Source organism: Aythya fuligula, chromosome 4, assembly GCF_009819795.1.
Source record: "Aythya fuligula isolate bAytFul2 chromosome 4, bAytFul2.pri, whole genome shotgun sequence".
NCBI lineage: Eukaryota > Metazoa > Chordata > Aves > Anseriformes > Anatidae > Aythya > Aythya fuligula.
This window is the reverse complement of record NC_045562.1, coordinates 27,951,571-28,238,158: the sequence shown is the minus strand read 5'-3', so window position 1 is coordinate 28,238,158 and position 286,588 is coordinate 27,951,571. Positions and strand designations below refer to the sequence as shown.

The window sequence follows — 286,588 nt, the reverse complement described above, 5'->3', positions numbered from 1 at the left end:
CAGGAATGGGTTTGTGAGTAGTTATTATTGTCAAGATTCTTTCCATCTGTACTGTTTACCCAGTACAACCTACTTCTCATTTCCTTAACTGATTTTTACTCTGGCTTCTCATTTTATGGAATTTTCAGCCAGGCCTGAATTTATCTATAGCTTTGCCTCTGTTCTTGCACTGATGGCTCTCCTGAACATACAGCACATTCCCAATCAGGATCAGCCTGCATTATCTAAGAAACAAATAGCAGAAAGAAAACAGAAAGACAGCTGGACATTTTTCTTTTGCCACAAAACAAAACCCGCACTTCACCATAGATGAACCACTTAATTTGGGTCAACAGCTTTAAGATACTCCTGCCCATGTGCACATACCTACGTATGCTTTCAGCCCTTCCCTCACTTTACTTATTTTTTAACCAGACAGGTACTTTTTCTTCCACATTTAAATCACATGCATCTTCCCTATGGAAGTCACATTCCATTTCATAGCACAAATAGATGTAGATATAGATTAGATAGCTATACATATATCTACAGCTACAGATAGGTAAAGATATTTTTTCCCCTGGGTTACTCTAATTTAATAACCCACCTCTACCCTCAGGGTTCAGTGAATGTACAAAACCTCTACTCTGAATTTTATGTTGTAGAACTTCTCCCCAAGTGATTCTTTCTTTTTCTCCATTAAGATTCACAGTCTGATAGGCTCTTTACATAGCCTTTCCAGTCTGAGAAATAAAGTTATTATTTTTATAAATGGGTGGATGGGAACGCTCATTGTGCATTTTTTGCCTTGGGATACTTCCCTTCCAGTTAGTCTTTTAAAGTGGAAGCAGTTCTTTTATTTGAAGGAACTGTCAAATTAGTTTTATTATAATGTTACAATTCTGAGACCTTTTCTCCCCAAGCTACTATCTGGTAAGGAGTTTATTACATACTAGTTGGTAATATCATGGTTTCTATCATTAAGGTATTTCCCTGATGTCTAGTTCCCAGTAACCCATTGTTCTTTGTTTTCACTTGTGATATACTTTAATAGTTTCTTCCTGGACACTGACTATTTCATTTTGCAGATTATTATCTCCTAAAAACCTACAGCATGGCATTTTATAGAGTACAAACAGTACAGAATACAGGATATTGGAACAATATATTTTAAAATAGCTTTTAAAAAGTTTTAAATAGTTTAATTTGAAGATATTTATGGCTAGTCTTGGTGGATAAACTTAGGAAAAAAAGAAACTAAATCCTCACCCAAAAAACCAAGAATGTTTAAAGAGTTACAGCAATTTATGGCTACTTTACATCTACACATTTTCATGTCATTGCAATATATTGTTTAACATTATTTTTACCATGTGATGTAACCAAACATTGTAAAAGAATAGGAAACCAGTCACATTATTTTAGCTTCCAATATTTCTTCCAGCTTTATTTTATTTACTGTTAACCTTCCTTCCTACATGCTGTTTATGTTCTATTTCTTCCTTTCTTTATCTACTTCTACAATTTCAGCAATTTCTACCTCCTACACTTCGGACTGTTACTAAAATACAAAATAGTGGTTTATTCAGTAATGAATCTTTTCAGATCAAATTCAACTTCTACTGTGCATGACACATAGAAACATGCTAGCACATGAATAAGTCCTTTGTCTAGTTTCTGAGGCACACAAAGATTAGGCTGCACACTGGTGATTTTATTGAGAGCATTGTCCATTTTTTTCCTGTATGGAGTTAATAACTATGCTCCCTACTATTTATACTGATCAAAGGACAACAAATTGTACTTTGGCGATAGCGAGTTAAATCAAGAGAGCTAATGAATTTCTTCAGTCCTGTGCCATTTAAAAATCCATCTTCTCATTCTTAAGATGATCAGTGGTGGGAGAATGTGTTTTCTTTTTATTTACAGAACAATCATCATCATTATATTTGTACATCTCCAAAATGTCACCATCTTTCCTCTGAAAAGTTATTTTTAACTAACTTCTCCATCTTTCTTCAGCAGTCAGAATACCTACCTCAGTCCCAGTATCAGCAAGGAACCATAGGAAGCAAAGAGTAGCAGGAGCAAGTGAAATCATGCAGAAGGTAGTACCTGAAAGAGTAACTTCTACGAGTGGAAGTGAAACAACCAAAACCATCAATTTAATGCTTTTCCAGTCTGGAATCTAAAGACAAAGAAAAAAAACAGAACACAAGGATACCCCAGCCCCACATTTGTTGAGTGGCCCCGATCAAGTTGAGCTGTAGCTCCTACATGCTTCATGTTCAACAGTGACTAGCAGTGTGATATCTCCCTCACGTACGTCAAAATACTTTGGAAAGTTGCATCTCATCATAAATGCCATCTAATGGCATTGTATGATTCTGATACATAGGCAGGTACACATACAGATACGTACAACTGCTAGAAAACAAAGCACATTAAAATGGTTCTTCAGATAGCATGTGTAATCCTCAGGCATTAAGCCAGTTAAACTACAACAAAGTTACTACTAAGATTAACTACTGTTACTTCTGTAACCAAAAATCTAAATAATGGTGATGGTAGGAGTTTATACGTTAGCATCTGCTAAATGCAGTCAGGAAATGCCAGTTGCAGAACCATCCATCTATTGGACTTAGAATAACAAAGGAATGTAACAATACAGGGATCCTTCCCTACTAATAAAAAAAGAGGGGTAGGAACCCTCAGAGACAGCTGATGATTACATATGATGGATGCTAAAACTCTTATGGCTTGACACACATGGGGAATTTTTTTTCAGTTCTACAAAGTAATATCATTGACACAGCTGACATTTTGTAAATGTCAAAGAGTAAATGTTGTTAACCATTGGCCTTTGCCCCTGTGTCAGTGATGAGGAAACAGGAGCCCATTAGGATGTGCCCCTTGGCCAGGTCACTCCCAAACCAGCAGTACTAAGCACGCCAGGAGTGTATTTATTTAGGTTATGGGGAAGAGGCTGGAGCCTCTGTGGTCCTCTACAGTGCCATGGCAACAGTGGCAGAGACAAATGTATGCCTTCCATACGTCTGCATGAGCTGTAATCACAGCAGGCAGTGCCGAATTCCTGCTCTTGATCTGGCAGTTAGGAGCACCAGCCCTGGGCAGGGTGGTGACCACTGGGGAAGCAGCAGGAGAGGAAAAACACATTGCTGCTGTATTCCCTGGGGGCTACAGCCTTTGCAGGCACGCAGCTCTGCTCCTGGGGCCTGGAAGCTCTCATCACAAGATGTTTTTTTCTCAGCACTATGAACACTTGAGGAATTAAAAATAAATATATCACTCGCATGAAGGTGTGGGAGAACCAAGAAGAGGAGTACAGTCTGGAAGAAAAGTCTCTGCTACCAGTCATGCTGAGGCAGGCACCAGATCTCCTTCTGAGAAATACAGGAGAGGTGGCATGGAAAACTTCCCTCAGCCCTACTGTTTATTATAATTAATGCTACCTAAAGATTACTAATGGATTGCAAATCCCTTCTGTAGTCCATAGGGGTAAATCACCTATCTTTGCACTTTGGGAAAAGCAAAAACAAAAAACAAAACAACAACAAACGTTTTCCTCACTGTAGTCCCAATATCTGTCTGTGCAGCATACAAATTAAATATCTGTTAACATCACAGACTCCAGAAAGACATCCATCATCAATGCTGCTGGGTCCAGGAATTTTCCCCTTGATTTTGCTGAAAGCCAAATTATGCCCATACAATTAATAATAAAAACTCCTAGTCAGAAAGTATATTGATTGGTCTGGAAGCCAAGAACTTTTAAGCTTGAAAACTGCTTTAGTACTGTGACAGGATTCTGGTCTGAAAAAAACCTCTGCTTTCTCCTCCCACATGACTGAAATAGTTGTTTAAAATCATGATTCTCATGGATAAGCTCGATAAGGAGTAATAGACAGATTTTGGAATACTTACTCGTGATATATGGTTTATATCTGATCTGAGATCAGATTTCTTGTTCTTCCATTTAATCTTTTTATATACTTCTAAATCAAAAGTAAGAGCTGAATAATGAGTATGTGTACACGTCCTTACTCCTCTCAAAACATTTCTTTAAAGCAGAAGCATTTTCTTTCCAACCATTTGATAAGGCTATTTTGCCTGTGATCACTCATGAAGCACCATTCTGTGCTATTAAGACACAATGTGTGTCATCATACTGTGGTTCGATGTTATCCACATGAGTAAATCTTACCACATCACCTGATTTTAAAACTCTGAAAGCTCAGAGAAAATAGCAACATCTGCTGCACTCCAGAGGTTACCACGATCTGGCCTCGCCACCAAGCTTTGTTGCATGATATATGCTAAGAATAGCCTAATACAGTATGTTCTTGGAAGAAACAGGCATTGATTTTGACACAAACTTGGTAGAAAATATTACCTCCCCCAGAAAGAATATTACTAGAGAAAGGAAGATGTGGTCACAGTGCTTTCTGAACAGTTGAGATGAGCATCAGTGGTACAACTAGCATCACGGATGTAAATATTGTATAACTGAACAAGAATCTTATTAATCTTCTTTGCTTTTGAAAAGAAAATATTCCAAACTATTTGAAAGTTAGGATTTTTTTTTTCATTACATACTAATATTAGGAAATAGGGGGGAAAAAAAGAGATAACATTGTCACAATTCAAATTCAGTTCTTTTGAACAAATATGAACACTTCATTTTGCCCTTGTAGTCACATTCTTAAAATGATCCATTTAATAATGGGACTTAAAAATACTCCTCTCGGAAATTAGCAGAATGGTGATTTGACATTCAAGACTGAAGTCAGCTGGCTCTGCTCATACATGCAGTTAAACAAATGTTTGCTTTGTCTTAGCAGGAGAATGATCATGTCTATATTATTTGAAAGCCACAATAGTTGGACATTTTTAAGCAGAAAAAAATTATTCCTATCCCTGCGAACAAAGCAACGTACAAAAGGATTTTTAAGGCCACTTCTGGTGCAAAATTTCAGAGGAGTAACTTGGTGATGGACTAACAGTTTTATAGTTGTTTCTCTCTTCAGACTCCCTATGAGCCAAAAAGACACAAACCTTATTTGACGGCAGACCAAAACAGACCATAATTATAATTTTAGTTTTACCCACATATCTGCATTTCTTTTGGTACGGAGAGAAAAAATAGCTAAGCAAGGAGATAATAAAAACATCCCTGCAACAAGTAACCTTGGTAGTTTATATCCAGATTTACCTGTAAGTGAGACGATAGCATTACTGTTTTAACTGCTAGTAATTCCCCTGGCTTTATGACGACCTCCACCAAATAAGGGTTCATTTAGTATTCATAAGGATTTTGGCCTCTTGGCCTGAGGATTAAAAAAGCTGCACAAGAGATCAGCACACAATCTAAATCTTTACTTTCTGCTGATTTTTTTTTTTTTTTTTTTTTTTTTTTTTTTGTGGCGTTAGCACAACTGTGAAAAGTGCAAGCTGTTCGCTGCAGGAAAATTAAACTCATTTTTATGTAACTACTGGGACTCAATACAGGAGAAACAATTACATATTTTTTTTAAGACTCTGTCAGTTCCAACACACATCCCATACAGGTAATTGTTTCAAGCCTTGATGATACATTCTCTCAATTAATATTCTTAGGTGTTAAAGTACGTTTCAGGTAGCACAGCCGCATCTTGTCCTCACTGCAAATCGTGGCAGGTGAAGTTCTGAGATCTATTCCTACTGCAGAACCGAAGTGCAATATGCTCTACTTGAGACCACTTTGTAAGCCTGTTTGGTGAGTGAAGACCATTCAGGATGCAGATGATCTCTACTGGTTTTGTGGGAGTCCATTATGCAGTAAACCTGCTCTGAGGCCATTTGTCACACAAATTATTATTAGTTCCCATGGGCTCTCTGGGCACAGAACTCACACCTTCCCCTTGCACGTCATCACACCTGCAGTCTGCAGGGGCCCTTAAGTGCTACTCCTTGCACAGAAGAGAGGAGATGGCTGGAAAAGCAGTGAAAACTGTGAACCCTCCAGTACTTGTTTTCCCTCTTCAGCTGGGAAACGGAGATGTACTAAGAAGCTGTAGAAGATATCTGTGTGAGACTTTTTGGAAGGGAAATGGGAATCACATCCCAGAGAAGAAATCTACTAGTGCAGGACTTGATGATTAATCCAATACATCCAGGACCCTATGGCCTTCCTAATACTAAATCCAAAAAATGTAGAAGGTTGGGTATGCAGTTTTGCTGATTTTCTTTTATTACGGTAAATCCATTTCAACTATTAAAGGTAGAGTTTGCTATGTCCTCTGACCCAAGTAACTTCACATTGCAACACAGCTCCAACACCAAACTACTCTTTGATATAAAAATATTCCCTCCATTTTTGTTGGCTTAGTACATAATACTATGATAACACAATAGGCCTGGTCCCGATTAAAGAGTTTGTTGAATTACTAATACAGAATAAGTGAGAGCCAAACTAGAAAAAAAAGCAGCACATCTGTCAAAATGAAAGGAATTAAATCAAGCTACCCCTTACAAGCTATGATACTGTAGCATATTTAAAAGACAGTCGATCAACTGCATGAAAAGTAAACCTGTTTTTCCATAGCTTTGCAACTGTTTTTGCTGAACTAGAACTTCTGACTTGTCCCTTTAATTATGAATGTCTATGAAAGACACGACTATATTAAGAATTTTATTATCAACAGCAACAACAACAAAAAAACAGGGTAGAAAAAGCTTTTGTTTAAAGATCAAACCATAAATTAATTATGGCTTACTTCCTTCGCTTATATTACTGACTGCATGCACTACAATAAACTGATTTATACTTTCCATATGTGAAGTTCACAGGATAACGTTCACAGTAGACAGCAAGCAGAACTAAACCTGTAATTTACAATGATAAACAAGAACTAAAAGGCAAAGTTCATTTAATAATCATTAGAAACACAAATAACCTCGCTCTCTTTTGTTAAAAGCAGAAATGAATGCAGCATCTGTTACACAATTTATGCAATAACGTTCATAAGAAATATTTTACTGTATTTATTTTAAAGAAATTAGAGGTGTAATAAGACATGGTATAGCCTAGCTGATTCTGTTTGTATCCTAACATAAATTTATCTTTGGGATACATGAGGGAGAGCAAAAAGGGATAAACAGTATGCAAAAAAATTGCTTTCTTATCTGAACTGTGAATTTCTGTTCACGTTCCTATACTCCCTTAACAGTGATTAAAGCATAATAAGCACCTCGAAATGAAGGTACATCATAAGTCTCGGGAATTTCCTTGGCAAAATCAAGCACTGTAGCATTACTCTGCATGTTGGTGATCATGCTGTTTACAGAGATGATTTCTGTAATACTACTCAAATGTTGTTCAGCAATATTTAACAGGAAAAAATCGAGCCAAGTTGCAACAGCATTTTTAATGTTTCCTTTTCTTTAAAAAAAAAAAAAAAAAAAAAAAAAAAAAAAAATTTTTCCATTTGTGCTAAGCATAGAACATTACCTGATTTCCAGATCTTGCATGAATTTTTCCCTCGCTATGCCTTCAGAGCGCCAAGCTACCAGATTCAGTAACAGCAGCAGGCTGCGGGAGACCTCTGCTGGTGAATACAATTTATCGCCCTGCAGCTGCTGCTTATGGACCAGATCTGGATGGTCCCCAGCTGTGAGGAAAGATAGTGTTTGGAGCTTTTAATATTATTTCCCCTATGAATGTACTCGTAGTTTTTATTTGTTAATACTTTTTTAAGTTAAGGAAGAAAAAAAAAAAAAAAGAAGAAGAAAGTTCAATTTTTCAAATATCACCTTACAAAGTAAAACAGAAAGTCAAGAAAACTACCTCTTGAAAAATTGCCAATAAATACAACCTTCAAAATACAGTCATGCCTGTGTAAATTTTGCACAGCTAAAATCAGCAAATATTTCTCCTGGAAATATTGCAGTATTTTAGATGAAACTGCTTTACGGATTTGTTTGTTCAAGATAGGTACTGACAACGCAGTACCCACGCAGATATTCACCTACTCACCAGGCAGAGGATGAGTGGCCTGGAAATCTTGCCATATCGAAGTAGTGCCCTGGGACAGCCTAGGCATAGACGCAGAGTGGAAGGGCTTCCCCAGGAGTGTCTGGTAAAAGATTTATTATTTGGGGCAGATCAGTGGAAGCACCAGCTTGTCTAAATTGCAGGTTAAAAATAAATAAATAAATAAATAAAAATCTGACTCCAATCCTTAGCTACTCTACTTCAATAAGCTGGTGACTGCTGAGGAGTGTCATTTTGATTATTCTTAATCAGTTAAGGTGTGGCAAATACAATCAAGAAAGTGCCATGCAGTCCTTTAAATTAAGGGTATGCTTTCATCTACAGCTGCATGAATCATTCTGATCGCCTGTACTTAAATAGAGTGGAACAGAATATATTAAAAGAATCAGATGATCTCCAACTGATAAATACATTACTTGCAAAAAGATAAGTTGGTAAACTTCCTAAAGAGATGGCTTTAATGAAAAAGTAATAGAAATCCCTATCAATCTTTTTGAATGGCTACTGAAGAAATGGGCTCTCAAATGAACTAAAACAGCAGATTGTAAAAGGACATTATTAACACAAGACATAACTAATCCATAAATTTGTTGTCAAAGGTATCGCAAAGGCTGAAGTTTATATGATTAACAACAGCATAATCAGCAATGATACAACAACACCTTCCTACACCTGCTAAGTGATAAAAGAAACATCATGAGACCATGTGTAAATTAGTTTAAAAAACAGATTTTGGAATGAAATAGTCTCAGGTTGCCACTGGCAAGGCTCTGAACCACACCAGTTGGCAGTCAGATCCATCTAGAAATGCCTACAAATTTCCATACCAAAAGTTGACGTTTTAAACCAATGAATCTTTAAAAAGATAACATTGCTAGTTCTTTTTAATATAATGCTTACAGAAAGCTAACAACAAATAATCAAAAGAAAAACTTTTATATAAGAAAATCACCATTTAAAATCTTTAATTGTAATTCAGTTAGTATAAATGAATTCCCCATGCTTTTAGCAGTTCTGATTCTCCAAGCAATTATGAGGACACTGCCATAAACAAACAGCTATGCTGCTCATGATACCTGCTTACCAAGTTTAGCTAGTGATTTAAAACTGTATACACTAGAACTAAAATACTTGCAGTTCTAGAGTAACATGGGGTACATGTGTTTGCAAGGAAGAGTAGGTACATCATTAACAGTTCCTTTATCTTGTACAAACAGTATAATTAGATATCAATACAATTGTCTAAAAGAACTTTTAGTAAAAGATTTTTGTGTTTACCATATAGGCAGTTCTGAATTAAACTGAGATTATTGTCAATAGGTAAACATCAAGCATTTGAAGTCTGCTGTCCACTAATTCTGTTCTAGCAGTAGTTAGGCACTGTGATCCACTGACTTTCAAACAGCAGTAATATGAAGAGGTCCCTTGGATAGTTTTAGATCTGTCTAGTTCTAGATCTGTCACTCCTGCTAAAAAAAAATATGAATACATTGCAGCTACATAACAGTAGAAAGGGAGAAAAAAAAACAAACAAAAACAAACAAACAAACAAAAAAACACCTTATCAAAGATCCAGGTAAAAACCTATTTGTGAAAGTTCACACGGCAGCAATCAAGTGTGAATGAGAAAAGACAGCTCAATCTTCCTATAAAAATTGTGTCATTACAGAAGAACAATAGCACAAACAAAAAGAAACAGTTTCCTGAAGAGCGAGCCTCATGCAGCAGGTAACATTTTTCTTCATATCAATACTTCCATTTCTTAGAGGACAAGTGTTTCACATCAGCTCTTCCAATTATAGTACCCCAGTGAGAATCGTCAAGTAATTTCAGAGTACCTTTCCACTCCCCTGACTAAAATGCACCCACCCAGCTGGCAAAGCTTCTGTGAAGCTCACTAAATTGCTCAGCAGAGCATGAGGACCAAGCTGAGGCAAGTCATATTGGGCGTGAAAATGCCTTTTACTTTAAAAAGTTATCATGGTGGTTTTTCTTTAGGGACACAAAGAAACAATACAGTTCTCCTAGCTCCTTGTGCTTATTAGCATGTTGTAGTGCTAATTGTGACCCAGCCCACTCTCTCTTTTACTTCCATGAGCATTCAGATTGCATACAGCCCTGCTATCCCCCTCTCACCTTGCTACTTACACTAGCATTCATTTTAAAACTCTGCTTTATTTTGGAGTTGTAGGTTTCCACTATACCCACTGTGAGAAGAATTTTTGCCAAATTCTGAAGTTCCTCAAACCCTGTAGTTATTAGTTCCTGAAAATTTCATCCTGAAAGGTAATTCTCTGCTCATAGCATTCATTAAAGCATTGCTTTTAAAGTACCTTCTCTTGCTGGGTTCTTAGAAAGCACTTCTTTAGTTCTGCTGTTGCAATAGTGGATGGCATTATCTCTTGATAAATGGGTTACTATTTGAAGTGGCAGATGAACTGAAAAAAAGAAACAATGTTAACAGTGAAAGTGGCAAATACCCATCAAGTATAAAACCACTCTTCAAGACATTAGACTTTTATAAAAAGGAAACCAATTCCTCTGATAGAAATTGTCACATTTAAGAGTAGATTTTTTCTGAAAACTCTGAAAAGGAACACTTATCTGACAAAGATGGTAAAGCCAAACCTTTCCCAAATAATATTTTTGTACTATAAGATTTAAACAGTTAGTAAAAACTGCAAAACCAATAAATTACTAGGCAATTATGAAGCCTGCATGAAATTATGTGAAACGTTATAGAAAATACCCTATAAGAAGATAATTGTACATCTTCTCTTTGTTTGAACCAAAACACCTGCAATGGCTTTATGCAGATTTTACTACCAGCAAGAACTACTGAAATCAACTGATATGTTGTCCCCACAGGACTTCAACAGACAAAACAAAAGCCGAACTACTTCCCTCTCTTGCTCCCCACACCAAAAATTAAAAAATAAGTAAAATAAAATGAGGCAACCTCCTTTTCTTTCAAGTCAAGCATTAGCCTGGTGTTTACAAAGGGTACTCTTCAAAAAAAAAAAAAAATAATCCTGTCTGCACTGGTCTCCTTCCAACAGCCTGCCTGCAAAGTGAGATAGCATCACTGTTTCCTAAGAAGTCTCCATGTCCATTACCTATAAAATACTCCCCTCAGTGTATGCACAGTTCCTCCTGTAACATAGGTGAAATCCAGCTATCACTATGAGCCTGTGAACAAACCACAGAGAAGGCCTCTCTGCAGGTTTTTTTTGCCAGGATGTTTTCACACTTCAAAAAGAGCAGCCACAGAAAAATCACCAAATCGAGAAGTCATTCTGCTTACATGTGTACAGCGTGCAGTAACAACCTCCACACTTCATCGTGTGTCTTCTGTATTAATTAGTCACGGGATAAACACAAATTTATATTTAGCAGGTGGTAAGTTAGGAGCAGCAGACTACAAGTAAAAATAAGATTGAGTGGAGCATCTGAAAAATAAAACTATTTGTAAAGAATCTGTGGCTAATAGTTCTGCAGTATTGTCCACAATTTCCTGATAGCAGTAAAATAAACTCTGATACCTCTTCTCTGCACTCCGTTCACTTAAGAAGCATCTCCAGCCCAATGCTAATAAATATTTGCTCTGACTCTTTCCAGTAGTGAGCCATCAGTGGATGGATCACATAACACATGTACCCACAATGTAATGCCAGGAAAAGTTCTGCATTCCACCACTGTGCTGGTCCTGAGCAGAAGACTGCTGTAGTAAAGTCTACTGTAGTAAAGACTAGACAAACAGAGGTAGTCCATCCAGCAGCCTCACCAGGCAAAGGCCAGCATAGCCTTCAGGTTGTGGTGTGCTGCATGAAACCCTCAGCCACAGGATGAACTCAGCTAACTCCTTGTAACAGAGGAGCCTGCAGGAGCTCCCACTGGCTACTGGTGATTAGGCCACCTGCCTGGCCTTGCCTTGTGGAGCCCCACTCCTGGCTCCACACAGGACCACACAAAAATCAGACCCTTTGTCTGAGAGCATTGTCCAAATGTTTCTTGAACTCCAGCAGGCTCTCTGTGCAGAACCTTTCCCTAACACCCAGCCTGACCCTCCCCATTCAGCCTCTGGGCTGAACAAAGGGACCCCAGCCACACCTCATACATCTTCTCCTCTAGACCCTCCTCCATCTTTATAGTCTTCCTTTGGACACTCTCTAATAGTTTTATGTCCTTCTTGTACTGTGGTGCCCAAACCTGCACACAGTGCTCGAGGTGAGGCTGGACCAACTCAGAGCAGAGCAGGACAATCCTTTCTCTCAACCAGCTAGCAGTGCTGAGCTTGATGCACCCCAGGGTACACTTGGCCCTTTTGGCTGCCAGGGCACACTGCTGGCTCATATTCAGAATGCCATTGACTAAAATCCCCAGACCACTTTACGCTAGTCTGCTCTCCAGCCTCTCATCTCCCAACCTGTACATTAGATTGCTCCATCCCAGGTGCAGAATTTTAAATTGTTTAATTTCATGCATTTGGTAATTGCCCAGCCCCCTGATTTGTCAAGATCTCTCTGGAAGGCCTCTCTACCCTTGAGGGAGTCGACAGCTCCTCCTAAATTAGTGTCATCTGCAAATTTACTTAGTATGCATTTGAGTTCTGTATCCAGATCATTTATAAAAACATTGATGAGAACTGGCCCTAAACTTGCCCCAAAAGTTTATCTGAAAGTGCAGCAAGACACTACCATGTGAACTGTGTTCACATGGAATACAGTTGTTGGGAAAATTTTATGTTAGCTCAAATGACCAAAAGAGAGAGCTTCTCACCATAGACAGGATCTACTCTGCACAGCATGCCATGAGAAAATCCATTCAGGTCCTATCCCATGCTGGACAAATGAAGAGTGTCCAGCATCTGAAGGGATGTGAAATTTATTCACTATCTGAATTTCTCTTCTTATTCTGCCTCATACCAGCAGTTACTTTATGAAGCCATTTGTTGCAATTACCCAGCAGAAAGTAGATATAAAGAAAAAAAAACCTGCTGAGATGAACTGGTGGCCAGCAGCTGAAAAAGAAAGGAGATTAACTTCTAAATGCATGCAACAGGGCATAACATTGAAGCATAAGAAAGCAAAGGAATATTCTTCTGAACACACTCAAATTCTATTGTGCTGTAATTTTTTATTATTATTATTTTTTAAGAGCATTAGAGGTTAATTTAGCTCCTTAATTCCACGTGATGCCATGCAGTAAAGCTGTATCTCCCTGCTCTGGCACTGTTTCACTATAAACTAATTGAGACTGCAGTATGGCACATGTCTTTTTGATATCCTTCCAATTTCCTCTGGGAAATTAAAGAAAAATACATTTAAAAGAAAATCAGGAGGAGATGAACTGCCTTTTCTTCTCATTTTTGTGGCACCAAACTTCCAGTCTGACTAATTGATCTGTTTTGCTTCTTCACTTATAAAAGTGAAATTGTTTCCAGAAGGTTTCTCCAGAGAAATAGCTGCCTGTAAACCAAAGGAGGGAAGTCAGCCAAAGTGACAGTCTTTACCTATCAGGAAAAAGATAACTGAGAAATTCAAATTCATCTATTTGCATCTATATTTTCCCACACATTTCATAATAACACCAAGTAATTCATGTCAGTCAAATAGTTTATACACTTATACCTAAGTAGACAAAGAACAGTGTGCTGTCAAACTGCTAGTTGTGGTTGTTTTTATGAAATATATATGATATATATATATTTATACGAAATACCAAGAGCTGTACAGTTAATGTGTTTCATGACAAACTTCATGTTTGGGAGACCTTACGACACACAGGTTCCTTTCAATCAGATTTCACAATAAATGATTCTCATTTTCAGGAGCTCTGAATTTTATTCTGAATATATATTAACTGACTGTGTGAATACTTGATCTAAGATCCCTGTGTCTGATTCATTCTCAGTAAAGCCAAGAAAACAATGCCCAACATCATGAAGTACTTCAAGGACAACAGGAGAATGAGGTGGTTAAACAGCTCAGTTGTTGAACAGTGGATAGAACACCATGAACAGAGACAACACCATGCTGAATTTTAAGGCCAACAAAGTTTCCAGACAGACTTGTGCTGCAGCTTGAACTTAGGCAATTTTGATGCATAATACTTCAGTTAGATTTATGGGAGTCAGGGATACATTTGTTTGCAATGCAGGGAAAATACACTACCATTTGGTTTATCATTTAATAAAGCTGATACAAAAGTATGTACAGTTTGGAGTTCTGTATTTTTCAGTGCTCTTGGTGCATTAGGAACTAGATAGACAATGTGCTTTCAAATAAGTGTTTACTGTAAACAAGTAACACATTTCAGTTACTTACATAATCCACTCTTCAGATTTAAAATAGACTACAGTACATCATCTTATGGGGCAGTAAGATTTCCTAATGGGATGAACTTAACCCTTTCAGTTTTCCCCAGGACTCTATTGCTATAAGGCAGCTCTTCATTAGCCACACTAAACAATTCTCTGTGATCTGAATACCAAGAAGCTGCTGTGCTTGAGCAGGTCTTAAATGATAGGAGATAAATATGGAAGGGAGTGGGATGCTTGCATGGAAAGGTATATGAATTATGCCCAAGATTCAGTGCTACCTAACAGCTTGTAGCCTCCAGTTGTATCACACCTCAATATACTAGCTGCTATAATGCAGCAATTGTTAGTAACATTTTACATAGCCCCATAGGACACCATTAAATTCTACGCTTTTACATTTACAGCTGGAAACAACGACTTGCAAAAGTTGTTTTGTATTTCCAGACACATATGCACCTGTTGTATTATTTCAGTTAATGCCACTGTGGTTTTAGTTGTTTCTTCCCCTTGATTATCTTTCTCTTTCCTACCATCCAAGAACAAAAGACAAGGTAGAGAAACTAGTAAAATGAAATTTGAATTATATTCCCCATGGGAAATACTGTTGCTAGTAGCTGTCTTTTAGGTTTAAATTTCCAAGCCATTCTGAACTACTACAAAGCACAAACATTTGGTTATTTCTGTACAGCTTTATGTAGCAATACTTAATTTTAAAAATAATGGGGCTTTTCCCTTTGCTCTAGCCAAAGCAGTAGAATTATGTTTTTTATGCATGTCATATTACAAGATAAGTAACAAAGACCTGAATCCTCAGGAGTTATAACTTGACATACTGGCTTCAATGACTGTTTTCCCTAAAGAAAGAAATGTACTATTAAATCATATTCCAGCTTCACAGTGGTGCCAGTTTTTAGAAGCTCAGGATCTGGCTGGGAAGTTTTTAGGAACAGAGACTTTCTGTTGCAATGTTTTACCTTTTTGTCACCAATGTCAAACCAAGAACTTTCAGGTTCCTGGCTTAGTCATGCAGATGACAATCAGGATAATGAAAAAGTCAATACTGATGTAAAAGTTTGTGCCTCAGCTTTCAACCTTGTGGGCCATTTAGCCAGAAAATGTACATTATGCAACCATTTGGTTGGCATGGAAGGAAATGAATTCTAGAAGCAAGACTACTCATAGACACTATAAGAAATACTCTAGGGCAGGGGCCACAGTTTTGCCAGAGGCCCTGCAAAATAGCTTCCAAGAGTCTGCAGCAGTGAGCAAGGGGACTCAGAGTCCTGATCTGAGCAATAAGCATCAGAGCCTGATTTTCTAGAATTGATTATTATGGCAGTTAAAATTATTTTAAGAACCGGTTTGCAAGTGATGTACTTTATTTGGGCAAGAGGTTTGTTTCCAGTTTTTATTGCAGAAAGTTTTTTAGTTTGAAATTCAGAGTTTCACAGGGAAGAGAACTATTGAAGTGATAAATAGCAACATCATGGATCAGAGTTATAACACATCAGGCATATCGGTTTATACTGCTATCTTGTAATATTGTGGAAATGTTTTTACTCAAATTTTCCTGATTTAAAAACCATTGGTTACACAACAGATTTAACTTCAGTGAGCTTTCTTCTTTAAAGTCCTTCTTGCCATATGAAAAGTATAGTAGCAATGGCACAGAGGATGTCAGCAAATTTGCTCTAAGTGTCAGGTCATAGCTGTGGAGGAAATTGCCTTTGGTTGATGGGTGCAGTTATACCACTGCAGAGCTGCTTTGGAACAGCTCTGAACATGGAGGCAGAGTTTTCCCAGAATTTCATTAACTTCACTCGGTGTTGTTAACCTACCCAGAGCTCAGTGAAGAACTTGCCTTCAGGCAGTTTTAGTTTCATATAACAGAAGTGCATTACACGGCAGTCATTATGTTACACAATGATCCCTCTTAAACTAATTGCATCCAGTAATGATTTAGATCACAGTAACTGTTAAGTTTGTGTTCCCAGTGTTTCTACAATTGGTGGGAAAGTGCATTTAATTGACAGACTGATATACACCTATATGTTTATTTATCCAGGGTAAAATTTGGAAGTTTTTCGTGATGACTAATACAGTCACTATACTCTTAAAAGAAGCATAACTTGCCTCCTCTAATATCGATGCCACAGTTTCCTAATTTATCTTGTGTAGTTCAGAACATAACGTCCTACCCTTTGGAACCCCCATCTATATTTTCTTCCACACAGGGTAATGTGCATTGCATGTTCCTGATGCTGAGCATATACACAAAAATGAGTCCAACAAAATTATGTTTGCTGAACCATGTTACTTTTTTGGGGGGTTGGTGTGGGGAGAGGTTATCTTATTAATAAGGATTGATAAAACTAGTCACCCATTTTCCTGAGTGAAGATCTGCCATCAAGACAAGTATTGCCATTAAGTAGGGTAAGGCTTTATTAAAGAATAAACATGCTGATGGATATGGTACCCATGGGTCTTGCTACATCTCAATCTAAGTGATTTTAGATAATAGGTTTTGACAATTTGCAGAGGGTGAAATGATTCGGTCTCTGGAAATTTGAGATTGCAAAGTCTTAAAACAATTCAAGCTCTTCATTACCCTCCTCTTCTTTTACAAGGTTAATTCCTTTAAACAGACACTAATGAAATCACAGAAAAAAATAGAGCACACAAAAGGACTAGAGATAATCAGGGGAATTATTAGAAAGGTGGAAGGTTTACAAGGAAAACTTACGTGTATGTCTAATAAGGTAAGCAAGCAACTCAGCTAAATCAGTCAAACATTTTTAAAGGATCTAGCTTGCAATATATGCATATAGAAATGAGCCTGAACAGGGTTATCTAGACTATTCCAAGATCACTCCTGCAGTATGAAACTCAAAAGTAAGCTGAATATCTAACGAAAAAGGAGCACTGTAGGACAGGTGCACATTTACTGTAATATGGCATAATGCTGTAGAAGTCATTGGAATTATGTGACTTTAAACTGGAAATATTAGAGATTTCCATATATGTACATTTTAGCTATGCAAAATGCTGTGCCAACCTTTGACTGCGGCAATGAGAGTCTATTCTAAGCTTAAAAAAATGGAAAAATATATTAGCATGAACAACAAAATCAGAAATTTCTTATAGTCTCACAGTTACCTGGCACCCCAAGAAGCACACAAGGAGCTGGTGAGAGCCTCCTAGAACCTGAGAAATTGCACTTGTTGCCATGAATCTCAGACAAAATAGAATTGCCAGAGTCACCTCATCTAAAATATTATACAATATGTTCATATAATAGCCTCAATTGCTGCAGCTATAGTACCTGAAGTGAAGGGGATTGAAAGGGACAGGAAGGAAACAGACCACTCAAACCCAACAACAGATATGACTAAGTAATTACTGCCACTCAAACTTTAATGGCACACAGAACATTGAGATCTCATACATTTCAGGGTTTTTCTGTCTCCCACAGAAATACAAAATAACTAGGCTAACTTGGTAACCATTGTCAAAGATTTTTTTATGTTTCCATCCCTATTGCATGTACAGTGAAAATATCCTGATATATCCAGAAAAGGCCTGACAAGTTTATTGGACTGTAGATTCAATTCACTATGGAAGAAGAAAAAATTACAGTATCTTAAATGTCTTCATTATCTTAATAAGATTAAGTCATTACATTGTGAATTTGGGTTGCAACCTTACAAAAAGGTACATTTTAATAGTGGTAAGGAGCAATTCATCAGATCAGTGCCCAGACAGGCTGGAGAGAAGCTAGAGGGAGTGAGAAGTTGTTCATGCTTTAAACTACAGGCAAGTTGCCCAGATATATCTGCCCAAATATTGACCTACCATTTGAATTGAGCATTAAGTCATTGGGCATACCAAGGGGCCATTGGGAACTGAGTTTCGATAATTGAATATTTATGAATATGGATATTTAAATATGCAGTTGCAGTGTGACGGGAACTTGGTCCTGAAGGGAGTCTGCAAAACTATGTATCCAAAGGATCTACTATATGTGATTTGATTTTCTTTGCTGAAGATGCCCTGTTATATGGTGGCAGCATGTTATACAAATACTCTATAGTCTTATTTCAGATTTTTTCCACTAGAAAAGTTTTAAACTTCAGTGCCTCTATGCCCAACATCTTGAAATTTGAAACCTTCAGATTATGCTACATGGCCGCCGCATTACTAGAGACTTTCCCAATGCATGGAAGAACTTGTCAATTTGAAACATTTGTTTTACCATGTGTGATTTATTTTTTTATTTTTTTATTTTTTTTTTTTTGGTTGTGGTGGAAGTATGGAGGAAGGGAAAGGAAAAGAGGAAATAGATGAGATAGAAGAGGATGGTTTTACAAGACACTGTAGGTTACTTGCTAAAAAAATCATATGATTTTTGCTTTTTTATTATTATTTTTAATATCCTAAATCCTATTTAGAATTTTAAAATATCTTTAAGCATATAGCGCACCAGACAGCCTCTTTGTTTGTTAAGCAAACAAAGTTGCAAGAGCCCTAATTTTAAAGGTTAAAGGGACTGATAAAATGATTGACTATGCCAGGTAATTACATTAGCCTAGGAGGCTCTGTCTAAATGAATAAGCAGTCTTCTGCTTCTCTGATTAGTGACAGGAATCCGTTAGGAAGAGCTTGAGTATAATTAGGATGGAGAGAGGGGAAAAAAAAAAAAAAAAAAAAGTAAGAGCATTTAGGTAAAGCAGGAAATGCAGAAATAGCTAGCATGAAACATAATTAAAGGAGCATATTAGGTGTTCTTAATAGTTTCTTGTGCAGTATAGTTTAGAAATAGTTGTAAGCCAGGAAGGAAAGAGTAAGTTATATGAATTGGTACTCCTTTGTTACCTTTTCTCAGTTTATCAGCATAGAAATTAAGATATCAGTGGAAAATCCATCAGAATCAATGACAGAAGTAAAATTAAACCTGCTAAATATAAGAACACAATTTAAAGAAACGAAGAAACCAAGTTTCAAAATACAGCCCTCTTGCCTTCATCTAAAGCTCTGTTGAGCCTTAAAGTCAAATTTCTAGAAACACTGCTTCAGCTATGAAGACAAACATTCACAGTCAGTGAAATGCAGACTTAAAAATGACATGGGATTAATAAATATTTAATTTAGAAGCATTAACCTGGCTAAATTAAAAGAAAATAGCATTATATTTATGAAATCAGGATACAGCAAATATTAGGGTATGTCTTTCAACCAGAGAATGCATCCTCAGATTTGCTTCAGCTCAGACATTGAACTGTGACAACGGTGAGTTCAGTGGTAGCTAATTTATTCTCTAAAGAGTAGATTTAAGGATAAACTAGGTTACGTGTCATTTTCAGTGTCTTCCTCATTGTTACTTGATTTATTTAAATGATTTATTTAAATGATACCATACCAGTTTCATTCATACCTGCACTGCTGCAAACAGAGCTGAGCTCTCCATATGTAGAAGGAAACTGGCATTTCTAAGGGCATATCATTTGGCAGGGACTTGCCAGTAAGTAAGTGTTAAATGAAACAACAGAAGCAGCAACAACAAAAACACAAATTCTGAAGTTAGTGTCGTACTGACTATTATGTTTACCATTATGAGACTGTGCCTTTCATTCATTGAGGGGTAACAGCACATATGAAAATCACAAATGTAAGACAGATTAGCAAAACAAACAAACAAGCAAAAAAAGCAAGCCACAAAATAACTGTAATCATAATTTTGTAATTGTTTTATTGCTTAGTCTTACAATTATATACTTACACGACATTATATACTATACTTATACTAATATACTATATTACATTATATAACATGGCATATAATCAAGAAACTCTACATGTGCCTTGTCACCAAAAATCTACTACAGATGCATTTCAGATGAAGAGGGATGCTGTCGATCTATTTCTGACTGCTAGCTCTTCCCTCACAATGTAGTTCCTCCTGCCCATTACTTTTTCCTCTCTTCCAAACCCAGCTGTTAATTACTTTAACCTTTAGTTGATTCCCTTGAACTCATGAAGTTTGCATTTTATTAACACTAAGTTAAGTGCAGCTTTAACTTTCCTCCATTCTAATTAATGTAGTTGTAACACTCAATTTTCTTGAAAATCTCATTTACAGAAATTGGTTTAACTTGTATATGTCAATTGGCCCATTTCTTGCATGACAGCATTTCTGAAAATGTTATGCATTGTATTATCATTATAACAGGGTCTCCTTCTCAGAACCATGAGGATAATTTCTTGCAAGTACCGTATTTCAGTTACTGTTTTATAATATTTAACATCATATTGCACGGTAAGCTAAATTTTACAGCAAACCTGTTCTTGAATATAAGAATATTTAACCTATACTTAACTAAACCAATTTTATTTTGCCTCACCAATACAGAACACTGTAGTAAAAATTGCCCCAGCCAGGTATTTCTCTATTTTAATGTATGCACTTACAATGTTATCAGTAAAATTAATGCAAAAAATGCAAATTAATAATTGGATACCAACATGACACATTGGAATTCTAGTGTTACCCCCTCACTGCCACCAACACACACAGTAGAAATATGACTTAGGAGAAATTACACAGCAATTCTACACAGCGTCAAGACATTTTTACAAAAAAATCCTTTGTGGATAGGGTGAATGAAGTATTAAAGAGGAACATTCGTTTCCCCAGACTACAAACTATTTAAAGAACAAGGTTGGACTAGAAATTGGTGCACATTTACATGGAATAGTTTTAGGTCTGTAAGTAGGTCATCAAATTAGAAGCATCATCACCCAAGGGTCTCATTATAGTCAGTGGCAAAAGACCAGCTGAGTAACCCCTTGGAGCTGCCCATTAAGTATAATAAGTATCTACAGAGCCTATGTTTTTTCCTTAATGCCCCAATTAACAATTCAAGTTTAGGTAGGATGAGTCTTAGTAATCTTGCACCGTGGAAACCTTTCAGCTCCCAATCTCATCCTCCAGGTCAGAAGCAATGCTGGTTACACACCTCCCTCTGCTTCCCAAATGGCACATCACTGTGAAACAGAATATAGATAGAGACCACATTAGTCTCTACGTGCTACTCTGCCAAGAACAGCAAAGCTGTTGACATTTCCAGATGTGCCCACTCTAAAGTCTCCAAGGTAAGGACATTAATGTGTGTGAGTGAGGCTGTGACACCTGTGTGGAGCCACCAGGCCAACAGGAAAGTAGCTGCCAGCATTCACATTCGACAGCCTGATGGAAATAAGGGCTGCAATTACAGCGTGGCCATGGTACAAGTTTGGGAACTGCTCATCTAAAAAGAAAAGGCTCAGCTCAATGCTGTTTCTTTATAAGCATTTTTAGTGAATTTCTGAGCGCACAGACAAAAAAAAAAAAAAGGCCATATTGTTGTTCATCCAAATGAATAAAGAATTTAAAACTTACTTTCTTCAACTTTAATTTGTATTCATGAGGTGGGACCCCACAGTATAACAGTTTTCACTGTCAGTTTACCATATTGTCTCACTTATATTTGATTTCACTATTAACTCCTTTTCAAAACATACTTCCTTCTGCATTTCCCAGTTAAATATAATTTGCTGGCCCCATCTGGATTTGAACAGTATTAAAACTGAGCTACTATGATTCCTGTGCTACTTGACAGCATGTCTGAATTTATTTACTTGGATGAATGATTTAAAATCCAGTGCTCAGTTTCCTGTCTATGACTGATGCATAATAAATTATATATATAAGACTGCCACTGGATGGGCACTTGAGCTTCAAACAGAATGTGAAACAAAGGTGTAGTATGAGAATACTCCTTAATACCTCAGTATTAAGTATTATTATGCAAAAACAATGGCATATGCAGGTGTCATTGAATTTAAATTTAAATGATCATTTAGCAGAAGTAGCTCTTCTGTTCTGTAGGTAGAGGTTTGGTAGGTCAGCACAGTAAAGGAAAACATCCTGTCTTTAGCCTGGCAAATAATTTTTATTGTATTTAAACCCACGTAACAAGGATACACACAGAACCAGGGCTCGAACAAAACCACGCAGTATGCATTCTGCTCATTGATGTCAGGACATCACCTGAAGCTAAGTAGTGAACAAATAAGTCTGTCTGTACATTCCTACTCATTAGTGTCATTCTGTGAAATGAATAAATACTAAATGAGAACTAAGAGAGATCAATCTTCTTTTCATTTGGGTTTTTGATGCTTCTTGTCAGGTATAACACAGGACTTCATGCCCATAATCTTTCCTGTCTTTCTCAAGCTTCATTGGGTAAACTAACCGACTTTACTTCTCTGTGTAATGCTTAAGCAAGACGCAGTAAGCCCTATGACAGTGTCCCTATTTAGTCTGCTATCAACGACTGTCTGTCGAACCATCATAATTTCTTTTCTATAAGCACATGGTTACTAGGCCTTGATGGTAACTTCTTGACTTGCTTGGAAAAAGAAATCTGAAAGTTGTCTTAGGTTCTTAGGAAGGGCAGTGCTGTGTAAGATACACGTGCAGTTAGCGCACCACGCCTCTGGAGGCTCCGCAGGGTTTCCAGGGCCGTTCATCTCACCATCCGCGATCCCAAACACCCAGTAAGCAATGCACTGAGATCTCCATTCACTCCTTGCTGCTGCTTGCATTGCATTCGCCCTTCATGCTTACGGGTCTGGTTTTAAATCCATAGCATTAAGTTTGGATGTGTTGGCAGGTATGTTAGTTAACAAAGTAGCCAAGCGAATTTGATTAATTGTTCCCAAAAATTCAGGTATGACAAGGGATAAAGCTGATGGATTTCAACCCTTCTAGCTACCTCTGCGTGCCACTTGGAGGGCCATCTTTCCTCCACTACTCACCTTGATACCTCTGCTTCAGAAGTGACTATATCTGGGTTTACAGGCAGAGAAGGACCTGGGAGTGATGGTGGATAGTCGGCTGAATATGAGCCAGCAGTGTGCTCAGGTGGCCAAGAAGGCCTATGGCATCCTGGCTTGTATCAGGAACAGTGTGACCAGCAGGGCTAGGGAGGTGATCGTCCCCCTGTACTCAGCTCTGGTGAGGCCGCACCTCGAGTACTGTGTTCAGTTTTGGGCCCCTCGCTACAAGAAGGACATCGAGGTGCTTGAGCGGGTGCAGAGAAGGGCGACGAAGCTGGTGAGGGGCCTGGAGAACAAGTCCTACGAGGAGCGGCTGAGGGAGCTGGGCTTGTTCAGCCTGGAGAAGAGGAGGCTCAGGGGCGACCTTATCGCTCTCTATGGGTACCTCAAGGGAGGCTGTAGCGAGGTGGGGGTTGGCCTGTTCTCCCACGTGCCTGGTGACAGGACGAGGGGGAATGGGCTTAAGTTGAGCCAGGGGAGTTTTAGGTTAGATGTTAGGAAGAGCTTCTTCACTGAAAGGGTTGTGAGGCACTGGAACAGGCTGCCCAGGGAAGTGGTGGAGTCACCATCCCTGGAAGTCTTCAAAAGACGTTTAGATGTAGAGCTTAGGGAAATGGTTTAGTGGGGACTGTTAGCGTTAGGTCAGAGGTTGGACTTGATGATCTTGAGGTCTCTTCCAACCTAGAAAATTCTGTGATTCTGTGATTACTGCCTGAAAAGAAGAATGAGTGTGATTAAGGAGGTATTGGGGAGGCAAGGACAATCCCCAGACATGGACTGTATATCTCGAAACAAGACACTGGAACTCATGATAAGGAAGCGGCAGACAGACAGAGAAACAAACGTAAGGACTATAAATCTCAAAACTGGACATTGGAATTCATTATAAAGATACAACAAACGGAAGAATTAGCAACAACCAGCTCTTGCAATTAAGAAACCTGCCAATTCAGCAGATTCCTGACCAAAGGTGAAAAGTACACTGTGAGGAAGACTCGGGGTCTTCCTCCCAAAGACCCCTGCCCACGTCCCAAAGACCCCTGCCCACAATTCTTGGAAGGCTCTACGCAGGCGCAAGGTGCCAAAAGGCTAATTAGCATGAGAAGCGAGGGAAGGCGGGGATAGGTAATGAATATGTATAGGTGCTTGTAGAATATTGATAGATTGATTGTATAAATTCAAGACTGCTTTCCGCTTTAGGTATGCACGATAGGTGGAGAGATCCCCCGTGCATCCAGCGCTGCAATAAAGAATATACCACTTAAAGGAATTTCGGCTTCGATCTTTGAATCAAGTGGCAGCATAAAAATTGACAGGCAAGTGTTCTCATTTGGGTCCAAAAAAACACCCCAAAAAACTGTTTCTGTAGCCGAGAAGGGTTCATTGTGCTGCCCAGTTAATGCAGGGTTTGAGAAGTGCTCCCTCGGTAGTTTTCTACCTGGATCATGGTGTTTTCCTGATTTCTTGCCTGCTTTTTCACTTACTCTCATTTGTCCTGTTGTAGTTGCGGATGTAGGTTGAAAGTAACAACTCTTATGGAAAACCACAGAATGGCTCAGGTTGGAAGGGACCTTAGAGATCATTCAACTCCAACCCCCCTGCCATAAGTAGGGATGAAAGCACAGCTGTGTCACGAAGCACACAGAGGTTGGTTCCTGATGTATTTTACTTGGACTCTTTGAAAAAGGTAGAAGCCTGTTCTGACGGCGTAGTTTTATTTTTTATTCTATTTTTACGGTCAGTGGAGCTAGAGACAACGAGGCCCTACCCCTGCTCCCGCCCCGCAGCGCCTACAGCGAGGCCGCCACCCTCAGACCCGTCAGCTACGAGACGTGCCGGGGACGAGGAGGAAGAGGAGGAGGAAGAGGAGGAGGAAGAGGCGGCCCAGCCCGGAACCCTATGCTCGCTGCCGGCGCCGCACCCGGAGCTCTGCGGCTGGTGCACGGCGGCGGCTGAGGGCAGCGATCGCCATGGTGCGTGCGGGCGGGGCGGCTCTCCTTGCCTTGCCTTTCATTTCTTTGCCTTTCCTTCCCTTCCCTTCCCTTCCCGTCGGGGGAAGCCGTAAGTGGCCGGGCCCCCCATGTGCTCATGCGGGCCTCTCCCGAGGGGCCGGCAGTGTGCCCCCGGCTGCTGCTTCCAGCCTCGACTGCAGGAGGCGAGGAGCAAAAGGCGTGCAGCTGGCGCACGGTGCCTCTGGAGGCTCCCCTGGGTGTCCAGGGCCATTCATCTCCCCCCCGCGATCTCAAACAGCCATAAAACGATGCACTGAGATCTCCGTTCACTCCTCGCTGCTTCCTGCATTGCATTTGCCCTTCGTGCTTACGGGTCTGGTTTTAAACGCACGGCTTAAGGCTTCTCATTAAAGTTGCATGTTAATCGATAAAGCCTTTCAGTTTCGTTCAGAAATGCTTTTCCACTGACAAGCAACATAGCTTAAAACCGTGGCCCAGGACTCTTAAATTTGTGGGCAGGATTCACTTCCTGTGCTGCGTGAGCAGCTGCAGTGCCTTGTACCAGGCAGCAGCCAGAGGCACTCCCAAGGTCTTCTGGAAAAGACAAAAAAAAAAAAAAACAACTTCTGTTTTGTCGCGTAAGGTATATCTGGCCTTTTCCAGAAATCAAAGCAATCAGAAACTTGAATCAGAAACTTGCTGAGGAGCACAGCAGTAATCTTAGTTTTCTAGCCATAGTTTTACAAAGTATGCATTTTGAGGGAAGGCCTTATGCAAAATGTGTTGCAGTATTCCCTACATTCCTGTAGTTACATTACAGCACGGAGTGTTTAAATAATTTTGCTATTGTGTATGTTATTGAGAGGGGTAAGATCCACCTGTTGGAACTGGTAAAGCACTACTATGCATTAAGGGCTTTGTGGGATAAGGATTCATGAGCTTTCAAGTCCCTAGCATGACACATGCCCCTATCTTCCCTTTAACGTTTTATTTAACTTTAGTAGCGTATACTATCTTTGATTTCTTTTCAGCCAAAGTTACCGAAAAGCAAAGGAGTGAAGCAAGAGAAAAAAGTTATCCATCCTTACAGCAGAAAAGCTGCACAACTTGCAAGGGAAGCACACAAACAAGATAAGAAAGAAAAGTAAGTTTACTGTGCAACCTTGTATACAGACTCAAGGATATTACAGTAGATATTTTTGTTTGTGAGCCCTGGTGAAGGGGGACCGTTATGCTGATACAACCTTAACATCTATTTTAATAAATCAGCCTATATAGCATGATACTGGCAGGCCATGTGAACTGACATAATTATATTCACACACACACAAAATAAATCAGCCTAATTGTAGATCAACTACTTCTAAGATTTCTTGGAGGTCTTTTCCTGCCTTAATGATTCATGTTCTTCTTATCACAGCATTTTGCTTTTTAATAATCTGAATGGCATCATGTTAGTGACTTCTCATGAAGCTTAGGCACCTTGTTTAACTTGACTCCAAGATTTAGTAAGAAACCCGCTTAGGGTCTAGCATCTTTTACTGAAGTACTGAGTTCTTAGAGAAGAGACATAAACCTCCTTTGGTGTCCTTCCTACGAGAGAGACTTTTGAATAAGACTAAATAGTTAACTCCTTTTGGTGATTTCCTGCTGTCCTATCTTTTGGTTTTCTTTTCCCTATTGCAGAGGGGAAAGATGCTGGAGAGGACAGGCCTTTGATTTCCATTCTGTCTCAGCTTGCTGTCTCTAAAACATATACCAATCAACTCCTTGAATGCTGATATAGCATGATTGTTTGTTCAGAAATCTATTAAACTGTATTTCAAGCATTCTCTGTCAAAGTATACTGATACTTTGATAGAGTCACACAAACTGAACCAAAGTATTCACACACCTGAAGGTGTTGCGTTGGGAACTGGTGGTACAGTTGAAGGGTTCCTCAGAGGTTGTGCAGATTTTATGGTTGCACAACCCTATCCAGGACAAACTTGTAAGGTTTCTCTGCCTAGGAAGGGGCCTTTCACTAGAGAGATTAGGACACAGCTGTGTCGTGTAGCTTCAGTAGAGCTGCTGTAAGAATCACAGAATCACAGAATTTCTAGGTTGGAAGAGACCTCAAGATCATCGAGTCCAACCTCTGACCTAACGCTAACAGTCCCCACTAAACCATATCCCTAAGCTCTACATCTAAACGTCTTTTGAAGAAGTTACAAACAGCACGTGTTGAGGATTGTGCAGATTCCTAGCATGCAAGAAGGTTTCCCTGCTGCTTTGTGTTGTCTGTGCTTTTCTGTTTGTAAATTATTTTTTGGTGGTTGTTTTCCTAGTACTAAATTGTCATCCCTTAATTATCTCAATTTGCCTTATAACTGCCACTCAGGGAGCTTAATCACAAAAGGTAACTGATTCATACTTGATTCTTCATGCTTACATCTGTAATTTTCCAATAAAGAAAAACATGCAGAAGACTTAGTATGTAAAGGAGTAAGGTAGTGGTTATTCATTGTGACAGGGCACACTTAATCTCAAGTCTTTCATTGATTGATAAGCTTCTTGGAGTACTTCTTGGAGTGCAATTTTTGTTTCCTCTTACAATAGCAAAGAATGAAAGTAAGAAACTCCTGCTGGAATAGACTTCTTCCATATGACTTGCCGTTTAATTACTTTTTTTCCCCACAAAAAAGTAACTTCGTAAAATTAATAGCTTTTTAAAGAGGGAGTTTACGTAAAAGAAATGAAGAGTTTCTTACCTGTGTAGGAGACAACAGGCTGTATAGCAGCATGGTTAGTCTTTGTGTTATTTCCTTCTGGAGCATAGCAAACAGAGCTAGCTATAACAGTAAAACTCTTCTAACAAAGGAAGCGGGCCACATTTTGGTGTGAGTTCCAATTTATAGGAGGAGAAAGCACCATTTTATAGGAAGCCATTAAGTGTTAGCTGCCTAGCAGGCTAATTAAAGGTGTACTTCAAGAAACCCAATGGAGTAGTTGCATGGTGTTTTGTTTTGTTTTTATCCCTAATTCTTGTGGGGATCAAATGAAGCCTAATGTTGTAACAGAGAAGCTCAGATTACGATTAGAAGATGTAAATTATTATCATTTTCTTTAGGTTCTGTTACTTTATATTTAACTTTTCTTTTTCAAGCTCTCCTACTCTTTCAGGTATGAGTCTTTTAGGCTGATGGTTACCGGTGTAACCCTTTGTTTCTCATAGGGAAACTGTTCTGCCAAAAGTAGTGTGTCAACCTGGACCATCCAGAGTTTATTGCGAGAGAAAAATATTCTACCCGTAAATAAGATCTCTATATGTTGCAGTCCTATCTGATTAATTATCATTGTTCACTTTGTAGGTCTGTTTTGTTGTGATGTTCTAAATATGATTTGCATTAGAATATAGATAATTAGAGGAAATCATTTAACTCAAAAGACATGGCTAATGTTTCTTTATGTTCTTCCCTTTTTTTCCTTAAAAGTCTTGTTCTAGTTTCTTACGGATTTGTATTACCTGTATTAATCAGCTTGTTAAATCTTAACTTTTAAATGTTTTTATTTTTTAATGATGGGAGTTATACAGATGTTAAAAACAGTCAGTTTAGCCAATAATCAGTCTTATCAGTGCAATTACTTAGCTGAGTTTCTTTAGTATGCGATAGGGGTGGGGTTTGGGTTCAGTTTGCAGAGCTCCAAAAATGATTAAATACATTTCAGATGCTGTAGGCTAAGGAAGACTTTCTATTCTGTTGAGGGAAAAGCAGTAGCCCACACCAGTCATGTGGAACACATGTACACCTTATCTATTGATAAATGTTCAATACAAACGTATCATTTGGGTGTAGGTAGCCCTTGAACAACATGTTACTGGAAGCTCAGTGTCTTTTGTGGAAGTATTGGTAAATGTTTTCCTTGATTTTTGTGTTGTTTTTCTTTGGTACTTGGCTTGAGACAGGATTCAGGACTAGAGACAATTTAGGCTTCTATTTACTTCTTTACTTTTCTATATGAAGAAGTTACAGAAATAGCTATTAACATGCCTGCTTGTGTTAAATAGGAAAGGAATCTGCATTTAGCTATGAAATGCAGATTCAAGTATCTTTTCTCCAAACAAGCTAAATAAAAAAAGGAAAGACATTACCCACCAGGAATTTCAGTAAGACCGTGCAACCCCAGGAAAAAGGCAGGAGAGATTCTATAAGCTGCAGAAATCTGTCATCCAAGTAATCTTCCATGCAAGCATTCTCAATGAAATATGACAGTAATAACAAGCTTGTTGTCCAGAAACTGCCTGTATTACAAAGGACCAATCTTGACAGTAATAAGGGGAGACAGACCAATTGGCTTTAGAAAATTGACTACAATCTTCTGTCACTCTTCACTTGAATCACACCTTTCTGGGTCCATCTTCACAGCTCTCCTCAAGGTCTAATCAGCACCAAATTCCACTATATTTCTACCAATTTATTCTTCCTTAATCTACATGTGAATCCTTATTACTATAGGCTAGTTGTTTGCTCTGTTAAATCATTACAAAGATGTCATTATGAGCCAGCAGAACATTGCTTTTTCTACACTTCAGGTAAGTAGAACACACTGAAATAGCCCTGGAACTCCTGTTAGTAATGATGCACCAGCACCACCCATATTTTGTTTATAATTAGTGAAATCTCTGTCATAGTTTTTGGTAGCCAAGGCTGATTTATTGCAGGTTTTTTTCCTTCATTCCTGATGCAGGACATGTGCCTTCTGTTTTAAATTATTCAGGAGTCTGTGCATTTTTCTTACAGAGATACAAGTCTAAATACTACCATGCTCTGAGAGCTAAGAAATTTTTACAGTATTTCTTGATCTGGCATGAAGTACTGTTTCCCCTTAGGAATAAGCAGGAGTCTTATATCTGCTTGTGGAACTCTATTGTTTGTTTCTCCTTAGCTTTTCTGTTGCCTAACCTCTTAATCTCCCTTGAGCTCCTATGATCCCAGTTGTGCTGTTTGCAGCAGTGATACTTTGAGATGTATTCTTGCACATTCTTTACGTAAAACTGAGAAATGTTAGCTCTTAAAACTACTTCAGTTTTGGTTACAGAAATAAAAAAATGAACTGCAAATATGTCAATTTTTAATTTTTATAAAGGTAGTTTCATATGGAAGTATCCTAGATTCTAGATTGCCTAGCCAAGCTACTAATTGGTGAGTCAGCTAATAAAAATTGGCGTGCGTAGTGAGAACTACAAAAGGTATTTAGCAACCCAAAACAAGAAACAAAAGGAAATTTGTTCTGTCAGCCATGACATTTCTTAATGAAGGAGTCTGTCTTCATTCTCAGAGCTGTAAGTGGCATTGTATGGGTGGGTATGACAGGGGAAAAAATACCAAATTAATAAACTGATTTAGCAAAATAGTATTTATTCAATTTTAATATTTAGAGCAGTTGAATACAGTATCTGCAATAAGTGCTAATAGAGAATGAAAGTTTTAACTTTTAAAGTACCTAGTAAATCTCAAGAAAGCTGCTTATCACCCTTATCAATAATCAATGGCTAAGTATGATTTGATTTTTTTTTTTTTTCCTTTTGGTAGAAAATTATTAAGAAGCAACAGCCTGCCTACCACATGATTGTATCCCTGCCATTATCCTCTTTCCCTTGAGTAAAAGATGTTACTCACTATGTGGAAGGAGATGAGAGGAACTGTCTTTGCCTTAGGTCATTTGATTAGCTCCCTGCTAATACTATTGTCTTCTAGCAGTCATTGAGGTCAGGCTTTTATGAGACGTACAGTGAGGCAATATCTGATCCTATCATCCAGTATTTCTCATACTTAAATACGTTGTGCACACCTAAAGACTAAAGGAGGTTTTTCCTCCAGAAGATAAGCCTGGTTATGTGCATCATTGCTTAGATAAATAAATGAGCCAGCGACCGTCGCAGGCCCAAATGGCAGCTCTTAGTGTTTTAAAGCATAGATAGGTGACAATTTATGATCCTAATCAGGAAGCTTTTTTTAGACGGCATTGTAGTTTTCTCTATGGCAACACTTTGTAGATGTGCTTGGCTTGCTTTGTTGCCATGCAAGGTTCATAGCAGGGACTGTGGCTGTGAGGCCCCACTGCATGGAAAGAGGAATCCTTGCTGTGGATGCTCTCACCTGTCAAAAGTCCACAATCTGTGCTGTGAGGGCTACCTACCATAGTTTTTATTGACAGTGTCTTCTACAGCAGAGTCTTAAAGCTGACTTCTACTCTAAATACTTTTTTTTTTTTTTTTTTTTTTTAAAAAAAAACGTGTTCTCATCCAGATCTGTCCTTTAATCCACACAAACTGGTGTGGTTTTCATTTAAACACTAGAGTCTTTTAATTAATCAACCAGCTTTATTTGTGGTTGGTTTGGTAAAACCCTCACATGACTTCTATAGATTTTTACATTAAAAATCTTCATTTAAAAATTTTTTTTTTTTTTTTTTTTTTTTACATTAAACATGTAAAGAACCCAGATGCTGCTGAGGTATCTATAAAAAGTAAAAAGCCTTTTCATTACTGTGTATTCTTAGCACCTTAGACACGCAGTTGTTTTTATATGTACTTCAGGACAGTCTTCAGAGTGTGAAATACTACATGAAAAAGCTAATCATTATTTAATAATGTAGGTATATGGCCAAGTGGCCCAAGTATGTTTGTCTCTAGGAAGTAGAGCTTTCTCTTTTTATGTGAACTTTTGCGACAGGTACCTTCTGTCCTCGAGTTAATTCAGTTAAAACTGTGAAATGCTCATTAAATCCTATAGAGTACAAGGAATTTATCAATTTAAGTAGCTTTGAACTGAGTTGATTTTTGACAGCATTTTCTCTTTTAAATGATATCCTTTATCATTTTCTTTATCAGTTTTCTTATTAAATAAGAGAACCTCCTCTTAATTGTATCCCAAGTCTTTGGATATATCCAGCGAACATACATGGCTAAGATATATTTCCAGTGACAAACATTATACTAATCTCAATCTATTCCTTTCTGCAAAGGAAGTGACATTAAAAAACATCCATTGCTGCAGACTGAATCTGAGAGCTCCAGAGCATGAGGCAACAGGAAAACTTGTGTTCTCTAAGAATTTTTTGATAGGACTGGAATAATTAATCCCAAACAGAATCGTGTACACACATCTCACTGAATACAGAAGGCTTCAGTATCCCAGCAGAAATTGAGGTGGAGTGGAAAACACATTGAGATTAATTTTTTTTAATTAAAAATATTAAGAAGTTTGATTTCAGTTTAACACATTAAGTTTTACTGTTGACTAAGAACTCACTTTAATAATTAGTTTATTAAATACTAATGATATTTTTCCTATTGATTTGTGAGAATGCACTACAGTGAAGCCTTATGTTTTGGATTTTCAAGTTCATGAAATACACCAGCAGAATATTACAACTACTTAATGATACTAATACAATGCAGATCTTTCATGAATTCCCTTTACTGTGCTCTAAGAAAAGTGTTATGTCCTGTTTTCATGCTTTTTTTCCTATTTCTTTTCTTCCAAGACACTATTTTAACTTAATAGGTAGAGTGGATGAAAGTGCCAAAAAGTAGAAATTTTCAATGAAGCAGAATAAGTTGTATGTTGTTCTGAATTTGGCAGATAACTTCCATTTGAAATATTACCTTGACTTTCATCTTGACTCCAAAATTATTTTCTGGGGAAGAAAAGTGAAGATAATTGTTCCATAGTATAATTGACATGGTATTCATTATTTGCTAACATGTGTGTTTTACTTTGTTAGGTTGAAGATTGAAAAAGCTTTGCGTTTGAATATTATTGGTGAGCAGAAACGTCTATTACTGAATACACTGAAATTTTATGATAAAAAGTTGACTAGTTTTACCAACTTTATAGGTTCTCTATTTGAAGTTGCTTTATCTATAATATGACTCCGTAATTTTAAAATAGACTTTGGAGAAGTGCTGAAATACCTGGGGTTCGCTTAAGTATTACTTACTGGGTTGAATTCAGGGATTAGAGCCTAATCCTTAGTCAGTGTACATGACAACAGGTCAATATAGAACAAACATCTCTTTTTATACATCTGTACCTGTATTTATTTTACTCGTCTCCATGCTTTTCTTAAAGATTTCTAAAATAAGATGATATATATAGATTAACAAACACTGTAATAATGTCTGCCAAGTAAATACAAGACTTCAAGACACAACATTAAATATTTTTCTTTCAAATGCTTGACATTCACCTTTCCAATTAAATTATTGGAAAATTGTGATAACTGGAAGTCTTGTTCAGCCACTCTATTGTTGTTATTTTCTTTGGGCATTCTTAACTTGGCATCTTAAGCAATCAATCTATTGATATTTTAGATACTGGTTTCCAGTAATTCACAGTGAGGTATTAAAATTTCTTTCTGTAAGGAAGATAATGTTTCTATTATAGCTACCTTCATACCTGGTACAAACAAAATCAGTGAGACAAATTTCTGCAATGCCATTCCAAATCTTGAATAATTGAATAATTAATAATTTAAGAAACTTTGAAGATCTTTAATCTGTGCTGATGCTACCATGATAATAAAATCATTAATGTTCTTTTTTTTTTTTTTAAAAGGAGAAAAGTTGCAATGGTTTCAAAGTCACCTTGACCCCAATAAAACTAGCTACACAAAGAAGGAAGCTTGTGAACTACTTGAAGAGTAAGTCTGCAATTAAAACTAGACTGAAAATCTTGATTTGTCTTTTAAAAGTGTTCTTTTATATATATATATATATATATATATATATTTACAATAGAATTATTAAAGTAACACTTGCATTTTTATTTAAGTGTCTCTTCTATTGTGTGGAGGATTAAATAAATGTAATTGCCTGAATTTTTGTTCAGGCAATTTTGGGCTGTTCAGTGAAACAATGCGCAAAGTTTGTTCTATTCCTTACACCTTTTTCTTTAATTTTCTTTGGTAAGAAGTTTAAATGATATTCAGGTGGGCAGATTTTTAGGGCAGGAAATACCAAAACTGGATTTGGGTAAGAAAGAACTTAGTTCTGTGCTGCTGGATATATGTACCTGTGGCCTGTCCTGAGTTTTTACCTTCAAGCATAAGGATATAATATTTACATATTCTTAAAAATTTGCATTATGTCCATTTTCTTTCAGAAGCTCTGAAATACTCTTCACAGTTCATGAAATCTGTAAGCTGCTAGCCAACACTAGTGATACTGCAAAGGCAGTAACAACTTACTCTGTGAATCCAGTTTGGATGATTACACAATGATTATACAACATGGATGATGTCACAGTGATGTATAAGAAAAGAACTACAGAACTCATTAATGAGATAATGAAATTCAGCTCTTGAAGTTTAGCAAAACTTAAATCTAACACTGAGAACTCTTGATAGCATTGAAGTTTTATCTAAAGTAGTTTGAACAAAAAAAAAAGTTTTGTAAGCAGCAGATTATTCAAATTATATTTCTAAACGGGGCTTTTACTTTGACAATGGAAGTGATGTTTCTTAGATTTGAACTATATCTGACTAATTTAGAAAATATAATTTGTAAAATAATTCTGTTGTACAAGTATTTTGCACGAATACCTGTAGCTTAAGGTTCATCTTCTTTCTTTCAGATACATGTGCCGATTCAGTGATGAACTGGAGCAGATTGAATTACGAAACAGTATTAGAGGTAGACAGGGAAGACAGCATGGGTCACGGGAAGCTGTCATCAAGCAGACCATGGAACGAGAAAGGCAGCTCTACGAAGGCTATGGGATAGGTATGTAAGCATTAGAATTAACCATGCGGTCATACCCTCTCCTCCTGCTCACAAGGCTGGAACCTAAGTGAAATTTTTAGGCATGATGTTTATTACTCATTTCTCAAAGGAATTCACTAACAGCTAGGTGTTTTTTTTTTTTTTTTTTTTAATTGAGTTTGTTGCAGATAAGTACTCCTAAAGTTTGAATATTTTTAAGTCTTTCTATTAAAATTGAGTGAATCCAGGAAGAAATGCTGGACTATTATGACATCTGCTCTGCAGGCACAAATGATAATCCACAAGGAGGAAAAACACATTTTTCCTTTTGTTCTCAGGCAGAGGAGTTTTGCTTCCTTTGACTCATGGGAGGTGTAGGAGGGAATATACGTGAAGGCCCTAACACTTAGCCTCTTAATAATCAAACTCACAAAAACTCTGAAGATTTCAAACTAAGTGTTACAGGTGAGAGCTCAGCTGAAAGCACTTTGAGTTTTTCAAACATTTACCTTGGCCATCATCACAAGTTTGAATAAAGTCATTATGCCAGTTATTCACATTGGCTTTTTTATTACCATTTATCTTTCTGTGGCAGTGGAGTGTCTAGTGAAATCTTCCAAGATTAACTGAGAAGCAGTCATGATAATCATAACAAGCCTTAGAGCTGAAGATTTCCTCTTAAAGTGCATAGAGTCTCCCATAAGAAGAAAAACTCTTTATGAAAGTATTTTGTTTTCTGGGAGGTAGCACACAGAAGCAAGCTACTTGTGAGAGAGACATAAGTGTGAGAGTGAGATAGCTGGAAGGGAAGCATCAGTAAGCTGGTGAAATAAGAAAAGGACAATAATTGTATAGAAAACAAAGACTTGAAAAAAGTTAAGTACAAAATAGTACTGAAGTTTATGATTTGCATTTTTCTTTCACAAATAACCATGCTGCAGTCAAATGATGGACTTGTCTTTAATGCTAAAGTATTATTCAAAGGCAGTCAGTCTGGCTAATGGTCAAAGCAAGTCATGGAAGAAGTGAAAAATCAACATTGATCAACAAGGGAGAGCAAGGTTTGGGCTGCATGTCATATTCCCCTTGATTGTATTTTACCAATTAAAAAGAATTGTTGTAAGAATTTTCCAGCTGCTACTTGTTACTTTTACATCTTGCAATCGCAGAGGAATTCAGAAATATCTGGATGACTTCACATGTAACAGTAATGCACTTTTGTTCACTTAGAAGGGGGGAAAAAGTCATAGGAAGGTAGATACTACGAATGTCATCAAATGGCTCAGTTGTAGAAAATTTCCTTTCTGGTATTGCTTTAATTTTTTTTATTATTATTTTTTTTCCCTGTATTGGAAAATTTCCTTTGTGGAAAGCTGACAAAAAAATCAGTAGGACTAGATAGAAAGATGTCAAATGCGCAAGCACAACATAAAAATAAAGAAGAATCCAGAAATATTGTAAGCAAAATTGGAGGTTATTATAGCATTAGTAAGTAAAGCATTCAGAGATCATGGTGCAACTTCACATATTAAACACACTCTCAAATCATTCATTATTTGTTATCACAGCTGCTGCAGGTTTTGCTCTCTGTCTAGGACAGTATTCATTCACAGAAAATAGTCACTGCTAAATACTGTAATTAGAGATTGGAGATAAATGGAAATCAGCTGGAAACTGCTTTTATGCTCTACATCATTATCACTGGAAGCTGTAGTGAAGCTTTTGTAACTGACGTAGTAGCTGTTCCTCCTTCCCCCCCATTCCTGAATTCAGTTATTTCTTATAGGCATATGCATTTGCTGTGAACAAACTACATGATATGTATTGCTTAGAATTAAGAAATGAGAAGAAATTCTCTTATAATTCAATGCTGTATATATCAGGTATATGCAAATGAAAAAAATATTTTTAGTGTTGACAGAAGTGGTAGATATCCAAAAGCACAAATTTTAGTCTTAAAATAGTACCTATACAGGGAACATTCAGTCAGAGACTATTGAGTTTTGTTAGCAGTTACTCGTCACCCCCTTACCCCTTAAATATATCTCAGTTATTTTTACTGTTCTTTTCTACCTGACATATCGTTATTTGTGTGAGTGTATTTTAGTCTGGTCTTTTGTGTTTATAGGAAAGCTATTGAAAGATAATCCTAGATTTTGACAGGATATTTTGACAGAATTTGGAGTTAGTGTGCTTTTAGTTGAAAAACATCATAATTATTTTATCTGAACATCATACATTTTTGATAATTTGCCTTTATTTGCCTAGCACGTTCTTACACAAGTAGAAGGTAAATTCTGGGGAAGAAGAGCCTTTAAAGCTAAATGCACCACTTATTAGTTAGTTTTTGAAATTTCAGATAAAATTGATTTTAAAGTTTTATCACTTGCATGTGTTTCCTGGCATAACTATGGCACTGATAGCTGTTGCCTTCTGTAACAGTCATGATTGTGTACCTGAATGGTTATTCATTTAAAGAACACGTGCATCTACAAAACATCTACAGTTTCTGACATCCTTTTCCCTTTGTAACTTCAGACTGCAGTAGCACCTTTTCACCCAACTTGGGCGTTTTCTCCTTATGATAGTTCTAATGAATATAACGTGAATGCTGCTTATGTTGTGCCAAGAGCAGTGCCGTTTCAATTCTTGGGAGATTTAGTTAAATTTCTTCTGCAAGTCTTTGCTTTGGGAGAGAGAAATGGTTACTGCTGTGAAGAATGATGATATTTTTAAGAACAGCATACTTCTGAAAAGAAACAATGTCAAAAAACATGACCCTGGTGCATGCTATGGAGATGTATCAGTAAAACAAGTGTTGTTAATCTGACAATATGGTGCTACTGCAGCTTTCCACCATAATGAATAAAGTCAGGTACTGTGCAGTAACTCATTATTTCTACACACAAAACAGTGGGACAAGAGTTCCTAGTTCAGTTCCTAATCTGGCAGTTCTGTGGTTTGCATTGTATAACATACTGCAAACATGTGTAAGCACAACCTAAAAGTTGCCGCTGCCAGAGCAGTAAAGATGAATTCAGTGCAGCGTTACCCCCCTTGGGAATACTTGCTTTGTCTTGACACTGCAGTGAGCCCTGGATGATAGGCAAGATAAAACTCGCAGAGTATTATGTTCGGAAAAAGTCTTACATAACTTCACAGAAACTATTAGCTTTCCAAGATGGTTTTTCAACAACAAGAAATTGAAAGGGCTTTGAGAATCCTGTCATGTAGCCTTGGTTTGTCTGAGAATAGTGCAGACCAACATGTTAGCCCTCTGACAGAGGGAACAAACAAGCCTCAGCACATCTCCGAGGCACTTGGCCCAAACTGGCTGAGTGCTGCTCCTGCCACACTCGGTGCTCACATCACCAAGATCCTAGGAGAAAGCTGAGTAGGCAGAGCTCCACATGAAACAGCTGAAAGAAGGGGTAACTTCACTCAGGTGGAGGCCTGGGCATTTCAGCATTTGGCATTTTGCTGCTGAAAGTGCAATTCAAGGGACTGCAGAGGAAGCATGAGGAACTGCGGGTTTGTTTCAATGCTTGGACCTCAGAAGGACCTCAGGCAGCATTAGTGCCTATCAGAACCAAGGAATCGGCAGACTAAAAAAAGGACTAGGTAAACGTTCCTTGCCTTGTTCAGCTGTGAGCAGTTGTACAGCACTTGTTTACCAAAAAGCAGGCTGCAAAAGTCCAATTGGTATCAAGATCAAGTGCATTTATTGTCAGTCCTCAACTGGTACCTTTGTAATCCAATGTAAAGGGAAGAAATGTTTTTCTGAATTGTAAAGACTATCTGGCCACTAAGAGAAGTGATAGGTGTTATCATCCTACTTTCTACAATAGCAAAATCATCTATAATCCTGCATTGTTAGCATCATCTGATTTATTACTGAAAGACTCAAGAAAATTGATAGTTGAACAAAGGCAGAACTGTGTGTTCCAGGCTTGCTCAAGGACAGCATAAGAAGTACCTGAAATGTTACAGTTCTAAGAGCTGAAATAATAAAGCGGATTTAATGTTAAAGAGGGAGCAAGCAGCCTTTCTTCTTGACATACCTGCTGGCTGTGAAGTCTGTACAGAATAAAATACCGTCAATGAACAGTATTTTATGCTCTATGATGTATTTTGTAACATGGAAGAATTTCAAGGCTCTAAAGGCAGGGGTCTCTATAAATTAGTGACAATGTTAAGCACAGGTCACATGCAGTATTTTGGGATTGACCAAGAAAAGAATGGCACTGAATCCAGTCAAAGCAGCTTAACTATCATAGGTAAGATTCTGCATGAGGTTAGGAACTACAACTCTAGTAAGAACACTGGTTACTCCAGCAAAGAAAAATGTCTGACCCATATGCCACTGTACAAGCTGGTTGCCTTCCTTTTTTGCTACCAAAGATAAAGATCTGTAGTGAGCATATGTCAGTTATTTCTGTCAAGCTAGGTCTGGGGAAGACATTATGTCATTATGAAATCTTTCAGTCTTGAAGTAGAAGAGAAATGAATAGTTCTAGAGGAACATCAGTGCATGAGAGGAGACAGGTACCAATGTTCTGTATAAATATTACATTGCATTTACTGTAGTATTTATCGATCATTTCAGCAACCACAGCAAGTGTCCCAGTAGCAAGAGTGACTTTTGGAACAGGTATTTAACAATGCAAACAATAATTGCATTGCAGTGAGGTTAATTGCCATAAAATAGTCATTCTTTGCTTTCAGACTCTTATTCCAGGTGGAAGTAGTAGTATATCCCAAAATCCAAAAAACATGTTCTCTTCAAACACCCGAGAACTTGACTGTACTCTTCGCAGTGTTTGTATTTTATATACACATACATATTCTTGTACATGGTAAATTTTCGAAAGTGTGTCGAAGTGTTTCTTAGATTTTTCATGCTCAAGTTTACTTTCCTAACTCTGCTACTGATCTGTCTTGCGTGCAGTGGTGACTTCAGTGCTTTGAAATTGTTTTCCTTAAACATTTCACTTACTAAGCACGTAATACTCACTAATTAATAGTGTTCTTTGTATATTTAGGTCAGTTATGAAAGTAAGCTTTTCTATTGTGTCTTGTATCTGTGGTGCATCTTCACAGTAAGTTAATGCAAAGTAGAATTTTTATTATACTGATGAGGGAACATCTCTTAAAAAAAAAACTGTAAGCAGACCTTGATATACTGGTTGAGGAGGCTAGTTATGCTTTTAAAATAACTATATTAACTATTTTGATTTCTTCACTGGACTGTTGTTTTTTTTTTTAAAGGGAATCTTTTAAGTACTTATGTTTCTTGCTATTTTTCAGGTATATCAATTTAGAGAAGGTGAAGCACCTTCTTTTTATTATTTGTCAGGACTGGGTTCTCAATAGCTGGTATGTGTCAATTCTGGAACAGTTCATAAGTATAATTTCACTTCCTTTACTTCAGCAGTGAGAGGTCTTTGTTTTTAATGTATTGTTCTAGTAACTTTCTAGCATGAGTCCTTATTGTCATTTTCTTGGTTTTACTGTCTGAAATACGTTCAGCCCTTTAGTTCACATTTCTTTCTTTGAAATGAGATTCACTTGAATAATGTAACACATCTAATAGTATTTAATTTCATTCCCATTAGAAATCCCAGACATCGTGAACGGCAAGCACCTTAAATTTTTTAGGTAAGATCCTTTTATTCTCACTACTAATTAATCTGTTTATCCAAAACACTGTTTCTGAATTTGACATTGTTGTCTTTTCTTAAAAAAGAATTTATGCCAAATTGCTAAAGATTTGTCTTGTTTGAAAAAGACTACGTATGGCATTACTAACTCAGCAACTCGTAGCTGCTACAAGTGATGGTTAATCAGTAAGACACTGGGAATGTTAGAAACTTTCAACAGTCAGAGTTCCATTTCTACATCTTAAGTGTTTTTTGTTGATATTCTTAGAGAATGTTTTTTCGTTGCCTGAGCTGTTCATCAATTTACACTAAAAGAATTAACATTCACTGTTAGTTTCTGAGGATCAAGACACAGATTTATAGATAAATGGAAATACAGTGGAATAGTTTTCTTACCTGAACTGAGATTTCAGATGCTAATTGCAGTCATGTAGTGTCATGACCTAAATTATTTGTAGTCAGAGCTTAGCCATTAAGTAACTAAAACAGCACAAATAGTCTTGTTTTCTAAGATACAAGATGCACATGTAGGTGAACTAAGGTCTGCATTAGTGTTCATGTATATGTACTAGTTGAAAGTCATGAGAGAATTGATGACATCCACTTAAGGCTCTGGGAGCTGTAGAGCTTGCTGCTAGCTCATCTGGGCTAGCAAGCCAATATGCCTTGGAAAGAGGGTGAAGAAACACTTTGGTGTTTCTTGCTCTTGCTGATGGCTCTACCAAACAAGATAATTGGGGGGAAACCCCCCAAAACTTAGGAATGCTAAATGTTGCAAGGAATGATACAGCACCATCTCCTAGGGGTGGTATGCAGCCAGAAGTCATAGTCCCAGGATCGTGGAATATTACTGGAGATTTCAAAGGGACCTCTCGTTGCCATGTTTTTATATGCACAATTGATTTCATGCACTGTGATGTTTGATGAAGGTGTTTCTGTTCTATTGCCTTGGTAGAACCCAAAGTAGTATGTGCTAATTATAAGCTAGACATACTATCTTTGTAGTTGAGAAGTTATCCATGAAGTACACTATCATCAAGCAGCCATTTTATCAGTTGGATACAGGATTCAACATGGGATATTTAAATGAATCCTTCCTTCTTTATGCAGCCTTTTGAAGTAATGTGCTTATCATGTGAATTATTGTTTAATAACATTTTGTGTCTCCTTGAAGCCAGTTACAGAATCACAGAATGGTTTGGGTTGGAAGAGACCTTAAAGATAATGTAGGTCCAACCCCCCTGCCAGGGGCAGGGACACCTCCCACTAGACCAAATTGCCCAAAGTCATACAAGATATTAATAGTTACCATAAATTGTATGGAAGTACTTGATGAACATGTGATATTAGCTCACATTAGCCAGATGAAAGAAAATCTTCTGAACTGCTTTTCCAGAGAAGCTCGCGAGTTTAGTGTCTAACCTAGAAGCAGTTGGCCTAAAGTAACTGAGGATACAAATAGTCTATGGGGATAAAGTAAAACAGGTTTGTTGGTTGTTTTCAGACTATTAAATGTGAAAGTACTTAATTCTTCACAGACAAACTGCGGCTACTGTAGTGTCCAAGATCAGGTGAAAACACGGACATTTATTTACACTGTAGTTGGACTGATAGTATACATTAAAAAAACAGCATCACTTGAGTTAGCATCTCCTGAGAAAAGGTGAACTAAGTCTGCTACTCTTTCCTGATATTCTTATCTATAAGTGATTTTTGTCACTTTCTTTCAGGGAATGGAATGGCGATCTGAAGAAACTGCCAAACATTAAAATGAGAAAGCTGTCAGTTAGGGATGCTATCTGCAGTCACACTGAGGTGGCAGATGTGGAAACCAAAGAAGAATCAAGTAAAGCAGAAGACGTGGCCTCATGACCTCCAGCTGACTCAAGCAGCTGAAGGGAACTGTAAGAAGCCTACTTTGATGAGCACTGGAAACAAGAATAAAACTAGTGTTTCTAATTATATTTGCATAGTCTTTGCTAATTGCATTTTTGATAAGCTCACTGTGTACTTACGCTAGAAAGCAAACATTTCAGCAGCAACATATTATTTAGTTACAGTCTTCTTAGCTAAATAAAACTTAGTATTTTGTGTCCTTACCTCTTATACTGTACCTGCTCTTTAGGACACAGGCTTCTAAGTTGACAAATCGCCCATCCTGACTAGTGCAGCACATCTTTGCTGGTCATAGAGCAGACAAGACTTAGGCACCTATTAGAAATACTTTGTAGGGGGAAACCCTTACCTTTTACTGGTAGCAGCAAACATATACGCAAGAAAATAGGAGGTTTCCTGTTAAACAGTAGGCCTTCAGTTACAGCTTTTACATACCCCTTGTAGTGGTGGGTGGGGTCTTTAGGAGCACACAGGTTTGTGGAGAGCCGTGATAGGCACCAAATGGGGTGTTGCACAGCACAAATCATTCAGCTCAGGTGTAAGGAATACACCTGCTTGGTGAAAACGTATAAACAGATAATGAGATAATCAGTTAAGTGTGAAGAACTTTCACCCTGTACCCTCCGAGAATCTGTCAGGAACAGAGACAGCTGATAAGACGTCAACAAAGCACTGAGTATTTTATGTTTTGTCAAGAGAATGAGAGAATTATTCTGTTCTCTCCACCCTGTATGAAGAAGTCAGGCCAGAAGCCAATTACAGTCCATATAGTCTGTTTTTGAATGTCTCTTTAGTTTAGTTTATTTTTTTTTTTCGTCCCCTCTTTCGAGAAAAAAAGGCAAAGGTAAAGACAGGGTGAATTTCACAGCAGGGCATTTCTGATTGATAGGCCAGGTTAGCTTGCCTTGTAGTCACAGTTCAGATGTACAGTCTGTAGAAATTGTAGCACTCATAGCTCAGTAATCACGAGGAAATATGTATTCCTGATGGATGAGCTTTCTAGTGCTCAATCCCTAATGCAGTTCTGCATGTTAAACAGGGCTCTCTGTCTTGGTAAATAGTTAACAATTCTCTGAAATTTGACAGATGCTTCAGGGTGTATATTTTTTTACTGTGTAGCTGTGCAGCAAGTTTTACTGCTAAGTTTTATTCTGTTAACAGCTGTATTAAATTTTTCCCTTTTTACAAAATAGGTCTGTGCTATCATTTCAAGTTTTAGGAAACCAAATTCCATAGTAATAGGAAATTAATCACAGTCCTTCTTACGTGAATATATAGAGAAACCTCAGTAAATGTAACAGACCTGAAGCAGGAACAAGTGATCCAGTGCATCGTCATGTGGAGTGCGAGTCTTGAGATTGCCTGGAGGCCTTAATGCTCTGACACCAGCTATAGCTGTAGGCCATCACGTCACGGTTTTGTGTTTTAGAAACGAGTGTGCTGAAGTTCAGAGCATTCCTTTGACGTTTTTCTCTTTTTTTCTCTTGTTAAAAAACTGAGGTGTGTAGTGAAATGTAATGATTGATTCTGCTTGTTTTAATTTATAAATCTTGCAATGCTAAACTCCAGTAGAAGCTGAACCACAGTAGGCAGTAAGTCTGAACTTAAGCTGTGTACATGTTTGTTCAGTGGTCTGACAGATTTTGCCTTTCAGAAAGCTATACCTTCAAGTTTGTCTTTTAGACACCACCAGATGTACTTTGAAGTTGGAAAAATTGCTGTCCTACCACACTGTAAAATACTGAAGTAAAATGAGCACTAAGATAACTACAAGTTTTAGCATGTCACTGTGATAACAGTCTGTTAGGCTGGCATTCGGGTGAACGCTTTAAAAAAAGATTATCACACAATGTTATGGAGTACAAGACATTTTATATTCCTTGAAACAATTCACTAATAAGAAGGTATTATAAAAAAAGTAGTTGTTACTTTTGTGGTTGATGTAGTCAAAGATTTTTTTTTTTTTTTTTTAATATTGCTCACACTTGAAGAACATTTGCAATTCGGACTTCATTGAGCTTTGTGGGTTTTCTCTCTTGAAGTCCACGTGTTCACTGCTTGTTTAGCTGTCTTTTAAACTATCTTGTTGACCTGCTGTGTAAGTAATGAAAAAGAACTGCGTTCATCTTTAACTTTCTATATTGAATTATCAGAAAAAAAAATGTATTTTTAATTTCTGCACTCGGAATGTTTGTGCCTTAGGTGAGGGGGTTAGAGGGAGTATTTTGACTTATGCTACAGAGACAAGATAGTGGAATTTCATACATCAGTTTCATAATCCTATCAGTCCTGCACTTTAGGGTTTTGCATAGTGATGAGTTTCTTCTTTGTGCTTGAAAAAAAAAGGATGAATGCTCTCAGGAGTTCTGAATTTTGTTTTCTGCTTCTTAGAAATCCAGAAGGCAGTTGGCTGTAATGGCTGGAATGGCAAATATGGCTGTGATGGTCCCTGTTCTTACAAATTTGCTGTGGGGGATACCATGAAATCCTGCTTACTTGTAAGGGTTATAAACTTTAATGTTAAAATCCTCTATTATAATTCTCTGTAAACGACCGTGGTGTGTTTTTTTTGTTGTTGTTGTTTGTTTGTTTTGTTTTTCTGGTATATTTTATTCTAGCCAGCCTTGGAGAGCTGAGACCTCTCTGAAGAGCTGGCTGAATTATATTCAGACTTTCTCCGCAGCAGCTGAGCTGTGCTCTGATTCTAGAGCTTAACATACTGACAGTCTCAGCTGGAATGAAGCAGCTGTCTTTGATTCCAGCAGTAATCCGATGTTGTTTCATGTACACTAAGCAAATAGCTGTCAGTTGTTGATTTAAGAAACAAAACAAAAACCTGTCCTTCTCAGGGATGGCTTTATGCAATGGATTAATTAATTTACCATCCTTTAGTCAGAAACAAACGTGGCTGAATTAAAGGAACTGTTTGCTGTGGCTTTCTGGTCTGCTTCATAAAGCCATTTCTAAAGGGATGCGACTACAGCCATTCCTGATGAGGAAAAGCTATCATGCAGTTAGGCACTTACCCTGGCTCATTATTGTACTTTTTTCCACTACCAAAGCATGTGCTGATCCTTTATGGAATGTCAGTGTGTGCAACAGGATGCAACAAGGCAAAAAGGCAACATATGTGAAACATTTTCTGGGCCATTCCTGAGTAGTTCAAGAAATAGACTTACAGAGTACAGTACGTGGGTTTTCGGTCTTTATTGGAGTAGCACTCGTATGCATTTCTGTAATGACTGTGTATGAAGACAGAGTCTAGAATCCAAAAATGTTGGATTCCAACTGGAAAAAAAAAAAGCCATTGCTAATTTAGCTAACAGACTTACTTAAAAAATTACTTTGATCTTCCATCACCTTTGCTTTTTGTTTGTAATAGTGCTGATTGTTGTATTTTTGTGTGTGTGGTTTTGGCTTTTAGGTCAAGATCTATTTGAGGTTCAGAACAACCTCAGTATTTTATTTGGAGTTGGTGTGGGAACATGTAAGTAAGTGCTGTGTAGTGTGGTTCTTTATGTGTATGTGGAAAACACTGAACGGAAATGTGTTCTGCAATCTAATGGTACCCTCTTGATCAAGGGATTGTAACTACCTTGTGTGCAAAGCAGAAAAGTATAGTGGACTTACATCAATATTCCCTGAATTCTAAAAATTAATGTGGCTTTATTTTTGTATATGGTAACAAAAACGCATTTTTTTATTACTAGAATTTCTTTAGTTGTGCTCTTTCTTCTGTGTTGTATCTTGTAGAGATTCATGAATCTGTATTTGATTTAAATGGTAAGCTAGTTAGGGCAGATTTAACAAAATGAACAGTCTGTTGGATGTAGGGAATATAATCTGTTGGAACACTCTTCCTGTGGTTTGACCATATTCTTAGCAGGCTCCAGTCATTTGATGTTCTATTCCAGCTAGAACTGTGAAGACTTGAAACTCAGCCCACTTTCTCCCCAGCTGAGAATCTAGGACAGCTTTAGGGGTAGCGTGGATACAGTCCTCTTCAGAAAACTAATTACGTAGTTTGGCTGGAAGTTGTATTTTCCAAGACAGATAGGATACTTTCTTTGGTTTTATACCTGACTCAAAGGACACAGATGACTTTTTAAAGCACACTTCTAATATTCTTTTCATAAAATAAATAAATAAATAAATATTCTGTAGGATTTTTATGAGAAAATCTCACAAAGTAGAATTCTAAAATAATAAAAAGGACGCCTGATCCATTCTGACAATCTGAAGTAGGATCCTTTAAATCATTTAGCTCTGTGATGTTTGTCTAGCCCATCTTTAAGGATTTCTAGTGTGGGATGTTACAGTCACATTTAACTGTTCAGTCCAAGGCACTCTGCTCTTCCTCCTGGCCTTGCTGCAGCTGAAACTTTGTTGTCAGTTCTGCTATGGATGGAAAAAGTTGTTTTTGGCATTAATACCTGTTCTTACGTTTCCCTTCCCTTCTGCAAGTTAAACAACCATAGCTCTTCTCAAGTGTTTTTGTACTCTGAGTTGTTTTCTGCCAAGGTGCAGTACCCGGAGCTCGGCCTGCCAATCCAGCAGGTTTGTCAATATTGAGTGTGCCGCTGAGTGCATTGTTCACATTGTGTGCAATAGCGTGGTGTCGCCAATTCATGTTCAGCATGCGATGCTCTATAAACAGACTGACAAATAGAATACTACAGAAATTTGGGTCATTTGTTTAATACAAATACATTTTTTTCACAACAATAAGCAGATATATTACTTTTGTTTCCCTTACCTTCTGTCTTTCAGTACACATTCAGCCACAAAAACATACAGTTTTTCTTTTGCAAAAGAGAGGGAATTAAACAAGTAACACAAACTTGTAGTTCCAAATATTATACACAGTAAAATATTTTCATTATAGAGTAAGTGTCATTGCTTTATTAGAAATTATAAATGGTTTGTTCTGGTGATGGGGAACTTACTATTTTTTTCTACACAAAAAAAAAAAAGCACTGCTTTCAGATAAAGCAGTGTGTGAATGGCACAATTGGACTAGTTGAGAATCTTCATAATGCTAATGATAGTCAGAAGTGGTATATTTACGCCAGTTTGAAGTTAATTTTGTAATGCTTATATCTTAAATCAAGAGAAGAAACGTGCATACCCACAGATTAGATAGAAGTATCTTGCTTAAAATTCAAGATCTGATCTCACACCAACTTACTTCCACCTACCTTTATTAAAACTTTGCTTAAACAGGAATGCAGATTTAAGTTCTTCTCAGTAATGGCAGCTTGGAGCAAGGCTCTGCTCTTGTTGGGTTTATCCAAGCTAAACTCCACCGTCAGTGTGTTTGCCTGAGATGCACTGTGGCTACACAGGTAGTTTGATACTGATCTTTATTCAATATCTTGTACTCATTTCATTTAAAAAATCTTAGGATGTATCTTAAAACTTTCAGTAAGCTAGTTTTGCAGCACAGAATCCTGTTAATACAGAAAATTACCCTTTTTGTGGGAACAAAGAATCATTGTTTGATAAGCAGCTGCCCAGGGTCTTTGTTCACGCATCATCATTACTCGTGCAGACCTGCATCTAAGGCATGTTGGTGTGAATAGATCCTTGCTGTCCTGAAGAGGTCCCGCCCTGCTACAGAAACAAATTCCAACCCAGCATGAAATCCCTGAAAGTTTTAGCATATCCACTGCACCTAAAATGAGAAAGGGTGCATTGGCTAATACTGTAATCCTTAAAGAGTTTAAAGACTGCTTCCAACCTGCTGTAATCTCTTTTGCTGCCGACTTTAGCAGACAATGTCTCATTTTGCTTCTTTTTCTGCTGTCTGAATAAATATTTCCAAGGGAGAGGACGAATTTCAGCTGAAGTCTTTCTCCGATTCTTACATTTAACTTTAAGCTCAGTTGCACATGAACTTGAGTGCCACAACAGTGTTTGGAAGTTGAAACTTTCAGTATAAAATGACTGCAAGTTGTTCTGCTGCTTACTCTTCGGTGTGTTTTAAAATTGTGCAGTAATCTTGCTGGATGCCATACATCTGTTTTCAGAAGCCTCAAGTACTTTTTTTCCTTTATTTGAATTCTATGCTTGTTCAAGAAAAGAACAGCGTGAATTAGTCTCCTGTAAACTGTCAAAATAGGGGATAAAGTACTTTCAATGGGGTCATGATACTACAGCAGGTTAAAGAACAAGCTGGCTAAAGAAGCGGGGTTACTGTCACTTAGATGACAGCAAGAAACTTTCTGGTCATTTCAGAAAGACCTTAGTTGTCTTCCACAATTTTTTTTTGTCAGTCAACTATGCTGTGATTCATCAGGTTTTATTGTAAACAAAATCCCAAAGAGAATGGAGATGCAGCTAGTAATTTTAAGTGTCTAACTTGCTTCCACTATAATGAGATTTACTTGTTAATGAATAGGTTTACACTTTTAGAAATGATGGCTTTGCAGATTACCTTAAACACGTGCAGTTATGACGCATTCCTTAGTACTGGCATGGTTTTCTGAAAACCTTGTAAAGTCTCCTCCACAATTATAAACAGAGAAATGATTTGGTTACTCACATATCTGTTTTCAAATAAGAAGCTGTTACATTTCCAATTCTGCAAGTGGATAACTGGAAAATTATTTTATATGAAGAGGAAGTGGCATCATTTGAAAGGTTTGAACATCAATCCAACTCACCTGGAGTAACTTACAATATTAATACGTATTTCAGGTGTATTCAACCACCAAGATTTTGTGTCTGGTCTGGCCAGATGACAGTCACTCACCACCAAATTACACGAGCAATTTCAAAACAGAGGAATAAAATGCTCTGAAAAAGACACTTTTTTTTTTTTTTTTTTTCTAATACTGCTACTTCCAGTAGTCCCTGAGCCTTTAAACCATTAAACACATTCACAAAGAAATATCTAATAGATAAACTCCACTACATCTTAGGCCCAGCACCCTTCATATTTGGAAGGATGTGATGACTCACTTAACTGGAGATGTTTGAATGTGTGAGGAGGAAATTCACCATTAGAAACTGCAAGACTTCTGTAGAAGGCTAGTCTGCTGGCGATTATGGCAGATTCCCCCTCTGAATGAACCTCTCTACTCTCTTTACTCTGGTTCTTTACTTGCTTGTGTGCTTTTCCTTGTTTACCTAAATACAAGACCAAAAAAGAACTTTAAACTTTTTTTTTTTTTAATATATATTATGTTCAGGCCCTGGACTTGTCCAAGCCAGCATGTAACTCCAAGTCAATACCTGCTGTTGTGCCTTGATGGTAAACATCACAGGTATGAGTAGCTAATCACAAAATGTGTTCTTCATGTAATTCACCCTGTTGGACACAGTATTATATCTACATTCATTCATCTATTGCACCCTTTAATGCTATTCACACCTCATTTTTATATGAGAATGCTCAAAACATGAAATTAACAACTCAACTGTTGAATCTCTAATACCTCAAGTTTACCTGTACAGAGGGAATCCACTGATGTCCTTTTCTTAGTCAGGAAGATAAAAACTAACTTTTCAGAGCAGGGAGACAAAAACTACCATCCTTTCAAGATATCTAAGTATATTCTCTTCTCTCTACCTGTCTATATCATGAATCATAAAAAATAAAACCCAAAATACCTTTCATTGTCCCTGTGTCATCCTTTCAGAATTTGATAATATGCAATTTACTTTTGTGTGATTTTGCAGTAAACAGCATTTTTTCATTTATAGTTTTGGCTCAAAACTTTATATATCCAATTTATGAAAAAAAATCTAATTCACTCTTACAGAATAAAATAAACAGCTGAGCTGCTGTTCTAAATGCATTATCTACAATTTTTCTCCTCCCCATACTTGTTTTGCTGACAGCTATAGTTAAAAATATCTATAGCCTATGGAGATGTGAGTTTATACTGGTTGGAATTGCTTATTTAAAAAAAAAATAATCAGGCATATTCAAAAACAGTGCTACCCTTCAAATGGTTCAAATATCCTTAGTTGACACAGCTGCCCAAACATTAAAGCTCCCCTGGAGTCACACGGACATACATCTGTCACTTCACGAGGCTCAGAGTGGGTGCTGTGACACAGCTCTTTATACCTTGGTTCAGTTAATGCATGTCACTTGAACAGTTCTTTCAAGTGTGTCTTTAAGAAGATAAATAGGAAATACAACTTTTAGTAGTAAATAGATGAACGGTTTGGTTTTGTTTGTTTCCTGTAAACAAAGTGGTTCTAGCAGGTCTGTGTCTACTTGCCCAGCCATCCTTTTTTTTTTTTTTTTTTTTTTGTATAATAATAATTTTAAAAGTAATGCTGTTGCGTTGGTTTGGCATTGTCTGTTAAACCTGTCCTCTATTGCACTTTCTACACTTCCACTTTCACAACACTTGCTGACTAGCTGAGAAACTACTTCACAAATGGTCACATTCCATACAGTAACGAGTTGCCTTGCTGGATCCGTTTTCCTTCTAGGGTTTTGGTTTGTGTTCTTTTGTTTTTTAACTGAAAAAATGCACAGTCATTTCTACTCTCTTTCAGCATTAGTAGTGTAGAAAACACTATGCCTTATTCTGCAAGGAAGAAACAACGCTGTCTCTGTCAAACTGGCATCACCTCAGATGTCATTTCTTCGGCTGCCAGCTGAGAGTTTGTACCTGTCTGTGCTACTGGCACCACCACGGCGTCCTTGACATCCGAGCTGTGCGTGCATGAAGAGTTCTTCTCCTCCAATTTTTTGGCGGTGTCTGGGCAGTTCTGAACAAAGATCACTCTGTTGTAGGCTTTCAACCTGCGCCACAGCTGAACGTAAACCTTGCACTGCACATACATGAAGACGAGGCCCCCTGTGAATCCAATGGCCACCACTACGAGTTTTGTCCAAAATGGCCATTCAAGGACACCTTTGAAATAAAACATTTGTATTTATTACTGTTGTTACAATGGGTATCAAGTGCTTAATATCAGTAAAATGTTTTGAAAAGCAGCCAGGTGCTAAGAATACCCAGATATGTACATGCTAGTGGGGTGGCTGTGGCTCTAGTGGAAAACAGCAGCTGTTTCCTATCCCACAGGCAGAGGGCCAGACAAGAAACTACATCCGACTCCCACTCTTAACTGACTTCCCCACAATTTGGTCAAATAACAAATTCAAGACACGCTCGTAACAGAAGCTTAATGCTTGATATGATTTAAAAACAAACAAACAAACAAAAACATTTAATCCTCACATTCAATGGTTTACTTAAGCAAAAATACAAGTACCAGAACAGAGATAAATGAATGCCTAGAAACATTACGCACATCTTTACCATCTTTTTTTTTTTTTTTTTTTTATCATGCTAGAAGCATGACAGTGTTTATGGTTCCTGGAAGACCAACATTTACGATACTACCTGGTTCTAGCTTCCTTCTGAAGACAGGGCACAGTAAAAAATAAATAAATAATGGAAAGAGCTCCAACTCTTCCACCATCCATCTTCCTTGCCCTGTCTTTTTCCTGCTCTTCTGTCTGTGCACCCTCCCCCCCTCCCCCAAATCCATGTATATCAAAAAGGAGAAGTTTTATCTCTGTGCTAAAAGGGTATCTTTACATATCATTGATCTTTATCACTTGCACTGAATAAACAGCAATCATATTGATATTTACAGAAAAAAAACTATGGATGCTGACACTGAAAAACTAGAGATGAAAGTATTTGAACGTGGTTGTAATATGACTAATGTTAAGATGATTTACATGTGGTCTTACCAATTTAAAGGAACAAACAGTTGTATTAAGAACAGCCTTCCTCTCATTAATTCATGTCACCGTTAGCTGCTTTTTTCAATGATTCAGTAGCATAATATAAAGGAACAGCTATTATCCTTCCCATTACTCGCTGCCTCATTACATTTAAGGATTATGTATTATACACAAGAGTCAAACCTCTGTGTTTAGCTGTCAGTCTTTGAACAACCTAAATAGTTTTACTGGTCATACATGGAAGGTTTCTGACTAATCTTTTGCTCACAGAGTGCAGTATTCAAGGTGCCTTTCAGGTGCTGTATTTAACCCTAGACCTGGTAACCCAGAATCCTCAACAGCAAGTTTTTACTTGTAGCCAGCTGTGAGGCTCATATGAATCTGGCTACCTCCGTTATTGTTAAACAAGGTAGGAGCTGGGCTTTTAATTAAATAAGCAAATAGAGACCATAAGAATACTAATTATTGCAAAAGCTCTAAGTAGCTCTCACGCATCTTTGTTGATTTTTTAGGGTGAAGAATCATTCAGAACATTTGGCGAACACTGAATTGCATACAAGTCATAAATACATTTTGAACGTACCAGGATTAATTAACATGATCCTTATACATTTTATATAATGGAAAATATTAATGCTAGCTGTTTTGTTGTATAAATCCAGCTAATCCACAGCCTGTACCTTTCTCCTTTTTAATGAATAGGGTGGTTTATGTTGTACTCATAAGTAGAACTTCAAAGCCATTCCTAGTCCTGTCCTCAGGGTGTTGGGGGATTTTCTGTTTTGTTTTGGAGATGCAAAGCAGGTCTACCCATTTAGAGAAAAGGCAAAACAAGACTTTGTATTATACATTCATCTGTGACTTAGTGAGGCTTGTTACTTATTTTCCTCACATAGGCAAGAAAGGCAAGCATCAGGAGTATCATCAAATATTTATCTAACTAGCACGGCACAAAGCTCTGCCTGTTTTGTTTTCTGTGTTAACTAGAGAATACAGCACAAAGCTGGAGTCCCTCTACTAATTCCTAAAGTCAATCCAGATCAAAAAGAAAATCTTATCAATCTCCTTATGATAATCACATCTAAGACATGAATTTAAGACCAAATAGACTGAGACTTAACTCAAACTAAATGCAGACTTGAAATGTAAAACAGTAGATCAGCTTGCAATATAGTTTCCACACACAGTAAGCATACTCCAAAATGAAACCTACTTAATTCTAGTATTAAGTGTAAATTATCTATCCATCCTTTCCAAATACATGATAAATCTTGATTTTAAATTCTCTGGTTTTGCATGCAATAAATTAGAACATGACTTCCATGTGATCAGACTTTAGGTCAAGGAATAATACACCTGAATGTGACAGGCAGAACAGTTGTTGATTAGCACTAGCAGGGGAAGCACTGGATGAGAATCTTCCCTGAAAGGTCACTGGGAATGTGTGTGTCTTCACAAGGGTGAGTTGTTGCTCTAAGGTAAGAGGTTGTACTCTCTACCTCAGCTGGCACATTTCATCTAACTAGAGAAAGAAAAGTACAGGCTAGCATCATCACTCCAGTTAGACTCTGCCAGGCCCTGAAGTAAATGCTTCTGAGAAATTAAATCAGGTAGCTTCTTTCTTTCTCTTTCTCTTTCTCTTTCTCTCTCTCTCTCTCTCTCTCTCTCTCTCTCTCTCTTTCTCCCTCTCTCCCTCTCCTTTTTTTTTTTTTTTCCCCTCTTGAAATCACAGAACTGCAGGGGTTGTAAGGGAACTCGACAGATCATGTTCAATTTTATCCATGTAACTGAATATTTTGGGACAATGTTTGCGGCAGTGTTCTGAGTTCCGAATTTCAGGATTGAAGATAAAAACTGTCTATATACTAAGGCTAATAAAAGAAGCACTTTGTTTCTGCTTTGTTAATACAGATACAACTGGAACATGGTCTCTTGGAATTTCTTAATAGGAAGCTTGTCAATAAAAGGGCTCTATCCTGTTTTACAGGATACAGAGGTTCAAGTGGATAATATAAATAAATTGATATTTTGTGAACTGAGCTTGCACTGGCTTTGATTTTGGCTCATCTTTTTTTCTAAGCCTTAGAAATACCTTGATAATGGGAGATTAACCAAAGAAGAACAGCAGGCTAGTTAAGCTGTTGTAATGGTTACACTTAGCTGAGATCTCTCTGCAGGGGCATAAAGCAACCTTTTACCACAGATGTGTTCGTTACTTCTCTATTAAAGTATTTGATGGAGCCATATATCAATGAGGTGTTAACGTGAGAACTGAATGTGACTGGTTACGTGGCTGCACTTCAAATCCACCCACTGCGTTCATTATCAACAAGACTGAAGAAGATAAAAAACACTTACCATTATCATTGCCTTGTTTAATTTCCTCAGCGGTTCTATCAATTAAAACGTACAATGACCAAACAACACAGGTAATTGCAATTACATGGAATGTGACTGAACAAACTATTTTCCTCCTCTCACTTGTCGTCATCTGTAGTTTCTCCCACTAAATAAAAAAAAATAAAAATGAGAAACAAAATCAGATTAGTGAAATTTTACATTAAACTGATTAGGCCATTCTAGCTCTTTCTGCCAAAAAAAAAAAAAAAAAAAAAAAAAAAGCAAGCCTTAATAGACTTAACAAACCCTTTTATTTCAATAATATACAGAACAGTAGTATGTGCATTGTCATGGTAAAATTCATAATGATCTCATTTTCACAGATTCACAGGAATGAAGAATTAGGAAGGAGAGCTCCATTCTTTCTGTTTGCTTGTGAATGACATCTGAAGTAATTTCACTGCAGTACAGCCATAACACAGTAATAGACAAGTAAAAAGATGAATATTTATTTTTAACTTTTCCTGGTGCACACTTCTGGAGAGAAGAGAAGAAAAAAAAAAAACACATTACCTTGCAATATTTAAACTATTCCTAAGCATTCTCAGTTTCTTAAAATTAAAGGAGTTGTGGAACAGCCTTCCCATAAAATAATAGCATGAAAAATATTTTTTCCCATAAAGAACAGCTGCATTTGAGGATTAAATTCAATAAACTTGAGAAGATGATTACATGGAAATGATCATACATGATAACAGTCTCAGTAACTCCAGAAGTATCTTCCAGGCATATGTTTGCAAATTATGGCACTAAATCCAGGCATGTGTTTGTGAATTACGACACTAAATCCTAGTTTAAGTTAGGGCTATTTTAGAACGAAACAGGCGATTCTCTGCATTTGAACAATGCAACTCTTGAGGCGATTTTTTAATCTTGCTTGTGAATACATATTTTTTTTTAGCATTTCTCTAAAATAAAACCTTTCTATACCAAAACGTTTGCCTTTGAAAACAGATGAAAGAATATGACATTTAAAAGCAAAATGCCTCAATCTGATGAATAATCTCACAGAGTCCATAGCTGGCATCTGATGAACAAAGCAAATGCAGACAATCTCACAGAGTCCATAGCTGGCATCTGATGAACAAAGCAAATGCAGACCATGATACAACAGTGCCACCTCTCTCACAGTCACGCTAATGCACGACTCGGCTGGTTCACAATCCAGGCCAGAGCACTGACCAGCACAGGAACACCCTGCTGTGCCAGCACGTACCTTTGGTGCTCTCAGGACAGGGTTCCTGCTAGCTTCCAGCCACCCTGGCCACTTCAGAGCACTGAGGTGGCAGAAACTTACTTTGAAAGGTTTGCTTTTGTTGTAGGCTGGTTGGGGTCTTCTGTTTTGTTTAGTTTTCTTTTGGGAAAATAACGATTTTCCCCAAATTGCTCATGGCCAGAGTTGGAGATGGCATCCTATACAGGGTAGGTCTCTAACCTGAACAGAAACGGCCACTCCTGGAGTCTGAACACTACTTGCTGTCCAGCCAGATTCCCACCAGGTACAATTGCTAGGAAAGCCGAGGAGTGTCCATGCAATGAGACCAAGAGGGCGAACTTCCAGCAGTGCTGCTGCCAGCAGCTAGCTTTAGAGCAGCACGTACTGGTCCAAACGCACACCATTCCTTAATGGCAGCTTACACGTTTTAGTCCTGTTGTCTCAAAATGAAATCTCTGTGGACTGTTTGCCAGAAATTTATGAGCACAAGGCTTAAATAACTAGAACCGAAAGATTTCCTGAGTAATACAAGAAGAGACAGAGCTAGCAGTTGATACATCATCACAGCTTCTGACATGTACTTAAAAGTGAAAAGTAAGCTTGTGGGATTTTGAATAGCAGTCTGGAGAAATGGCAAGCATTAAAAAAAGAGGAAATAAAACCCAGAACCTCGGGTTCATGTATTTCAGTGGTAAGAATTGAGACTGTGGCATTAACATTACAGCCTTATCATTACAGTGACCAGGTTACACAGCATTTGATCTGCAGACTTTGATCCTTTTTGCAATGAGAATTCAATTCAAGCCTTGCAACAGGCTTTCTTGCCAAAGAAAAAGTTGTCTTTGTCCACATGGAAGAAAGGATCCTGCCCTAACCCTTCGCGTAGCTTTGGATGCTTTGTGGAAGATCAATGGCTAATATAAAGAAGGAATTGTGTTCTCAAACAGAAAATTTTCTGTCGTCTCTTATACTACATTTTTGTTCTACTGGTGGGGAAATTCTGTGCTAAATTTTTCATTGTCATGCATATCTGCAGCTCATTATAGCTATTTTGCTCTCTGTCATGCACTGAAAAGCCTTAGATGGTTGACCTGAATGCCAAGTCAAAGAAGTCTTTTCCAAGTGGTATTTTAAAGTTTGGAAAGAAGAATATGCCATTAATCTAAATGTAAACATGTTGTAGGTGGAAAACAATGACAAAAACAAATGACCATCAGGCAGGATACGTAAATAAAGGCACAGCCTCGCAAACTTATGCTGATATTTGCAGGAAATGTGCATCATGAGATGTAGACAGTGGGAACAGGCTAAAGCCAGGCTTTTTTGCTAACATTCCATGATCGGATCCAGCTACACTGCAAGCCAAGACCTACTGGCCTCTGCTTCCTCTCTCTGCCCCCTTTTCTTCTCCCACGGGAGAGCAGGGCTGTATGTCTACTGCATCCACGCACGTGTTACTGCACCAGAAACCAGCAGGCTGGCAGGAGAATGGCAAAGGTCACTACACCATGGAGCTGGGATACCACGTGGAGCACCCCTTAATCCCAGCTGCAATAAAAAATAAAAATAAAAAGGGAGAGAAAGGAGCACAGGGAAGATCCCTGCTCAGGGACGGATGCAGGGGGGATGAGAGTACTTGGAAGCCTTTTACAGCTGCTTGGTGTCTCACAAAGCCGTGCGGCTGTTCTGCCCAGCTCTAGCTGCAGTCCCAGTTCTCCTCTGCCCCAGTCACAATGGTCTGAGCTCAGAAGGGGAAAAGGGGAAATTTAATTAAACTTAGTGCTCTAGTCCTGGTGAACCTTATGGTGGCTGAGGTAATTTTCTTGTCCTAATCACATATTTTAGCTTGGCTGAACAGAGAGTACTATGTGACTACTGTCATTCCCTCCTAGACGACTGATCTGCTAGCAATTTAAACCTGCAATTTAAGTTGCCCTGGAGCAGAAAAATGCAATTCACTCTTTTAGGATTTTTGCAATAGGCTTAAATCTAACATTTAACTGTCAGTGTTAGCACAGACTTGCGTGGATAAAAGCAAAATTATGTGAAGTAAAAACTACTTGAAAGTCCATAGCAAAGGCTTTGAGACAACAGTATATTGAGCAGTAAAAGCATCAGCCCCTTTTTCTTGTGCTGTGTTGTCCAGGGCTCAATATATGCTAAAGCTGGTTGGAGATGTTTGGCAGCTGCTACCATGTCACACAGCACAGGAATGCCTCCTTAATCCCCAATAAAGTCATCTCTGCTGTATTTTGCAGCTTCTGCAATTCTCATGGCTCTCTACATTTAGTCCATGATGGTAGGATAAAAATAAGCCGCATCACATTTTATTAGCTTCAACCTTGAGCTGGAAAAACTTACATCCATCAGGATGACACCTTGTGACATGCCATGGATAGGGTATCAGATGCCAGCAAGAACACAAAATAACAGAAGTGTTCAGATGCAACTTTCCTTGGAAACTTCCGTGTTAACACTCCTAAAGTGCTCTAGAGCCTAGAAGGTGTGAAAGAGACTGTAAGCGACAGAGAAGACATTTATAATGACTTGCAAATTAGGGAGTCAGTAAACTGCTAGACAAACACTGTAGTTTTTGTCCAGCCCACTCTGAAGCATCCCTTCTCGGCAGTACACCCTGTTGTGGCCACCCCCACAGCCCTTACTGGTGGCAGCTGTACAAACGCAGGCTGGGAATCACCAGAGACACAGACGGTTTAACACCCTGCAAACGCAGAAGAGACCACACGAACGACATTAGGCTCCACGGAACAGGTGTGCTAGCATCTACCAGCCTTTTTTTCCACAAACAACGTGTGTGTATCCCGGGAAGAGAGCTTGCACCGTGCTCTGCAGACCACAGGAGGGCGGTGGACGACCGCGTACCTGCTGCAGAAGTTCCCAGCCAGGAGCCAGAGGGAGCCAAGCGCCGGGCTCCTGCGCTGCGCCGCCCGGAGGTCCGTAGGCACCTTGGAGGTGGCAGCTGGAAAACTGCAGCCCGGTCTAGATGCCTACCTTGTGCTTTCTTTTTGTTTCTTACAGACTGCCTTGCTCGGAAAGGGGAACGGTTTCTGATTTCATAACCTGCCCTCGCAATTACAAAACGCAGTCATGAGTCTTCTGGGGGAGAGAGGGGAGACTTGAATAGGCTGCTCATAAGCGAGGAGCATCTAAATCATATGCTGCCAACCACTTCCCTTTCCTCTAACATGGTCTGAGAAAAGAGCTGATACTTATTTTAAAGGACCAAACTTGCCTCCCCACATGGGCCATCTAGTAAAAGCTTGGTTAATCAATATGCAACAAATACATCTGGATATTTTTAGTACCCTCTGAAAATGGATCGTCAGAGGGTCTGAAAAAGCGGCTTTGTATCCTCAAACTACCAGCACAGCCTTTCTTCTTACACACTGAAGTATGTCCACTGTTTTATCTCTGCCTTACACATTAAGCTTTCTACAAACTGGTTTCAGGGTGCCCTGGTACAGAAGCAGAAGCTTGGTGCTGTTCACACACCACAGGATTGCACCCCGCAAACTCTGCTGCTTGCTCCCCTTTCCCCCACCTTCAGACTGCAGATTTACTTTTTGTGTCCCCATGTGGACTCCTGCTAGGGGGAACACCTCACGTTGGACACAAAGTTTTGTCTGCACAAACTTCCTGAAGCAACTCCTTACCTACAGCAGATTTGCAGATGCACACGTTTACCACATCAGGTCTGTCTCCTGCAGAGGCTCGTGACTGAAGATGCCAAATCGAAGGTGAAGTTAATGGGCTGCTTTGCCACAGAGTGAACGCTTGTGCCTTTAGCTCCCAGGTATTCTCAGGAACTGTTTTTTTTGTTTGTTTGTTTGTTTGTTTTTAAATGCCATGTAAGGAGGCTTGACAGGGCACTCTGGAGTGGGCATTACACTGCTCATACTAAATATTTCTCCTGTTCTGACTTTTTTCTCTGTCTCCATTACTTAAGTGAAGAAATGAGAACAAACATAATGTAAACAGCACTGACAGCTGGAAGGATTTCCTCCTGTTCTCACTTAGAGCTAAAGTCATGCAACACTTTCTGAATTCTGTCTATATACAAGGAAAGACTTTGAGCCAACTTCTATCTTGAAATCATCACGCAAAACGAAGGCTAAAATTATTTACCAGGGGCTGTTGTAGAAACTGCATTCTGCACACAGCCTCAAAATGCACAGAAAAGCATCTTTCTTATCTCAAAACAGGCCTGAAGGATCTAGCCAGAGCTTTTGAAAAAAGCTCCTAAGGAGCTGGAGCAGCAGATGATGAAGTGAGCTGAGCAGGGAAGATATGTCAGTAGTCTGAACATGTAGCTCAGAGTTATTTATTGTCTGTGGTGTGGGGAGGGTTTTTTGGTCACTTGTTGCAGCACTAATTGGCTCAGGCTCCACAGCGAACTGCTCGCTGCTATCAACCTACCAGCTGGAGGAAAGCAGCTGCAATGGTAGTTTGCAGGAATGGGATCTGTGCAGTGGGTGGAGGAGGAAGAAATAGCAGTAATGAAAGACAACGGGGTTCCCCTCGTCAGGAGACAGAAATAGCCTCATGCAGACCTGAAGCATTGATCAGAGATGAGACTTAAATCCTTACAATTTAAGGAAAAGCATTTTGGGCCATGCTGCGCCATCTAAACAACACGTGGCTACAGTCTGTACCTGAGGGACTGCCTCCTACAGAAGGAGAAAGCATGCCTCGCTGCATCCTGTTCCAAGAGAAGAGGTGTCCATCATACAGTCAAAGGGCACGTACCAGGTTTGCCGGCTAAAAGAGTCTGGGCCACAAAACCTCCTTGTTCTTTTCCCCATGCGCACCCAGAGCACATGCAAAGAGGAAGAACTGAGCAGGTTCAATAAAACAGAAATGTTTGTGATGGCCTTTTGCCAAGGTACGTCCCAGAAAAGAAACTCTTCTAAGGAACAGATTTGGACCCTTGTCACTGACAACAAAAATAAAGTAAATAAATATATAATTTCAAAACAACAACAACAACCTCATGTCACATGTTGTGTCATACAGCCAGATCTAATGCAACCTTTCCTTGCCCTGGTTAGCTCATCAGATGAACTACTACAGATCTTTCTCTGCCTGAAGTTTACGTAAAATCTGTTTCTGTACCTACATGACACTAAGCAAACTTGGATGCAATTCAAATTACTGTGTCGTATTTGAAACACCTACTAAGAAAAGTTTAAGCCTGAACAGTGTGAAACACATGTCTAGACTATTAAAAGAACTACGTAACAAAAGATGTCACTTTGATAAACACTTTGAGATTGTCATCTGCAGAGAACTAGTAATTTGGTGTTATCAAAATCAAGGCAGCACAACATTTATTTTCAAAGTGACAGCTAAAAGCTGGACTTGAGTGATGTAATCACTATGCACATTTCACAAACTCATGGAAACTTTAACTGTGTATGTCATCAATTATCAGACCCTTAAAGATTGCAAAATAGAAGTATTAAGCAATTTGAGAAGATCATTTCTAAAATGAAGTAGCTGTTTTTGCAATCTGGAAGTACTACTGAGACTACTTGTCATTTACCAGCTAGAAGAACTTCAGTACCTGCATCCTAATCATTCCAACGCAAACTAAATGAAGAAATGCTACTCTGTGCAAACACAGGAGTTGCCAGACCTCCTGTCCCTCTCATACAATGTTCTGCCTCACACAGAGGCCAGCACCAGGTGCTTCAGAGAAATCTGCAAGAAACCCCACGGCAAGTAATTAGAGGATAAACTCTCAATATTGGGAGCTTCTTCCCAGCTCCCATCTGCTAGGAATTAGTTTCCATCACTATACAGAACGCACACGGAAAGTAAACACTTTGGAGAATACAAGATTCCTCTTTGAATGCTTGAACAACAGTAAGAAACTCTTTGTTCAGTAGAGGTCTACATGAGCAGCCTCTGCTACTATCATAAGCTTCTGTTTTACGATTCTTTTCCTCCACAGTCACTATGCAGCATGTATATTAAAATCACAGCCCAGGCCTCAAAATACTAAAGAAAAAAAGAAGAAAGAAAGCACAACCTAACTCCTGTGGTACAAAGCACGGATCATAATTTTGTTTCAAGGTTAGTTAGGCTCAGTTTTCATTTTCCAGCCAAAGCAGGTGGGGATACTGCATTTTGTGGTATGCACTCTGTGGACCGTCGAAGAACAGCTGTGACACTGCTGGACTGGAGATGGAGTGTGCTGGGGTGAAAGCGACCACAGGTCCATCCTCCACTACAGCTGCCATCACAAACCACCTCTCAGCAGTTGGTGGCAGAGTCTCTGTCTCTGAACACCAAGCAGAACGGGCTCTCTGCACATCTGAGCATATTTTGGCAATGGATGGGGACAGAAAGCTAGGGTAACAGGGCAGAAATAGGAAAAGAAAAATTAGAGAGAAGAGGATAGCAACAACACATTACATATTATTATATGCCTCTACATCTCCTTCAGTTTTGTCCAATTACAAGAAAATTCCCTGAAGAATTTTCATTTTCTCATCTTCATTATGTTCCTTTAGGCACACAGTTAAAATATATGATCATAGCTTTGTTAAGAGTCTTTACCTGAACCACCTTCTCTTCAGCATTCATTATACTGCTTAATTTCCTCAGTATCTAATTGTCTAGCCTGCTGAGAAGTATCATGAAACATGCATTTCAAAATTAGAGCTGATGAAATAAAACTGGTGACACGTGAAAAGCTAAGACAACAAATATGCTTTTTCTTTAGCTGCAGTTGTAAATGATATACAGTCTTCTCCAGAAGTTACAATAGAATATTAGTTATTCCACCTTCCACTTAGAAAATATGTTCTTAAATATTTTCCTAAATTTGCCTTCTCTTAGTGCAAGCATGAAAATTTGCTTTACTGCCTTGTACTAAACGTGCTTGGCCTTCTTTGGTTGCAGACCATGTCCTTGATTCTTACACTTGATACATTAGTAATTTAACACTCTTTCCACTATATGAAATTCCTTAGAGTTCTAATTTGGATCTTACAGAATAAAAACCTAAAATCATTTACCTGCAGAATCTACTGTGTGACTTGATCTACAGAAGCATGCACTAAATCTCTACAGTCTGAGGCCCTCCAGCATCATGTGTGGAATGGAGAGTACAGCAGAAAGTAGAGGAAAGAGAGGTACAAAGGTGAGTTCAGATGTGAAGGAGTCTTGTGAGAAAAGGAGTACAGCTGACTGGAATCAGAAAGTAGCCATATTCAAAAGCCACTGAACCAAGTGCGGACATTTAGTTGTGTTGGGTGAATCTCAAGAACATCTTGCCTGTCTCTGTCATCTCAATTTCTGTCCTTCATTTAAATGGATCAAATATACTTTTACCAATCCTTTCTTTGCTCCTCTACCACCCACTAAATTGATAGTACCAGTGGACCTGAACAACAAGGTGTTTTTTTTTGCATGTTATGTCATTATTTTATTCCTCAAGTTGTAAGAGCAATTGACCTACTCTGCAAGAAAAATGTAACTCAACTTCTGAGCTTCCTTTAACCGCATCAGTCTGAATCACTGCAAACACGTGGCTTGGTTTAAATGCCCTTTGACACCAAAAGCCAAGTATTGTTAAATATATTTTCGTTTAACCGCATCTAGACATATCTTATTTTTGCAACTACATATACCCTATATATGTTGTGTGCCTGATTTGCCATATCACCATATCCCCAAGAATAAAAAAAAAAGAACCTGACGTGCTTAGTTATCTATAAACAAGACTTTGGCAAGAATACCACTGATTTCCAAATGAATAGTTGCGGTTACTTTCTCTGTCTTTTAGTTTTCCCACATGATACACACTTTTGATCCAATCAAATACAAATGAAATAGAAGAAATTTGTTCTGAGGAAAAGCTACAGTAATTAACACAAAACTATAGCCTAGTGCTCTGGCACTGAGCTGAGGGAAGCTATTCATTCTGAAAGACCTCCACCAAATGCCATACATCCCAATTTTGTCGCATACAAATTGGAGCAGATGAATAAAGATCTAAATTCCTAGAGGAAAAGGCTCTTCTTTCAAGTAATTTTAATAAAATGCCACAGGAATAAAATTAAATTAACAGTAAAAATCATAAGTTTAGGGAATAAACTACAACAATTATCCCATTTGATCATAATTTTGATCAAGTACCCTATGTAGCACTGCTACATTCAAGAGAATTCATTTCTGCATGCATTCCAGCAGTAGGCAAGCATCAGCTTGTGAACTAAAACTCAGAGCAGATCTTTCTCACACAAAATAAATTTGATGCAAATAACCACTGTAGGATTTGTACGTATTAGTTATCTGAGAGATTAATAGACACATTAATCAGATCATGAAGAGCAGCTTGATCCCATTAGAGCTGGTAAAATCTCTAGTTTCAAAATTGAATAGTAGAAACAGCTTTTTTACAAAAGCCCATGAATAGCAATGGATAGTTTAGGTCAGCCCTTGGGTTGATTATGTTCTTTAAATTTATATTACTAACTATACATTTTGTGTCAGAACACGGTTTTGTCTGCGTTTTCTTTAGTTGCAAAGCCAGTATCAAGGGATTCTCTTCACTATTTCCAGTGCCTGAGCTAACCCAACTGTTATGAACTGTTCATGAAGCCAAGCTATAAAAATGAAACACTGAAATGGCTGAAAATAAAAAAGGAAAAGCAGACCCCAATTATTTAAAAAAATAACTGAGAAGCTGACAAACTGCAGGATGGAGTAGTATCCTTTAAGCAAAATGGATACAAAATCTTTTGATTCCAGTTGCATCTCTAAAAAAAAAAACTCAGACCAAAACTGTTTATTTCAGCTTCAGAAAGCATGGAAGAGCTTGTACCTCAAAGAGCTCACATTTGTGGTTGTGTCCAATAGTTGGCAACACCACTAATGCCTACAGCTGGACAACTAATACTTACAGCTGAACTCCTGAATTCCCTTTGCTTTTGTAAATGCTACTGAGCAGCAGAAGCAGCAAATCTGGTTACTAGCAGCTAATTATAAGAGGAAACAATCTTTGTTTCATTTTCTGGTGTAGGATTGTTTGTTTGCTTCTTAAAAGGATGCTGCATGTGAGGGAGTCCCAGCAAAGTCTCGCAGAATTATGGCTTTTTGCAAGCCTAAGGGTACAGTATGATGGTTTCAAGGTACAAGGCACCAGAGGTCAGCATCTCCAGTCAGAAGTTCATGGGATCAGGAGCAGCTGTGTGAGTAAGAGCTGTGCCAAATGGAAAAGAAAGGAGATGCAAAGCTAGCCCAAATTCTACCACCATGAGAAAGCTCTTCTTTATCGATGCCTCTTACAGCACAAAATGCAAGAAAACTTCACTCTACGAACTACAGCATGCTACCTATATACAAATTAATTAGCAATAAGGGTCTATTACTTTCTTTCACATTACACATACAATCGTCTAAACAAAGTAGTTCCTCACATCCTCAAGGCATCACAATGGGATATAAATGCTATAGAATTATTTTAACCTTAAAAGCTTTAATATACACATGCTCCCCTAAGCACAGAGTTACTCACTACGATGACATGATAGCCAATACCAAAGCAATAGCTTTGTGCCTTTGTGCATACTGGTGAAGTATCTGACCTCACGTATTACAAGGACTGATGTGAGGCTGGCGATGTGTTGAGACAGTTTACTCTAAGAAAGAAAACACTGGAGCAGGTTGCCTTGACGACACTGTGCAGCTACACCAGAAATCAAAAGGAAATGTAGGATCTTCTGCTATGTTAAGGACTGCAAAGTATTCACCAAATCGGGTTAAAAGAGAGCTAATCACTCAGCAAGTCAATGTTACCTGACCTATGCAATATTAGCTATCACTTCTTATCATATGCCTTATTAGAAAACTGATGTAAAAGCCAGACGGTTCCTACTTTGCAGCACAGGGCAATCAGAAGCAAACAGCCAGCTATACAGTAATGACTGCTCAAAGTTTCATTGTTTTCCTCAGAGGCTGCAGGTCACTTCTGGTTCTGACAGTCTGCTCTGGGGGCAGGAGTGTTTTCTAATGGTGATCAGTTTTGATTTCACAAAGATGTCTCTGCAGGCTGCATCACTTTGAGCAGTCACCACCACATTCCTAAACAAGGAGCATAAATACCAGTTCTCCAAGTGCAGCTAGCATTTAACTGAAAATAAATCAACAACACATAACTTGCCCTCACTGAAGTTATCACACGTACTGCCAGATTTTATCAAATAAGGATTTATCCACAAAGCATCCAGTTCTGAATGAGTTCCTCCAGGCAGACATATTTCCTAAGATTTACTGCTTTTATAGGATTGCACTGAGCACATGGAAGGGAGCTGAATTTGGCTCTTACACAGTAGCAAAGAGCTCTAACAACTGGATTTAGAGTAATGCCAGTAACAACTGTTTTGTAAAAAAAAAAAAAAAAGGCACCCTACACAGTTTTAACTTGAATAGAGAGAGCAGAAGCAGATGTGTCCTTCTCCTGACCTGATGGTCTCATTGCAAACAGAACATCTCCAATCTACTGCATTAAAACAAAATACTTGCTATAGTGAACTACATACCTACAGCTGGGACATAACCCTTGAATCCTGTATGGGAGTCAGACCTGGCAAGCTGGTAATTTATAAAATAAATGGTACCAAACAGGGAAGGAGCATTCCTTTCTTCTTGCCTAATGACAGCAGCTGGGGACATGAGAAGTTACAGAGTACAGGGGTGTAAAACCCAAAGAGACACACCTTTTAGTAGATTCAGAAGTGCTATTTATCAGTATGCAAACAAATACAAGAGGAGTAAACATTGAGAAGACATATATACGCTTTCAAATTTAACATGAAGATAAGGTTTCTTTCATTATCAGTATTAGTACACTTACTTTTCTTCTGTTTAAGAGAAATATAACACTCCATCATAAAAGAACACTCCTTATTCTCTTTTTAAAAGGGGTAGATTCAGATACCCTCTCAATCAGAAACACAATGATTATTAGCTGTTAGATAGTGCTTCCCTAAACAAACAAACAAAAAATGACTTGTTCTTTCTTAATGATGAAGAGTAACCATTGCATGGTAACAATGCAATATTACTTTGCCTCACATAAATGCAACACTATTTGTAAATCATTTCAAAGGTAAAACAAAATCAGGAGAGGAAAGAGACATATCTGACACCGAGGAATAATCTGTCGGGATAAGACATCAAAGGAAAACATCTCATCAGATACCAGAAATCTTAAATGGACAGCAAAATTAAAATTCAAAAAGTATTTACAAGTACAGCAAGACACAGGAGAAATTTGCATTTGAAGATATTCCTGCATTTTTAGTGCCTTAATCCATTTCATACTCAAAGCATTTTAATGCAGTTTCTGTCTCTACTATGCTTCAAATACCAAATTCAAGAGATATGAAATGCAGGTACCACTTTATCAGGATTACATCCTTTTTAATGAAGAAGTGATTTGCTCAGGATGAAGCTATTACCTGAGAGAGCTCAATAAGAAACTGACACAAGCTTATTGTCACTTCGTAATTCTCTGCTTGATAAATAAGGTTACTTTACAAAGAAAAAATTCTGCACTACACACTGCAAATGCTGAAAAGTAAAGCTACAAACAAAACCGTACTATTTATAGCGATGGATAGTCATAATGGAGACCAGGAGAAATAAAACAGATACACTAAGCAATGCTTAATATTTAATCTCTAAATTTGTATTTAGCCAAGTAATTATTCCTCCTGAAATACATGAAACTCTTGCACTACCTGTTGATCATTACTTAAAAAGATTACTTCAATGCAAAGACTCACTAACATGATTAATCTAAGTTTTATTTGATGTCTGATGCTTTCAGGGATTCTGTAATTAAATTACTGGTGCATATTTGCACAAAGCTATTGATTTTAATAGAGGTATCTTTAATTATGTTAACCTAGTATGCTGCACATTGTCACTTTTGGGTGCTATCAGCCATATGACATGATATTCAAAAATGATTATGCTATGAATCCCTAGACTTTGATTAAAAATGGTTAGCAAACAATGAGGGTGCATGAAACAATGAGGCATGCATAAAGATGGTAATTCGTCAGTTGAATCAAAATAGTTTTGTTTTATTGTGAAATCCTGCTTTTGTGATACTTCACAAACAAAATTACAGTTATCTGTAATTAAATTCTGTGGTGTATAATTTTTCCCTTCAGCAGACCAGCAGTTGAAGTGTTACAAAGATATTATGATGAATTTCTTCATAATGAAGCAATGTATAATCAAGAACCAAACTCCATAATCTCACATCATAAGTAAATTAAGATTTAAAACTCAAAACTGTCTGGGAGTTGTGACCCTTTCACTTGTAGAATGCCACTTCAAACCCAGATCTGATGGCCATTGAAAATGCTTCCTCTGGAGCTAGTGAGAAACTTTCACTTTAGGGGAAATTAAAATTAAATCCTTCCCTACGCACACCTGGCAACTGTGCTTACACGGCAAGTCTCTTCATGATCACTTTCCTCCCTTACGTTGTCTTTGCTACAGCTCTCAAAATGCTTGGTTATAAAAGAGCTCCTCATAAACTGGATAGTGTTTCATAAATCTGAGAAAGACAGTGATGGTAGTATATACACTTACTGAGGATGATACATTCCGTTTAATATAACATAAGAAAAGTGTCACGTTTGAAAGCCATAAATGTATATACCATAAACAATTTTAACTTTGACAACTTTGAAAAAAGTTTCCTAATCTTGGTTTCTGAAATGGGTTCAAATCATGATCTGTAATTACACGCTGGTTCCATACTATATTGAAAAATACTTTTGGCAGTGCATTGAAGAGGGAGAATGTGGCCAGATTTTTATTATCAGTGAGATAAGCTACAGTGCTGTCTTGAGCAGAAACAAATACATCCTCTCTGAAAGAAAAGGCTCATCTTTGTTATTTTGGAAATCAAAAACATACCTGAGAAGCAATGATAAGCGATGTGGCTAAAGAAATGAATGTTGTTAATCATTCAATTAAAAAAAGACAGACTTGCAGGAATGACATTACCACTCTAAATCCATCAGTATTCCATTAAATTCTTTCCAAGAAAAAATAAAAAGAGTGGCTACTTCTGATATCAACAGTTATGCACATTATTCACTCCTTTTCACCTTGGATGCTATAAATTTTATTTCCAGATTTTTAAAGACACACTAATGTCTAATGCAATCAGGAAAAGACTTTTGCTTGAAATAGTGGTATCTGTGTGTTCTCTTGGGGAAAGTAGCAAGTGTGTTTGTTAGGTGGAAGGTTAAAGCAAATTCTGTTGAAACAGAAAAACAGAAAGAAAACACGCTACAGGCAGGGGATTTTATACAATTACCTCCTTCCTGTCACATTATCTAAAGTTTATCTGTTATTACTAAAAATTGAGACAATATAATTAAGTTTTTAGTCATCAGTGTTTTATTTACATCTGTTTCAATTGCTAGTCTACCTGGCAAGATCTACCAGGCACTTGAGAACTGTCCTTTCTTATCACAGGCTTTGCCTGCCAAATCAGATCCAACTTTCTCCAACTGTTGTTTATCACCAGAGACTTACTAGATAATTTCTCCGGATGAGAAATGAACAGGAATTCTGTTTGCTATCCTTTTCAGAACTGCTCCCAGTGGAAGGCTGACAAAACCAAAATGTCTTTTGCCACCAAAACACCTTTATATATATGCATGTACTAGCTATAAGCTAAGTGTCTACATGTTTTTCAAAGCATCTTGGATTGAAATTTATTTTAAATCAAAACTCACCATGCTCTAGATTGACTCAAACTTCAAAGATGCAACAAAATCCAAAGTGGATGAGAGCATTTTTAGAGAAAATCTACAGGAGAAATTATTCATTCCAAACAAAACCAAACCCACGTATGCATTAGACATTAACACATAAGAGTTAATAAACTCTTTACTTTCTCTATACTGGCAACCCTTGTACCATTAAATTGATTTATCCTGGAAAACAGATGATGAGTGCAGATAACATACATTTGACTTTCAGGATGCAAGGTCGCCCTGTAGTTTAGATTCCATTAACTAATCTTAATGTGTAAGTGATTAATTTGCCCACAAGTGTAACAGTTAGAACAGATGCAGCTAAAATGAATGACTGTGTTATTTCATAATTGCCATTTCCACAGTAGTATAAGCATCCTTCTCAACTGGAAGTTACAGGCTCAACTAAGAGTCACTGGGTGAGCTGGCCTGTGTTATTCAGGAATAAAATGTGAGGAGCACGATTTCCTTCTGGCTTAAAAATAGGCACATCAGCCAATAATAAAAGGCAGAAGATAAAAATTCTAAATGCAAATAACTATTTTTTGTGCATTTACACTGCATGCATGCCAAAAGGGAGTCTATTCCCTTCTCCTGTAAATTAACTAACCTAAATATAGAAAAAAGATTTCTGGGACTGATTTAATAACAGCAAGTACAAAGCCATTTTGGACAGGTAGATGTTTCTTTAAATGTGCTAGTACCTTGTGCAGCCATTCCAGCCATTTGACATTTCAGTGTAATTAAATTCAAAAGCACCATACCTTCCGAAGAGGTTTGAGCTTGGTCTCCATTATAAAGTCGTACTTGCAGAGTTCACAACAGCGTGTGTCTGAGCTCTTAATCCACTGGTGTAGGCAGGCCTGATGAACAAAGCGTAGGGTCCCTGTGCAGCGACACGGTGTGATGAGGGGACTTTCATCATCTCCCTCACAGTGACAGATCCTGACAGGAAGGACAGCAACAGCACGTGAGGGAACTTTCCAGACTCTGCTTTTTTATTTTCAGACTTGACATTTGTGAAACACAAGGTACACAGCCTTTCAGATTAAGGCCCAGGAACATACTCCTTGTTCCCTTCTGCTCCTCAGTAATTTCTCTTCATTTAGCTATTTCCCTTTGAACTTGCTATGTGGGCTGAAGGTGAATCAATACGAATAATACTGTTTTATGCATGGCAAAACCTCTAAGACAAATATCTGTGGTCTTATAGTTAGGGCTAAGTAGTTCTTGGTCTGGAAGTAATGACAAGAAAATAATCAAAGTCAGCAGAATCTAATGACAAGCTGAAAATATCCAGCATGGAAAGTACAAAAAGTTTCTAAGATACCTCTTGGTAGTTACACAGCTAAAAGGATTAGAGAACAGTTTTGAGTACTCTGGAGCAATGCATACAGCACACGTACACACACGCACACACTTTATCGGAGGCAGGTATCAAAAAGACATGGCCCTTTCTCATACTTCATTGTCCCTTTGAGGTAGATATCTTCCTTATCTGTGAAAACAAAAACTACAGCTGTAAGCAGACCCTAAGACAGATGCTGGTTCCAGAACTGTCATTACCTTGTAGTGGGATACAAAGCTTTTCACATTGCAGTTTTGCATAAAATAATCTGTGTCCTGACACCACAGTCTGATGGCTTTCTTCTGTGACTTATGTCCAAATGTCTTAGTGATCTTCATCAATTCCAGACTCCTGATCACATCAGGGAAACATTTGCTCATTGAAACCTAGGCCAGCTTTATCTGCAAGTATCTCTGTGAGGACAGAGAAAGCTCAGCAGTAAGCAGAAGTAACCAAACAACTTTAAAGGAGGGTTCACCTCTACAAAGAGTAACTCCCTTCCATCAACACCTCACAGAAAACATAGCAAAACACCCAAGCCCTCATGAATGTCCAGAGACAGACTGGCATGTAAGGGAGGGATAGAAAAAGCTGACGCTTGTAAAATGTTACTTCAAAATAGAGAAGTAATAACAACAGCACAGATCCGTGTGTCATGCAAACAAAACGTTCAGCTTAGGAACTGCACACTTAGGAAAGGCAGCCCCAGATACGTGCATGGAGAAGTGTCTGAGCATGTCTGGTCTGAGGAACAGCTCTTCCCTTTACACAGAAAACTGCAGCCACATCGCTCCTGGGGTAGAAAAAGGGCCCTGTGGTGAGCCAGTCTTCCTAGCAGCCCGGCAAGGGAAGGAGGACGATGTTCTGCACCCCACAGGGGCAGCTGGCACTTAGGGCAGCCCAGTGAAAGACTGGTTACAGCACACACAGGCTGCCACATCTACACGCAGGAGGAGAAGGCCATCTTAGTGTCTAAATGAAAGTTCTGTGGATCAAAAACAGCTGCTGCTCCTTCACAGCACAGCCTAGAGCCGTGAGAAAATGAATCTACAATCACGGGAAAGCAGAACAAAGCTGCTTCGCCAGATATGTAGTGAGGGAAAAAAAAAAAAAAAAAAAAAAAAAAAAGCAAGAAAATGAATCTCTGGAAATCTGGTACACAAAAGCCAGGTTTTCAGGGTCTGCAGTGGTGCTCATTTGCTCTTCAGCATCTTCTACCCCTGTGGGAGCAGGGGGAGAAGAAAATACCCACAATTTCTATCTTGGACACACACTGTATTTGAGACAGACATTTTACAAGGAGTCCATTTGCAGACTTCTCTTTACTAACCCAGCCAAGCTAGACATATCAGTGGCTTAGTTCTTATGTAGAAACTTGCTGCATGCTGTTTTCTTCTTGAACCTACAGCTTAAGTAAAATGAAATGTTCAAAACACTGAATAGTTATTTCTCTAACAAATGCATTCCCAGCTGAGAGTTAACACACACAAAAAAAACCATTTTCTTTTTAAATTAAATCTATTTCCCAAAGGAAAGCTAGTATTCTCTGTTCAGTTAAATTCAAGCTATACATAATTTATTTTACAGGCTTAGCATTTACACTATTTAGAAATTAGACAACTAAACTAGGTGCCCAAGAGTCTTTTTTCTACTTTTACCAGAATTGTTTTAAATTATTTTAAGAGCTAAAATACAAGCCTAAAGCTCCACTGGGATCTTCAAATAAAGTGACATTGCATATCTGAAATGAATAGAAGTATTCTTCAGTAGAAATAGTTTTATAAAAAAACAGTACATAAGTTATACTTTCTATTTGTGCTTTCGTGGTACAGAAGTTACAAGCTAAATGCATAAATAACACCTTGACATTAAGTACGTACATTATACAGAAGCTCCAACTAAATAATCTAATGACCTCTTCTAGTTTTCTAACCATGAAATATGTAATGAGGAGAAAAACTTCTAATGGAATTAAAGTCCAGAGAAAATAACCAAAGGCACGGTTTTCATTAGCTTGAATGCTCTTTGGTGCAATTCAGCTCTTCATTATTTGTTTATCCAGAAGAAATTAGCTTAGAAGGAATTTGTGCTACCTAAACTCACAAATACAGTTTTTAAAGATACCTGGGTGCCCAACGGCTATTGAAGCAGATTGTTGGTTAGCTGTTTAATTTTTAATTTATTTATTTTTTTTTAAGACTTGGACCAGATAGACTTAGACCACTACTGAAACAGAATTTCAAGTGTTTTTGCCCTTGTTGTATTTACTTACTATGTATATCAAAATCATCACAAATCACAGAAAATAAACTGTAAATAAATGGTCGTGAAAAATATGCTGTGCAAACAGAGCTGAGGTAGGGACACAAAACACAGGCTTATCTGAAGCATATCTGAACCAGGTGGGAGGCAGAGAACTTCCATTCTAGTTGCCTGTTTCTGCATGATCACAGCTGTTCACAATTTTTACCCATGACACAGACACTTCACAGGCCTGACCTCATCCTGAAAGTAACATTTGCTTACATACTTCAGAAGTGCATTGAATGAAAAAAAGCTCTCCACTACAAATCGAAAAATAAATAAATAATAATAAAAAGCTAAATCTATAATGATTTATTTACAAGTTGTAGCACTGCACTGATCATGGTTAGTAGCTGCAGTTTCACCTGCTCAGAAAGACCTGCAGAACTTGCACACTCAGCTTTTCTCAACTTTCTAGTCCTTCCCTAGAAAAATGGCCTTCATTATAGAGCAATACCTTTGACTATCTGGAAACGGAGGAGAGGGAAGGAAGTCAGCTATCTAACTGAATCCCTTTAGTTAGAATCCCTTTGTAGTCATGCACTGAGCCTGCATATTTTTTGTAGGTTTGGCAGCTTAGTGTTTTAAGGATGCCTGCCCTGCTTGTTGAGGGGAAAAGATGAGTACCATGGCATCCAAAAATCATGTGCACACCAGACAACAGAGTATATTTAGAGAGCTGTTAGATGATCTTCTGAGCCAGACATAAATATTTTATTTTATACACACCTACAGACACACCCCTACTCAATGAGATCAAAGTATTTTTCTTTTAAGAAAGCTCACTATGAAATTTTAGTTAAACTATACATGTACTCTAACAATGCAGTCTTTCTTACCCTTAAGTTTTTGTTCTATATGACAGTACTTTAATTTCCCTGTAAACATTTCTTTAGCATAGAATTGCTTCTACAACTGCTGCACACAAATGTATCAAAAGGAGAAATTTATACCAACATTGTGCATACAGATTATTAAAAAATATTTAAAGGGTTTTCTTGCTTAGGAGGTTCATATAATGCAATAAACTAGCAAAAAGAAAAACAGATTTTCAGCAAAAATCAAAAATGTTAAATTGAAAACAAAATCATTCTTTGTGAAGAATTTTGCATAATTCATATAAACTGTTGTGGATTTACTGTATGTTGCCTACAGAAAACCTAATTCCTGAACTATTTTATGTTTCTGTTCAATTCATAACATTTGTATAGGAAGATGTGAATAAATATGTTTCACCCTTAAATTCACCACAACCACTCCCTCAATCTCCTTCCCCAAAGGAACTGTCACAGGCAAAACAATAGGGAGATAAATGTAATTTATTGCCTATCACTAGCAGACTAGAACAGTGTCAAACTAAAAGCAAACTAAAAACACCTTTCCCCCATCCAACCTTTTCCAGCTCCTCCCACCAAGGGAGTATTTTGTTCAAAATATTAATTGTATTTAAGGCATATCCAAATGATGCTGAAAGCATTACTGATAATGCTTGATTGAGAAATTGTATGTGACATACTAAACTTTGTACCATAATGACTACGTAAAAGGAGTAAGTGAAGTTTCTAGTAGTTTAAGTTATACCTTCTCCTTTGCTGAAGGGCATATTGACACCATATAAGTGAGAAACTTCTTGAAATCAAAACATGCTGCTTGTCATGGTTTTGGCTGGGACAGAGTTGATTTTCTTTGTTTTCTTTGTAGAGGCTCATGCAATGCTGTGTTTTGGACTTCTGAAGAAAACAGTGGTGACAGCACATGGATGTTCAGCTGTGGCAGAGCAGTGCTCACCCAGAGGCAAGGCCTTCCCAGCTCCTTGCACTGCCCTGCCAGAGAGGGGCCAGGGGTGCCCCAGGAGCTGGAGGCGACCCATCCAGGACAGCTGGCCCAGGCTGCCCAAAGGGATGTCCCACACCGCCTGGTGTCACGCTCAGCGGTAACACCCAGGGCTGAGGAGGAGGAAGGGGGACGTTGGGAGCAACACTGTTTGTCTCCCTGAGAAGCTGCCCCACATGAGGAGCCCTGCTGGCCTGCAGGGGCTGGCACCTGCCTGCTGGGGGGAAGCAGCCAGTGGGGCCTGGTCGGGCTTTGCTTTGCGCGGCCTCTGCCTTCCCCACCGAGCTGTCCTTGCCCCAGCCCCTGAGCTCTCGCACTGTTACCTCTCCCTTTCTCTCCCCATTCCACCTGGGCAGGGTGGGCGAGTGGCTGGGGGGTGCTGAGCTGCCTTATGGGGTTGCACCACACCAATGCTAAACAAAGAACTCAAAAGTTGGACATCTTCAGAATTTTGTATTGTCTCATTCTCTTTAATTTCATGAAAATGAAATATTTTCCCTTGTTTCCCCTGGTCATGTTCATTGCAAAAGTTACATGGCAAGAAGGGAAGTACAAAGTGAGATGGGCAGAGTTGGTAGACATTCACATGCTAATCAGACAAGTTCTTTTTCAGAAAAACGGCAAGATATAGTGGATAACTGTCCTTCATTTCTCATTGAATTAAGTTTGTTTGTTTGTTTGTTTGTTTTTTCCATACAAACACTTTTTATATAACCTCATTTTAAAAGGACAACTACAATCTGTGTTAAGCAAAGATTTCACATGGAAAATTTAAGATTTCCCTCACAGTGGTATAGTCTGGCAAAATCACAGCAACCAAAATTACAATCTAGAAGCACTAGGTACTCTAAAGTGGTTACTCACCACCTGAGCTGCTTATTTCAAGAGATACAAATAGATTCCAACAGGTTTGAAGATTTTTCTTCACATGCAAAGTAACAATTTTGCTCTCATTAAAGAGAATAGCTGCTCATCTCTACCGTCATTGGAAAAACAGCAGTTATCCTAACCTGTCTTTCACTAATCCACTTTACTCTTTGGTAATTAAGAAAATAGGCCAATTTCTGTGCTGCTGTAGCAAAGTAGAAAATGCAGGAGTCTTGTTTGCGTTGTGAAAATCAGTTGGAAGCACTCCTCTATGACATTACCTGTACAGCTGATTTCCATAGATGACAATTGTCAAAGCAGGCTGATTAAGGACAAGAATGAATCAGCATGGCCATCCCTGTGCTTCAAGCTATATAAGAATCTCATTGTTACGCACAGCACTGGTTGGAAAAAGTTTGCAGCAATCCTGCATCACCAGAACTCCTTCAGTGTATTAGAGACCAACCAGTATGAAGCCATCCAAACAGCCAATATGATTTTTAAGGACTTTTGGCCACTGCCTATAGACAAAGGGTTTAGCTACAGCAAGGTAGTGCAGACAGCTTTCATAGACTTTCTCAAAAATATACCAAAGTGTATTTTACCCTCATTTAGCTTATGGGTAAGGATTAAAGAGCAGGCCATACCGTTGTGGGTGTTTGCTACAGTCCACTTCATCAGGAAGAGGAAGTAGATGAAGCCTTCTACAGACAGCTGGAGGTAGCCTCACAATCACAAGCACATGGAGGAAAAGATGATCCGGAGTAGTCAGCATGGATTCACCAATTGGAAATCATGCTTAACCAACCTGATAGCCTTCTGTGATGGGATGACTGGCTGGCTAGATGATGGGAGAGCAGTGGATGTTGTCTACCTTGACTTCAGCAAGGCTTTCAACACTGTCTCCCATAAAATTCTCATAGTGAAGCTCAGAAGTGTGGTATGGATGAGTGGACAGTGAGGTGGATTGATAATTGGCTGGAAGGCAGAGCTCTGAGGGTTGTGTTCAGCAGTGCGGAGGCCTGTAGCTAGTGGTGTCAGTACTGGGTCCAGTCTTGTTCTGGGTACTTATCAATAACCTGGATGACAGAACAGTGTACACCCTCAGCAAGTTTGCTCATGACACAAAGCTGGGAGGAATGGCTGATACCCCAGAGGGCTGTGGTGCCATTCAGGGGGACCTGGACAGGCTGGAGAGTTGGGCAGTGAGGAACCTTATCAAGTTCAACAAGTGCAAGTGCAGAATCCTGCACCTAGGGAGGAATAACCCCAAGCACCACCACTGGATGGGTGCTGGCCTGCTGGAAAGCACCTCTGTGGAGAAGGGCCTGAGAGTCCTGGTGGACAGCAGGGTGACCATGGGCCAGCATTGTGCCCTTGTGGCCAAGAAGGCCAACAGGATCCTCGGCAGCATTCAGAGGAGTGCTGCCAGCAGGCTGAGGGAGGTGATCCTGCCCCTCTACCCTGCCCTGGTGAGGCCTCATCAGAAGTACTGTGTCCAGTTCTGTACAAGAGGGGCAAGGACCTCCCGGAGCGAGTCCAGCGGAAGGCTACAAACATGTTTAGGGGGGCAGGAGCACCTGTCATAGGAAGAGAGGCTGAAAGAGCTGGGCGTATTTAGCTTGGAGAAGAGAAGTCTAAGAGGTTATCTGATCAATGTGTACAAATATCTGAAGGGAGGGTGCAAAAGGATGGGGGCAGACTCTTTTCAGTGGTGCCTAGTGACAGGACAAGAGGCAATAGGCACAAAATGAAACACAGGAAGTTCTGGATGAGTATGAGAAGAAACTTCCTAACTGTGAGAGTGACAGAGCACTAGAACAGGCTGCCCAGAGAGTTTGTGGGGTCTCCTTTTCTGGAGATATTTGGAAGCTGCCTGGATCCCATCCTGTGCAATCTGCTCTAGGTGACCCTGCTCAGTGGGGGGATTGAACCAGATGACCTCCAGAGGTCCCTGTCAACTTCAGCCATTCCCTGATTCTTGAACAAATTTGCTTTAAAAGCAGGCTCCTTATCTGAATTTATGGAGATCCCTTCAGTGACAAAATTAGCAGGAGCTTTGTGATTGGCACATGTTTACTGCCACTGTCTACACACTGTGACCAAGAGCATAATAATAAATTAATGCCAGTGCCCAATACCCAGACTCTCATTTTCTTCTTTCTTTCAGGAAGTATACATGTAGAATACAAATGCCTTCAAATTTCAAATAGATCTCCCTAGTAAAATGTGAAAAGCTTCTCCATATAAACATGCTTAAGGAGGATAATGTCTATTCCAAAAATAATATTATTTTAGATGAGAAAGGACTGAAAACACAGTCAAAATCCTGCCCATCACGGGAAAGTATATCTGGACTCATAATGATTATGCAAAGATAGATTGTTACCCAGTTTGATGGTACATATCATAGTTAGATCTAACTGTTACTGAAGGGAGCTTATTTCAGGGAGAAACAGCATAGCTGAAAAATGTTGGATGAAGCGAATTCCTGGCTTTGGTTTTGGCTGTGCAGATTAATAGCTGCCAGCATGAATTACCATGTGCTCCTAGGCTATCTTAATTGGACCAAAAGGAAATCCACAGGTTTGCAGAAGATTTCCCCAAATTGCTTGTTACTGTCTAGTAGTCTAAAAAAAAAAACAACACACCAAACTGTTCATCTGTCCCCAAAGGGTATTTTTTCTTTCTGCTAGCTAACGTGGTGCTTACAGAACACCATAGCTAGAACCTAAAACTGTAAAACAAACACTTTATGAACTCACAGAAAATAAGTAACTCATTCATAAAAAATAAACTGAAAAAAATATCTAACTCTGTTCCTGCATAATTTATCACTAAACAACAACAACAAATCAATAAATATGTTCACCTAGCAATTGACTACATTGACTCGCATGCCATGTTTCTCTTGCTTTTATTTTGCAAGCTCTTTTTTTTTTTTCTGATCTCATTTCCATTTTATTCCACTGTTAAATCATAAAGTGATCTAAATGCCAAATTGGTCTTCCTCTCCATTTAAATGTAGTGTGAATGAAGCACATTAATTCTGCATACCGAATGTAATCAATTTGTATACCTCTTCCTTGTCAAACCTGCCCTTCCATTATACCATACAGTCAGCTGCCTTTTTCTGACTAGAGAAAAACACATTTTCAAAATGTTGCACCACACCAGTATAATTTCATAACAGTTTAGGCAAAGCTTTCTCTTGATTTCTCTAAACGTGATCCAAATTTTAAGAGACCCAAGAGCAAACTACATTAACAAAAGCACGCTATATCATTTATTTTGTCAACATTTCTTGTCCTCTATTAATATTTCATTATAGGTGATAAACAGGATATCTAACTATCTAAAGAGTTACAAGTAATTTCTGCCTCAGATGCACTGTCACTGCATCTCAACATAAGTGTCAGACAAGATTTACTACACTGAACATGAGCCTAAGAAACTAAGGACTGTGATTTTAAAAAGGATTTAGATTTCTTTCTGCCTGCCCAGTGAAAGTCAAATCTTTAAATAACTAATCTCCATTCAGAATGTATACTATCGGTATTTAATAGTGGGACCCTTCAAACCTCCTGTCCTCCAAACTTACTGGCAGAAAGCAGTGCTCTTAAAACTATTTGCATTAACTAGACTGTAGTTAAAACAAACAAACAAACAAACAAACAAAAAACACCACAGGTTTTGAGAGAAAGAAACAGAAACCAGGAGTCACTTCTTCCTGTGTATGTGACCCTAACCACAACAAAGACATGCTTGCTTGCTTTCAGCTATTCTTACATTGTTCCAAATCATGGAGAGCTTCCAAAAGAGATTGCATAACCAGATGGCTAAAGAGGTGACAGATGGGGCTTTGAACCATCAGGCAAAGAAAAGAATTAACCAGGATTTCATACTGCTTCAAAGGCTGATGAACCACTAGACCATCATCTAGACGAGGAGATTCCTATTAAAAAGTCACCTTGTAAAAAGAAGGCTTTAAACAGGAAAGTAAGCAGTAACAATAATTCTTTTGAGCCACCAACACGCAGGACAAAGTTCAGCGATCTGGCTCCTAATGAGGGAATGTATCATCTTGGGACCCTGAGGAAGATGCTAACATCCCAGAGAGGAGCAGGTTAAACATCCTCTTCAGTCAAACACTACAGGCTAGCAATTCAGCATCCTTCATTTGGTGATTTTTGAGGAATCTGGATGGTATTTCAAGTCTGTGTATTCTGCGCTACAGTTACAATTATTTATTTGATCCAGTTCCACTGTTTCAGTATAAATACTTCAAATGAATATTCAGTTTCAATGGTAGTATTCATGCCTACATCTATCCTCTGTTTATCTTTCTCTTCTTTCCTCAAGTCCAATCTCTGAAGACTTGTTCCCTCACAAGAGGCTTTCTGCCTGTTGATTCTCGAGCACTCTACTACATGAATAATGGAGGACCTAAGGTTTTTCATGCAAGACCTTCACATTTTCAGGTTCTGCAAAGTACTATTATGGGAAAAAAAAATGTTAAAACACTTGATTTCACAGAGATAAACTACTTAATCTTACTGTCTCTTGTCAGGGGCAACGTACACCATTTCTTCCTATCCACGATTGTGTTAACACATAGAAATACCCATATTAATCATCTTCTAAGTTTATAACTGCCTTTCAAATAATTCTCTAGCTTTTTGAAAGCTGATTTTTAAAAGTGATACTTAGATTCTTCAGATTTCTTTAACCAATCTCATTAATTCCCTTACTACTTCTAGCCATTCTTAACAGTCTTCATGTACATGTATGTGCTGCTCTATTTAAAAGTAATTTCTAATTATCATCATCTAATGATGTCATTCCTTTACCTGACAATATAGAGAGTCATTATGGAGTTAAAAAATCAGCATTGTACTTCTGATATGTATATTTTTGTAGTGAGGAATTCCATCTTGTTTGTGTGTGTGGCTTTATGTGAAAAACCATAGGACAAAATCCTCCCAATCCATTCACTTTATTGTGTCCCAAACACAGCTTTTATCTTCATGGAGATTACCCTTGATGGAGATTACCCTTCTAAGGCTGCTCCTCAAGCCACATCGCAAATTGCAGAGTAAAATATACATGAGGAAAATCTCAGAAACAGGGCAGATTAGGAAAAGGGGAACTGTAAGATTTTGAAAGCCTGCTTTGTGAAACTCAAAAATACACACACAAATAATTCAAAAGTAGGTGCTATAACAACTCACACTGACACAACTTAAGTAGTTGTCCATAATCACAAAAGCAGAAACCTTGCCTTCTAATGAACTCAAGAAGAAATGAATTAATTCAGGGAAAGGGTTGGAAAAATCATCATTAATGTCATGTCATTGTTTCATCATTTTGGAAACCGAGAAACAGTGACACTAGAAGGGGAAATGTCTCACTTGAAGCAGCCAAGAGGTCTGCGTTAGACTAGCTGATTTGTGCCACAGTACTACATTTTTATCTTCGTCACTAATGTGCTTATGTTAGAACAGGATGTGTCCTGTCACATTCCCACTCATTCAGCTATATGCTCATAGGAGAACCTGCTTACAGCCTTATGTGCATATATCAACACGTTCCACTGCCAATAGTTCCCAAGGAAGTAAAGAAAATAAATAAATAAATAAAATTAGCTACCCAAACACTTAGAGACAAAATAGCTGGCATCAGGAGAGTTTTAAGATTCCTCTGCTATTTCCACACACTCACCCAATCTGGTAAGTGTGTGGACATTCCTCTCAGATGGGGACATTTCCTCTCAGAAAGTGGTTACTGTATACATGCAATTCACTGCTGAAATGCAAATTATTATTTTATTTTTTTTCACAAGAAGGAAGCTTGTGAATATGAAGAGAAAAATGTCACAGACTGTGAGTTAACAAAGTGCATAGGCCTGTCCTGAAAACCAGAAACTACAGTAGTAACAACATGTCTTCCTTTTTCTTCATCTGTCTGGAAACTGTAAGATAACTTATCGCATATGAGAAATTAACATGCTACTGATTTTGTAACATTCTTCCTCAATGCATTACCATCATTACAATACACTTAAGTAATGGAAGCAAACAATAAAGCATTACCCTGACAATGGAGAAAAGATCACAATTCTTGACAAATTTGGCATAACAGAACAAGTTTAACTCTAGGCATTCAAAGAGCATCTCCATGGATAGCAAGCACTGGAACAACCCCTATCAAAAGCTGTCAACCTTCCTCTACTAAACAAGAGCCAAGGAAATGCACATCCAAAAATTCCATCCTTGAACAAGCTTCAAGTCTTGCAAAAAGTGCCTAGGTTATTATAACAAAATTGAACGGGTTAAGAAGACACAGACAGAAGACTGGAGCCCACATTTTGTCTGAAAGCAATGTCTAAGTTTATGGACTCAGGCAGCAGTGAGGATTAATCTACACGAGACAGTTGCAAAGCTTTGACTTTAATTTACCTTGTAGATTTTTTAATATGGTGTAGTTAAGCCTGCAGAAATACTCATACTGAAATAATTTATTTCTGTTTTTGAGTATTTATATTCAGTTAATAATGACTAAGTGTCCCTATCATACAGGTACTGTCCCTACTGCACTGGATCTTCAATGCATGCTGGCTTAGTCGTTCAGAAACTTAAGACAACTATGTAGTTGTTGAGGTAGTTATCTGTGCACCTCCCTCCATCATACCATGCAGACATACTTCAAGTGCTTCAAAAACATATAACACAGTTACAGAAATACAAAGAAACAGCAGTAGTGTTAAGGTAAAGAGGTCCCAAGCCTGTGGTGTAGTCCCATTGTGCAAGCTGATGTACAGACACAGTTGGACTTTACTCAGAAGACTCTTAAATTATCACGTCAGACAATGGTCAGACAGTTGAAACACCCATTCTTGCTTGGTAAGTGTAACAAAGAGTGCATGGCACTATCTGTATAAGTAATGGCTTCTCTCTCCTGCTATGAAAAAGCACAATGTCTGCATGTTATCCTTTATCTTTTTAATACTACGATCTTTGCAGTGTGTTACTAGGTTGAAGTATACTGTGAAACTGCATGACACGGTATACCCAACTTCCTCATTCTGACTGTTTACATTTCCATGCAAATTTCTTCCCAGCAAAGAAAAGTGAGAAGTTTTTGGTTACCATATCAAGAAACTAAGTCTGATCCTCATTTACACTTTGTAGATGAGAGTCAATGCTGGCACACAAGTTTTGTTTTTTTTTAAAAGTACTTGTTTCAGTTCTGTTAAACTTACGGGACAGCACATTTTCATTTACCACCAAATTAAGCAACTCACTTCCCCTCAGTTTGCTACTCTAAATCCAGGTATTACTTCAGAAGCAGCCAGCTTGCCCTCATTTCCAGGGAAAAATGCACACCTTTTGATAGCATGCTTCACCACAATGATATCAAACTGTCAGACGCCAATTCTTCTCCAAACTAGAGAGAACTGTTGGAGTTACTTTTTCTTTCTCAACGCTTATTTTAACACTTATTCTGCCCAAGCTTCCTTTGTATTGTTCCAATCTTTGTGATAGCTACCGAGCAGCCTCTACATGTTCACAGCGTAGCAGTGTTCAGCAGTGCACAGTACCATACAGCTTATGCCTAACGGGACAGCCTGCTTTGCAGGCACCATCCATCAGATTGCTGTGGTAATGGCAGCTCTATAGAGGACACTGAATCAAGACCATAAACTTACTCATGTAAGTCAATGAAAAGTGACAAAGAGGGACCAAAGCTAGATTCGAACTGATCACCTCAGAATGAAAAACTCTGTATCCCATTGTATTGAGCTACCCGGCACTCTGCCTCATTCTCTGGCTCTGGCTGCAGATTTAAAACACAGCCATAATCTGCTGGAGCACACGCTGTGTCCACCTTTATAAGGTAAAATTTAGCAGAGAAAAACATTTGGTTTCCTTGCAGAACTAAGGTTTTTAAGTAAGAGGAATGTACCTTCAAACTGATACATGCTAACTTCTCTATAGCAGAGGTTTCTGTGTTATTTCTTACAGCCTGTCTAGAAATTTATGACTGAGAAACAGTGACAGAAAGCAGTCAAGAGAAGGGCACTTAGCTCATGGTGGTGAGAAATTCCTTTTAAGAACATTAAATCTTTCTTAGTGAGGACTAACCTGCATACTTCTAAATCATCAGACCAGTCATCATACAACACTGGAGGCTTCTGAACAGCATCAGTCACAGTGGGCCCTGCCCCAACAGGTGCTCCATTATCTGGGACTGCCAGAGCATCACTGCCAGAGCCTGCCTCTGCAAAGGAGTCCTTCATGTCTTTATTGCATTTAAGGTAAGAAGATGCAGGCTGCTGATCTCTGCAGTAGCTTTTCCCCTTGCTTTTTCCACATTTTCTTGAGGAGATCCTTGCTTCCTGAGATGATGCTGAAGACTGTGATTCCTTTAGCCTTGGAACCCTTCTTCTGCGATGATTTAAAGTAGGATTTTCCGGGTCAGAAACCTCTTGCTTCTTTTTCCCCATTGTCCCCAGGGTGACAAGTTCAACAGCATTATTATTTGAGGACCCATCCGGGTTACTGCACGATCCCTTATTCCTTCTCCCTTTCCTGGACATTCTGGCTTTTTCTCTTGCTCTCCTCCTAGCCTGAGCCCACTGACTCTCATCTGAGGATGATGATGAATCGGATGCATTCCAGCTGGATTTTGCAGCCTCGGGATGTAATTTACAGTCTTTCCCCTTTTCTGTATGCTCACCATTGTCTCCAGTCTCTCTTTTCCGCCTAAACCTTCGTTTTACTTGTTTCTTACCAGACTCCCTATTAGAAGGGGTCAGCACCATGACAGGGGTTGCATGTTCAAGCTCATCTTCTGACAAATCATGCAAGGTAGTAGATCTAGATGAAGCGGTAAGCAAAGGAAAGGGATGGAAATGATAAGGGTATGTGGAAAGAAACAGAGAGAGAGAAATCACAAAAAAAGGATGAAAATGAGAACATGAATTGTAATTGGAAAAACATGAGACTGAAAAGCAAAACCATAAACAAAGGAGATCAAACAAAAACTAAAGTCTATGAAATTATGAACAGTGCTAAGCACAAGCAAGAGCTACATACTATTTAATACAGACATCAACTAACGCGTATCAGGCAGATTAAAGTATACTTGTCTCAGCACATACCTACAAATGTCCTGAGTGGAAGGGCAGACAGACAATCGTGACTGACTCCTGGGAGCTGTTCCTGTTGTAGGGCTGCTTGCCTGTTGAAATAAGTTAGACAATTTGGAATCTTTGTCCATGAAATACATTGCAGATATTTTACTGCTTTGCCACATGATTACAAAATTAAAGTAACTGCTGCTGCTGTTCATAGCGTATTCTTGAACACATGCAAGATCACAAAATACAGGAAGCCTGACCAAAAGCAAAACCTATTTGTGGAACTAAATATGACTGAAGTGTTTCAGCTCTCGTTTGCTCATGACTACTTTTTGTCACTGTTTGAGGAAGCAGCTTTCAACATTTGAGACTTCAGTTTGGTTTTCATCTACCGTAAATGTCAGATGGAAAAGATGTTTTTATTTTCATGCAATCGAACAACCATGATGATCCCTTTCAAAATGGAATGAAGGGCATTTACATTATGCTGAGTGATGATAAGCATGAAGCAAACCTACAATGAGTGGACTAACAGAACACTGAGAAAATTAAAGTATGTTTTAAAAGGTTTTCAAGGCAATCAGGTCTTCTAGAAGAACTGAAAAATATGAAACTGATGAGGCTGAGACGACCAAAGTGCAGGCTGCAACTCTACAGAGCTGATCACATTCTCAAACAGCAGGAGAGAGATAAAATATGTTTAGTATATAGCATTTTGCTCATAAGGTTGTTGCTACAAATTGCAAACTCAGTTGCTCAATACTTCCACTGAAAACATATTTTGATGGCGTTAATAGCAAACCATTTCAATCTGCCTCACATTCTTCTGGCAGCATAACTGTATAGAATCCAAATTTAAATCCCAGGCTTTGTGATTCTTCACTCACGTGGTACAGTACTGTGGGAAAAGGATTTAATATATAGCATTCTTAAGGCCATGATATTCCTTTAGCTGTTAAGGATATTATCTTTCAGTATGGAACTGTCTCGTGAATGCCACTGCCAAATGGAGACAAAATAGTATAAGCCTACAAGTATCACATCATGGACCATATACAGGGGAAGAATGACTATTAAGCAATAACACAAAGATACAAAGAACAAATAACACAAAGATGTAAAGGCTGTTATTCCAAGATTTTGTACCAGTAAATCAAATTCAGGTATATGCAGGGTCCATAATTGCAATTATTCCTAGCTCACCTTTCACAAACATTTTTGTGGTGTCAATTTGAAAATTAGGTGTACAAGCAACAATAAGTAAATACAAGAAGTATCTTCTGACACTTCGCTTTTATCCAATATCCTTTATATTGCTTTGGAACCATCAGTCTCCACCACGTGCACTTTTGCTCTTAACAGACTAGCAGGAGAGACTTAACAATGTTTTTGAATCAAAATAATCTAACTTTAGGAATTCAAGCACCCCTTTTTACCTCTTGATGTGCTGATATATCAACACCAAAAGTGTTACTAGTTCTTTACTACTAGTTCCAGAAAATGAAACTTAGAGGTATGAAAATGAAGCTAACATGAGAAATTAAATTGATAAAGCATTTAGACACAATCCTTATGTTCAAATGGTGTTTCAATGCCTTGGTCCACCAGGCAGCGGAGGAACATTAGAGTGTCTGCAGTCTAATGCTGGAAAAAAAGGACAAGTATCAATGAAATAGCATGTTTATATTCCAAATCTTTTTCTACAAAAGCAACATTTGACTTACGTGTTCTGTGAAGGAATATTAAATGTTCTTACACACATTAGAAATAGATGGCATATGGATAGCTGGGTATATGATCTTGTTCTACCTCAGTCTCTGTGATTAGTTTTAAGTGCTTAGGCATATCTTAAGTCATTTGCACAGTTACTTAATAAAGAAAAATGCAGACATGAGCAGCAGAGCCGTGTTGTTGGGCTACATGCCGCTACTGTGTGAGAAAATATCCTTCCAGATATACACCAGGTGAAGAACCCAGTCCCAGAGCCAAGGGTGTACTACTGAATTCATCCCTTGTGACTAGTTTCCCATCCCCAACACCCCCCCCCCCCCCTTGGAGCTGCAGGACTGTACCAGTGCTGCTTTCAAGTTCAGTGCAATGTAAGGGGGTCAGGCTTGCTCTTCAATGGTGGATAGGTTATTCCCATGCCATAAAGGCAAGATTTACACCACCTAGCCACAAGCCTTATGCTTTGAAGGGGCAAGGAGAATGGCAAAACTGCACTGTAACGGTGCAGTAGTTCTGCACAAGTTCAAGAAACTTCCAGCAGCTATTAAAGCAGGAAGCCAGCTAGGCAAGTCTTAAGAGGGTTGGAATCAAGACAAGAATTAAAACAAATTATTTGAAAAGCTTTTACACTTATTATTTGGGGCTGGAGACAGGTGGAAATCTAATTATTTTAAGATAAAAATTACATTACTAGTTTGATTGCTTAAATCTTACATTTCACTCTCAGCTGCAAAGAGGTCTGGACTGTTTCAGACCTGCTCAGGCACATTTACTTTCTAGTTCCCCAGCACCGGCATAATGATGTTACATTCAGTTGCACAGTACTCAGAGCAAGGTTTTTCTTCTAAAAACATTTTCATCAAATTCCTGAAAAATGAATGCTTTTTGCTTGTTTGTCTAATCCCTATTGGAGCAAACCTGACATCTGAGCACGCAAAAAGCTTTTGCACTGATTCAATCCTCAGAAACAAAGCAAGAAAAATCCAGCATGCCAAGTTATGGACCAGCTAATTCAGGTTCTGATCTCACAGCAAGTTCCATTCAGTAGGTTTCTACACCTTTTAAATACAAATGTTGGTTTTATCTGCTTTAAAATAGCCTTCAATAGTAACATGAACTGATAGAGTGATTTCTAAAACTGAAAAAAAAGTGTTTCTGGTACTCATTTTCTGATGCTTACTTGCAGTAAAATTAGACCTTTTCTGCCTCACAGGCACCGGAGGACCTTATTTTACATACAACTCCAGCCTTATCTCTGTAAATTAAATAGGAGTGGAAGGCCCTCTTAATGTCTAGTGTGTCCCTGCCACCGCATATCACGCCAACAGAATCACTCATGGGGAGTTCAGCTGGTTTTAAAAACTTGTAAATTCCAACTCAGCTGAAGACCATCCCAGACCTTTACCACAAAATGCCTTTGTACTTCCACCCTGAATTCTGTCAGCATAACCTGTACTTGTCTGCTCTCTGGTCCCAACACTGCCACCAGGTTTGCCTCATTTCTTTCCCTTAGCCTTCTTCCCTGCAAACTAAAAATCCCAAACTTATTTTTAATGAACACACATGCTGTTCTGCCCAGCAGCACAAAGATACCTAAAGGAGCATTTAGTTGGTATAATCAGAGGGCACAGCATGCAGCCACATGCAAGTACTAGGTCAGATCCTAGAATAGGTATCCTTGTATCAGCTGAGCATTTTGCTTCACATGAGCAGCAGAAGGGCCGGGTAACACAAGAACAGCACTGCACACAGTCGTTCGGTTGGTGCTACCTTGGACTGCTTGCTATATAAAACACATCACTGAACAAGTCCATCAGCCCTGCTCATAACATAAGCTGTTATTTTCAGTCATCCTTTACTGACAGTTTTAGTAGCAAAACACAAAATCCTCTGGGTGGCACCATTTATTCTACAGGCAAATCTGACAAATCAAAACCACGATCATTTGAATAAATCCTACTCATATCGTATCCACCTGGATAACAAGCTCTAATGGGAATGTATATACAACAGATGTTGGAAACAGTCTCAAGCACACAGGGCTTATTGTTATAATTGCTATTGCACTGCTACGTGGCTATTTAGCACACTGAATATTTTGAGATAATGCACTTATTGAATAGAGGGATCAGGTTGGTGCTGTGGACTCCAGTCCCACTTGGCAGGAAGAATAATGAATTCCTTTAAAAATAGTATCCCTTGAGCGGATGTCTATTTCTAACGGTACAGATATTGTACAGCTCATCAGAATGGGAAAACTGAACTAGCACCTTACTAATTTTATCATAGCAAACTATATCAGCAGCTTAATTAAATGTGGTAACTCAAAATAAAGTTGTCTGACAATCCATTTATAAGCAAGGCAGCTTATTTCTCTATGACATCAACACCAGGATGGTGCTAGAGGGATAATGCCAACTCCAGCTGATTAGGTTTGGCACTTCAAAAGCAGTGTTAGTAGAGATTCCCCAGTCACCACCTTCTGCTGTCTTGGCCACCTTCTTGTTGTCTTTAGATGAACTCTCTCATCAAGGCTACGCAATTCAATTAACAGACATGACAGGGTGCTTACTCAATTATTTCTGATATGTTCAACTGGAGTTGGTCATATGTTTTCCACACAGAATACTGGTAAATATAGCATTTTCAGGACAAGCAAGATAATCATTTCTCTCACACCAGGGGGCTCTAATATCACACATCTCCGTGTTAAAAGAGTTCAAAGACAGAAATGGGGGCAGAATGACATGCAAATGATGAAAGCTATAGGAATTTCCAGTCCACAGAATGGATATTCAAGATCTGACAGAATTTCCCAGTTAACAACAGAAAACGAGACTCCTCACTGACCAACTACTGCTTACACTGCATGATGGAACTAGCACAGGAACACAGCTTGTGTTCTTTTTAAGGGGAAAAGGCTCTATTTTCACCTCACAGGAGAGCTCAGTAACAACATGTTCCACAAATGCAAAGCATTCATACCTGAATAGACATAAGCTTTAAAATAAAACACCAGATGTAATGGACAGCTGACATAAAATGTCCTTGGAGATAACCCAGAAAGGCAAATGAATCCTCTAATCTAATGCGTCTGTTCTGAATAAGGATGACCAAAGGCATTTCAAAAAGCTCTTCATCCTACAACACTGCTTAAGCAGAAAGTCTGAAAATTGCAGGAAGGTAGGGCAGGCTGGGAATATGACTAATGCTTTTATGCTCGCACTAAGTATGCTTTACAGCAGCAATGCATCACAGAATCCTCCAGATCCCACCAGCCAATACAGTTAAAAAGCTGAAACTCTACCCTAATCAAATAATGGCACACTAAGGAACAGATACCTTAGAAGATTATAGCAGTTTGCACAGCAATAAACTCAGCAGGAGATCCAGTCTGCATATTTTCATCTGATAATCCTGCTTTGTAAACAACGCAACATTTTAAGGGAACCATCAGTCTTTATTAACTTTTATTTGGATAATTTCTCAGGTCTAGAAAGATCAAAAACACGGCTGAAATGACCCAAGCTCAAGTCCACACCTATAGACAGGTGTATCTTAGAACATCTGTCTTGAGATGGCATTCCAACTTGAAACTGAAACTCATGCTCCTCTTTTTTTTTTTTTTTTTTTTTTTTCCCCTTTAGTCATTCATGATGGAGTTCCTGCTTTCAGATCTAGATATTATTATTGTCTGACTGATGGCTTTCCAGCAACCAATAAATGAATCAGAAGCTCACTTCTGTTTTCTTTCACAGCAAGGTTTGGTCTTTTTTTGGAAATCATTTCCTGCACAATTCTTCCCCAAGCCTTTTCTTTCTCTCCTGTTTTTCTTTCTTTCTACCTGCCTCTGAAGAGACAGAGTAAAGGGAGAAATAACACAGAAAGGAGAAGAAATATACTTATGATTCTGCTGAACGAAACTGTTCTGCTCCTTTGAAACTCAGTATGATCACACTAAAGAATAGTTTTAAATCTAAATAACTAAAGCACATTTACTTTCCACTAAAGAAAAATCAAAATCATGAGTGGCAAATCTATCATGCTATTTAAAAAATTAAACTAACAAAGACAATGGCAAATTTGAGTTGTAGATTCAATAAGCTTCTAATTTCTTTTGTCTTACTGAGCTATGTTAACCTTTCTTTTATAGGTAGAAGTTCTTTGCAAAATTCCACTCTTCCTCTACACACTTAGCATTGGTAGCTAAGCTTTGAATTGCCAGATGGATTATAGTTTGCAGAAGTCTTTGTGTTGCAGTCCTGCAATATTTTTGATTCATGACTCTCTTCAAATGCTTCAGGATGCATCTTTTTAGGCATTATCACTTTGTTAATAAAAATGTTATTTAGCTCCTAGAAAAACATAATGGATTCATTGATTCACTGACTTAGGCAACTGAAACCCAGGGGGAGCTGGTCTTTTTCCAGAAGCTGCAGAGCCCTGAAGCCAGCAGCTCCTGACTGTCCAGAAGGAGCTAAATGCAAATGTAGCCTGAGGAAAGGTGAAGTATAAACCATGCATCACCTTTGCTACTGTATTTTGCAGTATTTTAGTTACAAACTAGTCAGTATCAGTATTCATGGTTTAGATTTTCTCTTCTGAAGAAGGGTATATATTCCTACTTATCCCTCTATCTGCAGGACTTAAAGCCTCAGTATATATACTCACCAGCTTTCACTCATATGACATTCCCTCAGTTCTCCCACAAATGCCCATGTATGTGAGTGCACACACTTGCCCCACTGTTTGCTTGGTCTGATGGACTATTAAGGAGAAGGACTGAATAAATTCCCATCTGTGAGGACATCATCATTATATTTGAACAACCGACTCTGGTGTCTATTTAATATTTAATTATTCTGTCCCTAAGGGAGAAATCTAAATGTCCCAGAGTGAGAGAGCTGCACAAAGAATATTGATATGACTAAGCCAAAAGACAGTGAAAACCCTACAACATTATGAAAAACAGTGTTTTTGGAAGTGCAGAGAACCTCAGACTGCAGCAAAATAATAATTTTGTACCAGTGTGGAAATAAAGTTTGCTTGACTGGATTCTTTTTAGGACAAAGACCTGAAATGTTCTTCCAAGTGCAATATATGTGAAAAATGGCTGTATAAAAATTTTCAGCAGTATGTATGGAGTAGGTCTGTTATGGATAATAATTTTTGTTGAAAACTGAACAGCGTATGTCATCACTTGAATACTGTGCTTACTGGGAACAAATCACCTATATGGTATTATATATCATAGGACAGAGCTGAAATCAGTGATGAAATACTGCTGCCTCCTTATCCACAGAAGTGGAAATTACATATAAGCATTATGCACAAAGTACACTTGTATAAACACATAAAATTAATATATTTCAAATATCCAATTTTGTCAGGATGTGCTGGTGTGGCACATTTAGGAATACTCAGTATAAACTGTTGGCAAGAATTACAATTTAAAAAAACACAATATTACACCATATTTTTGTATGTATTCCCTTTCATTAGAACGCTAGTTTAAAATATGTCAAGTGTATCCAAGAATAAATTGACAATACTTCTTCTACTGGTCGCCCCCTGAAACTGCAATATATTTAATGAAATTTTATTTACAAGTTCAAATTTCAGGAAGATTTAAGTAATTCTGCAGGTTGTTAAGCTTACTGTAAATGAAGATTAAATTCTACGTGCAAGCCACAAAGCATTCTGTAGACAAAGAAACCACACATTTACATCTAAGAGGAAAAAAAAAAAAAAAAAAGCAGCAATAATTTTTATGTCATTGCATCTAGTTCTAGTTTTTGTTTTTCTCTTCTCTATGTTTTGATGAACAAAATACTTTTCACTAACTTGTTTACTTTGTGATGGTGTTTTTTACAGTAACAGAATCATGAGAGTTAAGAGCTAAGCTAGTCTTCACCTTTGATATTAATGATTCTGTTTATGAGCAAGAAGAATCATTTGGATGACTAAGATACCATTAACACTCAAATTTTAATGCCAGTTTTGTATACATGGTATTATTCATTGTAACAGTGCTTTTGAAGGCTGACATTTTACACTTTACAAGAGCAGGGACTTGTTTTTTCAGGGTTTATTTTTTGAAACTCTAAGATTTCTCTCAGTTCTGATGAGATACATCATTACGTTTATTTTTATATTGACTTCTTAATGTTATTTTAAAACAAAGTTCATTACAGAAAACTAGGAGCTACGCATTGAAAAGACTGAAAAAAACCACCATGGCAATCTGAAGAGAACTGTCATTTATGACAGGTGTGAGATTGGGACCGAATAGGAAGAATAGCACAGATGGATCCACTTTTAGCAGTACAGTCCCCTGTAGCAAAATGCTAGGGGTCACACAATTACTCTTTAGGATTCAATCACACAACAGCTATCCCAGAGATGCTGCAATCCTCTCTCACGAACTGACTACCTCAAAACAATCAATAAATTGGCAATAATTTCATCTAAAACTTTAGCGAGCACTGCTTTGACATGCTGGTGTCTTTTGGTTTTCATTTGCATTTACTGAGAGGAGCCAGACGTGACATAGGCAATGAGTATGGAAATCGTCTAGGGTGGAGATAAAAAAGATAAACACAGAGTGGAACCAATTTTTACATCCTTTACCTTCTCTGTTGGTTTTCATCTTCTAAAATAGACCAACGAATATCATCACAATGAATATTCTGAAATGATCACCTCACTTCTTCCTGATGTAAATCAACCGAGTTTTATTAGAAAGATGCTTCAGAGACTTGTAAATAAAAAGTATTCTAACACCTGCTCCAGGCTTTTAAGAAGCAATTGAGCCAAAACAAAAATCAGGCAATTTGCTCCAAGTCTGAGGTTCACTGAAAAATAAGCCCAAAGTTCCCATCAGAGAATTTGAAATCTTACTGCAGAGAAAGCATCCTCCTCTAAGGAGCTCTTGATTCATACTTAACATGCAGAAATATAATTACAATGTGCTAGCAACATTTCTTCCAGAAAGCATTTTAACACAACCAGGAAGCCTTACAAACACATACAAGCATAACCTCTATGGGCTGTAATTCAAACACAAGACTTTTTCCACTGGTTAACCACAACAGAAAGAAATGAATCCACCAGATTCTTCTCAGATTAAATTTCCTCTTAAATTATTCACATATTTAGGAAGACATAAACGATTTACCGAGAAAAGCTACAGTGCCAAGAATTAACTGATGGCAAATATCTAATGAACAAAGTAAATTTTTTTCATTTACTTAGAGTTTAAATACACCTGGAGAAAATAATTCTAATTCTGAAATCCAGAACAGTGCTTAAGACTACGTCTGGGAGATGGTTGGGAGAGAAATGTTAAGGGTTACAAAGACAAAAGGAACACAATAGCGAGGCTGGTTCTTAACTCACGTTTCCAGTACTTCTATGTTTTTATTAATATAGACTTTGAAAGCCATACTCAGGAATCACTCCACTTTGTCACTCTGAAGTAATAGGCACTGCAGGTTAGTCCCAGAGAGGACCCATTGCTCCCAGTGCTAGCAGGGCAGAAGGCAACAACACCTGTTTATCCATTCATTGATTCTGTGGGAAAAAATCTACATTATTACCATAAGTGTGGCACAAATTGGACACCAATACATTTTCCTAATCACCTCTGCTTGGAAAACCAACCGAAGTAGTTGCTCTTGGAACCCCAGGGTAGTTTTAATGACTCATAGGCTGAAGGTAATGAGTGAACGTCCCAGATGGATACCCACTGAAGAGAGCTATAGCTGCCTGTCAGTCAGCAGCACGAGGACAGAGGCAGAGTAAGGAGATGGAGAGTACAAAATGATGTGAGACTACTTTAAAACCCTGCAATTAACTCGGTGGTTACCACACAGGTGGGATACTTAAGGTCACAGTAATGAGCTGGAACACACACAGAGATGGCTGCGTGAATTAGTTCTCCCTCCTGCCTGCCAAGCAAAATACTGCTGGCAAGGCGCAGGAGTGCTGAGTGCAGGAGGGGTGAAGCACCGTGCTGTATGGGGACAAGGGACAGTGTGAGCTGCAGCCCTGCCAGGCTCAGTGTTCACCTGCTCTTGCTCACAAACATGGTGCGTGGTTCGGTACTAAGCCAGGTAAACAAAATCAAAGTGTAGGATTTTGCTCTTCTCCTACCGTATTGATAAAACACTCCATGTTAACATCTCATGTTAAAAAAATCTCTCACCGGTGGAGCTATGCAATTTCATAGTTATAAGAAAATAATCTGTAAACGACTGGCCTAATTTTATGTTAGTACATGTACAGAAACATATTATCCAGCTATTATTTTACTTACTTAGTAGCATGTATCACAGTGGACTTTCCAAACAATTGTGTTCAAATCACACCTAAACACATTAGGTTTTGTCTTCACATTTGGCCAGATTATTACTGAAATTCTTATCAGAAATATACATGCAAGATAAAAACAGTCTTCCCAACATCCTACATTTTGGCACTCTCAGTGGACAGCAGAAGTGAACTGTAAGACTCAAGCATGGATTTCTTCCCCCCCCTCTAGGGAATGGTGGATTTTAAAATCTATGGATTAAATAGGTACATAATAACTCGTAGCTGGTAAATGGCAAATCAGAGCTATTCCTTTTCATTATGTCCAGATAAGACATATCAAGTGTTCAACAATTCAGTTTAATCTGTATTACCATGCAATTCAGAGTTAATGTACCTAGTATGTAAAATTGCCTGAGCATGTTCTGCAAACCTCAAGTGTCCTCTTTAAGGCTAAAACACAAGTTGAATGAATAAACAGCTTAAAACTGTTATGAAATATGAATCTGTGTTTGCAGAATCTTTGCTGTGTGCCATTTCACAAATAGGGTAGTGCAAAATCCAGTGATACCAGGCAATGGCTAATCTACTCCAGACCAAGATTTCCATACGCAACCAATCTTGGCATACACAAATATACAAAACTATTAAAATGCAACTCTCAATTTAACCCTTTTTAGTTTACGCAAACAGGCAAATGCAAATAGTAAAAGCCTCAAAATCAAAACGATGTATTTTGATTAAATTATATTTCTGAATGAAGGCTAATTTTTCTGTAAATTGAGATGTTTATTGTGTATAGGATCTGACACTGCACAGAACGCAGCTCTTGCCTTTGGTATTTAGTTTATGTCATCCAGAAGCCTCCAGTTTTGTTTTGGGATGCAGTATATGTTACTATTACTTTGTGCCATGTGATAGTAACCTGAAAAGTCTGGTATTTGTTTTTCTGTTTTCTTTTACATACATATTCTCCCATTGTATGAAAAAAGGCATTTTGAATCAAACAATAGACTGCAAACTAGAATTCCAGGCAAACATCTTTCAGCATTAGGAAAGTTTCACTAGCAGGTAGTTTCACATAAACAGAAACAAGTGTTTCTGAAAATCCTGCTTATAAATATAATACCTAAGAAGGTGCAAGCACCCTTTCTAATAAGCATCTATATTGATTTCTGGAGAAACTATTTTAAACTAAATGTCACTGAATGCCTCATACCACTGAATATATTTATGATTTGCCATTTTGTAATGCATATTGCATAAAAAAGTAGAAAAAGCAATATCAAATCCACATAATTTTACAATGATTGTAAATATAGACATGCCTTTAAAATGTTACTGAAAATAATATATATAATTGACTGAGATCAAGCTTGTAAGTATATAATTAGGTGTTTTTTAAAAATAGCCAACAAGTCAGGAAGAGATTCTGCTACATCCTAGAACAGACTAGATATAATGTCTGTGTTTTTCCCTGCCTTCTTTTTTTTTTTTTTGTTCTTCTTAATATAAAAATATAGTGTATATACAGCATATAGATGGTTTCTTTAACTGAGAAATCACTTCTTGTTTGTTTGTTTGTTTTTGTTTAAAGAGCTCTCAGAAAAAAAAAAAAAAAAAAAAAAAAAAACATTTTTACAATGTGTACCCCAGAGACAAGAGTACAGTGCGGAAGGATATACCCCCAGAGACAATAGCACAATGGATACTGTTCGTACTCTGGATGAAAAACAAAACAAAACAAAACAAAACAAAACAAAACACAAAACATCTTTATATACAAACATAAAGCATGGCTGATGTTTTGGACTGGGATTCCATAATACTGAATTTTTAGCTTTAACTTCCTGTAAATTCTGGCTTTTTGGCAGAGATTTCAGCCACATCTGAACCAAAAATTTACAGAAAGAGGGTTAAAAACAAAGGACTGCAGTCCAAAGGACCGCAGTCTCATTCTGCCTCTCCCTACAGCTTCCCTTCTCTGTTTCCTAGAAACTAAAAACCATCTAGATATACAACCCTGGCTTCAGTGAATCATAAATTCCTGTAAAAAGAATTCAGTGTTCACACATTACAGCAACTATTATTTGGGTGGGGCAGGGGGCAAAAAATTAAGCAGCAATTCTACCTTAAGCTAAAGCATTAATGGAACATTATATTAATGCTAATTAATGTTAGCAGTTGTGGAAAGCAAGTGTAAGAAGTCCATGTTACTTACTTATTATTATTACTACACATATTAAAGTCATGACTAATTGTATACCTATACTTTAAGATGAATTTTATTTGGTAGCCATAATGATAGGCAGCAAAAACTCAAAATGGGATGTTTGTAAAGAAAACATCAGAAATGCATATGTAATTAAATGAAGCACTATATTGTATTTGATAAATTTAGTTTTCGTTAAATTCCTCATAAAGGAAATAGATTTTACATACCTTTGAAATATTACTCGATCGACTTGTGGAACGCCCTGGAGATTTGTCATTCTGGAAAACAAAATTAGATTATGCAAAAAACTTATAGCAACTTATAAATAAGAAAAAGTTGTACTTTTGTGATTGTGAATGCACAGAGTTTCTCTTCTGCTATTTCTCCTTCAGGTTGGAAAGGGAATACACAGTGGAAGAATGCTCAACAACTAAGCCAATACAACATTCATGTGACTTACATCAGCAAAAGCTGACAGAAGGCCTGCAAGAAAACAACGTTAGCACCTAATTGTGTGTTTTTTTTTTTTTTGTTTGTTTGTTTGTTTTGTTTTTTTGTTGTTGTTTTTTTTTTTCCTTTGTTGTTGTTGGTGGGTTTATAACAGCATTTAGACTGAAAAGTCAATGTACTACCATGGCTTCTCATGCAACCTGCTACTCTTGTACGAACAAAAATATTGTGTGACAAATAATAAAACCCACCTAGTTACTCTAGGGTAACTTTTTGAGCATATCCCTGTCCAAAAAAGTTGAGTTCATCATTCAGGAAGATTAAAGAGCTCTATATGACTTCATGGCTAAACACACCCTGAGAACAACAAATTGTAACTAGTCACAGATACAATTTAACACCCACCCTCCCTCCTCTCTCACCCCCACAAACACCCATGTAGGTAACACCAGGAGACTGAAACCCATTAACGAAGAATCCATTGATAAGCTACATTTCTAGAGCACAATACTGTATGTTGTTTTTTTTTTTTTTTTTAATTGTTTGCTTTGTTTTTTGTTTTTTGTTTTTTTTTTGTTTGTTTTGTTTTCTGGTAATTCTAATGAGGAAGTGAAGCAATCGTTCAATTATTTCTTCAGTATTTATGCTTATTTTGGAAAGAACGCTCATCCCCATGGTAAATTCATGTTATGGCAATCACAGAAATGCTGTTCTCAGCAGTGAGAATATAGGCTCAAACACTAAGGTGGAGTATTTATAAAAATCAGACTGATTTTTACCTAGAAAGGGTTGAACTAGACACCATTCATGCAAGAGTGTTAGATTATTTACTGAGGGTTGAGGGAAAGGCCCAAAAACCAAAGCAGAGCTTTCACCTGTGCAGCTTAATTCGGAACAGAAGCACCACCATGCCAGGCTTACAAATAAATTAATAGTTTCCTACAAACGTGTCAATAAAAGTCTTTTAACTTCATTATAACCCATCTCTCCTCATCTTTCATTTCAAGAATGACAGAAAAACACGGAAGCTGACTGTTAAAAAGTCTAAATTTGCTATACCATGAATACTCATCTCTAGTCTAGAGAATATTTAGGAAAAAAAAATACTTTGCCATTTTCCTATTAAAACTGCTGCTTCAATTTCAACTCCAGTAGGCACACCAAAATGACGAACAGGCACAGATACATATTCATTTCTTAGACTGTACAGAAAGCTCCAAACCAACTTGCATTTTCACATATACCTCCTACAGCTCTCTTCCTTTAGACGAGGAATAGCTCGTGTTTTTGTTCCGTCCCTCAGCACTATCCATCTTCTGCACTGCAACTATTAACATACTGCACTCTTTTTACTTTACCTTCACCAGCAGTTGGTAGCACAACATATTCCTGCCCTCAAAAAAACAGTGCCACTGAACTCCCCAACCATACATCATTCCCCATTTAATTCTACCACTCAGGTTAATTCTCAGGACTTAAATACCTGCAGGTTTGTCTGTCAGAGTTTCTTCATTTCCAGAAAGAATTTTAAAAAATGTTCAAATTATCATTCATTTATTATACCTTGTCCTTGAGGTAGGCCCTGCTTTGAGCAGGAAACTGAACCAGATGACTCCTCCTGACCTCAAGTATTCTATGATTTGATTATTTCTGTGATACATTATCCACTATAGCTTGGGCAAATATGCTTAATAAATTACTATTTTCTTATACTTTCTAGACAGCACTCGATATATACAATTTTGAATGTCTTCATTTATGTCCACAGAAAATATACTTTGTATTTTCTGGGTCAATGTTCAGAGATGCTCAGCTCTGACCTCAAAATAATCGAAGTTATGGATCCATGAAATTAATTCCCCTTTCACAGTTGGGAATTACAAATGGGGTTCATAGCTGAGAAACTCCCTGCTAAAAGCACGCGACCTTTATCCTCTACCACTTGGCCTAAATAAATATTTTGTATTTTCTGACAGTGAAGTGAACTCTGGAACTGCAACTTCTTTTCTTTTAATTGTCTGCCATCAGTGATCCATTTTTAAAATCTGTGCCCGGGCTACAGCTCTCTAGGATTTTTACGTGATCCATTCTTCACTACGGCATGTTATCTCCTTTACTTCAGTTACGAGGTCCAGACCCACTGACGACTCTTAGCATCCAACCTGCAGAGTACTAGCTCATCCACTGAATGGTCTAGGTTAAGAGAAAGAATGCTGACTCTCTGCAGCTTTGGGAAATCAAGAGAAAAAATAGTTGGTTTTGTTTGTTTGTTTTTTAATCATAATCTCCCAGTTGAGGCATTCCACGGTGATTTATCCCAAGGAGGGCACAAATAAAACACAAAATGTTGCACTAAATAACCATACATAAATCGAAGATAGAATTCCTCATTCAAGTTCACATTGAACTTGCATGACTGTTTGCACAAAGAAAGAACAGAATAGATAAGTTATGGAAATATCTCTTTTGATATGCTGTCCTTAAAGACTGCTTGTGTTCTATAATTCCATTATAATGGTTTATCTTTATGGAATACTCACATTGTTAAGAATAATTGATTCCTTTTCTTACCTTCTTCACTTATCTTAAGTGAAGATGAACTTACTGTATTGAAGAACATTTTTCTTACAAGCTTGCTGTACACTGATAATAAAGATTGTTTCTCCGTGCATTCAGTATTATTTTACATTTGAAAGGTTATATCCAAAGAAATACTTGTTCAAACATCTATGCATATTCTTGTGCATCACATAAATGTCGTATCATGTACTTCCAATCCAATTATTTTTGGGGGAAAAAAAGTAGCCTTCACCTTTTCGATTAACACGTCAAATGAGGAATTGTTTAATGCCTGTAGCTAGGGTTTCTGATCTCCTTGACTGAGTTGTGTAATTGTACACATGCAGAGTGCTGGCCCTTGAGCAAAGTAAAACCAAAACATGCAGAACTATGTCTTGCTAAAATTCTGAAACTGCCTTCTTCTCCACTCAACAAATCACCTCCGTCCAAGAGTCCACAATAGACACGAGCCTTTCGGTTTTCTTTTTCAGCTCCTTGTTAAACACACAGGGTGTTCTCTGAAGTCTGCACTTTGCTTTTTTTCTGTATTTAAACATTGTTCAAAAGCTCCTTGTTAACTTTGTACCAAAGGAGTCTTTATTACCCTATTATTTGAAGGAATGGAACAATTACATCCATCAACTTTGAAGTATTGTTCAGCACTTAGAATGATAATAAAAAAACTTTTGCACTTTTGGCTGATACATTATTCAATGATGGTGTCAATCAAGTAAAGCATGACAACCAGCATACACAGAGAGCATAGGAAACCAGGTTTCCATCTGGTGGGTAACTGGGACTTGGAAATTGTTCTGATTATAATCTGGATGGAAATGAATATGAGGAGGAAAAATCAGCATTTTGGTTTTTTTGATTCATTCAAGTATCTTTTTGATATAAGTAGAAGGGTTTTATACAGAAAAAAAAAAAAAGCTTTGCACTAAACATACCAAACATTTCTCTGAAACAGACAATGCTCTGCTTCAAAAATGTCTGCGAAATATTTGTCCTTAAGAAAAATTTCACCAAAACAGCTTCCTGTTGAAATTCTGAATTTAGATTAATTAGCATTTTTCATCAGAACACCTCGTTCCCCCAGAAGAAAGTAGCCAAGCAGCTTTATTCATTGTATGTTGCATTATGCAGTCCAAAAAACCACCCCGGGATGCCTCTCCTTACTTCCAGACATGCTGTTCCAGCAATATCTCATCTTTTCTTTCCTGTGTTACATCTGCAGACTTGAGAATGCTTATCCCTCCTGCTCCCTCCTCATAACCAGCAACTTCAAAAATAAAACACTAATCGGGTATCTCTGAACATGTGATAGCATAGAAACAAGTTCCTATAACTATTTTACAGAAATATAGAAGAAAAGTAGTCTGTGTCTGTAAATTTCCCAATTTCTGTTGTACCAAGGTCATTTACAAGGATGCTATCGAAAATGCAATTCAATCTTCAATACAAATTCTGGGACAAGAAGAAAGAGAAATAATACCATGAAGTTTGAGACTATGACATGTTCATGGAACTGCTCTGGGAGGAGTTATATGTGTGCCTGTCCCCTGCACTATGCGAAGAAACCAACTCCAGTTTTAATAAGAAGTTAAAAGAATTAAAAATAAAATCACAGAATCACTCTTTTTCTGTCATTAAATAACCTACTAAAATTTCAATTCAGTACTAGATGGGGTTCTTGAACTGGTATTTTTTGCACTGACCAGCTTAAATTCAAGCCCATTAAACCTTCTGATGCTCAAAGATACATTTATTCCCCCATCTTGCAACTGTGGTTTACACTACTAACAAACTGCATTTTTATTACAGCAAGAGAATAAAACTGACTGGGTAGAGGAGAAGGGCAGTAGTAACAAATCCCTAAAATACCACTGTAACAGTTCAGGCTCTCATCACAGGGAGGAAAGTTGTGGATTAGCTGGTTGCTTTCTGACTCTTGCAGTGAGTTTTCTTACACACAGTTAGTGATTTTAAATTTTGCTGGGCAGCAAAGCCTATTCAAGTCCACCAATATGTTTGTCTGGCTTGCTTCCTTCAGCTGCTCTTGCAGCTCTGGCTCTGAGCCCCGCTGGGGCTAACCCCAGCAGCTTGCTAACATTGCACAGCATCTCTCTGCAGAGAGCACAGCAGCATCGGAAACTAATCACAGAATCTCCCCACAGGAGCCTCCTTTTTCAGCACCTTTTCACTTCTGGAATTTCAAATAGGGACAGACAAGTCTTCCACTTTAGGTCCTTAGCTACCACATGCGTAGATGATCTCAAATCGCAGTGTCAGTAGTTGGAAATCTATAGATCTTGAAAAATTAAGATGAATTAACAAACTTACATGTATATTACTTATACAATACACTTATTTCAGTATCTCAACATGAAAACAGAAAGACAAAAACATAAAGCAGGCAGCATTCACTTTAACTGAGAAAGAGAAACTGAAATGCACATAATTAATTAACACATAAATTCATGGTGTAATTACTGCACATCACGCATAATTTTACTGTGGAACCCAGAATGTTTTCAATACCAAAAACCAGCTGGATTCAAAGTGTCAACTCGCAGAAGAGAAGTCCTCTGGGAATATTATTGTGATGCAGATGTAACCTTTAACTAAAATAATAATAACAAAAGACAAATAAGAGCTACTAAAAAAATAAAATAACACATATGTATTATTTATACTTTTATGCTATATCACATCTCTCTACATAAAACATCTAAGAGTATATAACATATCTACCTATATATAAATGTATTTACATGTATAGATATGCAAATTTATGCACTTTTTTTCCTTGTTATCTACTACTGAGCATGGCCATCCAGGAAAACAGCATCTCCTACATTTTGTTTATTGCTACATTATTCAAAAACTATTTCACAGTTTCTCATTTTTGGTCTAAATTATTAAAATGAATACACATCTATACATATTTATTTACAGCTACTTATTCTGAGAAGGTAATGAGAGAGTTCCTACTGCCTGAGCATACCACATGCCTCTTGGCCAGTTTGGACTTGGACAACCTCTTCTCTACTGGAAGGATCCTAACAACCATCAGGGTAATTGGAAATTTCTAAAAAGCTTTGATGTGGGGAATTTGAGTCCCGGAAGGAATTCAAAGCAGATTGCAGTCACAAAATAACACTGGGAAGGAAGCTAAGCTGGAATTGACAGTTATCTTTCATTATTGATGGAATTATTTTCTGTGCTGTTACAAATTTTATATAACTTTTTCCAACTTCTGAATATTCAACAATTAGCCATATGACTGCTCTTAGAAATACCACTAAATCACTAAACATTAAATTTCTGGTATTTAAAAAAAAAACTCTTCAAAGATAAAAAAAAGATATATTTTTTTAATCTCCCTTCTTTGTAAGCAAATTTGTAAACTATTTTGTTAAATGTTAAGTGTAAGAAGGTCAGTAAGTTCAGTAAGAAGGTCAAAATTTATGTCAAATCATCTACAAAGTCACTAGCAAAAAGCTCATGAAGAAGGTTAACTTAAGCAGACTGAAGGTCTACATTGTACAGCAGGGCCATACAAAACCAGCTAATTATCACAAATAAGCTTCTTAGGATGCTGAAGCCCTTCAAACATGCCATTCTGGCTATCATCTGTGGAAACAATTTAAATCAGCATGACATAAAGAAGTTAATTTTATTAGCCTAGAAGTTGCTTATTTTCCACATATGTATATGTCTATCTGTATGTGGGTGTAAGCAAGGATACAGCAACCTCCCCACTAGTGGGCTGCTGGGAAGCCTTTCAGAAGAATCACGTACATGTGCTTTACTGGTCAAATGTCCCCTGACTGCTTTTGCATTGTAGTCAGACTTATGGCACCCAAGGCCATACACATCTCATGTTGGTACTCTGGCTGCAGTAAGGCTTACAGATAAACATTTAATGAAATTAATGAAATTATTTTATTGTTCAACGTTTTTCCCATTTTTCCCTCTGAAGAGAAACCCGTAATGCCACTAAGTGCATGCCACAGACATATCAGTGTGTTACTTCAGCTGCTTCTTGTACTGGTATGTCTAATGGGCTTCAGTCCTTTTCTCTCCTATCTTACCTCACAGCAGTTTCACTGAACACAATATAACAGCTTATCTGTAGCATAAGCTGTTAATAAGCATGAGAAACATATCAGAATCTGATCCAGCATCCTTTTGATTTGAAAATGCTAATTACACTTTAATGAGGCTCAGAGCAGTTTTCCTCACAGGCCAAGATAAGTCAATAGCGGGCTTGCTGTTACAATACAAGGGTTTCACAGTGACACTTCTACCTGCAATTACATGGACAATTTCCATGTTACAGAATTCAGCTTCTTTCTCTGTATTTCACAGACCTACAAGGTTAAAACCTGTTTAAAAACTGGTATAAATACATTACTACATTAAAAAAAAAAAAAACAAAAACAACAACAACAACAAAACACAGTGAATGAACCTTGAAACAGCGCAGGTGTTGATAGACTACAGTCAGAAAGCAGCTTGTACTAACCACTGGAAACTCTTCTGAGGTAGAAAGACATCTTCACCTGCCATAACTTCAGTTCCTGTAACAGCTCACATCTTACTTTGTTGCACCATACCTAGGAGAAGTGAAAAGTTCCAAGAAGCCCTTGCCAAAACTAGGAATGAAATAATCATGAAGTTGGAAGTAAGTTCAACACATCTCAGTAAACTTACAATGTGTGTCACATCACGGTCCTTGACTGATTCTGAGAGAAGCAGCTAGTTAGAAACTTCCTTTGGAAAATGCTTTCTGGCAATGCCTTATACTAATGAGAATAAGGTTAAAGGAACAAAACTGAAAATACAAAAAGCCGGGATTTCAGAAGATCAACATTCAAGGGCGAACATGAATCTTTACAACACAGAAACCATACACAGGAGTCAAAGGCTGCTGCTCATTAGCACCTCCTGCTTTGTGAGAGCAAAGTGCACTTGCTCCTGCTGCAATTAAGACAGCTAGGGTCTGGGGGCTGCAAGTGACTTTAAGTCCCCCCTTCACATGCAGGCCAAAGAGGAGTCATTTGATTCAGTTCAGAGGCTGAAGGAGATCACGTCCTTTCCCTCACTGAGCAAATGAACTTGAACAAATCTTAAACTGACCTAAGAACAGCCTTTCATGTTCTCCAGACTAGCTGCTGCAGATTAGTTACTTCTTTATACAAGTCAGTAAGATGTAGTGCAAAAATCCAGCCCCAGCCCCAAATGACTCAGGTTTGAACTGAACAAGTTACCACAGGGGAAGTTTCCAATATATGCAGTTTTATGAAGTTCCAATATGTCAAAAAATATCACAAATTGTGTACATATCCCTCAGCAACAAAGCATCCTTCAGAAAGAATATCTGAAACAGATAAGATGTTAAAACATTCAGGCTTGAAGTATGACACATTTCCATGTCCAAAGCATCCAATTATTAAAATAATAAAGAAAGTTGAGGGGATTTGTACCAACAGAAATGTGTGAATAAGAAGTACCATCATTTTGTATTGTTCAATACAATGCACTAATTATTTTTTTTTTGTAAATCTCTCCACTCACCTCTTTCCTAGGAAGCAAAACTGTATGCTGCCCAGCACAGACCCAGGCAGTAAGCAACACACCACCTGGTGCCAATGGATCTTTCTGCCTCCTCTGATGTAGGGTAACACAGGGGACTGCAGCTACTGGCAAAGAGATTTGTGCTGTGGAGCAGTCCCATCAGGCAGCTCAGCAGCCCCAGCCGTTCACCCACCCTGCCCAGGTGGAATGGGGAGAGAAAGGGAGAGGTAACAGTGCAAGAGCTCAGGGGCTGGGGCAAGGACAGCTCGGTGGGGAAGGCACAAGCCCGACTGGGCCCCACTGGCTGCTTCCCCCCGGCAGGCAGGTGCCAGCCGCTGCAGGCCAGCAGGGCTCCTCACATGGGGCAGCTTCTCAGGGAGACAAACAGTGTTGCTCCCAACGTCCCCCTTCCTCCTCCTTGGCTCTGGCTTTCATCGCTAAGCATGCTGCCGGGTGGTGTGGGACATCCCTTTGGGCAGCCTGGGCCAGCTGTCCTGGCTGGGTCCCCTCCAGCTCCTGGGGCACCCTTGGCCCCTTGCTGGCAGGTCAGCAGGGGGAACTGGGAAGGCCTTGCCTCTGGGCCAGCGCTGCTCTGCAACAGCTCAACGTCTGCGTGCTGTCACCACTATTTTCTTCAGAAGTCCAAAACAGCATTGTGTGAGCCTCTGTGAAGAAAGTTAACTCTGTCACAGACAAAACCATGACATTGGTTTTGACATGGTGCCATTCTACTCAAAAAGAAAGCATTGTTTTATCTATCCATCAGAGCTGATGAACAGCAACACCCTCACCAGTCAGTACATTAACCTAACGAAGCATTTTCTGAGAGCTCCTGTGACGATGTCTGAGTCCCATCAAGCACGATATGATCTGCAGTGGGAGCTTCAGAAGGCACAGACAAACACTGGGCTTTAGCCCAGTGGGTTCTCATTGATTACAGAACGGTTTTCTAGGAAGGCTCCCCTAGTCTTTCTATCCTCTTTGTAAACAGCAAGAGAGAAAGAGAGCCATGCTACAATGTAACAGCACATACACTCTTATTGTACATTTGTTGTAAACTGTCATGTTTATTATATCATTTTTCTGTAAAAATACAATAATGAAGTAAGCCCTGATTTCCTTGAATCCAGCCTTTTGCTACTTAGGTTGCTTTTTATGATCCCAAAGTGTTGAACTTGCAAGATCAGCATGTTATATTTTTCACACTAACCAGATTTCATTTACTTACATTAACCTTAGGAAAAATCACCAGCATTTAATCTGAGGTTGTTCTCCATGATTGGGTGTTCTGAGTCACTCTCAGTAGGCAAAAAATGCACGTCTAAAATAGTCTATCTTCTTGTTGGCTCACTGACTGCTTGGTGAAGACCAAGCATCAAGCATTACACTGCACGAAAAGCCTACACTAATTAGCTGCCTTTGCTCTTCTGGTTTTAACTTTGCTGGAGATGGGGAAAAGCTGCCAAAATGTTCATTCCTAGTAGCATTTTTCTTCCTAGCAACATAGAAGTGATTCCTGTCTTTCTACAAAGCTGACCACTGAGTTGAAAATTAGAAGGTGCAAAGATAGATGGTGGACAAGTGAAACCTGCCATTACCTTCTTGTTAAAAAGACATGGGGAAAAAGCAGAGGAAGACTTTAACTTAAAAATAACAAGCTGCTAGTCTATACCTGAGTGACATACCTTGGTATGATAAAGATTGAAGGAATGCTGTTTACAAATAGAATTAGATGAAAAATGCAGTGAGGGATAATATAACTAACTAAATGTGAAGAAGGTATTAGGAAAACAATAATGAAATAAAAAAAAAAATAAATAAAGAATTCGCTCTTTAGAGTCAAAAGAGTAAGCTATAGGGAGGGAAATTAATTGCATCAATTTGTTATTGTCTGGTTTTAGCCAGAAAATTGCATGCATATCGACAGTCAAATACACTGCTCTAACTTTTCTGACATGGTGTCTATAGAAGACTTACTTGTCACATTGACAAATGATTTTTGGCCTACAAACACCTTCCTAACATTTTTGTGTTCCACTGCTATTTCCTAACATACTCCTCTTCAGCAAAAACTCTGAGCTTTATTATTCTTATATCAATTTCTAACTACAGCCTATTTAATTTCCATCATCTTACTACATTAATCAGAGCAATTCAGTTGGAACAGGCAGTAATACACTTTGTGATAGATTTACACACATCAAAACCTCTGTCTGCTACTTGGTTGTTACTGTCTAAGTCACCTGGCAATTATGCACAGCCCACACGATCGCACTAATGCTTGATTCACATTCTTTTATTCCTGGAGACATGCTATGGGAGGTGCTGTGTTTGGGTGTCGTTGATAAAGATACCTCACCATGGAAAACTGCAAATGTTATTTTTATACTCTTTTTCTTGGCATTACTCAGCTATAGAAAATGAAGACAAGCACCATTTTTTTCTCTATATATACAAATATAACAGTTATTCACAATGTTACCCTTCTTAAATAGGTTTGACCTGTGGAACATGGAAGTGGAAAAGAATCCTCTTCCCTATGACATCAAATTCTCATTTTGTCTGTCTTGTATGATGAACAGACAAGCAACATGATTAACTTCACTGCAGAATCCTTAAATCAAGTAGCACTGTCACTTACACACATTATCTCTTACAGATAACTCATTTAAGCATTTTTCATCCCTGATCAATAAGGATCTCTTGTGTTTACTTTTTCATTCAAGTACTGATTTCAGCTTCAAATGGTCCACTACTCACTATACATGTATCTGTTTTCAAAAGCTCCAAGTACATCATGAAATTTTGCTTTTCCATAAGATTCAGAGTGAGTCCACTCAGACTCACTGGACGTTTTTTTTTTTTTTTCTTTGTTTTTTAGGTAAGACATTTGTTTCTTGTCTGTTGGGATGTTTCCCTGAACACATTCTCTCTGCAAAGATCCTTTCCTGTTTGAACACTCTTGATGGTCAGTATAAAATTTGCAGCAAGTAAGGAGTAGTAAATCCAATTTTTCATTTTTATTTTTTAAAGAAAGTAGATAGAGATAATTGTCTGCGGACCATGTCACCCAAATTTTAATTCACAGTATGATAGGTATTCAATCTTCTCTTTGTTAACTATCAATATATTCAAATTCTTTAATTGAAAAGACAAACTATCCTGTTTCAGAAGCCAGAATTCAGAGGTCACTTTGTTGTCTGCCAATTACTGTGACCTGCTGGATTCCAGTCAATTAATACCCAAGATGAAAGATTCTGGCCAGCTAAGCACTTGTCTAACAGCCAAATGTTTATCAAAAGACAAAAGACGAATTAAATACACAAAGTTAAAGTGCTTCAATTACAACACAGCTATAACCACATTCCTTGATATGTGCTGTATGTTCACCTGTCACTGTTTTTAGATTTTTTTTTTATCTGGTTACAAGCTTTATGTCATCTTTGTGAACTCAAACTCCTCCAAGCAAAAGGAAAAATGATGGAAACAGCATTTTCCCCAGTCCTCTAAAGGATATCCAGGCATTTGGTTGAACAAGTGCCCAGGATTTGAAGCAGAATAAAAAAGAATGAAAATGAGGTAAACAACATGGAAATCAATTCCAGAGCAAAATATATTGATATATGAGCCTTATATACCACAATAAGAAAGCACATATGACAGGCCACAGTCTTATCAGTGTAAATCAGAGTACTTCACTCTGAATTTTCACCTAAAATGCCATTCTAAAAACTGGTATCTTGTGTAATTGCTTTTATATCAGAAAAATATGTACCTAAAGAGAATACCCTGTCACAGTGGTCCTTAAAACATATTCAGTAATTTTGACACATTTCATTAAAAATACTTCCACAAAAAATCAAGCTACATTTCGTATTTCAAATCACCCATTTCTTCTCCCTCACATTATTTTCTCTGTTATAACCTTGTTATTATAATCATTGGCCAATTTGATTCATTATTCAGCCTAAACCTTCTGACTTACAGTAGCAACAAGAATAGGAACAAAACTATAGATAAAATTAAGTTCTTGATCAAAGATAGAGATGCACACTTTAGTATAAAGCTGCTGCAATTAGTTGTCCTTAATCATAAAATTTCAAGTTATAATTCCTAAATTATTCTCCAGCCACTTTGTGTATAATACTTTAAATTATATATACATACACTGCTACCTCCAAGCTAACTCAAACTGCAATCATAGAATGGCTTGGGTTGGAAGGGACCTTAAAGATCATCCAACTCCAACCTCCCTGCCATGGGCAGGGACACCTCCCACCAACCAGGTTGCTCATAGCCCCATCCAGCCTGGCCTTGAGCACCTCCAGGGATGGGGCATCCACAGCTTCTCTGGAAACCCTATGCCAGTGCCTCACCACCCTCTGAGAGAAGAACTTCCTCCTAAACTCTAATCTAAATCTCCCCTCTTTTAGTTTAAAACCATTTCCCCTTGTCCTATCATTAAATTATTAATTATTAATAACTATTGTTAACATGCAACATCTTGACTAAGTTATTCTTTCAGTCACACCAATGAGAAAAGCACTTAAGTCCAAGCCCAAATTCTGTAAACTGCAAGAACAATGTGGTTACACATGTATCTGTGATAGAGATAGTTATAATGGCAAACTATATCTTATTGGTTTGCAGGAATAGACTGTTAGATGACTGAATGAAATAGATTTAACAAAAAACAAGAACAACGAAAAACAGGAATACACTCTTAAGAGCTCACATAAATTACTGACATTGGATAAGAATGGGATTAAGAGAACTTTGGTGGAACCCTGGTGACTGCTACTGCCAGATGCAGCCAAAAAAATCAGAAATGTTACCAGCTGAATAATTTAATTCTGTACCAGTAGGCCTAGATTCAAAGGTCTAGTACTCTTACCATACAGTGTTGGTATGTCTGAAACCCCTGAATCACAAACTTGAAGTAATAAACATAAGGACATGAAGGAATGTCATGGCAGCTGAACCTGAGATGCATGTAGATTCCACAGATTCATTCATCGGCATCCTTCCCACCTCTTCAGCAAATCCCAAAGTACATATTAATGGTAGATTAACTGAGGTTAATAGTTAAATAATCAGACTGATAGTTTGGGGCTCATTGTTTAATTTTATTTCATTATATATTTTATTTTATTATTTTATTGTATTATATATTTATATCTTAATATTATATGTTAAGACATATATTTTTTATATATTTATTATATAATATTTATTTTATATATTATGTAATGTATATTTTATTATATATATTTGAACATTGCAACTCTTCCTTCTAAATCTCGAAGGAAAATATCAACTTTAGTGCTTGAACGACAAAGTTTAAAACTCTTTTCAGCAAAGCTTCTTATGATAGTTCATAAAGTGATACGTTTATTCACACTGAAATGTGTAGAAAGGTTGGAGGAAATGGATAGCCTCACGTTAAAAACATGTATCTGCAGCAATTTCTCTCTGCTTCAGAACTAATACTGAAGTTCATTCAAGCTTTATTTCTACAAATCCTTCAAAATGATGGATCAACCATCAAAGCAGTACAAACTTTCAGACCAGGAGGTTTTCATATATGCTGCCACAGAATTGTATTGCAGAAATAACTATTTTTGTTTACAGGCAAGCTTTGTACCTGTAAGCTACTCAGACATCTTACAAAGAAGTTAGCAGCAGAAAGCAATACTAGGTTATTGCTGAAAAAAAAAAATATTGTCATTTACTCCAGTCCTTTGAAGAGCTGCCACAACAAAGGCTAGATCCATATTTTGGTTATGTCTGAAATATTTTAGGTCAACAAAGTTCAGGATCTAGGCCACAGTTGTTTGTGGTTTTGTTTTGTTTTGCATTTTAATCTTCCTGAAATATTCAGTAGAGAAAAGATGCTGGAGAAATTACAACTAAATTGGGCTTATTCTTAGTACTCACATGCCTGCCTCCCTATTCATATATATTCATATATTTAGCCAAGGGGTGGAGGGAAACTATTAAACAAAAGTGTTTTTTTTGTTGTTGTTGTTTTTCTTTATAGCTATATTAATGTTTAATTAAAAGAATGAATCTTAATCTTCTTTTCCACTTACAATAACGCAAGTCAAAAGAAGTGTGGAAGCAGTGTCACTTGGACACCTATTTTGGAGCAGACTTGACCAGCAAGTCAGAAATACTCACAGCAGGGGCCTTCTACATGACTTCTGCTCCCAGACAGGCACAACCTGCACATTCATCTCAAAGCTGTGCTGAGATAAGGATGAGTACACCTCACCACTGTTACTGATGGCTCCACCCTGGCAGATTTTGTGCTGTAACAGAGATCTCTCCTGGAAAGGGGAACACCAAAGGGGAAAAAGAGTCTGGAGACAAGAGAGAATGGACACACTGGCTTAGGGAGAGAAAAGGCTACCCTCACTTAGGCAAAGGAAGACTTTATTGACAAGAACACAACTTAGTAATCACATTTAGATTCAGAAATGAAAGAAAAGAAAAAATAACACCAAAATATAAGAGGAGGCTCTGCCAAATTATCTGATTAGCTCTAATGTAAAGACATTGTAAGCAGTTGTTAATTCCTCCCAGTCAGACCTTCATGCCTAATAAAAAAGTCCTTGGCATAATTAGGACAGACAATAATTCAAACTTTCCCAGAGTGCCTATAAATAGCTACTTACCAGAATATAGAGTAGACTATATTTATTTTATTCATATCTGTTAATTACTGCATAGAATTTAAACTAATGAGTTGGGAGTATCGTCCTGACACTGTAATTGACTTAAGTATTTGCACACAATATTCCATTCATTTATGTCTGTCTGTCTGCATAGGCTCTAGCTGTTAAAAACATCACTGAAATTATTTACTCTCTTATTCATGAAACATTTTAATTACCATCCTAGATACCAGTTAATACCTTATGCTTTGCCTTTTTTCAATTACTGCTGGCAACAGTGAAGCCTGTTTGATTCCATTTTATTCTTTCTGTTTTCTCACCAAGGAATCCTGCTTCTCTTAGTCATGACACACAATGTGAAATAAAATTACACATGAATGACTATTGTTATTTTCTAATGAAATACTATAGTTTCTCTCTTTTCACTACAGTGGGTCTTTAACATGATAAATGCTCTAGATTCCCAGTCTGCAGTGCGCTTTTAGACTTCCAGCAGTCCATGTTGGAGAGGAATTCCAGGAATGGTTTTACTGCTGGAAGAAAACAAACAACAATCTGCCACTTGCATCTGAAGTAAATCTGGTGACTTACGCAGCATCACCCTGAACCAGTGCCACTGAAGATTTGGCTCACTCATCCCAGGCAGCAATCCACAGCTTGCAGTATGATGCTCACAGAGCATCCTCAGCAGCACCTATCTCCACATAGTTGGGAACCAGGCCTCCCAGCTCTGGCAAACATTGATTTATACAGCTATTAAAATGTAGATGGTATTCAAGTGACTCTTTTAGGTCTAAAAAAACATCTTTAGTCCCAACTTTTTTTTTTTTCACCTCATACAAAAACACATTCTTTCAAATTACTGCTATGAAAAAGCAAAATGACACTTTCACAGTCTGAGATACTAGGGAAGAATTTAATAGAGGGAAGAGCCTCAGAAAGAAAAACATTAATCAAACGATCACTCAATTCTCAGGCCTGATTTTTAAAAAATTAACATTTAACTGATAACAAATGTTGAATGGTCAAGCAAAGACTATAAAAGATTTTTTTTCCTTTACTTGCTTCCAGAGTTTAGTTTCTTTTAAAAGTTAGATGCATACAACTGAATTCCATAGAACTGGTTTAGTTTTAACACTATCATACAGAGCCAGGAAAAAAGAAAGACTTTGGAAAATACCATTAGAGAAGCAGACAAATTCAGTATCTGCTTTATTGCTCCCATTTCACAATACAGACAAAATATGAAGGCATAATTTCAATATTCTGATTTCAGTTTACTTTCATTCTTTCCAAGCTCAACTTGATGGCTCATCATTTCAGTAATATACATTTTCTTTCATCTAATCTTGATAATTCTAGTGTTTCTGGGTGTCAGTGATCTGCTATTCATACATGGCTCCCAGTAGTTAAAGCATATGGTTTCTTGAAGATGTTTCAAATACGTATCCTGGTTGGGAGGCTCATTAAACTATGATTCTATCCCTTCTCACAGTTGTAAAGGTCAGTATCCAGATAATCTCCACTGAAACCAAATTAACCTTTTGTATTCAAAGAGAATAGATGTGCTACAACCACTGAACTGTAATACTGCCAGCACGACAGCACGTAACTCTGCTTATGCTAGAGATGGAATGAGGACAGAAGACAAGGACAAACTGACAGAACTTCTGCATATGACACCAGTTAGCAGGATTAGGAATATGACCTCATCCTGTGATTAGCTGGATAAATTTTACTGATAACAAAAGAGGAATATCTAATCCCCAATAGCAACAGCTATTTTATGATTTCTCTTTTAAAACCATTGGATGCTTATTGAATTGAAATTACACCAGTTGGTTGTTGTTGTTGTTATCTTCTAGTAAAATTGTGTTACTGTTTTCTGCCTTTTTATTATTAGTTTTGTGGGATTGCAACAAGTGTGAAGTACAAAACTGTGGCTACGATTCACATATAGTCTAACTGGAATGGATAAGGGAAGTCTTCTTCCCTCCCTAGTGCACACAGAAGACACTGTAATTGCAGTCTTGGTGCACATGAACTCCTCAGCCATTCAAATTCTCGCAGCCTGCTCTACTCGCAGTTAGCACAAAGTGAGATCATTTCCTTCCCTAGGTTATTCTTCCTAGGGAAACTGTATATAATATGCTCAGAAAGTCTAGATAAAAGACAGACGATTAAGAATTACACTGAAAACTACGTAAAGTCTCTGTGATGTAAAGTATCTGTAAGGCAACGTCCTTTTTACACAGGCCATGCTTGTGGGAGAAGTCATGCCGGTGTCCCAGCTCTCCGTCGTACAAGAGACAAGGCTACACCCTGGAAGCCAGCTCTCGCCATGGAGTTTCCTCGTGTGCCAGTAATTGGTTGTCTGCCAATGGCTGGAAGGAAGAAGTGGCACAGCTGGATTTTCTTCTCTTCTCACCGTCTGTGTATGAGTGGCTCAGTAAGAAACTCCACTGTGTAAGACAGAGAAAGGTAATGCCACAGACAGTGAGATGAGCTCTAATTGCAGAAACACTAGGGGATATTTCCAATTAATAACCTTAAAAGAGCCCTGCAGTCAGTCCCTCAGCTCTCTCACTGCAAAAATCAGCACTAGGAGCACTGAACGTGCTACAGGATCTAAAAGATGCTTGGAGGATCTCCTCATCCTACATCTGAGATGCTCTGCCAGCAGCAAGGATCTACTCTTCAACTTTAAGAGTAAAAAGAGGTAATACTCCTCCAGCACTCAAATCACTCCTGTGTTGTACTCCAAACTAAATTCATGCTCTAAGTGCCACAGCACAAGGAGCTTTGAGTTCCTATTTACACTAGCTTCCCAGTTCAGTTTTACACTGCATTCCTGCAGGGGCTGTAACTGGAGTGTGTCCTTTTGTAACGCTAAAAAAGCACGACACAGAGCAGGAGCATGGGATGAAAAGTTGCATGTCTTTTACAAATCCTTACTGGAACCCGAGAGCAGATACTGGGATATCATTAACTACTTCCTTGCAGCCTCAAATAAACGTGCCCTGATCCCCATGGCTTCCTTAGCTATTTAATACAGCCAAGCACTCACCTGATAATCCGTTGAGGTGCTCCCTTCACAGGGGCTGCACCAGCAGAGAGCCAGGCGTGCACAGTACGTGCTGATCTCCATGGAAACAAGGCTGTATATTTGGCAATGAAACCTGGTAAATTAAGGGTAATTTCCTTTCCTCTTTTACTCTCATGCACTTTAAATGGCATAAAAAGAAAATAAGGAGAAATATAATAAACAGCTCAAGATATTTTTAGGATGAATTATATGTGGTAAACAATTCCCACTAAAAGGCAGTGGTTTTCAGAATTATTTATTTCGATGAATTAATTCTGACAGGAACCACACCTGTCACATAAACACTCACTGGTGTATCACTAGTTTATTAAGTATTTGCAATGCGTTGTGAACAGCCACCTCTGCTGTAACAACCCCCCTCTAGAAAATTCACCGTACACCATACTGTTTGCTTAGGGTAGCGAAAAAGAAAAGAAAATCCCTTTCCTCCCAAAGGTTCTTTGCCACACCTCTGCAAATTCATCTGTGGCCACCTCACAAGATTATGTTCTTATCAGACCATCTGGCGTCTTTTCCTCTTATTATGACTCTAAGCTATGTGTGAGACAGTTTGTCAATTAAGCTCGCAAAAGCAAGCAAAAATGCCTTTTTGATGCCTTTCTCTGTATTTTGCTGTTAGGATTGTTGAGCAGTAGGTGACCTGACTGTGTCTCTGCAGCTTTTTATATTCTGATTGGCACACACAACTCAAATTCAGACATAACAACAAAGTACTATCAATCTAGACTGTTCATAAACCTGTTCAAAACTGCAGAAAAATTAATATTAATAACAATGAAGATGACTGAGAGTCATCTGTGTCTCTTTGGAGCTCAAATTTATCATGATGAAATTCTGCATCTGGGCTCAGGATGCAGTTGGACACAATGGTTTTTCTTGCCTTAAGATCTATGTATTTGTTCCAGACTTCAAACATTGAGAAACTTGAACCTTTCCTATGAATTTTTCACATCACATCCATTTCCCCTCCATGCACTGCATGAACAACTGTGAAGGAATGCTACAAAAAGCTGGAGTTGTGTCCATGGGACGACAGCACAAAGAAATATACCCTCTGGATGGTTATATGGAAAGAGACAGAGGCCAAAGAAAGACTAAGAGCAGCAATTTGCAAAATGAATAAACATAAAAAGGAGTTATACCACGCGTGCTTTCTGTTCCGTAACTCCTGAGAATAATTAATCTCAAAACCCTGATGGGTAGATCTGTGCTAAGTCTTTAGACACTAAACTGAGTATTGTACTGGGAACTTGAAGGAACTAAATGAACAAGCAAGAAACGAGAGCAAGACAAAATAATAAAAAAATAGCTCTTTTGTATTAGTTGTACATTCTTAACAGTCTTAGGCTTAATTCATAGGCTCACAAGCTGCTAAAATGAAAAGAGATTTCAAACAAAACAGTTTTAAAAGATAAGCAGGCTCAATGGCTTTGGAGAAAGGGAGGGAGCAATCCAAACACAAACAAATATTAAATACTTCTTATCAGCCTCCTGCTCCCACGTTTGGTTTTGCCTGGGGGAAATAAAAGGGGCACTTAGACACTCTTTCAAGCTTCTTCCTCCTGGGAGCACTGAACAGAGGACTTGGGAAGGGATGGTGCCAGCAGGAGCTGCTCCTGAGAGCTGGCTGGCAGAGCCAGTTAGTGACAAAAGCCAGAGACAGGCACCTGCCCAGCTGGCTAAGCCCCTCACTGCCAGCCTGCTAGCAGCAAACATCTCTAGCCACCTGAAGGCTGTTAGCGCTCCTTCTCTCCTGCAGAAGGCACAGACCCAAACAAACTGTTCCATCTTTCCCGGGGGAATATCACCTCTACACCGTCCCTCGGTCATAATGGCAAATCCTGCATTATAAGAAAGCTGTAACACTCCCACAGCAGTCTGCTATGCAATCGGTATTTGTACATTTTTCCCCTGCCTCTGAAGTAACATCCACTTGTCTATCCTTGAGCCAAGCTGTTATTTCCTATCTTGCTACTATTGCTTTTTTTTTTTTTTCCTTCAAGCCTCACTTGTTTTTTAGTGGTTTTCAGATAAATCTTTTTGATTCATAATTTTTGAGCTGTGATCGAAATACACAAACAGCTTAGATGTTTTGTCTAGGGTTTGCTACTGACTTAAATGGTGTCATCACAGCATCTAGTGTTATTTACTCTCACATTCATTATCTATGTTCTCACACGCCTAGTTGCACTGAAGACAGTTTTGAATCCTGAGGAAGACTCCCATGAGTTCACACTGACCATTTTTTGGAAAGAGATAATTTTGCATGCTGCACACCCAAATCCAAATTACCCCATTTAACTTCCAGTATTTTCAGTGGTAAAGAAAAAACGAACTGGCTTTGGATCAGCCTTTTTACTTTATATGTCGCATAAAGTGGAAGCTCCTTGCTGAACACTTCCAGCTTCAATCTCTACTGTATGCAAAACAGCTAGCTGAAAACTTCACTGCTTTACTTCCCTGCATCCTTCCTTCTGTTCAAGATTAACTCTGCAATTGCTCTTCTTACTAACTGATACATTCATTTTTGCACAGTGTTTTGTGTAAGGCAACTTTTCATCCACAGCCTTCAGGAGCAGTTTGCCTTGTATTCTTTTTCTTCCATGATAACAAAAGAAAGAGGAGTGCTTTCTGAAAAGCATCAGCAGCGCGCTATCAGTGTTGTGCTCAGCACTGATGAGATCACACTGAGAGTGGCACAGACAAGGACAGGCACGTAGGAAAGATTAATTGAAACTGGACTGGGGGCAGAAAGGCCAGCTGAATCATTAGAGAAATGGAAAGCCTGCTTTCCAAGAGAGGCCTAAAGAGTTTGGCTGGTTTAGATTAGCAAGAATGAAGGCTGAGATGGACTGTCTGCTACGTACAGATACTTCCGTAGTAGATTACCACGGATGGGAAAATTAAAGATAAACCAAAGTTTGCACAAAACATACGGGTATAAAATATATACAGAGTGTACTTAGGCAAGACATAAGAGATTCTCAGTCATCAGAATAAAAAACTTCCTACTAAAAGGAGAGAAAACACATCTGTTTGGCAAGAAGTTAAGGAATAATGTGAAAATGATAGCAGCGGGTGACTGGACTGTGGTGGAAAGAAAGCTTTTTAGTTTCCATTTTCACAAAAAATGTTACTTGAGTAAATATTTTTTCCTATGACAGCCTTCCTTCTACTGAAAATATGACTGTGAAATTTCAAAGTGTTAATTCCAACAAAATGAAAAATATTGTTTTAAACATGGCTGAAGCCTAGAATAACCAACTGCCTGAGTGATTCCAGTAAGTGCAGCCCAGGCTTCAGTTTGGGCATTCCTAAGACATGCAGAAGCACTTTGCTTCCATATTGTCCCAAACAACCCTATGAAGCATGCAATTTCACACTTCAGAGCACATGTATTAAGGCAGCTTAGTGAAGATTTTCTAAGGTGTAACATGGAAAAGGCAGTGTAAGTAAGGCATTCATAACAGCTAACATGAATATGAAAATCTGGCTTGAGATCACCCTAAAACATTACAGTGTCTGTTTCAAACACAGAAGTCAATTTTCAACAGAAAGCTTTACGTGCCTTTTTTGTTAACTTGGACAAAAGACCTCAGATTTCAGCAAGATGACAATGGTGGGTGGTTTTTTAGTTTTTTTTTGGTTTTGTTTTTTCCTCTAATGAGTGATATTTTGGTAAGAACATTCCTCAGGAACATGACACAAAACCACATGCTGAATCTGAGATGTAAATCTGATACTAAATTAATCCTGAGATGAAAAATTCAATTTCTATGATTTACCACTTCCTGAATTATCCCTTAGTACCAGAAGAATTCATTCTCTTCCTTAATTAGTCAGCTTCATTTTCCTCTTTTATCTTGTCAGAAACAAAATAATTAACACATTATTTGCATTTGGGCTTTTCTAATCTGGCATTTCTCTTTGCTCATCTAAAGGCTGTTTGTATTCATCATTACTTTTTCTTTCCCAAATACATCTTGGAGTTTTCCACCTTTTCTTACTTTTCAGTAGTTTTATTTACACTAAACCCTGCACCAAACTGAGCTTCAAAACCATGCTTGTGAATATTCATTCCCATGCAAAATTTTGACTTCAGCTGAGATTACACCCAGGAGTGACCATCCTTCTTCAGCATCTTAGCAAATATTTTTTTAAATTTGAATACAGCTAATTTATGCAGAGGCTTTGGAATTTTTCCTAAAATACAAGTCACTATTTGCATCAAGGCATCTTGTATACCTGAACCAAAACCTGAATCTTTCAAAATAAGATCATAGAATCATAGAATATCCCGAGTTGGAAGGGACCCATAAGGATCATCAAGTCCAACTCCTAGATCTTTCAAACTGAACTTTTACCAATACAGTTTCAGATGGGAGTTTTGCTAGACATGCACATTTGAGAAGCAGTGCAGAACTGCAGTACATCACTTTAGGATCACAAGCACCTCATCAGGAGAACCCACAGAACTACAGTAAATAGACAAGGGGAGTGAGACCCCAGCAGAAACCACTTTTCATATCAGAATAGTACATAGGCCATAGCTACCTGAGGTAAGGATTGCTCACTGGCTTCTAGTATTATTTTGTCCACACAGCTGCTTAAGTTTCTTTCAACATACTTGAGCTTGCTTGCACACACTGTCTCACAAGGAAATTAAATGTGTCTGCACTTTTTATCTGTTGCTTCTGCAGGTCTCTAGAACAGGATACATCACTAGAGAGGATTCAGGGGCACACTGAGCAGGTTCTCAATTGTGATTTCATTTCCTTATACTGTTGGCATGTATCAAGTAAATCAATTGGATATTTATTGCCAAGAAAAGTGATTTTCTGTTAAATTCTAAACCCAATCATTAGCATTTGTAAAAAAAATTAAAATTCAGCTTTCCCTTAAAATAGCTATCAATAAAATGGTTTTAATACAACTAAATGCAATATTAATTCCATTCAAAATATTTCCAATGACAGCAAACCATTATTCCCAGCTATGACATAACACAAGTACCTCACAAGATTTCCTTTAAAACTTGATAATGCCCTGAATCTTTGACTTTCCTCTCACTTTCAGGGAGGCAGGCATGCGCTCTTCTCTTGAAAGTGACAACCCTTCACTACTCAGCTTGTTCTGTTATTCAAATCTTACTCTAGTATGTTAATATTAAAAGGAACAAGAATAAAGTCAGTTCTGGCCTACCTGTTTTTAAGTGGCACCATTTGAGTAAATATGACAACCTGGACTGCATCTCCATTGTCTGGAGTGAATTTGATGTAGTAGGATTGCTATAAGGCTTTGAAGGAGCACTACTGCCTCTCCGCCTATGGGAGAAACAGGGCAGTAAAAAGCTTGTACAGGAGGCTTCACCAGACAATGTTCAGCCATTAATCAAAGATGTTTTATTCATGGCAAAGGTTTTTTCTCCCCCTCCACCTGCCCCCAGCACTTCTATGCTGCACATCTGATTCGGCAACCGTCACTTCAGTTGACATGAAATTATAGACAACAAAATTATACTGAAATCTGTGCAACTTTCACAATTTTATTGCCTAGGATTCGTTTATATTCAAATTTTCAAAATTCTGCACACAACAATATACATCTGCTTTCATTTTGTAACTCCGTGCATTCTGCTAGCATGTTATTATAATACATACCTAAGTCACCAGCTATACCGTAAGACCTAGGAGACTAGCAAATACCTAAAGAGCTATTCTCGTTTTATTTGATTCAACTTTGGCATTAAGATAGAGCATTAGATTTAATCATTTCATTTGGGTGCAATAATGAGTATCCACTTCAAAACTAAAGATAACTCAGCTGTGTTGTTAGATTCGCACAACCTAAACCAGAAATGCAATGTAAAATGCTCCTAACCTGTGGCAACAGGGCAGCTTTATAACCAAAGTATATTTTACCTTCTAAATCACACCATGCTCAGTGGCCTATGCATTGTGTCACTCCTTTAACCTAGCAGAACACCAGAACACAGTCTGACAATTAGTCAAGTTCAGCTAATTTCATCATTTCGACTACCCACAACTGACATGAGACTGTCACGAGTTCACAGCACATGGTAAAAAGAACTGAAGAAAACCATACTTTAGTCTTCCCTAACTGGAGAAACCCCAAGATGGCTGTATGATTACAGCAGCAGCACTTGAAAGGAACATGTTCTGTTTTTATCATGTCTTCCTTCGGTTATAAATGAACAGGCAGTGAGAAAATACATTTTCATCCTGTCTAGGAGAACCCTGTTTACACAAGTGCATGACTGGGACTGGCTGCACTGGTACGTACTGGCTGTTTTGGTCCAGATTGCAATGAAGGACACGTGCAGATTGGTACTTTCATGTGCTACCTCTGACCTGTGCTCAGTGTTCTGCTTGCTGTTATCAACCAACTTCAATGGTGCCCCTGGTGTTTCATTTGGACTTCATTTACGATAGAGAGAACAATGTGTAAAATTCCCATTTGATTTGGTAAGAACATAAAAAGCTTTAGTGCAAACCTACACGCTCAGTGTAAAGCCTCAGCTTGAATGATTGGGACTGCTGATCATTTTGCTTTCATTTATTCTACTCATAAATTGAAACCTGCTATGTGGGCATGGCTACACAGCCACATAATTGTCATGAAGTCCTTGTAATAGTGGAAATACAAAGTAATTGTAATACTATAAATATAAGAATTAACAGAAATTGTCCAATGATATGCTCATACTCCCAGTGGAAGCTGCTACCAGCATTCCTTGTTGTCAGAAACCTGGAGCATCACTGTGTCCTGAAAACCATTAGATTTATTTTGAAGTATGTTTAAAAAAAAACAGCAGCAACCTTGCACATCCCCCAGCCCCTAGTTAAACTGCTTGGGCATGCTTATAGATACTAAAATTATAATAAAAAAAAAATAAAAAAAAAAAAAAAAACAACAACAACCAAAAAAAAAAAACCACTGATCTTAACATTAGTTTACCTTCATTGACAAAAGCTCACTTTTCTTCTTCAAAAATATCACAGATCTGAATCACTCTGCAAATTCCTGTGCTTAAAGAAAGTAGGGTATAATGCAGCAAAATCATTCACTGTTTTCATAGATAAATTTGGGAGCACAGATGCTCTTGCTGGTGCCATGAGATACTTGTAAATTTCCCATTATTTATAAGTACTGTAAAATTTACATCCCAAATACTCGAGTATTAGAAAACGAAATTAAAAAGACAAGCAACATAAACTGAAACACTGTAGTCATGTGTGGTGTTATTTCTATGCTACTAAAATACTATGTGACCTTAAATAGAAGGTACTTAATCATACAACTGGAAGAAGCTTTACTCATACTTAAGTGTTGGCATTTTCATCTACACCAACTACTCCATATATGTTGATATTTAGCAATTTAGCAGGAACCCAATGTCTCTTTTCAACTCTCTACATTACTAGATTTTTTTTTTTAATAAACTAATCTTATTGTATAGTGATAAAATTAGTATTAGGACTAACAAGATCCTTGACAATTTTAACTCAGAACTGTTTAAATAAGATATACTTCAGCATATCATACATACCATGAGAAATTACAGAATTACTGAAATTGTAACAGTTTATAATTCTAAATTATAAGACAGTTTGCTGCCAGCTATAAAATACTAACTAGGTAGCTGGTTAAAAATGCTGCATTTACACATCCCAATGTCTTTGTGACACAGAATGACAAAAAGTACATTTAACATTCCTCCCAACATATAAAGCCCTGAGCTGTTTCTAAAACAGGCTGAGTGTTTCAAGGATGCTTGAAGATTCTCCTACAAAAGCCAAGTACCTCATTTCTAAAGATGTATGATCCCACTTAGAAATCTTAATTTAAAAACCTCTTAGGCTACCAGTACAGGATACCAAAAGGATAAAATTAGGAATTCACTCAGCTAACAGAAGGCATAAAATACAAAATACATGCTCCTAACTGTAAGTATAAAAGGACTGCACAATCAAGAATAGGCACAAATAATAACATATAAAAGAGGACTGCACGAAAACTCTGCCTTGTGACATTAAGTTCACTGCCTATGCACTTTTAGCCCAAAAAGCAAACTTCATCACTTCTCCCAGGTGAGGGATAACAAATGTAGTGTGTGAACTCAACAGGTCATCAGCTGTACCAGCTTCATGACTGTCTAACAGCCCTTGCTGCCTGCACTTGTGGCCTGCGCAGCCCTTTCCCCCTCTGGAGCTGCATGTCTTGATCTCTTCCCTTCCAGCTTTTCATCACATTAAAAATCACATCAAAAATTTTAATTATTATCTTCCAGGGAGAGTGATAGCATGTGACTCCAGCAAAGCCTTTGAACATAAAGCCTTTCCCACCTTTGTATGATAACTCGGCTGTCTGCATAATTCATGAAGACAGATGAAAGTCGTCTTCCCCTGTAAAAACGTCAGGCAGAAAAACAACTTTGAAATCAAACTGAGGGTAAGATTTAGATCAGACTAAATGCAGAGCTAATGCAGAAAGCCAACTTCCAGCAAGTGTTACAGCACCTAGGTTTCACAGAGGGTCTTGCACAAGTCACAGGCAGAGTTCAGCCCCACACCAAAACCAAAATTTGAGTTTTAACCAAGTGAAGGGAACCTAAAGTTAGAAGTAGCTTAGTTGATATGCTTTCAAAGGTATTTCACATTCCTGAGATTTCTGACAGAAAAAAAAAAGCACCTAGTTTAATTTTTTTTTAATTGTGACTCAATCAAAGGTTGACAACCTTGGAGATCGTATAAATTGGCAGTAATGACTAGAGAACTTAAAAGATTCTTTCTTTTGCAAAATTCACACAACAGTCTCAAAATTGTTCAGAAAAATAAAATGCATGATGCATCCCTGGGTAATCTTCCATATTTTTTTTCTTAATCTGGGCTAAGAAGGAGACATACAGAAAGATTTTTCTAAAGAACCCATATCAGATTTGATAACTTACTTCAACACACCTAAGTAGGAGCCTAAGGATATCATTAATCATAATAAAAGGCAGTAGTTGTTCACACAATCAGTAATTAAACATTGGAATTCTGCCAGGGAAATTGAGAGACGTTAAAATTTAATGTTCAATGGATATTAAAAGGCATGCAATTGGAGAAATTAATGAAAGGAAAACCATTTATCAAAGGCTGTTCAATGCCCTATGGAAAGGTTGAACATGGTCCTTAGGGACATGGTTTAGAAGGTGACATGATTGGATCAGATGATCTTGGAGGTCTCTTCCAACCTTAATGATTCCATGGTTCTATGACATCCCACATAGATAAGGAGGACATATGAGTGCAGGTCTCTCTAGAGGTGAGGAGAGTCCCACCTGAAGTGACACCTGATGCTCTTCTACAGTCTGCTGTATGAGGTGACATGACAATGGGCTAGATCAATCTATTAATAACCACACAAATCATTCAATTTTGGATTAACGTGGCTTTGGTAACCATTTGAATGTCCATCTTTTCTACACAGGTAAGGGATGTAGAGCTCTCAAGTTCTAAACTTCTTTACAGCTTTCTCATTGTTCAACAGAACAGAAGAATAACTGCAAGAGTAGCACATTATTTCAACATTAGAAGTACAACACTGACCTCAGCCATACTGCAGCATCCTTTAAAACCAAAAATGTAGTGTATGGCTTGCTTTATTTAATACTCGACCTCATATAAAGATGCTGCATCTGTAGCTATAGCAAGAAGTAAACTTATTTTGAATTACAATCACTGTTGCATGCTAAGTAGTGCTTACATGTGCTAAGTGCTTTTGTAAAAGCTGAATTCACTATACAACAAGAAAACAAGAAAATTGATGTTGTAATTACTGTGTGTCCAAGAATACACTGATGGGTGGTATTTTCTTGATTTTTTACTTTCAAAACAACGCCCCCTCAAAAGATAAATTTAAGAAACATACCAAAACAGCATTTGCTGGGAAAATAAATAAATAAATAAATAAATAAATAAATAAATGAAAGCTTAAGAAAAGAGCCAATTTTCAGATTTACTTCTTCTCTTTTGTTGTTTCATCTTGTTGATCTCTAACTACAGACCAGTCCCAAGGTTGCTTATCTTGCAAGATCTGACAAGATCACAGGTCATGACACTATAGTTATAAAGGATTAATGTTCTTCGCTACCATACTCACAGTTACTTCAGGGAGTGAGATAAAAGGAATAGAGAAAAAGAATAATAATAAGAAAGAAAGAAAGAAAAAAAAATAGAAATAAAAAATGGTAAAAGTACATCGGGTAGGTGCAAGTATATTTAGTCCTTGTCATCCCTCAGCGTGTACGTGTGCACGTGTTTCAGGGACATGTTGACTACAAACCATGGCTAAGGGATACACTTCTGAAAGCATTTAGTTTTCCTGCCTATTGAAACAGGAGGTCCTTGACAGTGCCACAACAGGAGTGTTCAGCTAGATTGCTCATCTGAGCTCAGCGAGGACTGCTGCTGTTACTGCACAGGGAACCTTCTCCCAACCAAGAGTGCTCAGATAAGAAAGAAGAATCGGGTGCACCATTACAATAAGCCATGCATATTTCATACTATTTGCTAAACCTTTCTCAGCTGATTCTTCTTCTGTGCACCAGCTTGCCCAAATCTATTCTAATCTGGAAGTTAGACAAGACTTTGCAAATCAAACCAAATATTTTCCTAAGGTGTAGATTTAACCTTTGATCACAAATGAAGCTCATTGCAAAAAATATATTCCTCTCAAGAACAGTATACTTGCACTATTAGATGAGTTGAAGTATATTTAAAATTTATAGAAAGCTAAAAGGTAAAATAATATAAAATTGTTTTGAAAATCCTCTCTAAAAAGTAAAAGGTGACTCTCCATAAGACAACTATGGTTAACATAATATTAAGACTTTGAAACCAAATTCTACGATACTTCTCTCCTAATTGCAAAGCCCTTTACAACTGGGGATGACAGATCTGCAAATACATCTGCAAATGTATTACTCTAGGGGAAGTGGAAGAAAACACTAGGAATACTACAGCATATATAAAAATATATATTCTGAGTGTGATTTGTAAGTTTGAGAAATATAGAAAGTTTTGGCTTTTATCATTTAAAACAAGAACCTAGAATCATAAATAAAATAAACCTGAACTTTTAAAATCACATTTGAAAAAATCTTTACTAAGCAAAGAAACTCAACCATCACTGGATTTTTATTTATTGAAAAATAAAGGAATTTCTTACAAGACAAAGCAAAATCCATTTTGTCCATTTTTGGAAGGTGAGACTTACAATAAAAAAAACACAGTTACATGAACATTAGAAACAGCTTAATGATTGTGAAACTTTCATCACAGCAAGCTCTTGGCAGCGTAGGCTTTACTGAGAATTGTAAAACAGTTGCAGCTATACTATTTTCATGACTATAACTATCTCAGGCTATCCAAAGCCAGAGGCAGCAACTGGAGGACCATTAGAGAACAATAATAAATTTTCTAGAACAGGCAAGTTATCCACAGACACACTGGTGAATCTTTTTTTATATTCAGTGTTAAAGATAACCTACAGGTCAAATGCATTGAAATACATTCAGTCTTTACTCTCAGCTTTCTAAATAATTTCTAAGTATTTTAAAAGCTGGCATTTCTTAGTTCTTCATTTAGTATTGAGGTCGAAGGAGAGAGAAGTGAATACATAAACATTTTATTTTTCATTTTCACATAGCTGATTCTCCTCATGCCTCCTGATTTAAAAAAAGCAAAGTTTTGTTTTCTCCTCATTCTTTGTCATGGCACAGGAAACAGTGGCTTAACTCTCACATCTGAAACACATTTATTAGTGCTTTTACAAGGTACATATAAATGAAATATTACTGAAGTAATAATGGAAATGGTCTGTTGTTTTTTTTTAATGTAAACAATAACAGTAACAATGTAGCCCTTGGTACAGCTTCATATAGTCTATGGACCAGCTGATTAACACAAAGACTCAGCTAATAAATCTAGAAGTAATTAAAGTTGAGGTGGGGGCTGCAATCAGTCCAAGGCAACTGAATTGTTTCTGAAAAGTTTCTGGATAACTTTTCAAAATCTGTTTTGAAAATCTGTTATGAACAAGCTACCAATCCTTGGTTTTCTTATCTTGATTATCTCTCTTTTTTTTTTTTTTTTTTTTTTTTTTTTTTTTTTTTAAATATATCTTCTACGTAGAACGTGTAGTCAGTCAAGACAAAAAATGTATATGTATCAGGAAATGTGATACCAGAGATTTCATACTTCCAGACCTCATTACGAAGTCTGGCACAGAAGTATAAGAACTAAACCTGAGAACACCAAAGTGTGCCAAAAGCCCAGGAGAAGAGGTCAGCTTGCTGGAAGAAGAATGCTTGCACCAGCAACTACATTGCACTGTAGCATCGCAAGTGTTATTTGTTAGGTAAGCTGGTCTTGTTATTTGGAACAAAACATAAATAAATGAATTCTGTTCAGCACATTCAACACTATATTTTCTGCAGGGAAAGGCAAACTACTAAGCTGTTTTAGAGAATTGTCTTCCTACATTCTTACTAATATGGAATAAAATCAAAGATGTTTTGCGTACCATTTTAAATAAAGATACAATAGGAGGTTATTCAGAGCAGTCTCTTCTACTTCTCTTCAGTTTTAAATTGCATCTAATATAAAAATGTATAGAAATTTTCAAAAGTGTACTACTTTATTGGTAATGGTGGAAAATAGTGGCTATATTCACTTCTCAGAGAAGTTCTCGCAGAACTTCAGATATTGTATTTACTTTTCTGGAAAGAGTCACTCTCCAATTCCACAAGCTGGCTGGGATGCTTTTTAGTTCACTTCTCTGAAGGCAATCTGTATTAAAGCTGAACACAAGCTCCTAATCAGATAAACACAAATAATGAGCTTCCAGTATCTCACTTTAACACACAAGGTGCCGTTCATCCCAATACACTGAATGTAAAAAACAAAGGAAAAAAAAAAAAAAAAACTAGAGAACTTGATCTGATCCCCTGTCAACTAACAGAAAGCAACATTCTCAGATATTCTTACATCATTATACATATTTTGGTTAAAAACAAACAAACAAACAAAAAAGTTTGCCTATACTGTGCAGTAAGAAAATGAAAAAAATAAAAAAAGAAAACGAGAAAAAGGCCCCTACAAACCAAAGTCACAATAATATGAGTAGATTTCTAAATGACCAAAATGTTTAAAAAAAGAAAGAGGATCTTTTTTTTTTTTTTTTTTTTTTTCTTTTTTTTCTTTTTAGGATTTTATGCTTTGAGTTTGGGCTTTGTTTCTTATATATAATGATAGCACATTCTGGACCTAAGTATACTTCTTTATGCAGACAATTTGATAGTCACTTCTGAATGCACTGATACACAGATAAGCAGAAACAGATCCCATTCTGACTGGCCTTTATGCAGTTAATTACAACCCAAAAATAAACGAAATACACAGCTAACTAAAGCATATTGAATTTTCCCATGTATGAAAATAAATTGCTTTCAATTTTATTTTTTTTTTTTATCTGCAAGAAACCAATTGCTTTACTGAATGCTTTGAATTGAGAATAAATATACAAAATTGCTAAGCTAATTGCACATCTCTTGCATCTGAGAAGCTGATAAGCAACACATTTTCAGCAACAGGCACTGACTGACCAAACCACTAACTCATGTTATTACCATCCACATTATTTTAAAAATATCTCTGCAAATGGTTCTATAAATGCTAACCATCAAGTTGAAAAAAGAAGCCACCTACACCTAACCTCTGTTGTACTAAGTAATGCTGAAGAAATTGCAGATGGGAGACAGGATCTTTGTGACAGTTTAAATTCAGGGCAGTGCACTGATGACAGGACACAGTAAGAGCTACACAACAGTATTTCCTACTGCAGCTCTACACAATTTGAAGTCACGGTGCTTTCAGTGACAGAAAGGACACCGTGAAGCAGCGAAGTGATGCTGTTATGGGGTAAGGATGTAGTGCTCCATCTTCTTTCCTCCCTCCTAAGTTCAGTTATTTATGTCACAATAGCAGATTCTTTAACTGTTGATTAAATTCTCTCATATCCAAACTAGGTAAGAAAGCTCCTCTAGTTTTATTTTTTCCAGTGAAAAACAGACCATACTTTCAAGATTGGTACTAGAGGTAGTATTTCCTGTGTGTAGACACATACCCCGTGAATGCTTTTTCTTGTTAAACAGAAAGCTCCTGGGTCACCTGCATCACTGAAGCAAAGTTTTACTGTCACACTTTGCAGAATTCTTTGCTTTTTAAACACTGCTTCAGAGCCATGGGAAAAAGTTTTTTTGACAAACAGCTTTACATTAATGATGTATATTTTACATTAATCATGTCATATTTTCTTTCTAGCCTAACATAAAGTTATAACATATGTTAGGCTAGAAAGAAAATATGCTCACCATTCAAATCAAACAGGAAAAAGGAATCACCTTTTGATTATAAGGTGATTCTAGGTTCCTTAGAACAGATCTTCAGAAGCATCAAATTACCAATGGTATTCTTCATTTTTACAGTGTATTTTAACACACCTGTAGATGCATACTTGCACTACCATAAGAGTATAGGCAACCGTGAACACTTCAAGAAACCTATTTAGTTGGAACTGTCAACATAGTGAATATTCAGCCTTACAGACAGCATTGCCCATCCCTACTGCTCAGTACATTATCTGAATTGTGAATACATAGAGATTAAAATACAAAAAAAGTTTATGGAAGGGAAGGAACAAGATTTTTGTACACCAGTAACTATTTAAAGTTACTAGGAGATTAACATTTCTTTAAAAATGACATCATTATCTTGAATTGGCCATCCACAAATGGAGGTCTTCACAATTTTATCATCTCAGTTTTAAGTATAATGGTTTCAACCATGGCAGCAAAGAAACTGAAGGGAAATCAAATTTATTTATTCTGTATATTCAAACTATTCCATACTACTGGAGTTCCACAGGAATCATTACTGATGTTTTGACAATCTAGTAATTATTTAAGCAGTTATAAAATCAGTTTAAATTGATTAATTGAATTGCTCATTTTTTCTGTTTTGTTTTTATCAGCTGTTATTAAGATTTCATGAGCATTAATATTTATAAATTACAAAGATTACAAGAAGCAATTAGCACCTTCCAAAATAATATTACCCAGAGAAAACAAACATCAAACATGATTAAGTAAACTCAGGTTTTCATAATAAAAAAATAAATTCAATTATTTCAGCATCAGGAAATACTGTAGTCTAAATTAGTGTCATTTACCAAGAAGAATACATGCCTGAATCCAAAGAAGTACAATTCTATTTCCCCACCATACATGCAGCCCAAGCAAACAACTCTGCTGTACTACCTGCCCAGACTACCAACAGAACAGTTTGAGAGTGCTCAGAAGCATCTGCAATGACTCTGTGGCCTGCATCTACAGCAGGTCTGAGGTCCATTGTACCTACCTGCCTCCTGGTTCAACATTCACACCGTAAGTTACACTACACCTCACTATAAATTTATGCAACCTGCCCTCACGCTTACACTAGGCAGAGTTTGTACTCAACAGCTTCTCTGTGAAATGCAAGTGGCAGTGACTCAGCAGCTACTTCACAGGTGGAAATTTTTCTTTAACAATTCTTCCTATTAAATACTTTTTCCATTGGTTACAATGAAAATGCTAATTATGGACTGTCTGACAGCAAAGACAGCCTCACAGCAGAGTGCTGATTCTTGCTTGGATCTCAGGACACTATGAAATTATACTCAAGATGGGTGAAATGGGATTGTATTGAAACAATACAATCTCCTATGTTCTTCAGATGAAAAATAAAAAACAACTGTGTAAGATGAAAACTCTTTCTTCCCTCTCACAGCAGCAAAAACAGTGGAGAATTCTAACTCAGGAACAAAAGCAAAATGCAGCTGGGATCACCTTTACAATATGCTAGAACGAAGGCAGCTAAAGCCTGGAAAAGCAATAACGTGCACGACACATATAAGGACACCTCAGAGCAACTTTAAACATAATTCTGGTACATGAAACAACCATCACATCAACTCTAAGAATAACAAACACCTCTCAAAACTTAAGTGCATCATTTTTACAAAAATAACTTGGTAAAACATGACCTCCTCTTTGTAGTATCCAAATATTTCCAAACTCAATTTTATTCATGCTTTTCCTCTTTTTCTTAGATCATGGCTACATTGTACTTCACAAAATTCTATTTCTGCAACACAAGAAAATCAGGCAAAAAAAAGATACTATTATTCTCCCTCACCGGGAGGCAACCGGTGTTTAATTTTCATATATAAGAATTCTAAAAAGCATGGCTACATCTGATGCCTCTCTTCTTAATGTAAGGTGGGTCAAATACAAGACACAATTTTACCATATGTTATGAAAAGTTCTAAACAAGTCATATAAATTGCAACCTACGTGGATATAAAGTGAACATTGTTGGGGTCAATGAAGTCTAATGATAGAGGAAAATATTAAGCATGAAGCACAGAAGAAAAGAGACTTTACTGCACAATAGATCTTCACAAAAGATGAAATCAAACAGTAGTTAAATGATCAGTTAACTCGTAATTAAATCTACTGATATGCTCAGAAGGTATACCTTTCATAACACCAATTTTATAAAATGATTAACAGTGCAAGAAAAGCTAGGATGTATTCAGAGAACAAAACAAAACAACAACAAAACAAAACAAACAAACAAACAAACAAACAAAAACAAGAAGAAAACATATGGACAGAAAATCAGGGATAGTAAAAAACTATCCCAAATATCACATGCAAATGTTTCCATTCCAAATTTCAAGGATTACAGCTAGGGGCTTCCTGTAACTCTCAATATAAAACCATATTGCATTTAATTGTCAAGAGTATGTTCTTTGGCCTAAATTTTCCCTTCTTAACCTCATTCTATTACACCTCCCATCTCATACTTTATGAAAGGGCAAGGGAGGGAAATAAAAGATTAGCCTCAGATGTAATTAGCCTAATGAGGTCACAAGCAGCTTTCTTTCACAGTCAACAGAGTCAAGAGAAACAATATGGTCAGCATTCACAAACATCCAGCTGTGACCAGGTACCAATTTCTAATTTAATTGATAGCATTGGCATTTCCTATGAATCCAGATCAAGATTTGAACTAATACTGCAAAACTATAGTGGGGTACCTGATTCATGCTGTTAATTCCTTGGCCTATCTGTAGATTTGTCTCTAGGAAGCCACTACATTTACTGTGATATTTTCTCCTCCATCTCTGTAGTAATTGTCCAAACTTATTTAATCTTTCCACTAGCAACCAAGATAGGTCTAATGCCTCTGTGTCTGCAGGATTTAAGCACCTTACAATGGTAAGTGAAATTTTATCCTTAATGTTATCATTAGTTCACATTACAGAGGCTGAAGTAATAAAGTAGAAGTGACTTTCACAAAGTTACATGGACGTTACCTACAGTGCAAGTCAGCACTTTAACCTACATCATAATCCTTCTGCTTCAGCTCATCACTCCAGCACTTTTTGTTGCTGTTTTTGTAGTATTGGGAGACCATAATTGCAGCTGCAACGCAGCTAAATAAAACAAGATATTGGCTACACCTCTAGAAAACAGTATCTTTTTATACGCATTCAGTGTTATCATTCTCCTCTAGCAACTACAGCTACTCTATTTACTAAAATAAAAGTGTCTTCCAATTGTACATATAGAAATGAGTCAGATTGTCAGTGTATGGAATACAGAAGCTCTTGAATTTGTAAAGTATTCAATGATACTACCAACTGAAAAACAGATAACACCAAATATCTCCCCCACAGAGTATTTTTGGAAGAATCTGCTTATAAAGGTTAACTTCAGTTTGAAGATCCAATTTCCTTCCCAGACCACATCCTAGCTCAGGGCTCTATCAAAATCTTATAAAAAGAGAAACACAAACATGAGCCAGATTTCAAGAGTCTTAAGCTTCTGTGCTACAGCATGTCTTTGTTAGATAAAAGGAAGAACCACAGAGAACTGTAATAAATACTCAAACTGTTTATATACAAGTTGTGCCACTGTTTATGACAGCCCTGTTAGTTGCAAATTTATCATGCTGCAGGAAAACTCACCAACAGGTTGTGTGGAATATGAGACCGTGAGATTTTAGAAGATAAAGCTGAGGAATCACCTCCACTACTTTCTTTCAACATAAGTACAATTCATAGCATTCCTTGCTTACAGTACTCTGGCAATAAAAAAATAAGCAGAGACATTTCTTCGATGCTTCCTGTCATCTTGGCTTCCCCATTACAATGTAGGTGCTCAATTAATGATAGGACTGAAGGCTTCACAGAGCTAAAATGAGAATAAACCATTTCACCTTAACAAAGCTTAGGTTAATTACTTGGCCCTGCCTAATTTTCTCATTTTCTAGAGCTCATTTTCCAGATAGAAGCTGAATGGTGATCTGGTAATTCCTTCTTTGTTTCAATATCTATAACCCTACATCATATAACTCGGAGCTTTTTGCTCTTCCAACTAAACCTAAGATTTTTAAGGGACCTATTAAAAAACACAAGAAAAAACATTTTTGAGCTTTCATCCAAAAGTTATGTGAACAAGTTTAGTTTACTAAGCAATAAATCTTCGATCTAGAACTACAAAAAGCTAACGATCTTAAAAAGATGACCTTTTTTCCTAAGTGGAACCGACTAACTTTACAGTTCTAACTGTATATATAAAAAAAAAAAAAAAAAAGAAAGAAATTATGAATAATTGATAAGAAAGACATTTGAGCCAACCTTGTGAGCACAAGTTGCTATGAGAAACAAAGTGCATTAAATATTGCAGACAATCTGTAAAAGGCCTGAATGCAATCTATTCAAACAGCTATACAAACATTTAACAAATATCCATTGCAAATGTCTTCCTCTAGTAATTTGATCTACTGAAAATATTTTCTTGCAAATTCCACCAACAAAAATATTCATAAAAGTGAATACTTAATGCATAGAAAACATAAATGTTTAGATATAAAGCTAAATAACACCTTATTTTTTAAAACTTGAATAATAATAATAGCGTGTTATGATATTGAAGCCAGCGCTCAGGAAAGCTTTCATTTTTAATCCAGTATTTAAGGTGTTTTCACTTCTATAAATGCAATTGTATTTTTCTGCCTAGTCACCATTTTTGGTGGGCAAGCATGTCATCTTTCTCGCAAGTGAAATAAACATTTTGGAAGTAAAACTTGTCATTTTAAGCCTGTTACAGAAGAAGTCTAACTGAAATCACTGGTCAGAAAAGTAAAAATCTGACTACTTACTTCTGTCCTGCTATGAAACTATTAATCAACTCTGGCGTGTACTGAGGAAGAAACCAAGACTGGAGAATTGTTATGGGGAAGACTTACCCAAAAGATCTGGTCTACATCTGCCCTGCTGTACTGGTTTACGTAAGCACAGAAAAGGACAAATGAATGCTTAGCTTTACATCCTCATAACACATTTGTCATGAGTGCCAGAAAGCTGTGGTAACCCAGTGTCTTTATATCAAGAAAATCTAAGAGACTGGCCTGGGGTAGCATGACTCCTGAGGCAACTTAGAGTTTATAGCACCCATCTAAATAAGAAAGCAATAAATAATTAACACAATACTCTCACGGGGGAGCACGCTGCACTGTGCAGAAAGGTGATGCAGAGCCCAATGAGGAACATCTACCTGTAAAAGCCTGGCAACAACACAAGACTGGGACATGGTGCCAGCTGGAGCAATGCCTTGCTCCTGCAAGCCCATGGCACCAGTCCCAGCAGAGCTGAAGGCCTTCATTGGTGACTCTTCTGCTCAGACCATGTGCGTGTTAGAGAGGAACCTCAGAACAGAAATTGCTATCTGCACCCCAGTTAGTAAAAAATGTAGATTTTGTGTCACTGAGCCATACGGTTCCGCTCTTGTAGTTCACTTGCCCTAAATTTCCCCATCAGAAGGTCCACATACTTTTTAGGCAGTTAGGCCCAAAAGTTGTGGAGGTAACTTTTCTAATTTTTTTCTAAAAAGAAGCTAAAATTCTTTTTAAAAGGTGTTAGACCATATGAAGAAATAAAATAAAAGGTGGGGTGAATCAAAAAGTACAAAGAAAAATGGCAATACGAATTTTAGCCTAAGAATACCAGAACAAATGCTGACTTTAACTGCAAAGCTGCGTAAGTTTAATAATACCTCTGAGAAGTAAAGCAAACTGTCTGATCACTTAAAATATAGCTTCTCAGCACCAGAAGAATAGAAGGGATAAGCCCAGCTGAGATACAAATCTATAGCACCAGATAACAGGAGATATTCAGGATTCTCCACATCCCCAAATAATTTATTCAGACCTCGTAGCTGGTTCCATTAGCTTACCTAATACAGAAGCCAGCAGCAATACATCTGAGCCACAAAAAATTGCATTTTTAACAGTTCCTTTTTTTTTTTCAATGCGTAATTAAATGTGCTATATACTGCACCCAGCAGTGGTTTTGTTTTTCTGGAAGCTTAAGCGAAGGTTTAAACTGCATATAATTTATTATACTGCACAAATAATACCGCCTCTTTTGAAATCACATTTCTCTGCAAAATCTATTTCCTTCATAGTCTGATCTGCATATACACACTGTTTGGCTACTATATAAAAGGTAATAGTAGATTTCAAAAAGCAGTGTCTATAAAGAATATTGTAGGTATAGTATTTGTGGAATTACACGTCAGCTGTTCAGCCTAATTAATGCAAGTGTATTTAATAGTTATGCAAATAAGAAAGTAATTCAGATGAAACCAACCCCATCTCCTCAGGTAATTATTTTCATCACTTACATCTAGTTTTAGGGTATTAAACTACACAATTTTCTAATAGTAATTTAAAATGCTGATCTTAAACATCCCCTCAACCCTTTCAGATGAAAAATAACAGGCTTGCACTGTTAAGAGAAACTTTAAGGGACCCTATTTCACCGGATTTTCAGCAAGTAATTACACTACCATCAGAAATCAGGCAGTCAGACAGTTCAAGCTCAGATCAAGAGACCTTTATTGTTCTGAAATTAAATAGATAAACTATTCTTACTGTTATTCAGAGCTTACATAAAGTTTTACCAAAAATCAGCATCCCCGTTTATCATCACTGGATGAAAACCACATTCCATTGTTTCTTTAATTGTATTTTAGAACAATCACTAACTTTATATTAACCCTGCTCAGTCAAGATCAGTAGATCAAATTTGGCAACTTGGGACCTGTGTGCCTATTTCAAACTGATAATTCAAAGGCATAGTTTACTTTCTCTTGGAGAAGCAGATGGTAGCATCTGATCACATATTAAAAAAAAATCCTTAAACTATATTCCTGATCATTTGCCCTGAGTTCCAAATATTATTTGCATATAATACCATAAATTACCTACTTACTCATGTAACTAGCCATCCACATATATTCACCCATAATTCTAGCAGGGAATACAGTAGGGAAAAGTAGTGTGTATTAATGACCGCAGTTCAGCATTAGGTATGTGTCCATGTCCCACTAGTCTCATGTGTTTAACAACGAACTGAATTAAGGACCAGCCCATACCCAGTGCAGAACAGGATGTACATAACTATTAAGAACATACATGGTGATAATGCCCAAGTTCTGAATTAGGACCCCAAGACACACTAGGTATTGGGCAAAGATACGTAAAGACTCGGGACTGCTTCTTGTCAAAGTGCTTAATCAATGTTAATAAATATGTCTGAATATTTATCTATCACCATAAAAATCATCTGAACTAACCATACATACATATGCTTACAGAATCACAGTATAAATAGATAATGTCATCATGGAGACAAGTGACTCATGAAGAAAGAATTTAAAATTGTATGTTTTCAATTATATCTGCTGCCCTTTCAGAAGACAAAAAGCTGCAAATATTATTGCACAGAATTATGAGCTTTGAAGATCTGGATTATTTTCAATTAAGGATGAAAACATTATTAGTCTTTTCTCAACTCTAGCAGAAGTCAAAGAGAAAGACGAGAAAGATATGAATTTGCATTTATGAAAAGGAAAGAACTGTAGGGAATAATCTGAAAAACTAGATTTTTCTGGATGAACATATATTTCAAAAGAGATAAATATGGTACATGAAATACATGAAATTGAAAAGCAATCCAGTACTGGATGGTACTGAATAAAGTAATAATTACCAGGGGAAGAAAAAAACAACTCAACAAAAGAAAAAAAAAAAAAAAGAAAAACTTTTAAAACAAAGCCAAATAGGAAAAGTTCTTTTTGCTAAATAAATATAAAAACTAGTGAATGGAAAAGAATAGAGGAGCAATAACAACTGAAATTGATAGAGTCTTACTGTATTGATTAAGATTTAATATAGTATATGTTTTGTCTCAGAACTTAATTAATATTTAGATACATAAATTGATAAAGTGATTCTAAACCTACACTGTACGACAAGTATGTTACTGTTATATAGGGAATAATTAGTATCACAATGGTTAGGAATGGAAAACTTGATTTAGAATAATGTGTACAACCAACCACTCATGTTCAAACTTAAGCAAGAACACACAAGAGTTTTTAAGATACCCATGGGAACATGGAAACTATTAATAATCAAAGGAGAAAGTAAAGCTGAAAAGTTACATTACAGCTCTATAATAATAAATATTATGATGAGCATAAGGAAGGATGAAACTTTAAAATTTAGAAATGACACAGACAAAGAAAAACAAGCTCAAACTAGTAGTAAACTTAGTTTGAAAAATGCTGATTTCTATTCTATTAGAGAAGCAAAGTTTTGGACCAACTTTTCAGTAGTTTGCGGACAATATTATGCTTAGGTTGCAAATAATAATGGAAAAATGTTTCCAATAATATTTGAGTTTTGCTGAAATATTTCAGAATTTAATTTGAATGAAGCTAGAACATTTTAACATCAGATAAAGTGACACACTATAGCTGATTTTATTAAACTACTTAGTTCAATGATTTAATGGATTTTTTTTACATTTTTTCCCCTTCTGCACTGCCTTTCAGCAATCCAGTTACTTGCTTAATGAAAAAAATAGCCATTTTTAGTGAGCAATCTGTCAGTGATCATAATCTGCTTCCTACTCCATAAGGCTCCTTTCTTTCACTATGGAATATTTCTTTTCATATACATTAATAAAACACATTTTCAATTTTCAGATCATTCCCCTTTGGGACAGTGCCATTGTGAAATAACCACTTGGAGTTTTAGTTTTAAAGGGAAATAAAAGTTTCCTTTCAAAAACCTTAGCTGAAGTTCTGAGAAGAGGCGTTAAAGACAACTTCTGTATTTCAAATGCAAAATGCAAAATTTTTAATTTTTTTTTTTGTGTCGTCCCCCCCCCCCCCCCCCCCCAAACAACGAATGTATTAACTAACTGGGAAGTTATATCCAGTTTTACTATGAAATTGCTACTAAAACTTATACTTCAGAATCATGCTTTCAGAGCTATGCACACATGGGTACATTTCTGCTTAACTTGGCAAGTAATTACTATTGCTATCAACAATAGGATACATGCAATCTCTAGCACTTTCACATTTGTGAAACTACACTCAGTCTCCTACAGGATTCAAGAAAGTAAACAATCCTCAGAGCAGCAGGACAGCAGAGAGATTAACAGATTTACAAGATTTGATAAACTGCATAAAAATGCAAGAATCGCAAAGGTTCTGTTCCCAAGACAACCTTTAGCCACGTAACAATGGAAGTGAGGTTAAAGGAATGCATTTTGGCAAAGATACAACAGTCCTAAACAAGATATTCCTACTCCATAGTGATTCCCTGAAAAAGGTGCTGAACTGGAAAGTTAGACCAGAAGCCTTTTATTCTGCTTCCAAAAAAGCTGCTGTGATATTCTGGTGGGAAGAAAATACACATTTTTAGATGTGCCATACAGAAGACATTCTCATTAATCAGAAATGTACACAAAAGGAAAACAGCAGAAGTGAGGAAAAAAAAAAAAAAAGAAAAAAAAAAGATGTGATGTACATCCCAGTTTGCTTCCCAGCAAAAGCAGACTTGGCACCTATAGCCAAAGGAAGCAAGGAGCTGTTTCTTCTTACCATAAATGTGCTCTCCACAGACCAAATAACTCTCCCCCTTACAGGAAGCAAGTTCACTGAGGAGCTGCAGTGCACTGAAAAGTGAATATTAACTCAGAAAGAAGGGGCTAGTATAGGACAGATGAAGTTACAAGTAATTTATGTTTTCTGCCTTTTCACTACATTTTCTTTTCCAGTACTAAGCTAAGCAAAATACTTCAGACTTAAAAGCAAAGCTAAGACTAAGCAAAACTGAAACTGATTTGAAACAAGATTTTAGTTTTAAAATGTTCATAATGAAAACAGATTTTCAGCCTACTGTCCACAAGTGGGAAAGACACTGCCAGCAAAAGCTAATGCTGGAAGTCAGTTATTTCACAAAATGTGGTACAGAAATAATAATGGTTGAGAAAGCAGAAAGTGAAGAAAATGAAGAGGAAAGCTTGACAGGCCTCGAGAGATATTACTGCTTTATTTCCTTTTGTGGAGATTATTATTCTATAATGAATCATCACATTACAGGTCACATAATATCTTCCCCAGTTGTTTGTATCCCTGGCTTTCTTTGGCACTTCATGGACTAAGCAGCAACCTAGAGTTTCAACACACTTGTTTTTGAATTTTAATGTTAATAAGGTTAAAACTTCCTAACTCTACTGATTCAACTGTTATGAACTGTATTCCCAATTCAACATTTCTAAATCCCACCTGAATGGTTTGAATGCTTACCTCTGAAATAACAAACTGAATTAAATGACTAGCAGTCAAGCAGAAATCAAACTATGCAAATTTTCATATATCTAATCTCCTTGATAGCTGTCTCCTATTACTAGTACTATGTAAACATTAATAGTAATTAAAGTTTAGGGGAAAAAAGTAAAATATATAAATAGGGGAATAATAAACTTGAAATTTCTTGTTTCCTGACTCCTTGTTTTTTAATCACTTTTTGTTTTTCTTAAAGTAAATAATTCCAGACAAAAATGAGCTATAACAATAATCTAGGATATTAACTGAACTCTAAAATCTGCAATATTTACTGCTGGCTTTTTTTCTTTTCCTTAGCAGAAACTTACATTCTGTATAATCTACCATTGAACTAGAAAATTTTGTACAGTCTTTTTTTAATGAGATCGTCTACAAATTTCAAACAGACCAATGCCTCCTCATGTATAGATCTCTTCAGAATAGCACATTCATCAGCAGTTACAAATAATAATTCATTTTTCCATTTAGATGTCATCTTGTCCATTTTTCAGCAACTGGAAGGCAGGACCTCCTGATACCTTGTGCTTCTTAGGACAGAAAAATGTTGTTCCTATTTTAAACTTAATTAAATTGGATGAGGCATATTTAATTGAATATATTTCAAATAATCAGTTCTGGTAGAGACTGAACATTTCAATACAGTTGGAGAAAAACAAATACACATGCAATTTTTGCTCCTACATACGGGTCACTCTGATGCCTTTACAAAATAATATCCATTCTTACTCACCTAGAAAGGTCTATTGATGTAAATGGATTTATTTGAGAGAGTAAAAACTGCAGGATTAAAATTATTATCAATGAGTCACTTTATTCAACTTGGTACAATTAATGACAACTCCAATGTGTAATTTGTCAAAGTTATATGGTCTGAACATCCTCTATCAATAGACTTGCATGCAGAAACTCAACCACCTATTTCAGGATCACATGAAATATATAAAAACCAATTACAAATTTCTTGCTCTAACACAAGTGCAGATGTATTATACCTTGTTCCTGTAAGAGGCAAAGAAAAGAGCAAGCAAGGTACCTGAAGATAATGTCCAGCTGTATTCATTGGGGACCAAATGCTATTGCATCGATTAAGATCACAAAGAATATAAGTAATCAAAATCAGGACATTTCCTACTTAAACACTGTACCATTCACAAAATATTAATACTGATTTATTGACAGAGCATGCAAGTCAGAATGGACCATGCATAACATAAAATATGAAGAAATAGCACATGGAGAGAATAAATAGCTATGTCAAAAGGTTTCAAACACTGAGGCAATGCAATAAAATGAAAATACTAAATTTTTAAAAAGTAATTTAACATCTCTGAAGTTCATCTGTGCATGCCACCATCATAAAATGCAACTTTTCACTCACCAAAGTAGAGTTATGTGGAGCATCACCTGAGACCTCGGGTGTTCTTGTGCTGTTTGGAAGTCTGTGAGGGTTACGAGCTATCGCTTGGCACCAGCCCAACATTTTCTCCTTCCACTTATCCCTTCTCAATTTCTGAAATTCTGAAAATAATTTAGAGTCCCTGAAACATTGACACTTTGAATTTATTGCTTGCATGTCTCTGGATGCATGCCTTTAAAAACAGCTTTTTAAGTTGTATCCAAACAAGCTTATAAGTGTATTTTTAGAACATGTTTATTTAATGTACTCTGATGGGTTATGCCATGCAGGTTAGGAGAGAGCTACACACTTTCACCACGTTACATGCATTAATACTATTTTAGGGTCAGAAAATTCAGTGCCTTCTCCCTTTAAATCTTTCTTAAGCTGACACTTTTCTATTAAAGTGTTATTTTAAAGGAATTCTATTACAAAAATAATTGTGAGACTAGTATCTCTCCTAAAACTATATAACATTTGGATACAATACGCCACATTCTCAGAAACCACTAGGAAACAGCACTAAAGCAGTGGAAGGTATTAAAAAACTAACAGTGGGAAAACATACATGTACATACTCATGCCTGCATCCACCAGAATACCTGGCTTCTGTTGAAACTAAATACAGTGGATGTACTGAAAATAGCAAAAAGTAAAAAGTAGCAAAAGTCCTGCATGCCAACTGTAAGTTGCATGTGAAGTTTTTAGTTCGTGATAGTAACAGAAAATTTAAGTAACACTAACATTCTGGAAATAGAGGACTAAGTCGGGGGGGGGGTTGTTTGTTTGTTTTTTAAGTGTACAAAATTTTCATACGTAACAATCTACTTTTCACAGCTGTAATACATAATGCAGGTCTCCACCACCAAATTTTGCTAATTAATTACAAAATGTAACTTGGAGCAATGTACTTTCCTCTGCAACATCTAAAGCAATTTATAATCTGGTTGTTTATAACATTTTGAATTCATAGTGTGTTTTTCTGTAACATTATGAAATACGGTAAACAAAAAGATGAACCTACCAGGTTGACTGACTACTACTTCAACGTTAGACTGAATAGATCTGCAACATATATAAAATAATGCTAAAGACCTTACAGGGCAAAGTAGCACCTATTTAAAGCGATTAGCATTATGCACTTGGAAATTAAGTTTATTTTTTCCTACAATACTCCATGCAGTACACAAGGACATGTTTCTGTTTGCAGCAGGCTTTAATCTTTCCAGGTTATGATTCTGATAAACTATAGCCCCTTCTTGAATAGTTACAGTTCTATTCAATTCACTTCTACACTTACCATTAATATTTAATTTTCAAAGCATTAAATGCACTTCTCCAAACAACCTCGTGAAACTGACAGGAAGGAGCAAGTGGGAACTAGCCTTAGCTTTTTCACACTTGAAATTATTATAAGTGACTCTACAGGTGAAATCTTAACAGGAAGTGTAATGATAGGCCAGTAATATTAGTTACATGAAGGCTGCCACATAGGCTCTTGATGACCTGTTGAATCAAATCCATTTTTGTATTATAAAGTATTTCAGGGCATAAGTACAATCCTGCAAAGGCTTCACAAGAAGTCTAAATGAAGTGCTGACTAAACTCATTGCCACTAACTTAGCAGCAGTTACCATTTCCACTGAATTCACTGTCTTGCAAACCCTAAGAGGCTGTATGTTTTCCTTGATTTCATGAGGGCAACTAGCATATCAAAATGGTTGTTTGTAAGAGTAAAACAAGTACCAGTGAAAAGTTGTGGACATAACTTACATACAGATACAAAAAACAAATCCATGCTTTAAATTACTTTCATTGTATATCCAACATATCATAAAGTACTTAAAAGGAAATCCAGAGAATTAGAACAAGCAACATAACAGTAAGCATCTGCACATCCTGCTATGCAACTTAGAAAAGTAAGCAGTAAATATGAGACTTTTTTTTTTTTCTCCTCAAGCTTATACTTCATATCCTAGCTAATTTCTACAACATTTATGTTGAAATACTATTTACCAACTAAGCAGGGATGAAATAACAGTGGAATCTGATTTCTGCTCCTGCTGGTCTCTTTGTTTGTTTTCCTTTTTTAAACTGGAGCACATGAAGTCTTCTGAGAAAATAAAATGTCTGCAGAAGTATTCAGATATCTCTGGAATTTCCTGGTTTTCATTCAAAATTTCAAATAGAAAGTATTTCAGTATTGTTTAGATTTTTCAAAATGAGACAAACCTTTTGTTTCTGCTGCTCTGGAACCTGTCATGGTGTTTCCTTGCATATTGTCACGTAAGTGGAGTTTATAGGCAGAGGGGGGATTTACCGTATGAGGTATGACACTGGTCAGTTGAACCTGGATGAAAAGGGATGAGCTGCTGCTGCTCTGTTGAAGACTGCACTTGAGGCTAGGCAAAGAGGTAGAACTTAATTTATAATTGGCAAGTGAAGTTTGGATGTTGAGCCAAACTTCCATGCCACTTGAACCTTCACAGAAAAACAGCTTTGGGGAAGTGGTTCTCCATTTTGGTAATATCAATCAGTAACTCCTTAACAGAAGTTTTCACTACACACAGGACTTACAGACAGATTTCATTTACCTCATTTGTAAAGACTGCTGAACTGCATTCTACCATGAGTAGTATCTCTTTTTTTTCTTTTTGTGCAGGTGCCTGGAAACACATATTTGAAATAAATGTATAATTTTTTTCAAGTATGCTTCAGAAGAATACAATAGAAAGATTACAGCCCATAAGAATGTATGTACAACTTCTTTCAGCTTGCTATACCTGAAGAGATATCAGGAAAAGAAACTCCCCTTGTTCTCTAAATGCACACCATGAACAAGAAGACTACATGTTCAGCTGGTGCAGCTCACTGCCTGGGAGCCCTTTACTGCTTAGCTTCAACCCCAAAGAAAGAACGTTAAGTTGCACAAAACAAACAAACAAACAAACAAACAAAAAAAACCCACAAACATAACTCTTAAGAAAGTCTTCATTTTGATTTTAAAAGAATAATTTTTCAATCTTTAGTTAAAAGATATTTGTCTCCAGATCACTGTTAAGACAGAATACTTCCTGACCTTTCTCCCAAAGAAATATCCAGTCTTTCCAGTACTGAAAAAAAGTCTCTCTGAAGTCACGGAATCAAAGAATGGTTGGAAGGGACCTTCAAGGTCATCCAGTTCTAACCCCTTCCTGCCATAGGCAGGGATGCCACCCACTAGACCAGGTTGCCCAGGGCCCCATCCAACCCAGTCGTGAACACCTCCACGGTATCAATCTAGTATATTTAAGTCAACCTAGTATATTTAACATATGCAGCTAAAAAGACACCCAAGGAATAAAACATGGTTCACAAGTTCCTAGAAGCCTAAGGCCAGCTTGAAAATCTGTTGCACTTACTGATGAGCAGCTCCTGACATGAATAGTTAGCTGAAGCTTCCTTTGGAACCATCACACTCTCAATCACTTATTAAGACTTATTAAGGTTTGGGTCTTCAGTGAAGAACCTTTCTAATATTCCTTTACTACTTATGAATCTTACTGTTATTTAAGGCTTGTATTTTAATAGAGCTTTATGTGTCAACCTACTTTCTTTGTTTCTAAACCTTATTTGTCTACCAAATTTCAAGTAAACTTTTAGCAGAAATGAACCTATATTGCTGCATGTTTCAGTGTACAGTGAATTCTTTCAGAGATGGGTTAGTGTAGAGAATTAGTGCAAAAATCCACCATCTCTTGAGCCATGTACTCCTCATACTTGGGGTAGATATGAGCCAGTTCAACCCAAGAATATAATTCCACATATCACACATACACCTGCAGTGTTTTATACTACACAGTTTGGGTTTGATCACAGATGAAGTAGAAAAATAACATAATCTGGGGAATATTCTACAAAATGAGACTCTGCACAGCTGGATACTCATGGTACTTAAAATTGACAATGAAGCATAAACCCTAGGCAACAGCTGTAGTTCAGTATGACAAAGGTAACTACCTGAAGTCATTATGAGTTTCTACACAGTTGAGACAAGTCTACAGCATTTTAACAACTCCTCTCCAACGTCAACTGGCAAGAAGTCTAGGCTCTCAAAGGTTTATGACCTATTAAGAGCAGATGTTAGTTTAGAGCTCCAGTGAAGACTGGATGCCTGGCAGCAGTGTGTGCCTGTGGCAACAGCCCTCCAAGGACCTGTAAGGAAACCATTCCTAAGAGCAACACTAACATCATCCCTCAGTAGGGGAGCATCCAGCCCCTTTCACGCTGCCTGTACTCGTGAAGATTGGGAGCCTTCTGATTATAGGCACAGTCCTATTCTGTTCCTCTAGGGACACAGAACTACTCAGAACAGTTGCAAATCTTGTTTCTTTTTGCCTGGATGAGTCACAATGATGTCTATGACTATACAGATCATAACTGAAAGAAGGACTTTGCATTTGCACATACAACAGAAGGATTACCACCTCAAATAAATTGCTAGGGAAAATCTTAATTCTGTTCCTATAAATTACTTCACTCATATTTTTTTCAGGGAAACAATTTTTACCTAGAATTTAGGCAAGCAAAGGGAAATAGAAAATTAGAGATTCAAGTTCTTGCACAAAGTTAACACCAAATAAATTGGGGTTTAGTTAAGGATGATGTATTAAGAAGTAGCCAGTTACACAAAATAAAAGCATAACATCTCAAAAAGAAAAAGTTCATTAATCTGACAAGAGAAAAGAATCAGTAGAATTAATTCAGGAAAGTAATTAGATTCAGGTAACAAAGGCCTCAATAAAGGCTGAATTAAAATGACATATTATTAAAGGTTATGCTTTTTGCAGTACTTACCAGGATCTAGTAACTACCATAAATCAGCAGGAAATTAAACACAAAACATACTGTTCTTTATCTAAGCTAATAGTTTTGCTCTCTGTGTTCGAAGACTCCCAAGAGCAATCAAAGTGATGGTATTTGTCCAGCACCTAAACACACTACATGACTTGACAGATCAACAAAATACTCCAGGAGCAGAGCTGCAGGAATATTTAAATGCAAATAGCCTTCAACTACTGAGCTCTGGTAAGAGAAATATAGTCCCTGTTGTTCTTTGTGTATCTCTTGTTTTAGTCTTATCAAGCTGTGACTTCCAATCAATTATTCCAATTTGAATATAAACATAAATTCATGGGCTGGAAGCACTGGAAAGCTCCAGTAGTTTGTGCTGTTTGCGTGTCGCAAGGGAGCCATAGGCTTTACTTAACTAGCTAGTCAATACTGCTGTGTATTTCAAGAACAATTCCATGTTACCATGGCGTAAGAGCATAATGACTCCAACTCTGTGTTTTTACAAATAAGAAGCTCAATCCCAAGTTTGAAAATCACCTCTGCATTTCTAGATATGTGATCATGTTAATGGCTATAAAAATCCAGTACAATTTAGCATGCGGGGGGGGGGGGGGGGAGAGAAAAGACAAACACAACTGTTTATTTCACAGTAAGTACTAAGTACCACCTGCCCCTCCAAACTGAGCAGTAGTTTTGTAAAAAAAAATAATTAATAATAATAATTTAAAAATTATATTGAAACCATCATTTTATCTACATAACTTACAATGTTTTAAAGGCTATTAGTAGCCTCAAAGGCCATCAACCTAATAAAAAAATTATCTTCCTAGCTAATACTTGCTAAAATACCCACCTAACATGGTAGCCACATTAAAAAAAATTCAGAGACCAAGAAAAATCAAGCACATGCCCAGAGCCCAGAAATAACTTGTGACACTAGAAGCCGATGAAGAGTCTACTGCTAACAGTTTTCTTGTACAGTTACTGCACGCACACAATCTAAGTCCTCTGCATTAAGTGGACACAAGAATCTGAATTCAAACATGGTCTCACATTTGTTGATGATGGATTCCAGAAGGGCATGACATGAAGAGTACGGACCCAATCACACCCAAGCAAATACATTTCCCTAGCTGTAAAGATAAAACAAAGCTGTCGTGTAACTTAGTTACTTCCAGGACGCATCACTTCAGCATTTCTTTAAAAATATAACCACAGATTAGCACATAGCCTTAGAGTACACCCTGTATTCAAAGATTTATTACCAAGTTTTCTAGAACTAACTTAAATTAATTGTTGATTTAAGCCAGCATTCAATGAATCAACTAGCATAGAAGATTCAGTGAATCTTCTCATATTAGTAAATGTTATCCAATAAATTTTCAGACTATAAAAGTTAGTACTCTGATTCCTCTATATCATAATTAACAATATCATTATTTCCAATTAATAGCAAGCCAATGCTTTATTATTTTTCTTACATAATGCTAAAATATATTTTGAGTTACCCTTAGCCCTCCAAGAATCTGTATCTGTCATAATTAAGGACCCAAATTTCATTCATTACTCAAAACAGTTTAATTGCTGACAATAAAACCAATTTCATATGACTGGTGCAAAATTATTGCAGGTAACATTGCTCTGACTAACCACTATATAACCACTACATTCAACAAGTGACAAGAAATCTTTAAAAGCTTTCAAAGAAAATAGTCTTTTGGGTTTCTAAAGACATAAAAATGTAGGAATGTTTGTCTTTATAGTCCACACATTCTTTTTTGCAGAATGAAAAACATCTCTTGTGTGAAGCAGAAAGCAACTTTAAATCACTCAAGGCTCTTTAGAGAAACTGTAACAGTTTTTTTCCCTGTAGTAAGTTTTTAGTATTGTAATTCTGCCTCTTTGCATTTGTGAAGTCTGCAAGAAAGTGTTGACAAATTAGAAGAAGACACCTGTATGTTATGGATATGTATAAAATCTTGACATATGTAGATGCTGCCAAGTCTGTATTTTCCTAAATTGTTAAAGTTGCAAAGTTGTTAGAAACTATTTATTAGCAACCTCTGTACCACAATCAAATACAACTTTGTTTTCTAAAAGGTTCTTGCTCACAACTAATTTTCTTGGAAACATTTCATTCATCAAAGGTTAGATGCCTCCAGTGTCTTCAGAGATTTCAGAAGCAAAGCAACAGTATGTGCTCCTTGCATGTTTCTGCCTGCAGGTGAGTGACAAAAGGTTACCTAATCCTTCCTCAGGATCCCTGCATGTAAATTCCAGACACATCAGACTCCCAAGCAGAAAGAACAGTCTTGAAAAAAACACGTTTGTTTGTTCTTGTTTTGAGAACAAGCACAAATTACGTGGTTTTGGTTTGTGAGATTGCATATATTTAACCATGCATGATTGCCAAGCCACTTTAGCCGAATGTGCGTTAAAAACCACACTGCACACTTAGCAGATGGACGTTCTTCAGGGAAGCCACAGGAAGAGCAGAAAAATCCATGGGATGGTAGAGCAATAACTAAATCATAACAAAGTTATGCGTTCAGTCATCCAAACACACATGGCAAAAGAAGCTAAGCTAGGTCTTTAATGAACTTTGTTCTGCATATGTAAAAGAAAAAGTCTATCTTGCAAAGCTATTCCTCATTCTTATGTGGTTCGTGGATGAAAAAAAAGAAGTGTATATTTAAGACATAAGAAAACAACACACCTTGAAGTAGGCGGAGCTCATTTTTGAAGCAAAATATAAAGACAGACAATTTATTTTACTTAATTAATAAAGGTTAGATATCTGAAAGGCAGACATTAACCACTAAACACCCATTTCAAAGGATGGATAATTGATACTGAACTTAAATTGGTTTTTAAGAAAATCACATTTCACTGAAGTGCCAGAAGTACACATGCTGAAGTGTGTCGTACCACAGGTGGCATCTCCCCTTTGTCAGAGAAGTTCTTTTAATGGAAGTTCTATCAAATACATTATTTGGGGCATACGTGTGTATACCATATATACCCATACCCATATATATGTCTTTTAAAGTCCTAAGTATGGAAATCTCATGCGTGTGAGCAGTTTGGTTACTGTACCTGTGACAGGTCTGCCATATAGCACCTATACTAGATGAAGGCCACTAGTGCTGGAATTGAAGGCCTATCCTGCTGTTTACTCTTGCTCTTATAATGGACTCTGTAACAACTAGTGCAAGACAGGCTATATCAGAAGGCCACTGCTACTTTATGCCAGGTCTAATATTATTCTTAAATAATTTGAAATAATTTTCAAAACCTCTTTCAGGCTGAGTGATGCCAGAATGACAGAAATGCAATCACCGCACCCCAGCTAAGCCAGGAGAAACACTTCTGTAAAATTCTAAGCTGCTCCTATAGGTTCACTCTCTATTCAGAAACAAGATGAAACAAAACATTTTTAAATAAAAACTTGAGAATAATAATTAAGCCCATTACACCCAGCATATTCCCTGCACTCTGCCAACTCTTTAAGGAGAGAAAATGTGGCTACATACTATTGTGGTTTTTTTGTTTGTTTGTTTTGTTTGTTGTTTTTTTTTTTTTTATTTTATATAATTAAAGCACTTAAAGAGGTGTTTCATTTAAAATTTCATCTTTGTTTTTGACTCTTTGTGCATTATTTATTCCCCAAACAACACAGTGCAAAAACATTACCATTAAATAAGTGCTCTTATTCCCCAAACAACACAGTGCAAAAACATTACCATTAAATAAGTGCTCATCAAAAGTTTAATAGTAGGAAAACACTTTAAAATTATATTTCTATCCTATGCATTAGGACAGTTTTTTGTTTTGTTTTGTTTTATAAAGTCCTATAATAAATAAAGTTCAGGCTTAATTTGAAAATATATGAGGACACCCTTAAGAATCCCAGTAATTCTAATTTAGAGAACCATGCTGATGTTTATCCAGCCTTCTGGCCCCTCTCTGGATTTATCTATCTGTTCAGTAAAATGTTTCTATTCATATCACTAAGTTAACTACAAACATCAAAACTAAAAGGGCTACACAATATTTCAACTATTCTTTCATTAATACTTAACTTATCCAAGCATTTTCTGATTTTCTTTTTGACAACAGCCAGTGTAACAAGACTAATTGTTTCCAATACTTATTACAGTCTACTTAGAACCCCATTAAAATATTATTTCAGCTTTTTGAGTTCTAGTTTTGAACTTAGGCATTCAGTCTAAGGTCTGCCTTTTTATTTGTTTTCTGGGATTGCAGTTGAAAATTATCACAGTAACATTATTCAAAGAATAGTTCCCATAATTTTTAACTGCTCGGCTAACATATACTTTGTTTATGTAACGGAACAGTTATTTAAGCTGTTACCAGTAGCCGCAACATTAGGCCAGTAGGCCGGTCATTATTTATAACTTAAATAACTGGAATCCGTTTATCCTGAAGTACTCCGAACAGGCCATCTGTCACAATTTCATGCTAGCTGAGATCGGACCCACGGTGATGATCTTTGCAACACAAACCAGAAGGGGTAGAAGGGGTGCAGGTTGAAGTCCAATCCTAACGGTATGAAAAAGCATTACTTGCAACAGGGCATTTCAGTCAGTTTAGTGGTAATGACTGCTTAATGGAATTACTTCACCTTGCTAAAAAAGAATCTAAATATTCTGCCCTCAGCAGTTCTGCTACAAGTTTTCATCAAATGGAATTTGGCTCACATTGATTTATTAGGTAGCATAACCAATTAATCATTGATAACAACAGCCTTCCTTAAAATATTTATCAGGATTTTCTGTATTATAAACCACACAACTTAACTTGTTCCAATACGTGGAAGTATTAGAATGAGTCCAAAAGAGGGCCATGAGGATAAGCAGAGGCTGGAGCACCTCTCCTGTGAGGATAGGCTGAGGGAGCCGGGGTTGTTCAGCCTAGAGAAGGCTCCCAGGAGAGACCGTACAGTGACCTTCCAGTACCTAAAGGGGACCTACAGGAAAGCTAGGGAGGGATTCTTTGCCAGGGAGTGTAGTGACAGGACAAGGGGTAATCATTTTAAACTAAAAGAGTGTAGGTTTAAATTAGATATAAGGAAGAGATTTTTTACTGTGAGGGCAGTGAGGCACTGGCACAGGTTGCCCAGAGAAGCTGTGGATGCCCCATCCCTGAAGGTGTTCAAGGCCAGGTTAGATGGGGCTGTGGGCAGCCTGCTCTGGTGGGAAGTGTCCCTGCCCATGCCAGGGAGATTGGAACTGGGTGGGCTTTAAGGTTTCTTTCAACACAAGCCATTCTGTGATTCTATGAACTTTCAGTGCTTTAACATGTAACTTACAAAAGAATACCAAATTTCACCTAATTTCAAGTCTGTTCTTTTTAAATAGAAAATATCTGTACCTGAGTTTCCAGAGGTGACTGAATTTTCTGTCAACTAACACTCATAGAAAATATTTCATGCCTATTAATCGGTCACAGAACAGCTAAAACTTTGTACCGGTATATAATCAGGAGCAAATTTCTTACAAGCACTACTTATTAAAAATAATAAGAAGCTAAATGCTGCCAGAAACCCATACAACAATAACGCTTTATAGAATTATCTAAAGGAAGATGAAGGCAAATGAATAAAGGTATTGAAAGCAGAACAAACCAAAAACATTGTAATACCAGACCATAATGAATTACTAATTGTTTTCCATACAGAATACTGATTTTGCTTCCTTATAAAACATGAACAATGCAGGACATGCAGTTACTGTGACAGCAATACTCATGGCTGTCAGCGAGCTAAGGTTCACACAGCCTATTTGCACAACCCGTCTGTAGTATGCCACTCTTCTTCACAAGCCACTAAAAATTCAGATGTAGTACTTGCTGTGTCTGGTAATTAAAGCATAAAAGTAAAGCAAAGCATCAGCTTCTCCTGCTTCAGACTAAGCACAAAGTAGGCATCCAGCCTAGTTAGTTTTTCCAAAGAACCACAAAGAAAGCAGACATCAGCGAGGATAACAATGAAATGGAAAGTTACAAGACCAAGATCATGATTGCACAGGAGACAAAGACAAAGGTAATGATTCATGGTGCAGCAGTGTCTCCCTTCTCCTGCCTCCTTTCAGTGACTGGGCAAGCATAAAAAGATTTCCATCTCTGCCATGGCTGTGGCATAGAGCAGCAGCTCAGGCAGTGAAGTCCCATCCCATGCCACCCAGAAGGTTTGCGGTTACAACCTCCTCTGCTTTTGCCACCTCTCATTCTTCCTTCTTTCACGCTGTACATAACAGTGGTGCTGAGGCCCACGCAGCACAGCACATCATGGAGATGCCCGTGGCAATTCAGGGACATGGCACAGTGCAGTCCAATTTTGGAGACCACTCCAACAGCTGTGTAACTCTCCAAGCAGCTCCATGGCTAAGCCATAAGCCTTGCCCTCACGCAAACTACTTCACAGCAGCCTTTGGCAGTCATGCGGCCTCTCAAGTAAGCTCCGTGCTAACCTGAGTAGCTCTGCAGCATCATTTAAAGAGTTATCGTCATATACTCAATGTGCCCCCACCCGGTAACACCTGAGCGCCCCATAATTTTGAACGATTTGTTTTCCCACGATTCCTTTGAGATGAGAGTGCTATTCTCTGCCTTCTACAGACAAGGTGCAAGCTGTAGCTTTTCAGAGATACCTTCATCACCTGCATTAAAGGGTAGCCACCTTTCTGATTCAACACAATCTTGAACCAAAGCCTTCCACAGCCCAGATAGGCAAAGTCATTCACCAACACAGAGTCTCTCCTGTGCTTAAACATTTGTACTGACTGGCTAATTTTACAGCTTTTTTTTTTTTTTTCTTTTTCCCACAGAACACTATTTTTTATCTTTTTCTGAAAAATTCTCCCTTTTCACCAACTCTGGCTTCTTCTGCAATCTGTAACCATCTATGTACTCTTTTGTCCCAACCAGTAAAACACTTCTCCTATACTTAGACAGCCCTTTGAGCTGGCTCATAGGCTGTCTCTCCATTATTAAGCTGTACAGTTCTTGGAATTTCAGATTTTATTATTTGGACATTTTACACCAAACGCAGACATTTTTATTGCTTTAATATTTAACTAAGGTTTGTAGTACTTTGACATTTCTAGATCTTTTAAACAATTTATTTTCAAGATGAGCAATACATCTCTAATCATGTTTACGCGAAGGCCCTCTCTCATTGAGGTAAGCAAGCATCCTTCCTTGCTGGCACTAATGATTTTATTCTCTTCAGAAACATATATTAGGAATATATAATTTGAACAAACCACTTTTTACTGCATTATCAGGAGACTTAATGACAATTTTGAAATATATGCCATGCCATAACTCTCAGCTAACTGATGGGAACAAATACGCTTTCCCAATGCCATTCCATTCTCCCTTTCTCAAATGCAGGAGCGGACTGAGAATGCACTTGCCAAGCAAGAGCTCCACAGAAATGATTTGATTAAGGACCTTTTCTCTGTATAGAGTTGCACAGAAATCAGGTTTGCCTCAGGAGACAAGAAATAATGGAATAGAGATGAATGCAAAAGCACATGTAGGTAGGTGGCCTATATTCAGCTTTAACAGTTAGAAAGCTAAACAGAGGGAAACTCATTCTGAAGGTAAGAGCTGTATTTAACTGTAGGCCAGCAAAAGTAAGGAGTATTTTGAGAAGTCTTGAGGGGAAAAAAGAAGTGTGTAGGTAAAAATAATTACACACAGCCTGGCTTGTTATTGCTACCGAAGTGCTCATGTTAAAAGAGCACTTCCAAGAGTAAAATGAAGATCCCTCCCTGCTCAGCTTTTGCAGCAGCTGGGGTATAGCAAATCCAGGTCAGGGCCCTGATAATCACGTGGAAGCGGACAGGAGTAAGTGAAAGACAAACAGAACCGTACAGACAGGATACTCAGATAGTGGGGTCAAACAGCTCAACTGCCACGTGAGGAACAGGGAAATGAAACGTGCACAGGGAATATAAAACAGCAAAGCAGCAGGTACAGGACTCATGGTCTACTCTGACAGTGGCCTTTGGGCATTTTGTTTTTTTTAATAGCTGAACTCCATGGTGTTGTTTAAGTACTCGTTAACCCACTTTGCAAATCGTTATGGCTTGGTTGAGTTAAGAAGCCAAGGACAGACTGCTAATCTTGTGTCTGCGCTGAAGCTGTATCACGTTTGGAAGGCTCAGGATCCCCGGGGCTGACAGAGATATTCCAGTATGTCTGAAACCATGACCTGTTTACCTGTGCCAGCACAGCACTACGACATGGTGTCCTTAGGGAGGGAGAGACTATTCTCACATGTAGCATATATGTTGATTTCCTGAGTATGTGTTTGCTTAAATCTTTATTGACAACCTACAGGACTGCAGCTTGCTTAATTAGTGTTAACATTTGTTGTTAATACAGAGTAATATAGCATATTTATATGTGTTACACTTCCTGCAATGAAAGAAAAAGGAAAAATTGAAACTAGAAAATACACTTGCACTAAGAATATACTTCTACCTTTTACCTAAGATCAAGCAGAACGGGTTTAGTTTTGACTCCTTTTGCTTTTTTTTTTTTTTTTTTTTTGACATTTAAATTCAAGTTCCACCATAAGACAAAAAGAAATACATCTGAGCTGTTAGCATATATGCAAAATTTTATTCCAAAAAGTTATTTTTCCACCAAGTAAAAAGCCCACAAGAGTATCAGTGAAGAATTAATATGCCAGCTCAGATTTGCTTTTTAGTGGTACTGTAGCTCTACTACAGAAGGAATATTTTTTACAGTTTTACAGAAGGCACCATATAGTCCTTTAAGTTACAAGAAGTTACCAAAAGAAATCCTGAAATAGAAACAACACTGGGAATTAAAATATGTTTTTCTTCTTGTAAGCTCAGTACAAGTATGAAGTGGCATGGTATCCGAAGTGTGAAAATTACACATTTTCTTTGCTACTGCCACTAACTGCTGCCACATGAAAAAGAAAAATGAAAATGTCCTGCAATATGTGTAGAGGATGGAATCTTCTCAGCATACTGGAATGTACATTTTTCACATTCAGAAACTGGCAAAATAAGTAAATTGTATAGACAAGATGAATGTCAAACACACCCTTTAAAGACTATGGGAATTTGCAAATTAGGGCCTTCTACATTACAGTTACCACAATAATGTCAGAGGTTGCTGATTATATACATTTAATTAAATGTTAAGACAACAATATATAGTCACACTTTACTGACAACCACTAATCAGGCCAGGCAATTTATCAGGTCAGCAGAAAGCTATCACAGGCCTACAGTATAAAACAAATGGCAGTATAATTAAACATACTAGCCAGAAAACAAAATATTTCATGCTCACTAGGTTTCTGTCCTTCCCCTTTAGAAAAAAAAAAAAAAAAAAAAAAATATTTGAAATACCATTTCTATCACAAAGCAAATTGTAAATAGTAGTGGGAAATCTATGCTCTGAAATTTAAATCTTTTTCTCTCTGGGTAAGAGATACCAGTAATCAGTTGCATTCTCAGCATGGCATCAATTTAAACTCCCTGCTAATAGTTTAGATTCATCATTCAGTCTTTGCTTGCACAGAATAATTCATTGCTCTCTCATTCATCAAGCAGCAGGTAAATATGCTAAATATTCTTCTGAAAATGAAGCAGCTGTTCAGTCTGCCAATTTGCGTTAAGTAGCCAAAATCAAACCAAGACTGCTTGGTAGGTAACAGGCGAGATAGGAAGATCCTTATTCCCCATGACAGTGCCCCAAGGATCTTGGCTGTTGCTGTATCTGTCTGGTTTATGATGTGACATTAAGAACAGTAGCTCTTGAAGGGAAATCTATTAGGATCTAAACATTTTTAAGCAACTTACAGAAACACCTCTCTAGTATATTTTGAACTGATCACATATTCAGAACTGACGAACTACACACTGCTAAGGGAATAATTATGCTAAAAGCATTTTACAATAAGCCATCACAGAGCTATTGTCACAAGCCTCAATTTCATACATATGTTTAACCTAATTCTGAAGATCCACTGTATCTAAATATTTATATTGCAAGGTCTGGTTTTCAACAAGCACAAGTTAAGATTTCTGTAAAGTATGATTTGAGTTTGTTTTACCAGGCAGAACCTCAGACTAACAGAAAATTGGTTTAATTGGCTTTGAACGTTTATCATAGGTTCACTTGACAGTAGTGTTTGCTAATAGTGAAGTGTAACTGTGTTTTGCAAAGAACAAAAGCTGCAAGTAATTTTTAAGTGATGCTTGACTATTGCACGATATGGTTTTGATTAGTAAGAACTCACACAGAGATGGAAGCTGGCCTCGACTCTTTGGCTTCACGTAAGAGCTGGATGTTGCCTAAGCAACTAGTGCTGTGACTGCCTTTAGAAAAAAAACACTAATAATGGGCTTCGGAGCTATTAAGCCAGGCACCTTCAGAATGAGCTCCATCTAAACTGAAACAGTTAATTATGAGGTAATATGGACGAACAGGTAGAAACCTACAAAAGCAAATCCAACTTCTCTAGCCCCTTACAGTTCTTGGAGGAAAGTCAGCAGTAAGCATAATGAACAAAGAAGAGAATTTATTATTTACCTGGCCTCTCAAAAAGCTTTACATCATATCTTCTTGAAAAAGATTTTTAAGTAAATGCTCATGAACAGGAGGGAAAGTTCTGTGCTGGACAGAAGTGAGTTGAACAACAGGAATAAATGACACAGTAGACAGGAAAAAATGAGATATTTCTGTTGTAGAAAGAGGACAGCTTCAAGCATTTACACTAGGATCTTCCAATTCTGAGAATTACTAAGTATTGCTTGAAGGCAGTCACCGAACTTGACAAATCAAACAATACATTGAAAAAAAAAAAAAAAACCAACAGCAAAACAAGAGCAGCTTGGGATACATGTGCTATAACTCTATTAGTTCTAGAGTCACATGCTGCTCTTCCTTACATTACCTCATACACATGGACAATGATCACTTAACAAAGAGAAGGGGGAAAAAAGAACACGAAACCATGTTTACTGTACTGTCTACGTCCTTCTTCAAAACGCGACTTTTAATTTCCTACTAGGTTTTACTACAGCATAGATAAATGCACAAAAACCTCTCCATTACCCATATGTCATCAGCCACAGAGGCCACAAATCAGCAGCAAGTCGGATACAGTCCCAGGACCACCTCTGTGCAGAGACAGCGTGGTTCTCAGCACCTCCTTTAGCTGGCATACGACATGTCTGCAGCCGCATGGGTTACAGGGCTGGGAGCAGGTCAGGTGTGAAATGGATATTAAACCAGCCCACATCCGAGCTGGCTGCTGAAAAGCCACATGAACACTGCCCTGCCCAGGATCCACAGCCTGTGAAGGTTTGCTAACAAAGCCACAGCATGAACAAATGAAGCCAGCTGGGGCCACACTGCACCTGAACAAAACCAATCCTGCACTTGAAGCCCTAGAAAATTTTATGGAAAAAAAAAAAAAAAGTCCAAGCACTCCTCTATGAATCAGTTCAAGTGAACATGAGATTACAAGTTCTCTGCAGGCCAGATCGCTTTATGCCCTGTAGACATACCATCTCAGAATCAAGTTTTTTTTGTTTGTTTGTTTGTTTTTCCTCCCCTTTGATTTTTGTGAAATACAAGCTCTCTACCTCTTCACATTCCTGTACCCCTTTTAAGAGAAGACACTTCTAATAAGTACTCCTGCAGGATGTATGTAATGAGCAGCCTTCTCTGGGACTGCATGGAGCTAGAATTAGGAAATAATATTTTTTTCCCTTTGACTATTCTCTTTACCTGATTCTTTTACTAGAAAACAAGCAAACAAACAAACAAACAACAACAACAACAACAAAACAGTAAATTTTATATTTTAATATCATTTTTGTGAGTATTAGAGGATGCATTTTAAATCTGTGACATCCATAAAGCTTATTTGTGAAGTCTGTCATGGATATGTGGTGTCATTTTATTTTTCACCTCTGCAACACACATACTATATGCTATACTACAACGGAGGAGAAAAAAAACCTGCCTCACAACAACATGAATATCTTTCTACTCCCAGCACACTCAGGAGGCTAAAACAGTCTTGCACAAAATTTGCAGAGCCTTGAAGGGCCTGGTAGACTTGCTGTAGCCAGTCATTACTGCATGCAGGGTTCATCCTGCCACATCCCCATGGTGTCTTCACAGCAGCTCTGCCTCCCTGGGTTGCAACATGTCACTGCGAGGCCCCACCTGAGCTGCCAGGAGTGCTCCAGCAGCCAACAGAAGTAAGAAGTCTTGTGGGCTTGAATCCCCACTAAGCCTTCACTGTCGGCTGAAATCCTTGGTGCAAACCCATAATGCCACGCGTCTTCCTCAGCTACCTAGTTCCACTAGATGTCTGAGTTTTTAATTGGCTTTGTTCCCTCTGAATAGTTTTGCACAGCATGAGGAACATATGGGCTTAGGCATTTAAGAAGGGTTTCTAAGAGCTTCAAAAAACTGGAAATCTCATATTTCAAGATTATGTTTCACCTAATTAAGCAAATCTGTATTATCTGGTTTGAGAACTAACTTGATAAAATCTGTCATTCCCCAAATTTCAGGGATCATGTACATGTAAGCAGGGCATTTTAGTGACAAACCCATGGGAACACAGCTGGTGATATTTTACAACAACTTTTGAAAGCTATGAAAAGTGTAAACTTCATCACCTCTACCACATCCTGCAATTTATGTCTCACATGGAAGACAAACATCTGCTCCAGAAATTAAAAAACAATCAATAAAGTTTGTCAAGAAATTTCTCAGCTTAGAAGGAAAAATTAAGTCAGTAACCAAGCTGATTAGTCTCTAACTTCAATACCTTTTATAAAAAAATCTTAATATATATATATATAAAAGCAAGTTTAGGGTTCTATACTGAAACAAACAAAAATAAAGCATCCCTAATTTCTCAAGGAATTCATCCACAGTATAATTTATTTTTTTTTTGGTAGTCATCACTGAGTACCACATATCATGATCTTCTGAAGATAGGATCATTCCTCTCAGACTAGCATATCCATATAAATGTACCTTCCTTTCCTGTGACGCTTGATTTCAGTTCATGTTAAAAATAGTCTTTTCTATGGTAAAACAACTATATTATTTTTCTGTGAATCAGCATTTCTATTCATATAGTTTAGAAATGAATAGGTCACACTGATGGCCTCTCACTCGACACCTTCCTTATCTCATTTTTTTGCCAGAGATTTATGGGATCAGATATTGACAATAGATAAGTGATTTTTTTTAAAAGACTTGTCCTGCATGTAATATAATGTAAATCACTTGCTCATTGCCTCATTTGAATGACATTTGAAGAATCAAGGACTTCTAACAAAATACAGAATTGTGTTTGCGTAATTCAGATTAAAGAATTCAAAGGAATTTGTATTACAATGGGACAACACTAAATTTCCATGACCACATTTCTAAGTAAAGATTTCCATATTCTCTCTGCTATAACCACAGGACTAGGCAAGCCTAGTTTGCCTAATGCACGCTAAACCTCTCTTTATAAAAGAAGGGGAACCAAAGCCATGGTAGATGGCACAGTATTCTATGTTTTAGATGAATCAGCCTTAGGTATTATAATATTCTTCAGCGCTCTCTGAAAACTGAAAGATCAGAAATCAATAATCTATCCACATACTCTAATTTAAATACCAATGTTTGACACCTCTTGTGTTGATTTGGACAGTATTATAATAAGATTATTAGCTAAAGCTGTAATTTAGAAAATATTTGACTGTAAATGTCTTACTCAATGCAGTCTCAATTATTTGAAATATTTATTTTTTAAGCTGATACATTTCTGTCATCATTCTTTCTCTTGAAATCCTTTAGGTTTTAAAAACAGAAAATAATGAAGTACAGCTTTTTGTGGCTTATTTTTGAAAAAAAAAAAAAAAAAAAAATGAAGGCAACAGAGGGAGGGTGAGATTGAGCAGGAAAGCACTTCTTCAGTGAGGAGAAACCTAGACTTGAAATGAAGAGCAAGCTGAAATCTGGCCTGACAAGTACTTGGCCAAGAAACCCAGCTTTAAAGGAATCGGGAACAGTATATTTGATCAGCCTCTCTTCCCCCTTGTTGCATATGCTGACTGTGTTTTTTCTTACATTCATGACTCACCACATAAGCACTGGGAGGAAAGAAATACGAACTACTGGGGTGGACACAGCACAAAAGTTAACAGAGACATACATAAAACATTTCTGTTAATGCACAGTGTGATAAGGGTTTGGAAAAGGAAAAACAACCAGAGCTCGTGGAAAATGTGTTTTCCAAAAAGTTTTAAAAAAGATATATCCACTATTGCAAGGCAAATTTTTACAAAAGCTAGGACTATAAGTCTACTTTAGTATTTAACAGATTGGTAGAATTTAAAAAAAGTTCTTTGTGAATGTTACTGACATTTTGTAAGCAATGGAGCAGACACAAACCTGAGGAAGGGGGACAGAAAAAAAAAAAAAAAAAAAAAAAGAATAATCCTAAAATGAAAAGGTGCATAGTTTTTCAGGTTGTGATCTCATTTAGAGATCACCTTCCATGGTGTCCCTCTACCACTCTCCATACAGGATTTATTCAATACTTTCACAGCAGCAGACTAACATTGCTGAAAATAGGATCTGTACCACACTCTACCACTTGCAATCTGGATTTGAACTTGGCATATTGACAGCAGCAATCCAATTCTACTTTCAAAGTAACATTTTTTTAAAACTTACTTCCTCCTCTTGTGATATTCCACTACTGAAAACATTCCGATGGCGGTGAAAGTTGCTCAGTTAAGTATCATAAAGTAAATAGTTAAGTAGTACAAAGTTGAGTCGTACTGCAATTTGTTTCTGATTAGCAACAATAAAAATAGTGGTGGTCTCAGAGTTTCTGTCAATGTTTGCCACGAAACGTTGAACACAAGGTATATTTATCAAGTGTAAATGCTGCCATATCAGCCAAGGCTCTGAAGAGAAGCTCCTGTCTTCTCATGTTCTCTCTTCGTAGCTTTGCAATTCTACTGTTCTTCACACAGATGAAAGTGCCTGGAATTTAGTAAAGCAACATTAATTGCACACAAAGTATAGAACCAAGACTATTGCTTTGTGTCATCTTCTGTTTTAACATTAAAAGTAATGAACAAGAATAAAAAATAAGGAACTCTGTTCCAAGTGCAAAAGTTGGTGGCACTCCACAAGAGCTTACAGTCAAATAAAACACAAAACTTGGGGCTGAAATGAGATTTGTGAAACAACAAGGAAGTGTTGTGTGATAGATGTGCATAAGATGTCACAGCTAAGGGTTTGGGCAGGTACAGGCTCCATAACACTAAAGAAAACACAGAAATGCCTGTATCATCCCTACACATGCAGGAACAACTGCAGGTAAGCTCTGAGCTTGGCCTTCTGCTCATCTGCTCACATACGCCAATGTGCACTACTCACAGCCCGTACTGACCTCAGAGCAAAAGCTAAGCAATTGACTGAGAGCGTATAGCACTTTTAACTGGTTTTAACCATTCAGAATAGTATTTTCAGATATTTCTGTATGAGAATATCTTTGTCCCCTAAGAAAGAGAGGAACATCTAACCAAGACAGAACTTCTCTTTTTGAAAAATTTAATACAAACATGTTGAAATCAAAGAAGGGAGGGAGCGTTGAAATAAATGCCATGTAGTGGTGTCCCAAAAGGTTTATTTGTAACATCTTTTGAGAGCTTCCAACACATACAAAAAGTATTGTATTCTAAAGCAATAAATGCAGTAGCTCCAAATACTGCAAACATTGATCCACTGTAATATCTGAGACTTTCTTATTTTTGGGGGAATATTGTTTTTCTTAGAAATCACAGCCTAGAACTAAATACAAATTCCAGTGTTTTGCCAAACAAGAAGTACCACTGCCCTTACACTAAAATTAGACAAGCTGAAGAAATTCCCAATCCTGTCTGAGCAACCAGCTTCGTTGCTCTTCTCTGCCCATGCCTGAGCACCTCGCTGTCCTCCTCGTAGTGAGGGGCCCAAAACTGAGCACAGGGCTCAAGGTGCAGCCTCACCAGAGCTGACTACAGGGGGACAATCACTTTCCTCATCCTGCTGGCCATGCTACGTCTGATACAAGCTAGGATGCTGCTGGCCCTCTTGGCCAGCTGGTTTTAAAGGTTTGGTCCTGTTCCAGAAGGATCCAACTGCTTCTTAAACAAGCACACCTATTTCCACAATGCGTACGAAAGACAAGATAATTATGTCACTGTAAAGATTCTGGATTTCAGCACTTCTCCTTATGAAATTAAGCATGCCAAAGTTGTAAAGGTGAAAGCTGTAAAGGCATTAAATGTTAATGGTTGATCCTCTGCCAGTGCAGACTGCTCAAAATAACTTCAGCTTGCACAGAGTTTAGTGGGGGCGGAAACCACCTTTCAGTTTGTGAATAAAAACGGGAAGAACCCATCACAGAAGACTGCATGCCTATGAACTGCTTTTCAAATAGGCACTCAAAGGTGTCATGGGATTACTGAAAAGTGCTAAGAAACAATGAAATGCAGCAAATTTGAGTCTTTAAGTTTTGACTGTGGGGACTTTTTGTGTGTGCGGTCACAGGTTGTGTTGCTGTTTGTTTTCTTTTAAATCAGAAAAGGCTTCAATTAGTCCTTCATCATCAGGAAGGATTCATCTTAATAGCATCTTTTTCAGTACTTTGGCCATTAGCCATTTCAGAAAGCATCAAGTAGAAAGTCAAGAAAATACATAGTCTGAAGTGTACAACCCAAACAAAAACATTTCTATGCCTGAATGCTAGGTAGTGGTTCTTGTAACCTTATTTTATACCCAAAGGCTTTTTCCAGAAGCCTATCCCTCTAAATTATTCGGACTTGGAAAGAAAAAAAAAAAAAAAAAAACAAAAACAAGAGTTTCTGAACAGGTTAAATACTAGCAAGAAATCTGAAACAAAAGGAAACAGTACTTGCAATGTTGTAAGTACTTGATCTTTGAAGTACTTGATCTTTTGTCTTGTAAGTAATGATCTTGTCTTTGTAAGATCATTAAAACTGACATTGAAACTCACACAAATAAGGATAGGGGAAAAACAAAATCTTCCACTGAGCCACTGAAAGACACATCAGAAAGTCCACACATGTCTAACCATACTGCATGGAGACAATGCTCTCCTTTTTCATACACCACTAGTAAGGGCTGTGCTCACATACATGATTAACTGAGGGGGTTGCTGAATGCAGGATTCTAATCTGCTCTTTCATGAATAATACTGTAAAATTCACTTTGTAAAAGTTAACATTAAATGGAAAATCCACAATTAGTATGGGACTTTCAACATGCAATACCCCTCCCTGTCATATCAGTTTTTGTCCAGAAGTTCACTTTTCTTCAACTACAGAAAAAAATATGAAATCATGCTACTTCTCTTCCTACTGCTGATTTCTACCAGCAGATTGACCACGTATCATCAGCTGTGCAATCCTCTTTCCAAGGGAAGTAAAAAATCAGCTACTCACAGCACCTTATTTTAGAATAACCAAATACCTGAGGCTAAGCCAAGGGAAAATTACAACTGTTCATAACAAGCTATGTCAAAAAGAAGACAAGGAAGAAAACCGTATTTCCAGGAACGATGATATCTCTTCTGAGACTTTTAGAAAGAAAAGGCAGCACCAGGAATCTGCCTATCTCATATGGTTTACCAGTAGCCTTACTGTGAGATGGTATTAAAATATGTATTATGTAAGTACACTAATGGGGATAAGAGGGTTGCCTAACCTCCCAAGATAATTACATCTAATCTCGTTTCTTGGAAATATGCTACCACAAACCAATTACAATAGGTTCTTACTGTTTTTCCTGCTTATAAAATCCTTTCAATATGCCCCTTCAATATACAATATACATTCTGAACTACTTCTTCAACAAAGAAGCAAATATGTATCAGAGTAACCTTGAAATGAAGAACTTAGCATCCTAACAAGCATTACTTTCCTCCATTATTTCGCCCTATTCCTGCTCTCTGGTTGCAAAATTCTAGCAAATACCAAGAGTATTGTCAAGCTTGGAGAACATCTCTACTGAATGTATTTCATTACTTTATAAAAAGGAAAAGAAAACAAAAAATCTGTCCCTTTAACTACATAGTGATATGAAGCATCTCTAAATCCCTATGGCTATGCTACAGAATCAAGGTTTTTTAAAGAGATTCAGTACCTAAACCTCCATCCCATCAGAGCAGTTAAAGGTATTTGGGCACCAAAATATTTGGCCCAGCAGAGCCTAACTCTCATCAGTTCCTGAAAACAAGGTACAGTTACTTAACTATATGAAGTCAGTTATACCTAGTCAGTACAGTTACTTAATTTAGCTATACCAAGTCAAATGATGCCCTTCTATCTTCACTACCCCAGGCCCAGCTTATTCTTTTTATTGATTTGTTATTCTGTTATCTTAATTCGGGTATAGATTTCGGGGCTGTAGTCCAGACCACACCTATCAAACAACTTCAGTAGACTTTGGTGCTCTTGGAGAGGCCACAGAAACAGAGTTCTGCATTACCTGGACACACTTTTCTGCTCTGTAACTTTGTACCATACTGACTGTATATTCATGCAAGCATAATGAACCAGGGCCCCACTTACCTTGTTTGGAGAAGAAAATTGAGCTGCTTTCACTGCTACTTTATGAGCAACAATGAGATAAGGAGTGCAGTCCTATGCAGAATGGAATTAGGACAGTAACTGTATGGTTTAGTCATAGCATGACATGGTTTACATCTTGATGCTTGAGAACATTTTAATTTTAAATGGAAAAATAGAAATCCTTACAAAAAAAAAGTGGAATAAGCAACAAATTCACTAAGACTAAGCCTATGCTTAATATAAGTGCTTCGGATCTTCATATAAATACACATTCACATGTAAGGGAAAAAAATGTATCTTTTTAAAACTAAGATATATAAAATTATGTGGACTGCCATAATGGATCCACTTTCCATAAACTGCTTGTTTTGTTGCATCATCCTTTTCATCATTCTTCATCAATTTCCACTACGTTTCTCAGCAAGAACTGCTTTTATTCTTTGTGTCGTTCTAGTTATGTACAGTGATTACGAATAAAAGAATATGGTGAAAATGTTTGCAGTATCAACATTATATTGTCATCAGATATGCTGAAAAAGGACTGAGGGGATTTACGAAACTACTTTTTGTGTAAAGGTCTAATATGATCACAAACTTTCATCTTACCTAGTTTAATGATTTAAAGCCTTCTATTAGTTTCTCATCTGAAATAGTTAGTTTCTTTCTCTAGTATCTCGTTTTTAGAATCCATAAAGGATTTTTTTTTAATGACACATGAATGTACCTTTATGCATCTGTTGTCTATCTAGACCAGTATAAATTTCATGTATAAACATTAGTATTAAAAGGCACACAAAACTACCAAAACTGTATGCTCTCTTTGTTTATTGTGATTCTGATTCATAATAAGGAACTGCTGCATGGATTACAATATTACATTCCTACTGCAATATAATAAAACTTGTATCAGACTGCCAAATGTGTTCTCAGTTTATTAGGGCTGTAAATTTTGCTGGTGTACCTATCCAAAAACACTTTTATTGTTCACTCTTAAATGGCATCATGGTCTTTTGCATTTTGGAAGCAGAACATGTTTAAAGTTTTTGAATAACAAACTGTGGAGAGCAAGATGAAAATTTTGAGTGTATTCTCAAGGCATTCTGAAAGTTGTTTTTTTTTTTCTTTTAAATAAATACTGTCAGAGGAAAAAGTTAATTTTATTTTTATTTTTTTCTGCTGTAATGTTATGTTTTGTTTTGTTGTTGTTGTTGTTATAGCAGACTGAATTGGGAAATACTACTGACAAAAGACATGCAAGACTCAAAATTCCAAGCCTCTTTTTATTTTAAATCTTTAACACTAACAAGACAAACAATTTCCCTACTTTATTCAGAGCTATATCTGTATCAGCATATTTGAATTTTTGCAGTTAAAAGAGAGCACAGAGCACTTAGGCCAAATATTTCAAGTTCAGCAAAATCATTAGCAACAAAACATCTTCAAAATGGGAGCTGGTGAGCAGCATTAACTGTAGATACTGTTACCTGCTGATTCATTCATGTTAGTGAGCTTCTTTAAAAGAAATAAACAATATTCACATACTTGCATATATGTATGCCATGGGGTAAAACTTACCTGAAGGCACCTCTCAGACAACACAGGGTCTGAACTATACTTGCCCCCCAAGTATGTGCCCAAAGATACTTGCCCAAAAGATACTTGTCATGCCCAAAACATGCCCAAAAATACTTGTCACAGATAACAGGTAACTGCTGGGAGAGAAGTGTACAAAAATCACTGCTAAATTAGAAAATCTATCCTGTTCTATGGCTCAGATATGCATGGATAAGAACAAAAACAACAAGCAGTCATACAGCTATACAGCCTTGTAACATATTTGTGGTGGGAGGTCAGAAAGTCACAGTGACCCAGGTAACAACCATTAATTGGCTTTAGATATACAGGACAAAGTCCAAAGAGATTAGCTGTGGAATATGCAACCAATGAGGCAATTGGCAGCTTACACTGACCACCTAAGTCAGAAATCAGTTACAAGTGAAGAAAAGAGCCCCTCAGTAGGTGCCAGGAACCATGTGGAGGGCTGAGACTGAGGTGGCACAGCTGGCTACTCTGGGAAGCCACCTGCAAGCCATACCTCAGGCACAAGAGCCATTTGGAGCAAGTGCCCCCCCTCCATGGGGCTGCTCTCAACTGGGCCAGAGGGGCAGGAGCCTTGGCTGCTGTGAGCATGTCCTTACAGAATGCATGAGTCTCCTAGATCTGAAATTGCTGCTAACCCACTACAGCCATCCTCTTAGCATTTTTTTAACTAAGTGGTTTTATGCCGATTAATAGTTTGGTTTTGTTCTCTCTCTCTCTTTTTTTCTTTTTCTTTTTTTTTTTTTTTTTTTTTTTCCCATCTCCCCCAACTTAAATTCTCTTACAGCAATACATAATTTTGCTCACTAGAGAATTCCTGTATTATGTGCAGAACCTTCCCATCTTGAATTCACATTAATCATCCTTAATGCATAGCAATAACAGTTTGCACTCTTGGGGACCTCACAAGGCAATAAAATATTTCTTTGAAAATCGTTCAAGTTAACTATGTTTTGCCATCATCACATTTTAAACTATCCTCCTGAGAAGAAGGAGCCACTAGACCATCAAATGCTATGATCAAGGAGAGGGCATTCTCTCCCTATTTCCAAGTCTATAGGCTTCTCATTTCAAGTTGTGCAGTCAAAAGACATTTGATACTGACAAAGTGGTAAGTAGTATTAACTGAAAATTATGCAAACATAACACTGCATGCTGTATTGCATCTCTGCATTTAACAGTTATACATAATTTCATGTATAATGTACACACTTTTTCCTCTGAATCTCTTACTTCAGATCTAAAAAGTAGGAGTACATTAGGTATTGTGAAGTTTCATTTCTAAAAGCCGAATAGGAAAGAAGGCACAGGCTTTACACAGTCATGAAGAACACAAGTAGAATTAGCCAAATGTAATTTGACAGAAATATTTGAAAATAATATCCTACACATCAATTCCATGTAGCCTAGGTAAAAATGATACAGATATTTTAAATACTTGATCACGAACTTCAACATATTTTTAATGTTTGAAATGGGATTTACGATCCATTCTTAATTAGTTGATGAGTTATTCCTTCATTGTTATGCATCAGTTCAGACTTTCTTCAAGCTACAGTTTTAAATTAAAAGCAGACTAAATGCAATTGCAGAAATATATTCAGATGCCCACAACAATGGGAAAAAGTAATTATGTTAGATAATTACCACATTCTCTGACACATGGCAGACTTCTGTGTACAGAAGTCAGACTGTGGAGACTTGCAGGCATACAGAAACACACACTTTGCCCATCTAGCACCTTCAAGCCACAGACTCTTACTCCCAGTGGTTATAGAAGTTGTACAAACTCACAGTCATACATGATCATTATGGCTACTGATGTCAAGGGGCACCTTCTACCAGCTACTCAGCTCTCCAGAGGGGGAATTTTTGGAAAGCTTTTTACTTTAATCCTTTTGTTCTTATGCAGAAAAAACAAAACAAAATGGATATTTACAATTAAAGGCACTTCTGCTACAGACCTCTTTATAGCTTATGCATTTATTTCCTTTTGCATAAAATGAATTTTATGGCAAATTTATCGAGCGCCCAAAGTGTTTAGAATTGATTTCCGTTGTGACATGCTCTGGTGTTTTTATATCCATGATTTTACATGCATGACAAATAATAGCTATGCAGACATACCATTTTCAGGTGCAGAAGTGAAGGCCAATGTTTCATAATGTGATTTTTGGAGGCCTTAACATTATATGAAATGCAACTGACTTTATGAGGACACCTGGTAAAAGTTCCCTATTGTTTTGTGCATAAAGTGAAACATGTCCGTTACCCTAAAACTGTCAGCCTTTCCCAGTTTTTCCAAAACAATTCTTTTTATATCAAAAGTACTATTAGAGTTGGGCAGGGGTTCTTAAGAGATTCAAATTTTTCAAAATTTCTCTGGTTCTAATAACCAAATTCATACAAACCAATGGTTTCCTTGGAGGTGCTTTTACTCAATTTCTGACAACCCCAATTTGTTACAATTTTAGGCAAGTTTGATAACTAGTTAGCTGCATGAAGACATTAAAAAAACCTTCTGGGATTATCAAGGCCCTACAAGTAGTTCAAATAAATAGAAAAGCAATCCATATGACACACCAAAAATATTCTTAGGATAGAATAGACTTAACATTTCTTACAGAATTCATTTTACTGCCAAAGCACCTCCTCTACCCATTACTCAATAACCTTAAATGATCTGTAGAGTTAGATGAAAAAATATACCAATGATGTAAAACAGCCACAGCTCATCAGGGGAAAAAGGCTGGGCGGGGACACGACACCCTAACTTTAGATAGAACAAGAAGCCAAAAGATTATCCTAGGGCAGGTGGGAGACTCAGTCCCTACAGACCAGGAGTTAAGCAGCACACAGAGTTGCCTCTCCTGTCCAAACACAACTCCTTAGCCTTCTTGGTCAGATGACCTCAGGCTATGTTCAGCTAAAATTTAGTTGAAATACCAACTGGGAATTGAATCTAGCAGGGTAAAAGATGTTTGACACCTCACAGATTTCTTAAATTAACTCATCTAGAATTATCTAGTATCCCACTGTAGAACTGAGCGCATGGTGTGATCAGTTGTCATAGAAAACTAGCAAAACAAGTGTTACAGTTCAAGATTAGGCATATTCATGTATATTTAAAATATATTTTCAATATTTATATTCATATATTTATATTCATATATTCATCATTCATATTCACATACCTTTTACTTAAAAATGTCAATTGAATGCTCATGGTTCTTTCTTCTACGTTGCACTGAGATCAGCTTAGTCAAAATAAGGGTCCTAAATCCATTCCATGGCACATTATTCCCTTTCCAGATCAACCTCTCAGGTCCTCAGGAGAGATGGTGAACAGAGCAGTGTCAGAAGGGACTCTTTTTGCAGCTTGAGAATTCACTGAAATCTGCCAGAGTAGGCAGAGCCACAGAGCCTCAAGAAAACTGTATTTGCTTTTGTGATATTTCCTTCATCAAGTTCTTCTAGCTTTCAATATTCTTAACAAGAAATTTGGAGGGAGGAAAAACGAGTAGGATCACAGCAAAAACAGAAAAAGCTTTGCACTGTAAACTTCCCTGCAGGCCAGCAGAAAATGTATTTTTCCCCCATTGTAAGCTCCTTTGAAGTGAAATCAAGTTTTCCAGAGGTTAGTCTGCTACAGATACTAAGTTGCACTTGCTTTTTTGTTGTTGTTTGCATGGTTTGTGTTTTCTTTCTTTCTTCTTTTTTTTTTTTAATCACATAAACAACCATTTTAAGGTTTCAAAAATGCCTTATACCCAATGTAATACTCAGGCATTATACTGAAAGTAGCTTCAATCAGTCTAGATCATAGAAGTCAGCAAAATCTATGGACGTGGTAAGAAGTCCCCAGTACATAGACTAAAATGCAAAGGAAATAACGAAAGAAGAAAGACAGACAAATCCCCGTGAGAGTTTGTTTCTTCCTTCATCATGGGAAGCACAGTAAGTGAATCTACTTCTGTAAATGACACCTGAACCAGTACTCAGCACTAAGCATCACTGCAGCAACTCAGGCAGAATAATACTGAAGAAATATTATTTGGGTTTTCTCTCATAGACTACAGTAGGAGAAAATTGGGAACAGGTATTTGCACTAAACTTGAGAACTTGGTCATCCTGCTCTGTCACATAATACCACTTGTACTTCCATGAGATAATATTACATTATCAGTTTTCAGTATCACCAAAATGCTCATTATCTGTAATGTAAAGATACATAAAATCGATTTTGCAGTCACAGTATTTGATTTCGAAAGTAAGTATACATAGACTAATTGCTTCATACAACAGTTAGAACATCAGCAAGGATTTTGTTTCTTTGTTGTGTTTAAAGAGTAACACATGACTACTTGTAGAAGTAGAGCATTTCTTTCTTAAATGTACCACTCTTCCAATGCTACCCAGTGAGGAAAAAAGATGTCACACTCAAGATAAAAGGTTTAGTTAAACCTTAGTCAGACCCACTGAGCCTGCTCTTGATTTATTTGCACATACACTACCCATGTACAGACACACACATTACCAGGTGGGTAATCAGTTTGGCAAATCACCCTGCATGAGTCAAAAATCCTCAGAATTTTGAATTTCCTTTTTAATTTGGGAAAAAAAAAAAATAGTTTAGCAAGATGCTGTGGGTTAACCATGTTTTTCACAACAAGCACAACAGTGATACCTCCAAGTTTTATCAAAACAGGTGTGTTGCTTGTCTATGGCAGCACCGTGACCCATACTGCGAATACAAATACTACTTCCACTCATGCCATAATTTATTTATTTGCATTTAGCTATTTGACATTAAAGGTTACATTAGCTTCAGAGAGAAAACTGATTCTGTCATATTTCTGCTATAACACCTGGACAGCAGCCACTCAGGAGAACAGAGAATTCTTTATTATGATCTCAGATGAACTCAAAATTTTCCATCCAGGCTTGCTGGTGACAGATGCTTAGATTATTAGATGTCTGAGAGTAAACAGTGTAAAGCTCATTCTTAGAGTTATTTCATTAGGCAAGAATGCCAAATTTCTCTTAAAATCCACCGTCTTAGAGTTATGATAGTAGAGAACAAGCTTGATAATGCCATCTGTGAAAACTTTTTTAATTTTGCATTGGCAGCAGACCCTTTAATGAGGACCAGCAGAGAGACAGGAATGACTCAATCAATTCACTGCAGCTCAGGAGGGCCAACAACACTACCTGCAGCCAGGGGCTTACAGTGGGGACTCCTCACTAATGAGACTCAAAACACGTTTCAGGCAAGGCTGAGCTCACAGCAGCGCCAACCCTATATGTGTCGTGACCTCCTTTCCTCACTGTAGGAGAGAGCAGCAGCATTAGAGGATTTTAACAGGCCTCCCTGGCTCTGCCCATCTCTAACAGCAACAGCCCTGACACGGGGCTTGGGAAAGCCTACTCACATCCCCACCTGTTGCTGCTCTCTTGTGCTCCCAGTGAAAGGATGGAAGTGGTTAGAAAATGGGGAGAGAGAAGCAAAGCTTTCAGAGCTCTCAGGCAATCACTACCCCATGCGATCCCAGCACCTTTCACTCAGTGTTACAGACACAGACACGTCGAGTCTTCAGCAGTTATCAAACCAGTGCCTCCTCAGTTCTCTCTAGCTACATCCATCACATGGCGTACCATACTCAGCCACTTTGCTCCCTTCTCACCAGCACAAAGTTCACTGCAAAAAGGCAAACACTCATGCCAACAGAATACATTTCACCACCAAAATGCTGATGTCACAAGGCTTGGCCAATTAATTCTTTACACTGTGCTGGCCTTGCCTACAAATGGAGAAGTCAGATGGCTGGGAATGCTACCAAGCATTTTATTTTTCTCTCAGAGACAAAGAAAGCAAGCATCTGAAATAAATATAAGTAGCATAAGTAGTTAAAACTCTGAAATATTAACACAGTACTGCTGCCTAACCTGCTGCTAACCCTTTCTCCCACTTAATTTTGGTCCTGTACCAGATGCTTGAAATCCTGAAATGAAGGTTTCTTGCTCAGAGCTATAAGAGGTACTAAGATAGTGAAATGTTATCTATACCCTCGCTCTCCAACCAAACAATAAAAGGCAGTGCAACAGGCTACTGCAGTAATGGGAGAGTACAGAATGGAAAAGTCTCCTTTTAAGGCTCTCTAAGAATTTCTTCAAGAAATGACAGTAAACAGCATGTGTGGGTTTTTTTATCTAGGCTGCCACTAGAGCAGAAATCTCTCTAATAGGACAAACACTTCTTTAAAATCAATGAGGTACTGCCATAATCTCTTTAAAATATTTCAGCATGACAGTGCTGTAAAATATGGATTCAGATAATTCATCTACTTCCTTGTTCTAAAAGACAATTTTCTTATGGCTGTTGTTAAAACAGTCCCATCTTTCTATACTCGCATAAACCCAAGACTACAGGGATGGACAAATTTGGCAATAAGTGACCTTGATAAAAGGTATAGGTAATTACTGAAAAATTTTATTCAGCAATACAGATACAGCCAACAACTATATTCTGGGCAAGGAAATGCTTCCAGTGGCTGCAAACTGGTACTGTTGCCATAATTTAAGATGATGACAAATGAGTCATGACTCTTGTGTATGCAAAGCTTAGAGAAAGATCAGAGAGATCTACAAAATACTTCAAAGTAGCCTAAGAACCATCTTCTATTAAAGTTAAATCATCCCACCCTAGAGCATGAAGCAGTCGATGGCCGCACCCCCTTTAGAAGGTCACACTGTCGAACGCCATTCCCCAATATATTATCTTGCCTTCTCTCTTTTTATTGAAAATAACACCAAATTCAAGGAAGAAGCACCCCAAATAATAAGCTTCCAAGTATGCACATCGAACACGAGCTGGGACACGTGAAGCAACATTTTGCCTGAGGGTTCCTCAGGAAGGTGTCCCTGCAGGATGGGGCTGGCCAGGGGCCACACACTGAGATGAGCACAGGGCTGCAGGAGGCATGCAGCTTGGTGGACCCAAACCGCTGCCCCACAACAACCACAGGGAGATCACGTTTCACATCACAGGAGCAGTTTTGGAAGTGTGCATAGGTGTAAACCAGAATTGTTTGCATTTCTAATGTCCTTATAGCCATTCGCTCATGCCAGACATACTCAACACCCTCCCAGAGCTGATGATACAAGCTGAAAGGTTTGCCTGTGCTGTATAGGAAAAGATTTTTCACTTTCACTAGAATAACCTCCATTCAAACTGCTGTTGAGAGAGTCTGCTTTGCCTCAAAAATAGAATCCAGGTCAAATTCAGTATTATTTTCATCATTATGAACAATAAAGATTATTGTAAATTATATTTTTATATAATTCTATGTACAGACTGATTGTGTACTTAATAGAGCCAGAATAAATAGACTTTTTCCTTAAAAATTGTTCCTTGTTCAGATAGCTAGGCTCAGATAAACTAGATACACCTGTAGCACTGGCATCAGAAGTTTTGCAGGGGTGTGAGAATTTCAGCTTCTCTGATGTTTCTTAACTGAGTAGTTGAGATCAACTGGATTTTAGTGTCAGTGAGTCACTTTTAATGAGAACAAGATTTGGTGGGTATACAAGACCATGAAAGCTGCTTGTTAAAATTCTGTTTAGATTTGAGAGTACTCCTCAAAATGAGTCTTAGAGCACTGGCTTTGCTGATGACTAAGTTCTGTCCTGGATGATTTTTGTTTGAACAGTATTTGCAACATGCCATGCCCCTGAAGAAAAGCATCTGCAACAGAGAGAGAGGTTCAGAGAGCACAGCTCATAATGGAAGTCAGCATGAAAGGCACCTGGAGCAAATGATCAGTGTTTTGGCTTCCTGACTTGTTTCCAGTTCCAAATCAGTCCTGCTCAGCTACCAGGTTTAGGCACTAGAACAGGTTTGGGAAACTGTCTCAGTTACAGCCACTACTTCAACACAAGTCAGGGCCTAATTCAGTCATGAAACATGAGTGAATAGGAGGTTATAGCTGAAAACTGGATGAACAATCACTAATGGAAAATCATGTTGTGTTGTGTTTTTTTTTTTATTATTATTATTATTATTTGGTTGGTTTGGGGATTTGATTTGTTGGCATTTTGTATTTCTTTCTTAAAAACAAAACAAAAAAACAATTTAGCAAGAAAAAATTAAAGTAACTTTTAAATACAGCCAATGTTTCTTCTATAACATCTCAGACTAGCATTAGAAAGAAATCCAAATGAAACAAAAACTGAAGTTTTTTTATGAAAAAAACCTGAAACTTCTTCATGAGACTTGCAGTCAAACTTCATCAGCACCAAAAGACACATTTCAGCAGATTGTAAGCACTGGCTGTAAACACAGAGGAAGCAGGCTACAGAGATAGGGAATCTTAAGCTTCAAATCCTTTATCAGTGAAAAGACCAATTTTCAAATCGATACTCCTGTTTGATGCAGAGTCAATACACAGCAACTTAAGTTGGTGAAATACGCTTTTACTGTCTTCTTTTCATAAAAAGCCTGACAATCATACTATGCAGCCAGTAGCATTTACGTAATCTTATCAGGAAGAGCAGCCTGTAAAGAATTGGCATTATCCTACAGTAAGCTATTAAAAGCACAGCAAGCAACCTCCTATTTTCTTACTGATAACAGAAGAAATGGGTTTTATTCACAAGAACTAAAAAAAAAAAAAAAAAAAAAAAAGGAAGAAGAAGAAACAAGGACCCAAAATCAGTAGAACAAATCTAGCTTGTAATAGGTTACACTTCCCCTTTCTCTCTCTGTCATTAAATAGCCACATCAAAATAATAACAGTTCCAAACAGGAGTCAGAAGACTTACTGGTAAGAATTTCCTTTTAAAAGCATCTTAAAGACAACTACACAGACTGCCTCCCAGCTATACTTCTGGGAGCATTTCCACCATTAAATAAAAATTACCACTACAGAATTACAGAAAAACCTCATCAGAAAGCATTAAGTGTCTTATATTTGCAGGTACAGGTGGATTTCCGTGCAAACACTGCAGTTGTCCAAAACATGGTCATGGCAAGAAAATAAGAATAACCTCCTGCATCTTTTGAGAAATACCATACAATATTGACAATAAATAGAGTTAGAGATTTTGTCATATATTGTGTGTAACATCATGTCCAACAGGAGCATTACATTCAAACTAGGAAGAAAAAGCAACATGTGTCAAAGTATGTCAGTAAGCAGATTTATACGCTGGAGCTTGACCCATGCCTCCCCAACCTTCCTCCCATCTCTTGTTGAATGAAAATTAAATCTCCTAAGGACAGGAATTACATGGAGCTTTACAGGCAGCTATACTTGAAAATAAACATCCTTACATTTCCTGCAACAAAATTTCTATACGTTAGTTAATAGATGACTGTATCTATTTATTTGTTAAATCACACTTACGAAACTTCACAATCATAAAGCAAGATAATTATCAACAAAAACACAAACATCTACTATCTGGCTAAAGAATTATTTCATTAATTTCCTGGAAATCTAAAACTTCTATTCCTTGCATCACATGCCTCAAGCCATTCAGAAAAGAAAATGCATGAGGATATTTTTTATTTTAGTAGCACTGATATCAGTGACATTTTCACAAGTCACCCTAATTTCACCTTTGCATAAAGTGATCAAAAACATTAAGAAATTTAAATACACTAAATATTGTGCCTCCCCATCTAGAGGGCTGAATGCATTGCTTGACTAAAGGCAATAAAGGCATGTCTTGACTAAAGACAATAAAGCAACAGACATATAAAACCTTTAGTGAAAAAAGCTAATTACCAACAGGCTTCACATATGAAATATCTCTGTATGTATGTACTTCACAATTGCCACAAAAGTCATTTAATATAAATTTAGAAGCACTTTATTGGTAGCATGCAAGAAAATATGCCTTTAAAAGTTTTACCTATCATTACATCAATTTAAAGTTAAGCAATTACCAAGTGAGATTACATATTAAAACAATTTATTCTTGTTAAGAAAATTGAGTTACCACCTCTCCCTCAAAAAGCATGTCCATGTCTCAAACTACTTACAAGCTTTAAGGTAAATGTTAGCAGTAACTCTAGTTGGCTAGAAAGTCTCTGTAACTTTTAAAGTAAATGTTATCAGCTACTCTAACACAGCATTTGAAATCACCATTAGGTTTGAGTCTCCATCTTCTGATTTGAAGAGAAGATTTGTTTACAAAAAAATGCATGCTCTTCACAATGAATTCACATATATCATGCTGAGCAACACATTCAAATGACTTTTTTTTTTTTTTAAGGTACAATCAGTACAGCAAATATGACAGGTTCAAGTTTAATGCACCCTAAATGATGAAGTATTTCCTGATAACATTTACAAGCTCAAAAGTTGCAGATCTCTTGCTATCCTGCTGCCTTTGAGATGGCAGAACACAAAAACCTTGCTGAAAAACAGAGATCCCATGTTTCTGCCACAGCACAAAGCTGTGCAGCATGCAGAATTTAATTTCATGTCATGTCAAAGTATGATACACATTGGGGTGGTGATCTGAGAGGGAAAGGAAAAGATGTTTAAGCAGGCACATTGAATAACTAATGTAGCTGCACTTATTTCTAGTATGTGTTGAAGATAAAGAAAACTCCCACTTGCATTTTATTACACATTATAAATTTCTGTAAAGGAAACTAACCATCATCACCTCTGTCAGAACTACAATACATTAAGACTATAGAAATGTAGTAGACATGAGGAGAAAAAAAAAAACATTTACCAGCAAGTTAACAGCATTTTTACTCTACAAAGAATCAAAACTAAAAATAAAGCAACAATAATATGGCAAATTCACTGTTTGTTAATACTAACTACAGAGTATCAAGCACTGTAAAGTCTTGAGGATACAGGGTTTGGTTTTGGGTCAGCAGAGATAAGAATCATCACCATAACAAGTCAGTCATGCTGCCAGGTAAATAAGTTCTAATAGCATATTACAGTTCCAATGGCTTTTTTTTTTTCTTTTCTTTTAAGGAAAATCCTTGCAAAAGGTAATCATACCGAGTACTGACTTGTTTCTGTCACTGCCTTGAGATGATTACTGTCAAATAAGCAGACTTAATTTTTTCTTCTCATGGACAATGGTTCATTATGTTAATCCTTTCAAAACCAGCACATAAATTTTCCACTACCACATTTTGAAAAATAATGGTTAAGCTGAACAGGTATAATGTCTACAACATTGGGAAAAAAAATTAGTTTGGCAGCAAGTATTATCTTCTCTACCATATCATGTCATGTATAGTTGGCTTTTGTAAGCATACTCCTATCACACCGAGCATGCAACGTTCAAGTTTATTTTAGCACAGTAGTCACGGCAGTTTATTCTTTGACCCTTTCAAATGCCCAGTTAGCATTACTTAGTAAGTTTTCTAAAATTTCACTCATTTGAACTGTCCCATGTTCTCTGCTGTATGGAAACTTCTTCATGCACCTCAAAGTAACAACCCATCTGTACACACGACAATGGAAACAGAGACTGTTTTATGAACCTCACAGCTTACGTCCACAAATAAATCAGTAAAATTATTAGGCAGAGCAGGCAGTTCATCAACCATATTCTGCAGAAAACATATACATTACTTTAGCCTTTGTTACACAGCAAAGAAAATCAACCAGAGGTTCAGCATAACTATTTAGGCACCCATACAAAAGGGGGATGTTATTCATATAGGCACTGAAGTCAGCACTTTCAGAAACTTCACAGATTTGGAGGCCTGATGACGTCATTTGATTTTTAGGTCACTGACTTAATTTACTTTGAGTTATACTTCTATTAAAAATCTAATCTGAAAACAGAAAACAAAGTGTTTTTCTCCATCACAAAAACACAACTACACATTTCAATGTATGCTTATGACTTCTTTCAAATACTGAAAAAAGATAAATTAACAACTGAACACCAAAGAAGTCCACACCATATTGTGAATGTACTCCATACTCTACACTTTGGCCTTCATTTCTGCAACAATCTTTTCCAACAGCATTTGTTAGAGAATAAGATAGACAAGTTGTTCAGTCCAATGCTTTGGCCAAACCAGGTAGCACTAGTGAATGTTAAACCTTCCTAAAATCAGTGAAACAAACTAATTAGAGTTATACCTGTATATGGAAACGTAGTGCAAAGCTGCTGTAACGTGGTATAAAACACTTCAGGATTTTCAGTGTTTTATTATGGAAAGAAAAAAATACACCTAAATCTTCAGACAACACTCAGAGAAGCACCCTAGTTAAATTTGATACCAAAGCACTTGTTAACTACAACTTCCATTAATTCTTGAGGAAAATAACCTAAAAATTACAGCAATAGAGTACACAAAAGTTGTTGCTCACAAAAAGGATATTGCATAGAAACATTACTTTAAAAAGCTTCCTCTGGCCACTGTTGTCATGTTGATATTCCTAATATTTGTTGATTTTCCTAATATTTGTCATATATCCATTATGGACACTTGTTACACATCATTAATAGTGCAGTGGCCCATAATTAATATGGCACTTAATAGTATTCTTAAGAATCTGGCCATCATCTGGAAGTGTGCACAGAGCCTTATTAAAACCTTCAGGCAAAGCATGTCTAGGAGTGACTATAAGCACAGAACAGCGTTATGGAATCAGCTGCAGCATGAATTGTACACAACTGAGGTTCTTATGTCAGCCAAACTTACGTAATTCACTGTGAACCTGGTAAACCCTTCACTGCAGTGAGCTCTGCCACTAGACAGAAGATGAACACTTCTTGATAAATTTTAAAGCTGTTGCAAGGAAATCCCATAACCCCTCAAGCAACGACCAAGATTTGGCATACAATCCTAACAACTGTTATCATAGCAATTAGATGATACTTCTTTTTTCCACATCTTCCCAAACTATCTGGATGCTCTCACTCCTCCAGGAAGCCCATTTAACTCCATCATCTAGCTCTTTCACCTCAAATTGCCTGCTAGTGGAAAGGCAGAGGATCCAGGTACTTGTACAAGCAGTATTAGTGAATAACATGAACCCAAACCAACTGAAAAGTAGTAACCTCACCAACACACAGAAACACTGAGTACAAGCAAGAAAGTTTCCCCCTTGTGAGAACCATTCTGTGTAGGAAACACAGGGATAGAAAGCTATCTAAATAAGCCTGAGAAACCTTTTTTGGGGCAGTAAAAAGCCTGGTTCACCATTCCTAAAGCACTTCCATAAACCAAACTGAAGTATCTTCATAATTTACATATGCATATGTGAAAAATGCAGTCTTTATACCACTTGATCTACAACATCCATCAGTAGTACTGGGGAGTTTTTACTCTGCATAAATTACATCCATAAGCCTTAAGGGACAAGCGTGTCTTGGAGCAGGGTGATTCGTCTCTGTCCAGCAGAGGGCAGTTTTGCAACTGCACATTTCAATGGAGTACTGGAAGTCTGGGTTTTTGTTTTTCAGTATTCCTTTTAGAAGAAAGAAAACTTCCATGAACTTATCTAACCTGACCATTTTGTTATTTTCTGCTATATAAACCCCAAAACTTTCAAGAAAATACCTTGTTTTCTGAGATACTGGAGTCTCAAGGAAATGATGCAATCCAACCCCAAGGGAAAAGGAATGTATAAAAGCATATTAAATTCTTCCAATTCAGAAGCTCCACACTTCTCCCCACACGCTAAATTAACTATCACACCCATCTGACCTCTGTGCAAATGTTGCATGTATTCTTCAGTTAACTCTGATGCCCAAATTAAAACCAGAATGCCAGAGAGCAATTTTATGCTGTGGTAACATTTTACACTTTTGTATGCACTTAAGGTGATGTTTCATAGTTCTGCTTTTCACATGTTGAGTCTTAACATGAACAACAGTTTCCACCTGAACCTTCATCCTTAACCAACCACTGGAAGAATAAAAACAAAGTAAAGCAAAAGTTTTCTGTTGCAGGACAAAGATCTCCAAATGTTATCAACTGTGACGTCAGTACTACCAGTAAGGAACTGTGGACTGCTTCCAGGGAAGGAAACTGTTTATGTGTGTCCTTTATATATAAAAAACAGAATAACCAAAATCAATGAACATGTAGAAGCCAAATTCTGAGCAAAGAAGGCATCTCAAAAGAAAAGTCAGCAAGCTTACCAATACTTCTCTGTATGTAAGGGGTATTAATCATCTGTTGAAGTCAACAATTTCTTGAAAACTAAGTCATATATGGCACCAAAACAAGTTAAAACACTGCTTCTTTCAGGGATGCAGTTTATCCCCTCATCTCTCAGCTAATACTTAAAATACATCATATTTGGTTCCCCAACTGTTCCTTATTTTCCATACTGCAACAGGGAACAACAACAACAAAAATAAAATAAATAAACACAGAGAAACAAGAAACATGCTTGCAAAAAGCAGGTATCTGTCAGGTACATTTACTACTACATCTAGAAATAAGCTACTTGGTTTTTGGGTTGGGGAGGGATGTCTGGTATTGTCAGAGGGTTTTTTGTCTCACACAATGCATGTTCAACCTATACAGAGTAGAAGAAATTCCAACCTTAAACATATTATTAGAAAATTGCACAGATTTTCTGCATATTTTGTCCTATTCATTAATATAATATGAACCTACAGTATCTTCTTAACTGGAACAACGGGATATGTGATACTTACTGATGGCACACCCTTGTATGTTTATGAATCAAAGAATGTTCATGCCTTTCAAATGATAATAAAGAGTAAGTTACAGAGCTCATGCCTACATCTGCTATGAATAACACATGCATACTAGAAAAGCAGGCTTTATCATGGTATTTTGTTGTTTTTAAGCAGAGATAGGAATCTTATTAAAGCTACTTTTTCATTCAACCTATTATAAAGAAACTGCTACTTGACAGCTTATAAGGAGCAACACCTGTCAGCCCTAGTGGACTGCATGCATATAAATCAAAATGTTAAAACTGCCCCCCCCAACGCAGTTTGTAGCTTCCTCTGTTTTTTTCCATTATGCTCCTCTTTCCTACTATGCTGAGATGTTCTCCCAGGAGATTGCTTCAGTATGCTAAGGCACGCTGCAAGCATGTGTACCATGTAAAGCTACAGCACACTGCATCCTGCTGAGCAGCCAAAAACTGGCCACAAAAGGCAGACTCGTCCTACCGTATCAAACTGAAACCTTCCTCTTACCTCGACTTCCTTGCTCTTCTCTTTGTTTCTGCCCATTGAACTTCTCCCATTGCTGGCAGTCTCCCGCGCTGGAACTACAGAAATCTGTTGGAGGGGCATTTCTACAGTGCTGCAGGTTGCCAATACCTGATTGGATGCCTTATATCTTCACTCCCCCTGAGAAGCCCACCTGTATAATTGTTCATATCCTTGCTTTGCCAAGCTCAGCTCTAAATAAAAAGGGGAAAATATTATTTGAGAAACTGTGCAGCATACACCAGGGTCTTCCATCAAAAAAAAAAAAAAAAAAAAAAAAAAAAAAAAAAAAAGTAAAGCAAAGCAAACTGAAAACACAAATGAGAAACAGGGAGCAAAGAAGTAAGGCATCATAATCCAGAGTTTCACATTCTCAGAGTGATGAGTTGCTGCAAGTCGTAACTCCTCTGCTGTGTCCCTGGAGCACCCCTTTCCCCCCTAGCCCTCGAGAGCATTGTGGGAGACAATTCAATTTCTGTGTTACCTAATAACTGTCATGGAAACCAAGGAAACCTGGGTCTCGCAGGCCCTTATTAGCGATCGCTTCCCTTTAATGGCACAGACTCCCACATTTGCAGCGGCTGCCACTTCTGCTTTTGTTTCCCATCCGATTCCAAGGGAGTCCACTAAGCACCCAGAGACACCGCATCATGCTGACTAGGTAAAGCAGCATAAGGCTGAAAAGCTTAGTGTCCTATTTTGGAGCCCAAATCTCCTCCTTTAAAAGCACGGATAGCTTGCTGTGTCCTTCATGCCTCTACAGTAATCTGCTTAGGTGAAAGGATCTGCCTGGAAGTGAAGAGCAGCGGTGAGCGAATGAGGTGTAAAAATGAAGACAAGACTGGGAGCGATTGCAAATGTGCCTTCCCGAAGCTGACAGTAAGAAGTTAACCCTTTGCTGTGCTCTCCTTCTCCTGAGACATCCCCAGTAGCAGCTCAGCAGGGGACGTCAAAGGCAGGCACACATGTCTTTACAGTAGTCACACGCCCTGCACAAGTTAGTTACGTGAGCTTTCCCTACCCAGCAGCTTCTGGTCTCTCACTTGTAAAAAGGAAAATGCACAGAAAATCTCTCACCCCCTCCCCTGCTCCCAAATGCAAGACAATAGGAGAATATCCAAGGTGCTGCATTACCAAAATAGGTATGAAGAAAAAAAACTTATGCCATTACACCTCTTAAAAATATTTACTAGTCTTCATAAATATTAAGAATGCATGCAAAACAGATTTTGATTTAGAATAAGAAATATTTAGATCAGAAATAACACTGTATAAATAATACAGGAATGAAAACAGGGGGAGAAAAAAAAAAAAAAAAAAAAAAAAAGAGCAAACACCAACAATGCCTTAATATGTTGTCAATTTAAAAAGAATTTTAAAAAGTATTACCCTGGCCTTGGAATAAACCATCTTTATTTCTATTGCACTGTATGTATAATACAGTTGTATTTTGAGTTCTATCAAGAAATGATTGCATTGCCTATAGCCTGGATTTTCCTACAAAACAACATGGGGAGGATTTATCACACTGTTGATTCACCACCCCACTATTTTAGTTACTATTTCTCAGTTCAAGTCAACAGAGCTTACAAAAGACAAAGTTGAGAGAAGTCGGGAGCTGATTTACTCTGCCATCCCAGTTCTACATCAGCAGTTTAAGTTAAGGTATGTTAACGCACTCTAGCACAAGGGTATATCAAAGGCATTAACAAAGCACCGTAACCTGTAGGAGAGTTTACAGAGGCTGCAAGATGTGTGCATGTACTTCTGCACATCACACATACACCTGTACTAATAAAATCAACTTACAAAGAACAAAATGAAGTCTATTGCCATTTACACTGTTCCTTTACAGATTTTTAGTTATATTTTACATGTTTGTTCCATCCTTACTCTCTGATATTCCCAAGTTAGTTTGAATGTATGTTTACACTGCTTTTAATGTACACAGGAAGATCTTTCTGAATTTTAAATATAAATGAAGGAAAAAAGGCAAGCTCCTGCTTATGAAAACAGGTGCAATATAATGACATATTTTGACAGTATTCAAAGACAAGAAATGTCATATACCAGACTGGTAAAGTTTAACTGTTAACCTTACACTGTAATGTAAAGGAAATTCTGTTAGCTTAACAGAAAGTTTTAAAGCTACAGATAAACTCTTTTCTTTCCTGTGAGGAAAGAATCCCTAAATCTGGCCCTGCTTTACCATGCTAATCACCTACCTCTTTGATAAAAGCATTGGTAAATAACTAGTTGTTTTGAATATTAAAATGACCTTTCTGGTAGTGTCTTTTCCATGTTCTTTTTTTTTTTTTTTTTTTTTTTTTAAGTCAACCTCCCTTTTGATACTGTGGCAATAATTCTGTCAGAGATTTCTAGGTTAACCAGTAATCTCTTTAATCCTATGTGTGTCTTTCTGAATTAGCCAAAATAAAAACCTTATAGGGTGTGATGTGCCTAGTTCTTTTTAAAATGACTGAATCTTGGGGCCCCTTCCCCCCTACCTCCCCCCCCCCCCCCATGAACTTATCAATCCCATTAACAACTACAAAACAAAAAATCTGATCGAGAGTAAGGGATAAACATTACCATTAAGCAAGTCCATGTTTGCATTCTGCTTAACCGATTTACTAGTTACATTTCTTTCCCATGCCAAGATTTCAGATTAGCATGACATTGCCCACACTGTACATACGCTGAATAATTTACTTCCCACCCAGAAGACTCCCAGCCAGAGTGCTAAACCAAGCCCAAAACAACCAAGCTGCCAAACACTGTGTGTAGAAACGTGGAGAGCACCACTGCTTCAAAATTAAGCAGGCTGTTGGAGGCTACAGGACATACCCAAAAGCACACCATAGAAGTCAGTGGCAGAGGTGGGGCTGGGATCATTTTTCTGTCCCACACTCCTGTGTTCCCTCTCTTTTTTCAGGTACGATATATAGAATTAGAAAATGTAAAGCTTTTGCATCTAATGTTAATATACCTATCATCTCCTAACAGCAGTGCTGTATCAGAATACATCATGGAGAAGAAACAAACCAATTAATTTCAACTCACAATGTATTTTTAGAGTCCCAAAGTGCTTCCTAACAGTTAGAGGATGACTTGCAGCCTTCTGTGTTACCCTCAGTCACTTCCTACCCCATCTCAGAGCATGGCCACCTAGAGCCGAGCACAGCCCTGCTACAAAAGAGTGAGCAGAGGATAAAAAGGTGCAAGCCTGAAGGCAGATGGAAAATGTAAACCGTGTGTCAGATCCCGGGTCTTGCCTCCCTTGCTCTACAGGACTGTACCGCACCTGAATTCTACTCCCTCAGATCCTTTTAAGTTATGAATTACCTATAAAGTAAGATCTTATGAAGTAATTTTACATCAATGCATTCTATAGATAGATTTTATATCTATAGATTTTAGTGGGGTTTTTTGTTTGTTTGTTTTTTAATCCTATTAAGTGATTTTATCTCTATATCTTCTATAAAGTGATATATATATATTATATTGAAATGTTTTATATATATATATAAATATATATATATATATATATATATAACATATATATATATATGTTATATATAGAGAAGTACATATTATGTACCACTTGGAAAACATGTTAACCTGCTCCCATTCCCCCCGGTGGTCAGTGTGGGTGCTCTGTCCAAGCGGTATTACTTTCAGCAGACACTCAGCCCAGCAGGCCAGAGCCGCAGTGCTGTGCCTCACCCGAAGCACTGCATAATGGTGGCCTGGGCAAGGCCTTGAAGGGTGCCAGTAACAAAGGAGGACTGGTGATCTGGAGCAGGTGAAGGTGATGTGTCAGAGAAGACAGCTAGGTTTTGGATGAGCTGTTAGTAACTGATCTAAATTACACAAAAAGCAATCCACGCTCAAGAGCTCCCAAAGCAAGTAACCCCCCTCCCCCCCCCCCCAAGAAGTACCCCCCTTTTCACCTACAGTTTAAAACACTACTAATCGCAATTCGGAGAAGACCAAGGACCCCACCCAGCTTTCAGTCACCCATATTCATTCACACAAGCCCACTGCAGTGAAGTGAAACTGACCAGCTATAGTTTATGGTGCAGCCCCCTGCATAAAAAACACTATCAGCAACAGGTAATTCATATTTACTCATATTTATTCATAAAATCATCTTTAGATGTACTGTAGCCATCAATCTTCTATATGGTCTTTAAGCCAAAAGCTATGATGAATTTTGAAAAAATAAGTTATTGTAGACATTAAGTGCTTAGATGTTGGTAGGGTTGACTCTGCATTTGTCAAAAAGAAACATTGGCTATGATGTACAATATAAGAAAAGGTACAGACTTACAGCCTATTGATCTGACATCTAGGAATGTGTTTCACTGTCTTCAGAAATAGTGCAGAAAAGCTATACACCCTGCATATACTGCACTCCCTCTGCTCCTTACACACGCTATTGAACTGGTAAGATCATACACCCTCATAAATATTTCCACACCTATTACCATGTTTCCTATACACTCCAAGCATCTCACCTGACCTCTACTCTATCCCTCCAGTGTCCTCAAGGGTAACTTTAATATACATTGCCTTCGCAACTATACTACCATCACTTTATTACTGAGAAACTTAAAAAGAATAAGTGTAACTCAACCACCTCACCTGATCTCATGGCAACTTTATTTAAGAAGACAACAAAATAGAGTGGTTTTATCAAAAGAGGCTGGACTAGATGATGTTCCATTACTGTACTTCGATGCACAGTGCTCCTAGATGTACTGCTGTATGAAGTACAAAGCCATCTGTAAACCAAAATTTCTGAAAAGGAACCACTCCATTTCCCTCCGATATTAACAAGTGCATCAAAGCAACTGAGTATCTCACCTCTGACCTGCAGAGATGACAAAATTACAAAAGGGTCAAGAACATAACTACAGACAATTAATAATAAAAAAGGGTATCATGAGGAGGCACATTTAGGAAGAATTTATAGATAGGTCCTAAAGAAAAGAATCCTGCCTACAGTTTTAAATGAAATTTGATGTCAGCCTATAAAAAGTGTAGCAGCACACAGCTATAAATTAAGGTTACATACCAAGTATGTATTCATGTACCTGTATTTATTAACACGCACATACACAAATATATATAAATATCCCCAATAACACCCTTTAAACACAATTTGTTCTTTTCTTCAGAAATTTCATAATAAAGCAATCTCCACATATATAAACAGTATAAAATTTACAATGTTATACTAGGAAGGAAGAATCAGAAAATGAGACCACTCACTCACAAATAATTGGGATGGTTTTATTTCCCTTAAAATAGGGGTTACTCTCTTATATTAAGTTTTGAGACAAACACAAAGCTCACCTACATTAGCAAATTTTATGCAGGCTACATTTTGTTCCTTTCAGCCACATTTACATCGTAGGTACAGAGAAGCAAGTGTGATTATCACAGCAGCTGTGGAACTGGATACCTATACTACATAATGATCAACTGGGATGAAGTTCTGTCACTAACTAACAAAAGTTTCTGTCACCTAAATTAAAAATGCAGGTAGCAGTTATCTATAGCAGACCAAACAAGATTGATGAAAACCAATCCCTTGGGCTTCACAGCATCCTCAAGTTATGTGACACCAGAACCAAATGAAATTTTTAGATAAATGAAAAATTCCCTTAGATCTTCTCCCATCCCTCACAGTTCAAAAGAAAGAAAGTAAAAGTTAAAACCTACTGCACTGCAAAGTTAATCCTAGAATTAGGACAAATAGGAAAGATATCTTTAGGCAAATACAATTGAGGAGTGTAATTATTTTAAAATGTCCAAATATTTCAAAGCAATATGCACTGGATTACAGATTTTTTTTCCTCTGAATGGGAAAACCTGTTCTCTGCTATCTGGACCAGTATATCTTAAATGTTCTGCACCATGTGCTGGCATCCAACAGAGGAACCTCAGGAGTAGAAGCACTTTAAGCAGAATTCTGGTGCAAGCAAAGTCTCTTAAAAAGCAAAATTTAAAAAGTTGTTTAAATGAGGTGAATAGAATTCATTTTCTTTGCCAGTTAGAACATCAAATGGCTGTGAGATGTCATATCAGAAGTCACTATGTAGAATTGACATATATAGATTTGAATATAGCCATCATGTTATCAGATCCTTAGGATATTTTTTTTTTTTGGTCGCCTTTCCCTTTGCCCACCTTTAGGTTCATTACTGAATGAAATGCTGAGAAGTAACATTTGACATATTATGAATAAAAGTGCATTACAAGTATTAAAGAAGTAATCAATTAAAATTTTAAATAAATAAATGGCTTGGGATATTTTTTCTATCTTGCTACTCATGGGAGATTGCACATTCCTTCACATCATTTCACTAGCAGCATCACTAAGCACAGGTCTTTTTCCTCTGTAAAGAAACTGAAAAAGAAGTCAGTGCAAACAATGGAAGCAAAATTTTAAATGCAAATTAAAAAATAAAACCTAATAGCTGAAAAGAGAGTGCATTATTAAAATGTGCCTGTTGCATCAAATAAACCTGCCAACTGTCATGGAAAAATATATCTGATGTTAGATTTCCAGCAATGAAACAAGAGCCACTGTAACAACACAGTTTTCTGTAGATTAGTTTAAGAACAGGAATACAAATGCATTCACAAAATTTGTGTAAGAAATTGGTTGAGTGTTGGTAACAAAGAGACAGCAACTGCCCCATGGCTTTCATAAAGATTTAAGCTATTGCACGATTTTGGTCCTGCAGTTTTTTGTCTTTGTCTGTTTTTGTTTTTAAGAGGTGCAAAAATTCATTATTTCTATTTTATTTTGGTAATTGAGACCAGGAATGGTTTGGGTTATATTCAAGACTAGTCTACAGGAAATGTCTATATTATCATATAGACTTATTTCCTGTAGACTAGTCTTGAATGCAGTAAGCAGTAACTGCAGAGAGAGGCAGTAAACAGTGAAATTAAGGACTAAAGCTGCATTGAGAGTCACTACTGCCTTTGTCACCTACCATTGCTATGCTATAGGCAGACACCTTCAAATGACATTCACTTCAAATAACAGATCTTCAGCACATCAGCCTCCCTCAAGTCACAGACTACTACAGGTACTGCCTGCCAAATGTTCTTGCTCCTAAGCACAGCAAATACACAGTTCCAAACATGGGTGTCAAGAGGAGCAGCCTGAGACTGTCCCATCTCCTCTGCTTTGCTTATTAGTGAACGACTCATTATGGATGCTTGCCTTTAATTTCTATTAGTCGAGGCTCCTGTCTGCAAATACACACATCTTTTACATTTTTTTTCTGTAAATATGCTGAGTGTTTTGGAAAACAATGTAAAACTTCAGACAACACAGTACAGAAACACCATTCAACAAATCTCCAGGCCCCAACCCAGAAAGGTTTGCAGCTAATATCAGTATATCATGAATAAGTAATAAATGCAATATGCATATAAATGGTAAGATTTCTTGAAAGATTGTACAAAAACACAGCAGCCATAAGTTTTTTGGATGCTCCTTTTTCCAAAATGCTCTGTAAAAATACTGTAACAAAACAAAGTGTCAAAAATTTAAACACTGCTGTCCACATACTACTTCGGATCACACATGAGTCTAGGTGTCCAGCAAATGCCTACCAAGTTATTGGGTTATGCTTGCAACAGAAAAAAAAAAAAAAAAAAAAAAAAAAAAAAAAAAAAAAAAAAGTACTAAAGATAGAGGATAAACATACACGTTGCCACCTACAAAATTATTTTCCATTCTTTATTAGGTCATTTATTAATGACATATATGTAAAAAGGTGTTTTAACTCAGCTCTCTACAGAAAGTGGTTAACAATCTTTATGACAAACATCAAAACTCAGCAAGCAGTGGAATCCATCTGCTTAGTCTTGGGTTAAATGCTGCAAACCTGAATCCAGCAATCTTAAAGAGTAATGGTGTTACTCAACAAGATTGGACTTAAGTTCCTGGCCAAGATTCAAAGCTGTCTGCTGACATAGAGGCACTATACATAAGACCTTGAAAGTCTTCTAGACATGAGCATCAGGAACAAAATGAAGTTCAGTAGTGCAGGGAACAAGGTCATGGCTCACACAGAACAGCAAAAGGAAGGCTGGTAGCAGCCATTAGTACAGATGGATAAGAAGGACCTGTGTATTTCTTAGTCAAAGGATGACTACAAAATGCTAATTACCATCAGCTGCAAAAGCATACACATGATGCCAGCATGCACCAAGCGGGCTATTTCCAATTCTTAGTTTGGAACAAGTTACACCGATAATTACCTCAAACATTAGTCTTTTCACTTCTCCCACAGCTGACCGCCAGCATAAAGGATATGCTGAATTCAGACAGCAGGAAACTTCTCTAAAAAAAACCTGCACAACAGGAAGTTATTTGCTAGCCCACCTGCTGCTGGTACTGGCTACATATAATTAAACAGTATGACCAAGGGTGGCTTTTTGGTGGTGGTGTTTTTGTCTGTTTGCTTTATGCACATTCAGGTGCACAGTATATTTGAGAATACAACATGAATCGTGCACTCTATCATCATCTGAAAAAGAATAAAGACACATGCACAATTTGTGATTGAAAATTAAACCTCACAACCAGGTCCATCTGTGTGAATATCAGAAGTTTACTTTCAGATAACATCTTTCATGTTTGCTGAGCATTAGCTGCTTTGTGAACCTCAGGTGCTGGAATGCTCAAGGGACTCGCAAAAATACAAGATGCTGATTAAAAATTCACATGAATATTCATTCAAAACACTTTTTATAATGTATTTTATCAACTTCCTACAGGTGCCTATTGCTTATTATACTGCATTTTTTCCTTTATTTCATACCTCTGCCTTGAAAACTTAAGACACCACCATCTCCCTCCTATTTGCATTTACAGTGACCTCTTCCTCCTCCCCTCCTTCAGAAATGCTTGGCTAGAGTTTTATCTCTGGTTAAATACTCACATTCCAAGAACTACCATTTCTCTGTTGTTTACGTATATAAATATACATTCTATTCCATAACCAGCTTTTACTGAAAATAGTTCAATAACAGAAACCTTCTATACTGAGGAAGTTTTTAGTCTTATGTCCAGTCTGCATGTTGTTTGGCTTTGAACTTTCTCCTACTGCTTCAAGAGGGAGGATGTTTCATTGCCGAGATGATAAAGATGCTGTTAAATTAGAACAGCAAGGAATTTGAAAAGATCTGTGGAGATTTACATTACAGAGCTGGCAAATTCCCTTTCAACTCAGTGGTTTTGACCCACAAAATTTTGTAGCCTCATAATTTTAAGACCATACGGAAGTGAGATGTATTATGCTTCCCTTAATGCTATGAAACAGATTAAATGAATTTTAATACTGAGATTCATTTTACCTTAAATTGTGATTCAGGCATAGGATTAAATCATTTTGAAAACACAGACTTCACATTATTGAAAAACTGTGTTTAATAATGAAATATTTCACAAATTTAAGACTAAAATCTGAGCCATTGTAAGTGGGTACCAATCCTAAATTATTGCCACCTACTGTGCAATTTCTACTTAGAAGGAAGTAAATTCAGTTTTATTTGCTTACCTTGTTACCCAGTATCTGTTTACTTCTTTTGCTAACAAATTGAAACTGCTGTGAATTTAAATGCTGGTGTTTCATTATGTAAGAAAATTATTGATGTTTTTCAATTAAAAAGTAAGCCCACAAGGAACTGATGCCTGACTGATACATGGGGTCAGCAGCCTTGTTTGCCTGAGTAAACAGATATGTAAGTAAAGCAAAGAGAAGAACTTTAATGTAAATGAGCCACCAGAGGGAGCTCATCCAGCCTTCTGAGTATAATAGACTATATTGACTTTGGCAAAAAGTTAATTAAACATTTTTTCTAAGGGTTGCTGACTGAGTTCAAAACAAAGCACATTCCCTGGCTGAAACTCTACATGCCTGAGAAGTCTAATGTAATCAGAAGACGTTGCTTCTTTAACAAACATGGAATACATTTCTGATTTAATAAAGATAATTAAGTTTAGAAACACATGCTACAGTGTTCTTCTACACATGCAAACATACACTAGCCTTTTCTTCCCCGTCCCTCTTTGGAATTTTCTTTATCTGGAAAAGATAAAGTATTTTAAAAGACAACTCAAAAAACATGACATTTAGTTTCACCTAACAGACGTATACCAAAATCTGAGCCACATAACCAATTAAAGGGTATTTATTTGTGATCAAATTTAATTTATTATTATGATGCTTACAAAATTCTGTAATTAATTGTTACCCTTGGATGGACGTTACCAGATTACATTTGAGTTGTCTATCACAATAAGAGTTGTTTCGTTTCAAATTTTAGAGGACTCAGATTCAGAAAATGCATTCCTCAAGCTTCTCTTCCACGGGTCTGATGGTCACTAAGAAACCTACTAACATTATTCAAAGAGATGTACTAAAGTAAGAGGCAGTCAGTTTTTTACACTGTGCTCATTGATCAAGTAACCAAGAGTTTCACCTGTTACTATCCCATGAAATCAGGGGTATAGTAGCGGTAATTTGGGTGTGCGGAGGAAGACAGAGGACAACAAAATCACTTCCTCAAGAAAAAGCACCTTTCAACATACACAGTCGGACAAATCCCTGCAACTCTCTCTAGATATTTCTGCATATTATATACATTAACTATACATAATTATCTCCAATTAGCATAACTCTATCACAGACTTAAATCACATATTTGTTTGCATACCCATTATCAGCTTCCTAAAAGAATAATTAAATTTCTCTTGCAATGTTTATCTGATGTCTATCTGGATGCTTTGCTTTCAAAGATGAGATTAAAATTAATGTGCTATTACATTTATTTGTTCCTTCAAGATTCAATGAAAAACTGAACACTCCTCAATACCACATGAAAGTAACTTTTTATTGTGAACTCCTTTGCAATGTGAGGATACTACAAAAATCACCAATACTTAAGCACTGTGATAAAAGCCAACCTGAGAAGACCTGTTCTTTAAGTTTCAGTAGGCACTTCAGAGTGGCAAGCTTCCCTGTCCAGCTGTTTTACCTTTGGCGAGCATGATTTTTCATCGTTTGCCCATATAATCAACAACAAGCAGGACACAAGTTACAGCTGCTGTCCAATATATATTATGAAGTCATCCTTCCCAAGAATATTTTTGGACTAAACAAGCATAGCATTTTACTGAAAAACTGCATTTTTAAGACAGTCAAAAGAGATCAATACAAATATTAATTTTTTAAAAATGGTCAGATTTTTTCTCCTGCTTAAAAACAGCCACTGAAATTCATTCTAAGGATTGTACTGAAGTAAGATTTACCAGCCTGCCCCCTCTCCCTTATGCTATAAGATAGCCACTTTCTTCACATCACATTCATCTTGGTATTTTGTACTGTACTTACCATATTAGTAATTACCACATAAATTTTTACAGCAGAACAATTCTAAGACTCACTTGGAATTTAGGGTGTAAAATAAAGTTTTATAAAAGTCTGTAAAGCCTCTGGTCAGGAAATAATCAGTAAATAGAAAAAGATAGCAGAAGATGAAATTCTTACAACTGTTTTCTGTTCATGGACATTTTGTGCTCACTACAACATAAATCTGTCCCTGCTCAGAAGCCCGTGTAAGAAGACAGGTTCCCTTACAGAAGCTTGAATTTCACGGCTCCTCAAAATGCAGCAGCAGAGTGACCTCCACACACCAGCAACGACTCTTGCACTATCTATACTCTGCAAAAGAATAGCCCCCCCGACCCCTTCACCTCTCAGCTTCATGAAAATAAGATTGTTTTCCAATAGCTCACCATCATCGTACCAGGGCTAAGCAGCCACCTGGAAACCTGACAAAAATGAGGCACACTGCATCAACACACTGCAGAGAGCATTAGCTTATTTTGTTGTAGGACTGTCAAGTACCTTACTCAACTGTGCATGCTCAAAACTAGGGAAATCCAACATCACTGAAATGAATAAAGGCCATGGAAAATATCACTATTAGACTATACTGTGTCAGTTTAATAGGCATCAAATGAGAAACATGCTAATAACTGCGGTGTAAAAGATAAGGACTTGCAAACAATAAAACATATAAAAGAGTATTTCTGAATTCTGCATGTAAAAGCTCTTCCTCTTTGAGTAAAACTTATTTAGTGCATAAAAATGGGATTAGCCTTAGGGTTTCCTCAAGATTCAAAATAAGTTAAAAGCCTTGCACCCACTGTATTTTGAAGACATTTTGGCACCAGATTCCCTGGAAAACCCACTGTGATGGCATTTGAAAACTGTAGCCTTTTTACTTAGTAATGGATTGAATCAATCCTTGGAAGGTTTCCTCCTTGACTGAGTTTTCTTCAAATAGAATTAAGTTAAATGTTGGTCTTGCCATAAAAAAGGCACATTAGATATCAAACATGATTCATGATAGCAATGAACCAGTTCAGTCAAAAAAAGAAAAAAACAGAAATCTAAGGAAGTGATTTTGAAATGGAAACCAAACTTTTCTTAAGGTCATCAAAAACTCAATTTTTCAACCAAACATTGGGGGTGGGGGTACTGTTATTAAATTCCTTCAGGAAAGGCTGCATGTGTAACATTTCCATGTTTCCCAGAAGGATGAGTCTCAAAGCACCTTGAACTAATCCTGTACTTTAAAATAGTCACAAGTAATTATGCACATCCTGTTCTGATTATCACTTTTTCTAGTATCATTCATTGATAAACTTAATAGATTATTAAAATAACCTAAAGAATCATCCCCTCCACCCCCCCCCCCAAAAAAAAAAAAAAAAAGAGGGGAAAAAATCAATTTCTTTAATAGCTTTTAGAATTTTATCCTAGTTATCTCACCTCCTCCAATAACCCTCAGCTGTCTATCAAGGTATTTTATAGTCTAAATCTCATCCAACTGGCTTTTTCCAGCATAACCAGTAACCTTGAATCAAGTTAAATGAAAAAGCATAGCTCTCTTATCCCACAGAAATTCTCATCTCAGACAGAAAGCACAGTTAAAAAAGGTACTAAGGAAACCTGAAGTGACACAACAGACAATAAGACCTATAATAACAACACAGTTACATGCATTTACCAAAAATACTAGAAACCTGATGTCTACAAGACACAATGAAATGAATGAAGCCGCTCTGTTCTCCACTATTACCCAGCTAGGAACGAAATCCTTTTCACAGCCTGGAGACATTGCTATCCTAACTACTTAAAAAAGCAGAGCCACAAGATTGTGGAACCTCAGGCTCAGCTATTAGTGGCACCTAAAGCACAGCTATTAGTGGCACTGGGTCAAGACTTTCATTACATTCATGACGCAAAGATAAATTTTTCCCTTTCTGCTGCGGGCTGTGAAGTCCACCCCTGGATGCAACTAATTGCAGGTACAAATCTGTTTTTAGATCAAGTTCCACAGGCACCTTACAGCTGCAATTCTGGGAACCATTTGCTTCAGAGAAGTGCTGAAATCCCCCGCTGTCCCCTAAGCATGAGTTCCTGGGGGTAAATGAGCAACAAAAAGCTGAGAAGGTTTCTTCTTTGAATTACACAGCCCAGTTTACTCAACAAACTTGCTAACTGGAGATGACACACATCTAAATGTCTGGTTCCATAAGCTGCCTGTTCATTTATGGTTGTGATTTCTTCATTTAACCAACATTCACTATTTTTTTGCAGTGAACTACCGCTCCATTACAAGTTTCCTTGCAAGCTGCTTTTTAAGAAACATTCTTTCTACTGGGACACAAGGGATAAATGGAGGGAGGAAATAAGCTAGTATGTTACAAAAAAAAACAACAAACACCACAACTGTACAACCTATTTTCAACCCATGTGTGTTTTGTACATTTAGACAGGACACACTCCCCCAGGAAAAGACTATTTCTTTATATGCATGTCATACTTAGCAAATTAGAAACCTGCTCTTATTAAAATTAGACCTTTTAGGCAAAATCAACATAAACATACTTTTTTTTTTTTTTTCTTTTAATGACAAAGGGAGAATAAATTCACTGACTTGAAAGGACCTTTATAGCCCCTTCCACCTCCCACTTCTTGCAATAATAACAATGCTCAACTTCTGTCTGCAAATACCAGTTATTTCTACCATTCAGAGACCACAATTAATTGTGGGTGTTGGGGTATTTTTATTGCCACAACCAAGGCAGCCCATAGCTATGAATCACATTAAAGTAAACAGACTACGAGTATTATAGATACAACCTAATAGGATCAAATCAAAGCTTTGCATAATCAACAGAAGGGAGACTATGGAGGATTAATGGGCAAAAATTATGCTAAAAACCCAAGTGAAACAGAAAGCCTGTCATGTATTTCTCTCTCCATTTTTTGAGGAAACTGTCACTGTTTTACAGAGACAGCTGTCACAAGGTCATAAATATTCACTGGGAACACTCCCAACCCATTAGGCTCACTTACACAGTCAGAATCTACAAAACTTCCAGCTGTAGAAATAGAGATGAGAAGGACAGGCCATTTAATTGGGGGAGATGAATGAAGAGCAAAGAAGGAGTCAAGTAATGAATGATACAGAGGAAAAGTAGATGAACTCTGTCAGGATGGAAACCAGGAAAGGAAGGGCCTATTAAATGAAACTTTAAGGACAAAAAATCAGAAACTGTAAAAGGATGGAATTCTCTTAAAGCACAACATCACAGCCAAGAATTCAGTGGCAGGTTGTAGGTCAGGACACCGTGACATTATGAATCAGCAGACAACTAGACGTTTTGTTGGGAGAAGCGTTTCTAGGATACGTTGGCAAAATCCAAATTTAGGTCTTAGATAAGACTAGGGAGAGCTTATAAAATAATATTTTTTAATTATTACTGGTTGTGAATACATTTCTCTGGTTGGTTTCACATTTGCCCGCTTCAAAGTTTTTACACGGCATTGTTCCAATTTATAATAATACATTACTACAGCTGTACTGAAATGTATATCTCAAGTATGACAAAACTATTACTCGTAGTGACACTATTAAAGCACATCTCTGAAAGCTGCTTTATGTGGACTATTAAAAAAATGAAAATTAGAGAAATATTCCAGAGGAAAAAAAGAAAAGAATGACTTAATTCCTTTTAATCAGTTTCTCCCATTATAATTCTGTTTCTGCGTAAGTCTTCTCTGTTTTGGATATTCAGCTCCTTATCAAGAGAGACCATTTCTAGCTGGTTTGCAGGACTAACTCTACAGATCCCCCCCGTAACCTGCTTGACCAAGACTACCTGATTTTTGCTCAAGGCATTTCTCATCTGCCCCCTCCCCTCATCCCCCAAGATGTCACTTTTTTTTTTTTTTTTTTCATTTTCATTCTGCAATTCTGTCTTCTGTTTTAAAAAACACAACAAACTTTAATAATATTAAGGAATTGTGACTCTAGGAAACTTCTATCCTAATTTAATCCTCTACCATAAATACCAACAGTGGTAGAACCATCATTTCTCCTCTTTATTTTATTAATCTTTTCAAAAGCTGTCATGCAGCAATGCAACCATGACTTCACATTTGGCATTGATACAAGAAATCAGGAAGGGTATAGGGATTTTTCTTCCCTTAGCTCACCAAAAATAAAGAGTATGAGTCCAGGGCTCCTCTGCCTGGGAGTTGTGGTAGGGTCTGTTTGTAGCAGATGACAACAAGTCACCAGTCTAGTCCCTAACTAACCACAAAGCCCACTGGTGCTAGAACACAGACTGGCATCTCTGGCAGCTTCCCCCTCCAAGTTCAGCTCCTTGGTTGCATTTGTACATTTGCAGGACCTGGCAAGCCCTGGGACTGCAGCACCAACAGCTGTGCTACGCTAGGAATGGGAAGTGGCGATCTTGCACAAAACCTTGTTTTAAAGGTCTTCTACACACCTCTGCATAATATGTATATATGTGTGTACATATGTATATATATATATACACACACACACACACATTATGTACACTGCTGGGCTAGTCATAAAAAAAAAAAAAAAAAAAACAACAAGCTGTTGTAACAGTTAATGTTCATAGTGAACAGAAAGCTGCGGACAGCAGTGCAGACCAGATTACATACTTTTAGACTTCTTACAGTGATTGATCACAAAATAAAAAGGAAACATTGTTATTGACACTGTCCTCTCATCAGTTTGACGGGCATTTCAGATTTATTTTTTAGTTAGTTTGCTGCTTAAATAACCCTTCTGGTTATAGTCATGGTCGCTTTGAAACTATTACAAAGCAAGACCTGTATAAAAAAGTCTATATTAGAGTACGAGGAGCACAAAAACCAAGCAGAATCTAAAAGTTCAGGCAACCTATCAGGGATTACTGCATAGTTGAAAAGCAGTGCCCTTACAATGCGTGCACACACAGACACAAGATTAAAAAAGGCTTCCAGCCACATAGACCTGACGTGCATCAAGAACTAGTTATTTGTGAAGCAAAAGCACCTCTCAACATTACAACTCTATTTTCTATCTAGTAAATTCTTATGACTCATGCAGTGTAGCTTTATTCTGAACAGACTACAACAACAAACTGCAATCAAAACAGTCACAGAATTATGAATTTGCCTCTCCCACTGATGTTTAAGCCAAAAAATCATACTTTTTTTTTTTCAGGAAACTACAGAAGTGGCAGCAAAAATGGAGACTCTTTAGACCATTCTCGCATGAATCAGCCCATAACAACTGTGGTGGCTTCGGTCCATTACATTGACAAAATGTTTGCAATTATCCTCAGAGGCTTTGTGGAAGGCACGGGAAGCCACAGGCATTACAGCTCCCCAGACTGTATCAGTAAACTCTGGCAAGAGTGAACCTGCAGAAAGCCATTTCCCACGACTGTCGCCCTTAAAACTGCCTTCAGAGGAGGAAGACGCAATGCTTCGTGCCATATCAACACAAAGAAAGAAACCCTAAGTCACTTCTCGAACCGCACGAGGTTTCTCGGGAGTGCTCTGCTGCCACTTGGCCAAAACAAGCTGCTCCCAGCTCCACAGGTGCATGTCCCAGGGCAGGGGTTCAGGAAGGGCTGCTGAGCCTCCTCTTTCTCCCCAACAGTGCAACCCTTCCACATTGCCCAAACTACTGATACAGAAGCTGAATCTTGTGTCTGTTGGGAGGCCAAAACACAAGCTTTTTGTCTAAAGCCAGCTACTATGAGACGCAGATGTACAGCAGAGCAATACCCTATCTCAGGTACTAGCAAAAGCGTTGTTTAGATAAGTGCAGAAAAATAAATAAGGAGCAACACATCGATGCTGAACAACTAACAAAAGATGGCTCACAGAGCTATTACAGATTAACACTTCTCAGGTAAACAGGAGCTCCAAGAAAAGACAGTTTAGTGGGGAAATTGGTTCAAAGATGATTTAATGTGTAAATGCTACCATTTCAGGTGGAACAAACATAAAACTGAGGATGCTAACGGGTAACCTGAGCAGTTTGGGGGAATTATGCTGATTCTGTAGGTACAATACGCCTTTTTATCAGCGTAAGGACAATTTTAACCAGTTAGCAGGAATATAAGTAACGGGTAGCATATTGATCATGAATGAGTATGTGCTAACAGAACTGCACAAAACCTGACTTGTGAGGTTGAAGCACCTGCACAGCACACCATGAAGCTGGCTGACCGGCACAATCCGTACTTCAACCACTGGCTGCTGCCATGCTTGCAGAAATCAGGGAGCCTCTCAGATACAAGCCTCAGCTGGAAGCTACGGGGACTAATGTAATTTCCATCTCTGCATTTGTGGCTCAGAAACTTAGCAAAACTCCTTTCAGCTTTGTATTATTAACACCTGAGGGATGCTGCCTTCTCCTCCCCCTCACCCTCACTTCCCCATATCCAGCATCCCCAATGATGTGCCCCAGGAGCGAGTGCATGGATATACATTTGCCAGTTGCCAGATCTATTTAGCGTCAGGAACAGCAACACCCGCCTCAAGAAGCTTGACTGATGCGTGGGAATGAACACACTATGGTTTATTACTACTCTAGCACATGTCTGAGTGCAGATACAACGAAAGCTCAACTTCAGTCCCCTTCACAACTCACATGGCAGAACATCGAAGCAGGAGAAAGCCACGAGGATGGCGATCATCAATTTGCAAGGCAGCTTGCAAAATTCTCCAGCTTTCCTTATCTTCAGAAACTAAAGCAGGCCTGGCTACTGGCTCATGAATGCTGTGTCCAAATCACTGGCACTGTTTCAGTAACTACACATGCATGCTGACACAGCCTGAGATGTAGGAAGTTTACTCCTTGAGCAAAACATTGACTGCTTATTGGCCCAAGTTATAAAATATTCTGGGTTAGTTGCATTCACACTTTTTTCCTGTGTCATCCAATTTATTTTTTAAGACATTTTTTCTTGACCATTGCTTTCATTACTCCTGGTACAAATTTGGTATCAAGTATTATAAAAGACACAAAAGTTTCTCGAAGCCTGTCCCGTTATTTCACCCTCAGCAAATCATAGCCACGTCTGTCTGATTTTAACAAGGCATGAAATTATACCTCAGCAGAGTAAATTAAGAAGTAACACCATGAACAGGTGTTGTATTTCTTAGTGTCATCAGTTCAGATAGATCAATTTATATTCCTCAGTACATACTTTATTTAAAAAAAAAAAAAAAACACTCTACGTAATGAAGTAAAGGATGAAAGACCTTTGCAATAATTTTATTCTTCTTATTCTGGCAAGATAGCTTTGTACAAGCTTATGATCAGGAAGATGCTTACAGTATGCAGAAATGCTAAAATTAGAACTTGTATTCCCCTGAATACATTCACAGAAGCTGACACAAAAGTGTAAGCCAGGTAGCATATGAGATTAAAGTTCAAGTCTAAGTTTAGTTCAGAAAGACAAAAGAAAGACACAGGGAGAGCAGTGGAAGACTCATCTCCAGTGACCACTGAAACCTTAATTAGAGCTGTGCAAGACACTCCTTGGAAATTAATTTGCTCTTAGGGTCTCACAATCTTCGACAATAATAAAATCAACTCTGCTCTTCACCACTGCCATATGCAGTTTAAATTCTTACTGTTGATTTTGATAGTGTACTTTTGGCTTTTCATCTGGGTTAGTTTCGTCTTCCGTAGGAAGATCTCTCGTCAGGATCTGCAAAAAAGTGACCCTATCCTGTATTCTCAGTGGAAAACAAGAAAAGGTATTTCAAACTTTTTTCCCAGGGTATAAGAAGAATAGTGGGAAAAGCCAAGAGCTCCAGAGATCCAGAATGGGATGTATTTAGAGAAAATGAGGAACTCTAGTCATCGTGCATCAGCAAAGGTGCCTTTCACAGAGAGGAACAATTTACAATGTTGTCTGTGTAAACAGAACTTTTCTGCTCTTACTTCTGACAGAATGCATGGCTTCTATAAACATACAGAAGTATACTTTGTGCTACTGTTTATTTTACCTGGAGTTTATTAAGATAGCAAAGGATTTGGTATTTTACAGGCACAGGACAGAAGTGTCAATGGTCACTAGCTAAATACAGAACAACCCAGCCGCGGGGTGAAAAAGGGTAGAAAAAGATTTCTGTTTTCTTATTTGTTCACCAGCTAACATTAATAGAAATTAAATATGCCAATTCCCTTTGGAAGAAAAATGTAATAACTACTAAACTGATAATAATGAAATAATTGCCACCATGACCTACATATCTCAGTAAGTTATTTAGTTACTTGTGTGTGAAAGGCAGTTTTACAATACTTACCAATGTATTTGTAACACTACCAGATACATAAAATGTGTAGCAAATACTTTGGTCAATATCCAAATTAGCAGTGTGGAATTATTCTAGCAGAAATACTTGAGACAAAATACTTGGAGCTCTCTCATGTTTTAAAATGTTCCATTACTCACTTTCAGCAACCTGCACTCCGAATATATAACCATACCCCTATTCTTCCCCGCATGCTGTCTGTTCTCTGTTTATACCAATATGACAGTCAAATACATGAATTATAAAATCAGCTGCAGCCTTGAATACAAAGCTACATATATGTTGCTTTGAGACATGCCTGTGAGATATTGCCCCTGGTTTCTTTAACAGGAAGAGAACAGATTTAGCACTGAATACAGAGATGTATAGGACGTGAAATTAGCCAGTACAGCCATCTGTGAAAATAGAGTGCTGCCATAGTTTCATTAATATATTGACAACCAATTAAAAAGATAATTCAAAGAAAACAGAACCAGGATTGCTTATCTACAATAAGATCTAATTGATTAAATAAGGTATGTTATTCCTTCTGGCCTGCCTATAGTACCAGTCAGAAGTTATTCCAAACAGAAAATACCCTATTACTTCTTTTGTTAGGCCCTTATTAGATCAACAATTAATCTCTAGAACCTTTTCTCCTCTTATTCTCAGTCTTTCTCTTTGAGGTGTGCTGTCACAGTGAGCAGACGAGGAAAACAGTATGTACAACACTTAAAAAAAAAATCCGTATTGACTGATGTCAATCTTACAGAACTGCTAGTATGTTTATCTAATCATCTTGCAAGCTTCTTCCTGCTCAGATTATCCAGTAAGAATTATTTGCAGAAATTCTCAACAATATCCTTAGCATTTTCAAATGCCTACGGTCAAAATTGCACAAACAGACAATTAAGAAATTAAGTTCTTGACAGCACTTCAATACAAATAGACCAGAGGAAAAGTACATCCTCCCCTCTGTAATGCCACCACATACAATCCAGACGCACAAAACAGTACTTCAGTGTCCTGGCGAAGTGGTGCCTTTGCTCATTCTTGCCAGAACACCTGACAGCACAAGCACTACAAGCGCAGATGACAGATGGATAAATGTCCACTAGTGGTAAGGACGAGTGACAATTATATTTCTGGAGCAGCAGGTTTCAGAGAAACAAGCTGTAACAGCACTTCCTCTGAAACATAGTTCTTTAGCCCATGTGAATAAGAAGCAGATGTTTTTTGGCATCCTTAGTTGCACTGCAACCCACCTCAATTCTCAAATCCCTGGTCTCCAGCGCAACCTGCTATGCCATACAAGAATGATACCACATGAAGGATTTTTACATCATGTGCACAAGCCATCTTCAGCATTCCTGCAAGTGAATTTATACCTACAGAAGAATGCTCTGTACAGTTGCAAAAATTATAACAATGAATGTTAGGACTACGGTACCTTTGTTGTAATTTATTAGTGCCCAGACTCCATTAGTATCTGGTGTGTGAGAACATTTGCTCTTAATACACACCAGAAAGGCTCGTTGGCATTTAGGGGGAGTAAATATGGGATCACTTCTTAGGCAAGGGAAGAAAATATGCCTTCATGCTTGCATATTGCCAGGTCTCTATCCAGACTTCAGAACCATCTACAACTATATTGTAATAGACAACTAGTATTTGAAATGAAAATAATAATAATAATTGTTGCAATTCTGATTACTCATCAGGCAGATTTAGTTTTGATTTCTGTGGCAGGCATCTGAAATCATAAAAGCTGGTATTCATGTCTCCTAACTTTAACCAGCTGCAATTTCAGCATGCAACTCAAGGCAGGCTACTCTAAAAGTGGGGCTGCAGGCAAGTTACCCTCAGTACAAAACCTAAAGCATGAATAAGATAGCTGATACCCACACATGCAACGCAAAACTAAGAAAAGCAGAAAGAGGAGGACTTTGCTCAGCTAATAAAACAGCATACAAATCCAACCAGTGGTTGAGACCTAGCATCTCTTTTCATGGCGCTGACTAGAAAACAGTAGAACAGACTCACGTTTAATATACTGTAATGAACAATAATGCACTACTAGAGGAAAAGGTCATTTCTACATCTAATAGCTTCCAACAGCTAGCTTGTAAAATAAAAAAAAATCCATATAATATAAAAAATCCATATAATAATACATAAATTGTTTTTTTTTAGTATCTATATAGATCATATATATGGTCTATACCTCATATTTTCGCATCCAAAACATAGAAGATTTCAATGGTATTGTATGTTTCATGTTCTATCATATGCTTTTGCAAGCATTTTATACCAGAAAAAAAAAAAAAAAAAAAAAAAAGATATATTTTCTGCTATTTTCACACAGTCAGATCTGTTTAAATTCGATGGGAATTTGGGCATTTCCAAGAGTCAAAAATATGCACTTTTTGTCTGGAAGGCTACACATGTACATTATAGTGCTCAACATGTAATACAGCTCTCAGCTTTAGCATCCTATCAATGAAATGACTACTCTCCATGTTCTCTTAAGACTTCTCCAAACCCATTTCTGTATTTTGTCCCATTGCCTAACCTTCAATGAATACATACCTAAGTGTACCTCATATATATATACACACACACACATTTGAAATACGTGCATTTCTCAGGCAGATGCAAAGGAATGAAGAGAGAAATTAAAAAGAGAAGATAGAGTTAAAATCAGTTAGCCAATTCTAACTCCATCTCACATCTGTTCAGTTTGTTTCTAATACTACTGTTAAGATGCTGGAAATCCACTTGCCCAAAGCATACTAGGTAATTAAATCTAGCAAAAAATAACAAAAATGTGACAAATTCAGATATTAAAGCAGTGTTATCAGAGCAGCAGTTTCCCTTCTCTTTTCCTTAACTAATCATAGAAGTCCTGAAATGTATGGAATACCCTCTCCAGAGTCTTTGATACAACCAAAGGAAATGCTTCAATGTTAATACACTTAGGATAACAGAGAACTAATAGAATGAAGACAATGTCCAATTTTTACTTTACAACACAAAAAGCAGAACTCAGATTCGAATTTCTAACAGATATTCTTGTATCTGCACTTAATTTGTGATTGTTTCAGCAGTTAGAATAGTGAAGAAACCCTAAGACAATGAATTACTTTTTCAAGAAAACTAGATATAAATCAAAATACTTTCTGATGCTTCATAAAGAGCTTGAATTGTGGAAGATTAGCATTTTCACATTTTAATTTAGTTGCAGGTTGCTGCAAATTCCCTACACAATGCCCAGAAGTAGGCATTGCTACTTCTTTCAGTGTTAGATACAAAAAAGGAATAGTTATTTTTGAAGTATTAACAGGTATTACCAACTTTGAAATACTGTTAATACTGTCCCTTCTAGAGTTTTCAAGAACTTGCTAATTAGATCATGCTTATTTAAATTATAATAATTATACAATGATGAAAATTAATATACTGGTTGAACTCCAGCTTGCAAACTTTTCCTGTAAACTCCCTATTTCTTTCAATATATATATTTTAGACCTATTTATATATAATGTCTATGTATGAACCATTACAATTCCCCACCACATAGTTTATTTTCAAATAATAAATCTTGACTGGGACAAACAACTTTTGAATTCTGTTCTCAGCTCTGCCAGATACATGAAGCTGCAGAAATCAATAGTCACTCTGATGCTTTTGTTTCTTTGTGCAAAATGGAGCTTCTAATATTTCCCTTGTAGTAGTGACCTGAGGGCAAGTTCATCTCTCTCTCTCACTTAAATATTTTGACGTAGACACCCAGACTCGAGATGAAAACAGAAGTTTAAATTCTTAAGTGGAGCTCGTTAAACCATGTATAGAAAATTAAATGTCTTCTCTATAGCTTAAAGAAAAGACTTTGCTATAAATAGCAAGACTGTAAATGGTACTATCATAGCATTTAATAACTGTGGGAAAAGATAACCATTCTGTAACATGTCTGAGTCACAGCAGGCATCTGCATGTGCTATCTTGGCTAAATAATTTTTGAATGGAAAAGTTTCATACTCTCATACAAATTTGGTCATTTTCTAGCTTTGTTCAGAGTTTCTGAAAAATAAGTTATTGCAGTTTAGCATGCACCAAACTGCATGTATAACCTGTAATGATACAACATAAAAAACCTTAATCATTAGATTCAAATAATTAAGAGAAAAATGTCTGCTCTTCACTGAAATACAGTAAATTAATAATGGCAGGAGTTCAACATAAGGGCCTTGGCAAGGCTTTTTTCACATTCAAGTTGCAAGTCAAAATGCTAAAATCAATCTTTTTCTCCAGTAATGTGAATATAACTTAGTATTTAACAACAGAAAATAAAAACTTACAGGCAAAGAAATCTTTTAGCAAATTTCTGCTATGACAGAGCTTCACATGGCCCTTCACATTACTTCCTGGTTTCATTTCCTGGAACAAACAGAAACAAGACACATGTGAAATTAGCTATATCATACTGAAATGTCATATACGTATACACAATAGCCTTAAATCATGCTATGAAATAAACTTTGAAAAATATTTTAATACTGGTGTCTTTCAGGTGGTACAAATCTAACATAACACTTCTGGATTTGAAAGGTAGTTTTAATTAATGTTTGCCAACTCCTATGCCCAATACTGACTTCCATCCATCTTTCTGTAGACTCTCAAATTGATTTGAGATTAATTTTTCATCTCCCTAAGCACAAGAAAACCATACATGATTTTCCATTTGCTAGCCGTACTAATGGAAAAGACCTTTTTGCAGCCTCTTACATACAGGTGCAAGCAATTTCAAAACAGTAATCGAAGTTTAATAAAACAGAAAGACCAAAATACATAATTTGTTCACTAGTAATGTTTTTACAGATGTTTGTTTGCTAAATAAAAAGTAAAGTATATAGTAAAGATCTGTCAACTCCAAAGGACCTATTGAGCTTGTCCAACACCCTGACAGCTAGCTGACCCCGAGCCAGCAATGTGCCCTTACAGCAATGCCCCACAGCAACCCGGGCTCCATGAGTGTCACCAATGTGTTGAGGGAAGTGACCATTCCTTTCTGCTCAGCACTGGTGAGGCAAAATACCAGGCCCAATCCCAGGCTCCACAGTACAAGAGAGATGTCCACACAGGAGCAAAAGGGCATGAACTGACTTGGGCATCATCTGTATGAGGAGAGGCTAATAGAAATGAGGGCCTTGACCTTTGAGAAAAGAAGGCTCAGAGTGACCTTATCAATGAGTATAAACATCTGAAAGGGTGCAGAGTAAGGAAGGCAGAACTAGACTATTCCCTATGGTATCCAGTAAAATGACAAGAGAACACAGGACCAGAGTGAAATACAGGAAGTCCTGTTTAAACATATGTTTGTTTGTTTTTCCACTGTGAGTGTGGTCAAACACTTGAAAAGGTTGTCCAGACTGGTTAGAGAATCTCCATCCTTGGAGCTATTAAAACCCAACTGGACAGAGTCCTAGACAACGTGTTCAAGATGACCCTGCTCTGAGCAGGCTGTTGGACTAACTCACTAGGTCCTTTCCAGCCTCAACAATTCTATGATTCTGTAAAGTGCTTTATTTAACTCATCCCTGGTTAAAATAAATTGAAAATAGATTATAATTAATCACCCATGAAATGTCTTTTCTGAGGTGCATGAAAAAAAACAGCCAATCTCACTGTTCTTTACCTAGTGTAAAAGGCATGCAAAGGTTATAGTGGAAAGCTAACACCACACAGTAATCCTGACATTCTGATCCATTTAATTGTAGAACAGAGGCCATAAAACTTTCCCTGGTAATTCCTGCCTCAAACTTTCCTTCTTTAACTACCTTAAACCAGAAGAAAATACACAAATATATAAATTCTGGAAGATATTCACATGTGATATTTAAAGTGGATTACCAACAAACACATCAAATGTATTTTGTTTCATAATGAAAGGATATACCTAAAAACAAACACACATTACTCTCTAAAGAATTCTTTAACAGTGCTCTAGAAATGTCAATCAACCAAATGATGTTTGGTGGTATGGTATTTCCTGGTATTTCATAGTAAATCAAAAAGACCGAGAGTTACAGGTGCAGTCATGGGTTTAGGATTGCATGAGCCAACAAGGAACTGGTTCAATATATGTGCAAAAAAACACCCATGGAGTAAGCTTTGTAACTCAATAAGATTAGAAGCACAGATACACCGCAGGTTAAAAGTCCAAAGATTTGTTTTTGTTTTTACTGACAGTGTATTACTTATGGAAAAAATCCTTTAGCAGTGTCAGTCATACATCTTCATGAGAGCAGATTTTCTTATTTTTTTTAAAAAAAATATACAAGTTTGCTTTTTGGTTTTTGAAAAAATATGACTACAAAGTATATTTCAAATTCTCTGTTTTCCTGGAGAAAAATTAAACAGCATATGCCTATTTTATTCATTGCCGGAGAGAACAAAGGCTATGCGTTAAAGAAGCATACAGTACATTTCTATACGTACCCGCTCTTACAAAGGCAGGTTGCGTGTATCCCACCACATGGGTGGGTATCTTTTGTGTTTGTGTTGCTAAGGAAACCAACACTGTGCCAAACCACTACAAATGTATTCAAGTTCTTAAACAGGGTAAGTATTATTTTATTTTTTTAAACACAAAAATAAAGCTAGCATATACGGCTACAGAAGAGCTCTCAATTGCCAAGAGCATGTTAAGCCAACACAATTACAATGTCTGAAATACAAAGATTTTCCACTCTGTGGTGTTTGTGTACTTATATGTAACTTCAGAGGCTCGTCCAAAAGGCAGTAGGTTACAACAAAGTTAGGACATGACTGGTTTTGCATATGACAGAAGATGGGGCAGATAAACTCTGAAATTTTCTTTGGTTTGTTAAGAAGTCGAAAACTTTAAAAAACCTTCGCTACTGATCTATTCACAATGGACAGCTGTTTAAATTGAATTGCATAAAGTAAAATACCATGAAGATATACTATCCCATTTAATAAAAACAGAACAAGTTTGCTGTGAAGAGCTGTGTTTTGCAAGTTGTTAGCAGTGTACCCATTAGAGAAGGACGACTCAAGGAATTATGTTCCATAGACTTGAGTTCATGTTTTCCTGCTGTTTCACAGAACATTACACAAGCTCTATTCAATACCTGTATCTGTTTTATCTATCCTGGTCCATCTGCTCTGCGAATGTTCTTGCAAAGCAGTTTCCCATAGCAACATCAAATATCATATAGACCCAGTCTTCTCTTGAAGCACTTTAACTGATCCACTTCTGAATTTCAAGCAGCATCTTTTTTTCTTGCAGTACTTAAGTAAACAATCAATAAATGGAGTATTTTGTCAAATGGAAAACACACATGAATGGAAGTCATACCCATGAGTATAACCCTGGAAAAGCCCACAGTGACTGCCTACTTTGAGGCAGCTTCAGTTAGATCACCTACAAACCATTAATAGCCCAATTTTTCATTCTCTTGTTTACAATGATCAAAGAAACCAAAATAAGAGGAAAAATTCTCAATACATTTTCACACAAGGTAAAAAAAATAATAGTAACAGCAACTTCCTAAAAATACCGTACATTTCACCTGAGAATCTATCTTGAGAATCCCTGCTCCACTTTTAAGAAGTAGTAAGCATACACAAGATTGATTTTTAAGTGAAGATGTTCTGAAAAAATCTCTTAAAATAAGCACTCAAGAAGTCAGTAAATATCATAAATTAATTTTGAGCACACTAGTTCTGTGTGTTTATGGAGAATCTGTAACAAAGTTGTTGTGCAAGCTATAAATTAAGGAGTTAAGCAGACCAGTTTTCCTAATTGCTAATATCTGCATTTTAGATTTGTCTATCTAAAACCACCAGAAGCAGCTAGGAAAAGGCCCTACAGTAAGTGAAAAGGCAATCCAACTTTCTGGTCACTTCTGTACCACTGCACCATATTTTATAACTTTGAGCTACTTTAACAACATACTACCTAATTATGTAATCTCAGAACCAAAATAAACAACTAGATGCAATTCTCGATATTTTTCTACCAGCATCACCTCCTTTCGCCTATACATTTTCTTGGGTTACTCTTGGTCTTCCCCAGCCATTCTCTTTTGCCCATTGTGGAATTTGGCCCTAAAACAGACTGGCTAGATCTCTGGTCTGCACAATGAAGTTCATCTGTACAGCAGCTCTGATGGTCTTACACGGAAAGGCTTCTGTGCATGCCTTCAACATGAATAACACTAATGGCTACATAGCAAATCTGGCATTTTAAGAGAACACAGAAGAGATCCACAACAGGAGGACCACTCAGCTCTCTGCTGCACATGCATGAAGTCCAGTTCACTTCACTGCAAGCATTGAGCATTGCTTGGCAGAAAAGCCCAACATACAAATACAAAAGCCCACTGGTTGCAGATAAGGGCACCACATGAAATCTCTCTCTCTATTTAAAGCTACAGTCTTACAGTGAGATGAAGTTACCTGCAACCTTCCTGATGATTTTGTAATACCAAATTGGCCAAAATACCCTGCCTGCAATTACCAGCAGACACAACTTCCAACAGATTCATTTTATTACTACAGTCATGAAAAACAAAACAAAACAAAACAAACAAACAAAAAAAAAACCACTTTATTCTGCATTAACAGTTCATTAAAATATGCTCAAGTTGATGAGCACTAAGTTCATGATTTCTAACACATCGTTTCTTTCTCAAACAGGAACAAGTAGTAGCACTTCTACCATCACTCACTAAGGCGAGGCTAAAACCCAGTAACTCATTCTTTAGTTGTATGAACTTAGCAGTGCATGTGTTTTATTATCCTTTATTGTATATAACTTATTTTTAGGTTTGGTTTTCTTATAAACTGATCTGCACATTTAAGACAAGAATTTGAGCCAAATCTACGGTGGAAGTTGTAAGTATATTACTACAAGTTTTCAAACCACAATTGCTCGGTGTTTACTTCTCCACAGATCTCTGCCTATTTTAATATACCATAGTATAAAACATCAGAGATAAAATTATCAATAATAGTCAGCTTCATTACATGCAACAGATGTATGTGAACTATAACTAAAGGCTAAAAGCAGATGATGTTTTGAAAAATATTTTTTCAAATATGCTACTTCAAAAGTAATGATCTAAACCAAGAATAAAATATGAAGTCTTTAAGGACTAACATCTTGCTTTTTCTGATGGTGTCTGAAAGACTATAAAGCCTTTAAATTATTAGAATATATTCTAGAAATGGCTAAGCAGCCAGTACCGTATTCATTTATCCTTTGTCCTTTTAAGCTTTCAGGGTGCTGTGTAGCCATAGTAACTATCCCTTTCCTCTGTGAAATCCATTAGCTGGTTTCAATCTGGATTTCAATACTACCATAAAATCAAAGCCAAAGATTAAAAAAAAAAAAAAAAAGATTAAAAAAGATTCCCGAGACAAGTATTTATTTTAAAAGCAGTTTCTGCATCTTTATGCTTTATACATAACAGCAAAAGAAGCCAAAAGGTTAAAAGGACATCAAAAGATAAATTCAGAATGAATTTTGAAGCTTGGTCACCATCAGGGATGACACAATACCATCTCCAACTAGACGTGACAGAAAAAGCTAGCTGTCATTCACATTAAGTCAGTCACTGCAACTGGCCGGCTGGCCATCAACCCCTTCCAACAGCAGCCTGAAGGTGCAAGTATTAGGAAACTGCAAGTATTAGGAGACAGACTCGGATTTGCACTGCAATTCGAATGACAAGAAATGGAAAATCTTGGACTCTTCTTCCACACAGACAATTTTGAAGGAGGGCAGGTGTTGCAGAAGGATAAGCTTTATCCTAGGTCCTATTTGGATGAGTTTTGTCACGACATCCCTGAATGACTTCAACACCAGTTTAGTCCCAATACCAGTTACAGGCAAACTGGCCTAATAAGCATTACCACTATTTGCTTGAATCCTCATTACCCCCAGTGACTCCTGGGGACTAGGAAGAGCTACACTTTTCAGCAAGGAAGAGGCAAAGTGTTGGAATATATTCCACAGGCCACTAATTGAAAAATAAATGATTCCTTGAGTCTTCAAAGTATTGGGTATTAAATTCCTTCACTAAAAATTTTCACTGCCTCCTCAGCTGTTGAACTGTTAGTTCCAACTCTGTTGATTTGATTTCATACTTCCACCCACTGCTGCATAAATAGAACCAAACATGACTCAGACAAAGGTGAAGTATCCGCCAAGGTAAGAAAGCTTTATTAGCAATTTTATCTAGCATCGAATGTGTTCCACTTATGATGGGATTCTAGAATAATAAAAATGCTTCTAAATTCAGACAGTGTTACACAAAGCAGTGTTTGAAAAAAATTACTCCAATGTACAAAACACGAAGATACACTCCTGTCCAGTGACTTGGCATAAATAATGGATGTTGGCATTAAGAATATTACCAAAGAAAAACACAGGCATAAAATAGGAGCAAGTTCTTTTGTCGCATGTCACAGAAGGAAGAAAAAAAAAAAAAAAAAAAGGTGAAATGGTGAAATTTCTTCTGCTTGTTTTGAAACTAAGGCATGCTGGAACCAGGATGGGCAGAGCCCCTGTGCACTGCCACCAACAGAAGCTGAAGTGTGCCTGATCAGGCAGAGGAAAGGGAGGATTCCCTCTAACAAGAAAAAATGAAGAAATACTGGCATTTTATTTCCACTTTCTAGCTCCTTATTCTGCTGTTGCTGTTTTATAACAAGCAACAACACTCAAGAGCAAGGCCATGTTCACGTAGTGTTCACGTAGGATAAAGAAGGTTCACATGGTTATTTTTGAGAGGCACTCAAAATTGCAGAAAGGTGATCATGCTTGCATTCAACTGAAGAAAAACAAGATTTCATGAGAGTTACCTGAATCCAAAAATTCTACTTTTTTCCCTCAAATGTACAACTCCTGGCTTTATTAAAGCTAATAGCAAAACTCCCACACACTTCAGTGGGGGCAAAGCTTTCATACTATACATTTTTATGACATATGAGGGAATTAAAATTGATGTTTCCTGTCACTACGGTGGAGGACAAAGTCATGTCAGAATAGCTCATGTGCCTGACATGGCCAATTCTGTCCTCTTCAGCTTGTCCCAATTCTGAAGCAGAAGGGCAGCACATTCACAGGTCACTCTGTGAAGCCCAGGAGCAGCCCCAGCCTTTCCTGGGAGTTCAACACAACAAAAGATGCAGAAAATGCTTCTTTGCAAATATTCTTTGTGCTGTCTTTTAAACAAAACCAGAGGGAGACTGGTTTTTACTTTAGAAGGCAGTAAGCATGTTGTGGAAGGCAGGGACATTCGTAATGGTTAAAACATTTTGATACGACACAAGAGATCCACTTTCAATTTTATCCTAAGCATCAAGATATTCAAAGCCACAAACCTTACTACTTTAAAAAAAAATAAATCACCAAACTTCATCAGTAATAAGCGTGCTATTTCATCCAGTCAGGCTATAGAGAAATGTACTTTCTATGCACATTGGCAGTGCCATCTGTGGACAAAAATCTTTGGGGAGGAGAGCAGGACACACCGGTACTTCCCTTTTTCCACCCAGTATTATTGCTGCAAAAGGCTTATGAAGGAAGTGGCACTGATGGGACAACTCACAAAAAAATAAATCCAGTACTGGGAACAGAAATCACCTGAAGGTGGAAAGCTGAAATAAAAATTCAGAAAAGCTGGAGATTTGATACAATCTGAATAGGTGTACGTGTTCTCAGACAACTTGCAAGTATTGCTACAAAATCCACTGAGAGGTTCTGCAAGCAGTCCAACTTAGAACGCCTTGAAAAACAGAGGTAATTTTCTACTCCCACAGGCTTTGTACCAAAATACTGAACATCATTCTCTTTGAACCTGCTGTTTTTGTAATTTCACTATTTACCTAAACTTTTTCCATAAAAACTTTTCAAAATTCAAAAGCTATTGTTCCATCCTTTTCTAACTGATTTTCTAGTTTATCTAATAAAACTAAAGAAACCCCAAAACTTAAAGCCACATATTTTCATAGCTTCAATTTTCACTGTATTAAATTCTAGGGGTTTAATGCCTCTAAAGCCCTTAGAATATTCCGCAAGCCTTATATGATGAGGTAGACATCTCTAAAACCTATGGCCCCGATTAAACTTGGAAGAAAACTAGTCATGGGAAGTTTAATTTTCCTTGACATTAGGAAATAACAGATGTCCTCACAAATAACACATCCATATAATATCTTTATCTGAGGAGGCTCTGAGAGGTCATATTTTTGTGTCCAAGGATATTACTTCTTTCACACAAGCCTCCCTCCTCACCCTCCAGTCCAACGCTGCAGTTGTCATAGTTACCAATTTACATGGCCATAGGCTGAGTAATGTTCTCACATTCAATAAAACCCCAAAGGCTATGAGCTTGTAGAATATTTCAAGATTTGTGCAGAAGTTTTGCCATGAAATTTCACTGAAAGACGGGCAGGTGCCAAGGCACATGCAGACAAACATCTCTTTTTGAAGAGCAGACATTTTATCTGCAGTTCCACCACAATGAAGGTGGAGGAACTAGAACCATGGCAGGACTCGCTGGTTATCTTCTGATAATTTAGACATGTAATTTTAATGATAATCCAAGTGGATTTAAACAATGAATTGGATCCAAACATAATCAGGTTTCTCTTTCCAAATTGAAAAAAAAAAAAAATCCTAAATCATTCCTAACTCTCAATGCAATAATCAGAACCTGACCCTCCACATAGCTCTTACGGGTTCATGTTTCCGTCCACACAGTTTCAACACATTCCAATGAATGAGAGCTTAAATCAGGAGCACAAGATACACCAACAGCAACCATTCTCCTCAGCCACTGGGATGACAAAAACAAATCACAGTGATGACAATCTAGAAAGTCAAGTGCTATGTCCATAATAGATAAGACACTGAATTCTTACCTTCTGTCCCAGAATGAGTAAAAGTAGATATACTGGATTCCCATCTGCAATCCCACGGCTATGCTTTATAGGATATGGAATTGGATATAGGATATTGGAGTAATTCTGAATGGTCTGAAATCTTTTATAAAACAGATTACAGTCTATTAACTGATATATAAAATTCAGGTTCCCATTACATATATCGAAGGGGCAGAACTTCCTACAAGCAGAAATGAAACTGATCTTTGAATGAAGCGCTGGATCCTCAGGCCCGTGCTTTATGTTTTCAAACATGCAAATGAAAACTTTTAAGTATACACACGATTACAAAAACAGTCCTAATTTCCAAATATGTGATGGTCATGAGAAAAAAAAAAAAAAAAAACCTGCATCCCATTCAGTTTTTTTCTTTTGATCATCTTTCCTATTCTCCAAATCAAAACAGAGCATGACAAGATCCCATCTGGATTACACCAATATGATGCTAACAGGCAAAGGTATCTAACAAGTTATGAGAACATCACATCCATCCACTTATTAGCACGTATACAATTTGTAGGTCAGAGTCACAGAGTATCACTAGCTCAGCTGTTAGCACTAAGGAGCACAGTGTGGAGGTTATTTTCATATTCATGTTGTGAGATTCTGTGATCTTTCATATGCAGAGCAACACCATCCTGCCCTCTCTCTCTTAAAACCGTGTTCTTAAGTGCATATACTTGAAGACTCTGTGTCACTTCTAACCCTTGAATAACAGTGGCAAAAAGCCATCTGTGAGACTCAGCACTTTGCAATATAAGCATTTATTTCCTTACTTCGACTGTTCAGGATTGCTGGATGCCCCTTCTAACCTCAACTCTTCTGTGATTCTGCAAAGAACTAACATCTCTGGTGTAAAACAGAGCCTGCTTGAGGTTTCCCTCCCACACTGAGAAGTCATGTGCCCACATGATATTTTGCTACAAGCCACTTTGTTGTTGCACAGCATCAGACTCCATGAGCAACTGGACATCATTAGCTATATGAAAGAAACAGTTCCCATATATCAGTACCACTAGTGCCCAACTAATTTTCAAACAAAATCTCAGTCCCTACTTGGCAGCCCTGAACAAGAGTGATATGAGATACAATACAGCCCTTAAAGAAAATCCAGGGAAGACAGTATATAAGTATCCTGTGATTTATTTCTCAATTGCCTTTCAAAAATGATTTCATAATCTGATCACTTGGATTTCGGTGTGTAGACTTTTTCAAAGTACCAGCTGTTTTCCCAGTCCTGGTAAATTCTGCCTTTGATATCTGTGATAATTAAATCCCAACCACCCTCATTTACTACGCAAAATAGACCTTGCATTTCACTCAAAACCTGAAAAGAAAACCTCAGCATTTGTAATCCTCTATGAAGTGAGCTGTACCTCTCCGTTCGTATTTCATGCTTATGAGAAGACTGCTTTACAATTTAAATGGTATGTTACTCATGCGTAGCCTTCTTTTATGTTAAGTTTTTATGCTTTGTGAATAGAATATTCATCTATCATTTAAATTAATATTTAATTGAAGAAAATTCAGTCCTGCATAGCTCATGAGTATGGGAACTCACAATAGCTAGTTGTCAAGGGATAACCAGCAAACTGTCGCATTGAGGTACTACATGAGAAATTACTACACATACCTACCTGCACCAAAAAAAAGTCTCCCATGACAAAACCTCATTCCTCATAGAGCTGCAGGAAGACATTTCACCTCTTCCTGAAACATTTCCTCCCAGTTCTGAATCCAGTTACATTTCTTTCCTCAGTTAAAATCATGACTGATTTCTTTTTATTCTGCTGAACTCCTTTTAACCTAGGTCTTTTCCACACTGTGGATCACCAGGACACTGCTCAAAAGTTCCTTCTAGGCACAAGGAAGAAAGTTAACACCAGGAAAAAAAAATGAGGAGGGTCCTTGGGGTATTTCTGACTTCATGAACCTATGAAGTATTCATGACTATACATCCTCAGAATCAAAACCCAAGCATAAGATAGGATACATGACCAGTGACTAGGCGCATAAACTTTGCTGAGTCACAGAGGACCTGGTGCTTATTTCTTTATGATGATTAATACATTGGATAATTTTAAACAGTAAGTTAGAGAAATATCACAGCACAGCCTTTGGCCTCTGTGCTCTGCTTTCTGCAAAGAGCAAATAAGATTTCTTAGCTGTGATGGTGCTGCTCAGAAGCAGCATTTGCACAGACAGATGACTACGGTACCCCATAGCTAAAGCGATAAAGGTTTACTTAACAACTTAAGGAAAGTACAGTTTGAATTCCCCCGCCTTAAATGCACATATAATGCATTGCTTTAAAGTTGAAGCAACAAGTTTAAATTAGTGCCTATGGTCATCAGATTTCTCAAAAAGGAGAAACATGCAAAACAGCCTCTTACCAGTGCTAGCCCCTCTCACTTAATTTTCTCAGCCTCCAATTCAGTACACTAAATTCTCAAAACTTTAATTATATAAACCCTCTATTTGCTCTGCTAGAGAACATGCACTGTTATGCCTTCACACCAATTAAACCAAACCCCCAAACTGTAATTCCTGTGGAAAACTTGTGATCCCACTGATAAGCTCCCCCCAGGCCCCCTCTTCCCCATGCTGAACCCTCAGCTGCACCTCACAGGAGAGGTGCTGCAGCCCCCTGATCACCCTGGTCGCCCTCTGCTGGGCTCTTCCCAGTATGCCCAGGTCTCTCTCATACTGGGGGCCCAGTACCAAAAAAAGTGCTCCAGGTGCAGACTCACCAACACTGAGTACAGTGGATGATATATGCATTTCTTCGATTTCTCAAGTGGATGACTAGTGTTAAGGAAAGTCTTAAAAAAAATCACCATGGGATGAAAAGCATTTTTACTTTAATTTCCCCCATCCTCAGGAAAATAACTGAATTTTAAAATAAAAATGTCCTGCTCCATTTTACTTGCACAAAAGCAAGATACATCTTCCCAGATGTAAATACCCATGGAATACCAGCATTTCCAACCACTACACTGTTGCATATAGTCTACATTTCACAAACACAAGTTACTATTTAGCACTGTAGGCATAACAGTCTTCAGTGTGCCTCTTTAAAGCTTCTCCTGGTGCTGACTTCTGCAGACCAAGAAGGCTTCAGCAGAACTGAAAGAGGGTGTTAGAAGTGCAAAAAGAAAAAAGGCAAGCTCTGCCACTTGTTTCTGTGCTTCTTGCAGAAGTGTGTCATCGCATACTATAACAGCATACCAAATTTATCAGTTTCAAGTGGATTTACCTGCACTAACACTTCAAACTGAAACGATCAAGTACATTAAAGTACATTTAAATTAACATAGCATGTTTTACATGAAAATAAGCTAGAACAACAAAATCCTGAAATAAATTTGTTTCTAAAGGGTAAGCAGTAGAAAACTACCAAGTTTTGCACACAGACATCTCTTCCCACTCCCACCTCTGCACATTAAGTCCCTTTTTCAACTGGTCCCAGACCAACCCTGAACTTCCAGCAACCCTCAGGGGTGTAACAAACTCCATGTATTTACTTTTCCATCTTACAGACAAAGACTTCCCTAACCACCTTTAAAATCTGACCCTACAGACATACATCCCACTTGCCATTCAAAAGCCCATCTTACCTCCTGTTTTAAGCCTTCCTAGCAGCGAGTCTCCTACCTCTCCCACCCAGCACCATCAAAGCCTCTCCCCAGGTGAATCAGGTGAGCCACATGCTAGGCAGCAGCACTGCCCCTTTCATCCCTGCGATTTCTACCCAGCCCATGTTTTAGCATCTGGAGACAAGCAGCTCTCTCCTGCGCTACTCCAGCTTCTCCCCTTCCAGCAGGGCAAAGCACAGAACACACAGTAACCTGCAAACAGCACAGTCCTTGCATGTACTGACTCTGAGTTGGTAGAGAAAATGGGCAATTTTGGCATGGCTTGAGGTTAAAATCTCATGAGAAACATTCAGTTTATGTGGATCCCTTCCGCTATCTAAAATAGCACTTGCTCTCTGCTGTTTTTCAAATAGCCTCTGCCTCTTTGAGGTATTACATGCTGGCTGCATACTGTTAAGGATCCCATAGTAGAAGCTGGCAGGCTTTTGTTATTAATTACTTCAGACATCAAGTTCTGCATCTCGAAGCTCAGCATCTAAAAGCTCAACCACCATGTAGCACTTAAATAAATATCCTCAAGACACATCATCAAGCATATTCTCCACATCACCTGTAGAGGCTGAAAATTGTTTTCCTATTGTACTTCATTTGAAATGGAACTGAATTCAGAAACAAAACAATCGTCTTATTCCAGATCCCACCTGAAAACTGGAAACTTATGTGGGGTTCAAAAAAACAACAAACCTACTGATAGTTATCACTAAGGCAAACATACCTGGAATGTTGCTAGAAAAGGCCTACAGAGGATGCAAAAACATGCAAAAATTTGCTTCTGGCCTCTAAGACAGTCCACTGAAGGGGTTGGAGAGGCACAGAGTAAGAGTAACAGCAAGCAGGTACATATGCATGCAGCTTTCATGATCATGTGGCTGCATCCTGTCCTAGCATCATACATTGATAGATCTCATGAAGTTAAGAAAAAAACTAATTCTGACAGCTGTCATCAGGTAATTTTATTTGAAAGGAACTCATTGTTCACAGTAAACTGTTTCCCAAGTCTCCTTTTATATCAGATTTCTTGTTTTCGACTCTGAAAGTCTCTCTCTGGCTATTATTAGTAGAATTGCCCTTGGTTTATTCAGATTCTTTCTGTATAGTCAAAAAAAGAAATGTATCACTGCTGCTCCCACTACTGCCAACAGTGCCTCTACTAAACAGCAGTGATTTATGGATGATTCTGTAAGTATGGAAAAGGAAACCAGAAAATGTAAACAAGGAAAAAGTAATAAAGACCTTTCCCTCTGAACGTCTCAGGTAGGCTTTTGACAACAATGCCTCCCCCTATACCTACAACTACTTTTTACTGATTCCAAAATAAAAATACTAAAATTGAAAACCACTCATAGGCCAGAATCATAGCCAGAGTTCTGACTATTTACAGTCAAGTCAACGATCTCTCTGAGAATGTCATTTAGTCTTCTGCTCTGTATCTGGCATAGCATCAGCTGCCAGATTTAGTCCACAACTGTAAGTAGCCATTGGTTGAGTTTAAGTATAGCTATGAGACTGCAAAAGTACTCTGGAATAAAAGAACAGGACAAACAACTCCCCTCCAAAAACAAAGTACAACAGCCTCCCACCGGAGAAAAGCCTATCTGTGCAAAACCAGAATTTTCTAGTTGTAGAAGAGTCCCAACCTACCACAGAAATTAGCAGAACACTCTTACAGGCATTTATGAACTCAACCTTTCATCACAAGTGCAGCGCAAAACCAAAAACTGTCTTCTGTAGCAATGACAAGGAGAAGGCCAGTGCACAAGCATCCTCCCTAAAGAAACAAAATGCAAGAATAAACCATAGACAGTGTTAGTAACTTAGCAGCCTAACATCCTCAACTACTATGGCGATATGCTTGCATAACAAACAGAACACAAAACACAGTTTAACTGCCTGCAGTTCAGAGCATAGTTTTAGTACCAAATACAGAGCTTGAATTCTTCAAGTCCTAAGTGGATGCTGAATGACCAACCTAACCTACCAAAAAACAAAGTAAACGGAAGATCTTTAGTCCAAGAAACAAGTCAGGCTCCAGAAACTGTTTAATTTTACTACTGTTGGAATCAGTCCTGTGACTTGATAAATCCCCAGAGAAAACAAAAAAAAAAAAAAAAAAAAGAAAATCAATGCACACAAGTCCAGCAGGTAGCTAGTATTTGATCTTAGGCACAGTCCAAAAATTTATTTCTTCTTTCTCTCATTTGTGTTGGTTACTTAAGGATCTCATTTTGATCTCATTCAGATTTTTTCCATTTGCTCCCTTCCTCCCTCTTCCCCCACTCATTCAGATCCATGTTTTAATTATCCCAAAAGCAAGAGCTCCAGTATTTCAGTTCTTGCTCCTTTGTGAGTTGAAAAGTAAAGATAGTATCTGTAATTGTTTTTCTTTTTTTTTGCTGTCTGGTTGATTAGATTCATAAACATACTGTATGGGAACCAAACCCTTAAGGGACTAGTCTAATTAAGAAGTCAAATTGCTGTGCTGATTACAGACACTCTTCACGAACTTTAAAATCAATACTTCTCCAAATAATTTCAAATCTTGTATACGGTTTCAGGAAACAATTATGTTTTTCTGTTTCATCAGAGTATTATACTTTTCACATCAGAGACAGACTTAAATAAAGGACTCCTTTACTGTATGTTTGCTTTCTAAAAGCATCTACCATCCCTTTACTTACATATTTGCAGTCACACTTATCAACTAGAAATATATATACATATACATTATACAATACAATTATACAGTATATATATGTATGCAATATATATGTATACATTTAATTTCAATGATGTGAAGTATTCTCATAGTTTGTGATGTGGATTCAAACTTCATATTTCAGAATAAAAAAACAGAGGTTATATTTAGGGAAATACTTCTACAAATCAAGTCAAATAGGTAGGGGAGCAACCTGTTGATGAATATGAAATCTCCTTAGCCTTAACATTTAGGCTTGTAGAAAGCAAGCAGGCTAAGGAAGACCTCGGCTGTTTGCAAAGTAGTGGAAAATCCCACACAAGAGAGAGAATTACGAAAAAGAGCGACTTTTACCATTTAAAAATTCTAGCTCCTCTACAAACACTATTGCAGCAATGATCAAAATCCTTGCAGGTTATCACAATGATTCACAAGTTACCACTATTGTCACCCCACAATTGTAATTTGAGAACAATGTACTCACCAAAAAACAAGCAAGCAAACCAACCAGACACCTGTCCTCACATATGACACAACTTCATAAAGCTTTATATTTCACCATCACAGCACTAAATGTAAGCAGGGCAAGTCCAGCACAAAACAACGCTCAAGACTTTCATCAGCCTGGCTCCTCATAATCCTCAGTTAGTAACCATGGTATTTCACTGCTGGACAGATAAATGCAACACTTGCCCTTATAGTCTAGGAGCCTGAGGATTTATCTCTGTTAGCTGAGAAATTTTAAATTCCCACCATAAAAATCATATGTTCACAACTCAATTCCCTTCTCCAGTCAGGAGGTAACTAGGCCACAAACTTCCCTGCCTCTGGAGCCATCTCTTCCCCTTCTTCAGGGAAAGGGAAGAAAACATGTAAAATCCAAGACCCACGCTTTACCATGAGCTCCAGCCCAGGGATGAAAATTTACCAAACACATGCCAATCCCTTTCTGCGCCTTTTAAGTCTGTCATACCTGCTTCTGTTTGCAGCCTCTCACCACCGGCCTCGCAGGCCCAGCAGCAGCTGTTCCGCCGTGCACTGCTCTGAATTCTTTGTGACTCTCCTCGAGTCTGTATTGATTTGCATTGTTTTATTAATATGTGGACTGCACCTACACCACGCTGTGTTTCGATCTTAAGAGTACACGGTGTCAGGCAAGTCATTACTTGGAAGGAAGATGCTCTTCACAGTGATTAGTAAACAGACTTAATAAACACTACTACTGTCACAATCATGGGAAGACTGATAGGTATTACATCTTGATATAAGATGTAGAAATGTATGAACTCAAACTTCTGTCTCCTGCAGGTTCCTTGGTTTATTCAGTGCTGATATGTTTACAAAACATACCAAGTTTTGACTAATCTCTCCATTTTGTTTACTTGATGCATTTAACTCTACACTGCAGTCCCAACTAGACATATTATTCATCTCTTTCATGTCTCAGAAGGTCTTTGTGGTACCACTTAAACATTAAAAAAAATCTGCTGTGGTCTGTTTAAGGACACATAGAAATTGAATATATGCATTTCACTCTATTCCATACATGTTCAAAAGATGAATTTTTAATTAAATGCTTGTCAAAAATAATTTATAAGTATTAGACAAAAGCTCCTACAGAGGTCCAAAATATGTTATAGAAAATGATCAAGAAGGCTTCCTATTTGACAAGTGTTGCAAAACACTGTGCATTGATGCAACAGGCTTTGACTGGAAGATAGTAACTGGATGTGGTCAGGAATGAGCCAGCCCTGCTGGAACTATCAGCAGAAAGCAGGCTGGCATGCTGCTCACTCAATCTGGTCAACCTTCACAGGAACAGCATGTCACTGCTGAGGTCCCCCAAGCAGCTCACAACTGTGTATACAACTTGTGCTACTTGTAAGGGACTACCACTTATTAATCACACTAACTATGTGTGTTGGTGGCATTTAAAATTCACTGATGTAAAGCAGCAACTCATTAAGCATAATTTGTCTGCCTGACTGGTACCTTGTTTATTAGTAGCTTTCTATTATAAAGGGAGAAATAAAACAAAGTGACTGTGCCGCATATTAATTTCATATAAATTGATATCTAGTATCAGGATGCTGAAGTGAAATCTAGCTGATCATTTATACTTGTTAGACTAATTGTCAAGTGACACAACAAGACAACGTTTACAGCAATTAAACCTGATGTGTATGTCTTCTGAATACAGAAAACTACAGCAAAATAAAATTAAAAAAAAAAAAAAAAAAAAAAAAAAAGATCTCTCCTGCTGAAGTTGCACTCTTTTTTTCACAATATGATTCTGTTTTTGTTTTTTTTCTAGGAAATCTTAAGATTTCAGTTTTCAATTCAGAAATTTCTCTCTCTGAGATTGTAGAAGGGTCAATTGAACAGTTCTGGGTTACTGCAAAGTTTAATATCAGAAGCCGAAGGGAATAGCAATTTCCTTTTTTTTTTTTTCTTTCTTTCTCATTTGACAGTGATTTTCTCCATTGGCTTTTAACCCTCTCCATTTCCCCTTCTTCAATGTCTTCCTCTCAGTCTTATTAGTGCCTTTCACAACCCCCTGGCTCAGTCATTGTTAAGATCAGCTGTTTATTCTGTCTGAAAAAGCAGAAATAAAGCAAAAAACTAAGGCACTGCTTGGAGTTGCTAAACACACATTAAGAAAAGTGACAAAGTCTTTTGATCTGCACCTCTGGAAGTTAGTTTTTTAAGTCATGCTTGAAAGTTTTGGAGCAGTGACCAAAATTTGCTCTTTTTATAGTACAGACTCCAGAAATAAGTCAGCAAAGTTGAGATCTACTAACTCAACTTGGTAGTTGATTTAGGTGACCCTACTATACTCCAGGTGAATAGAAAGCCATCTTTTCATCAGGCATCTCAAGCTGCTGACTCAGACTCTCAATGGTTTTCTGTCCAGTCACATCTTGCTCTAAAAATTGAGCTGAGGATGTCTCCCTCAGATTCAGTATTTATTCCCCTCTTTTGTCTGTCTGCAAACAAGAAAGCACAAGATACTCCTTCACATACTACTTGCATTACCAAATGCAAAATTACCAGTACTACTTGCATACTACTTCACATACTACTTGCATTACCAAATCTTAAATTCCTTAATTTCCTGTAAATATCTTCTGTTCATCCTGCATGTCTGACCCTGGTGATAAAAGCAATGCCTGACACTACCTAGCTGTCTAAAATCTAAAATGCTCTGCCTACCTGTAACAAAAAGACTTATTATTGATTCTTACATCTTGTTTCCATCTTCGATTTAGTATTATATGTTTTTAATCAAAAAACATCTTCCTCACCTCTTCAGGATCCTGAAAAGCTGAAAAAGTTTAGGCATTATTTTCCAGCAGTAAATGTAAATATAATCTGGTAGAGCAGCAAATGATTACTGAGACACATTTAAAGGGGCTGACTTTTTTGAGCATCTTCTCTCTGAAAGTCAAACACCTCCAGCTTTTTTTTAGTATCTCCTCTTCCACCAGATTATGCAAACAAGAAGAGAGGTAGGTAATCAGAATTCCTCATCATTACGAAAACAAAGACAAATAAACAAACCAAAATCCGTGGTCATTATCACTTTGTGAACACACAGGACTTTTTTGTTTGTTTGTTTGTTATCTAAGAGAAGAAATAGATCTTTGAGCCACCTTCCTAACCCTCAAAGTGCTATTGTCCGTCCTTCATGTTTTTTCTACACAGACACTCTTACTACTCACTGGAAAAAAAAAAAAAAAGAAAGGGGGGGGGGGCCGGGACGGAGGGGGGACACAGACTCTCAGACTACTAGAATTTCTGCAAGACTATCAATCAAGTATAAAGTTCAGTTCAAAGCTCTGCATTTTCCCTTGTATAATCCGGTCATCCAAACACAGACCTAACTGTTATTATATGGCCTTCAAGGAAAAACAGTATTTTCTCCGGGCATCAAACTTTGACAAATATCCTGAAAGACATAAAAACACAGGCACCAATGGTACAAAATCCAAACATAATACATAATTAAGATATACCTTTGCTTTCAAGAGCATCATCTATAAAGTAATGAATGAAGCTAGAACTTAGTTGTTTAGTCATTGGAACAACAGAAAAGGTTCAGGAAGTAATCTGGAACAGCAATCTATCTTGGAGAATAAAAAGAAGTATGATTATAGGATAAAAGGATAATTGTCCTATATGCTCAAATGGTATCAAGAAGCATGGTCTGTTATTTAGGACATTACAACGAATAGAAATAATATTCTGAAATTAGGGAAAAATGAGATCCATGTAAAACTTCCATATATTAATATCTATTAGACTATAAAAGTGTTTAAAATATATGCAGCTGAAACAGCTGAGACATTTAAAATGTAACGAAGCAAATAAATATATGACTTACATTTATGCCATACTCAGGAAAGTGGAAATTATGGTTTAATAGGTTTGTTTTCCACCTTCTGATGTTGATTATTCATTTCAGCATTTTCTGCTAAAGTAAACATTTGAAAAGGAGGAAAAAAAACAAAAGGTAATTTCCTTATTCCACAAAACAACAAATATGTGAATACTTAGGCATAAAACAGATTTATTAATTTAAATTATACACATGCACTGAGAAAATACACTTAAATGTTTACTGTTCAGGCAGAAATTTAGTATTTGAAGCAGTATGTGATAACCTTTTGAAAAAGAAGACGGCAGTTTAAATTAATGAAAAAGTTACTGGAAGTTGTAACTTTCCTTTCAAAACCTAAAGGTTTGTGAGCTCAGTTTTTGTCGAGCCATAAGAGAAAAAAGGTGGGATGCAATTTACACCACTTTATAACATGGCATTGCACAAGCTTCAGTGCATGTTATACAAGACAGTATTAGAGCACTGGATATATCTAAGCAGGGAAATTAGCATATAAGGTAGGAGATGGCAATTCACAAAAACTACAGACCTTCAAAAATCTAATTTTTGGTTCATCAAAAAGATAAATATAGATCAATTTGCTCAATTAGAACAAAATAAAACATTTCTGGTTAACGAAAAGAATAATAAAAAAAAAAAAGTTTTATCAAAATATTTCTTGAATATTTTTCTTATTTCTACATTTCTGTTTGGCATGGTGTCAGCGGGGACCTGCGGTTTTTGTTTGTTTGGTTGGTTTGTTGGTTAGAAGTAAATGTAAAAACTTAATGCCATTTTTAATGGAGAAACCTAGGCACTTCCCTTGTGCATTTTCAATAGTAATGAGAGCTGAAGGAGGAATGGCAGGCACCTCAACCAACTCACTAAATCAAGACCCATCAAGAATAGTCATCTACTTAAAGGAGCTGAAGTCAGAGTACCAGAACTCAGGGGCAGAAAGTTTAAAATGCACACAGCTAAACAAACACCATAAGTTTACCCTCGACAGCATTTTGGAAGCCAGAGGACTGAATGTAAATGCATTTATGCCATTTCTTACCACCTGCACTCCCCAGGCATTAAGATGAACTCGGACACAGAGCAGACAGTCTTCCTGCAGCGTCAGAACGAGGGTAGTATGGCTCACCTTTCTCCCCTCATCCCACTTGGTTCTCTAACCAGGGTATTTACAGTCTGTGTTTGAGTCTGTGCTTTGATCATATCATTCTAACTACATAATAGATGTAATTCTTACCCAAGTTCAAGGACCATATAAAAGGTACTGTTTTTTAATTTATTATATTAACTTATTATACAGAAAATTATACTCATAGATCTTACTTGCACAGTCTTTAAAATTAGCATCAATGTTTCCCTGTCTATAAATGTTAAGGTTATTTTTTCCTGTCTAAGACAGCAAGGAAATCCTACATTTAATGCAACAATTATCAGTGCAATGAGTGGAATTAGCTGTCTAATTTCAAGGAAAATTAATTCAGCAGACCTCTTTCTGAATTATTAAATAAGTGACATTTCCATAAAAGTCATCTGCAAAGCTAGATGGGAAAAACATTTTCATGACTAAGACCTATGAATTTCACCAGTCTTAAAGAAAAAACAATTGCTGTCACAGAGTTTTAGTTCAATTTTAGTTGAGCTAATACTGCTTTTAGGGATAAAGTTCTACTTACATATAAAAGATTCATGTTTCTCAACATAAAAACTAATTTGAATGTTTTCACCATTACCACCAATATTATCACTTTAAACTGAGGCTAAAAAAATGCCACCTATCGAAGTGTAACACACCTATGCTTCAAAAAAAGTGTTCTGTTAAATCACAAAAAAAATATATAGTGAAAGTAAGCAGCCAACAGCACAGTAATAGCATCCTATTCTTGGAATCAAGCAATTTTTAAAAATTTTAAATACTTACAATGCAGTACATATAATCTTCGGAGAGGCTGAAAAAAGACACCATTGATTCCCTATTCCCCCAACAATAAGTAAATTGGGCCCCAGAGCTGAATAGTGCAGATTAGCATTAAAATACCAGTCAATTATTACTAGCTGTGACATAACATTCTGCATAGACAATACTTTGAACAAATACGTGCAGAGCTACCTAGTGCATGGAAGCCAGCAGATACCTGAATAAAAAGAGCCAGGGACTCCTGTTAATCTCACTTAGTGCCATAATTCAATCTCATTTGTGCATTCTTCAAGTATCTGTACTATTCCAGTAATACAGCAACAATCTATACATATGTGTGATTACAGACGTGAAGTATCTGTTAATTACTGCCCTTTTCCTGTCAAATGCCACACCTGGTAGACCATGTGGGACATGATAAATCACTATTTCAATTGGATGACAACAGCGTATTAAGTTGAGCGAAGTTTCCTAAGCAGATAGTCACAGCTGTCAGGTTCCAGGGGAGTATTTGGCCTGACTGAATTTTGGTGAGAAGGAAGATTTCAGTACATCAGCATTCCTGGGCCGAAACGTACAGGCACAAAGTAGGTTTATGGTATCAAATGCCTTAAGGTAATGATGACACTGACTAACTACGACATGGTAAGAGAGTTCAGAGAGGCAATGAGTGAAGGAAATACAATTGTAATGACAGATACCCATGAATAGCAGACAAGTATCACACTGGGACACAAAGCAAAGAATAAACTTTTAGCACTACGATAATCATTTCATGGAGAATTGGTATGGAAACCATTAGAAATACACTCCCTGACTTAGTATTGAAAAGCATGCAGGATCTTGTTCAAAAATTGTCTACTGAAAAGGCACTCTAATAATGTATTAGGATACAATAACCCTACAGGAGTTACAAAAGCCAGAAAATCCACCACAGTTATGCAGAACTTCCAAAAGGAAAATGACACAGGAATGAGAGAGCCTATTAAAATGAAGATAAAAAGAACTGCTAAAAGAATTAAATCCCTGTAGACATCATGGACATCACTGAAAGATACCATATCGAAAACATGGTGCCAGTACACATCGCTTATCAAGAAAGGCTTGATTAAAAGCTAAAAAGCAACTGACGTGAACAGGCCAAGAGAAGCTTTCAGGAACAAGAAAACACAAAATCCATTCATCAAAAAGCTTAGATTATGTTCAGATGACAATAAAAAGAGTCATGAACCCCAATGAACAGAAAAAAAGGAAGACAAAAGGGCCAAAAAAATAAGAATTTTGAGGAGTAACTCATAAAACAAAGTCACAAACCGCAGTGGACAGCAACATTTCAGTGACATCAGAACACATACTTGTGGGTATTCACTATGGAAAACAAAAAGGAAAGCCCTGGAAGCAGCCATACTTTCAGCAGGAGGATTACTCCCCACAGCTGATGAGCTGTAAAACCCCTGTCCAGTTCTGAGACTCTGCCACTAGTTTCAGCTGCTGCTTAGGGAAACAGAGCCAGGTTCCAGAAGATACTGAATTTGATTGCAAAATAATACTTATGTTAACCAAGTCGATATTCTGTTCTATTATTCATTTTGACTTTCTACTTAGCAGGGCTAATTACTGCTTTACGATTATCATAACCTTAATGGAAGAACAACTAAGGGCTGCCACTCCGATTCTAAAATAGAACGCAGCACCCAGAGAGCCTAAAACATATTGCTTGTGCTGTGCTGCACTACTGACATACTTGAATCGTGCAGATCAGGTGACTCAATGACAACTCAGCATAGCTTGCCAGAAAAGTAAGCCAACAGTAAGGTAAAGAGATGCAACTTCAACTACTCTGATGACTACTGCCTTCCCAAAATTGGTCCTGGTTCACTCCTTAATAGTCAATTCATTTCATACTCTACTAAAAGAAATGCATACAAAGATCTTTTAAAAATACTGTTTGCCATTAGCAAACTTGTTTTATCAAGACATACATTAGCATCTGGTGATTCTACTCTTTCTCAGCTAACATTTGTGAGCTAAAACTAAAATTAAGACAGTACCTACTTTACGGAAAGATGTGATGTGAAAACTAAGAACAGCTGGCAAAGAGCTAAGTTGTAAAACAATATGAAATATGGCCAGTTCTAAAAGATTGTTGTTGTTGTTTTGTTTTTCAGAAGTTAAAAGCAGTGAAAGACTGCATAGATGGTGGGGGATAGAATTTTTGTTTGTTTTAGTAAAAAAATCTAATGCAAAATTGCTTACAATAGTGTTTTTTCTTCAAAGACAACTCCTTCTGACAAATGATGCTGCAGTGAGAACATTCATGTCAGCCTCCTTTGGTTGCCAGCTTTCTAGCCATTTTGTCATGTCTTTCCACTCCCGTTGCAAGAAAAATGAAGAATTTAACATCTAAAGGCAAAACTTAAATCAGACGTCTACCTTGCCTTTACATGCATGTGGGTATTTGCTGTCAGATAATAATGTGTGTCTTGTCAACCTACTCCGTTATGGTTTAATTTTTATATACATGTAGTTACATTTCTCTTATTTGCATTTTTTAATAAAAATAATATTGCTAACTAAAATAATATTGCTAACTAGAAAACTAACAGTTTTCTGAATAATGGTGTAGATATGTACTGATTACAATGACAATGCTAAGCTGTCATCAACAGCTCTCCATTTTTTAATGGCTATATTTGAGTTCTGTCTTCCTTGCCGGTACTATGTGGTATGTCAGCTAGTAGAGTAGCTAAAGAAACTGACATAGCTGCAATCTCAGCTTTCGTAACATAGGTTATACAAACAAGCTGCTGATTTCTGAGTATGCAATCAAGCAAGTCTGCTGTGAACTTCTTGAGTTCACTTTAGTTGTTTCGGGTTTTCCCCTACAAGTTAGCAACAAATTCAAGAACACTGAAAGATGATGAAGAACCAAATGTAAAGCTACTACTACGTGTACCCAAAGGTACTCAGTGTCACTGTTTCTGTGTCTCTGTATGAGTAACTCAGAAGGGTGGGGGGGAAAGAAAGAGGGAAAGGGGGAAAGTCTAAAAAGCACCTTTTCAGTATGAAGAGATCAAGCACCCAAATCAGTGTAATAGAATATTAAAAAGTGTCAGAAGCAGGACCCAGCCTTCACACCAGAGTAAGGAATCACGCGGGCATTTTTCTTAATAAAAGGCTAGGATTCTTTTTTCCATCTCAAGATGCGTTTCCTGAATAGCTGTTTCTTTACCAGCACTGTTCTTTACCAGTCCTTACACTCAGCTCCCACAGTAACTCCAAGCAAACACGCTGGGTTCCAGCAACCTATGGTCTCCAGGAGTAGAAAGGCTCTTCAACATCTCGCATGTTAAATTCACTGCATGATTACTGCCATGACTTCTGATCAACGAATTTAAAAACATATAAAATAGAATACAATCAGTATATGTGAAAGACCTCATTAAAAGATCTGGATCACAGCAATAAAGCAAGCAGCCTAAATGAAGAACTTGTTGTATAAGATCCAGGTCCTCGTGATCCCTTGACTTCCCATGCTCTGCACTGAACCAGAGAGATTAAAATGGACGGGGCCTGGTCACAGCTCAGAGGCAGGTTGGCACGTAGCTCCTTACCTACCTTTTAGTGTATTAGTCACCAAAGTTCAGTTACCTGTAGTGCTCACAAAAGCATATGGACAAGCGTAATCATACAGATGAGCTTAGTAAAGCTCACAAGTCAAGCACAGAGAAATTGATATATCAAGAAAACATGTAATGAATGCGCCCAGGGTTAAAAGCGTCGCTGCTTACATTGTACTTCTCTCCTGCATCCATGAACATAGGAATGTATTGCTCAGTGTAACACGTTACCAAAGAAAAAGAAAAAGAAACACATTCCCAAAAGCTAACTTGAGAGGGGAAGTTAACAGTGAGATAAATACCTTCATACTCTCTGGGAGACAGCATGGGCGGATATGTGCTGTATGATAACAATCTTACTACTCAATTCCTTCAGAGTAAAAATAACCTTCACACCTATTTAATTTTCATGTCAGGGCTTAAGAAAAAACATGTAAAAGTCCTACACAAGGAGTTGTGTTGTTTTTTTTTTTTTTGTTTTTGTTTTTTGTTTGTTTTGAATGAGGCACATCAGTGCTTTAGAGAGAAACAACTTTGTAATTAGTGTAACTGAATAGCTAAAGGTTTTCATACCAAGTATTTGGGAAAGAACAAATTGGTTGGCAACAACAACCCAAGGTAGTTGATCTGTTGTACAGAATGACAACCCCATCATACTGAGAAGATGAACCCAAGTACTACCCTTCAGTGAAAGGTTTCATTATAACTGAAGATATAGTAAAACAGGTACTGTATCTCTTTACATAATTCAACATAAATTTGTAGTGCTGTCAACAGAAATCATAATAGAGCAGGATGATTAGCTGCACGTGCAATCTGAGTTTATTTTCTTTGCTTACATCGACTCTTAAAACAAAACATGTGGCACCCCAAGCCTGGAGATTTTTTCAGAAAAATACACTGCAAGCTCTACACATGAAACCCATGATGCCATGATGTACAATCCTTAATGAAATTCAGTAATGAAAACTCCTCACAGCTAATGAAAAGCTTCTCAGCAAAGAACTGAAATAAAACATAATTAAAATGCAAAAAATAAAAAATAAAAAATAATAAAAAAATCTAATTACAAGGTGTCTGTCAAAATACGTTTCATCTAATTAACTGCACACACCCAAAGCATGCATCTTTCCCTTGTCTGCTGCTGTGGTGAATTTCACAACAGTGCCACTGAATCACCACCCTACCAAAACAAATATGTTTCTATAAATAAACAAAGCTTTCAGGGGAAAAAAATAACATTGGGATTAAACCAGCAGCAAGCAGAGTATCTTTCAGCACACAAGCCCTTCATCAGGTCAGAAAAATAGCACAAGCATCAGCATATCATTGAAAAAAAAGTATAAACAAGGCTATATAAAAAAATATATACATATTATTTATGTTTCTGAGAAACTAAATAAATCTTTGGAGTAGTTTGCACTAGAATTTCAGTCTTTTGAGAACAGAAATACTCCTATGAGCACCTACAGTGAAGATATCCCCTGGTACAGAAGAACTGGTAAACACAGGCCCATAACACAGCTAGTAACTAAATACTCCATTCAAATAAAGGGAGAAAAAAATATTACTAACATAGCGTTAATGAATCAAAAAAGCTTACTGAGACATCTTTAGCAGCACAATTTCACTTAAAATTACACTGCCACCGTAAGCCAGGTTGGGAACCTGCACGCTGTGTAGTGCCACGTATGAAAAACATCTATGTGTTAGTATTCATACATTTCATTAAAAACATCTCTAATGACGTAGCTAATTACAAATATGCTGGCAAGTAATTTAAAATTCAAACTGCTGTCCTTGACATGTTCGGTCACAGACATGATATCCCAAATAAATGGAACCAGTTGCCTGCAGATCTAAGTGAGGACCATCAGCAGCGGTGTCTGACAGATGTCATTCAGTTTTTCTCCACTGTCATCAGCTGGGTAATCCCTGCTCAAAACTAAGAAGATTGTAGATTGCCTTTCTAAGGAAGGCAGAACCTGTCACAGAAAACCACAACCCCCAAGCAGGGTTTTAGGAGAAACGTGGCAAACCCATATGATAGACTTAGATGGTCAAGCTGAGTCTAGTTACTCATTTTCAACCTCTAGGACAAAGGTTTATCAAGCAGTCATGGGAAAGGCTGGAGTAGTGGAATAGTGAGGTATTTTCAGCACAGGCAGAAGAAGAAATCAGTGTTTTCATGGCATAAGAAACAACACAAGAAACGTTATGTGCAGTTCTGAGCAACCATTTCCAGAAAACAAGAACCTCACTGGAACATGGAATACTATAAGGTTTATTTAAAACATTGCCAATTTTTCAACAGAGGATCCATTTTCTTGAGGGAACAACAAAAGCTATCATTTTCCATCAGGAGGTTATTTCTTCCTCTACGTACCAAGTCTCCTCGGTTTCCCTGTGTAAATGAACAAATTTAATCATGTGCCACATGCTTTGCAAACAAATGTATGAAACCACAATAAAAAAGATACCAGAATGTAAGAGCCGCAGTCAAATCGATAAACCAATTTTTTTTGCCTTTTTCTTTTAATCATTACAATCACCTTTTCTTTGTTCTTTCTTATCTAATCTAATTAATTTAATTAATCTAATTTCTTATCTGATTAATTTTTCCCTTGTTTAGATTGCAAGCTTTCCAGGCTGAGGTTTTTTGTTTTGTTTTGTCTTTGGTTGATTGGTCAGATTTTTGTTGTTGTTTTGTTTTGTTTTTGTTTTAAGGCAACTAGGGTAACTTTGTATTGTGTTTTGTTTTGGTCTTGATTTCATAGCTTAAAGCTTCTTCAGTTCTTTGGTCTTGGCCCAATACAAAAGCTTGTAAGCCTCAGAATAAACCACATTAAAAAGCCCAGAATGGAATGGTTGGGAGAAAATCACGCATCTCAGTTAAACAGGCAGAACTTAGAGACAGAAAAATACTCAGTAAATTGCCTTGGCAGTTATGCAGTTTTTAGCCCTTTCTTCTAGACCAAAAGCTGTTCTCTAATATTGAGAACTTATCAAGAAATATGCCTGAAGTTGTAAAGCAGTCACATCATACAGCTATAGAGAGACATAAAAGCTTGTCTATGCTGTAGAAGAAACTGTCATTAGATAAGCAAAGAAAAATAGCACAAAGAATTATAACTTTGCTTGTACCAATTTCCTCAGAATCTTTTTTTTTAATCCATTACACTGAAAGACACTATTAAAGCTGTAGTTACATCTCCTGATTTCCGAAGGCATGCCTATAGCAGAAAAAACTGGCAAAGTAATGAACTGATAAATAATTTGCCTTACAAAAAAGACAAAGGATGTGAATAAAACAATCTGTATAAATTTAATTAATTGGAAGGTAAGACCAAAAAAAAAAAAAAAAAAAAAAAAAAAAAGATTGGCAAAGAAAATTTCGGCTTCTTTTTATTATTTAGAGCACAGACTCTGGGATTAGGTTAATTACTGATCAAGAAAGTGGCTAAGTGGCTCCAACATTAGCCAAATGCGTCACTACAGTACAAAAGCATGCACTGCACCTTATTATGTAGCTCACTTCTCTTACTGGAGAACTAATTCTAGCTATCTGAGGAAGGATCTTACTCCTGATGTCCATTTGCTCTCCAGCCTGTCAGGGACAGCATTTAGTACAAGAAAGCAAAAGAATGAACCTTTTTTTCAGAAAATAAACATTCTTAAAAGCATAGAAAGACCAGTACTGCTAATTGAGAGATAAGCTGGAAAATGCTGGACACATTTGTCAATTTTAAGTGGGAAGAAAATAACAATACTGAATCCCTAGCAAAAGTATTTTATGTGACTCTGTTCTGAAGTGCATGCATTAAAAAGAAAGATTCAAAAATAATCAGAAAGAGATTAAACCTGAATTCGAAGTTTATTCTTTTGAATGAAGAAAATAATAACCTGAGATACAATTTAGTCTCCCTTTTTCCCTTATCAAATGTTTCTTAATATGTCAGTGTACAAAGAAGACTTGACAACAATTCTCCTCCACTGTGTTATTCCTACCTGCAGCGTTGACATCAAGGTGCAAACCTCTCAAGCAATACCCTGCGGCCTGGTCTCCCTCCTTCACACGTGATGGCCAGGCAGGGTTACTCCCTGATCAGCACAGCTCACTTGCAAATGCCTTGCTTGCACTGTTCCACCTGATGAACACAACTTCTCCAAACAAACTAATAAGCCTTGTCACCATCGCTACAGGTTTCACTGTATGAGGAATACAGAGCACCACTTTCCATATAATTTATTTGCTCCTAAACCAACTTCAGGACACTGCAAAGAAATGCATGAGTATCAGCAACAATTTCTGAGGGTGCCAGAGGACCGTGGGCACCTGAAAATAATTAACATATCTTTTTAAGAATTAATTTCCATACATTGGATTTAAACTTTGTTCATACAGAACTCCCGGGATTCCCCCTCACTTACACATACAGCAAAAATCAAGCTGTCAATGGTTGAAATGACTCGTTTCAACCTCTCTTTCAGACATTTAAGTGATACATAACTCTATATTACCTGATTATCTTCTAGTAGTGCTTTTTAGAACAAATCACTTAAAATAACACCAAAAAACAAGTTTTTAGATTTGAAAGACACCCAGACTGCAATGCAATAAAACAAAAACAAATGAAAACCTGAGGTAACTCTGAATGCATGTGTATAGGAACTACCACACACACATGACCATATGCGCTTACTGAGTGTTTCTACTTAGAATACAGCAGTGCAAAATGGTCACTGTTTTAAGAAACATTATCTCCTGACAGTAAGATACTACAAATATATATTGTTCCTGGCCCTTAAAAAAAAAATAAATCTAATCTACATGCAATTTTGACTATGTAAATATCTCAATGTATTCTAGTAAGAGAATAAGGCAGGAATATAGAAGAAAACCAATGATCACAAACAGCAGAGAAATCTCTGCCATCCTTTGCAAATCTCATTTCTAAAATGCTGCACATTTTGCAGAAAGGTTTTCGGTGAACCAACAGCCACCAGGCATTCACTTCTTACACTTCCAGAGTAGAGGAACTTGCTCACCCCATGTTTCAAGGGGGAACTGCAAATCTAAACCAACAGAACTCATCAGTCTTTTAGGGACTACACAAACTGGGATTGCAGCTGCTAAAAACTTAACTGGACCTCCTGGATCCAGAATACAGCCTCTCAGAGATTACATGAACTACCAGACCAGTTCATAATTTTCATTTTTTAAAGGCCATTACTGTTTTTGAAACAGTAATTATTTCAACAACTGACATTATTTTTTCTTATAAAATGTGATCCCAGTTCTGGTAACCGCTGAGTGACCACACACCAGCAGGCCCAGAAAAGTCCAGTTTGAAGTTTTTATAAGCTCAGAATTGCTATTACAGTTCTGTATTTGCAAAACTGTTAGGCACTTCCTCCTGAGAAAGGAAGTTTGTTTGGTTTTACATCTCCTGTGAATTCATAACTTTACCATTTAATCTGTTCAAACACAAGATATCTCCAAAGACCATGCTGCAAAGAACCGGATTGTGTTGAATAAAAATAGTTGGAATTCAATAACTTAATTCAAAGATCTTAATGTCATTCCTGAATAAACATCCCTTTAACTTTTTGTTCTAACACTGTACCCCTGTTTATCTGTCTTCATAGTAACAAAAACATTTTGAAAATTCCTTATGCCATCTAGGAAATTCAGGCTACTGTATCTCTCTTTAAAATTTTGGAGAAAAAAAAGAGAGAAAAAGCACAAAAGTGTAATATTATCATTTTAATGTTCCAAAGCAATTTTAAAAGAGTAAGTCAAAACATTACTCTACAATCTGTTGCATAATAATAAAAGTGATAAATTACATACATTACCATAAAACCATAATCCTATTGCAATTGTATTTTATAATGGAGTCCAATTTTCTCTAAATTGAGATGCTGTGCTGACTAAATTGAAGTTTAAATCAGATGACAGATGATTTCTGAAACACATGCACAATAAAAGAAGTATTCCACCCACAAACAATTTTCATGTTTGAAACATAACAAACAGCTTGTGAATATGAATCAGGATACATTCTTCAAAAATTTGTTGGAAATGTGATTAAAGAGAGATGAGAATGCACTGGTACTGCCAGCCAAGAATTGCCACCTTCTTAAAACTGTAGGCAGGGATAATTATATGACGCAGAAAATATTAGAAACATTAGTAGCAGTGAGACTTCTGTGAGCTCAACATTTTAGAGACTGAAATACAATTTGAACAACCTGCTGATTGCAGAACTTTTTTTTTTTTTTAATGGGAAAAATTATTCCTTCTACGCTTTCTTCCTCTTTCCAAACCACATTACTCTATCACAAAACTCTGTGCAAGTCACCAACTTAGTAAGCCTTGAACAATTTGAAAGTATAACCGTTTTAATTAAAGATGATCCACAGGATGCAGTAATGACTACAAGCTGATTTCCTTGCATTTAGAATTACCTTTTAAATGTGATGTATTTTACAACTCGTTTGCTTCACTGATTACAGAACAGCAGTTCAGCTATCTGGGTGATACCAGCAAAGAAAGCCATTAACTCAACAGCGAAATCGCCCCCTTGCCCAAGTTTTTCCCTGAAAGGGACTGCTCTGCAGTCAAATGAAGGCAACCAAAGCACCTTTTTCCACGTGGAGAAATATGCAGTCTCAAGCCACCCCTTTTCAGCCTGTGGATGGCACACCAGCTCTCTCAGATTCCAGTGAGTAACCATACAACATCCAGTCTTTAAAAATGGTAATCCCATTTACTTGGACAATTTCCCTTTTGGCTCATGCTTTTAAGTTCTAAGGGCTTCCTTTTTTCTCCTCTTCCCCATATTCTTACCAGAAGCATGTTTTCTTCCCCGTGTTATATGCAGAGTTATCAATTCCTTCACTCCTTTAGGCTAGTACTGCAGCCTCCAGTAGTAGCTAGAGAAGGAGTTGAGAAGAGTTTCTCCCTATACATTTCACAAGGTTCCTGGTCCATTATATCAAACTGATGTTCCATTACATAACTTCTCCCAGACAAAAGCTGTTCCCTAGGTCCATCTTCGTCCTGCTGTGGCTGCTCCTGGTCTCTGTCACATTGGCAGGACCCAGAGCACACTCCCAAGCTCCCAATGCCTTGACAAGCCTCTAGCCATCCTTCTCCCTAATTCTGTTCTGCATCCTCCCCTTCACCCCCACTGGGATGCCCTTGTTCAGGGCCGGCTTTGCTATGAGACAGGTACATACCTTGGGTTGGTAAGCTCTGAAGCTGTGGAAGAGCTGTGATAAGGTTTTGCAGCAGCATCTCTGCTTGGCTCAGGAGCTTTGCTTAAACTCAACTGCCCCTTTGGTCCATACCCAAACCACCTTTCACAGCGTAAGAGCCAGTGAACTTCTGGTGGAATAACTGCACAGCAGGGTAAGAACTAAAACAATTCTTTCATTTCATAGATGACAATCACGCCATATAACTTATCACCATAGAAGAACAGAACAAATATCTGAAAGAATTCATGAGTAGATGAATCAAATACATGAAGGATAAGTTAGTTATCATTACTAGATACAGTGACTTGGATGTAAGCCTCTCAATGAGGTCTGTATACTAAAAAGATGCTAAAAACTTACTGACGAACTATATGAGGAAGGGTTGCATTTCACTTGCTCCTCACATTCTCCTCGTTAAGCATCCATACTAGTCACTGGTTGAAGCTGGATAAGATGGATTGTTTGTCTAAGAGCAGTTCTTGAATTAAAATTTAATCAGAATTTCGTATTTTAAAAAGTACTGACTTGCTCAAATCCAAACGCTCTTTAGGATTCTATTTTGAGATGAGATAATACAAAAAAAAAAAAAAAAAAAAAAAAATCAAGTGTATGGGAAAAAGATCTTTTCCTGCTTTAAAATTCACATTTATGGGTCGATCATACATGTGTGCACTCCATACCAATTCTAATCATCCAGTCATCCATCTTAATTATAATTTAAATTCCCAGACAGTCAAGTGAGAATTCCCCCTGCATTTATATCTTACTGGAAAACACCAGCTTGTCCTGCTGCTTTTAGCTGGGACAGAATTAATTTCCTTAATCATAACTGGTATGGTTCTGTGTTTTGGGCTTACAGTGAAAGTACTGATCACACCCCAATGTTTTCAGCTGTTGCAGAGCTGCACTGGCTCAGAGGCAAGGCCTTTCCAGCTCCTCACGCTGCCCTGCCAGCGAGGGGCCCCAGGGGGCTGTCCCACACCACCCCGGCGTCACACTCAGCGATAGCAGCTGGGGCAAAGGAGGAGGAAGGGGGACATTGGGAACAATGCTATTTGTCTCCCCGAGAAGCTGCCCCATGTGAGGAGCTCTGCTGGTTTGCAGCGGCTGGCACCTGCCTGCCGGGGGGAAGCAGTCAGTGGGGCCCGGTCGGGCTTTGCTTTGCACAGCTTCTGCCTTCCCCACCAAGCTGTCCTTGCCTCAGCCCCTGAGCTCTCGCACTGTTACCTCTCCCTTTCTCTCCCCATCCCACCTGGGGAGGGTGGACAAGTGACTTGGGCCTGCTGAGCTGTCTGCCAGAGCTGCACCACAGCACAGCCATTCTAAGCCAACATACCAACTGTGATAAGGCTTTAATCAGGAAATTTTTCATAGCCAAGACAGAATTTTGTTCAAAACCACAGCTTGACATACTAGACAAAATTCTACAGATCAGGCACTCGTTTGGGATATTGGAGACCCAGAAAAAAAAATGCCTGTTATGATTTCTAAATGAAACCGGAACACTTGACACCCAAAGTGAATGACCTCATTTTATAAATACTATCTAACATGAAACACCTGAAGCTTCACACACATACATTTCCACAGATCTGTTACCCAGTTCCTGATATACCAGAATGAATGCATTTATAACATAATGGAGCTGCTCTTAAGGATAGAACAATGGTTCTCTACACTATAAGCAGAGATCACAAAAAAAATTATAGCACAAAAATCCTGATGTTCTAACCTTAGAATATATCCATTCATTTATTAATAACATATAATATTAGAAAGATGTTTTGAATCAATTTGCTGGAAAATAAGTTTATATAAACTCATTTTATAACTGATTTATATAAACTTTTTATTTTTTTTTTTTAATATTAGTTTCCTTTGGAAAGCAAATTTCACATTTTAGCAAACCTTTATATGTAGGTTAGTCATGGCAGAATTTCCATCATTTTTAAATGTATTGCTTATTGGATACACAATGTCATATATGCATATAAATACAGTTGGAATGCTTGAATTAAAGTGAATAATTAAACTTTGTGAGGCTTTCCAGCTTTTAACACATTCCATAAATTGTTACAGTTAAGAAGGTCTTTGGAAAGACTCTGTAGCCCAAAAGCTTATCTTTCTTCTTGGCTAGAGTCCTGCTTCAGCACACAGCCTGGGAACCATTCAGACATAAGAACTGTGGAGAGCGGGTGGTCAGAACCTTTCATTCATCATCTTCCTGCGAACACTGTACTGCAGGTCTCCTGGGACTGAGTGACAAATGAAGTCAGTCACCAGCAACAGAAACGTTCTGCCATTTGCTGCCTTTTGGGATTCTTCGGGAATAGCAACTCTAAACCTATGTGTTAGAAGAGGAAGAAATCTGTTTTATGCATAGAAACATTAGAATGAAAAACTCCCATTATGTAATTAGAGTCAACAGTTTTACCTTCAGCCATTTAAAATAAAAATAGCTTGCTAATCCTTACAGCACCTCTTTAAAATTACTACTCATTCCTACAACAGGATCCTGAACCTCTATCACTCATTTCTATTAAGTCAAGCAAATTGAATCAGGTTAGTATTGCAAATGTAAATCAATTCCAGATGTGCTAATTAACCTAACCTCTAATCTTCAGGGAACAGGTATTTGACAAGTTAGAAGGTACTTCTGTAATGAATAATCTTTATATTATTATACAAATTAAGCCAGCACATAGACTTCATACACAATATATTTCATTCAGAACTGCTCTACGGGATCAGTAAAATATGATTTTGTAGTAAAAGATTAAAAACAGAGGATCTATCTATCAATGATATGCAAGTGTTTGTGATGCCTCCTCCTTTCATCTCCTTGGTAAGGATTTTAAACCCATTCACACTGAACTAGTTGAGCAACAGAAGCTATGCACATATGGGGGAAGTGCCAACAATTCTACCATGGAACAACTACTTTGACAAATCATCAAACTCATTAGCGGAGGCTTAGCTGTTTCATATGCCCATAACGATTTGGGGGAATGGAGGTAAGCAGCATCTTAAAGTAGACTACTGGTGATGCTAACACAGATGATTTCTTGAACATTGTAAGTTTCTGATTCATCCTTTTTGTCTTCTTCTCAATCCCCAATCTAACAACTTGTCAAAACTTAATATTGACTCTACACTGAAGAAAATCTTTCTGACAGCTAGATGAAATACTTGACATTTAAAGTTACACTGCAAGAATTAGCCTTCTGCTACCTGCCTTCTCCCCTGTTTTCCTCCTCCAAGTCATCCCGCTTCTCAAATATGGGAAGTTATGGATTTTTACATATCTTCAACACACTTAAAGCAATTAATCAGCTACATGATGAGTCTTGAAACAAAATTTGTCATAGAATTATGTGCGTACAGAAGTCCATTCAAAATACACATACATGCATGTATTTGAAAAGAATCACCATACTCTAGTTTGACATGATGGTTTCTCATCAGAGGCCAGAATTTCTTCCCTTCTGGTATACTAGGTGGTTACACACCTGATACTCATTTCTCTAAGTACTACCTAAAATAGCTACAGCGTAGTCATCCTTCATCAATTGCCCAGAAGAATTGAGTTCAATGAGTAAGTAGAGTCATTTTCAAGCCCTTCAAGAAACTCATTCAAAGAATCCTAACTACCCTGAAATCGTACTACAGATCTTCTGTATTCTGATTAAGTGATTTTTCTTTAAAGCTTTTTTATTGTAAGAAGACAAATTGTAAGGCAGTAATCATTCCTACCCTGGGAATCACGGTCAAAAGTATGCTGCACCAATAACCTTTGATGAACTTTACTAAGGTGTGAATTGGGCCAGCAATGTTGCCAGCACACCCAGTACTGCTGAGGTACATCCCCCTGTGGTGTATCCTTATTTCTTAATATCAAAGATATTGACAACAACCTTTGAATTTAACAAATAAATGACCCTATGTACTCTATTTCTGTAAGGTTGTGTGTGAGGATACATATGATAGGCATAAATATAAAAAAATTATAAATATACAAAAAGTTCAGGTATATGTAATGCATATAAAAGGAGGCATGACAGCAAGAGAAAACACTGAGATTTTTTTCTGCTAAGCTTTCAGCATCTTGCTCAGGCTGCCTTTAATTCCAGCACAAATAAGGGCTATTTCCTCTGGATGATATTCAGCCCTTGAAAAGGGATACCAAACAGCCCTATACAATGTAGGTTATCTCCAAGATTATCATAAAGATGTCTATCTCACTCATAAATGCACATGAACAGGTTTTAAGCTACTCTAAGAAGTATTACTGTACAAAATCTGTACCATCAAAAAATTGTTTACATCCTAAGATATTTCTTTTCATATAACATGTTTGCTCCTCCAGAGGCTGCAAGTAACCAATGGTTTTAGTAGTTACTAAAATCAAAATATTTAGTCCCATATGCTAAGATATGTTCTTGTGTCCTTTCACTTATACATTACATATAACTTAAATAGAACAGTTACAAATCAGAACTTGAGCTCCATTTCCTTTGGTGGAAACAGGTCAAAGTTGCTAACTGGAAAACTAAAATTCAAAGTGATAGTGCAGCTGTAAAAATCTATACTAATGTAACATTAGCATAATGTTTCCTTCTGTGCATATGGCTTGTCATTATCATATTAATATGGATGAGACTGTCAACTAACTTCATTACCTTCAAAACACCTGGATAATCCAGCTCTAGTTTTCAGTGTAAATTTCGGGTCTTACATGTACCAAAGCTTATCGTGATTAGTTTTCATTACTGCATTCTTGAGACAACTGGTCAAACAAATAACAGAACAATCAAATTCAGTATTGAAAAAACAGCCAAACATTTATTTTGATTAATCTACAAGTACACTAGCATTTAGACTCCCATCAACTTAAGGAGAAGTACAATTTATTCCCAAAGAAGCCATAAATAGCATCCATATCAGGCCATTTATATCACTGAGATTTTAGAGATTTATGTGCGCACGTGCAGACACACACACCAGGAAGATGTAGCAGCAATTGAGTCATTACTCATTACTAACTACAGCAAATTTGAGGTGTTCCTAAGAAACCAAACAATCAACAGAGCGCATGCTCACTGAACACTTCAAAAAATGGACTTTTGCTTGGAAAAGTAGAAGTTGCTACTTTTTTGTGTGAAGCTTTACTTGGAAATTGAATGGTTTTGAATGTACTTCTTCAAATACATTTATAGCATGTAAGCAATGTTCAACTCATGCTTTAAAAGACAGATTCAGTGTTTTTTGGAATGAGCATCTCTGCGCTAGATCTGTTGCCGCAATTCTGCCAAGTGAAAATTTCCATTTAACTAATGGCTTCATATAGAGATGGAAACAAAAACTGTAACCATCTGTGGAAATGATCATCTGTTTGACCTTTACCCCAAAGGCCAACTAGATTTGTGTGCGTGACTTATTTTAGAATGGCAATTTCAGAAAAGAGATTAATGTATTATGCAGAATACATCCAACATTGTGCAGAATTCATAGCTTACGTATTCAATATCTTTATTAAAAAAAAAAAAACAAAAACATTTTTTTCTGTATAAAGGTTCCTCTGTATGCAATTTAGAAAAAAAAAATCAAGCATTTTCCAAGCCCACCATTGCACAGTATACACATTTAACGTTTTAGCTAAAAAAAAAAGACAACATGACAAATAATATCCTTCCAGGTTGCACTGCAATGCTTTGCCCCCAAAATCTTTAAGATCTTTATGATACGCAGAATAATATTATTTTTGCTACATGAAATAAACTTCAGCCTTCTGTTTGCATCAATATTGTATTTTATCACCACTGCTGTTGATCATCTTTCTCCACTTGAGCAATTTAAATAAAGCCAGGTAAAAAAAAACAGGTTTTCTTCTAATAGAATGTGATGTACAAGATTCACTGCAAAAAACTTTTTTTTTTTTTTTAAAGAAGCAATTATAAAAAGTGCCACAAAGTAGAAAAAATAAGATTATAAATTGCATAATTGGAAAAGAAACAACAATCAAATTGGAGAATTACTGTTTTCAGGATGGGTTTTGCAAATAGGTTTACAGATGTGTTTTTTAAGTAAGGAGCTATGATTTTCAACGTGTATTTAAAGTTCAGTCCATGAACCAGACAGTAGGTAAATAAAGGCCTACACCTCTGATTTGTAGCTTCAGTAATTTCCTAGGCATTCTTATGTAATGCGACATTCATTAAACAATTTGAATTAGACTGATATTAAATTGATCTGAGTTACATGCATTATAGAGTTAAAAATCAGTATTATATGCGTCTACTTTCTTAATCTTTAATATAACCTCCAAATACTAATATTATGAAATTTTAAACTGATACAGTCTTTACTAGATGAGTATATTCTCACCTAATAGAAAATATATACACACCAAAAAAAAGTTATCCGGTGCCAGACATTCAAATACCACATTTTGACACAAATTGAAAATAGCAGGAACTTCAGAAAACAGCAAAATCCAGGATTGGGATGCAGGTCCTGGCCCCTATTTTTATTAATGGCATTAACTAATTAACTTGCAGTATGTATGCTCTGATTCAATTATTATTTCTAACTAGTCTATTGCCTGTCTGTTATTAATTAGTCATTTTCTCAAGGGCCTTTATCAACAGTGTTTGGGATGACAGTGTAGAAATTTTCATTAGCTTAGCACACCAAAAACAATATGTAGAATATGTGACACCTACACAAAATTGTAAAAATTTGGAAGTTACCCCTATGAAAATAAATATCATACATCATAAAGATGATGTATCACAAAGTTATTCACATCCATTTCATGTGTTCTTTTACTGCGAGCCTATCATCCTTACATTTAGAAGGATGTAGTTTTCCTTGAAAACTAGCATTTTTCCTTTTCATAACATCCATAAAACATTTTACCTGATTGAATTTTGTTGTAGCTTTATTTGCTTGCCATTTTCCTGATATGTAGACCTCTCCAGTTTCTGTATCTGTTTTTAAATAGGTGGCAGTTTAGTCTCAGAATTTTAAAAGCACTATCAACTACTTCATTTAGAAATACTCATAACACTTAGAAACACTAACTGGGTTTCATATCTGATTTTAATAAAAAGAGGGGGAACAAAACTGACTGCAAGGTGATTAATGCATTCTCTGCTTTCAAACTAAGTTTCCATTTAACTCCAGAAAGAGCAACACAGACCTGAAATATTCACGTAAGACAGCCAAGTGAAACAAGGTACAAAGAAAAGCCATTTACAAGGACTGGAAGTATTATTGTATATAGGCAACTTCATCTGGCAAGCAGACCAGAACCAGATAGCTCTGCAGCTTCACGTCACTCCACTGCTTTTTGTTCTGTACTCAAACCATACTTACCTTGGACTGCAGTCCAACATCATTATTATTTGGATATTAGCTACTGAACTAGCAATCTTTTTAGCACATGCAGTTAAATGGTAGTAAAACCAATTCCCCCACTGACTGAATGCTCTGAATAAAAGTTCAGAATAACATCTACGCTCAACTATATTCCACGGAATCAGAAGCTACAGCAACTTTTACCAGCTTGAGAATGCACAACATGAACTTTTCAGCAGTTTTCCCCACAGGTAATAATGCCGAAAATAAAAAGCAGGGATTTCTCTCAGCTGTCTAACCATGTAGTATTTGAGCTCTTAAATATCTCCATCCATACATTTTCAGTAGACAACCCCGGCATCTTCCCTGACAGCACTCCCCGGATTCTCAGGTTTTGTCTCAGCTTTTATCACCTTTCTTCCTTCCTCTGCATTTAGTCTTTCACTAAACCCTACCACTTCTTTCTTTTAAGTCTAACCTCTGCCACTCTTGCTACTAAAACACTCATCCCTTTGTCAGCTTGTCTCGAAAACTACATTTTCCTCCTGCTTTTCTTTATCTAGTTAGACCAGAACCGTGAAACCTCTTCCCTTTAGCTGCTGCAGCATCTATACGCCCAAATTTATTTGCCTTGCCTTGTATCCACTTGCCATAGCCAGCCCAAGCAGCTAACACTCACATTTTTGTGGTATAATTAATTGTACTACAAATTCTCTCTCCACAGCAGGCTGGCCTCATTTACACACCTCACAACCTGCCTCTCTAACAGCCACACTTCCCAGAATCTGCTTCTCCTGTGCTTTCACAGCAAGTACTGTCATTTGCATTAAAGCACTATCAACTTATTGGAATGTTTTGAGTGAAAAAAGTCATTCCCATTTTTAATTAATTTTAAATCGTGAGGGGATTCTCCATATTTGTAACATTCCTAATTTAATGGCAAACTGGATTATGATGTACTTTTTGTAAAGAGCCGTGCATTACTGTAACTTTCATGTGTTTCATTGGGCAATTAATCCAAATCACAAAAGTCAAAATTCCCCAACACCAAGGCTTTGTGTTTGATTAACATCAGAGCACCAAAAATGAGCATTCACAATTCCAAGGAATATCACCAAACCCTGACTGTAAGAACACAAGAACATCTGAAGCCTCTGAGAAGCCCCTGGAATTTGCCATAAAACCTCTCTTTCCCCCACTGACTACTACAGAGGATTTGTGACATTTTGTGGTGATAACAATGCCTGTGAAGAACAGAGGGGGAGACAGGGCAGGAAAGAGTTTTGGCAGCTGAATACGGAAGTAGCAACAGAATCCATCTCACCTAAGAAATGTTTCAGAGATAAATAACAGGGACGACAGAGTAGTCAAGACTACAAGCACCTATTTGACAGAACCTTTGTTGGCTGAGAATGAACAAATCCTTTGAAGAAACTTGATCAATGGAGAAGAAAGGAAATTGAAACCTAAGACAAATAAGATGCTACTGAAAAGACAGACCTCTAGTATTTGTCTTTCCATGAGACATGAAACCTTTCCATTGCTAAAAAGCAACACAAAATTGGAAGATGGAGTGATGGATGCTTTTATTTTATTTTTTAATAGTATTTTACATACAGCCATCCAGGAACTAAAACATAAAGGACTCTTAATCCTTCCGTACAGTAGTTTTTATTCTTATTTTAAAAGAAATGTTACTTACATAGAGATAGCTAATGGGTACCCAGAGAGCTGTAACTTTGAGTACAATCCCCTCCTTAATTTTTTTTTTTTAACAGGAAAGCCAAACATGAAGTAAATGAAAACAACTCGACCAATTTCTGAGAACACTTCAGCTAGTTTGTCTAGCACAGACCAGCTGATTACACTGCCCCAACAAACCAGTTTATTAAAAGAAAACATCTCACAATTAGACTATGAGAATCCCATTGAGAGCTGATTAACTCTCACACATCTGAAACTGTCTATGACAGATGCCAGGAAATCAGACAAAAATTGCAGTAAGAGATGTAGATCAACGATTCCAAGAGTTCTCCATGTACAATAAAACAAAACTTTTTGCCTCTGTTACCATTACACAGCATCTTGAAACACTTGTGATTTGCTGTCCTAGAGAATTTATTACCCTTCAGATAAACAGAAGCAGACACTAATCTCTCTCCAATGAACAGAAACACTATATAAGTCAGTTTAAAAGATCTGAACTGAATTAAGCATCACCCCGGTCTCTCCATCCCACTTAAAGCTGTCGGGCCTCTGAAGCGCTCCACAGCTGGCTGGCACGTTGCATGAAGTTTTCTCTCTCCACAGCTGTGCTTTAGGTGCTCTCTGCAAAGACGTGAAGACAACTTCTGCTCCTTCACTGCTGAACGCCGCAAGAACAGTGGCTTGCCATGTGCACAGCGCAGCTCTGTGCTCAGTAACTTTCTTTATCAGAGCATTTTCAGACCCGTTGCATAACAGAGGCTGCCTGAAAGCAAGTCCTAATCTATTTTATTTATCATGCCAAGCAGTTGGGAGTAATCAACGCACTAACCATGACTGAGCTTAATACCTGAGCGCATGTGAATCGATTAAGGCAGAATAAGGCAACTGTACGGAGACAGGAATCTTTCCAGTCAGTAGTTTAACTACTGAAAATAATTGGGAATTGGACAAGCAATGTCAGTCCGGGCTACAAATGCTGACCAGAAAGAGGAGCAGAAAACACACACAAAAAAAAAGAAAGCAACAAAGCATTACAGGTAGTTCATTGTTCACAGAAACCTCAGTGATAATGTTACTGTTCCATGTAATTGCTAGGTCTTGCTCCAGAAAACTTGTATGATAGATCACCAGAATGGAAATAAAACAACTTTAATTTGAGCAGACTTTCAAGGCTGAAAACAATGAAGCAAATCACGCCGTTGTTACTCGCAGAGCTGACTATTACCAGCCAGAGCACAGAGTCCCATGGAGAAGCTGCCCAGGGAAGGCAGCTGCCTCTGGAGGCCCCCCCCCAACTTTATGCTAGCCAGGGAATTCATCTGCAGTGCTCTGTACCGCCCCTCTCACCACCGACATACCAGGTGTTTGCAGGGCTTTGGCCTCTCTTCCCTCTGCTAAAGGGGAAGCAGATACAAGACCTGGCTCAAACCGATGCAGAACCAAGCCAGAAATAGCTTGCCCACGTAGTACAAGGGGCGAAGGACAGGCTCTCCAACAAATGCTTTAGGCTTAATTTCCTGTCCCAAATCAGTTTTTGAATTAGACTGCCCAGTAACACGAAAAGCCTTAAGAAAGACACCTCCTGAATTACATGCCTAAGGTATGTATTCAGAGATCTGAATGTTCTCCTAACCCACCAATACTTTTAAAAACAAGTACCGCTTTACCCATTATCTTGAAAAATATTAATCATACTACAATTTAACTTACAAACACTCCTAAAGGCTCTAATCTTCATTTTTTCAAATATTTTTAGAAATCAATCATTAATCTCTCTGACTTACAACAGCATTTCAGAAATACCAAGTCATGGTCACCACTGGGGGGGCACGGGGAGAATTCAAACTCTCTCAGCCACTTCCACAGTGGATAAACTCCTAGGCTACAGTTTTTGACTTCTGCTCTGTACACCTCTTCAGCAGCTTCTAGAGCTTCAAAAATTGTCTCTATATATCCACTCCTTCACATGGTAACTAGAAGTTTCTTTGCAGAAAACTATACAACTAAACAAACAAAAAAATTGGAACAGTAACAATACAATAAACATGGGTTATTGACAAATGGTAATTAGTCAGCCTTATGAAAGCCTTAAAAAGCAATGTTTTTCCCGGTCTCATACTTCACCAACCTTTGAAAGTTTCAGAGCTTGAAGTAACTAATAGTTAACAAGAAGTCAATATGCCATGAGAATATTTTTCTGTTCTCAGCTAGCACGTATTGACAACAAGCACTGCAGCTTTCTAGTAGTGAAGCACACACTGAATTAACAGAACAGGCTCTTTGTGTTCTCCATCTGTAGCATTAGGTAATCAGACATCAATTTATTCTTCCACAACTCTATGCATCGATTTTTGTATGAAATATATTGCCAGCAGAGACTTTCTTTTTAGATTATATCAAAGGGTAAGAATTCTTTATTTCATCTCCTCAGTTTGCTCTATCCACAGAACAGTCTTAAAGAGCCTGTCTAAACTCTAGGGGAATCACTGGCTATAAGAGAAAACATAAAATTACTCGTTGGCAGAAAGCATTGCCTACTTCATCTTCTTCAGCTGTAAGCCTCCTTTCAATAACAAAGTAATCAAAAAGATTAGCAGTGTTTTTTAGTTAAACATGACTAAGATTCAGGCAATGTGTCTCCAAGTACACAACCTACAGGACTATTTCCACATAAATTTGAGACTCAGTAACTTAGAAGTACAGTTTTCAAGCTGGCAGAAATAGACAAATACACCTCACGTTCAATACTTAGGAAACTTTAGAAAAGGACATATAACGTGCTGTTACTGGCGCATCCTCGTAATGAGCTGACGACTCTTCTTCCCCACTGTCCATTGCCAAACATTGCCATCTTCATCTTTGTGGACTGAAAAGTTGATAGTGAAGCTGGGAGAGGCAATGAAAAGAGGGAGGAAAAATGAAAAAGGTAACAAAACAAAAAAAGACTTGTGTTTTTTAATGAACTTAAGTCAACTTTCAGCAGCATCAAAAAGAAGATGCTTAAAGAGGTTTAGACGTTTTCCTCAGACAGTACACAAAGTATCAACCATAACTGAAATATTTTACAACAGGTTGTACTTCACAAATTCCAGAAGAGTTGATCAGATGATGCACAACTGAAGCGTTCTACAGCTGTTTGTGCAGAGACATTTTGTCCCCATAAGGTAAAGACACCATCATATTTACAAAAACACTTTACAGAAACAGGGCCTAAAGGGCTACAATCATATAGCATAGTAGAGTCAAATGTGAATTCTCCTTTTCTCCAGAATGCAGCTTTCTAACTTTTTTTCTGCTTCATGTCACTAAGTGAAGGAAGGCAGAAGACTATCATTTAACTCTCACCATAATACCACTATCACCTGATTCTGAACAGCTTAGAGTTGCATTAAAGACCACTTTCCCAATATTATTCTGAAATCACGAGCAAGTTAAAGTTGACTGTGACTAAAAAGAAATGTTAAAAGGGAAGAACGCATTCAGCGAAGACAGGGGAAGAGACGTACACCAGATTAGTTGGCTGTTACACGCCTTACAAGTATATAGCCCAGACTGGTACCTTAAACACCTTTTAACCAAAGCCAGAAGGCAGTCTGTTACCTAATTGGAAACTACACTTAAAAACACAATTGACTCCTAGAACCCAATAAAAACATAGGCACAGAGAAAAACAATGAAATCACAGAATTGTCTGGGCTGGGAGAGCTTCAAGATCATCGAGTCCAACCATGTGCATGGATTCCAAATGAACTCACATTTTAATCTGAGGCACAGCTCAATTTTCATTCTTCCTCCCCAGAAGTAAATACACTAGTTCCAGAAATGCCAGATCAAAAATTTTCCACTTCACCCAACTTCAATTGTGCGCTAACAATAAGTGTAACTTGTTTTTTCGGTTTCAAGCGCATGTACTGAAGATCTCTCTACTTAAAGGTCAATGCACACAGGGGCAAAGCATTTCCTCTGAAGGCCTGCCTAAGCTTCCAAGGTAAACCTTCACATCCTCCCATCAGACAACTGTTATGAGTTGTAGAATCAAAAAATCCCCACTATCCTCCCAAACTAGGCTGCTGTAAATCAGCAATTCTGTGGACTTAATTGTATCCCATTACACGCAGATGAAAAAGTCTATCTGAATGCCAAAACACAACAGAAATGTTGCAGGGGAAGGAAGATTAGTCATATGTTTGACAACTCTGTATATTCAAATTGTAATATTCACAGAAAATTACAGCAGGCATTGGCACAAGTGCTTGGAGAGCTGGGAAGTGCAAAGGGAGTCACTACAATGTTGCTCAACAGACAAAGAAAAAATGAGAAAAATTCTTTGTGGAAAATTCCTCCAAATATTAATCACAGAAAAACAATCTCCACACAAGAAAAACATTTTGGTAGATCTACAGGGCAGAAGATTTGTGACTGGTAAATAAAGACACCAACTAACTCTTAAATGAAGAAGACCACTCAAAATTAATTCTGAGGAACAAACACAGGGAAAAGTAAAAATGTCTAAAACCGTTTGTGGAAATGCAGTAAATTGTCCAGGCAAGGAGTTAACACTGCAGGGAAACAGGCTTGGGCTGTGTCGCTCTACAGACTGCAAGGAAGACAGTGCAGATGCGATGGAAAAAAAAAACCATCAAGTACAGTTTTCACTGCTGAAAACATGGCATAAAAGAAACAAGAAGAGTAGAAAAGGGTAGAGAAAAAACAAATTGGACCTGACAAGCTTCTTTTGGAGGTTTTGGTTCTTTGTTTTTGTTTGCGTGGGGTTTGGGGCTCCCCCCCGCCAATTCTGTGTAAAGGAAGAACAAAGGCAATTCAGAGCAGCAGCTGAAGACATACATGGCAAACTTCTAGAAATCAAGATTTTCTTCACTCTCCAAAAGATTTTGGAAAAACTGCTAGTGTTTTGAGCCAGTCACATAGAAACCTGTACATACATAAACAAATTACATTATCCTTCTTTGTTACCCGGGTTTCCAGTAAATTCTAGATTCACAGATTCAGCAGTGCCTCAGCAATCAGACGGACCAAGAAGAGATTTACTCTGCAACTGAGTAAGCATCTGCAAGAGAAGTGTGAAAGTTTCACACCACTTGGTCGCTTCCAAAACAAGGTTACATTCACTGCCCAACAAGATATCATATGATAACTTAAATGAACTGCCTACATGTATGGCATTTTAATATGATTGCTGTGGCTCAACAAGAAACATTATCTTCGTTATCTATAGTTTAGAAATAAGGTGAGGAAAAAAGGTTTTTAGACTTTCAGCAGCATCATGGTAATTGGCAGCCATAGCTGCAGTGTTTCCGAAGCCTGTGCACAAGTGGGGTGATGTCAAAGCTGGCGTATGCTCTTCCCACCCATCTGGGCCACAAGAGCCATGAAACAACTCATTAGGCCAATTATGACCATGTTCAGAGATGAAACCATTAGGAAGAAAAACAAAGTATACCAGGGGACAGACAATCTTATGTATCACAGCTGTGTAACTCAAAATTGAAATAAACATTGTGCTTCACAGTGCAAACACACAAGTTAATTGAAAATCACATTGCTGTATTTCTCAGATTCCTAATAAAGTACACATAAAAGCAAATAGTGAAACACTGAGATATTGACAGACCAAACTGTCAACAAACAACCTTTCCAATGCTTTATGATTAGTACAGCCTTTCCTGCACAAATACTTGTGAACTTTGTTAAATATTCTACCAGTTAAATATTCTGCTCATGAATTCCACTCATTATGTAGTAGCTATACTAACCAAGTCATTGCAGAATTTCAGCTTTATCTTAGGCATACAATTCAAATGTCTAAATTATTTTGCTTTAGGAAAATAAAGCCTGTCAATTTTCAGCTGGCTGCATGCTTTTAAGTGACTTTGGAACTTCAGAAAAATTCTCTCAGTGCCTTTATTTAGATGCTGCAAGCAGCTGAGAGCATAGCAAAAACACTGAAAAACTCTTTTTGAACTACTGAAAGATTTCTCTACTTTCTGAACTGTAATTACAAAAGAAATATATAAATGATGAAGTGCTGAAAGATACAAATAAAATCCTCTGCATAAAGAAATGGCACCTCTCTGCCCATTCAATCATTTGTTAAAATTGTTCTTTCAAAGACCATCAAAGTCAACAAACTCATCCAAAACTACTGCAAAGCCTTTGATAAACCACATAGTGCTTATGGAAGGGAAAGTGTTAATACACACAGGGCTTAATAAGAATGCCAAAAAAATAACAACATTGCAAAAATTTTTCTTTGTTCTAGATACAAAGATAAGCAAAAAAAAAAAAAAAAAAAAAAAAAAAAAAGCATATAAGACAAACAAAAACAACACTGCTTAAAAGGGCATAATCAAAGCTTAGCTGATTTTGCCAGCAATTAAATTTAATTTGATGCAACACTGAGGAAATTAAATTTTGCAGATGTTTTATTTTAACTGTTTTATCCTACTCTACTGTCACATTCTACTGGGAATAGGGAAAACTTCGCTACTTTCAATACACAGATCCTTTGATTCAATAAAGACTTTTGAAAAGATATCAAAGCCCTTAAAAAGTTAGGAAGTGTGGTAGGGTATCAAAACAATTGGACAAGGAAAATGAATAACTACGTAGACCTGTCAGTGTAATTGTCATAAATTAATTCACTGAAGGACTACTTCTGCTGATCTTTCTTACCCTGGAGATAAAACTACACTCTTGTACTGTAAATACAGCATAAACAGTACTTATGAAAACACACCAATACAGATGTAACCAAGCAGTCTTTAGGGCATGACCAGGTTTACTTCTTACCAAACTTTCTCATTCAGCCTTACAGCAACTCTGCAGTTACCTCACTGGGAGAAAAGTAGCCTCCTACCAGGCACATCTCTTTGAAAAGATCACATCTTAGTTACTGTGCTCACTTGAGTAACTTTTTTCAAAATTCTAAGTGTTAAATAACTTTTTTTTTTCCTTGTGATTTTGTTAGTTTCATCCTGATCCATCTCTTGCTGGTTTTAATAAATTCAGGAATTAGTTCCCAGTATTTTTCTCTGTATTAAATGCTTACAGTAATCAGAGTAGTTACACCTCCGATTTCATATCTAACAATAGCTTTGAACCCTAAACAAACTGCCTTAGCCACAAGCTAAACTGTGCCAAGTACAGGTAGAAAACAGCACCTATTTTGATGTTCCATGTGTTTAAAAAAGTAATCTCTGACATCAGTAAGTTCATATTTGAAAGATGATCTGTGACTTACAATGTATCTTTCACAGTCGGTAGATGATTTTGAGTACCCCAATCTGAAATCCTCTAAGAGCTATCCGATTTTCAGGAAGACAATTCTGAACACAACCAGGACATAAATTACTTTAAGAATATTAAGCTTTACAACTCAGTATTTATTAAGCTCCGTCTTTCTTTAGGTTATCCAGCACATTGTAATATGAACAAGTAACTATCTAAGGCTATTGAACAAGGTGACCGTAGAGAAATTGGACATAGGAAACACAAACCTATGAAGAAACATAATTTTAACCCTCTCCTTAATTCATTCCACCTTCAGTCATTATTCAACCTTCTGTTATCTCTGGCTAACCAATCTAGCTCTAAACTGAATTTGTTCAGGTGGAGTATTTTACCTAAATTTTTATCTCTGTTGAAGTTGAGCAAAATAAGTGAAATAAAGGCATCAGAAATATTATAATCAGGGATTTGCTGCGGCTCAGGTAACAAGTGAGGAGCACATCCCCAGGCAGAACACTCGCTTGTCCCAGGGCAATGTTCCATCACTGCCAGGTTTTCTCAGGCTCCTTCCAGCTCTCAATAGTACCCATACCACAATTACATTGCCCTTTCCCCAGGCATTGAATACCTCCCAAAAGAATGAGTACTGCAGATTTATTTTAACCATTTGATTACAAATGAAACCCAAATGACATCTAAACCTTTAAGTCGCCATTTATTTTGTAACAGATTGCATCCAAGCAGCAATACAAATTACAGGCTGCAAACTTCTGTCACCTTCCCCAACCCCCCTTCAACTCGTTGTCCATCAGAGCACAGGCCAAGTAGTATCATTAAAACACTTGTATTTAATATTTTTATTAATGATGATGGGATGAATGTACCAAGCCAGTTTGCTGGTGATTGATGGGAGGGATTCACACCCTAGAGGATATGTCTCTGCTTCTGAGGGATCTCAACTGGCAGGGGAAATGAGCTGACATATCTCATGGAAATGAGCAAAAGATGCATGCAAGATACTGTAAATGGAAAAGAACAGCCTCATGCAACAGTCCAGTGTGTGGGCTGAGCACAGATCAGCTCTGCAAGAAAGAACACGCAGGGTCCGAAGGACAATTTGAACATGAGTTAAAAAACGCACCCCTGCAGAACTAAATGCAAGGGCATACCAGGCCACACCACAGCATATTACATTTTTTGTCCCCCCTTTCTTCATAGCAGGCCTCATGTTGCTGTGGCCTAAAAACCACTCAGAGCACTACTATGTTTTGGAGGTGGGCAAAGGGGGGGGGGCACAACCAGGACATCTGGGCCCTACAGACCACACCAAGTCATGCTCAGCAATGAAAGCTGAGTGGAAGGAGGAGGAAGGCGAGGGGGGCATTCAGGGTTGTGGCATTCCTCCTCCCAGGCAGCCACCTCACACCCTGAGACCCTGCTTTCCAGAAACAGTTGGACATTCATCTGCCTTTGGGAAGTAGTGTACAAGTATCTCTTTTTGCTTTGCTTGAGCACGAGGCTTTTGTTTTCCCTTTTAAGCTGTCCTGGTCTCAATCCACAAGTGTTCTCTCATTCCTTCTTTTTTCTCTTCATCCCACAGGAGAGGGGAGTGAGCAAGATGCTGGGTTCTGACTCGGCTGTTGGCTGAGGTCAGCCTGCCATAGGCGCCCTTCCACTGGAATTATTCAAGGATATTTCTTAGTGCATTTCTCACATCCTCCATAGGCTTCAAAAAGCACGTCATAATGCTGTGAGGAAGAAGGCAGCAGTTATAAAAATTTTGACTGTCCCAAACTTTCTCAAGAATTGATGTGAAAAATATGACAAATTCTGCATTGGCCACTATCCCAGGAGGGCCAGAAATCAACTGCTATCACAAGCCAAGAATCTACACGTTTATCTTATTATCCCTGCCATCAATTTTCAATGAAAAGTCAAAGAGAGGGGAACAATCTCAAGGAAGCTGGAGCAAAACTGATTAGATGACACACCATACCCTAAGTTTCTGTGTGGGCCTGTGTGAATTCTGACATATTTAAAATTTTTAAATTGTTGTGGGTGTTCACAGAAGATAGCTGAGCAACTGTTGTAATATGACAGCCAAACAAAAAAAAAGCTGCCAGATACACTGGATTTGCCCTCTTCCCAAGGAGGGGAAAAAAAATGAAGTCAAATAATTAAATACTAAGACACTAAGACAAATCAGAAGGTTTGATTATTCAGGGTTGGGAATTTGGGGTGGTGTTTTTTTGTGGTTTCGGTGTGTATTTTTTTGCTATTGTTTTTCCTTGTTCTTATTAAGAGAATACATTTTCTTATAAGTGATAACCTATTTTATCTGATGCAGGGAAGAAAACGAGGCTGGGAGTAAGGGCTTTTGCACTGGTTCTGAAAACTCTAATGAGCTGCTGCAAATGCCTCAGACAATTTTCTCAAACCTAGAATGGGATGTGTGAAGACTATGAAAAACTTTAAAAAAATCATCTTCATTTTATGAAGCCTCACAGGCATGTTGCATTTACATTTGTGAGATACAGTAGATTTGAAAGTATAGGTAAACAACGGACAGCACAGAGACACATACTTCTCTAGACATGCTTTTTGGGGATTTTGGATTATAAAACTACTTTCCAACAGACCACCTGCTTGCACATTTATGTTGCCATATCTAACTTTATAGATGAACTACAAGTACTCTCATTTTCCTGGAAATTAGTTTTGTATTACCTAAATAACCATGCAAGACCATAAGGCACAAGCCATGCAAAGAATTCATGATTTGCTAAATTTGAAATCAAAAAGAAAATCCTAAATGTTTATAAGAGAAAAGGCTAAATTAACTTATTTCTCTACCATTTTCACATAATGTAGCTATGTAAGAACAAAAATAAATCTGGAGGCAGATTTATGACCAAATTGTGAAGTAACTGATATAACAAACAGTTTTGTAAAATAACATTTACATATACTGAGTTCAAATATTCTGGAACACACCCAAATATGTCTCCAACATGAATTCACCAAAAATACACATGCATCAATGAAATACATCTTTTTTTCATTATTGTTGTTAATCCCTAGTATTATATTACTATATATGTTTCTCTTCCTGGACAAAATGTTCACCAAGACAAGCCTTGACGCAGACAGATGAACCACGAACTAAGAAACCTAAATTCCATTGCAATGATATCTACTGAGAACCAATTAACAGATGCCAAGGTTTGTTAGTAAAAGAATATGATAGATGAGTTACATTACAGTGAATTACAAACAGCATTCAGCTTTTCAAATTAAGAAGCAAACTGTGACGCCATCGGGCTATTTTTATAGCGGACAGTGGGAGTAGGTTATATTCCTGATTAAGAAATCTAAAATAAGCAAAGAAAGGGCCACCTAACAAATTAAAATTAAGAGCTATATAATGCACAAGAAAACAAGTCTACTCTAGACACTACAGTGTTGTCAACCCACGCTCTCCCTTTATCATTTTGATAATGGTAGTTTGAGATTATATGTTGGTCTAGATTAAACTGTCAAACCAATGCACCCAGTAACTCTTTATGTTGATTTTATCACAATACTCCAAAACAAAACTTAAAATAAGCTTTTTTTTTGGTCTTATTTTTGTTTTTACTCATCCAGACCAGAAAGAGTAGGAACAGAAAGGAAAAGAGGAACTGAAGTTTAGTGAGCCAGTAGATGAAAACACATACATCACTTGGCATGGTGAAAGGAGGACCCTGTGCCTTATGAAGAGACACATGATTACTACCTGATACAACTGCAAGTACTAGTCTGTTGAGAATGGTTAAGTGATCAGGGTTTGTTCTATACACTCTACAGCTTAAGTACCCTCTCAGCACTCGCACCTTTTGCGAAGTGTATTGTTTTTCAAAAATAGTTCAAACTTGTGGCCTTACTCTAAAAGGCGCCACTTGGCCCAGCAACAAGTCAGATTTTGAAAAATATCATTATAGACTTGATTTCAATATTAGTAAGTTCTAACAATGCTCACAAAGATCATAGTAAATTCTCACCTAATATGGGTGCTGAACCACTCCGAATGCTGAACTCCTTCAACAACTACAGTCCAGTTAAACAATGCTGACATATATTAGTGAATGGCAACGTAACAGAGTAGCAGACACGCTCTGCCATTTGTGCTATCCAGACCTCCTGAGTACCACCCATTAAAGCATTCATGAGACCTGTAACTCAACAAAAATGTTAGTCCTTTCTTGTCCCTAAGCCCTTCTAGCCCCTTCAAGTTCACAGAAGTGCTTTGTGACGGTACTCCTTTAATACTGAAGAGTTTTTCCTTCTTAGACTGCTCTTCCCAGTCATACAAAAGAAAAAAAAATAGTTAATGAAAATTTATAACTTCTGTATTAAAGAACCATATTTAATAACATAATCTAGAGATTCACTACCTTTCCTTTCATTACTCAGCCATCTCCCAGAATGACAAAAATGCAGAAAAGCATGATTACATACTAATCAATTTATGTATTCAGGCAGCTACATATGGTCCCTTCCCATCAAGCATTTCAAGGGCCAAAACTTATGTTCCGTTTTTAACATTAGATTAAGCACCTATTAAAAGCCACGCTCTCTTGTCTTGTCCTGTCATTCCTCTTTAAAGCTAGCAGGAAAGGTGACAGAAAGAAGAAAATGAAAACAAAATGTTTCCTACTTTCACCTTTTCTCATCTTCTTTCCTGCTTCTCTCAGGAGTAGTTCTGTAGTTACCTTAACAGTTTCTCAGAATATATCTCCTTTTTCTCGCATCAGACACTCCATCCCTTATAGCAGACTCAATGCTTGGAAAGATTCACTGGGAGACATATGACATTCCTATGCCTAATCTGAGACTTCACTCAGCTGCACAAATTAATTAGAACTCAATAAAGAATGGCACGACAAAATGGAAGAGCATCCTCTCTGCAGGTGAAAAAAAGATAAAGTTCCACCACTCAGTTTCATTTGAAAATACATCATGTAAAAACCTGACAAGTCAGAAGGATTTTATTTCAATGGATCTAAGCAAAGATGACATCTTTTCTAGCACCAAATTAAAGTTACAAGTATTTCTATGCCAGCTCCTAAAGTAAGGCTGCAAACAACACACAAATACAACAATAGGGACAAAAACTGGTAAGGAGTCTTCATGGTGGGACACAGCTTCATATCATGGTATACAGCTAAAAGAGCTCTAGCAAAGGCTACTGAGAATATTTCACTTTGGATAAACAATGGAACTTGAAAAGCAGGCCAGGCAACAGGGCTCTTATGGTATCAAAACCAATCTCCTTCAGTTCTTCAAAGTTGGGTAATCACTGATAGTAAACAAAGCATGATATAGGCCCATACACAGAAAAAAATATATATATCAGATGACTCGCTGAAAAGACCTGTGCAGTATTGTTGGAGATCACTTGTTTATACATACACACCTACCTTACGTCAGGGTTTTTCACCAAATTGATGTCATGTCTTCACCTGCTAATCAGGTCTTACATGGAAAGAACCCTCTCCACCATAAATCAACTATCACAGAAAATTACTTCCTTGTCAGGTATTTATGAGCATCATTACAGGATAACTCTTAAGACTGCACTGAAGTGTCAGCATGGAGGTAACTTTTTTGTACGAAGAACTTAGTTAGATTAGTTCTTCATTAGGCCCATAATAAAAATAGTCACAACATGGTGTTTCAGAGCTCCACATTTCAGTATCCTTAATAACTTAACTATTCCATGAACACCAAAACACATAAAAATAACCTTTCAAAATGATTATTGTTGCTGAAACATGAAGAACCTTTGGAATCCATAATAAAGGAGAAAGAAAACCACTTCACATGACTAAAAATAAGAGATGCCAAATAAACACTCACTGATATTACATTGTAGATAATGCTTTCTTCATTTACTCAGATACAGCTCAACACTTACAGAACACAATTACACGTATTCTCGCACTTTGTATAAAGAATGCAATTACAACAACTGTAAGAGCACACATATAACCATTTTCTTGCATTATAACTGAAAAAAATAAACTTGCAGCATTTGAAGAGTGCTATTTTTATTCTCTGTTCCTAGCAGAAGTTCTTAGCTACCATCAACAAGATACTGTATAATGGTAAGTGCAGGACAATAGGGTATAAAATCAGGGTGAAAAAAAAACTATAGATATTCCCTGTTTCTGCTGCTACAAACAAGATTTCCTTAGACCATCTGTTCCCCTTTAGGTATAAAAGCTTCTAAAACAGATCAGGATATTAAATAGTCATCATGCAGAAAACTTTCCTGTTGCTAAGAAACAGGAAGGAAAATAATGGTTCCAAGATCACCTAGTGCTGAATTGATTCAGGATGACAACATTTTTGACCCAATTTGACCTATTTCATAAGGGATCAAACCCACCTTTTGCTTAGCTTTCATTGTTTCCATAAGCCACATTCTGCTTAGAAGAGTTATATTTATGTGGCAACAATGACTGGAAGTAAAACTGTTCAGAGACTGGTGACAGAAACGTTGCTGTGATTATGCAAATCAACAGGGAATTAGAATACGTTGAGAAATCCTTCTTGAATCGAAAAGGTTCACTGCATTCTGCATGACCTTTCAGTTCTGACAGCTTTTTCATTAGCCAGCTTTTAGTTCTAGGTTGAAGTCAAAGGTCAATGTTTCTAACAGCACTCAGCTCAACAGGCAAGTCAAAGACGACCGTTTCATTGAGGCACTGCTCTTGCCAGTGTGAAATAAGGCATTACTTTCTTGTTACGGCCAGCACACTGATTTGGTTGCACTCTTTCTCAGTAATTAAGAACTTCAGAGCATCACTATACTCTGTACAAAAGAAAATCCAAATAAAGTACTAACACAGATACATCACCGCACTGTCATCCAGACATGTAACTTCAGAAAGAGCATGCAGCAGGACAAAACATAGGTTTGCTACTTAAACAAATAGGAAGAGATGTCAGAAGAAATTCAGTGTCTGAAACCCAGAATCATTATTCAGTAAGTTTAATGAAATACTCCTTTTTAAGCTAAAACAAATTAGAAAAAGTACAAAAAAAAAAAAAAAAAAAAAGATCTTGCTTTTGTTGTAAAAGTGCTACAAAATTCAACCACTCATGCTCTTTTCAGGCCCAACTGTAGGGACTCAAAGAAGCAACCTATACATAGCCAGTTCTCCTTCTACTCTTACTGCAGTTCTGCACAGCTCTTTAAAGAAGCTCAGCCCCGTAATGTCCCCCCTCCACTCTGCTAACTATGTTTTGTACAAGGCCCTAGAAAACAACAGCTTCCAGGCTCAAGAACTACTATGTTATGTTCCACTAAACATTAAAGGAGCATATAAAACAAACACTACAAGAACAAACTGTTTTAACTACTATAAAAAAACTGAAATTCCTCCTAGACAGTAAATCTATTTGCCTCTTATGCATTTTCTCACTTGTTTGTTGCACACATTTGAACATGTATCAAACATAACGCATGTTCAAGTGCAGGAGTATAAATGTTTACCTTGATGCTTGTTTTCAGTCTGAACAGACCACTCACAAAACACAGGGTGTTACCACATGGCTATTCTTCTGGCTTACAAAATGCTTCCTGCTCACCAGGCTTCCTCCTGCCATTACTGTCTCAACTCCACAGAGACAATTTCTTCTTGCTGTTCACTATTTGTTCTCTGTATTTCCTGATTGCTACCTAGGCTGAAGTTAACATCAGTGATAACACACCTCTTGAGAGCAGACAGAGCCTGATAGTGATAAGGCCAAATTTTGGCACAGAAATGGGCAAGGACAAAGGCAAAACAGCCTCGAGCACTCCCAAGGTTTCTTCATCGCATCTAAGGATGCTGTTGCCTTTAGGGATCCTGTACAGCCATTTAAAAACACCTATATTAAAAACAAATAATAAAATGTAATAAACAATGCTTATATTTTATTAATCTATTAATGTCATTATCAAATTTGAAAAATATTATGTTGGTAATTTTAGAAAATAGAAGATGCCTAATTAATACAAGATACTCAGTAATTTCTGGCATTTAAACAAAATTTTCTATTCCAACATCATTCATTTCTACACTGTTAAAAAGCTCTACACAGGGTTTAGTAAAGGCTAGGTCTGGCCTCACAAATAGCAAAGACTTGTATTTCCTGCAAGTCTTGTTAAAGAAGCCAAAATCTGTTGACCACCAAAAATTAATCTCAACCCATGCAGCTCAAATCCAAAAGAACTGATGTGCTAGATGGACCCTGAAGGAGCTTGTAGCTGCATTGCTATGTTCTGCAGGTAATTAAAGAGCCTGGTTTCTAGCTCTGACTATCTGGTCCCTTCCACAAGGATTGAAATTAGTTTTTAAAATTAAGCGTGGGTTGAATCAACTGACAACAGAAATTGTCATACTTTGCATAAACTGTAAAAATGCAATATCCGATGGAAATTGGCAAGAGGACTTAAAAATTCCATAAAGCACTTTTCTTTGTACAGAAATGTGTTATCAATAAATACTATTTGAAGACACGTTTCAGAATTTCACTGTAGCAAAGCTATTGAATCAAAGCATTTTACTTTAAATGTAGAAGTAGCACAACAAAGCCTACCCAACATTTGGCTTAAAAAAAAAAGGAAAGGAACTTTACAGCCAAACTTGCTAAAAAACACTGTTTGCCAGCTGAAATGTGTGAAGAATGAGAAGAGGCCTGCTGTAGAGGCAATTTCACACGCTCGCCCCAACTTTCCATGTCCTGGTGCCTGGGCCCTTTCTGCCTCCAAGGTCCCATGCAGCCACACACACGGCTCTGTTTTGGCAGTGCTGCCTTTTATCCCTAACTTGAAAGCCTGACCTAGAGCCAACCTGGTGGACCGACAGCTGGATATCACCTAGGTTTATTTTAATTCTGCTTCCTTCGTGTTAATCTGCTAATATAGTTCTCTGTTGTTCCATTAACCTTATGTCTTAAGTCTCTCTTTACTATGATGTACCATAAAGGTATGTTTCCAAGGGATAATTAAATACCAACACACACTATCTTTATGGATAACAGTGATAACAGTTGACAGTTTTCCCCACAAAGAGCACTTTTACATCCTGCCTTTGAAACATAGTCCTCCTCCATCTTCATTTGGGCTGTGAACCATAAAGAGAGGTATGTGCCTGGGACTTTCCACAATACAAATACTCATGTTTTGGAGGTAATCCTTGCATCTGTTCATCAAGTGTTTCTCAGCTACATATAATTCCAACTTAACAAACCTCGCATTTAACACTCTTCTCTGAAAACGAGTTCTCAAAAAAAAAAAAAAATACAGTGATAATATTGTATATAAGCTAAGAAAATTAGAAAAGATTACTTATGATGGAAGGAAGAGGATGTCTTCTGAGCCAAAATTACTAATTCTTTTTCTTACTAATCACAAAAATTCTCAAAATAGAGAATTGAGGTAACAGCAGAGGCAAGACATACTGAACACCAAATCCATTCTCAAATGCCCCACTAAATAAGCAAGTATGGATGTCCAAAGAGGTGTCTAGACCAGCAGTTCCAATTACACTTCCTGAAAAAGCTCTAAATTAACCATTAGTTATTTCTTTCTTTACAAGGTATGGTGTCAATGAAGTGATTTCCAACCCTGATACGAAACTATTCATGGCACTCTTGTTACAGAAAATTCCTTAATTGGATGCCAGTGATGCTTCCTGGCAGGAAATCGTGCAATTGTCAAATGTCTGACTAGCTGAAAAGGCCTCGATTTGTAATTCCAGAGTACTTGCAGTACCTGCCAACTCTATAATCCCTGCAACATTTGTTACAGGGAAAACACCAAGTCTAAGCTTAAAATGCTGACTGAAATCTGGAGAAAATGGTTTGACTTATAACATCTAAAATGCTATCCCAAAAATGAGCATTAATTTAGTTCAACTTGAAATCTTACTTGACATTGGAGTAACGAGAGCTGTGGCAAAATACTCACTTTTTCAGCATCAAGAAGTTCACGGCAGTGAATATTCAATTCATGTCCCACAAGGTATGTGGAGCTTATGCCTGCTTCTCCAGCCTCAAAGCTGAGTAAAACTTGGTGTGTCCGTCTAGTGAGGATGCTGCAATTGTCCATGATGAGTAGCAATTTATAATGTTGACCAAGACTTGCACGCTCCTGCAGAGTATGAGAGCGTCTTTCCCCAGTGGGAATTACTACCATGTCATTACTATTGTATGTAGTACTATTGCAACAGCTACACGACAGCACATTATATAGTAGCAACTGTCAGCATATTCAAAAAGGGAAAGTCATGTTCTTTGTTGCTTCAGCCTACAAAATATTCATCTATAAGGTGTGTGACTTTATATTCAGTATCTGTGAAAAAGATCAGCATTCAAAGACCCATTTGAGAAGAACAATTCCTTTCACTTTACAGGAAAAAATGTGTTTGTTTTTTTTGCCATGTTCACAACAGAAGTGGCAAGTAGTAAAAATAAGAATTTGCAAGCTCCTGATCTTACATGTACCACTTTTGATTTACACAATTGATTTATCAAGAGTATATTTGGAAATTTAATTCTTTGGACTCTTTCCAGCTCACGTTGACTATTCAGATTTTGAAGCTCCTCTAAAGTCATTGCCTGTCTGAGCAGATTAACCTGTGAAGAAAGAGGTATGCACTGTGTCAAAGTGCCACTGGAACAGCACTAGGTGATAACTTGGGGGATCTCATCTGATTCGAAACACAGTAAGGGAGGACAGGTCATGCCACAATGCCACAAAATGAAAACACTTAAAATGCAAAAATGGAAAAGCAACAACTGTGTCTAACAAAAAACTCAAACCTCTGCAAAACACAACGTTGCATTTAATCGCCATCTGATGCTATATTTGAAAGATGTATCTATTACTTTGAGACCGAGCCAGTACCGGCAACAGATAAAGTAAAAATTATTTGGATATGCCTGTCTGCTCCTGGATTTCTACAGTCGGAAGAAAAATCCCAGCAGTTAAGCCAGTGATGTTTCTCGTCATAACAACAGCTGACGTTTATTTCACATACTCCTAATGGACTGCAAGAAGAGTCCTGCCAGCTCCAACAGCCTGGAAGTGAAGAACAGCTGCCCAGTGCATTTAGCACTGCCCTCAGCTATGAGACCTAACAGAATCTATAACCACGACCACAAATACAAGATTTCAAGGAATGCTACGCCACAAAAAATGAAGCAATCGGAATATTCTAACAGGTTTGCAAAGCAGCAGGGCTAAAACACTCCTGGAATTCATAGGCATTTTAAGGCAATGGAAGAAAAAGGAAACTTTCAGTATATACCAGTAAGAGTCAGCCATGTTTTCTTTGTCTGTGGACACAAAGTGTGAGTAAAAACATCAGAGGCAGGGTGGCTAACTATAAATCTTTTTGAAAAGAACCACTTTTCCTGAAATTTGTTTCCCTACAGAATATTGACTGCCTACTATAAGGAACAAAAACAACCTCAAAAATCATCTCCAGAATCTGCTGTGCAGATTTTTTTTTTGATTTTTTTTTTTTTGCTACCACAGAGAGATGGAAAACCTGACATTACATCAGGTATAAATGAAAGCTACCCGTCACAGAAAGCATCTTGAGAAGCCCTAAAAAAAAAAAAAAAAAAAAAAAAAAAAAACCAGTTGGGACAATTAAAAACAAACAAAACAAACAAAAAAACCACTACTGACAGCGTGCCACTTAAGCTTCCCTGATTGCCTACCCCTCTTCGCTACGTTATGTCACTCTCCAGTGGAAAGGTTCCAATTATATACACAAATGTACACCTGTGCAGGAACTGACAGATGTCAATAAATTATATTTCTACAAATCTTTTAAGTTATTTCCCACAGCATGTGGGCAAGAAGCCAATCTTAGTGGAAAAAAGAGGGGCTTTTCTGCAAAAACTTTGCTGAAGGTTCTGGAGAGAATTGGAGAAAGCAGTTCTCTGTTTTAACTCTAACCACTCCTCAATAAATGCAGAGTAGCACGGGCTAAAGAGTTCCAGGATGAATTAAATACGTGTAATTTAAACCTCAGTAGCATGCCCTAACTTCTATAAACCAAGTGTATGATCCTGGTACCCAGCAATACAATACCCACAACGTCTGAACAATAGTTATGTATTTTTGATTATGGAAGGTGGAAGGCTGAGACAAAGGAGCCTCTATGTTTAAGTGTCTGCACATCCCCCTAACAGCAAGGGACCTCATCCTGGCCATCTCCACAGATGGAATTACGTGGGCTGGTGAAGCAGGACCACTACTTTTCCCTGTTTACCTCCTTCAGTTTAGCACATACCACTCCAGTGTTCAAAAGGCATTTATGGAGAGGGGTACAAGCAAGCTGCTCCAGGCCCAGCACATGCTGGGTTCTTACTAACAAGGCTTGTGAAACTGGGCCAGTAAGCTGGCCTGTCACACCAACTGGGCACCGCGCTACTTTTGAGCAACAGGCAGAGCAGAGACAGCTCTGAAAACAGGGAGAGACATCTTGTGCTAGACTGGCTGGTGATTAGAATAAGGTGGAGATGTCAGAGATTTGACCTTGAGTCGCCTATGTTAGGAGTGAACATAATGGGATGCCAAGCTGAGATGCTTCTTGTTAACACTTCCTAACGAGAGGAATTAATGGGATGAGAAAACAGTTTTATGGGAGCTCTACACAGGAACTTTCCTTGTCCATGAATAACAACGCTGGTTTTTAAAAACAGAATTGTTCTATTTCAGTTGCTGAGCAGGTGGTCTGTTAAATCTTACAAGTTATGTCTGGTGGCTAAGTATTGGTGTAAATATTTTATTAAGCTTCCCAGCTTACAATAAGCATTGCTTAGCACTATTTTATGCAACACCGACTACAGAAATTATTCTACCAAGGAAAAACAAAAGGATGAACGCGAAGTGGATAACCACTGTTATTTATTTGTTTATTTTAATATGAAAGGGAAAAAAAGATTGTGAATTCCAAGTTCAATGTGCTTGTATGGAGAAGCAGCATCTTCTTTAATCTTATCAGTTTACAGCCTACGCAAATAGGCATGCATTATCTTTTTGTTCTCGTTCTTTTAATCTCATCCATTTATTTATTTATTTGATTAAAGACCTACATTATAAACAGTTTAATCACTCAATCTATATTCCTATAAAGCTGAGGGACCATTCCGGTTGATAGTTGCTCTTCCAGTCAATTAAACGCTACCTAGTTTCTCTGTCAAAGTTGCAAGCCATTTTCTGTTTCATTTCTTGGCATTTTCCCCCTTTTGCAAGCAACTTAAATGGTTCTGTGGTGTAAGTAACATACAGGATATTCATTTTACTTTAAACAGCATTTTTATTACTATTTTTTCTTTTTGTTTGTAACATTGAAGAAAAGAAATCTCTCCCTCTGAGAATTTTAATTATCATGTTCTGGGATGTCTGCTATATTGTTCAGTGAAATGAAGAAACTCCTATTATTAGAACAAAAAGCAAAATTGCCTGTTGCAATTCTCACCAGTTTGTTCACATACAAGAGCACAATTTATTGGCCTTGCAGTAACAAAGTTTTTGACACTTCAGGAGGATTGTTGTAGAGACTGTGAGGCATAAAATCACAATTTAGAGATCCAAAAATAAGCTTCAATTCTTATTCAACTCAAGGTGGAATGGAAAAATAATGTATTTCGAAGAGATAAGATTACTCTGCTGCATACATCCAGTCAGGCATCTGAATTCTCCATCTGCACTGTTAAGTAACGCGGCAGGACCTGCAATGGTTGTACAAGAAATTAGATGACAACATGTTTGAAGTACCATTATTGGAACTTCATATCCAATATAGCATTAAAGTATGGAGCTGCAAAGAACCTACAAAGGCCACAGCAATACAGAGCAAAGCAGAAGGGGAACTGGACTAAGAGTCACACTTACACATTAGTTTAATGTTTTAAGTAATTAGTTTAAAGCTAGGTCTGAAGCTAAATCATCAAAAGTGAGAGCAGAATTCTTCTTCATGTTACCTTTACTGAACCAAAAGGCATCCATCATAATGTAATTTTATCTTCTGAATAATACTGAGGGTCACTTAATATATAGACATGATACCTGGCTCAGAAAGATCCCTAGAGCTGGTACTCTCTACAGCAAACAAGCACTAGAATTCCCTCACCTTCACATGCAGGCATCTGATTTTTCATCTTCTGCTGATTAGAGCCTGACTTTCACATTGGGCATCCAGAAAAGGAGAAAAATATACAGTGAAAAAACAGCTGCAAACACTCCGACCAGCATCAGACAGGACCTACATGGGTAGAAGGGGATATGAGCTGTATCTCCAGAGTAACATTCAGCCGCCCGTGAACTACATTTCTCCCCTAGTAATCCCTGCCTCATTCAGAATGCACAATAAACTAAGGCTAGAGCTCTACAGATAAAAATGTCATTCGCTCCACAACTCTGATTTATCCCCAGCACGTCCAAATTTTGTGTAACAGTTCTGGGGAGAGGGGAGAAAAAAAGCATGGTGCAGTTCTAAGACATACTCAAATGCACACAGGAGACCTGCAGAGCAACTGGAGTCTGCTGTACCACCCAAAGCAGGTAATGGTGCTGAGGCTCCACCTGGGCACACCTGCAACCTGTCCTCCTTCAGCCTCTCATAGGGTACAGGCAGTGCCAAGCTGATGCTCTGCATATCTACCTTCTTGGCCCAGACAGATCAATTCCTTTTTTCTTTTTGTGCAAAGGCCCAGGCTCACTCTTTGTCCCTACCATTTTTAACTCCTCATGTCAGGTTTGCAGACCCTTCCTCCCAAGCAGTCTCCCTTTTCAGAGCTCCTGGGCGCAAGACTGCATGTTTCAGCAGGGCTGTGTGCACCCTGATCTCCTACAGCCCAAGTGACTTGTGTTCATGATTTCAGAGGAGTCCTGCCTTGTCTCAGCCATTCAATTTTAGGGAGGTGTTAGCTATTAAATTCTAAGACTTACAGCACAAGACCAGGTGTTTTCAAGGTCTGCTATTTCCCACAAGTGGATAAATCTTCTAAATGGAAGGGGAGAAGCACATTCCTTGCACAAGAACCAATTCATTTTGTTTCAAGGCCCCGTTCTTACAGCATCAGCATGTGTAACTTTCCAACAACATTCGATGTTTATCCTTTTCCCTCAGCTCAGGTCTCTAAGTTTACTGAAACCGCTGAAAATTTCTTCTCAAATGACACATCACAACAGAAGTTTCAAGCCTAGCAAAAGGCATAGGTAACAATGACCAGTGTCCTATGTCAAGGAAACCTAACCATAAATAGATTATTAGGGTAAAAGAGTATTCACCAGTGATCATATTCAAGGCATTCCAACTATTTCAGCACTTTTACCAATACAACTTCATTCTAGCTTCTTCTTATATATATATATATGTTTGTTTTGTATTTCCCGATGTTGAATCTCCATTGCCTTTCTGTGGAAAATTCTGTTATCTCCAAATTGTTTTCACTCTGTGGTGATTGTTTGAACTGGTAACTTCTGTTTACAAAACCTCTCTCTGTACTATTTCAGCAAAAAAGGGCCACATGTGATGTCAAATATACTTAACTTTGGGTCATAGTCTTCTATTTTGATTTCTTTATATTGATATATTCACCTCATGTGAATTTTATTTTAGAAAAATAACACAGAAGCATTAGCTCCTTGCTCTGGCAGACATTTCATCATCTTTATGAAGGATTATTCACAAATTTCTTGGATGCAGTAAGGTACTTAAATGCAGTAAGATACGGTTTGATATCCACTACCTTCAACTAGAAGGCTGTTCTATTGGTTAGAAACCCAATTCTAATTTCTAGAGTAAATTTATTTACAGCCAGAACTGTTGTTTGTTCTCACATCAGTGTTGTCCTATTCTAAGTAATTCTTTCCTTGTGTTCATCTCCGCACATTTATAGAGTGCTTGTACTCCCTCTCACATTTCCTTTCAATCCAAAGAAGCCAAGCTAATGACATGATGTACTCTCAACCTTTTTGACACTTATTTTGATGTTTTTTTAAATCACCATTGATCTTATTTACAGTTGAGCTATACAGCTATATAATCACAGCTGAAGCAGAAGAGACTTTGATCTGTCACACCTTAGCACAGCACAGCTTCTCTTTGGTAAATTCATAGTACCTTTTTCTAATTTCCCTCTACCATTATGTACAGATCTACCCTTTTCCCCTGAAAGCAGTTTAAGAATTTGAATAACATTGAGGTCAAACACATAATCCTGCAGTTGCCTGGATTCATTTCCCCCTTTCTTAAAAACATACACTCCTCTGTTAATTGCTAATTAACTATCCCCTCTACTTCTCAGCAGATCTGCACTCAGATTCCACCTTGACTCCATTTCCATACCTTTGGGCCTTTTCCTGTTGGAACTATAATCACCTGGTGAAAAATATGGCATGCAACTTTTAAGACAAACCTACACTTCCAATGCTTCAGTCCTAGGGCACTGAAAAATCCAGTTGTGATGAAGAACATGTTCATTATTTCATGAGTTCAAGTGTATCTTAATGACAGCTTTGCAGGGCACGTGTATGTTTAAACACTGTTTAGAAAGAAGTGATTCTAACAGTTACAGCCCTTAAAAAGTAGTCTAACGTCTTAAAGATCCATAAAGAAATGTTGATAACAATTCTGGTGGAAAAAAATTAACGTCATTCCATTAGCTCCAACTATGTCTCAGGCAATCACAAGCACCCCCCTAACTTTTTGCTTCCTCTCTATTATCATTACCTGGACTCCTAACAGATGTTTAAGCATCATAACATGCATTATAGCCTATTGCTACTCACTAGGCTTTTAGCTAAAGAATGACCCCGTTTCAAGTTTTAAAAAGTAGATCTAATTTGATTAGACTCAACACGTGACACAATGTTAATCGTATGCCACAGCATTAAGCCACAAGAGGCAGCAGACACCTGCTCTGCATTTCACTTCTTCATATTTAACGAAGTATTCTCATCACAAGCTTGTTGTTTAAAATACCCACAGAAAATGAAGATGAAAATGGATGTATATCATTATGTGATGCTCATAAAAGCCCATCTGCAGCCTCACAAAGGACCAGAGAGAGGTGCTGGGAGGCTGGACAACCCAAATACAACCATGCCCAGCTCCTCCCTTCAGCCCACCAAAGGCCCATCACCATATGGCTGGAGAAGCATGGGGGCACGCTGAGGGGCAGGAACCCCAAGGAAGGGCTCAGAGGGGACATCCTGCCTGGTCCCTCGCAGAACAGCCCCAGCATGTGCCTGCAGCACAGCACCCAGAGCGGGTATAGGTAGGTGTGCAAGCACTACCCAAGACCAAGGCAGGTGAGCCAGCCGAGCGGGCTGCATTGTCTCTGCATTTCCCACTGGCAGGCCTCCACACCGCTCAGCAAGGGAGAGGAGCAGGAGGAAACCCCGGTGCCGTCTGTTCATGCGGGCACCCTGCGTGTCTGCCCGTGTTATCCCTGGGGCCAGCCATGCATGTACGTGTGTGTGACGTGGGTGCACTCTGTGTCCATGTGCCAGCTGGGAATCCATTTGGCTACTCGCTGAACCCAGGGCATGGAGCTGTGGCAGCCTCACCACATCAGGATCCTGGACCAGCCCCGGTATTTTCACCTGGCACCAGGGAATAAAAGGCTTTTGAAAAGTTAAACATAGCATATAGTTCAAATGAGATTTCCTTCTCCCATCCACATACAGTGATCATCATCTTTCATTCTGTACCTCGATTCGGTTCTTTTTCCACTATTTTCCACTCAGATCATTTCACCCACTTCATATCAATCTTCCCCTATCATAGATATTTCCTCCCCTCCTTTTCACTTCCACCCACCCTACCCCTAACTCAGTTTTCACCCGATTGTTTTCCTTTAGCTTACTTAGGTCTTTCTCCATTTGCTATAATCTTACATTCATCTTCATGAAATTCTTTTTATATCATTTCCTCAAAATTCTTCAACCACCCTTTCAGTAAGGATAAAGACTGCCCCTTATACAGTCTGTCATTTCTCTTCAGCTTTCTTCCTGCTTGCCAAAACTCATTCTTTGTAACATCGCCTTTCGCTCTTCTTCAAAGAGAAACACATGCAATTGAGGCACTCTTCTTCCTACTGAAATAAAACATGGCTATTTTCAAACACTTACTGAGTGAACAGCGTCTGTATTCATTTTTTTCATAGGAGGACAGACTAAAATCCACAGACTATTACTACAAATGTAATTCAAAAGAACCAGAAAATTCAGAAAACCAAGTTTCTCACAAAGTACTGGAGCCTCATCGTGTAACAAACCCACCAAGGAAATACTTGAGGTTTAACTATTTCTTTTCCCCTCCTTCCCTGTGTGTGGCTGCAGAAAGGAGACCACGTTCACACACGTTTCTTCCTACCCTGTTACTCCTTACTCAGCAATACTCCATGTGATTGCAAAGCTGAATTAAGTTCTTTGCTCTAGCAAGAGCTTATCAAAGAGCCTTCGTCTTTTTGAAGCATTTTGCCTCAATCGGACAGAGAGCCCCTTTCTTTCAGCTCCATCGAGTACTGCACCCAGCTGGATGGGAAGACCAGCATTTGAGAGGTATTTGGAGTTAGTTTGGGTTTACAGATATGCTATCCTCCATCCAGTAACACATTTTATTAGGACTTTCACTAGCCTAAGATACTGATTTTACTGGTAGATTTTAAAACAGTATTACACAAACAAGGAAGACAAATACTTTCAATCCTGTAGAGTTAACAGCCTTATAGTAAAGCACCTGTTTTCATGAAAGCTCATATCCCTGACTCTTTAATGACTGTTTAGCCACACGTAGAGCTACATGGAAGGACAGAGAGGGACAATTTGATACTATGATTATGTAGAGGAATTTTCTGTACTTCATAGAAATTATTACCACTCCTCAGAGAAACAACGTAGCCACATTACCTGACCTGTGTTTGGCTGCATCTGACAGAAGGGCTTTAAAGAAAAAGAGACCACAACACTGCGAGGGTGACAGTATATATCTTTCAGAGGGTTTGGCACCCAAGAACTATGCTTTGGGTTTCTCTCCCAAATAAATGGGCAGCAAGACTCTCTGACCCTGCCAGAACAGGGTTCTGCCTGTGTTTGTAGATTACATGGCAAGGACAGACATCCAGCCATGCAGACTGACGTGAGTTCCACATGTTGAAATTGCAGAAGCATGACATGTCTTCCTTTGGGAACCACAATCATTCCTCTCCCAAGGAGGCCCAAAATCAGGAAAACACAATTAGAGCCAGTTCTGCTACACACCGCTTTCTGCTAGCACGTGGGGCTCTCACTCCACAGCCTACCTCTGAGCACAATTTTTTCTTACTCTGGTTGATAGCATCAAGGTCCTTACACAGCAGAGCTCACTGCAAGTGCCTCTGCACACAGCTGACCCCGATAACCAGAGAGCTGGAGTTCACCTCACATTCATCTGCTATGCAAAGGGTTCTAGCTGCCCATTTCCAGCAACGCACCAGGATTAATGCCACCCTCCATGACCAAGACTGTTTTCCAAGCCTCCTTTTATTGTAGTTATCGAGTCCTGCCGTGCCTTACCCTGGGCTTGCACTCTGCCCTGAACTCTGACCGTGCAACGTATGTACACCCTTATCTTGTCAGAAGACAGCCCCAAAAGCACACTTCTCTGTTGGCTAGAAATATGCCCTAGCCCTTACTTTACTGCTACTTGATCTCATGCCAGTATTTTCTCCCTTAGGTTAGGCAACTACCTAGCTCAGCTCTTACTACATCAATTTTATAGTTGATTCCATGTATTAATCATTATTTCCTCTTTGAACTTCTTTTGAACTTATTTCCTGAACTTTTACTTTCCTCTTTCCTCCTTTCATGCTCAAGAAGTCCCTCACTTCTATAACATCATCTCATACGACTGACTTCTGTAGAAAGCCAACCTATTAGCATATTATGTACGAAGAAACCCTTGTATTCAACTAATCCTTTGGCTGCACTCAGGCCATACCAATGCCACGTAGGAGATGTCACACAATGCAGCCAGCCACACCATAGTGGCCAGGATGCCCTGTGCAGCTTCACCAGCTTGCACCTGCACCTCCCCTGCCACACGCACGGACACCTGCAGAACAACCCTCCTGCCTTGCCACCACCTCCTTCTCCCCCATGGAAACACACAGCCATCAAGCCACAAGCCTATTTCCACTCAGTGACCCAAGGTGACCAGAACCCTGGTGGGTACAAAAGCTGTCCCCTACACATCCCTCCTGGGAGCCCTAGCTACATGATGACATGATGATGATGTTTCCACAAGTTCTTGAGCTGCTTCCCTGCCTCAGCTTCTCCACTCCATATCTGCCTAAAGTGCCCAGAAGTGAAAATACAGACAGTAACAACACAAGCAAGCAGTTTGTAATACTTTTACAGACATCTGAAAGGGAAAACGTTCATCTGAGGAATAGCTGTCAGTCAGAAACCCCTCTCTTATTTAAAAAGCTTAACTTTGGAGCACAGGTAAGTAGACGAAGAACAGTGTTATCCCAAATCAGAAATGCAACAAGCTTCTGGTCCTCAGACTCTCAAAGTGAGCTGCTGAACAAAGCTCTTATACTGTTTAATGATCTGAAGTAACTCATACCTTGTATTTCCCACTGTCCCACATTGTCCAGCACGTTAATACAATCAAATATTACATACCCCTTCTACAGAAATCATGTTAGACATCTGGGTGCCTACCTAAAAGTCTGTTTGCAGGTCGGCAATGTCTCTACTTGGATTCCAGTTGCTGGGAGGCAATCAATGAAACATTCCCAGTATATCCAACTCTCTTTCATCTGCCCAACTTAAGTTTTATATTATTTTATTCTACCAAGGTCTGAGTAATCAAACTGCATTTTTTTTTTTCTGTATGAAGAACACTGACATTGCTACATAGTCAGCTTAATATCGTAAGGGTTGGCTTTGCAAAAAAGCATGCACTTCTGCTTAAAATGAAGTTCAATAATTCTTTCTGATTTTACAAAAATACTAAGCTATTCCTTGCTTTTTTAAAGGAATACACAGAATGGATTTAAGTTTTACAAACCAAAAACTGCCTAAGTTAGAGAATTTTCAAGTTGCAATTGATTGCACGCAGCTAGCCAGTAATAACATGCCACTCTTCCTCCCACTCCATGCACTGTACTTCAAGAGAAGTTTACATATTACAAAAGCATCCTTTCTGCTTTGCTTTAATTTCCAGTAACAGCTCCAACTGCAAGGGGACACCTCAGGTCCAGTTGCTTTCCTCCTTTTTTTCTTTTGTTGCATGTAGGGGGCAGACAGGTGCTCACTGACAGAATGCTTTTCCCCGTTTGCACGTTCAGAAAGAGCTGCCTCCTTCCACATGCTGCACGCGGTGAGGCAAGGCTGCACACTGTGCCCTGTGACCACACCAGGGCTGGCCTGCTCACAGGTCCCTGGGACAAGCAGACATCTGTGGATCTGCTCTGGGGCACATTCCTTTGAAGGACCCCCCAGCAGATAAGCAAAGCTCATGGGACAACATTCAGGCAGGAACAGCCCAACTCTCCCTACACACAAGATACCAGAGACGATTTCAACACCTTGAACATCCTTGTGCAAAAAAAAAAAAAAAAATTCATCTCATAAGATCGTAAAGGAGCTATAAATATAGTACCATCTTCACTGTGGAAACAGAATCCTTGTTTTTCAATAGTCACCTTGTCTGAAGTTAACTTTATGGCCTTCCAGCACCGCCAAAACCATCAGCCACATGCTGACAGCCCGGGATCTAACCCATACACCTCTCTGAGGACCAGCATGGTATCACTGGTGCAGTATGACTGCCAAAGCACTTTTGTGCAAGTACAACTTGTCCAAGCACACCCCTGAACCCTAAGAACCGTTGGGTAGAACAACCTATATGAGGTCATGAGTAGAGGGAAGGACTCTGGGGAGGTACAAAACTACACCGAACACGCACTTCTAACCAACTCCCTCTTACTTCAAACAAAAGCACTCCAATTAATGAGATTCACCTTTTGGTGCATGCCTGGTTGCCAATGGATTTGGAAGAAAAGGCAATGAACCACTGGAATGGCCACACCAAACACGTCCAACCAATATGGCTTATCGCATGAAATGGTAAAATAAGTTTGATTGTTTGCATCATGCAGCCTACTTTTTAACAGGTGCTTATGCCTCCTTCCCAAAGAGTCTCCTAAAAGCTACTGTAACAACACACAGCTGCCTGGAAGAAAATCCACATTTCAATTACCAACCATTTGGAAAAATAATATTCAGTTCAAGAGATTTTTCTTTCTTTTTTTGGCCTCTGATTACTCTGCTCACTTCAAAGGAACACACCTCATTAACCCTGATAATTAACAAGGTTATTCTCATCACATAAAAGGCTTAAGTTTCTCTATTAAGTCATTATTTGAATTCGCACTGCTATTAGATGATGAGGTTATTCTGGATTTAATTTCACATAATAAGATGTTTCTCTTTAAAGATTTTTTTTAATAAGGCACATAATTCTCATTGACATATATGTTACATGACAGTGAACCTACTGGATAAGGAACAGATAACATACATACAGAAACCAAACAAAATTCAGCTCAAATCTAGAAGGTATGAGGCAGCAATACAAAAGGCAGCACAAATGGAAAACAGGCATCTGATGGCAACATGGCTGTGGCAGCAGAAGCCAGCAACAACTGTCAAAGGAAAGAAGGACCAAGATCAGAAGGGGATATACATGGCTTGGGGAAAGAAAAACCTGTGTACCAACTCCAAGTTTGACCAACCCAATAAGACTTCGCATGCTGTAGGCAAACTTCCAGCTCCCTTGCTATTCACAGTGCAAGTGCAGTATAGCACATCTGGAGAATGTACATAAGGTTTCTCAGGACTGACCAGCTTAAGAAGTCTTCTAAAATCTAATAAGCACTTTAATTTTCAAGCACGGGTGTTCCTTGTACATGAACTTGCTCCTTTCACAATAGGAAGGACAATTGTCTAAAGCAAGACAGTTACTCTGAGGATATTAGAAGCAGGTAATTACAGCAGTCACGTACACAAACCCCACATCAAATACAGAAACCAAGATGACAGTTTGTCTCATTATCGACAGTGACATAATATTAGGTGATGTGTATTGTAGTTAACACAAGGAATAATCATAGCAGTGAAAAATTAGTCATGTTTACTTCGAAACGTAATCACACAGGTTTCATAGGCAGCATGCCTGACACCAGAGCATTTGAGTGCCTCAAATGTAAATACCTTGCTATGTCAAATTAACACACAAGGTTTTGCACAGAAGCCTTTTTTGCATGGGATTTAGTCACTAATAAATAATCCTAATAGTAATTCACTTAACTGCCGGAACAGATGAAATTCCTGTTAGAACAACAGCAAAGGGGAACCAGCTCACAGTTACGCTCAGCCCCGTCCCACATGGGCAAGCACCACCAGCCTGACCCATCTGCACACCTAAGAAGGGTATCGCCCATTTCAGTCATTTTCTATAACTCCCCACCCACCCCTTTTTTCCCCATGTTTTAAAGCATCCATCACCAAGTGCTGCCACAACAAATAGCAGCAAGAAAAAAAAAGGGGAAAAAAATTAAACTCTTCCTATAAAGAGTATCAGGAGTGCTGTAAAATATTCAGAATAAACCAACTATGCAAGTCTAATCAGCGTGCTAACTCCCTAAGGAATTATCAATTTGCAAGTCTCTCGAACACCTAAAAAGGGTAAGAAAGTTGTTAAAAATATAGGAGAGTATTTGTGAATGAGCCATGCACTGAATTTTCTTTTTAAAGTCTAGAGCAAGTAACAGTTTGTCAGCTGAACAAAGGCAGAAGCATGCAAATGAGATGAACAGGAGAGGTAATGGAGGACAACTCTAAGCAGCTTGACATTTGGGCGAGCCTTTTAGTCAGGAATCAGATGGTCACACAGTTTGTAGTATTACCAGAAGCATCGGCACCGTACCTCCACGAACACTCTGTACAAGGCTTGGACCCTGGGAAACACACCTGAAGGATCCCAGAGCATCCAGAGCTCCCTTTGTTAGCTAATCCATCCCCGTTCCCCTTCCCAAGTGAGGGTTCTCCAGCAGACCCTGAGCCCTGGGAGCCGCACACCTCCGCACCCGGTTTCCTTCCCTGCCCCAGCCGGGGGCTGGCTTCGCAGCGGGCGCAGCCAGGCGCTCAGCGCGGCTCCCTGGTTTTCAGTCCCTTTTTGAACAAACACCCGGAGCAACCAGAGCGGCTCTGGCTCGGCTTTAATCAGTTTAAACCCAAAGACGGGAACTCTAATTAAAACCTGGACCTCCAGCTGTAAGCAACGGCTAATTAGCTCCCAACTTTTTAATGAGGCGCCGCGGCAGCATCCTCTCCGGCTGCTGGGGATTAAAGGGGAGACAGGCGAGCTCTGCTGGGCAGCGCAGCAGCTGCCTGCCCCAATCCCCCCCGAATTTCCCCCAAAACCGTCCCGGGCCTTCAGGCAACCCCCCTGGGGCCGCGGGTCTCCCACCCCAAAACCATCCCCAACCCCGACCCCGCAGCATCTCGAAGGGGGCGATTCCCCGCCCCTTCAGCGGGCAGCCGACACCCCCAAACCACCAGACACCGGCTTGCAACCTCCCCCCCGGAAAAAAAAAAAAAAAAAAAGAAAAAAAAACAGCAATTAAAAAATTAACAATAATTAGCGCTCCGCCGGCTCCTGCCTGCGCCGCCCGCCCACTCACCAGCGGCGGCCCGAGGAGCCTCAAGGAGCCCGGCGGCGGGGCGGCCGCTGCCTCCCGGCCGCTGCCTCCCAGCCGCCGCCCGCCCCATCCCGCCCCATGCCGCCGCACGGCCCCGCCGGCCCGCTGCCGCGACACGCCACGACACGCCCCCGACATGACGTCACCCCGCCCAGCCCGCCCGCCCCCCCCCGATAAAGCGGCCGCCAGGGGTGGGAGGTGGGGGGGGGGAGGTGGCGCCCACCCCGCGCCGTGAGGGGAGGGCAGGGGAGGGAGGCGCCGCCATCACGGCCTCGTGGCGGGGCTGGGCCCAGCAGGTGGCCCCGCTGCCTCCCGGCACGCCCGTCCTGTGTTGACAGCGGCTCTGTTACCATCCTAAAGAGTGAAAAGGCGATAAAAGTGTTCGCATTTCTCCTCTCGCCGCCTCCCAGCACTAGTTGCAGCCCTCAGCTGTAGTCAGACTTTCAGTGATACAATGATAAATAAGATGCAAAGTCTGAGTATCTTCATTTGTGATTTCACCTAACTGGGTTTGTAACAGCGGTTCTTATATCATGACAAATAAAACTGAAAACAGCCATAATTAGTGCTTCTCTGCCTTACTATCGTAACATACAGCATCAAAATACATTATCTCCTCTCTCGGAAAGGCAGCACTGGGGTGTAGCTTCCTGTTATCCACAGGATGCTTTTTCAAATGCTGAATCGGTAATAAAATAAAATAAACCTTTGTCCCCTTGGGGATCCTGATCCTCTCCCTCCAGGCAGGGGCAGCCACGTGAAGCTTCTGTCTGCTGCATGAGGTGAGTGGACTTGGCGCTGAGGTCTAGTAGAGGCAACCGATCTCATGAATCCAGCGCTATGTCATTTCAGCGAGACACTTCAATGATTTCATTAAATGGAACACAAAATTTTAAAGGAAAAAATACCGTCTGAATCCACAAAGACAACTGCTATTAGGAGAATAACGAGGCAACTATCAGCACAAGACAAGGGAGCGGGTGACATTTGGACAGTAACGGTTAGCTGAGAAAAGATGTGTACTCGACAGAAGATGTGAGCCAGACAATTCATTGAAATAAGTTCGTATAAAAAGACAAGCTCAGTTTAACATCACAGAATGATTTCCTCATAGTGAATTTCTCAGCAGAGCAGTCTGTCAGTGGAAAAGGCTCATTGTAATCTCTACCACTGCACCAGTTAGCACTGAGGGTAATACTAGTTTAAAGAGACTGCAAACTTTTTTACATTCCTGTGAATTAGATCAAGTGAGCTGGAGCCATACCTTTGCTTCCTTACAAAAAAGGCTGAGAACTACACAACAGAGCAACTTACTATGACAAAAAAGGTATCTGAGTTTGCCACTTACCATACCTGAACTTTTTTCTTTCATCCAGATTCCATGTTCCTGCAAACTAGTACAGCTGGGCTTTTAAAGGGACATGAAACTTACACAACAGTTTGTGATGAGCAAGGTCCTGAACAGTACCTCAAGAGGTTCAGGAACATATCATTTAAACACACAGCTATAATTTCATGAGTTGATCCTTCCAACCATCAAAAATGAATATCGCATTTACAAAGCTTTCATAAATCCATGAATGACACGGCATTTGTACAGCTACATATCACAAAATCTATGTGAAAACATATGCCAAATTCAAGGTTTAAAGAAAAAACACAACACATTTAACATGGAGAACATGGCCAAGAAAAAGGGAGGGAACAAAGAATCAAGCTATATTTAAGGCAGAATAACAAAGGGAATGAAGGGAGGAAGTGTTACAACGGGTACTTTGTTTTAATGTTTGTAATGAGATTCAAATTGACTTACAAGTGCAACATCAGTTTGCAAAGCAATTACCAATTTTAAGTCAGGATCTGCAGGCTTGATCCATGAAATGAAAGACAGCAACAGCACCACTCTCCTGTTCAATTATAAGTAACTTAATGATTTGAGCCTTTGCCAAGCCCTTAGGATGTGGTTACACTGCCAGTTCAAGCCTATGTAAGAGGCTGCCACCAAAAGAGGGGACTCTTCCTTTCCTTCAGTTACTTTCAAGCCTCCGGGCGTCAGCATTAATGAATAGACAGACGATGCGGTAAGCAAGACCAGCTTATCCACCAGGCTGTCCAGAGATCTGCATATCTGAAAAAATCCCATCCCTCTTCGCTCCCCTTCCAGCTGTCACCAGTCCTTGGCGCTCAGACCAAAGCAGGAGGAGCTCACCCGCAAGCAGTAGCTCAGCACATGGGTTGGGAGAAGAGAAAACAGAAGGAAAGTCTTCAGCAGAAATGTGGTCACGCTAGCTCAAGCCAGCTGTGAAACACACAAGTGGAAGCCATTAAGCCATGGCCAAAGACTGATATTATTGAGTGCAGTGCTTTCCTTTCCTTCTGCTGACAGATCTTCATTCACTAAGTCAAAACCAGCTGTCTTGGTGTACTGTACCTGTACTTTGCAGTGGAACAGCTCAAAACAAGGAGGAGCAAGTCAGTTCTTCCTTGAAGCTGATCGCTGCTTGGCTGTGATGTGTTAATTGTGTTATAGCAATTGTTAAAATGTGATAATTACATTTCCATTGTAATTACTTTTGCACTGATGATTTCTTCCTTTCAGGATAAAATAGAAGATGTTTCATTTGTTCATGTTAAAATCAACATTAGAATCTGAGTAAAAAGTAACCACGGTGCAACAATGCTAGAAATAAGTATCTCCAAGACTGCATAAAAGGTTTTCATTAGAATAATAAATAAATAAAACACAGAAGCCAGCCACTTATTTCTGCTTTACTGAACTGCTTCCCTAGTCTGTTTGCCCTGCTGCAAGATCTTTAAAACACGATTTCATGCGTATTCAGAATAAGAAGCAAGTAATAGAAGGCAGAAAAGTAGAGCTTTTCAGACCACAAAGGTGAGTGTCCAGATACAACAGGAAAATGACAGAAATTGCTTGCCTTGTTCTTCTCCCTCCTCTGTGTAAAAAAAAAAAAAAAAGAATCAACCGAATTAAGAGATGTCCTGTCATGCTATACATTTGTGCTATATATTCAACAACAGCAATTCATACTTCCCATTGCCTGAACTAAACGAGCTAAAAAGCAGCATCATAACTTGTTTCTCACTTTGACCTTGATACTCGTCATTAATGAGACGGTTTTACTTTGACAAATTATGCAAGTGACCTCCTCATGTACATGACCACCACCATAGCACCATGCACCTGAATGATTTCTGTCTCTTCACCATGTTCCTTGAAATAGTGATCTCTGCACAAAGTATTTTTAAGGTGAAGTATTCATTTATCATCCTTCTCTTAAATTAACCCTCTGTATTTTATATCCAATTGCACCCTTTTGCCATTTCATCCTAACATTAACTCCTTTCTTCATCTTAGAACAGCAGGATGTTGATGCACGCAATACTGATACACTGGGTTGTTAATAGCACCTGGTTTTATTAACTTTTTATAACCCAGACATTCAGTTTTCCTCATTCTGCAATTGTCTGCTGAGAGCCAAAATGCAAAAACTTTGTTTTGCTGTAAATTAAAGCACTTCAAACTGAGGACTAGGCGATATCTGGCTTTAAGGAAATACTTGCCATGTGCTGCAGTGCAAGTTCTATTCTAAAGAGAAGTGGGTCACTTTTTTACACTACTACCAAATCTGTGTCATATTTGGCTTGCTGAAGTATCCTTAATAATTAGAAGAGCATTTCAATAAAAAGATACACAGATACAGTATGAGGATTAATGTACCACCAAGAGACAGCACACAAATCTGAACACATGAGGATCTGTAGCAGCAAAACTCAGTGCCGGTAATTTAGAACCACAAGCAGGAAATATTACCTCTTCTGCCAACCCTCCTCCTCTTTCATCCTTATAATATCATGTCTACAAGTGCTGTGCTTCAAGTTACCTCTCATACAGTTTTAATTCAGACCTACATATCTTCATGTTCTACACATGATGATGAGACAATGTTACACTGGCTCCCAGTAGCAAGTGTTTTAAATAGTTATTACTCCCATTTAAGAGAGCATGTGAATAGTTATTACTCACATTTAAGAGAGCATGGTACCTCCTCATCCTTCAGGCTTTTCCAGGTCTCAGTTTGCTCTCTGCTCATAACAGAACTAGCATTACAAATGTTTCACTAAGCATTTTCTACTCTGAAATTTTACTATGGGATTGCATATGTAATAGTGTTTTGGTAGTCAGTATGCCTGTTCAAGGTAACCATGAACAAAGCAGTGTTTTAACAAAATAAAAACAGTGAACATCAGGGCAGAAAGACACTAAAAAGCTGTCTGCCTACCAAAAGCACCAAAACAAAGCAACAGAGTAAAAATAAGAGATTGGGCAAAACACCACTATGAGATAAAAACATTTTCATTTAGAGGCCATTTTGGTACCTGCATTATTTTTTATCTTGTGATCTTTTACTCCAAGTTACCTACAGCTCCTGTGCTGTATTTCCTTCTCAAAGACATTCCTAATTCAAACATGGAAAGAAAATTAACAGATTTTGCAAAACTGAAAGAAATAGTTACGATAATCCAGAATTAATATCCTGTTCCTGAGTACCACAGAGTGTCAAAGGTGTGGTCTGTTGTACATATTCTCTAGCTGCTTAACAGTAGCCTACCACAGCAGCTGTATTAGATCAATTCATATTATTGAAGTAGAACAAGCATTTTTGGTCACAATAAAATAATGCATTTTTACAACCATATTCTATTAAAAATCTCATCAACAGTTGGGTTTTTTGGTTGGTTGGTTTTTGTGTGCACGTGTGCTTTTTCTCTTAAAACAATAAATTAATGGCTCTACGGGACCCTTCATAGCTCTTTATAGGCTGGCATTATGCTAGAGATGCTGAACGCTTGCATACCCAAATTACATCTGCAATTGCTACAGCTACACTGTTCTTTCAAGCACTCACATTGTCAGGATTAATTCTGTTGGGGTACTCCAGCTTCCCATTCACTCATGCACAGAACTCCAACATCTAAGTCTGGCCCACTGAACTTTATTTGATTTGGAATTACTGCCCTGTGCACAGACCAGCAAACCATTTCTGGTACAGTTCACTTAGCTGGTTTCTAGTTTTCACATTTCCACTTAAGTTGAAGTGCATATCCCCTGAAGTGGCCATTTTAACTACACTGGCAGCAGGCCGTTCTTGTTTAAACTGTTAAGTGCTGCTATTGCATTTCCAGTTTCTGGCATCTTCTTGCATTTTCTCTCCTGGTTTGCATACTTGAAGAGCCACGTGAACTGGCTGGTCTCTTGTCCTGCTTTTCATTATGATAGATTGGAATTGCTGGATTCTTGTTAGATTTGTTTCCTTAACTAACAGGGGTCTTTCCAGCAACAGAAACCCCTCCAGTCTTTCTTGTATATACATCTGTTGTTGATGACATGATTTCCTTAATACGTCCCCTTATGCCTTGTTCTTTCTAAGAAAGTAATAATTGAAACTTAAAAACTATAATCCAGAATTCATATATCTGGCTTGCTAATATCTCCAAAATTGAGAGAGAGAACAGGAATCACTTCTTGTTCCACACTACTGCAGCCATTTAAATAAAATTATTAAAATATTGCATTAATCAGTGATGGCTCTGAATACATAACTGTTAACAGAAATCAAGTTTAAGGTAGCTTGTAATTCCAGGAGTATGTGTGAGCATGAGTGTGCACATATGTGCACACGTGTACAAAGTGCACAGGCTCTTTTCCAAGCACAACAAAATTATTAAAAATAACTAAGATTCAATGCTTAATTAAAAATGTACAGCATCCATCTTTACCTTCTGATGAAAATTTAGTCAAGCCTGACAACACAAAGCTATATAAAGTGGAAAGCCCTGCTGAAGCTTGCAGGATACAAAGAGAAAGGAAAGGTCAGTCAATAACTCATTTAGATATGTTACAATGTGTATCTTCCTTTCCATTAACGTCTAAAGATCAGTTTTCCTCCCACACCTGACTCAACAAAACTCATCCACTGTTCAGGAAGTGGGAGACAATCATTTTCAAAATACAACAGAACAAGTCTATACTAACAATTTACCTGAAGAGTCAGCCCAACACACATGTATTGCTTGATGGCAGCAGCATCACTCACAAGTAAGTCTAGGAGACTGCATGCGCACGTGCTAAAGAACAAACACAACGATCTTGCCTCGTACATCAAAGCAAAAGCCCTAAGTGTGTCAAGCTAGTTATTAAAACAGAAGAAATGTGTTTGTCTTTTTCACAGAATGAACCAATAGCTATTTCACAAAGCCCAAAGAAGACATCTGTGGCTTTGGGTATCACACTTTCCTCACAGGCATAATTATCTTCTAAAATACATTACCTAGTTAAATACAGAGCAGCTTTTACTGCTCAATTTTACTGGAGTACAGATTAAAAATTGCTTATTTAGGGGTTGCTTCTAACACTCCTAATGTCTCTATACTTGTTACTGTCCTGTATTGTAAATTTTCAGGACTGAGTTAGTAATTAATCAGTGTCATTTGAATTAGTTAACACACTTTCCTGATCCCTTGTAGCCTTCCTTCTCCCCATTGTCCCGAGAACAAAGCAAAACCTTGGAATGCTTGTGTATCCAGGAGAATCCTTTGTTTTTGATGTCCCCCAAATACTTAGTGAATTATTAAGATTTAGTTAAGTGATCAGACAAAAAAGCCCATCCCTGGTTTCAGATTTAATTATATGCATACACACATCTCTTCTAGGTAAACATCACCTAATGAGATTCCAGGTTTTAAAAAAAAGCAGTGAGTGTTCTGCCTCACCCCCAGTTGGCCACTACAAATTCATATTACTTCAATACATAATAACAGTCCA

At 37.8% G+C, this 286,588-nt stretch overlaps 2 protein-coding genes across 4 annotated transcripts; one reads left to right on the top strand and one right to left on the bottom strand.

The window, feature by feature from the left end:
• Positions 1–25,014: 25,014 nt before the first annotated feature.
• TMA16 (translation machinery associated 16 homolog) lies at positions 25,015–45,040 on the top strand. The gene is made up of 7 exons (XM_032186999.1): positions 25,015–25,204; positions 26,215–26,327; positions 32,954–32,991; positions 33,787–33,871; positions 34,804–34,952; positions 40,547–40,589; positions 42,322–45,040. The coding sequence occupies exons 1-7, from the start codon at positions 25,202–25,204 to the stop codon at positions 42,461–42,463; spliced, it is 573 nt and encodes a 190-aa protein (XP_032042890.1). The 5' UTR covers positions 25,015–25,201; the 3' UTR covers positions 42,464–45,040.
• Positions 45,041–49,298: 4,258 nt separating this feature from the next.
• On the bottom strand, positions 49,299–279,805 carry MARCHF1 (membrane associated ring-CH-type finger 1). 3 transcript variants are annotated; one of them, XM_032186456.1, is made up of 9 exons: positions 279,727–279,805; positions 206,450–206,528; positions 142,031–142,170; positions 97,619–97,669; positions 85,160–85,239; positions 84,141–84,875; positions 70,409–70,589; positions 54,567–54,714; positions 49,299–51,366 (listed from the first exon to the last, which is right to left on the bottom strand). In XM_032186456.1, the coding sequence occupies exons 3-9, from the start codon at positions 142,130–142,132 to the stop codon at positions 51,065–51,067; spliced, it is 1,599 nt and encodes a 532-aa protein (XP_032042347.1). In that variant the 5' UTR covers positions 142,133–142,170; positions 206,450–206,528; positions 279,727–279,805; the 3' UTR covers positions 49,299–51,064. The 3 variants fall into 3 exon arrangements, with proteins under 3 accessions (XP_032042347.1, XP_032042348.1, XP_032042349.1); XM_032186457.1 differs by lacking the exon at positions 279,727–279,805 and adding an exon at positions 220,367–220,417; XM_032186458.1 differs by lacking the exon at positions 84,141–84,875.
• Positions 279,806–286,588: the final 6,783 nt, after the last annotated feature.

Bases quoted from the DNA above. Each gene is read 5' to 3' on its own strand.
- TMA16 (XM_032186999.1), top strand. The intron at 32,992-33,786 runs GTGAGCAGAAAC...TTTTTTTAAAAG, and splicing joins TTTGCGTTTGAATATTATTG to GAGAAAAGTTGCAATGGTTT. The intron at 40,590-42,321 runs GTAAGATCCTTT...ACTTTCTTTCAG, and splicing joins AAGCACCTTAAATTTTTTAG to GGAATGGAATGGCGATCTGA.
- MARCHF1 (XM_032186456.1), bottom strand. From the start codon at position 142,132: ATGTTGGGCTGGTGCCAAGCGATAGCTCGTAACCCTCACAGACTTCCA. The intron at 97,670-142,030 runs GTGAGTGAAAAG...TTTGTTTTCCAG, and splicing joins CTCCACATAACTCTACTTTG to AATGACAAATCTCCAGGGCG. The intron at 70,590-84,140 runs GTTAGTCCTCAC...CCTTCCTGTCAG, and splicing joins GATGATTTAGAAGTATGCAG to GATCTGTCACTGTGAGGGAG.